Raw genomic sequence first — 288,358 nt, 5'->3', positions numbered from 1 at the left:
TGCCAAAGGCTATTTTGAGGAAATTACCACTGGGATAAGCATTCATGAATAGCTCTTATTTGGTGAAGGGTACTCTTTTTCAATTCTCTATAAGAAGATTTGCAACGACGTTAATATGTACAATGGAAATCCCATCTTCAAGAAAGCGTTATGAGGGTAGATGTGAGGCGATGAAGTTGTTGGACTGGAGAAGAATGGATAGAACGACTTGGGCGTAGAGGAGGGCCACATGGTGGAGAAAAGGGGGAGTTGTTAAGAAGAATTCGAAGATGGAAAGTTAATTGAGGAGATAATGAGATATAGTGGAATGCAAAAATCCGAGACATTAATTGGAATATCTTAAAAAAAAGAAGAGGAGAAAGAAAAAAATCTGAATTGAAATAAAGTTTGTTCCTCAGAAAAATTGCGGACCTGCGGGCTTTTGTGTAGATTATAATTTCTTTGACAAAAAGTATGCTTGGCTGGTTCGGTAGTTCCAGCCTCGTCTTCGTGATTTCTTTTAAATTTGTGGATCTTGAGGAAACTTTATTTATTCTTCATGTTTATAACTTCCCTTAAATAGGGTAATATATTTTAAATCTTTCCATCCATGTGCCATAAATGCCAATGGACCAATACTTATATTTTATGTTTAATTACCGTTAAAATAGAACGCTGAGAACATATCTCATAGAACTCAGCATTTTATTTACAATCCCCCCGTATAATTCTCAACAATCTTTTTTAGGTGTACACATATGATACGTGAAAAAGTGGGAGCGACGTGAACCATCACTTGTTGGCTTGCAAAACAACGTAAGACTGACTTCCGTGACGCTGGATGTTCAAAGATTTCACTATTGTCACATATTTTTTTCGCGCAATATTTTTCTCGCTATCCATTTCTGTACAGCTACCATTATTAGCTTACGCACTTTACTAGCATTCTTTTTCACATATTCTCCTTCACTTATTCTGGAAAGGTACACGTTCGCCATCCACACATTCGATCGCCACTGTTCCCTTTAGATGCTGTTCGCACAATTATTGACGTTGAAGGGGTGGACAAATGTCGCATCGAAGCAGCGATTTTTGCAAGGACTAACGCCCCACCATTTTGAGTACTGGCTGGCTGGCTGAGGACCACCTGACGATGACATTTAACGTCGAAACCTGGGTCGTGTTTTTAAATAAAGTGTGTGGAATTATACAGGTGTAAGGTCAATAATTTCATTTCAATATGGTATGCAAATCCATACAGTTACACCGGAGACAACAAAAAATATTCAGTTGAGTTGGCATAAGTTGAAAATACTCTTCATTTGTGTTAATTAGAGATTCAGCATCGACGTAATTGATTTTTCTCGCTTCACCCCATCAAGTTGTGAATGTATTTTTTCAGACCGTGTTAAAAAAAGGTAAAGTATAACTTTTCTCAACTTTTTGATAGGTTAATTCATTATTTTAAACTTTCTTATTCTAAAAATTTTAAATTATGAATTGAAAGCAGATTTTCTGTTGAAATCTTAAAGCCGCCAAACAATTTTGTCCATATGTTTCATGCAATAGCTTTTCAATTAGACTTGTGATTATTATCTACTCTTGATAGAAAGGGATGTGATATTACTGTAGGAAAGGACATAAATTGGGGTGGATTAGGGTGCTTCATCAGGTTAGTAAAATTATTCTTTCGATTGAACGATGTTTCCTGCTCAGGGAATTCCCAACGATTTCCTTTCTGCTTGGCGACTTCTCTGCCAGGGGCACTGCTCTCTTGGAGTAGTCGTATTGTGGGCATTCTCCACTGATTTCCATCCCCGATGGTCTTGTCATAGACAGGGTGGGATTTCCAGCTCAGGTGAATTTTATTAGGGGTAGTCAATCGTGCATTTTAACAGCCATATTGAAAATCATTGTGGATAAATTTCATTCCTTCGCGCCCTGACGCTGAAGGCCTGAGGCGAAAGAAATACGTTCTTTCGGAAGAGGGAGTCGTCCCGGAATTTTTTTCGCTCCGTCATAGCACGGGCATGGATCGCATAAAGGCATTCCCGTGTTTGATAAGTTGATTGTCTTTCTTTGTGTTTGACAAGGAGAATATGTCTCTCGACGTGCATTCGTATGAGCTAATTGCTTTTGCTTGCCTTCCTCCTCGTTTTCCTAATGCCTAAACGAGTTTTGGTTTGCATCGCGACATCATGGGAGAACGATTACTATTTGATCCCTCGATTGAAAGTTATGTTCGTGAGTGGAGACCACACTAATCTCTAAAAGAATCCATTATTCTAGCTTTTTATCAACTATAACGTCTACTTACAATATAGCATGTTCTTGTGGTTGCCACGTTGTCAACTTCTATTTTAGCAGACCTGCCCTAACCTTGTAGCGGCTATATTATGACGAAACACCAGTCCTACTTCACTTACGGATCACAAGTTCCTTACCAAATGGCAATTTCGGCCGAATAACATCGTAGGTTAGATAGTACGGAAACTGTGATAATAAAAAAATTGAGACGCATTTAAAATGTGCTGAGGAGGAGATGATGAGAATGGAAAACTCCTTGCGGGGGATACTGTATTTGAAGTTGGTTGCTGATGTGATGCCCTTGTAGGGGGGTGAGGGATGGTGACAGAGCGCTTCTCTTGGTCAAAAAAGAAGGGAAAATTAACATCCTGACGTGACGCAGGTCGGTATTCATGTGGCTTCCCTAAATGTTCAGCGGGCTAAATGATGTAAAATTTCAAACCATAATATTCGTAGGTACCCTTTTTATAAATGATTGGGTTTGGGCAATCCATAACGATTGCGGTGACTCGGCAAGGCAGTCATCTTTAGAATATAGTTTTAAAATCACTAAACTACTAAGGTATCTAGTGATTTTTAAACATAAAAATGAAAACATCTGAAAATCGTCGTTAAATATTAGACTTAAGCCCCTTAATGTGCCTATAAAATATGATTTTCTGTCATCAGAAGCCAATTCCATTCCAATTTTCCGTGAAACACAGCAATTGAATGTCAGGTCATAGTGATGACATTAAAAATCCTTTAACGAATTACGGACAAAATTGAATTCTGTAGAACTCGGGAACCTGTTTAGCGTAATTTTTCCCTTTGTTTGTGGAATAACGTATTCCCAAACGAGAGAGAAGTGAATAACATTATCCTTTCAACTATTATAATTTTTAATAAACAGTCACTGATTCAGATGCAACGGGAAATTCAAAGTAAAGAGAAAATTATAATTTGTTTAAAAATGTGTCATTTTTGCAGGATACTTTCCGCTGTATCAAAAAATTTCAAAAGCCCTTGACGGCTACATATTGATGTTGTCTTATTGATGTTTACGCACGAAATATATATTTTAGGCCTCAAATAAAAAGGTTTTTTCGTGCTTACTGAGACAATTAAAGCCTTAGGATTGCTGCGCAATCAATATAATTATTCGTCAAAAGATATGACCTGTTGCTATATTGATATAAAATAATTAAAGTACCTAGAAATTTGGTTTTAAGATTATCTTAGCCGATGTAGCATGGTAGCAGATGGTGAATCCGTCATTAATACTCCTTAAGGTAATAGTTGTGATTAATATTACTTTTAAGTTACAGCATGTCTCATAGCATATTCACAAGAACTTTCCAGGAAGTTCTCTATTTGTGATAGTATAAACGTCAATGCAAGAGTATGCTTACTTTGAACGAATAGTATTTGGATAATGTATTTCTTAAACATAGTAGATATTTGTATGATAAAAAATTTCAAATTGTATTCCGTCAATGTTAATTATCCCCAATAAAGAATTCATTTCCTTGATATTATCAGCGTTGAACCATGCATAGAATGTACATTACCATGCCACATTAAGTTTCAGTTAAATGACTAATACTGTTTATTTTTATGCAATTTAGCTTCAAAATTTGACGTGTTGCCTTTTCGGTCAATTTGCTGGACGAACCCAATTTCTGCTCAATAACACTATGGCTTTGAATTGTTTGATGTGGATGCTACTTGGATCGACCCGAGAATATAGTTTCCGTAGTAATCGCACGGGCAGAAAAGGGCTGGACCGATAATCCCGCCTTCGCGTAAGTCGACAGAGTTGCCCCCGAAGTCTTAAAATAGAGGCAAGGGAAAGCATAGCGGACTTTTCTTGAAGTAAACACCTATGAAGATAATTTATTGGGGTGGATTATGACCGCGGTGCAACCCTTTGCAGAAAGATGGCTGCTATTAACTCTTAAGATTAATATCCAAAGGGTTTGACCCTCGCGCAAACAGCCATTTAATTACTAATGAGTGCATAATAAATTCGGTTGAAGGCCTGCGTCGACGAGCAGGGTTTCTCATTGGTCCAGCTCCATAAATTGATGGACGTAAATTGATTTTTCGATTTTCTAAAAAATATCTTTGAAATGCACTCTATGTATATTGCACTACCTATTTAGTGCCTTTTAAATACGCTCTGTGCATGTATTCGGCTATGGTTAGAGTTTTTAGCATCTTTCTAAGAAATTCCGAACATACTAATATTATCACGATTCGGAACAATGATTGAAGGTTTATTTTTGATTCTCAAATCAAATAAAGCCTTCAAAAACGACGAAGGCTAAGTCAGAATTATATATATATATATATATATATATATATATATATATATATATATATATATATATATATATATATATATATATATAATGTATATATATACATACATACATTCATACATATAAAGTTGCATTTGAGCAACAATGAAACAGTTAAAACAATTTAAATATTGGATTAAAATAAACATTTACTCACTAATATTACATAAATGTTTTTTTTTCATTTATAGAGAAAATTACGGCACTTGCCGAGCAACATGACCGCTGGTGGCTCGTCTATGGCATGAGGAAATACCGACATTCCTAGAGTTAATGTGATATCTAGATTAATTTAAAAAGCAATTTTCCACTAAATAAATTATTTTGTGGAAAATTACTATTTTTAATTAATCATGATATTCCCCCATATCACGCCCCCATATCACGCCTTAAACATCTCTTTTTTACAAGTGATATCTAGATATCATCAATATTATGTTTAGTTCAAACTTGATTGAATCGCCAATAAAGGAAATTTAAGCGACACATTGCTCTACCCCAAGGGCTTCAATAACAAATGTAAAGATGGCTAGAGGATGTAACAGTCGTGTTAAGGATATTTGGTTACATTAAATCTAGGTTTTTATTACTGATGAATTTTCTGTTTTTTATATTTGCTATGGTATCTGTTATATATTATATGGTATCTCAAATGCTGTTATCAGAGCAAAGAATATAAATTGCACTCAATTTACTGATTGAACTTAAAGAGCTTCTGCCAAAACGCTCTATTTTTTCAGTCAGTGCAGTCTAGCGCTGCTTTTTCTTTTCTGTAACCGTTCCTAACCAACAGTGACAGATTTTTCGCCATATTTTTACTTTCATAGTGCAAATATGATTAAAGTGAGCTTATATGACTACAAAAATGAAACGATATTCGCTCTCATCCTGGACGCTTCTCAAAATTGATTTTATCCTTTCAAGGTAGACATTTTTATCAACCTTTCGTGTTGCCACCGCTACGGATAATACAAAAAATCCTAATCCCGGGAAATTGGTTTTTATTCTTTATTCCACAGATTCTGCGGCTTTGATGTACCTTTGATTAATTTGTAATAATTCTAATATCATCATGTGTTTCAATCCTTGTACTGCCGCCCTTAATTCTTCTCCATTCAGTAATTATTGCATGGGGAACTAAAACATAAATGCAATCGTGATTTTCCAATAATCATTTTGCGATTTCAAAATCATCATAATAGAATGAGACCATCTTGTGTAAAATGGGGTGGTTTTGCGATGGTGATCCTTTCGTAGTGCCTCCTTTTTTCCTAAATTTAGATTCTCGTAGATTTAGTTACTGTTACCCATGGGTTAGCGCATGATAATTGTTGACGAAATATTTTACTTTTTTGATAACAAGAGCTCCTAATGAATCTAAATGCCTACTTAACAAGCCTAACGAATTGAGTTAATGGGAACGTACTTTGGTGAAAAATTTCTCTGAGAATGTTTTTTACTTTCCGGTTATTAAAAAATATTTAAAAACGTAAGATGAAGAACGTGTTGAGATAAATAGATCTCGGAGTCACAAAAGTGGCCCATAAAGACAGTGATACTAGGTATAACGAGACAGTCGGTGAAAGCATTTCCGCGGAGGAGGCTAACCGAAAGCCCACCCATTCAAATTTATCTATTTCTCCCATCACTCCGAATGATTCCCCATCCATTTTGGATGCGTCGGCTGGGAGGGAGATGGATTTTTCACTCCCGCCCACGCCCAGGCGATAGGACAGACGCGCGCGCCCCATTCTCCCGTGGTGAGCCGCAAATCACTTGGGCTGCATGTGCGTGAACCCCTTTCCTATTTCTCTCGATAGAGTGCGGACCTATAACTCTCTCTCTCCCCCTCCGCTCCTCTAGCATGTGTGATTGACTGGGCTGTGCGCCTACGTCGTCGATTCGACCGAGCAATTTTCCATTTTCCGAACCAGTGAGGCGGGAAAACCGCCGTCGCCCGGCTTTCCCGATGGTGGGGGATGGAGGATGTGGTGATGGAAGGAGGAGGCCCCCGGTGGTCGGGTGCCATGCGGTGGTGCGGGCTTGTGCCACTCCCCCTTGCCAGCCCTGCGACCGCACCCACGCACTCTTCCCTTCCTCCCTCCCTCTCTTTCTCTCCGTAGGGCCTCTGGGCGGAATGAGGGCCGTCGCCGCTCCTCCCCATTCCTTGGGGACGAGAGAGAGGGAGAACCCGCAGGGCCGCTTTTAAACGGGTGACGCTTTGCGGCGACCGAACGGAATTGGATTTGCGGGATTCCTTTTAGAGGGGGGGCGGTGGCGGTGGTCGAACCCAGTCTCCAGAGACTACCGAGCCGTCCGAATGCGTGAGGGGACAAAGTTTCCCGGGGGCGGTTATTCAATCTTCGCCTTCGCACGGCGCTGCTGGGGAGGGATTACTTATTTTCCCGGGCAGTTGCGTCGTGGGCGGCGAAGGGAGGAATTGGTTTTCCGCCGCTTCCTCTTCATCCACTCCCTTCCCTCTCTTTGAATTCCAATGAGCGAGGAGGAGACGTGGCGATACATCGTCTGTTTCGGGCCCGGCTTCATTATCCGCCCTCCGTTACACGACCCCACCCCACACGACCATCACACCACTCGGTAGAGGATGCGCAGCGCTTCACTTTTCGAGGTTATTTGATTGGGTTAGATTGACTATGAAAATTATGCGTTATACAGCGTTTTAGTTGTTATGCAACGGTGCTTACAAATTTGAAATTCTGCTCTATAGGCTGCTGTCCTTAAAATCTTTCCTTCCCTCTGTCTTTCTGGTGATTGACTGGTTGCGTGTCGTTTTCGATTCGACAGAGATATCCATTTAAATCAATTTTTAAAAAGCATTGAGTTTCACTAAATTTATCACATGGCATTCTTCTTTCCTTCTCTCAATCCTTCTACAAACCATGATTTATTTTTCCCACCAGTCTTACTAATATTCCCTTTTTCCCCTGAAATTCCTCCTGTAATAGCCAATCCTAAGCTTTACATTTTGTTAATTGTAATGATGCGTGAATTTAAAGCAATAATTCAATTAGAGTTTTATACTGGTTTTTTAATTGAAATGCAGGTGAAGTGGATATCTGACTTACCAAATAATTAATTGCCAAATTACCAGCATAATAATTGGATGAATTTTCCTACACTGGGAGATTTTTTTAAATAAACCTTAGAAATAGATGGTATATTTCCTTCAATGTTACCGTACCTTATTCATTTCTCGCATGTACCATTTCACTTGTGTTTACTAGCTATTTTACCTAGCTAGTAAAAGAAATTATTGATGTTACTTTTGCATTAAGATAATCCTGTGCATTTACTGACGATTGCGTTCTTTTAATTACATATGAAAGGAGTGCGGAGAGGATATCGAAAAATATCTGAGGAAAAAATGAGGTTTTATACGAGATAGGGGATAAAGATAAACATATAGGTATATAAATATATATATAATATAAATATATATATTGTTATTATTTATTAGGTTATCTACCGGTTAAGGTAGGTTTTTGAATGAACACAACTACAAAATAAACATTTTGTGACTCCTAACAAAACAAAAAATCCAGAATCCTACTCTATATAAGGTCCCTCTTTATCTCTTGAGTACTTTCTTCCTCCCTTCATCCCGTCCAACATTCCTATCCTGTTCCTTCCCTTTCCTCGATTGCCTAACATTCTCCCCTCAATTACAGTCTTCAACATCCCACTGCCGGTCAATACCCCCTTCATCCACTTTTCCTGCCTCCATAGGATTTCTCCCAACAAACCCCTCTCTTCACCCACCATACCAAGTTCTTCTTCATTTGTTTTCTTCTTCGTCCAATTCACCTTCTCTATTCTTCTCCACACCCACATTTCGAAAGCCTCCAGTCTACGTATATCCTCCTGCTTCAATGACCACGTTTCCGCACCGTACATACGCTCCATATCAAAGTTTTTACGAGTCTTTTCTTAACATCCTTACTCAAAGTCCCTGTCATCAACTCCCTCCTCCTTGTGAAAGCCTCTTTGCCTAGCGCAATTCTTCTCCTTACGTCCCTACTACTTTGACCGTGTTGGTCCAAAACACTACCGAGATACATAAACTGTTCTACCTGCTCTAGTTTTTGCCCTCCTATTTTAATGTTAAGCTTGGCCTTTTTCTTTCTAGAAAATCGCATAACCTTTGTTTTATTAATATTGATTCTCATCCCATACCTGTCGCACTGAATTTCTAATTCACTCAGCAATGCTTGCAGCCCCTTGGCTGACTGACAGACTAAGGCTTGGTCATCAGCAAACCTAACTGATTTTACGAATTCCCCGCCCACTTCCATTCCTACCTCCAGTTCTTCCCATGCCTCTTTAACCATTTCCTCAGCATATAGGTTGAACAACAACGGTGATAATGGGCAACCCTGCCTTACACCTCTTCCTAAACCCAAACTGGTCATCCCCTAAGTAATCATTTGCCCTACTCTCTATCCTTTTTTTATGATCCTAAGGACTGCTTTAGCCTCGTGGGATATCAAACCTATTTCCCTGTAATCCTCGCATAAAGTAGCCTTTACCTTTTTCTGAATAGGAACCAACACTGATCTTACGGAGTCTTCCGGCCAGATCTCTTCCTCATAGATACTACGCATCAGCTCATATAGCCTCTTCCTCCCACATTTATCTAAACCTTACAGTAATTCCGCGGGAATGTTATCCACCACCACGGCCTTATTTAGCTTCATCTCCCTTAATGCCCTTTCTATCTCATCGTCGAGTATGCCTGGACCTAAGCTATCTTTTTCTGCGTGATGTTCCTTTTCTATGTCTAAGTTCTTTACTATACAGTTCTTCTGTATATTTCTTCCATCTCTCTTGGATCTTTCCTGCGTCAAGTATTATCTTACCCGCCTTATCTCTAACTGTTACCATATATCTTCGTTTCTTACTTCCCGATAAAGATTTAACTTTGAGAGCGCACCAATTTCACCCTTTCTCTGCCAACTTTCCATACCCTCACACTGCGTCTTCCACCATGCTTATATATATATATATATATATATATATATATATATATATATATATATATATATAAGTATTTTAAGGTAAGTATTTTAAGGCTCTAAAAAATATGTAAAAAACGAAAAGCTATTGGGTCATCTAAAATCTGACTTTGGAAAGATGCAGCCAAATAGACGAGGAAATAGAACCTTGAATAGTTGGCTTGAAATAAAGCATGGTGTGAGACAGGGAGCGTTATGTCGCTATGGCCTTTCAGCCTTTTGATTTATAAGTGTGCGAGATGCCGATACAAGAGTGTTAGTTCAAGACTGGTATAAATATCTGAGACATAAATGTTCCCGTTATTCTGTAGGCCAACAGTGCAATACAGCCCTGTATTCCTATTGTACAAGACATCGTATGCCTTGCGTAACCTAAATATAATCCTGAGGCTAAATACGTCTAAAATGATAAGAGTTGTGTGTAGTTGAGGAAAAGAGTGAAATGAATTATTTTAATACGAGTATAAGCGGTGAACATATTATAAAAGAAAAATATTTTTTTTGAAAAGCTGAGCAAAATTTCCTTAAGTATAGCCGGCTACATTGAGAAATTAAGGGCAGCGCGAATTTCTTCGGAGAGTTTTTTTAGTAAAATGCGGAATATGCAAAGAACTCAATGTGTGTCTACAGCAGAAAAGTATGACTTTATGCGTACGTATTATTGAAATGATACTTAGATATGACAAGATAAGTATAAAGTGAGTCGTCGTCACGGGATACTTTGGGGATGTACAGGTATTTGATGCACAAAGAACGAATAGGTGATGATGGTTGTCATCAAATTTGGACTGTATGTACCGACTAAAGACAAAATCAAATGAAAGATGCAAGGTGCGCTGGTTTGTTCATAAAAGAGTATTACCAATTCTAAAACGTAACAGAGAACTTTACGTGTATAACAAATAGGTATATAAAACATAATGGGAAGAAATCAGCGATAAATATTTTCCAGGGGACAGAGACGGAAAAAGTATGCAAACATTTAAGTAGGAAAGTAAGTTTACATTATATTATATGACATATTATATTACAGTATATTAAAGCACATTACATGGCATTAGATTATCTTATTATGTTATGTTATATTATATCATTTATGGTAATCTAACAGTTAAGGTAGGTTTTGTATGGAAACAGACTACACTACGGTACAATGATACATTTCTTTGCCACTCATAGCAAACCACAACCTGACATCCGACTCTACCCTAAGTCCCTCTTCATCTCTGTGTACTTCCTTCCTCCACTCATCCCGCCCGACGTCCCTATCCTATTCCTGCCCCTTTCTTGTTTGCCCAACTTTCTCCCCTCAATCACAGTCTTCAACAACCCATTGCTCATCAAAACGCCCTGCATCCATCTTCCCTACCACTTTCTGATTTCTCCCCCTAATCCCCTCTTCTTATGTATTTTCCCTTCGGTCCATGTCACCTCCTCCATTTATCTCTACACCCACATTTCATAAACCTCCAATCTACCATTATTTTCTTGGTTCGGTTACCAACATCATAGGATATAGTTTTTAATTGCTTTATACGTATTTGAGGAATTATTGTGTCGTATAAGTCGTGATCACAACGACTAACGTAGCGTTGAATATTGTTCACGTAAGATCCGGTATTGTGGTCAGTTTTTGTCTTTCAATGTTGGCTTTATTTTTTATTATATCCATTGAAAAATTCCAGGGTTCGCCTGGAGTAAATGAATTCACCACTGTTTTAACTCTGGCCTTCTGCAAGAAGTATTGGTTAGCATTTCCTAGCAAATTTAAATACCTATTTTATCCACCTTATTTGTCTTTTTTATTAACAGACTCGTATAACATAGTTATGGATTTTACTATGCTGATGTTATTTATATTTCAAAAATGCCAATACTGCCTTCATATCGAGAAAACGTAGTCAATAACCTAACTTGACTACAACCAAACCTCTGTTCCAGAATATTCATATGACGTTTTTTGTATGTCTTGTAAAATTTTGTATGTCGTATTAATTTTGTCTCATTTAATTAATATAATTATATTTCTTTATTAAAATGCAAAAAGGAAATTTAAATTCCAAAATTGATTGCCTCAACTGCTTGCTTTAGTAAATATGGAATAAATGTTTATCTGGTTGTATAAGTAATTATCTCTAATGTAAACTCTTGCGATTTAAATTTGTAAAGACGTCATCAGGTTTTACAATTTCTAATTAATTCTTCATCAGTGCTCAGCCTAAGGCTGAGAGGGATGTTTAGTTCAAACCCATTCCGTTGAAGTCGACACATGGCTCATCGAGTGCGAAAATATTAATATGTTATAAATTCCGTAATATTTAAAGCGCCATTCCAAAGCAATATTTCATCGCGTAATGCAATCTATTTCACCTTTCAGATGTCATTTTCTGGTCGCGTTGTGCCAATTTGAGCGCGGGTTGATCAGGATTTCGCACCACCGTGCTAAGTGTAGGGTAGTAAATGGGTAGATTCCGCTCCTTACCCTTCTGTGGCTCAACACTTGTACAAAATCACGTCTTCAACAATTGAATGATGAAAGACACGTCCCCCGACCCTTAATCATCACCTGTCGTCTCTTCCCTTAGGATCTATCAGCAACATTGACGGCGGCGCCGCGTCGGACTTCAGCTGCAACCGTTCTTCCTCGTCGTCGCTGCGCAAGGTGATCTCGGGCGTGGTTGGCGCCGCTTCCAGCGTCACCTCCATCCAAGTGGCCAACCTGCTGCGGCTCTTCAAGATCCCACAGGTGGGTGCCCCGTACCCCCCTCCCCATGTCACCTCTGTGCCTGCCAGGTGACCCCTCCCTCCGCCCCCATTGCCCTTGCATAAGGCCCGAGTCCCCCACTATGATGTGGTTGTGGGAATGGGAGACGCCCCGGAGCTCTAGATTAGAAAGTACGGTCAGCTTAGCGTCCTTCGCCATACTCTTCCTGGCATTACATTGCTTGTGTTACTACACTGATCGCTTTGACGTAAACACTCTCAGCCTGTCTCGGCAGTTTAGATCGATGCACATGCGGCAGTGATTAATGTCCTCGGCGGTTGAACAAAATTATATAAAAATACCAGATACGTGGAAAAATACATCATCAGTATGCTTAGTGAGCTAGATATTTAGGTCGTGCTGTCACGTGGTGACGTCCACGTGGAAGAATCCACGTCTCGAAGTACGCACCTCGACTCAAGGTTGTCTCATTCCTCGGGTAGAAAACACCCAAGATACGTTGACACCTTCACGAAATCATTTCTAAATGTGGCTTAATCCATTAAAACAATTAGAAATGTCATTTCTGTGATGTTTTTTACCCGTGATTTGTCGTTCAAAGCAGTTGGTTTAGTATAGGTTTTTATGGACTAAGCTGGTTTTTTCGGTTCAAACACTTTTTAATATGAAATAAAATATAATTTTTAAATGAATACTGCCCAGATTTGGTTAATATTCTGCATACATTTTCATAAAAACATTAACTCCTTCCATGTTACTTCTGAAGAGATTTGTGTTCAACGTCCCGATATTTTTTTTTGATTTCTCGTCGTGGAGCGGAAATTTTCGTCCTGACTGAAATACATTTGGCCATTGGCAATGCATTCTCTATGTTTTAAGTCCAAGTTATCTGTCAATCATTAAGTGTAAACAAATTTTATGTATATTATGATCAAATAAGGGTTTTGGAATAACTTGAAATATTACTGTTAAAATATAGCTTGCCATTTATTTTTATAAGTAATGTATATATTTATTGCTTCCTTACCAAACACTTGAAACACCTCTCTAGTTGCAGGGTGTAAATATTTTCAGTACTCCCATATATTTGGCAGTATTTTATAAATTACCTTTCAGGAATTGTGTATGTAGAGCACTAGACATTTTATAAACGCTCTGATGTAATTGTTAGCAATGATCAGTTAATTTTTTAATTTGATGCTCACAATTTCTGTGAAAAGAGTGTGATTTCATGTCATCCCCGCTTAACTTCCCTAAGAATATTCTCATTCATCGCTCAAAAAAGGGTACGTACGTACTACAGTCTCTGCTTATCCATGGGTACTATGTTGGAGTTTCTACGTTTAAAAATTTCCCCCTCATGTTTTTTTCATTAAAGCCTCCATTCATTAACGTTGATTGAGCATTCAGGAGCATTGTTAATATTTTATTATCCAGTTATTCGAATAGTCCCGTCTGTTATTGTGGTCACCATTTGGACCCTAGGGTTTCGCGTATTTATTCGTTTGGTTGTGTATTTCTCATAACGTTTGGTTAGGGTCCCGGCAATCCTTGTAACTCTGCTGCTAGAATTATGTATTCCCTCTGTGCCAGCATTAAAATGTTACGATTTGCATGCACGCTCAAGATTTGGTCGGACATGCAATCTACGCCCTTAAACTCTACTGTATTGTGTGTAGGAGGAGAAGACGAAGGTTATTCGCGCCATTATTTATATATCATTAATCCGAAAACAGCCAATTATTTGGCATTTACGTCGGACTAGAAACTTAAAAATAATGACAAAGACAATCCCAAACACCCAAGCCCTGAACGTAAAAAATCCACCTCGGCGAGAATCGAACGTGAGACCCTTCGGTTGGCAAATGGAGACGGCATTCTGCCTCTGCCGCCATTAGGGATGCGTGGGTAATTATTATCAGGGAACAGCGGAAGGGTGGAGTCGTCGGTTTTATCCTTCCGGCAGTTATCCTATTCGGCAAGTTATCCTTCCGGCAATTATCTTACCCGGCGTCGGAATTATCCTTCTTCAAACGATAATTACAGTAACAAGGGGTCACAGTAAAATGTTAATGATGTCTTCTCCACACAGCTGCCAAAGAATGATAGGGATATCCACTGAAAAACTCTGCTATATCCGGGAGTCGAACCCGGGCCGTTGGAGTGGGAAGCCAGTTCAATATGCATTACATCTGCATATTATAAGCATATCATACATAAGTCAACTCGAAATATTTATTGGTAGTTTTTCCTCCGCATGCAGGACTGTGATACATTTTGTCAGATAATCCTCGAGCAGTTATCCATAATAATGCGACGCAGGGACGGAGTTGGAAGTCGGTATACAGCGGATTCTAGTGGAGTTACATTTGCATGCATAATGCTTCTAATAAACTTTAATGGATACATGACAGACAATAAGTATAATGAGTTTTCCTGTTTATGCATATGTACGTTTTTGTCACCTGCGCTATTCGCAGGAATTTCTAAGCGAGAACATTCATACACGACTTCCAAGGGTATTGTATACGAGCATTTAGTCATTTATGGACTCATAACTTGACCTTCAAACTGAAGAAACATTTGTACTTATAAAACTATAAGGAAAGCTGATCTATTTTTAATGAGGGAAAATTGTTTAACCTTTAACAAAAACAATAATATAATCATTATTTCAGTCTAAAGATTGGTTGACTTCTCTCCCTCCAATTTACACTTATCTTTGGCTAATAACTCACTGTTATGCCCTGATGACTCTCGTCAAGTGTCCGGCTCTAGGTTATCTATTTATACTTCCCTTAAATTCAAAGAAACAGCGGAAGATGCCGCGACTGTAACTTTTGACGGAATCATGCGCTAATTCGCATTAACAATGCAACAATTTCAGTGGAAAATTTTTCTTAAGACTTCCTCGGCGCGATTCTCCTTCAGTTATCTATTAAGGTGTTGTTTTTCTTTGCTGATCTCGGCGAGATTAACGATTATTCTGATATGACACCATTGCATTCTAAAATTATATTAATTGAAGAGCTTTTGATGTGTACGAGATCTAGCGAATTTCCACTATTTTCCTCCATGAATTTGGACTGAGCAATTTTTGGATGATGCCAGTTTAAAGTATTGGTAAATTAGAAATAAGGTTTTTCCGGAGATATAATTTGGCTCTTGAGGAGGTTTTGGTTTGCATCTTTATAAGAAGATATTAAAAAAATTATTTAAATTTGTTTGTTCAACAAATAGATAACTTCCAGCATAGAATGTATATAATTTGTGTAGCTGATTAAGTCCTTGAAAATATACGGAGTGACAAACATTTTTATTGGTATGATAGTTATCATAGTACTTAGTTTTATCAGAAACTAGCGGGTTCTGGTATTTCTCGATTAAATACGTTACTCTAAATATGTGAACCAACCTGCTGAAGTTGGTGATTCATGGAATCGCTAACTTTAGTGGGTTAAAGTTTGAGTGAGAAAATAGTTTGTAATTTTCCAGTTAATATATTTAAATTAGTTTATTTTATTATCGGTAAGGAATGGTCTGGATATTTCCGTTGGTAGTAAAAAATAGAATCTTTATGAGTGAAGAGAGTTATCCGTGTCGGAAGTGCAGTTTCTTCCTATTAACGTCAGTCACAATGCAAAAATTTTAGTGTCATAATCATTCGCCTTAGCCGGGATTCGTAACCTTCCAGCCGAGTGCTTTAGCCAGTTAAGCTATTGAGGTGTCCATCTATACCCTCAAATTTAGGGGCCTTAAAGGTACAAGATGAAAGCCCCCAAAATTTCGGGATGTAATAGGACGCCTTGATAGCTTGACTGGCAAAGCCGTCGGCCGGACATCGAGGGATTCGGGTTCGACTCCCAATCAGGGTGAATGATTTTGTGCATTGTAATGCCTCTAAGCGGATGACTTCGTCAGAAGTTACTGCTGCGGAATCTCCCGCAGTTTCTTCGAACGTCAGTCGTAGTCAATGGCAATCCTTTGTTATCCATCAAGGTAAAGGTTAGACGACCCGAAAATTGCAGGAACATGTAGTCAAATAATGTTCCTATCTTAGGGAATCGCAGAATAGTGGCATTCATGCGTTGAAACACTTTTGGAATTCATTCCAGGAATTATACCGATTAAAGGTAAGTTTAGGGCATTTCCGAACGACTTTTGTCTCATTTGTATCGCTAAACTTTCCCCTTCGTTGCCCTATGCGTGTGATATTTTCTTTTCAGTTCTTTGTCACTTGAATCTGATTTCATGCTTTCTAATAACTCTGTTCTATTTCTTTCCTATCCCCCGCTTACCTATTGCACTCCATTCCATCTCGAACTCGCATCTCACCTTCTTCCAATATTTCCTCTGAGAACATTTTCTTCCCTTTTCGCATTTTCCCTTACAACTTTCCCCCTTCACCCACCATATTTAAAACTTTCAAGTATTTTCTCCGTCTCTCTCTAAATCTGTTATACGAAAGTTGTGGCTCTGAATTGAAAAGTTAAGATTTTCTTGGGGGAAATCAAGCTGACCTTAAACTATATGTTATAAAACGATAAGGTTATGGGTGAATTATAATTGTTTCGGCATATATATTCTGACATATATCGAAGAAATACTCCTACTTTGATGTACTAATTTTACCTTTCTAGAATATCTTATAAGTGAGACTTCATTATTTACTAAATACTCAGTATTTTACTTCAAGTTCGTGGAACTTTGTGCATAATTTCGTTGCTAAAATTCTAGAGGGATTTTTCTTCATTAATCTTTTAGATCTCAAATTGACTAGCTGAGTACACCATAAAATTAAACTGGACTCATGAATCGAGAAAAAAGAGCTGAGCAAGAAGGTAATTTAGCTATCTTGGCGGGAGAAAGGGTAAGTAATGTCCCGTGTATGCATGTATAATATAGGCGTTGGATACTCTCTTCACGGCGCCGCTGAAATTATATTCCGGGTTCAGTCATAGTTTTCCCTGTGCGTCACCCTTTTCTCCTATGATTATAAAAATGAGGAATAAAATGAAAATTTCGTCAACTTAAATTCATGCGCATTATTCATACAGTGCTTATGCTAGTAATGAATTAATTTATATTTTAAGTTTAACTAAACAAGATAAACTTACACTATCCGCCGAATTCTGAAAAAATTTTGGCAATGAATTTTAAAACAGTAGTATGTTGTTGGAAATGGAATACTCGATCAAAATGCATCATTTTAATACTCCGTAGACAGAGAGAATAAGAATTATCTACCATTCATCAAAGATTTACTGGAAGTGAAACCTAAGCTTATAGAGGGACATAATAAATAGAATGCTTAGTTAATGATATATATATTTGTATTCTTCATATTTTATCTTAAACAAATTACTAATATTTATTGCGCTCGGTGCTTGTTACCATAAAAGATCTAAAACTTCGGAAAAAATGCGAATTTCGATGGCCAAAACCGTTTTGTTCGTATCGTGTTTAGAGTTCTAAAAACCTGTCTGAAACATATTAAGGAATAATTTCCAAGCCTCCGCCTAGTTTCTTAGATATTGATTCCGAAGCAAATTATCTCGCCAAAATTCCAGTTCGCAAGGATAATGTCCACCATTGACATTGGCCTTTAAACTGATTGATTCTTGCGATATTTTTCTCCTAGAAGCAAGAATCTCTGAAAATACCAACAGTTTCTTGCGTGGTTTGAAATGTTTGTTCTAATTATACTGGAATTTTTTTAAATTTCTATCTTTAAAAATGATTTGTATGGGTTTATTCATCGATGTGGGATATAAAATAACATTATCTACGGTGAAAATTTTATAACACTGCAACCCTGGATCACAGAGAACAAACTATTTCTCTGGATGAGGCCTTTGTTGCAGTTAAGCGCAGGTTTTCTGATATTTTTCGTTAGAAAAATATGCACACCTTTGTTTTCTAAAATTAGTTCCATTTTTTGCGAAAGTGTTCCGCCGTTGAACAGATTTGAGGGGTCAAATTTATTTCCTTTGAGAGCAGTTGAGGAACTGAACTTTCGTTCCCCAGCCATTCTTTATTAACGGTTCAGTGTTCCGCTGTCTTTCCGCCAACCGTTAAATATCTAGTGAACTCGGTGAGCATGGTCAGGGCCGGCATTTTGGTGACGGTGCCGCAAACAGGGGGGGGGGGAGAATCAACTCCCGCTCCATCCTTCGCAGAGCAGGTAATAGCGCCCAGAGGCGGAGGTGCGCGAAAACATTAGACACTCGACAAAGGGTAATGGCTGCGAAGGGTTCGGTGAAGAGGAGACGTGCCGGAATAATATTAATATTAATAATGATAAAAATGCAAATAACGCGAGGGAGAGGCGTAATAAAAAAATGGCGCATAACTTCTGGGTGATGGAATCAAAAAATGTATAAGGGATGAGAAGAGGGGGGAGGGGGAGGGAGTGAGTGGCCCTCAGCGGGACCCCTATCTCTCAAAGTGCCTCCGTCCGGTCGGTTGCTCACTTTTCCGCCTCCCCTTCTTCCTCCCCATCTCCTCCCGCCATCCCGCCCCTGCTCCTCCCTTCCCACCCCCACTGCCGCCTCTTCTCTTCCATGGCATCATTTCACGCCCCGTTGATCAAATGCGGGTGTGGGGGGTGGAGCGGCGGTCTAAGGAGAGGGTTGGGTGAGTTGGCAATAAGGGGGCCCCAGCCACTCCGCCGAAGGAGTTGTGATGGGCGGCGGGGGTGGCCAGGGGGGGGGGTCGGACAGGAGAAGATATTGTGGATAGTTGTGGGGCGATCTGGCGCGCGCGAGTGGTTGAGAGAGCGGGTCCCCTGGGAGGGCGGCGCCGCGCGGTGACACCGGAAATTCCTCGCGCAAGGGCAGCGTTGTCCACACCCGTGCAAACTCGCGCGAAACGTTTCGCGGTGCCCTCCACAGAGCGGTGGTGCACGTGACCTAATTTGTCGCCGTCACTCCCGAGGTCCGGTGCCCTTTGACCCTCCAGTCCGCCCTCTTCCCCATTCTGCCTGCTCAGTCCACCCATCACTTTTCCTTCCATTTACACGTCCGGCTCTCTGCTCCAGTTGATCAGCATTTGGGTTCTCATTTGTAGCTCTTTCCGTGAATTCTTTCCTCAGCTATTGTCCTTCTAATGCCAGAATAACCGTCGTGTGAGACCGTTTCTGACCCTCCACTTATATGAGCCGCGGAAACTAAGGAAACATAATTGAAACAGTTCTAAGATTTATTTGCGCATTTTATGCGTTACCTCTCGAACGAACCAAGTAAAAATTCCCGGTGAAACTGTCCCATTAGTAAATTGCTATCTGTTTCATCTATTTCATAAAAGTTGTGTCTAAAAAGCATTCACCCATTGGCCCATTGCCTAATGCCACAACCAGATTAGCGGAAAATATCATTCTTACGAACGTTTACTCATAAATAGTTACTTGTACAATGCCTTTATGTAAATACAAATACGTACACACTGATTCATTTATAAAATAGATTTTCAACCTTAAGATATTTATGACCAAATACCTACCATACCCGCTAAAACGCCATAGAGTGAAGCGATTTCTCATTCTGGTTTACCTTTCCGAGCTATTCTTTCCAGTAGATTTTACGGAAACGCCTATTTGAAGACGAATAGAACTGCAGACCACGAAGAAATGACTACGTGATGCTACATTTTTTGTAAAAAAATGCCTTTTCTACATTTTGTATAAAAATCCAAGATTTATAGTGATCGTAATAACCCAAGAGCAGAGGATTCTTTACGTGATTATATGAGGGTTATTTAAACTTTAGTCCGCATCATCGTGATCATTTATCACATTAATTGAACAGTAAAATCTGTGCCCCGAATCTGTGCCTCACTTGACGGGTCATGGCAGAGCTTTGATAGCACTGAGATCTCTGTTTCGTGAATTTCACGCATCAAGCTGCAGTAAATACTTCCTTTCCGGGTGCTTACTGCAGTTTTCCAGGTAAATCTGGTACAAGAAGAGTAGCCTTAAGAAAAGATGAGGATGGTCAGTTGAACCAAGGTTTGAACCGCAGACCCTTAATTTCGTTTGGCTATTCCTCCGTTCATAGTCCACTGGCACTACCTTGCCCCTAGAACGTTCATAATATTAATTAACTACGCATTTTGGTCAGTTTTTATAGGTTGCATTGAATCCACAAGTTTTACGTATCGAACACCATCTTGAACTGTCTCCCTCACACTAATCCATAGTTCAGTGAATTGTCCGTCTTTAGTCGTTTGACTTACCGCTCGTCCGATGCTCTCGGAAGTCATAGGGGGAAGGTAATTTTCAACCTTTTACGAAAAGGAACATATTTCCTGTAAATGAAAATGCGCTGTATTCCGAGGAAATGCCCGATCTCGTCGAGCTATTGTGCTTATACCTTATGCTAATTAATGGTGGATTCATCGTGCCTAAAACTAAGGCAAATCGGAAAACGGCCACCAGCTGAATATAATGGTGGCATAGAGTTCATAAAGCTTAGCTTCGAATTTGTAAAAATATTGTATTCAACAGAAATTTTTCCCTAGAATCAGCTGAATATGTGAAAATTTAATACTTCAAGGGATAGCGTAGCGAAAGACTTATCAAACAAATGGAAAATCATTGGTGTTTGCTGCGACAACCGAGCTGCGTTTGATTACTGCCATGCATCGATAATTAAGCACCCTTTAGCCACGGTATAGAATTAGGGTGACCCGAATCCTCGCCATAAACAGACCAGTATACGGAACACAAAAGCCAAGAGTTAAATCCGTCGAGCGTGTGATTAACATCCATGTGCTTTGGTGTAAGTAGGTGGTGCCACACTATGTACGCGCACATAAAGATATGAATGTGAAGATTATTGATAGCATAATCAATGGGGAGCATTATTCACTGAACACATATTAATTAGAAACTGTATATAAATGTAGATTAAATCTGATGTGCAAATGATAACCTAGTGTCTTTAGTAATAATGTTGAAGTTATGTTACCAAGCTCATTTTACTTCATCGGGAAAGATTATGAAAATACGGTTTTAGGAATAAACCAAAGAGCCGCTAGGTTTAGAATGTCATTTTTTCGCAGAGAAAAGGACAAAGGCTCGGCTTTATTGTGACAATTCCGCTCTGAAAGTCGCTCATAATTATTCTGGATAGCGTACTTTGTTGCTACCTAGCTTTTAGATTGAATTTTAACCATTAATAGCATCTCGCATCGGTCGTTCATTTGGTGATCCATACTTGGGTGTAAAAAAACCCTATGCTACCTATCCTTGAGTAGTTTTCTGGTTCCCATTTGTAGATATTTTTATTTAGATATTTAGAGTTAGGATACGGTGCCACGTAAATTTATGCAAAAGTATTTATGCAAAATACGTGAAATCAAATTATGACCGGAAAAAAAACATTTTATTTAGATTTTTCAATAAAAAGCTCGTTAAAAGGATCTGAAGACTCAATAGTATCAGTTGCGCCGTAGAAGAATGCAAAAATTGAACGCGTAATCAAGGATATAATGATAATAATGGAATAATATTCGACTAATTACTTGTACTAAAAACGGCATTGAGAAATGGAATGCCGCTCAAAAACGGTGGCCATCAATGGAATTATTTTCACTGAGTTAGTGAGGACAAATTAAAATCGCGAACCATTCGAATCTGAAAGAATCGCGCAGCATACGTTAAATTTTGAAAAATTCCTCCATCGTCTTTTCCGTTCCGAACATCATTGGCGCTCGCACAAACCCTCGAGAAAACTCTGGTTCTCCTGGAGAAATTAACTCACGAAGGCCGGGCTCCTCTTTAAACTCCTTCGGATGCGATCGATCTAGGGCACGATTTATGGGCGTGGTGGGAGAAGAGTTCCAATATGAGGCCTATTTTCCATTTTCCCCGTCTCGAGGGGAGGGACGAGGGAAAATGAGAATATTGAGAATATTATTACGTGGCACTGTTGAATTGCCTTCTGCTAGAAGAGCGTGGCATACGTCAATAATGAAACGCAAACAGTTCAAAACCGACACGTTATCTGCTAACTTCACTGCCGTGCTGCATATTACTGAATAGATCGTTCCTACGGAGGTCCCTTGAAGCAGAGTGAATATTATCCTATCTTATTCGTTTATTCTGGTCAAATGTGCTCTTGATCTACTTCACGATATATTGATCACGACTTAACATTTCCATCAAACCAAAACATATTTTCGCTGCTCTGGTTTTCCATTCGGGTCGAGTAAATGCAATCATGGATTCAGTGCCGATTCCCATACCGTCATTTCCGATTCCATCCGAAAACATTTGATGCGTCCGCATTCACCTCGTACTTTTCAATTCGCTACTCCTCCGTCCTGGAAATCATCACTACTGAAGTTCCCAACCTTAATTGAATGCAGGGAATTTTCTTTAGTCTTTGTATTTTATAGGCTTCGTCTGCTGAATCAATCCTGATATGTACGTAAAGGAAGCGCGTTTCCGGAAAGTGATTTCCGATGCAAATATTTTTTTTCTGAAAATTCTCAAATAGCTAGTGCAGGGCGAACAGGAGTATTTTGTGATAGGCAGGCTTAAGTAATGATTCTGGGGAACGTGGATCTTACCTTGAATCGAATTTTTTACCGCCTGCCCCTCCCTTCCAACCCACGGGCCCGCTTTCAAGCTCCTCTCCACCAGGGGACAGCCTCCTGCGGGACCGCCGTTGGTCGTCTTCCGTCCATATGTCCCACGCCCCCTATTCCACTTACGGATTCGGACTGATGAAGTTATCTCGCTTTGTCAGTGAAGCATTAAAGGTTTCATATAGTTTTTTTGCGGAGAAGTGGCGGCAGATCGATGTTATCCCCATCATTGGCTGGATTCATTATTTGCCTTTCACTTTTCGCCATTTCTTCCTCACTCACCCTCTTTTTTTTTTAAAAAAAGTCTCGGTGACTGACGTTGCAAACTGTTTGATAGCACTACTTTCCTTGGAGCGCATAGCTTCTGAGACATCCCGGCATAATGACCTCGCCCTGGAATGTTCCAATCTTCCTTTCTCTTTCGTGAATCGTCGATCGAAGAGAGAAAAACGCTCGGCCTCTCCACGCTACTGAGAATTTGCCCACGCCCTAGCCATCCAGAGTAAATTCAAGCGAATGCATGTCGCAGTTCCCAAGCATTTCCATGGAGAGTGGTATAGTTTTCACGAGGGTTGTCATGAAAGTCTTGATTAGTTTTCTACGCAGGACTAGTTTTCCCGCGCTGCTGGTCCTCTCTCCTTTTCATTTGGAAAAGATAAGCAGGAAATCATCTTGCCTTGAGAAGAGATTTCTCAGGTGATAATCCGACTCCCCTGTGACCCGCCTCCATTACTGTCTGGGACATATTTGATATGACGGCGGGTACACGGACCCTTATCCGATGCGTCCTTTCTCTCGTGGCGGTCCAAAATGCTGACTTCGTCTTTGCATGACTGCCAGCTAGTCTCACCACTGCTCTACCGTTGCATGTTCCTCTCATTTTCGTCCGAACATTCTCCGAATCCCGTAATCGAGTATAATCGAGAGTAATTCATATTTATCTGATGAAGCAGTCAATCTGCTTCATAATGAAATACTATCGTAACTCAAGTCTTTCCATATTAATGTATTTAAAACGATTCAGGTTTCCTTGGAATTCAACACTTTCAAGTGATTCTTAACAAGGAACATCCAGGGTTTACTTGAAGCCGGGAGAAGGGGAGAGGTGAGTTCAGTCGTTTGGGGGATGGCTGATGTGGAGGGGGAAAGAGTGATTGGGAACATCAGCTTGAGAGTTTGTTTGGGAGGAGAAAGAGAATGAACGCCACGGGGTTCAGGTTTTGTTTTCCCGGGACGTAGATATTGCAGAAAGCTGAGAAGGAGGGGGTGGGAAACATCTATGAACTTCTGTTCTGCCGAAATTTAATGTTATTTAAAATTTCTCAACGCCGACGAAACTTACGGGGTCTCTTGAGTGAGTTTAACAGAATGTTTTGGTGATGTTGAATGTCAGAGGAGATTAGGCATTGTTAAATGAATTCATCTGGGAAGATTCACTCTTATTTCATGCAGTATGCTGCTTGGCGGCGAGCTAGTCGTGACGAATGCAGAATCTTCCTCTGGGATTGACCACCTTCCCCTCTAAGCCCGCCAATAGAGCCGTTCCGTCATGCCCTAAGGAGCTCACCAGCGTTGTATCGCCAACAGCGTCGCGTTCACCAGCGTTACCTTCTGTGTAGCAAAATTAATTTCGTGTCATGATTTTGTGTTGTCTGTTGACCAGAGAAATTTGTATATCGTGAGCATCTAAATAACTGCTTACTTAGGTTTGATAGAAATAAGTGCGTATAAGCAAGTGTAAAATTTTCCTGCAACTGTTGCCCGAAATGTAATCGATTTGTTTTTTTATTACATTTCAACGGAATTTATTCATCTTAGAATATTTCCGGCATCGCCAAGTTCATTTACTTTTTTCTCACAGCGTTTCTCGTCATATGCTGGATGCATCAATAGCAAGATGATGGTGCTTTCTACATGGAGACGAAAATTTGGGATGGAAAATGGATTAGCGGAGAGAAACGCGAAACATTCAGTAACAAAAAAATATCTCCGAATGGTCTCATTAGATTTCCGACTTGATACTGTGTCAGCCAGTGCCGAGTCGGCAACGAATATGTAACGCGAGACGACAACTTTGCGGCCTCAAGAAACATCCACGAGGCCATCATCGTAAAGCTCGAGAACCCTTCAGGGTTGAACTAATATGATAAATCTATGGAAGGGGCCCCAAGCGTTCAGCAAAGAGACCTTTCTTCTTCCGTTTCCGATCCACCGCCGACTGATAACTTCTAAGATTTCTCCTTTCATATTCCGAAAAGGAGTATTTTTCCCTTTGAGAGATATCTTTAAGAATTCGAGAGCAGCCATTCTGGAGCAGTCGCTCAGATTTCGTTCGAGCGAAGAACTTCGAATGCATTAACCTCTTATTCCATCCCGCATAATCGTTAGAGCATTTTTTTTTCTCGAGCTCCGCTAATATTCCGTCGAGCGCGTTTCGGTGGCCAGTGGCGCGGACCACCGCACGGAATCAATATGGATGACATCAAAACTGATCACCCAGACTTTTTTGGTTCGTCGTGGTGGCAGAGCGGCTTCCTTTTTATTTACTCGAACAAATGGTTCTTAGGAGGGGAGGAGGATAGGCCGCGTGAATCACTCGAGTCTTTTCAAAATCCACATCTCTACGCTAAGGACCAATGAGCGGCTGATTTGCCTATAAGTAGATTTATCACTCTTCTGAACAAACACCATAATAAATTCTAGCGTAATGGGATGGAGAATGAGAATTAGAAATTAGGATACTGTTCCCGTCGTTTCTAATCGTATAAACTATCTTTCGATGTATATCCTCTACCGACAAAACTGTTGTAAGTGGTAAAGATCAAATGGTTTTTAAAAATCAGGTAAACAAATTAAACTTCCGTGCAGTGAGAAAATAACGTATTTAAAATAATCTGTGCCCTTACTGGCGTTAATTATCAAAGCGATTACGTGCAGTTGATTATAAGTTATTCCTCAGGATGACTAAATTTGAAAAAGCGAGGCAAGAACTCTTTAATGGCCAAATGCTATCCTTACCATCACCAGCAAGTAAAATTCCATTATATGAAGTTACTAGCGAAAAGTAATCAGACTCCGTCGGCTGATTATTGACTCTGATTTAATGAATACAAGTTTATGATGTGAGATAACTCATATGAAGCATCAATCATCCGGGTATAGAAAATGAAATGATTATTATTAAAGTCTATCATATTAATATGATTAATAAAGTTTCATTAGTCCAGAAACCGCTGTAGTGAATAGTAATCAAGCTTGTGAGATATCTTACGACTGACTTCATGTCTGAATGCGTCTGATATCCACCAGGAGCGTATTTGAACAGGATTTGGAATCCCGAATTCGGAGTTGGCTCGCAAGCGAATGAATTACTCGCACTTCGCGAGCTGAGGACTTGTTCATGGGAGCTCTTTGTCAGGTCCCTAGTTGCCCCCATCCACTTTCTCATAGCTATATCTCATCCTTGTGCACTCCTCTCTAATATTCCAAACCAAATTTCGCGCTAATGGAATTAGGTAATTTAGGGGAAAGAAAATAACTCTGATTCTGTTTTCCTGTTTCGACATAGTTAAAATGCTGAATAACGGTGGCATTTTTATGGTTAAATGAGTAATACCCAATTAAAACTAGTGAAGTCCTCTCTTTCCTCGTGTATATTGTAAAGATTTTTGTGTGTGCGTAAGTTTCAAATATACACTCACAAGTATCAAAAATATATTGAAACATTTAATGACAAGGAAAATGAATATTACCGAAAGTTACCAATAATATGTTTAACTTCAATTACATGTGAACTGTACATAGCGTGATTATTAATTATCAAATGTCCATCCTTATTCTTACATGTGTCTCATTTTGTAGATAGGCTCTTATAATGGATCAATGAAAGCAAATATGCGACTCCCGAGTGATATAAAAGATTGAAAATAAGAGACTTTGTGCATTTTGCTGATTAAATACATGAAAAGGCTGAGTATTGGTGGAACAAAATGAGAAAACTCTCAATTGTACCAACAAAAATAAATATTTTTTAAAAATTTTCATTAGTAAAAAAACTGATTTAATGTCATTTCACATAAAAATATTTATAAATACGTATCCAGCACGTTCTTTATTATTAGCAGTCAATTAAATGTTCAAACTCATGATCATAACTCTTTTGGTTTTCCTCGTTAAGGGTTAAATCAATAGTAGGTAGCTAGTTCATCGAAGGACCGCCTTAAAACTATTACCTTAGGTAGCTCTGCAGTGAAATAAGACAAATTGGAGTCAATTATTACAGAAATCAGTGTTTCCAATGCATGTGCCATAGTATTACTCAGCAGTCTATATAGTATTATCTACCAGTGTAGACACAGGAAAAAAGTATTCCACGAAATCAAAAAATGAAGCAGGTCCTTAATGGAGAAGTGTTAAATCCGCGCTCTTGAAATATTCTTGGTACCTATCCTACATCATCCTGGTAAACTGCGATTGCCCCGAGGGAAGGACCTTTCTACTCTTTAAATACGCAAAATTCACGCCGCATTGGCCTTTGTAACTGGTGAACTTTTTACCCTTATCATCCATCTAATATTCAATTTGGAGATTTTGATGGATACAGAAATGCAGTATCTATGTGCATTAACAATAATGGATTTCACTTTACGGATTGACATTGCGAGCTTAGCGCCTTCAAAATATACAATTCCGCTTTCGTCAGTTCTCCAAGTGGCCATCTCTCCCCGCCAGCATTCGATCATTATTTGATGGCCTCGGGACCTGCTCCTTGTTCTCTCTGATGTACCCTAACGAAGTGGCCTGTCTCTCATCGAGGAAAACCTTTCGTTTCCATGCTCGATATCAGTTCAGAGAGAGAAAAAACGAACCCTTTGGTTAATTGGGCATTGTAAGTAGAAGAGTGCCATTTCCGAGTCGGCATGCTAGCGTTCCCTGGGTTGTTCTTAATTACTTCATCGTTTTAATTTGCAGCGTGATTAGCAGTGTGCCTGACTACTGACGTAAGTACACACTGACGCTCGCTAAGCGGTCAACATCTGCGTTACATTCCCACGAAATGAGGCTCCATATTATTTTAATGTGTCCCTAAAAGAGAATAAAAAGGAAGAGGCATTCCTCCAATTTTTAAGAACACTTTAATTGATGGAGCATTTGAACTTAAGTTGTCTCAGTCAATCTGGTGTGTGCATATTTACTCTACGAATTATTGACGTCAAATTATTGTTGAATAACTACGGAAAGGTATTATTCTTCAAATTCCTCATTGTAGCATAAATATTTTATCCTTTTGCCATATTTCACTCCACCCGTTTTCATTTTACCCCATTACTTAATCCAGGACCGGCTAATCAGTCCCACATAAAGACATACAACACGGAGCGCGATCCCGTTTTTTTGCCTGCGATATCACGATGCGCAGTAAATGATTACTTCCCGGTATATAATCGGTGCACAGGTGTAAGTAATATCCCAAAGTTAATAATTCTTTTGGCGTTACGTGGTGGTGAAGAACGGAAACGAGATATGAGTATTTAGTCAACTGAGGCGTATCTGGGTTGAAATGAATTTACTAATGGAGTATTTGTGACATCGTGCATTAGTAACTATAGAATAAAAATTGATCATTTTTATGATAAAATGAGTTAGTTTGTTTTGATGACCCTCTCTTAAAAATGATAATGACCCCCGCTTTCCTTGGTGACGCGAAAATGGAACTCGAATAGGTCGATTCTCCGACATTTCCGTCATGCTCTCATGACTATCAGGTTAATCAAATTCGATATTAGAATAAACTGGCCCCTATAATCGGATGCACGCATCCTGATCGTCGATCAATATCTTTTTAGGATGACACGGATCATCGAATGGAGTTTTATTATTTTGATTTTCCATTTTGCATCACCTCTCAATGCAATCACTGTCAAAGTTCGCCCTCTCTTAAAGGTGTTTGGATTGATCATAATATCATATTATCCGGATTATAGTGTAAAAGCTGTAACCACAAAAATATATGATTTTATTTCGAATAGGATTAGGCACCCTGAAATTTTTTCTCTTGTCAGTAATAAAAAAGTATAATTTTTTAAATAACTTCCATGAAAAATAAATGTAACAATTGCCATGGATATATTCATGGAAACATTTTGTCTTGTTAACATTTATGAACTAATTTTGTAACTATTGCGTATAATCAGTTTCAAATGTTCCCACATGTTCGTATTCCCAGGAATTAATGTTCATATCAACTGTTTTATTTATTAATTTCTCTTATGGCCCAATTTATTTTCATTTATTCAATGATGGTAATTTTGCATATTTTATAAATCGAATTATCCATTTTCAAAAGAGCATCTCCGTCTTTTTATTGGTTAGTTGGAAGTCATCAACAACTGACCGCTTGATTTAGTACTATTTCTCGGTAAAAAAAACCTCTGTAACCAAAAGATAAACGTAGGCCATCATTATCATTTGTTATCATGGCAATTTTTAACTGAGTAAAAATTGCGCAAGCACTATACTTGACTCTGCGCATTTTTATTCAAGTTCTCATGTCCTTGCATCCATTTCGAGTCGGCTTTAAGGGAAAGAGGGTGGGAGGATGAGGGAGTGGGGGAAGAGTTGTGAGAGCCAGGGTTTCTCATTTGGGAAGTGGAGAGCGAGCTGTGAGGAACAGTTGGAAAAAGGTGGTCATTCAGTTACACCCTTGTCCCAACCTGGACAATTTCAAATTGCTCCCCCGTGTCCAATTTCGGGTCTTTGTTCCCTCTGTGGAGCATCTCCGAGTTAAAACATCATCTGGTTGACGTTCCAGTATGTGGTTGGACAGTATTCCACGCTTTTCCTGTCTTTCTCGAACCTTAATTCAGAATTTTCTTCTCGTTTGTCCCAGATGGTACTTATCGCAGCTATCTCAATTCCCTTTTAAAGGCGTGAATGTGTTTTAAAAAGTTAAAGATTTTCTTCGCTCAAAAGTGAGGAAATAGGTAGCGTATAGGACTAACTTCTCCTAGCGTGCAAAAATTGCAGGGTTAGAATGCAAAAATACAAGGTGTTTGAAATCTATAGCCATCTTAAATTCCGAATACATTATTAAACATTTAACTAGTTATAATAGTATCACCAGTATTGAGAACAATAGTAATAATATCTCTTTGGACGATTCTACAACGTAAATGTACTTGGTTAACAAAACGTAGTCGTTAGATGCAATACTGGAGGTTTAGGTGCTGCGAAATGACTTCAGCTTTTATCCTCCGTAAATATAAGGAAAGAATAATTTAAGGAAAGTTATTCGTTTAGAGAAGAGTTGAAAAGTCAAAATCAATACTCAGATACATTTATTAATGGATAGGCTCAGTATTTAATACGTTTAGATTGACTACGGTACTATTCAGATAATAAAAAATGAATTTTACAACAAAAATTTAAAGATTCTTCAGAATTCTAATCAATACTTAGGCGACCAGAAGTTTTTTTTTCTATATTAACTTTTGTTAATTAACTCAATTGTTTTATACTTATGACTTGATTTTAAAATCGCTCCCTCTATATTTCAAAACGAGCCTTTTGTCGTATTGTAGGTAATCCAAATGCCGTAAGTGCCAATTCACATAAGGGGTGTCTCATTACATCATCCCAAATTAACAAACATGAAAGTGTTTGACGCGAAAATAGGCAGTGTATGATAATTCTTCCGTAAACTACTGGCTCTTATCTAGGGATATATGTGTTTGAATCCTTGATTGAATCCCCATTGATGTAGTATAGACTGAATGCCCATCAAAGCGTTTCCCATTAATTAAGCCTTTCGTATTTAATTTAATTGGCGTTATGCGATTGTTTCTTAACGATCGATCACTCAAATGACAATCCTTAGCTTAATAGAGTAACAATTTTTATTAGGTCCTTATTTTCTTGAATATTATCTATAATTAGAAATTTGGGACGATTGGGTATCGTTGTGTGATTTAAAATTTTTTATCGAATAGAAACGTAATAACTTCTTCCGTATTATATTTTCCAAATTCATATGGATAATTTTTCCCTGGAATTAACTTCACCGCACACCAACAAAGATAGACTTCCAAATTAAAATGAACACATTTAGATGTTAAATCCGTTGTTTAAATTAGTATATCACAAATATAGTATTTAAGTGAGCATATCATATCTTTGCAGTGAAATTTCTACTCATTATGTTATAAGGCTTATTGTTTGAGGAATGGTTTTGAAAATTTGGGGTGCCACTTAAGGACATTGATAATGACATAAACGTGAAGAATAGTTTCCTCGGTTGTGCATCGTGATTTTGCATTAAAGAACACTTGTCACAGATGACTGAGTGCTTAATTTTACTAGCAGATTGCATAACCTTATGCCCCGGGAATAACCTGTGATCAGAGAAAAAAAATTTCGTATTTTCTGGGTCCGCTACACAGACGACATTTTTATTCTCTGGACACATAGCGCTGAGTCTCTCAATAATTTCTTATCCGCCTTAAATTCATCTTTCACTGTTAAATTCACCTCTACCATTTCAGACTCCACCATCACCTTTCTTGACACAGCCATCACACTTCAAAACAACAAATTTACCACTTCAGTACCCATCAAAGCCACTAACCATCAGCAATATCAACACCACACAAGCTGTCATCCTCAACACACTAAAAGCTCGATTCTTAACTCTCTCTCTATCCTCGGACACCGAATTTGCAACACCATAGCCACTCTCAGTAAATACCTTGACAATCTACATCGTACACTCCTCAAACGCGGTCACCCAGAAAAGGTCCTACAAAATAAAATCCACAGCTCCACCCGACCACACTCACCACATTAAAACAAGCCCACATCTGACGCTGGACTCAACCTTTGTACCACCTATTTCCTCGAATCACACAGACTTAAAACCTTCCTTGAAGAACTGTTTCCAATTTCACATTACAATGACACAACCTCATCCTTACTATCCCAATGCCCATCTATCGCATACAGACGATCCGCCAATTTCAAAAACCTTCTGAGATCCACCAACCCTTTGGCGCCTCCTCGTGACAAATTTCCTAATATTTCCCCTACCTGCAACCGCCCCCGATGTAAAACCTGTCTACTTATTATATCTACTTCCCTCTCCCTGCATCCCCTTATTGCCCCCTCACCTCGTTCCCACGCTGATTGCCTCTCAAAAAACATTATTTATCTTTTGTCATGCAAACATTGCACTTCCTTTTAAATAGGCGAATGCATTACCCCTTTATCCATTAGAATGAACAATCACCGGTACTCCTGCAATTCTGCCTCACTCTCTTCTCTTCCTATTCCTTCACCCGCCGATTCCCACAACCTTTCATTCGACCAGTGTTTTGCTCTTAGCATCTTAGAATCCCTACCCGATTCAGCCACCAATATAGAGGTGAGAACTCGAGTATCCGCGTATATATTAGCTTACCGATCTTTCAAAATTCACACCCTTAACCGCCGTCTTTAATTTCCTAGCCATCATTCACAGCACCACACCTCCCCCCCCCCGCCCATACCCCTTACCCCTCTCCAGCATATTTTCAGTCTTACTTGAAGAAGGCCTCGGAGAAGGCCGAAACCTCAAACATTTTACTGTGTGAGTGTCCTTTTAAGTGTTACTATTTTATTTGGGTTCTATTGTGCCGTCCCATTATTATACTGCTCGTGTGAGTGTTTCCGTATAATCGATATGTGTATATATATATATATATATATATATATATATATATATATATATATATATATATATATATATATATATATATATACATAAATATATATATATATATATATATATATATATATATATATATACATAAATATATATATATATATATATATATATATATATATATATATATATATATATATATATATACATAAATATATATATATATATATATATATAGATTAGATAACTAATGGGATCTTTTGCAACTCGGACGTCATTGACGTAGAGGAAGATATTTTGGAATAGAAGCGATGAAGCCCATGTATAAGCCAAACTTTAAATATTCACGTCTTCTCAGAATTTCGGCAGAAAAACTTCTCTTCCGTCGCGAAACGAATTCATAAACATGAGGCCGACCACTTGTAACAAAAGGCGAATTTTCGAATCGCCCCGGATGGGCGAAACTGTTCCCCGGCAACACTCTCCCTTTTGCCCTCTCCCGAAATGGCCGAATTCAGGGCCGAGCGGCGCGAAAAAGAGAGAGGACGGCGTTGCAACAAGTCGAAACGGGGTCCCCAAGCCTCCGAAAGTGATCCATCCCTCTTCCCCATTCATTTCAACCTTTTTGCGATTCGAATCTCCCTTTCATTATTCATGCCCGCTTTTTGGAGTGTCGTCTTCCCGGCAATCTCCTGCACTCAACCCTCCTTCTCCTCTACCATGCCCCACCCGCTACACACACCCCCCCCCCTCGCCACCCAACAATGCACGCACGCACGCATAAAGACACTGTGCTGTGAGTGTGTGTGGAGGGTAGTGGGTTGGATCGAGCGGGGAGGCAAAGGGGCGAGGGGGGTAGGTATCCCTTCCATTTCGCCTTTCAATGCCGTCTCGGACGTATGGTCTCCAGGAGGATGAGAGAGATGCATTATCGGAGCGTGTTTTGCATCGGAGTGGCTCGGGAGGAGATTTCGCAAGGAAAGAGGGAGAGTTGGAAGGGGTTCGAATGATAACACGTGCGCTGTTGCGAGAGCAGCGGGAGATTGCGGGGAAGGGTCAGATGTGGAGGTGGCTGCGATGGAAATGAGGGCCTGGGAGATCGTCTCGTTCTCTCTTCCCCTACGTCGTCACAGCTCCCCAGGTCGGCACACGTGTGCCTTGTAGCCCATACATGTATGCACACACACACATATATATAGATGTATATATATATATATATATATATATATTTATTTATTTATAAATACATATATATATATATATATTTATTTATTTATTTATAAATACATATATATATATACACATGCATCTATATTTATATATATATATATATATGTATTTATTTATTTATAAATACATATATATATACATGCATCTATATTTATATTTATATATATATATATATATATATACATATACATATATTTATATTTATATATATATACACATATATATATATATATTAGTATTTTCAGTCCTAGGATTGGTATACTGCAGCATATACTATCTTTCCATTCTACTGTATTTGAATGCAAGACAATGCATGTTTTTATATGTGTGTGTGTTTAAAAAAGGACACTCACACATTACAAATTTTCGGTGGCAGGACCACCTTCCTTTGGAGAAACAAGAAACCGTTCTCACCTCAGTTTCTTCTTTCCTCAGTGGAAGGTAGTCCTGCCAGAAAATTTGGAATATATGTGTCTTTTTTTGTATTTTTTATTTTTTTTGCTGACGCCATCACGCTCCTCCGTTTGCATTATCATTTACATCCGTGAAATATCTGTGTGTGCGTTTATATTCATGAATACATTCAAGGTCTGTCCCAAAAGAAGTATGACTTATTTTTCCCGGGATAGACGGGCCGATGGGCGACGGTTTTTCTGGCTGCGCTCGAAGGAGGTGAGTCTCAGGAAACGCTGGAGGCCGGTAGCAGTTGGATTCCTTATGGTGATAACGCCGAGGGTATGTCGGGTGATTTCGAATGGCGCAAGTTATTTCGGGTGAGTAGAGTAGATATTGAAGACGCCGAACTTTCAGGACGCTCTTCGACCTCAGAAAGTGACGAAAATCTTACAACAATTAAGGCTTTGTTGGACAGGAGTCGCAGATTAAGTTTTCGCATGGTTTCTGAGTGAAAAAATGGGCTTGGGAAAGGTGTGTGCGAAGTTGGTACCGCTAGTGCTCTCCGACGAACAAAAGGAAAGTCGCACGCGCATCTGCCAAGAGCTTGTCGACCATGTGGGTGAGGATCCTAATGTAGAAAATGCCCCATCAGTCTACTTTATTCGATGTCCCCGCCTCAAATTTGAGCTGAAAGGACGTCACCACGGCTCTGAGGAAGCGTTACACCAGGCCGTGACGAGGGAGCTTATCAGAATTCCCGACGCTTCCTTCCAGAAGGCGTACTAGGGAGTGGAAAACCCGCTGGCCCGTGTGTGTGCACGCGCAAGGGTGCTACGACTATGTTAGAGTGAATGTATCAATTCTGGCGGTAAATATTTTTTTAATTGACTCAGTGCTACTGCTTTTAGGGCAGACCTTTTATGTATATACGTGTGTGTGTAAATATATATATATATATATATATATATATATATATATATATATATATATAGTACAATACACAGTAACACACAATATAGAAACACAAAAAAAGAAGAACACTCACACGTTATTTCTTGATATTTCGACGGAAACAATCCGTCTTCCTCTGAAGATATAGAATATATATATATATATATATATATATATATATATATATATATATATATATATATATATTCGCACACCCGTTTTATAATTATATATATAACACTCCCAGTCTTTTCCCGTGCGCTTTTCTCTTTTGTTATTACAATTCCGCTTCCTCGAGCTGGAATGGAGGCAGAGTGAGGCGGAGAAAGACTGTTCTTTGTGAAGTTATTCTTTCATTCGTCGCGAGGGGTTAGGGGGAGGGGAAGAAAGGGGCGTTTGCCTCTTCTTACTCCCGAGTATGGGTTAGGGGGTGAGGAGAGGAGGAGGATGAGAAGGGAGCGGAAGGGGAGGAGGAGATTTTTGTGTTTGCTCCGCTTGAATGATTACTTTGGCCTGAATGTAATGCCCTCGAATCTCCCCCTTCTTATGCGCACGGCGAGCGGTGATTATTTTTTCATCAAAGCAGGAGGCCTCTCTCCGTCTCCTCCCCCTCACCTTTCTCTCTCCTTTGCTATCACTCTCTCTATCACTCTCTCTCTCTATCACTCTCTCTCTCTATGACTCTCTCTCTCTATGACTCTCTCTCTCTTCTTCCCTTTTCGATCCGCCGCTTGAAAAGAGAGAAAAAATAATACAAACTGGATTGCCCTTATTAGCACGGGAAGGGAGAGTGAGAGAGGAAATCCCCCTGGAGCAAAAAGAAGTAAAAAAAGAGCGTTTTGAGTTTCGCACGGGGAATATGAATTCGCGTATACCCTTCCCATCTCACCGTTTGCGTTGACTGCCTCGGGACATGACGTCACCAGCGACGTCATTGCATTCGGGACTCGGGCGTGGTTCATAATTTTTCTCCATATTTGGACACGGGAATGCATCGACGTCGTTTAGGAGCATGCACCCGAATTGATGTCTAATCGCTGCTCTGGCGATAATTCCACCGCGCTCTCCTCTTGTAAAATATTTCGTGCTGTCGGAAGAGGGCCACGACTTTTCAGATGATTGTCTTTCATCTTATGAAGCTCCCGAGTTGGTACCGCCTTAATTGGGTTCTTCATTCCGACGACATTTCGATTTTTCCGCTCGTCCCTTTTCATTAAGGACAAGAAATACTACTGTCACTGGGTTTCCTCCCTTCTACTTTTCTTCCTTCTCTTCTTAAAAAACTGTTCACAATAGTGGTCGTAGCCAGAATGCTTATTTGTTTTTTGATCTTGCGTCGTACTAAGCTGTACAGCGTGTAAGGCTTTATACGACGCTTTGAATACGTTGCACAAAATACGTGGATAGGATGGAGGGTCCAGTCCTCCCGCATGCAGTCATCCAGGAAGATCTTCAATCCAGAAACTATAAAGATTGGATAAAACAGGGTCTTCAGTGGCGTATGTGGGACTTGAGCCAGGACTCTTCATGTCAGTAGCCAAATGATTAAGCCAAGTGGGCTATCGCGCTGCCTTCAAAAAGGTTTCGCAAAAACCTGGAGGTTGGTTTGCCATGTCAAAGTGAAGTTTACATCGCATTAACAATAAAACTTTCAGATTGTGAAATTCACTTTTTCGAAGTATGGAGGCATGATCATTCCCTTGATTTTCGTTTACTAGGGATATTCTGCCACGAATAAAATCAAAGGGATCGTGTAACTATCCAAGAGCCTCCGGAGTTTTTGCCAGGATTCTTATCCGTAACCCTCCGGTCAGTGACCGAACGCTTTGAGCAAGTCACTCGACTACTGCATGCCTTACCTACCTCGAAGTTATGTGGCTGGGGATATCACATTACTAGCGTTAAGGGTCTTAAATGATTTTTTTCATGATGGATCATTTAGTAATATATAATTTACGACTGCTTTGGGTTCTGTTTATACTCTCTCTGATCACGAATTGCGTGAGACAAAACGATATTTTTATATCGGCTTGTAAGATAGCCAGTTTTCCGTGAATTCTGTGTTGTAATCTCGCCTAAAAATAAACTCCTGGGCTAAAATCATTCCCTCAAAGAATGCGCTAAACAATATAAGGAAACCTTTCTTTTTCTTTCGTTTTCCACACAGCCGCTCTCATCTCATAATATCTAATAATTAACTAACATTTAATGTTTGTCAAAAGCAAGTTTTTACGAAATGGAAAGTATATTTTATGCATATTTTTTCCAACTCATAATTATGAAAGGGGTCCCAAATTTTTACCGCGTGGTGTGGGTTTATTTACTCTAAATAAAATGTTGGCTTAAATTTTTTTATTCTGAGGATTAAAAACTTAGAAAAGTTTATCCCATATTCCTGATGGAATACTTCCTAATCCCTTATGAATAGCTTTCACCATATTAATTTATAAAAAAAACTCCCCTCTTTGTGAAAATGAATCGATAATTGACTTAGATTAACGTTGTTAAAGAACAACTCTTTTGATATGAAAGCTAACTGTCATGAAGGAAAAATTGGAGGCAATCATTTCCCTTGGCATTTCCTGTAGGCATGACACGACACAATTCGTTTTACGGAGGACATGACCTCATTGATGTTGAGGTGATAGACAGTTATGAATGTGTTCTCACATTTCAATTCCTCCAATGTGCGAACAGAGACACATTACTCATGATCCGAACAAAATTGATCATTCTGCATTCGATAACGTTTTCTTTCTTTATCAAACGCCTTGGATAGGACTATAGATCTGTGTGACGCATATTAGCAAAACATACTTCAAACTTCAAGGAATGCGACCTAAATCCGGGGAATAATTTTAAACTTTTATTGGATGACAAAACGTACCTTCCGTTGTTTTTATAGCTCGAAAGTATTTTTTATTTTGAAAATCACGTAAGTGATAACAGAAGTAGATGATGTTGAAGGAATAATGGCAGGAGGCTTAAGGAAGTTTATAATGAATAAATGAAAGTGTTAATTTTCTTCCTTTGCATGTATGGAATATATTAAATGCATGATACATATAAGTGCATATCGATTACGCGACACAATATGTCAGAAGTTGAATAATTGATTCTTGGGAATGTTTTGAAATGCCCACTACGCCACTTAATCTTTTCTTACCCATCCCTTCCTTGAGTCTTAAAACTGTCAAAAATGTACACTTCTCATTTAGATAACCCTTTTGTAAGGAATATACTTTTTCACTAAATCAATGTTTCCCGTATGTTGTATTGCGGAACCATAATGTAAAACATCAATCAAATATCATATTTAGTCCCCAGTACACACATGGCACAGCGTGTTTCATAACGCTATAGCATTTGGACCACATAGGTGGAAGTCGCCGTTATTGAAATCATTCGGAGAGAGAGTGGAGAGTAAAGAGAGATGGAGAAAAAGAGGAAGGAAAGGTGAGTGAATAAGGAACCAGACGGGTTAGGTTCAATCAAATGACGTCGAAAATCCTTGTACATCACGTGATTTCAAAGCATCAAAGTTTTTTTTAAAGATAGGATCACAAAGAAATACATAATCAAGCTATGGTTTTTCAGAAAGTATACACTTTGTATTCCACTTTTCTCAATTTTTATTATTATACTTCTGTTTGAATATGCTGATAAATAGGCCTTGGTCTGTTGGACTTCTGGATTATTTAGACATCGTTGCTCCGGGCTTTAATTGGTCAAACTTTTCAACATCTCCTGGCGGAAGTTGCATCTTGCCCAACTCCTCAGATGTTGAACGAGTGTGATAGATATCACTGGACCTCGTCGGAGGGGTTAATGATTAAAAAACCAGTTATAGAACCCTCAAAAAGATTCCTAATTAGTTGGTTTATCGGAGCAAGTTGAAGAGCTCATTTTTTCTCCACACGATTTCCGCGATTCTGAACTCTTTGTTCGACAAACTACAGCTGAGTAATATGCTGGCCAGGATTTCATCACATCTTTTGATTTGAGCTGCCATCCTTTGCTTCACATCTGAGGCAATACATTACGCAAAGTGGGCATAGTCAACTGCTTTCGTCAAGAAAATTAATAGTAATAATTATTAAAATTCTACTTCAGTAATTAATTACCGAAAAACAATTTATTAAGTGTGGATAAGGATAATTTATTATCTTACCAGATTTCAATTTTTAGTGAAAATTCCTACAGAAAGCTGGGGATACCTTAGTATTAGCACTGTCATTGGCGCACTAAGGATTCAACATCTTCAGGCCCTGCCAAAGCAGTCGGACGTAGGATTCACACTTTCACATAGAGAGGAAAAATACGCACACAGAGCGCGGTATCTTGCAGTTTGCCGGAGCTTACCATGAAATATAAACTTTTTAGGGTATAAAATGTTTCAAGCATCCATTGAGAATTTTAATGGTTCCTAGCTTACGAAAATTCTCTTCACGAGGAAGCTTTTCACTGAGAAAAATAAAGCTGAATCATAGACATCCTTACAATCCTTCCCAGTCTTTAATTAAGTGCTCTATAAAACATGTACTTCGGAGAGTGGATTAGTTTTGTATGACTGCCGTATTGCAACACCTTTATTAAATCTTTTATATGGGTCCCTCTCAGAACTGTAAAGCGTCTTTGGTAGAATTCATTAGACTTATATCCTTCGCATTGGCCACATTAAATTTTTCATTCAGTCTCAAAGTATACAATTCTAGAAAAAATATAAGCTACCAATCGCACGTGGCTGAATATTTTCAAGCATCCCAAGGGCAATAAAAGGTCCAGCTTTATTATGCAGCAATATTATCTTAGGCATTATGCAGCAAAATTATCCTTTTTTGATGTTATTATATTGAATATGTATTATTTGCTATGCACAAAATCCCCACCTAGAGCTTTTGATAAAATTCAAAAACAGTTCTATTTTTTTAACAAATTACTCAAATATAAGACAATAACATAAAACAAGACAATAGCATAAAACAAATGAAGCTTATTTATTTTCATTTATCTATGTATCTAAGGAGATTTTGGCTTACAATTGGGCTAATTTCTATTTTATTAATTGTATTGAATTACTACGGATTAAAGATATGAAGGTAAAGATTATTCGCCGGTCACATGTATTCCTTTCCACGCTAAAATGAGGCATTATTTCTGATAATTTCGATGTTCGCGAGCCGCTCTTTTTTAATTTAATTTTATGGCAAAATTTGGGACAGTATATTAACTCGCGGAAAAAACAAGTCACATTTATAGATATCCTAGATATTGTTCTTTACAATTTAAAATACAAAACTGAATATTTTTCCAAATTCCGACATTTGGAAAACTTGGGTGAACCAAAAATTATTCCTTTTTTATTATTAAATCTTTTGTTTAAGTATATCCTGAATAAACAATGTTTGCGCTATTAAAAATTACTGCTAAAAAATCTTGGTCAATAAATTATGTTCACAAAAGTGAAAACGTAAGTAAAAAAACTTACCTCAAAGGCATTCAGATATCTACCCAAAAGTGTAAACCTTTACGAGGAAAGCACAAAGAAGCATTCGCCTATGGATGCAATAGGTATGTAGGGCACCTGGAGAGATGATTGGGTTTTTAGGAACATAAGTGAAGACAGGATCACACGGGGAATGTGTAGTCCAGTTAAAGAGTGATGTAAGAGCAATCAGGCGCACGCTTAATTTCATTCATTAGAAAGGGGCAATGCAGGGGTGCAGAAAACCAAGCCTCGGATTGGAAATAAATGAAGGAACCAAATCTATAGATGCCAATAATTGGGAAGGAGTGAAATATTGACGACCGATAATAACGGTTTGAATTCTAATGGTAACTCATTTGATACTAAGTCCTCCTCCATATGTTGGACGGAAGGTTTACCTTTTCCCCATCATTCCCCTACTCTCACCACTTATCCTTTGCCTTCGCTCCCGCCAAACCCTCTGGAATATGGCCGAATTCTCGGAGATGGGAAATTCATTACTCGCCAAATGCATATCCCTTTTACCTTACCTTTTCCCAGTTGATCGTTTCAGTACGTATATCTTGCAATATACCTGTTTAATACATACCCCAACAATATTGCCTCGATTGTCTCATTTCAAGACGCCTTGATGGACTTCTATATCTCATTAAGAAAAATTTTAGAAATGTCATACCTTTGAAATGTACAATTATATCGCAGTGAGCACTTATTGGCCTAAACCTTGCATCGAAAAGATCGAATCCGAAGGAAATTTCATTCTTATACCATATTACGGAAAGCTGAAGTGCCTGATTCTGACATTCTTTTATAGAGTCGTAGTCGCAGGGTTAGCAATTGCATGTTTAAAAGTAAATATTTACCAAAATGGAGGAAAAAGCTCGGTACCATTATGACACAAATTAACTATTCTCGTAATGAAATGAAGAAATGCAGCAAGCAGAGTATATAGGAATAGTTCAACGTGCAAAAAAAAACATGTAAATATTAATTCAAAAATTTATAGTATTATATATTTGATATACTTAGATGCAAAAACTGGGAGGTTATAAATGCAAAACAGCTCAATAGAGTGTTTTGTTCAAGTCATTAGGACATCCATCTTCGTTAGGTCAATGAATATTAAGTCAATTTTTAGCGTGCTAAAACAACTTATTCGATGGAATACGATAATATATTTTTGAGAAAAGTTTTTGCTTTAATCGACTATGAAAATGAAACCATTTGATGGATATAGATGAAACTTCAACAGTCGTCTCATTAGAAATGAGGCTTACGAACTGAAATCACTCCATTGCTAAAGGGGATCGAGATGGTGCGACGGCAATCGTACTGGTTTCCCATCCAGAGGGCGCGGGTTCAAATACCGGCGGTGTTGAATATTTTTCAGAGGTATCTCGATCCCTACTTGAGGTGCTTTGTGGAGGGCACTTTGAGTTAGTAGGCCGTCCGTCGGACGGGACGTTAAGCTGCGGACCCCTTGGCGCCTTTTGTAAAGAGTAAGCTAATGCCGACGCCGGGTTTCTCTCCACCCTTCATCCTTTCCTGTCCATCCCTAATGGCGCAAATGACCTCAGCCCAATGTCAGTCGCCTCCCTTAAATACTACTACTACTACCATTTCTATAGCCACGAGAATCATTTATTGAATTTTCGTAGGACTTATTGAAGAACCCACTCGTATTGGCTAGTTGGCTCGCAAGTAGGATCGCTAAAAATGGATTTGTTTTCTTTAAAAGTTTCATCCTATTGGTACACTTTTTCATCGCGTATTAAAATGTTTGCGGAAAAATAATGGAAACAATATGGGGTATCTCGACACGTAAGCATCTTGGCGGTTGCATGATTATGACGGCATGTTAAGTGCGCGTTTACATGCGTCACCTTTATTATTGCTCTGTATATCTCTATTGCTTCACGTATCGACACGTTCGTAACAGCGCTATTACCTATCATTCCATGTTAGAGTCGTGGAAAAATATGTGCCCTATAGCAATTGTAAAAGCGGAAAAGGTGAGATTCCCTATGAAACGTTGAATGAGAGCTGTTGATTGTGATTGATACAAATGGAGGGAAATCCTAATCCAGAGATGCATTTCCTTTTTTATACCATGTGAGCACCTTTATCCTCTAATCATTCAATGAAACCTAAAATATAACAAAACCTGCCGTCATTTCTGAGGACAGAAACGCCGTACCAAGTCAATTTATGAACGCAGTATATATTTTTGTGTCGCGATGGGGCAAGTATTTCTCTTTACTTTGGCTCTGGACATTTGATCCGGCTTGATATAATCAGACAGGTTATTAGCTCGATACGAAATGGTCTGGTCCGGGGGGGAGGCAGAATGGGCGTGGCCTCTGGGCGAACCACGTCTTTGTGGGCGCGAAGAAGAGGGAACCGCCGAATGGGACAACCCTCTCCTCAAACCCCCGTCACCTTTCCTCTCCCCTTGATTGGTGGATAAATTATGAACAGCCGCTGTCGCAATATCGGCCCCCACCACCCCCGCTTTGCTGCCGAAGTCAAGGTTGACGGGGAGGGCGGGCGAGAAAGGGGAGGTGGTGGGAGAGGACACCCTTAACGTGTATAACACACACAAGGTTGCTCCCTCTCCTCTCCGCCAAGTATGGGCCCGAGAAATCCCTCCAAAGGGGTAGGGAATGGGAGAGAGAGAGGTGGAATATGGAGGCGAAGAGCACGATGCATAATGCATTACATGGCCGAGAACAAAGTTTCTCTCCTCTCCCCGCGTATTCCCTTCCGCCTTATATCCACACATGCTAACTCACGGGGATCCGGGGTTTTCGGGGAATGAATTGAAAGAATGAGGGAAAGGTCGATTTTTATTTTCCATTTGCCCTCTCTTCCCCTCCCCCCTCTTTCTTTCCTTCATCATCTCCTCCTTTCCCCGCGCTGTTTTCTTTCCATCACCGCCGCTGGCGGCAGCAGTAGCAGCCACCCGTCCAGAGCAGCGAATTGAAAGGGGAACCGCGGCGATGAGGGGGCAATGGGGCGGTCCCAGGGAGAGGAGGGAGGATCGCGGGCACGCAGGGGGCCTTCGTCTCCGTCCGGATATGCCGCTTTTCCTCTGGTCTTATCCTTAAATTCCGGCGAAGGGAAACAGAAACAAAGCGAGTTGTCAAATTGGATCCCGAGATGGTGCCATTGGGACACGGAAACAGTTTTCGAGGGCCGTCACAGGGTATCAACCCTAAGGATTGATTTGTGCCGGCCTTCTCGAGTAGTTATCTTGTGCTCTCCCCCGAGACTGCTTCTGATAATTTTTCGCGAAGAATTGGGCAAAATTCTCCTTAATAGAAAAAGTTTTCGGAAGTTTCAAAAGGGAACATTGTGCCATTACCTGTTGGAGAAACAAGGTTTCTGGATAGGAGGCTCATTTTAATTTCATTTTTCTACCATTTAATATCCGAAATTGCTTTCTGAATTAGTACCTCAAAGTCACAATTTATTTAAGGTGTTTTCCTTATGAATAAAATCTATATAGAGGCTTCTCTCCATAAAGTTCACCGTATAAATTGCCTTTTGAAGCCATTCAGTAATTTTATTTGTAACAATCTTCGTTAATATCGAATGCTCCTCTCGCTCAAATTCTTTATACGAGTACCTCCGTTGTTCCTTGCAATGTAACTTTCATCAGCTTGCTTCATAAAAGTAGCCAGAACTCTGTAATGATTCCTGAAAGAATAACATTCATATTAGAACATTTAGGTAAACATTTTCTGGAGACCACTTGCTCATTACAATGCAAGTTTACGGTTTTGTAATGTCTACCTATATACCTGTCTATATTAATTCTTGACTGCGTCAAATAACCTGAAAATAATACTCGTATTCTAAACAACAGTTGTTTTCAAGATGTCCATATCTTCCCTATTGTTAATGTTGACTAGATATACCTTTAAGGAAATAAGACGGTACATTTCGTGCGCATTATTAAAGAAGCAAAAGAATATTATTATTTGAACGGAAACATGTTCCAGCTCGTTGGAGGGCATACATGAAGAATCTAAACAGTTAAGACATTTGGACTGAGAGTTTAGACATAGAAATAGAACATCATCGTAGATAGCTTATGTTCAGACTTACTTGATGGTGAGATTGGCAGAGCAATTTGAATCAAATGAGGCCGAGAGGTTACATAATATTCTTGCAGAAGTATTTAAGGGTATGAGGCAAAGGAAGAATTTTTATGGACTATTTTGTAGCATTTCTGGGGATATATTTGGCCGGAATGTTTTGCCAGGTAAGTAGCTTCTATACCAAAAAAACTGAAAGGCGGTCATGTGTGAAGACTATATAAAACACATTTGATTTCATCCGCAGCTAAACTGATATTTAAGATCATCAATAAGAGGAGGATGTTGCTAATTTAAGGTTCAGAATGAGAAGATGCAGTCATGATTTTATAGAAGCGATGAGATAACTAATAGAGAAAAAACGTAGTAGCATATATTCAGAATGTATTTGTTTCAAGAAGGCGTTCAATAGAGTAAATTGGTAAAAGTTATGAAGTTGTTGGATTAAATATGAGCAGATTGCAGAGCGCGTCGCCTTATACGCAACTTGTGCGTATCTCGGACTGCTCAGGTGCTAGTGAAGAATGATGATCGGGATGCAAAAGTGTAACGAAGAGGAGTAAAACAGGGGTGTAAATTACCACCTGTGTTTTTCAACGTATTCTTATATATGGAGTCAATTGGGAATGAGGAATTCACAAAATAAGGTTTGCGGATGATCGAGGTTTAGTTAGTAGTTGGCCAAAGCAATACTGAGTGCATTAGGACTGAGCAAATTAGTGTGATAGCTATGGAATAAAAATAAATGTATATGAAACAAAGGTTAGGTTTCGAGAAAGAAAAAGGCTAAGTTAGACGCTAAAATGGCTGAGCGAAAACCAGAGCAGTCAACTTGTAGTGGTAATGCTTCGGACCATAATAGTGAAAGTAGTTGGGACATAAGGGAGAAGTATTGAATTTGTCAAAGAAGCGTTAAGAAGGGAGAAATTAGTGCAAGGACGTTAGTGAGGATGTTAAGATGAGACTCGTTCAAATATTAAGCGTGGTTTGTGTACGGTGTAGAAACACGGTCGTTGAAGCGAGACGATAGGTTTAGATTTGATGCTTTTGAAATGTGGTTATGGAGAATGATAGAAAAGGAAGAAGGTGAAATGGACAGAATGGAAAACAAGCGGGGAAGTGTTGGGCATGGTGCGGGATGAGAAGGGATTGATTGTTGGGAGAAATGCGAAAGGGGGCATAAATGTGGATAGGGAGCGTTTTGTTTGGCGATGGGATGTTGCAGACTGTGATAGAAGGGAGAACGTTGGGGAAGCTAGGAAGCGGTAGGAAAAGGATAGGCATGTTTGGTGGAGTGAAGGGCAGAGAAAAGAATGCGTAATTGGAGAAGTTTTTTGTAGGGTCCACTTTCACTCATATTTAATTGGCGCGATGCCTGAGTACTCGTCGCCTATAAGTTGGCAGCAGTCACTCACCTAGTCACAATATTTTTAAAGGATTTCGTTGCATTTGGTGGGCATTATTACTTTGGGGAATGCCATCAATACTTTGTCACTTGTATTATTTTTCCGATTCTTTTGCATGTTTCACAATTTCTCTGAAATTGGAAGCATCCATCTTCCAAGCTCATATTTTGCATATTAAAATTTCCTTCACATCTCGGACAGCTATTTTAATTCAAGGGTGCCCATTGTAAGTTTTTTATAGAATTTTAAACGCCCATTAGCACGAATTTTGAGCAAATTGAGAGAATTCTTCTTTATGACAATTTCATATATTTACGATATTTTTTTCAACAGAATGCTCTCATGATTGTTTTTGATGAGCCATGCTAACAGAGTTGTCATTACTAGGGCCTCTCAATAGCATTTTTGGTAGCAGGTCATAAATAATTCGGAACTAATTATTGATTTTTGTCTCGGAAAATCATCGATAGCAGTGTCATTGAATTTCTTTTAAGACTCCTTTATGAGCTCGCCTAACTTAAAAAAATGCCCTTTCATGAATACATACAGTCGTGCTTGGAATACCAATTACTTGCAGCCGAAGCACAGCAGCGTAACTCCGCTGCTTTCACACGATGAGCAAGCCACGACGATGGACGTCTGACTGTAAACAAAGAGGATTTTAAACACATTAAAATAAGACTAGGTTTTATACTTTACGATTTCAGGCTTTCTTCGTGGAATTGTTTGTTAAGAAGATGCCGCAAGTCCGTGAAACCCGTTGCACCTTAAAATAAAGTCCGTGGAAAAGTGATAACTCATTTAATATGGATTAAATTTATAAATAATGTTCTTAGTTCGATGAGGTTGATGGGGGATTTGTTTTTTTACAAGGCCTTACGTAGACTTGAAAAAAATTAACTGGAATATTAGCAGTGGCGAAGTAAGAAGATACCATCTTTAGCTTATTAGCATTTGTCTCTTATAAATATGTTCTCTCTGTCAATCAACCGAGAAAAAACTAAATATTCCTTTGAAATAAACTGAGGAACTCATCATCAACGCTGTCATTTCACGCTTCTTCGCCTTCTGAAAGATGTTTCCTAATCCATTCGGTAGTTATACGTAAATGACTCTCAGGGGGCGTGCCTCCTTAAAATATGTCCAAACCGATTTTTCCCATATACTTGATGGTTCCACTTGAGTTTTCAAAACTACGAAATTCGCCGGTTTTATCAAGCCAGCCATCACCATGGCTAAACATTTTTCCTTGGAATTGAGCTGGAGTTATCAGAAGAAAATTGATCCAATTAAATGAAAAGAAATTTTCCTAGATACGTTCAGTTTCTTACACTTCTCTCTCGTTCTTCTCAAAAAAATATTTTGAAACTAATAATTTAAAATTTGTTTCAACTTGGGGGAGATGATCGCACACTGTTGTTGATTCAGGTGTAGGAGTTGTTTATTGTGGCGATTGCTATGTCGAGGAGAGCGTTGTCGTGAGACGATCGGGTAGCGAAGTGATCCCTCCCCCAATCTTTGTTCCTCGTCTCTCCAAAAAGAGCTAAAATGGACCGTCGCTGGGGGAGGAGGTGGTGCGACCGCTTATCAGGCGCTCCCAGATGGGTCGACCTTGCCCCCATCCCCTCTTCCCTCATACTCAACCCCATTTTGAGGTGCTACCTACGTACGATCAAAAACCTTGAGCCAGGAGTCCCTTGAGCCGTTTTTTACGCGTCTGTATACGACCTGGCCTATAAATTTTCCACGCGTGGGTCGCAAGACTAACACGAAGACCTTTTTCTTATGATTGTGTGTATATATATATATATATATATACTCACACTACCATATATTATATAAATGAAAGGGGATGTTTTCATTTCATTACGCTTGATACTAGGTAGTGTGCCAGAAGGGCTTACGTCTTCGAAAGAAAATAATTTAGCCGCCGTATTCGATCATGTATATCATAGGACTTCCTGTCCCTACAAATTTAAAAAAATCCAAAATGTTCATTGAGAATATCTTTGGGGAAAGTGCTTCATTAACTCAAAGAAGTAATTTACTTACGCGTCTTTTTCATGGATATTTATGGAATGAAAACATCTCCGAAGACCATGGATACTCGTCTAAACTTCAGAGGCACTGCTTGTTCGCTAGAGGCACTCTGAAAATTGTTTTGAGATTCATTTTGAAGGGGTTCACGAGTGGATACTTTTTACTGAGGAAATATATTTGATTTCATCAAAATACGATTAAATTATTAAGAGAGCCGATTGTCCGTAACGGATTTTTCGTGAAGGATACTTGGAAATGGTATATATAAGTATGTTGCTAAGGGCGATTAAATAGATCCTCCTGTCTTCTATAAAAATATGTATATATTTTTGAGAATTGATTTGAATACCTGGTAGTTGCAATGCGTCTTAAGAACCTGTAAGGCTTTCAATAATTATGTAATAATCTGGAAGACCGAGATTTAATCGTTAGAAGGGGACTAAATAGTAAAGTTTGTATCAGTAAAAAATGTATTTTTTTCATTCTATAGAGCGTAATCAAGAGTCAAAATCTAGTTTAATAATGCATGACGAATCAAAAACAAATTGACTATCAGAAAATTTGACAAAAACAGTATAATAATTAATTTATCTTTGAAATACTAAGGGACCAAAAAGTATGAGTGGATTCATAAATTGTATTATTATTTCTAACTTTCTCTATCCTTCTCAGCACAGTAGTACAAAATTGACATTCCTCTATACATTGAATTAGTCATATTTATTGAACGAATATGTATATGGAATTCATAAAAAATCATAACTATTCTTTTTTTATTTTGTAAATCCTCCTTTGATGGGATTTAGGAATGTTAAGATGAGTTGAATCGCTCTTTCTTACTAGGAAACTGTGTATGAGCCACAAATCATCATATTCCTTGGATACCATATTGTATTAGTAGAAGCACTCCTTTTTTATCATTATCAAAAAAATTCTCTGTTAATTAATTCAAAAATGACATCGCTCTATTAATATACGTTTCCTCTGAAAGAGTTATTCCAACATGAGGAGCATTCTTACGAGATTATACGCACTTACTCGCCACTGAATAGGATTCTTACATCCGAAAACGAAAGATTCGCTCGTTTAAAGCAAAACCCTTTGGTCCATTTCCAAAGTAAACTTTCAAGGAGTAATCCCTCTTTAACATAGGATATTTTTTCATATTTTAAGTTATAATTGTGATTTATTTGACCAGCAATGTTTTCTTGCGTTGCTCAAACTTGACATAAAGTTTTAACGTTTTCAACTCAATTTCAAAATTACTACGATCCTTTTTTCATTTTTCTAAACACATTTTAAAAGAATACTTTTTATACAATAGAACTCTAAAATAGACATCCGCCGTAAATTAACCGCATGACACACAGGAATAGCATGACGTGAAGTGGAACGAAGGGAGCTGAGGTTCCGTATTCGTATATCACGTACATTTTATTTGCTCTTGACGGAAGTTTTAACCCATAAAATTAATTTTCTCAAAATAATACCTATTTCAATAAATGAAATAAAAAATTACATGCATACTTATAATTATAAATAATGCTCTTTCGCTCCCTGATTTTATTTCCCAAATATATTTTCCCGCATATGGGACCGAGCTTAACGCAATTCTCATGACAAGAAACCTAAGAAAATGAAGTTTGATGAAAGTCCATAAATAATGTTTTGAAAAAGGCCGACCTACATACGCACGTTCGCCGATATCAGGTTTTCACTCTTACAGCGAATAATTTAATCTGCTAAGTTGGTAGTTCCGTAATATTTAATTACTTTAAACATGGAATTCGGCACAGGACTTTTAACAAATTCTATAGTAAAATAAAACATTGAACTTATTTTTTTCATTTGTTACTAATTCCTTCATGTATGATACATTCAATTCAAGTATTTGCTCCATCACTACTTTCCAACCCCTCATTAAAATGCGATGGTTACAAAACCGTTAATAAGTATGTAAACAAATAGCTAACAGCCTGGAATTAAATAAATGGTTTATGTGCTAATTCAAAAGATATGGATGCATAAGATTTACTTGCCCCTCTTATGCGAGGAGCAATCAATTCTTAGGTATACATTCATTTAGGTGTAACATTTCATATTTAGAAATGATATCGCTCACTATATCTTTTAAGCAAAGGTTCAACAAAATAAGTGTTTTATTTTGAATCACTTGTCTCATACCTTAGAATCATGAATTTTATTTAATGAAATCCCAAGGCTTTCCAGACCAGTTATGATTTTTTTATATTGATAATTATATTGCACTTGAAGAGGGAATTATATTTCTCTTCCATTTCTAACAGTACAACAACAAAGTAATGTGCAATCCAAAAATGGCTCTGAACTACATTTACTTCAATTTCCAAAAAATATACATGCAATAGCATGGTAATTGGGCTACTGCATAGAAAACTCTGTGGATAAACTATAATTTTGATAACAGTATATTTACCAATAAAATTAATAGTATATTGTGAGGTCTTCACACGCCACCAGAAAATAATGGTTATTAATGGTTTATTTTTTGACCTCCTATACTGAGATCCTTATTGTCCAGTTATAAATTATTCTTTAGTCAGAAATATAAATGTACCTTATTTCACTTATATTTAATTGTAATACAAGAGGTTTGATTTAACACAAGATGTAATACAATGTTTTTAACTTATTTTAGAACAATTACTATAGTCCTCTTAAGGTGAGTATGGTCTAAGACGGGCTAGTCTTATCCGCGGAGTAGACAATGTAGTTTCAGTCAGTTAATCGCGAGCCAGTGTGCTAGATTGTGTGCGTTGGTTTAAGGAGACGGACTTCGTCTTTTCGAGAGCAATACTTGGCGAAGTAATCTCCGGGTCGGACGCCGAAACGGCGTTGGCCGCGGGAAGGCCGCAAAATCCAAATCATTTCTGCATTGAAGGAGACTTTCTCCCTAAGGCCGAGGCCTTATCGCTTCCAATTTATCTCTATTCGCTGTGCCAGGCTTATCTCCCCAATTTATCGCTTTGCGTGTCCATATAACAGTACAAGGTATTTATCTGGTGAAATTAAAAAGAGGGACGAATATTGCAAAGTCGCACCCCCACATACCCTAGCACCCTGGTTTCGTTAACTGTCGGAATGGTCCCATTAGTGTCCAGGTGTGATGGGTATCGCGCCATTGCGCCACGCTCTTCCGCGGACATTAGTGACTCCCTCGGCTAAAATTTTCTACGCTCTTGTCGTCTCTTTTCCCGCCCTCTTGGGCTCCTTCCCTGGGTGTCTTAAAATGTTAATAAACCCAAAGAGTCACGAGAGGACCTCGGGTACGGTGAGGATATTTTAAGAGCTCTGCCATGTCATTCTTGACGTCATATGGAAGTCGGAGCGCCTGATGTAACATTTTAAGTACTTAGCTTGGATCACTTGGACTGCGATCTGAAGTAGAAACTACGAACAGGAGTTGACTCGCCTAGGATTCAACCTGGAACGTGTTTGAGTTGAACAGATTTTTCACGGATAACACGTCCACTCTCCGGAATCTGTGTGCGGAGTCGCCCACGGTCGGATTGGATACATGCGTAGATGACCCGTTGTTCAAGACGCCTAATACAGTAAGTTCCATTATTTTACCAACCAAATCATGGCAAAGAGAATTATTTTTATTTATTGTTTGCTCCTTACGTCAAATATGTAATTATATATGTTATAATAATAAATCAGGTAATTTTTGAAGGGTTTTAGGTATTGTTTAATACGTCTACTTCTCCACCTATCTTTTAGGTAAATTTCAACACCTAAGTACGATTCGCCAAGAAAACAGAGTCGTTCATTATTTTCAATTCGATACAAAGTTCTTAGAAGTTCGATTAAAACCGGATAGTTACAACTCGTGTGTTTTATCACCCCCTAATTCAAAGAAGATGGTTTGTTTAAGGGTTCTGAACCTTCCCTGATGTCTTTTTGAGTAAGTATTTTTCGTATTTTCATATTATCTTGTTTTTTTGTACTCGAATTATTCTTTGCAAAACAGTATCTGCGTTGAATTTTTAGAGTTTGCCTACTTGATAACTTCTAAAAATAAAATCAGTGGGTTGTTTATACTGATGCCTTGAAACCTGCCATCCCCTATCATTCATTCAAGAAAAACCTCAAATCATTTTTATCCAAATCTCCTGGCAAAATCCAAGTATTTTTATATGCGAAGGTATTGTGAATCGAAAAGAGATAAATGAATCTAAAATCTGAAGGAATTGAAGAATTAGGTGTGCAAAAACAGCTGTTGCCATATCCACTGAACATTTCAGCTTCCTCTTGAGAGTAAAAAAATGAAATGAACTATGCTATTCCATATTTGCTATAGTTTTTACTGTACACGGCGTTACCCAAATGTAGTATTTTCAAGCACAAAATGTAACCTGACAATGAAATGAGATAAAGAACCATGCATTTTTCAACAAGCTTGGGCCTTATAAATTGTATTCGGTGACCTCAGTGCATTTTTCCAGCTTGTGGAAACTCTATTTTTCATGTTAAAAGTAAGTTACAATTGGCTATCAATCATCTGTTTATATTCACTGGTTAACATGAGAGTAATGAGTCAACAATGTTTCCAAAATGCTCGCTCAGAACTTTTTTCAAAGAAAAAATAATAGTCATCTTCCCGCAGACAAATCGCATTTGTGGTTCCCTTCACGTTTTCTCTTAATGATGAACTCAGATAACATAAAGCGATATCCGTGATTGCTTTTCCTTTGATAATTATGGAATATATTTCAATCTAGTCTCTGATGATAATGACAGCCTGTTGAACTGTGTAAACGAATAATAAACTAATGTGTTATTGTGTAAACAAATAAAAATGCAGCATCTAGGCATGAAATTTGCGCGTAATTAATGAAATATTTAGAATGCGTACAATTTTATTCCGTGAGGTAGTCAATCTATTCCATACTTTAAAAAGGCCCATATCTTTCATAATCAATTGAAGTTGTTATCAAATTCAGATGTAATGAAATATTTATTTAACAGTAGAGTATTTGGTTATTCAACAATAATATTATCTGAATATACATTCGATGATTCATTTCTAACGACAACTTTTCATGGATGAAATATATCCCAAACGATGAGCTAAGGGCATTATATCCTATTTCAAAGTTTCGTATCAACTGTAGAAGTTTCAATGTTGATTTTATTTTTAAAAAATTCAAGGTTTAAGCGGTAAAATATCAAAATGATCCTCAAACCTCTCTTCACGTGAGACGATTTTAGTCTTAATTAAAATTGTTAGTATTAAATAATGCTTTTTTAATTGCATAGTGTAGTCTTTTTTAAGCTTTTGAGCTCACAATACATTATCAGAAATAAGCGCAAAAATAATCGCAATGGATACAATAATTGGTCATATCCTTCACTCTTCTTAATTGGACCTCAAAACGTGTTTTTCAGTTCGATTTCTTAAGTCAACGATGGATGCAATACGAGTAATTTTCTGTACCCTACTTGTAGAGAAAGCGAAAATGTAACCGAAAGGAAGAATATAAAATAAGTGGTTTCTCGGAATATTTCCACTTCAAAACAAGCAAGAATTGTGTCCTGTCATTGGCAATAAGTCATAACGGTGGAAAATCAGGAGGCCAACACATTTCATTCTCTACTGCAGTGGTTTTTCTTTATAAAAAACTGACATTACATACTAATTAGTGATGAGCACTTAATTGTACAGAACAATTTTTGCTTTGGCAAAGGGAGCCAGGTTTTATTTTCCTAGATGTCTGGAAAAAGCAGTTATAAGTATATCTTTATACGTAATTAACATTTCCAAAATATATCTCATCCGCCGGAAATTTGCAGCCGTGATTCTTTTATTATAATTATCCTCTCAATAATGGAAATCCAGGGAAAATGGAGAATAATTATAGGTCCATGCATTTTCTCTTGTTATTTTATTTTTTCATTTCCTCAAGTGTCAGACTTGCTGCCCCAGTTTATATTATTCAATCAATCTTTGTATTAAAAACGGATGAACACTCAGTTGCGAAGATGTGAGCATTTTTTCAGCGTTCACTGCCTAATTATTATGCCACCTACTTCTACTATACCACAGTCTTGACCCTTTAAAAGTTTTGTAAATTTCAATTTTAAAAGTTCTTGCACATACCTGTAGCTCATGGAACTGTGCTAGCAATGATAATAGCCAATCACATGGATAAAAATACACTTAATCCGGAGCTGACTAGTATTTCGTTGCAGTCTGTTGCATATTTCGAGAGAAAAAGAAAATATGAAAAATATTTGAAAACGTGGATCTGGGGAAAATGTGATAAAAAATAATTATCTGAAAGAAATAATGACAAACTCAAGAGGAATATACGAAATTCGTAATTCATTGTATTGGTACGCAATTGACTTGCATTAGGTAGTCAATCCCTCCCCGGACTACAACCTTGACGTGGTGGAAGGGCTTGTGCGTTCCGATGACCCCTAGAGCTGTACTGGCGGGAGTAATAAAAATTGCTCCTGGTAGGGTCACCCATGCCAGATAGGTCGAAGGTTAGGAGCCAGACGAAAGGTAGTCCACGCAGCGTCTGTTCCTCATTGAGGCGGCTGCAATGGCGTCTGACCCCAGTGGGACGGCCAGTAAGTGATGGTGTCACGTTAAAAACACTATTGAGGAAGGCAACGGGAAACCACCTCAATTATCATTCCCAAGAACAATGTGATGGACAATAGAGATATTTTGAGTCCTGGCAACCACGGGGCTCGGCCCAATCGGCCGTGTGTCGTGCCCGGCAGCGGGGGAGGCAAGGCTTCCGCGGTCGTCATCCCACGAAACCCTTGCAAGGGAAAACCAGCAGCAGCAGGACAGAAGACGCAGGAGAAGAAGACCAAATTAGTTAGAATAGGAACGTGGAATGTTAGGACAATGATGAGGACGGGGAAATTGGAGAATGTTAAGCGAGAGATGGAAAGGGGAAATATAGATATTTTAGGTCTATGCGAGGTGAGATGGAAAGATAGCGGGGATTACTGGAGTGATAAGTATAGAATAATATACAGCGGTGGGGACGAGAGCCAACGAGGGGTCGCCATAGTATTAAATGAAGAGGTAGGAAGAAGCGTAGTCAACATAGAGCAGGTAACGGATAGAATACTACTAGTGGAGATAAAAGCAGAACCGACGAACTTAGTTATTATCCAGGTATACATGCCACCGAGCAACCATAAGGAAGAAGAGGTCGATAGGATATACGATCAGTTAGAGGACATGATTGCATGTGTTCCTGCAGGGAAACATTTGATAGTGATGGGGGATTGGAATGCGACAGTAGGCGAAGGAAGAGATGGTGATGAGGTGGGGGACTACGGTTTAGGCACGAGGAATGACCGCGGGGAGAAAGCAGTTGAGTTCTGCAGGAGACAGGGGTTAGTTATCACCAACACTTGGTTCAGACACCACAAAGGACGCAGGTATACATGGAAAATGCCAGGTGACTCGGGAAGATATCAGCTAGATTATATCCTGGTTAGACACAGGTTTAGGAACAGTGTGATAAATTCCCACAGCTTCCCGGGAGCGGATGCGGACTCAGACCACAATTTAGTTGTTATGAAATGTAGCGTACGTTTTAAAAAGATAAGGCAGGGGCGGCGAGTTAGAAAATGGAATGTAGAAGCATTAAATGGGTTGAAAAGAAAGGAATACAAACAGGTGGTAGAGAAAATCATGGAGGACGGTAAAGAGCTAAGTACTATTGAAGAAAAATGGGAATGTATCAAAAAAGGGTTGTCTAAAGCGGCAAAAGACACTATTGGAACCGTTAACGCTAAAAGGACTCGTAAACCATGGATCACGGATGAGATGATTACAAAAATGGATGAGCGGCGAAAATGGAAGAATATAAATACAGAATTAGGCAAAATGAAGTACAAAGAATTGAACAATAAATTGAGGCGGGCAACAAATAAAGCAAAGGAAGCATGGTGGAAGACGCAGTGCGAGAATATGGAAAGTCTGCAGAGGAAGGGGGAAATCGGTGCGCTTTACAGCATAGTTAAATCTTTATCGGGAAGTAAGAAAGGGAGATCAACGATAGCAGTTAGAGATAAGGCCGGTAAGGTAATAGTTGACGCAGGAAAGATCCAAGAGAGATGGAAGGAATATGTAGAAGACCTGTATAGTAAAGAGCTTAGACCAACAAAGTTAGACATTGAAAAGGAACATGACGTAGAGGAAGATAGCTTAGGTCCAGGCATACTAGACAATGAGATAGAAAGGGCATTAAGGGAGATGAAACTAAATAAGGCCGTGGGGGTAGATAACATTCCCGTGGAACTTTTGAAATGCTTGGGAAAATGTGGGAGGAAGAGGCTATATGGGCTGATCCGTAGTATTTATGAGGAGGGAATCTGGCCGGAAGACTTTGTGAGATCAGTTTTAGTTCCTATTCCGAAAAAGGTAAAGGCCACGTCATGTGAGGAATATAGGACAATTAGTTTGATATCCCACGCAGCTAAGGTTGTTCTCAGGATCATAAACAAAAGGATAGAGAGTAGGGCAAATGATTACTTAGGGGATGATCAGTTTGGGTTTAGGAAGGGGAGAGGTACGCGTGATGCCATTGCAGTAATGTGATTATTAATCGAGAGGAATATAGAACACAACCAGGAGGTATTTGCCTGTTTCGTAGATTTCGAAAAAGCGTTTGATAGAGTAAATTGGGAAAAACTAATGAGTATATTGCAGAAAATAGGAATAGATTGGAGGGAAAGGAGGCTAATCCGCAACCTGTACATGTCTCAGACTGCTCAGGTGAGGGTGGGAAACGGGGAGTCAGGATGGGCAGTGTTAGGAAGGGGTGTAAGGCAGGGTTGCCCATTATCACCGTTGCTGTTCAACCTGTACGCAGAAGAAATGATCAAAGAGGCATGGGAAGAACTCGAGGTAGGAATGAAAGTGGGCGGGGAATTCGTAAAATCAGTTAGGTTTGCTAATGACCAAGCTTTAGTTTGTCAGTCAGCCAAGGGGCTGCAAGCATTGCTTAGTGAATTGGAAATTCAGTGCGACAGGTATGGGATGAGAATCAATATTAATAAAACAAAGGTTATGCGATTTTCTAGAAAGAAAAAGGCCAAGCTTAACATTAAAATAGGAGGGCAAAAGCTAGAGCAGGTAGAACAGTTTACGTATCTCGGTAGTGTTTTGGACCAACACGGTCAAAGTAGTAGGGACGTAAGGAGAAGAATTGCGCTAGGCAAAGAGGCTTTCACGAGGAGGAGGGAGTTGATGACAGGGACTTTGAGTAAGGATGTTAAGAAAAGACTCGTAAAAACTTTGATATGGAGCGTAGCTATGTACGGAGCGGAAACGTGGTCATTGAAGCAGGAGGATAGACGTAGATTGGAGGCTTTTGAAATGTGGGTGTGGAGAAGAATGGAGAAGGTGAAATGGACAGAGGAGAAAACAAATGAGGAAGTACTTGGTATGGTGGGCGAAGAGAGGGGTTTGTTGGGAGCAATCCTATGGAGGCAGGAAAAGTGGATGAAGGGGGTGTTGACCCGCAGTGGGATGTTGAAGACTGTGATAGAGGGTAGAATGTTGGGCAAAAGAGGAAAGGGAAGGAACAGGATAGGGTTGTTGGACGGGATGAAGGGAGGAAGGAAGTACTCAGAGATGAAGAGGGACCTGATATATAGTAGAGTAGGATGATTGATTTTGTGTTTTGTTAGGAGTAATAAAATATTTGTTTGGTAGTTGTGTCAGTCCAAAAACCTACCTTAACCGGTAGATTACTAAAAAAAAAAAAAAGGTAGTCAATCGATCTCTTTCATTATACCTTTTGTAATTTTGCCTACACCACACTCTTGCCGAACGAGTATTGAAGAGCATTACGTCATCTAAAAACTCATAATGTGGCGCCTCTCTAATCTACTCTCGCTCAAAATGAAGATCTCTTGCCATACGCCACTTCCTTCTTCAATAGCTCTCATTTTTTCATCCCATAATTCCGTCCAAATAGATTTCCGTTTCTTTCTATATCACGATAAAGCAACGTCCTCTCCTCTATTACAGCCTCTCCCACTTTATTTCACGGTAATGCTGCTTTTGGCTTATTCGTCAACCCACCAACTATGGAGGATATCTGTGCGATTCTAGTTATTTATTTGGAGTCTGCCTATCATGTGTCTCCTAGCCATGCGCTCGAAAGCTGTCCAGTTCTTTACCGAATATAATTTTCTAAGCCAATACCGTTTGAACTGCGACTATCCATGAGCTGTTGTTATTTTTTACCCCTCGGTTTCTCATTCTTTCTTTTATATTCCTGCTTTAATCAACATTTTCCTCTAGCCGGTTTCTATCTATCCCCATAAACTTTCAGTTCTATTATTATTTTTCAAAGTTTCATTTCTACATTAAATCTCCGCCTGGTCCAAATAGGTCAATGAAAATGTTTGCTGGTGTTTTATTGCGGCAAGATGAACTTTTGTCGTTTCGTCGCTTGTTTTAAATGAGTTTCACTATCGGTATTTCCCTTTTTTTTCGGTATTAACTTTAGCCGTTGTAATTTTTCCAATTTTCTTTTTGCGTACTCTATCTTATCCAGTAATCGTTAAACCAAGTGTTGAATGTCGCAATTGTAGATTGCTTTTATTCCCGTATATTGTGTTCCGGTTCGAATGCTTCGAATTTTATTCAAAAGTATGAAGGAGATGATAACGAATAATCCGATATAAAAACGCTTATGAAAATTTAAAAAAACACTTAGCAGCCGACCGGGGTTAAGGAAATTTTTCAGCTTTAATTAATGTTCAATGGGTTGCCTCTACAAGTAATTGCTGATTGATTTATTCAATTTCGTGCTGATAACGACGACAGGATGATCGCTTAGGAAATTGATACCAGCAAGAACAAGTAAAATGATTGAATCTGCAATCCCGCATTGGGTAAAGTATAAACAATTTAAATGTATACTTATTATGAATACTTGACGAAAATTGAACTTATCAATAATAATGCTTTTATGATACCTTAATACTGCACGAGTGGAAGGAAAGCGATAGAAGAAGGATATTTAGGGTGATTGTAATGGGTTATTAAAAATTATGCCGAGTATATTTGAATTTTATTTACTCTTGAAGGATTCAAATTAATAATGGTAGTTTAATGGCAATCAAGTGATGATTCCTCAACCGCCGGGTGATATCACCTCCAAGCTATTCCTTAAGAGAGAGAATTCCTTTTTTCTAGATATTTTCACAATAGTATCTACGATCCTACATTCAGCATAAATTTAACCTCGTTTGTCAAAACAATTAGCTGACAGTAAATTTGTACCCAAATAAACACCAAAGGATTTTTACCAAGCCGTGTTTATTATACAATGTGTCACTTGAGGAAGAATAAGCCATAAAAGAAAATGCTGTATTTTGATATTGATGTATTTTCACAGATGCTTCCATAGAAATAGTATACTATGCAGAGGAAATTCGATTATATAGTACCACCAGCATTCAAGGGAAATTGTTTGAAGTCGTTCAATGAATTTGAAAGCTCAGATCAAGGGCCGTGATATCTGTCGCTTTTAGTTTCAAGGGGTATTAGGTGGCCTCTTCGAGAACTCTTGGGAAGCACACAGAAGAATCTGGGGGCGCTGGATCATATTTCACGTAGGAATGGAAAGATTCCTGCGAAGAAGGCGTCTCCTCTGCCGAGTCAATCTGAGACAAAAAAAATGTTACTCTCAAGGTGATTGAATTCAGAGACACTGCGAGGATTCATTCCTTGTGATTCCACAATTTATGGAAAAAGCCTTATCGTCGGATTAATGCCAATGTCGCCCTCGACGAACCCAAAGCAAAAGGTGACGACATTAAGAATGCTCTACAAATTTATTAGTCTAAACCTTGAATCAATCCATTTGAATTCACGTATATTTTTTTTCAATACTGGGAAGGGAATAATTCAATGCCTATCGATTTTATTCCCTTCCAAATCCTTTCCCACCCTAGATTCTCTTTTAAGCCCCTTTTAAGGAGTTTTTTGTAAATATGTTATAGAATAGTTTAACCATGACAATATATTTTAATTATATCACAATATCACCGTTCAAATACCTAGCATAGGAATTAATGGCAGTATATAGAAATGATAAACGTTTAAATTCGGCCGTATAATATAAAAAAGTATTATCATTACATCAAGGACACTGGTCAGAAATTGATACTTTACATTTTATTCCTTGACAATATAACTCCTTATGAATGTATCCAGTCATGGAACGCTAACTGTAGGACAACTGAATGACAAAATTTTAACTTAAAAGTAAATATGCATATTGCATTATTTTGAAAGGAATATTCCGCTTGCTTTAAAACGAAGGGGTAATTTTTTCGAGTTCTATGTAGGCTAGAGATGGATGCCGAATTATGATTGAGGTGGAAATCAATAGCATGACTCTCAATGTACATTAATTTGTTTTTACTTTATTTAATGGTTTAGGCAATTCTTAATTCAATAATATTCCTATCACTGCGAATAAATAATTTTGTACTGTAATTTTTACGTACAGCTGATGATGACGCCACGAGGACTTCGTCCCAGTTTTGTAGCGTTGGTATTGTAATTTGCTGCGCAATTGTTGAACAATTTGAAACTTCTAAAATAAAAATTACTTCCGGTGAGTTTCAAAAGAAGGACATCGCGAAAAAATATTTGTTTCAATATTGAACGTAAAGTGTATCATCTGTTTACCATCTTCAAAGGGGTTATTTTCCGGGAGAAGAAATATTGATATTTTAATTCAATTGTACATGTATGTGAGAGTGTATATAAATATAAATATATTTATAGATATATATATATATATCTATAAATATATATATATGGTATATATATATATGGTATATATATATATGGTATATATATATGGTGTATATATATATATATGGTGTGTATATATATATATATATATATATATATATATATATATATATATATAGTATTCGTAGGGTTTGGGTTTACTGCACTTAAAATTGCTTCTGCGAATCGTCTAATTGAGCAGCTCTGTTGAGCAAATGGACTTCCAAGTTCCTCGGCTGAAATTTGCATGGTAAAAATAAGTTAAGAGTAAAAATACGCTCTTATTTGGTGAACAAACTCTGATATCTATTTGTTTAACGAAATTGAAATTGGAATTGAAAGATATTCCTCGGTCGCCGACTAAATTCATCTCGATTGGCATTTTAAAATTTCTTGTTGCCAAATATTGGTTTTCAAATAGAAATAACACAGGTCGTGTGAAAAATATTGTCAAATCTCTTCAAAATTCAATTCATTTAAACAAAGATTTTTTCATGGACAAAATATATAGCGTTTAGAAAGACTACTTCATATGTCTTCAGTTTTACGATTGGAATGAAATTAGAATAATTCTCATAGTCATAGGTATCATATTTTGAGCGCAATATGACCTGGAAATAAGTTGCTTTCTTTCTAAATATGCTTGCTAAATCTGCAAGAATACTTTTGAACTTCCAAAATACCTATTCCCTGGAATAGAGAGCAGGCATGTATGAAAATATTTGAGCCTGGAGACAAATGCATCAACCGTGTTGACGAGAATCATCTGAGAATGATGGAATGTAAAGCAGAAGGTGGTAATTAAAGAAATGTTGGGATTCAAGAAATGTTTTTGTGCATGGGAAAAAACTTAACATCAAAATACCTTTTTGGATGTAAAAAATATTAGAAAATGTCCACTGATATAATATGCTTCTTATTTTGAAGAATTTTTGTTCATAATTTCAATTATGGCCTGAAACTTTTTATTGATATTAATATCATAACGTGTTTTTTGTGATATTATGAGGACATGAACAGCAGCAGAAAATAAAAGACTGACATCACTGGAAATGTGAAATGATCCAAGGGTGCTATGAATATCAAATGAGCGGTTGAAATAACCTACGGTCTATGCAGAGTATGAAAGAACCGTGATGCAAAATTCTGAAAAGAAGAAGGGATAAACTTGCAGGGCACATTTTGAGACACTATGGCCTGATGAAGACGCCTGTCGAGGAAAAGGTGAATGACAAGGATATACTGTACCTCGGATGAGCTAACGTGTAATAATTAAGATCTAATGTTAAAGATAAGAATAGGGTTGCCATAAAAGGGTTGGCTGGAATGAAATGCGAGTGGGGATCTCTATCTAACTGATCATGGATGATGACCAGAGTGATGTCAACACCAAGATGTTACGTTTTAATTATTTATGCGTTTCCTCTATGTACCTTCATTTGAGTTTTTAATTAGTGAATTAATTGGAGTGAAGTAATTGAATCAATTAAAGTCAAATTAGTGAATTCGGCAGAGAATTTAATAATTGCAAATAAATATTTCGTGATATAAAAAAATTACATTAATTCATGCATTTCAACGGCCCGTTATTAACGACCCATCATATGTGATGGAACGTAATTTCTTTAATTTTTTAATCTTGTTCAATAAAGAGGCTAAATTTCATTTAACGACTAGTAGTGGAAATAACATCTATCAAAAAATGTGATTTTCATTTGTTTGGTGTGCGTTCTTTGTTAAATAACCAACGTTCAAATCCAATTAAGTGTTTGAATGTTTTTTAATTGCATGATAGACAGGGAAGGAAGTTAATTTAGAAGGATAATAAATAATGAATGAGTGAAAATTAAAAACGATGCTCGTGCTCATATGCTGGGTGTCTCATTATTTGACTTGTGCTAAATTCTTGCTCTTATTATATCACCAAGCATTTTTTTCATCTGCTGGAAAGAGTATGCAGGATTCCCAGGATTCACAGACCAAAGCCATCCATGAATGAGACCGCATTTAGCACTGATTGATAAAATTTTAAGGACTATTCAAGAAGTCATGTGTATAGTCCGACGAGTAAGATGTTTAGTCATGCTGTGTGCCTGTACATATACGTGAATGCCTCAAAGAGCCTCGATGACCTCGTTGTACCGGATTCTGTACTGGACATTTGAGGCACTATTTTTGGTGAGGTTACTAAAGTATTTTTTATACTCATGTTTGAAAAGAATGACTTGAGGTTATGCTTTATGAGTTATGCTTTTGAGTTGAGTTTAATAGTTATATATTCCAATTTCCAAACGCTTTTAATTGGAAAATTGTTAGAGTGTCATTCTAAATTATCCAGAATCGAAATTTGTCTTACACGACCGATATTTGTTTGAATGTTGAATATCAGCGGTTAATTTGGCGAAACCCGTAAAAAGCGACTTCGAAACTTCCTATTATTCTCTCTCGAATATTTCTCTCCTTATATGGCATACTTAAAACATAATTATCAAGATTTAAAAGCTCTGGGCAGAAACAGAATCATCTGGGCACTCGTTTCGGGACTATATGGAATATGGTTTTAAATTGGAGCTGTGTCGTTTCAGGGAAAGAAGTGCACATTGTCCATTGAGGCGGTATCAGAGTTTGCTCTACTCAATTAACGCGTCTTGCGTCATTCTGAAATTATTTTGCTCTCTCAAACTCTTTTTTAAGCGTTTTTAATGGCAAAATTACATAATTAATTGTTATTAAAGGACTTTTAACCTGCCTGCAATCTCTCCATTGAAAATTTACCATTCTTTTTAACTAATTATTTTTATGTTAGATCTTTCAGCTGTAATATTCATCACCATCATCCTCCAGCTCTACAAGTCCGCGAACTTTGCCTTTCGTGATTATTCTTCTCTCGTTGCCTTTGTCAGTATTCCTCCAGAATCCAATTGGTAATACTTTGAAATTTATCTCTACATCTTGGATTGATTTCTTAACCAGTCTTATATTATTTTCCATGGCCTTAGATTTTTGCGCGTATTTGATTCCCTTGCCTAGGACTCTCTACATTATCTTGCCATTTTTTATTTGCCATCGTAAAGTCAGAAACATGCCACTTTCTAAGTTTCTCATCGTTATTCAATTCATTTCCAGTTAGAATGTCACCACTTCATATCCTCACAACTTCTTAATATGATTCTCAGTTTAGTCTTATCTTTTTCTAATATCTGCAGTCTAAATGTCCTACGAAGTTCGCAAGTTTTTTATGCCTCGTATGTGGCTATAGGTCGTTTGTATGTTTTATGCTATAGAGGTTTTGTGAAACAATTTATACGATTGAAGCCTACCAAAACCATGCCTGTGTAGCCCTGAAACTTTATAAATATTAATATTGATAATTATATATACGGATCCAGTCCGAGCATCCGGATGTTATGAGGCTTGTCTAGGTGTTTGTAATTAGTTTAAGCATTCCGTGGCGTAGTGGAAGCAGGGCGATATACTCAAGTATCTAAAATCAATAATATATATCCCTCTAAAAAATATGTACATTATAGTTCAATTTAATTGTCTAGAGTTAATATTCAAATTTTGAGAAAGCCCATTCATATATTGAACAGTTCTACAGGTAACATGAAATTTTAATCCTGATAAACTCAAAACGTCATGTTTACAATGGACCCCCGTTAAAATCCATTGATATATACCAATAAAGAAAGTTTGTCGTAGCAATTCTTCAATTACCCATTAAACCGAACTATTTGCGTCAGCAATTATTTATAATGTCCGCAAAAATAACGTCAATTTCGCGAAGAGGAACTTATCTATTCTGAAAAAGTGATTTTATGACATACATTTATACTACGCTATCATTTGGAAGGTATGACTTAAAATTTGTATTTTCTGAAAAGGTATTTGTTCTTTTTTATTTGTTTTATGAATGCATCGCTCCTAAAGAGTGAACATAAAGTATGCAATCCAGTTATGAATAAAAACCAGATAGTTATTCCTCAAGCTATTTTAATTTTTTTATTCCCGCTTTTAATTGCTCATGAAATACTTAATTGTTGGAGAAATAGTTATGGAAAACATTCAGTGTATGTAAGTCTACCAATCTCTTCTTATATTTGGTATTTACCAATGAACCATGAAATGGTTTGAAATATATTGGATATAAATAAATTAAAATATCTAGAATTCATATGAATATAATCTACAATATGTCACTGGAATTTTTATTTTCTTTGATCCTATTGCTCACAAGATTGTGACCTAATTGTAAGGTTTACTTCCACAAATATTCTCGAGCTAGTAGTTAGAGCAAACGTTTAGTCAACTGGCTCAAGCATTCAATAATCTTTACTTCAAATTGCGGCTTTCAAAGCGCCATTAGTATTGAAACCATTCCGGAAGCAAAATCTGCTCTTCGAGGACCCTTATTTAAACTTATTTTCAGTTCAGTTTTTTCTCACTTAGTTCAGTTTTTCAACAAGAAGAAAAAAATGGAAGGGTTTTTAAAGGTGTTCGCAACGAAATAGATTGAAGAATGAATATCCTTTATTGTAATCGTGATTGAGATCGTTTACTGTAAGTATTTGATTTTTCCAATGCAAAGAATTTGCTTTCATTTTCAATGAATTCTTTTAACAGAGTCATCCGCTAATGTGCATTATCAATGCTACAATTTCAAATTGTAAAAACCGTTCACCTTGACCGGGATCACGGTGAAGGTGAATGATATTTGCACTTTTAAATTGTTGCATCGTGTTCGAGTTTTCATCTGCCGCTAGCATTCAAAAGAATACTACTGCAGATACACCATGAAAGAAAATGGATTCGGTTATTACTTAGGAGAAAACTCCTTCAAGAAAGATTCCCCCACTCTCTCTTCCTTCTCTCCCACTCTCTCTTCCCACTTCTCTTCCACTCCGAAGGGAAACTAAATCAGATATGGATTCCGTATCGCACTTCAAAACTCAGTCAACTATCAAGCATTTCAGTCTCTCAATCGTTTGTTCGGAGAAAGCTCTTGGTTAGACTCATGTTTCCGAAAGAACGTATCCTCTTATAACACAGATTTCACCTTAGTTAATTACGTGGTACCTGAAATATATTCAGACTTTATCTCTTTCGACTAGGTTTATTTCAATACATAGGTTCGCGTTCAAAGGGTGAGAGAGGTTGACGAATTACTGGCTGTGTGCGTTTCCTATCACTTTCAGTATGGAGTAACCCAAAGGTGAGGGAATCTTAACCGCAGTTACAGGATGTGCGTTCATTATTTTAATATAAAACCATGTCCTTAGAAATAATGAAAGTATATAGGGAAAACAGATAACAAGCTATATTCGCCAGAGCCAACATAAAGTAGGAACGATGACTTTTTTCCTGATGACTCTAAAGGCTTGAGCCTCATTCACTAATTATCCAGTTCTCAAATATATACCCTTAACACAGGATTGAGTCCCGTTCATAAATCATCTAGTCCTTTAAAAGGGTCCATAATACAGGATTAAGCCTCGCTAATCAATTCGCTAGTACTTTAAAACAAATGATTAATGCACTGCGATATCGTCAATCACAAGATCTGTAAAGAAACACATGTGGAGAAATGTTTTTTTTAAAATAATTTTCATATTTTCAATAAAAATAAAAACTGGAAGAGCTAATGTATTGACTTCAAGCGCTGATAGAAAGCGTGTTGCTCGTTTTGGTAGGAGAGGAAGCACCAGAAACCCGCTTGGCACCACATTCTCCGTCCCTGAGACATGAATTGCGGGTGTGATTCCTCGAGTGTGAGAGGGCGTTTCAAGAGGCTGCAAGCACAAATATCCTACAGACGCCTCCTCTCTTAAAGTAGAATAAAGCGTAATTGGTTAATGCAATGGGGAATAATTCTGGCGTTATAATTTGTCATGTGCAAGAAAGGTGAAAAAATCACCGCTGCATATTTTTCAGAGAATGGTTTTTTGAATCGACGGATCAGCCACTTAATAATAATAATAATAATATATAACATCAATGTGTGTCGAAGGGACTACCGTCTACCAAAAAGTATGGCGATTTTACATCATGTATATTCCTTCTTGTACTAACCATATTTAAATCTTGTTGAAGTCCCAGCGGAGCAACTCTCCTTCAAATCTTTCTAACAATGAATGTGCCTTTCTGCTCAATTCTTCAGATTTAAACATTTGTTTATTTTTAGGAATTGCTAGAATAATGTGTTTAAAAAATTTTAATTCAAACAAAAACTTGACTATGTACTTTCATGTTGTAAACTCTATATATTCATTCTATCACCTATCGTTTAGTTTCATATGATATGCCATATATCTAAATTTACATAATACTCAGCAAGTCGTCGCAAGGGCGTGTAGCTTTATTTTGTTGATGGGCATGTTGTTTTATGTCACCATCCATGCTTGCCTAATCACAATCATGACCTCTCTACACAAATAACAGTTGATCGTGCACAGCAACAGAGTTAACCCCACGAAAGAATTACGACCCTTTGCTTGCGGCCTTAGTTGAAAATTGATGAATTCAGTCTATAACACAATTATATATCCCGTAATTTCCTAACTTTTGTAGCAACTTCCAAAAAGGGACTTTATCCAATTCCCTTTTGGAAATCTAGAAATATAGCATCGACTTAAACATTATTTTCGCACCAGGTCAAAATATCATGAACGTCAAATGCTATTTGAGTCTCGCAAGATCCACCCGTACGAAAACCGTGTTATTTTTTATAAGTAAACCCTAGGAACCGAGATACTTCATGATTAAACTAATATATTTTCGTGTACCATCGTTTTAATTTAACGATTCACAAATTATTTAATGTTATATCTTAAACCATTTATGTCAATAATCATTCCCAAGCGATTGCATTTCAGTCATTATTTCTGCAGCGTTTATGATTTTATGGCAATTCAAGCAGTCTTTTAATTGCTTTCCTACAGAAAAATAAACAATAAATGGTCAGCTAAATCGAGCAATCTTTGCTCTCATGCCCGCCAAACCTTAGTCATGTACATTGCGGAACAGAAGTCGGAAATTCATTTATTTCGGATCGCGGCTCCTGCAACTGGGGGAGATCCGCGACTTCCGATTGTGGCATGAGATGGGGCATCGGACAGAATCACACATAGAAATGATACATCACTGTTTAAAAAATAATATGTATGATAGGCTAAATAAATTGAGTTAAGGCATCAGCAAGTCCCAAGTAGAAGGATAGAGTCCTAAATTAAGACAATAGTGGAGGAATGAGATGAACTGGGAAAAAGGTAGACTTCAGGTTGAAGTGTTAAAGGCAAAGTAAAGAAAATTGAATAGAAGAAAAACTATGGTATCAAACGATATTCAAAGAGGATGCGCAAATAAGAATTTATATACCAAATAAGACTTTATGCGCCACAACCATAACCACAGTTTATATATTTGAAAATACTATATATATGATAAGTAATGTACACCTAAGCAACTACTATAAACAGTAAGTAAGAAGCCATAAGTGTAGAAATAAATAGCAGTAAATGTGATGAATGTACAACGATGTAATAGGTGTAAATGAAATAGGATCATTAATGTTACAGCAAAATTATAGTTAACGTAGAGCAAGTAAGTCATAAACAAAGCATAATACCAAGCAAAAGTATTAAAATTGTATGAAAAATGTATCCGTTGGCGTAAGATGGATAAGCATATGCAGGGAACCACGACATGTACACAATGTATGCTGTATTCCATAATTGCAATAAATACATACTTTGCGCATTCCTTGAATGAGCCATGGAATTTAGAAAGAAATAACCCATCCGCCAATAATTCTCCAACCAAAAATGGTCATTTTAAAATTATTAAACTTCCCCTAAAATGATTTTGTAACTTTAATCTCTCATAATCCAGCCCGACTAGCTGGCGCGTCATTGGACACTAATTACATCCGAGTCTAAGAAGGCACTCCGCTGATAAAAGGAGTTAGGGAGACAGGCATTTGGCGCGCCCAGCTGACCATACACAGCAGCCGAGATTTTTTTAGATTGGCCGAAACCACGTGTCCGCCTCCCTCCCAAGATCCGCCCCCTTCCCCTTCACCCGTCCTCTGCCACCGATCAAACGTGGCCCTTTGGAGGACCTCCTCTCACCCTAGACTTAAAGTGAAACTGACAGGGACAAAGCGAAGTGAAGTCGACCTTCCTGGCCATCCGACTTTCATTTCATTTCTCCCCTTCGACGGCATGCGAACGCTCCGTGCGCTCTTTTAATCGACATTTTCTTTAATGATATTTTAGTTGGGGTGAATTTCACATCCAAACCATTTTCGCTCGGAAAGGAAAATAATTAAGGATGTAAACTCAATTCTGAGAAGCAAGATCTTCATTTTTTTGGCCTCCCGAGGCAAACGAGCGCTTTCCCGTTGGAGTGGAGAACCAAGAGAAGAGATGGGATGGGAGAAAATGGAAGGTGGGAGGGGAGTGCAGTTGTTAAAAAAATTAGTTAAGGATGTATTTCATTTCTAATACGCCTCGATTTTTCAATATAATATTGTATTTTAATCGGCAGTATGCTGGCCTAGGATGTAATTTATGTATCTTCGAGTAATTATATATACATACCTATATATATATATATATATATACACACACATACAGGTTATATATATACATACCTGTATATATATATATATATATATATATATATATATATATATATATATATATATATATATATATATATATATACATACAGGTATATGACCATTTTTGGTTTGGTATGAGCCATATATATATATATATATATATATTTGCAATAATATACATAGGCCGGAAATACATTAATACGGCCATTCGCTCAAAGTGAAAAACTCGCGAAATTACACGAAAGCACCTCTTAAGTAAAGTTTTAATAACTGCGCTTTTACCGCTTATATTCCCTCAACTCTTTCTTTAATACAGCTGATGTGGTTGACATGGGCTATTATGACGATTATTTTGTATCTCCAGTAATAAAATAAATATTTTGAACACGGACGGAGTGCCGCTGTTTTCTAAACACAAATATTCAACTAATTCATGAAATATTTTAGCTTGTTCTGAAAAAACGTGACCTCTCGCGAAATATAGGGAAATCGTAGTTTCCTAAGTCCCAACATTGTTGAATTGTTCTTCTTGAACGGGAAAATTGACCTAAATGGCCATTTTTTCAAACGTTTCTATACATAAAGTGGGAGAAATTTGTTGGTAACTGTATGTCACATATTATATTATTTATATAGTTGAATAAGGAAAAACAGACCTCTTTTTCCATGCCTCTTCATTTATTTGTGGCTCCTAAACGATTATCCGTCAATTATCCCTGTCCTGTACCATTTTTATCCAGCTCCTATGACTCATAAGCCACGCATCGTCCTCGACTCCTTCCAAATGTCTGGTCGTCGGCCTACTTCGTTGTCCCTCAGAATTTCTGTCAATTATATTTTCATAAATTTCTGTTTCACTCCCATCCCCATGTCCAGCCCATCTCATCTCATAGTCAGCCTTGCTGATTTTACTTTTGCGCTGACTGGCGGGTAACTTTAGATGGAAGATAATTCATTATTTTGCCTCTTATCCATTTGCCACCTCAACATGAAAGGCTGTTTATCCTGCGGAATATTTCTTCTCGAAATTTTAGTGCATTTATGTGTAATATTGGAAATTTATGGAGGAATTTCTGATGGCCTAATGAGGAGTTTATATCTGATGGCCTAATGAGGAATTTATATCTGATGGCCATAGAGAAATTCCTCATGCTCCTAGAGCACGCTTATAGAATGGAAAAATTTTACTTGAACATTTAAAAATTTTAGAGTACCGAAAAACTCGATTTATTGATGTTATGTAAGTCTTTTTTCTTGAATTTATGTTAACACGTAACTTTAAATTGAATTTAATGTGATTATTTTTCACGAATACCGCCTCGAAGCAACAAGAAATTTTTCGCATGAAGCGAAAGCTCAAGCACGGACATTTAATGAACGAAGAAACAAATCGATAACCGAATTAGAATACTCAGTTTTTCTTGCGTTGAATAACTTGACGAACTTTTCATTGCCATAAGTAAATATTTAATTACTTAAATGTTCGGCTGTATGGCATATTGGGGTTTCTTCCTGACACTTCCCACGCATTATGACGATAGCGTTTGCCCCCCAGGAAAATTTAGAGAACCCAGTTGGAGTATCTCAATTGTTACGTTGGATTTGACAGAAAATCTACCAGTGTCCCAAATATTTCAGTTTTCTCTGTCTTCTAAAAGTAGAAGGATTTTTGGAGAAACATTTTGCAAATGATACCTTTCATGCGTGGAGACATTTTACTTATGCCGAGCCAATTTTAATGTATAATAGGAACATGAAGTCATTTAATTGAAAATAAATATCTACTGCAAGTAGCCATGATAATAATAAATAAACTTAAGTACAAAATTAGAGTAATTGGCAATATTTTCAAGGACATTCAGTCATGCTGGCAACCCGAGTGCAAGATTTGCATGAAAAATTTTATGATTTGCGTTAAAAATGTGTCTTCAGTCGAAGTTATCAAATACTCCGCTGCTTCATTTGGCATTAGCATATATACTGTGAGCAATGGTATCAGCTCTGTATCGTTACTATGATATTTCAAATGGTCGTATTTTATCACAGATTCCTTTGGTATATCTGCGTTAATTTTAGTAATATTTCATCTAAAAAAATAAAGATCGGGAGAGTCATAAGCGATCATACTCATGATTATATATTTGCATAACTATTTTAGGAGAACTCCTGATCCATTCCCCAAAAATGAGGCTTTTTTTACCGTTTTACCGTTTAAACCGTTTTAAGCTCATGTTGGTTGATTTTGCCTGGTGAAAGGAGCAACAGAACAAAATAATCTTCTTTAAGGGATCTTCATGCAAAAACATGACAATTATTGCTAAAATTTAGCCCATTTTTTGGACCCAATCAGTAGAAAACTAAATTGTATGGGCTTTTTAAAATTATTCTAGGAGACAAATTAATCCACTATGTATTTTGTGAATAATATAAAATTATTTTCCATGAATTACCGCTTAAACTACTTTCCCTTTGTTTGGTGAAGGATTTTGACAAAAAAAAAGGAGAGTGTAATTGAACGAGTCAGTCAAAAGAAGCAAGAAGATAAGGTGTTTATTGTTTTAGACCGGTAAATGCTAATTTTGGCCCGCAGTGAATTTTTCAGGTCCTTTTGTACGTCAAAATAGCACGAAGAACGCGAATGTGTTTTGCAATAATATAAAAGAGAAAATTACAATTAAGAGCTCAAATTACATTTTCACGCTAGTTAGTACGAAATTTTCTGCGTGAAAAATTTTAATCTGCCGGTGGCGTGAAAGTGTGACATGTTCATGCAAATGTTTCAAACAAATGCTTTTGAATTCACAATTATGCAAACGGTTTACGTTACAGCTATATATGACGCTTTTCAACTCAAGTGTGACCGTAGAAACGTCACTTCGTTTCAGCGGGAGAAGGACGATGGCTGAACAAAAGTGACTGTAATTTGTTATGCATGCATGTATTTTTTATTAAGGTAAAAATGAAAAATTAAAATTCAACTGCGTAAGAACTGGAATTAAATTTTGATGGAAAATATTTTTAATGATTTATTGATTAACTGAAAACCGTTGGAATTGACATTTTCTGATCATGCTATATTTTAATGCAGACAATGTATTTTGCTTCTATAACGCGTGAAAAGCGGAAGGCAAGACTTAAAAGTGGGATTATCATCATGCATATAGCCCTATAAATGATGCAAGTTTAATATTTGAACCTGGAAAACATAAAGACAAGGGGAGATGTGCAGCGGCCTCTCTTGTGTTTTCAGTGGTGGATGCCGCCCCTGGCTGACAAGCCAGGCGATTTTTAATCAAGTCACGTGATTGTGTGCTGTCGGGTCCTTTCTTTTCGGCGTATTTTTTTCGCATAATGTTATCATCACGCGTCATTGGCGCTCATCTAAAAGTATCAGTGGGGCGGAGATGGGGACTGTTAATTTCGAAGCTTTCATTTGAAAATGTATTCAGCGGCACGTGGGAACTCGCGGAGGAAAGTGAAAAGATGTACGACGGTGACACCCTTTGTTTGTCTTGAAGGAATCCGAAAGGTTTGAGCCAGCAGTGTATTTCGAGATAATTTAGTCCATTAGATATTATAGCCATTAATACGAAGAATGCCTTAGCATTCCTCCCCATTCACCTGCGTGTTTTCACCTTCCCTCCTCATTCACCTGCGTGTTTTCACCTTCCCTCCTCATTCACCTGCGTGTTTTCGCGCGTCTACTTCCTAATTCTAGATAACGTTTAAAGATCAGCGCTTGCGAATATTATTTCCAAGTATTTGGAAGTTCAAGTAAAATGTACGTTAAAAAAAACTTGCGTTGGAAAAAATACCGTTGCGAGAATATCTTGCTTCGAGCGTAGAAGTCATGATCATATGCATATATCGTATTCGTTATATCATATACGCATTTAAAATATTTGACGATTAATCTATAGAATAAATAATTGATTTGATAACTTCTTTCATGGAGAATTCATAATGGCTTTAAAACCGAATTCAATTGTTTATTTTCCCCTATTAAGCGCTGAATAAGGACCCTATATGAACTATTTTGTAACTTCAGTGAATAAGTTTTAGACGAAAACGTCAGCATTTTTAGGATATTATTAACTAGTTTCTGAGTTCTGCGGTTTATTATTCTTTTAACAATAATATTTTAAACAAAATCATAAGCCATGAGGCATCCAATAAAAGGCATAATTTCCTCTCGGAGGCGTTTCATTCTAAAATCATTTTCTCGCGGAATTCTTTTTCCTTTGCCATCGACAGTTAAACGGTAATATTTTTTTCTAGTAATGAAGAAAATAGTGGACGACAGCTATTGATTGATGAGCAGTTTTTCTTTTCTCGAATCGGACGTTCAACAGGACAGTGTTCAGAAAATGCCTCGAGTGAAAATATTTGAAAGTGGTAATATATACATGCTTTTCTTTATATTTTAGAGGATCTTCGCTCAACGTGGGTTAAATGTGTTGAGAGGTTTTTAATCAAGAGATTAATTCTCCTTCATGTGATTCCGCTAAAAACCGCTGTTGTTCAAAAAATGACCTTCGCCTTTTGATGAGCAAGAACCTGTGCGTACTTGAATTTATTCATCGAAGCAGATAGATATCGATAGTTTAGTCATCGGTCCATTGTGTGAGTGCCAACGATGTTGCTCTCGCATGAAAAGCGTATGTACCAGTTAAATCATACCTGAATAACCTTCACTGAAAAAAATTGATGACACTTCGTCTTTTGCACTTCCTCTGGGAGGTAAACTGCAAAAAATAGTCCTTGATTTATTACGGAATGCCTGTTTAATGATCTTAACGAATTTTCGAATCCACTTTCCCCATACGAGCTGGCGAACAACGTTACTGTATCACTATTCATATATGTTTGCATAAGTATAAATTCCTTAAACGCGTACCTTGCAAATAAGCTTCAAATATCTGGAAACATAGAAGTTCGACTGAAAAGTGTCCCAGATTGTTTTTATTTGGCCCTTACTAAACTCTGGCCATGCTGTTTTCAGGTAACAAGATTCATTTATCTTATACTGTAGGCGGTGCATGGAAAGATTACCCGACACCTTGATTGTGCAAGTATCATAGGATGATTTACCCAGCAGACCTTGAAGTTGGTGACTCTTGTACCGCTGAGTCGGGCATTATTAATCAACATACTTTTCTTGAACTTAAAATACGCTGCTTGAATTTTATTCTTTGCAAACTGAGCCTTAAAAACACAATTTTCACGCTTAGGTAATGCATTCAAATGATCATCGTCCAAGTACCTCTTTGTAAGAGCAGGGAATTCGGATTTTGAGTTTCAATTATGGGTGTTATTTTAACGCTTAAGGGAAACCATTTCACAGCGTAAAGGCTTAGGCCGAGTTCGAGCCTCCGGACTCGTGTTTGCCGGCGGGCGCGCGCTGCTCGTCGGTCTGCTGCTAACCGGGTCAACTCGCCCGGTATCTAATTATAGTGTCAAACGCTGATTGTGGAAATGAATCCTAAGGAAGTTGCAATCATGAATTCTCACCTAATAGGGAGAGAGAGAGCCCTCCATTTTGGTGCGTGAAATGTTTCGTAGCCATTTGAAGGCCACACAATGATCCAGAGGAAACAGATGAGAAATTGTCGAATGGGTTATCTTTCCGACGATGGTGCGCTTTTCATAATAATTACGTCGCTAATGTTGCCTGAAACTGTATGACTAAACATTCTCACGAGATAATCTCTCTGGTCACAGTGGCAATTCAATTATCGCCGTGGGGCCGAGACGTTTCAATCGAGCGTTTTTGTATCGGATCTCTTGATTAGAATATCCGAGGCGGGACAGAGAGATTTTGATTGCATCTGGTTCCCTTGAGATAATTAAGGATTTGAGGTTCTGTGAGGGGGACACATTAGGGGCCCCTTTCCATTGCCTCTTGGTTTTTTTAGGCGTTTTCATTAATCCAATTATGACCTTTGATCAAGGCTTCGAGAGAAAAGGTCGAAAACTTAAATTCATTTATTTCTTTGGCTCTTTTTCCAGTTCAGTTTGATTGAGGGATTCTCGGCAAAAAGGATACAGGAAGGCATAATTTGGGGAATCAAAAGAAACATTTTAATCGTTTATTTTCCCGTGGAATGAAGGATAATGTGTAATGAAAAATATTGTATTTTAATTAAGACGGGAAATATCTCTTACTATGTTAAAAAAGTGATCTTTCGTGACGGCAGTCTCGGTAAAATGCTGCATCATGTATGTGGCATCATTATTAAAATAAAACAAATATATCACAAACATGTTTGCCGTCCTACCGAGGTGATATTCTTTAAACAGTAAAGCCGGAACCGTAAATAAGGTCGTGCCTTTCTCTACCTCTCAGAATATCGTTAAGCTACCTCAACTTCTTCATTTTCCCAATGTGACTAATGGCTTCGTATCAATTCCTCACATCATCAGTATTAAAATCGTGAGATATGTTAGTAGTGGCTCTCCATTCTTCCCTTTTCTCGTGCCGCCTCTATTCCACTAATTGTGGCAGCTCTTCCATTCCAACTTCCCTCATCCCTTGGCCTCCACGCATTTTCCCTCAGTCTTTCGCATATGGAAGAGAGAAGCTCATCTTATCTTATTCTACTCCCGTAGTCGCGAAAGTCCTCCGAGTCCGCAAACACCTCATACGGACTAAAGCAGCAACTCCTCCTCCATGTGTGTTACGGTTGAGTCGTCGTATGAGGTGAATGGAATGAGAAGTGGGGTTTGAGCAGTGTTTCCTGTAAAAGTATGACATCAATGCGGTGTTGAGTGGCGTAGTGAAAGAGTTGATATATTTCGTTCGAATTGCCATGGCAGTTCCATGCAAGGACTTATTGGGTGTTACGCGTGTAAGTACAGGGTTCGTCCGGAAAATAAGTGTACTGAGCTCAGGAAAAAAAATTTATTACACTTTTACATATCTTAAGCTAATATTCCTCAAAATAGGACCCTTGTGAGTCGATACACTTGTTCCAGCGGCGTTCCCATTCCTGGAACGCTCCCGCGAAGGCATCATCGGGAACCTCTCGAAGACACGTCGTCACGGCCTCTTTGACGGCGTCCAAAGTCCCGTATCGCGTTCCTTTCAAACTCCTCTTTATCTTCGGGAACAGAAAGAAGTCCGGTGGTGCCAAGTCCGGGCTGTAGGGCGGGTGCGGCAGCGTTGCCACGCCGTGCTTGGCCAAGAAGTCCGACACGACAAGCGCGGTGTGAGACGGCGCATTGTCGTGATGCAGCCGCCAGATGTTTTTGATCGCTGGTCGGACGCGGGCGACTCGTTTTTGGCACATTACACTGCTCTGCTATCATCCGAACACTAAGACGACGATCAGAGTTCAGTACATCGCGAACTTTTCGCACATTTTCGTCGGTGAGTGTCGTTGATGGTCGTCCAGGCCGTGGTTCGTCGTCGACCTCTTCTCTGCCCTCCACGAACATCTTGTGCCACCGAAAGATCATGTTTCTGGACATGGCTGACTCCCCGTAAGCCTGGTTAATCATACCGACAGTTTCGGTAGACGATTTCCCAAACTTTACCGCAAATTTGATGGAATAACGCTGCTCCAAAAACTTCGGCATCGCGTTCCGTGACGTGGGTCGAGCGTGGAGGTTCGCGTTAACAGAGCTCCTCACTACACCACAGCTCAGAGCCGACTGCCTTTTTCATCGTCGCTTGCCAACAAAACCCCCTCCAATCGCAGCCCGTCAGAGCGGTGCTGGGCGCGCCTGGAGCGGCGGGAAAAAATCAGTACACTTATTTTCCGGACGAACCCTGTATGTGCTGTATTAGACATAAATCAGCAGCGCGCCGAACTCTAAACAAACGCTGCGGTATGAACAAGCTTTAATATGATTTTTTTTATTCAACTTCTGGAATATATAGTGGTTATTTTCCGTAATAAACAATTTTTATTCACTTAAGAGTTTAAAGTTACCGAGTATCACTGGCTTAGTACGATGTGGCCATACCTGCCGGAAAAGTTTTTTTCGTGAGAGATCGTGCGGGTGCCGCATGCGTTTGTGAGTTTTGTGTTCTCTTTTCCGCCCGCACACCACAGAATCAAGCGTCGTGTTATGCAGATTTCGGAGGTTTAAGAGAAACCTAGATGTAGACAGGTGCCTTCGTAAACACGGATCATAAATGTTTACAAGCCTCCCAAAAAGCAGCCAAGTTTCGGGAGAAGGGTTATATTTTCCAACGCACTTTCTGTCACCACAACTGCAACACCATCGGTAAATTTAAGTCAAGGCACTGGTTTACTGCCCGTGTTTATCTGAGAGGACTCTCGAGATTTCCTGCCTTCTCGTGGTGTTGGCACCGTCTTGTGCCGATGGGTCCGTGAACTACTAGAAGGCTCCCCGCCATCCCCTCGACTGCCTCCCTCAAGTTGAGGGTGAAGAAGAGTCAAATAAACTTTTGACGGTGAACAGTATGGCGGAGATGAATTGGGGAGATGATTGGGAAGGGAAAGTCACGCGGTTCGGAATTGACGGACGCCCGCCTCGGGACATCCCAATCCGGAGACCCCTCAGAAACTTAAAGGGTCGCTCCGTCAATGGCGCCGTGACACCCTTGGTGACAGGATGTGCAAGGTTGACGCTCCACGAAGGAGAATTCGATCTTGGGGATCGGGGTGTGTGCGTTGGTTGACTGGGGCACTTGCCTGAACAAGAACCGGCGTTCCAATGCCGGCGAGGAAACCCTCCGAATTCCGCCTAAGGAGAGACTCCTTATCCTTATTTGAGTGTCGCGTGGAGAGAGCTTCAATGGCAGTGCGCAGTCTTTCGGATAATGCGTTTGCCACTTGGCAGTTTTCGTTGAGAAGAAAATGATTACGAGAGCGGGTTTGCCGTCATCGTCTTACTTTTCATAAAAGTTTGCCTACACCGAAATGCTTACTTATTCCAAATAGAACTCAGTCAGTCGCCTCCAATGTGAATACGCGGCGACCATTGAACGGCGGGATTTATTATATTAAGAAACGGGCTTGATAAAAAGCTTCGCCAAGGCAAGACTGTATTTTTCTCTGTGAGAACCCTTGTATTGCCGTCTCATTCCAGCGAACAGTCCAATTTTAAAATGTCGAAGTGTTCCGCCATGGCAACCGCGGAAAGATGAATTGGACCATCACCAGTCTGATTCACTGGAAACTAGTTGTACATATTATTAAGAGGCCAATTAGGACACGACCATGACTGATAATCGCCCCGAATTTTGGATTAATTTCATAGGTTAAGAGCTTGCCATCTGCAAAATCCTTCGGCCGGCGAAAATTGCTCGTACAGGTTTGGAGTGCATTATTAATTATGAGACTTTGGTTTTCCTATGCAAAATTCTCTTTCCAACCATAAGGTCTCCGAAAAATGTCGCAGCTAAGGTGAATCTTGTGTTTTCTAGGAGTGAAATCGGGATTTCAACTCGGAACCTCCATTCAGTGACACCGCAACCATCGGGCGTTCATGCACTGGAACCCCATGTCAGTTGCGCAATTCAAACAGCGCGGCGTGGCGCCGTTTATGCACGATGTCCAAGTAGGAATGGTAAGGTCGTACGGGATTAACGAAGTCCGTACAAGCAATTGAATTGTGGAAGGTTCAAAGGGTAAAACATCCCCACCGCGGACTCATCACGCCGCTGGCGATGGCCACGCTTACGTATTGTTGCGCGAGCGTCAGATTTGACAGAGACGTTAATTAATTAGCGCATGAAAATGAGCATCGTCGGTTTTGGACGAGACCGAAGGGTATACTCATACACGGGGGAAGGGGCACCGGGTAAGTGTTTTTTGGGACTGTCAGGGAGGGGGGATTTGAAGGGGGATGGGAAAGATTTCCTCTCCTTAAAGGACGTAGGGGCATAGTACCGGCCGAAGAAAATTCAATTTCCAAAGTTTCCAAGCGGAGCGAGGGCTGTAATAGGATTTCTTTTTCGTGCGATCGAAGGGCTGGAATTATTTCTTTATTTTTTTGTAACTTGGGGGGTTTTCCTTCGGGAGTGAGGGTCCGTAATATAAGCTGCATGATGGGAGGGAGGGACGAAGAATAATAATTGGGGGAGGAAACTCTCGCAGTAATTGTCTTTTCCCCCGAGGGGCGGCGCTAATGAAAGGGACGGACCTTGATTCACCCCTCCCTCCGTCCCCTCCATCAATCCCTCCCTCCCTCCGCCGTGATATTAAGAGTTAACCCCCAGGATTTCACCCCCTATCCCCGTGACGGGGGAAAACGGGGATTGGGGTGGGTGGGAAGGGAAGGGGAGTGAGTATATGATTTCCCAAGTGAAAACTTTAATGTGAAATTCGTCTGGTATAAGTGGGGGAGGGTGATGTATGCGAAACAACGATTTCATGTGAAAGAATTATGGAGGATGTGAGACTTCAAATCATTTCATTTTAAATATTTTTCAAGCCAATTCCCTAGCGAGAGGAATTAGTTAATTTCACGTGTGAAATATGCGCTGGACTTGCGAATTTGTACACCTAATAATCACATCAAATTTGCGTAACCCTCAAATCTTATGCAATTCCCAGGGAGTGGAGTTCTGGAAGATGCTGTGAAAACTAGTTAACGTGAAATGGCATAATATTCTCATTTCAATAGGCATAACTAGTAAATATCAATTTATCGCGTATAATTGTTTAGATTTCCACATTTAATTCGTCACGTGGATTGTTTTAGGACTGCCATCACTTTTGGTTGCATCGGTTAATTTATTATTGATACGTAGTTGTTTTCCGTTTCATGGTAGTAGATATGTCATTAATGGACCATTGCGTTAGCACAATGCTTGTACTCCTAAGCCTTACCTAACGTGGCGCAAAGCATTATCAAACCCCATAATACAATAATTAATTTTTTAGTTCTGCATACTTCCTGCCTTCCTTGTATCCATCCGAATTACCCCTTCTTTACCTCCTGCTACTTCGCTTTCCCTTCCCCCCCTCCTTTCAGCATCCCATTGCCTCTTAGTATCTCCTGGAACCTCTTGTTCTGCCTTCTTTCAAATTTTCACTCTCTTTCCCTACCATGCCTAAAACTCAATCGTTTGTTTACTTGTCTTCCATTTTATATTTTCCATTGGTCACCACACGCACTTCTCGTAAGCCTCCAATCCACGCTTATCCTCTTAGTTCAATGGGCCTATTTTCGAGCCAAACAAAATTACGCCTCATATTAAAGTTTCCACTAGTATTTCCTCTTTATGTAAGGTGCCTGTCATAAACCCCTGGCTCTTAGTAGACGCTTATTTTTAGGAGCGCTGTTCTTTTTTTAATCGGTTATATTGTGGAGTACAATATTATATGTTTTTTCTAGAAAAAAATTTGTCTCATTTTATATAATTCCAACAGGACTTCACGGTAAAGATACAAATGAAATTTGTGAAAGAGTTTTCTCACTTCAAATGAAAATTCTCAATTTAATGTAATCGGGAATAAGTGAGGAATTGGTGCTAAACATTAACCTAAACTGAAATACCCGTGAAAACATCATTTACTCCCCTTTTATGTAATATAAAATACAATTAAGATTCTGGAAACTTAATGGTAGACTGTGTTATGAATTAGTGGCACAACATTTGTCGAGTGGTGTGCACGTAAAATCAGTTTCCGTCGTAAAACCACATTTTAGATAAACATATATTAGAGATTTATGTCTTACTTAATACAATATCCTGATTGATATGTGACTTCGAGATATTTAAAACTTCATTCCCCGTCAACTGTATTATAAATAAATGAGTTAAATATGGATATTAGTTGACTTCATTCGAAAGGTGCCCACTAATTTCATTAAAATGCTCATTTTACGTGGGCAACATTATCGTAGATTCCTTCAAGTACTCTCAAATGATTTTTAATTTTAAAATTCATTTTTACAGATAATTCTCGAGTATTTGCTCATCGTCATCATCATCATCGTCATCGATGGACATCAGTCATAAGATTGATTTTACGTTACTCACCACTCATTTCTTCTAACACTTGTTCTTTCTCTTAAGCTCTTTCTGCTCACTTCGCTCTCTACGACTGTCTGCATCAGATCCTCATATCTCAAATATACCCGATTAGTGCATCATTTTATATTTCGAGAATTTTTGATAAAAACTCTGAAAATAAAAAGTACAGATACACTTATCGCCCATCTTCTCCTTCGCTGCTCGAAACTACTTCCCTGGATACTCGCAAGACGTCCGTTTATAGTTCCTCTTTGCCTCCACATTTCTAAGGCTTGACAAGTCTTCCCTTGGTTGCTGCTCTTGCCTAGAATTCGAAAATTATTTTATGGAAAACATCGGTATTGAGGAAGAATAATTTACAGCAATTCGTGTGAACTATTATTCAAATCATTAAAACAGAATATGCAATTTGAGAAATGATTGTAGCTGCGTGATAATACCGTGGGAAACGCCGTAGTCCAGTGGTTCGAGCGCTGGGATACTGACCGGGGGTCCAGCTTCGATTCCGGGCGACGCCTCTGGGCACCCTCAGCTCCACCCAAGCTGAGTGATATTTCGGGTACCTCATTTTCCTGAGAAACCATTACCGGCACAGAGAAAGGAACCCCCCCATCCTCTTGTTTCATTTTCACACGTCCCATTGGTACTTATACAGTAATTAGGTTAAACTTGTTGTACCATATAGTTCTGATGAGAAAATTACTGTTGGAAATTACTGTTCCGAATGTCCATAAAGCAGTTGATACAATTTCAGAGCTAAACACCCTCTTTAATTGTTCCAAATATTTGCTTAAACTAGATTCCATGTTATACTGTATAGACACCAAAAATTGCTCGTCCAAAATTTGTCGAGCATGTCTGACGGATGAAATTCAATAATTGTTTCTCTAACAGTGTTTTTTTTCGACGGCCTTTTTTCCGGCTTGCTATCTCACAGGTCGTGCCGTTCCCACGGTGAAGGAACCCCCCACTCCCCAGTTGAGTCTTCGCCCAAAGCGAAGGATGAGATTTTTAAAAGGTCACTTTGGATCAAGAGAAGCACATTCAGTGCCCGTGTTGCGATAACTATAAGTGAGGATAAACGGCTTCCTTGGCAGCGCAAGAGCATTTCGCTCCTAAACGGGATGCGTCGGCATTACCGATATGAAGTGTAAACGGTAATGGTGACTTATGCTCTCAATATTGAAACAAGATTTCAATTTCCATTTTAATTTAGGTGCACGGTAGAGTCATTAGTTTATTTATTAATTATTTTTAAAAGTTGCCTTCATGTAACGAAAACGGTAAATGATTCTCATTAATATATAACTGTGAGATATTTAATACGATCGTTTGCCGTTTTCATTGTGTGAAGGCGACTCAAAATAAATTAATTTGTGCATAAATTAACCCCGCAAGGCATTTGGAAAGCTTGGAATTAGAATCAGAATGGGATCCACTCGTAGCGCGAGGATGATATGCAAGACGTTGACTTCGTAAAGGCGCAAAGGTCAATGCCCACGCCTCGCAGTATAAGTGCATTGAGATTTTTTACATGAAATTATAGACAAGTGATGCTTTAACTTAAAACTGTTTCGTGCTGGATTAGGGAATCGCAAGCTCTGCGTAAGACATTTCAAAGTAGCCATTTCGAAATAATATTTACCAATACATGTTCCAACGCTTACCGTGACTTCTGACGATATATTTCTAACTAATGCACAGTTAGTACTCTCTCTCTTGATGTGATTTTGGTTTATTATACTTGAAACGAGAGCTATTGAACCTTAGGCACCTTGGAAAAAAGGATATCCAACGGTAAACACCCCTATTCAAGAAATTATTCCTCTTACATATGCGGAATCAGCTCGAAAATATAGCTTGTGATTTAGTTTAAGGATTATACATATGAAACAAATGCCATTATCATTTATAATGATTCTCGGGAAAACTCTTGCCGATCTCAAGCATGCTTTGCGGATTCCATGAAATTCATTGATTCGATCTCCTCTGGTTATCAATGTGAGGGAAACAACTTTCCATGAATAGAATGGTTTGAGGCGTCACTTTGTGGAAGCGATTCGTATCGGAAAATAAAATGCTTTGTTTTTCCACACATTTTATTATGAACGACCTAGTTTTCAACTAACAAAGGCATCATCAGGTGACCTGGGTTTTTATGCAATATTCTCAAGATTTCCAGGATGGTGTCTACCTTCTCAGGATGGATTAATACCAGTGTACGATCATAGCCCTTAAACTATTGAAACAATGAACATTTGCAAATTAAGCCGCACTTTTTATGATACTAGTATGCCTCTTGTCAGAGTCATTGAAAACAAGGCTTTGTTAATACACTTTTATTTCTTTGTCCCGCAACAGTGGATTCCAAATGGATTATCACCATCAAATTTCGGTTTCCAACCAAATCCACCTCTAAGAATTAGATCTCTATCTTACCCTTAAAGCTGCCCTTGCTTGTATTGTGTATAGCAGGGGTGATAAGTTGGCAACCACCTTGGTTGCCTTGTAATTTGGTCAGTAAATCTAGAACAAAAGTGGCGAAAGTTTATTTTCGAGTATGTTGAAGTTATTTACTTCTATATTAATGCTTCCAATACCATATCGTGTTTTCTTGATCGCGAAAGTTTTGGAAAGATATTCCTTATATTTCAGTGCGACAGTAATTAATCACGAAGAAAAATAATATTTTATTTGCTGTTTTCTGCTAATTCCATGAAATAATTATGTACCAGTAATGGCAGCAGGCGTATTATGTGGACAGAATTCTCTTTCTACGTTAAGCATCTTCATCTCATAGGATATCGAGAAAAAATAATCCTTTGTCCTCATTGTAGTGATCATTCTACCTTTAAGAGCTAAGAGGCAAAGCTAGTGAAATCATCAAATTGTGTTTCCGGCGAATTCGACCGCATTGGTTTTCCGTTGAGGCGGATGTACGAGTCCTTTGGCGCTTTATACACAGAGATGCGTTTGAGAGATCCCTGAAGGATGAAACTTAAGTCAAGCGTGAACGAAAATTTTCGAACGAAGTCCAGGGCAAGAAAAAGAGAGGAAGATTAATAGAACCTTGAGGGAACGAAGGAAAGATGAATGGAGCATAGAGGAAGCTTTAACTTGAACCACGAACCTCACTGAGTGAGCTTATGGGATGGGATCGACGAAGCGTGGAGGACGCGTGTGCGACGCGTCACGAAAAATAAGCGAGGTGCTCCGTACCATCTCTTTGGTCACCCGACCGGATTCAGCTGGGGATTAAGAAAAATGGGATTCTCATATCGTACCCATAAAGATAGCCTGAAAATGAGACTTTTAAAGCACCCTTCCCAACAGTGAAAAACCGTGACAGAACAGAGCTTTTTTCAGCCATGTAAATTTTTTTATTGCAAATTAGTCCAGCGGTTGGAAATATTTTAGATAAACTCCGAAAACAATTTCGCCATGCCGTGGTTTTCGATGTGGCTTAGCTCTTCTAATAGTTCAACAAAAATTTCCTGCGTTGCACTATAGACATTTTCAGGTGCATTAAATCAAATACTCTGTGCCGCCCAAAATGCCAATTCATTTCTTTCTTCCAACCACGCTTAGTCACTCTTCCCATTTTTTCCTGCCTCCCAACAAGTTTTTTAATCATTCGTAAAACTTCATTTGTCTCCCTTTCCTTCCCATTTTATTCTCCCAGATCATCCTCATATCTAAAGAACCTTCATAGGTGACCTTCGCCAATGTTCGCACAATTGAATCGCGAAGTGAAATCGAACGACATGCCTTTATCTAGCCCTGTATGATTCAGGTGCAGTTCTGGCCAAATTCAACGCACACTTTGTCGTCTGTGACCTTTTCCCTGCAAACTCCTTTGAGTCTTTCAGCGGTTTGGCAACACTGAACCAATGTAGGATGCATTGGATAGCTTATCGCCTCTACAAGGGACCTGAATCTCGCGACGTCCGCTGTTCATTCTGGGTGTTTTTATTTTGCTATGCAGTGCGGTTTTCTCGCCGCGTTTGCTCTTCCAGCTATTGACACGCGGAAAACAATTTTATGACTAAAATTACGAGCGAAGGTGGTAGTCATTGCAGAAAACATTTCATCATTGCAGCATTTGGAAACGTTTAGTAAGCCCTAGAGTAATTGTGGAAGAGTTTTATACGAGCGGGGCACTCTTTTCTGTCTTCCAACTGATAAGACATATTATCATTCAAGGAAAGTTCACACCATTATTTAAATTCTTTAATTTATGTCAATTTAGATAATTTGTAATTCAATGACTTACCCTACAGACAATTATCTCAGTTCTCATGTAGATGCTACCCGGCTTAATTCCAATGTACTTTCGAAAAAAATGATTAAATTCTTCAATTGTATCACAATCAGGTCCGGGGTGAAATTATTAAGGGTCAGATATTACGAGTCACGAAATATTCCAACAATATAATCTATGTGAGTGACAAAGGGATTTGGTCACATGTTTTCATTCGCTGCAAAACTCAATTCTTTCCGCATTATTATATATTTTTTTATTTGCAGCAAACTTCAAAAGTCGAGGAAATTATTCGTGTTGCATATTTTGTTGACAGAATTAAAATCAAAAAGCTTTATTATTTCATCATATAACGAAATTTGCGCCTTGCGGACTCTATCAGGGATATAATCAAACCAGATGCTTGTAAATGATTAACACTCGACGTAAATAATGGACTATAGATATATATATATATATATATATATATATATATATATATATATATATATATATACATGAATTTCTTATTTACGCGCAAGTGGAACCATTTGATAGACGCGATTGCCATTCATCTCCCTATCTTCGTGATGTCGCCACAGTCATTTGACGCAGAAGAATATGAAAGTAATCCTTGCCCTTAAACACCTGCGCAAATTCGTTGTTGATTACATTTCTGAAAGTTGCTTTTTCACAGAAGAATGCTATATCTTTTGTGAATGCTCATTCTCTGTCGTAATGTGAATGCTTCGTGAAATCTTTGTGATTCTCTCGAACGTCTCAAAATAAGCATTCTCAAAATATAGAAAAGAGAATGGCAATGGAGATGTAGAACGAGTATCCTCTTTTCATATTTGCCGTTTCTATTGTTTCCTTAGCTGATTTGCTGTCCCTTTTTCAAGATATTTCCCGCCTCCGCGACCCTTTTATGAAGTCTTTGAACTTAAGCAGCTGCTTCCTGGCATGGCTTCCTTTTTTTACTTGTTAAAACTTGCCAAATCTAACAAATTGAGTAGCTTCAGGCGTGATGTGGTGGAAGTCGAAAATAATGAATAACTCATCGAAGCACTTTTCCAAGTGGAAAAGCGCTTCGATCAGTTATTCATTATTGCCAAATCTACTTTCATAGCATCCATCCCTTTTCAAATCTCTTGTATTTGATGTTAAATCTAAAAAATATAAATTTCATTGACGGCACCCCTAATTCATGTTTTTTAGGTGATTTGTTATCTCAATTTCAAATTTAATTTAAAAAATATGATCACCTCATTACGTTTGCGATCTTATGACGTGAATGACCTCATTACGTTCAGTAAAATAAATTGAATGAAATGTAAACTTGAGCCGAAGATATAGCGGTCGTATCCCTCGGAGGGAGATGAATGGGGGCGGAGAATGGCCTGAGAGAGCGAAGTGGACCATTGAACTGCCGTTCAAATAGCAGGTAGGGTGTAGAAATAACGGCGGCTCCTTGTCATGGAGATTCTAGACTTCCCGCGTTCGGGCCGGCCGAGCGCCTCGTGAGGAACCTACGTCACCGTTGCCGACTGATTTTTGAGTTGTTTGTTGCGACCATTCCTCCCTAAGTTTCAAATTGACTGCTGGAAACACACTTTCCTATTCGCTAGATTTCTGGAGCCATTAGTGTGTGTGTACACAGCTTTGGAGTTGAGGGTGCCCGAAGAAACTTGCCCGTGAATCGATCCCGGGACTACCGCGACCATATATGAAAAACCCACCATAAGGCTAAAAAAGTAGTCATTCACATGGATATAGATGTTAGGAAAAGCGATAGAGACACGTATTAAAGGCAAACACAGGAGAGGCTGGGAAGACGGAATCGAGCAGGTCACAAAAGCAAAAATATATCCTTGGCCAGGACTTGAACCATGGATCTTTCGACTTGCCTTACGCCATGCTCGCTAAATTCATTTCCTGGCAAAAGAATCAGGGCATTTGGTTGCATTAACCCCCCACAGATTTTAGTGTAAATTACCTTTCCTTGGTAGGTCAAGTAGTTAGAGCATCGGCCCGGCAAGTCTATGTTTACAGGGACTAATATTCTCATTTCTCTTAATTGAGGTGGTTTCCCACTGCCTTCCTCAGTAGTGCTTTTTAACATGACATCATCACTCAATTGCCGCCCCACCGGGGTCAGATGCCTTTACAGCCACCTCACTGAGGAACAGACGGTGCGTGGACTACCTTTCATCAGGCTCCTAACCTTTTGACCTTTCTGGCATGGATCCTTTCTACCAGGAGCAATTATCATTGCTCCCACCAGCACAGGGTCATCGGAACACACAAGCCCTTCCACCACGTCAAGGTTGTGTCCATGGTGGGATATATTGTATATAAACACAGTAATCAACCCGGAGGTCGGTTTGATAGGTGATGGTAGATGTAGTACATGTAGTCGTTGTCGTTTTCTGTCTATATCCTTGCAAAGCAAAACTGATACAGCAGCAGCAACATAAAGAAGACCAAATTAGTAAGAATAGGAACTTAGAGCATTAGGACAACAGCGAGGACACAAAATTAGAGGATATAAAGCGAGAGTTAAAGAGAGGATATAAAGATGTTTTATGTCTATGGATGGATTACTAGAGTGATATTTCTAGAGTAATGTACAGTTGACGAAATGAGAGCCATTGAGATGTGTATATATATATATATATATATATATATATATATATATATATATATATATATATATATATATATATATATATATATATTGTATTTACAAAAGAAATGTGAAAGTGAATTATAGAATATTTCAATAGAATGAAGTCGTGGTCACAACTATCTCAAATGGGCCTCCTCTATTACATTGGTATTTACCCCATTCAATGTATGAAAATGCTAATTGGAAAGTTTTATTCCAAAGTAACCCTGGTTTTTTCATCCAATAGGTGTCATTCTTTTCCACAAGCCCAGAGCTGAGCAACAAACAGAGATTCGAGTATTTCTCAAGGACCATTCCATCAGATCACTACCAGGTCAAAGCCATGGTGGAGATCGTGAGACGAATGAACTGGTCATATGTGTCCATACTGTACGAAGAATCCAACTATGGCATTAAGGTGAGTTGATGACCAGATATGCATGCCTAATTGTGCAGATGAAGACTTGTTCAGTGCATGGAAAATATCCACCCAGACACACTGCATCACAATATGGATGCTCGATGGGTTGCATCCTGTTTTGCTCTCTATAGCATATTCCTTGCTAATACATTGAAATTTATCATTAATTTAATGAAACATATATTTCAATTATCTTATTTTCAAATAAAACTCTGACGCTTTTATTTATTGTAAACTTAAATGTTTAAATTATTATAAAATATTGTGTTTCATATGAAATAGGTATTCTTTTTTAGCTATTGAAAAATGTTCTGAATGTATTCTAAGTTTTAAGTTATATTATAGTGTGTAATCCTAAGGCTTCCGCGATGTCAATCTGATGAAGGATCCATGCTGCTTCTGGAAGTTACCGTTCGCAGAAAAACTAATGGCCGCCTTGGCCATGCAATGTATCGCAAGAAAACCCATGCCGACTGGTATTTGGCTGCGCGATCACGCAACCATCCCGCCCGGAAGAGCTCACTAGTCAATACACTAGTTCATTGTGTCTACATCATCTCCGATGCCACATCGCTTCCATCGGAAAAACGATACCCGATCACAGCGCCGAATAGCCGATACCCGGAACTTATGGTCCAAAAAAGGCTTGCCAAGAAAGAAAAGGAGCTGCCGGAAAATGGGATTCTGGCGAAGAAACAGAATGAAGAGAAGCCTGAAAAGGAAAAACCGACGGCATATGCTATCATCCAGTACATCGCTGTAACGGCTGAAATGGTAAGAAAGCTAATATGAAAGCATACAAGGTGTGATCGAAAAAAGACAGGACTGATTTTATAACTTGTTTATTTCGACGGATGCATCTTAATCGAACTTGTCGCCCTCAAAGTAAATGCCTTGGCTGACGTGCACACCTTTGCCAACGTTTCTTCCAGCTCTTGAACCCTGCATGGTAAGCCGCCTTAGGGATCCTCTTCAGGTCAGCTGTACAATTAGTTTTAATGTCCGCAATAGAGTCGAATCGGCACCCTTTCAAGATTAATTTTAACTTTGGAAACAAAAACAAAGTCTGATGGAGCCACGTCTTGAGAGTAGGGTGGTTGCGGGATCATGGAAGTTCCGGTTCTGGCGAAAAACTCTGTCACAATCAGTGCTGTGTGAGCCGGCGCGTTATCCTGGTGGAAACACCGTGCATTGTTTCTCCACATGTCCGGCCTCTTTCGGCTCACTGCGACCCTCAGGCTCTTCATAACCTTTAAGTGGAAATCTTTGTTGGCGGTTTGACCTTAAGGGACGTATTCGTATTGAATCATCCCTTGCCAATCGAAGAAACACACCAGCATGACCTTCACATTGGACCGGGACATGCGAGCTTTCTTCAGTCGCGGAGAATGAAGACCATTCCACTGAGAAGACTGGGCCTTTGTCTCAACATCATAAGCGTAAACCCAGGTTTCGTCATCGGTTACGATGGTTTTAAGAAACCATCGTAACCGATGGTCGGCATTGGCTCGATCCAGGAGTTCCTGACAAATATCCACACGTTTTTTCTCTATTCATCAGTCAGCACCCCCAGGACGAATTTTGATGCGACGCGCGTCATACCTAAAATTTCTGTCAAAATTGTCGGACAGGATCCAAAACTAATGCTCACTTCCTCAACTATCTCCATAACAGTTAAACAGCGATTTTCCCTCACCAAATCGTTCACCAGTTTGACATGGTTGGGGTATGTCGAAGTGGAAGGCCGCCCCGAAGGTTCACAAATCTTCATATTTCGAGGTTCTGCCCGATTTAAAATGACTATACCACTCAAAACACTGGCTTTGACTCATAGCTTCATTAACAAAGACTTATTAAATCATTGCGAATGTCTCCGTAATACTTTAGCTAAGTTTGAAACAAAATTTCACGCACAAACGCTGTTCCTCTAGCTCCTTCATTGCTGCGGTGCACGTGGCGACGAACAGGTTAAGACACGTACCCCTGCTGCTGCGTAACGACTCGACGTAAACAAACACAACACCTCTCGTTTTAGTCATCAGATGTGTTGCTAGATGGCGCACTTTGTTTCGTTTCGATTCATTGAACGGTTTGCGCAGAATAAAGTCAGTCCGGTCTTTCTTTGATTACACCTTGTAACGTAATAACTAGGTTCTCCATAACAAGAAAAATCAGCAATGTCAGCCCAAACCTGAAGACTAAATATACCTAACATGCGAGGTCAGAACCTAGACACATGATTGAATTTGACCAAGTAAAAGTGCTGGCAAGAGAGAAACATTATTTTCCGAGATTCATTAGAGAAGCGGAAGAAATAATGAAAAACTATTCACCACCAAGAAAAAGCCAATCAGAGCCAGAGAACCAAGCCAGCCAGCACCTCCTATGCATGAGCCTATAGCGGCCAAATTGCATCGCAGATCACCTCAACGAGAAGATGTCTCCAGGACTGGGGGCAAGACAGTTGTCTAACAATCAACCTATGCAACTGTGATTCCCAGAAGCAGCATGGATCGTTAATATTGTAGTAAGTTGTAAAATCATTTGAAATATTGACTTTGGGAATAGTACATAAAAAATCAGGATCAGGAATAAGTGTTAAGTATCCTTATTATCTTACTATATTTTATGCAGATTTGTAATTAGATTAACTTTGAAGCTTAAATTGAGTAGCTTCAGGCGTGATGTGGTGGAAGTCGAACATAATGAATAACTGATCGTAGCACTTTTCCACTTGATAATTATCGAGTGGAAAAGTGCTACGATCAGTTATTCATTAACTTTGAAGCATTCATCAGGGCAGAAGCCTTTTGTCACAGTCTCTATGATAGCATCTGGTATTATAACTTCGGTCCTATTTGTAGTAAATCTTTTGTGAACCCAATAGTGAACCCTTTATTACCCCTCAGTGAATCCATCTACTTGGCAAAATTTTTATCCCTGAAAGTTTAAACTTTATGCCTTAAAAATGCTTGCTTTAACAGTGCTAAATCTTTTTTGAGGGTATGCCCTTTGTGCATTTGTACAGTGTGCACATATTCTATATTTTGGAGGATATGCCTATGGTATACTCTCAACTTGCTTAGCACTTGCATTATAATGGGCAGTAAAGACATAAATTTGAAATAGTGAACAAATCATTCTTTAAAAATTCATTGATTCGCAGTTTTATTATAGCTCTCATTTGGTTGTTAATTTGGAATGAAGATTAACCATGAATGTAAGATGAAAAGTTCCGATTTCCATTTTCTGCACCATAGGAGTGATTAAAGTGTAATTAAATGTTATATTGAATGCCAAAATCCAATTATCCTGCATTGGAACTTCTTCACTCTCTTTGAAGCATCTATCTCCTTAATTTTGTTTTTTTTTTTCTTGAAGAAAATGCAAATTGTTGACATAAACCAATTGTATATTCATGCTAGATTAGTCAAGCGCACCCCTTGTTCCTACTATGCATTGCTTTTACTTTTCATTTCTGTTATTTTTATTCTTTTATGCCTGTCTCCCTGCGGATTTTTTTTGGGGACATTTTTAAAACTATGCACAGAATATTATTAAGATTTGCACAAAAAATAAAAAATAAATGTGTGAACACAAGTTTGGAAAAATGTGTGATCAATAGCGGCACTAAGATGCAGGTGAAACGAGTGCTAAACACAAACTGAGGCACTGCTCTTGCAAACTCATAAATACTCCGTTTTCAGGCATTTGAAGAGCTGGAAGATTTACTAACCCACCATGGCATCTGCATAGCAGTGAAAGAGAAGCTTGTGAAGGACTCTGGCGTGGCTGAGGAAGCAGCATATGACTCAATCGTGTTGAAGCTGCTCACCAAGCCACGTGCCAAAGGTACTTTGGGGCAGTCTGAATATTCATGTATCACAATCCATCATTTAATAGCATAATCTTCAATTCAATGATAACCTCAATACTACCTCTGTAATCAACTTTGAAGTTTGTTGTGGAATCATAAAAAAATGCAATAGTTGCATTATTTAAGGAACTGCCTAATTCTTTAATCTGTATTTCAAGTTGAGTCTGTATGTTGAGTCTTAAAAAATCATTGTCATTATAAAAAATCACAAACACAGTAATTAACCCAAAGGTCGTTTTGGTAGGTGATAGTAGAGTTCACCCAGCACAGCCCAATGGTGTGTAAAGTTCATGAATCAGAGTAATTAGGGGAGCCAGATCCTTTCCTTGTGCTGGTTATGATTTCTCAGGAAGATCTGGTACCCAAAAAAATCACATAGCTTGGGTGAAGCTGAGGGTGCCCAGAGGGTCTTGCCCGGGAATCAAACCTAGGCCCTCCAGTCAGTAGACCGACACTACCCCGGGGCTACCATGACCCGCACTTAGTCATATTTTTAATTTAAGATGTCAAATTGTTGAAATTTCTTGATGCCATTTTTTATGCTGAAATGTTAACACATTCCACAAAATTGAAGTATTTTAAGGGTATCCTGACATTGTTCATAAAGAAGGGACAGTAAATATGTGAAGAGTAAGAGTATAAGGGATGAAGCAGCAAGAAAGAGTTGACACTTGATCTATGTTTATCAATTTGTAATATCATATCGAGCCGTAAAAGGAGAAAACCATTAAAATACTCATGTAGTAAAGGAAGCAACAATGGAATAATGGAATATGTTAGTTTATTTTTTAATTGTGATATCGTTATTGAAATTATTATTTTAAGGAAGAAAATGGTGTTCTGTTTAAGTGAACAGCAGATCTAAAAAAAGTATGTTTTATCTTAAATGATTAAATGGAAGCTCAAATGAGTAAACTTTCACATTATATTCCAAAAATGCATTGATTTAGATAAAAATTTTAATGCCTTCATGGAAACTAATAGTACACTCAGAGTTTATTGCTTATAAATAGAGCATGAATTTCTTTAATGTTCTGAAACTTTAGGTTTGTACTGCTAAAATAAACTCTTTTAGTATCTCTATTTGGCTTGATAAGATATTAAACAGGATCTAAAAACTACTTTTAATGAAGGAATAGTAATATATGGATACATCATTTCTGTCATCTAAGTATTTTAACTGATAGAATAAGATGAATGCACAAAAGCTATGTCAACTGTTTTCAAAGGGCATAAAACTTTTTTACCATTAAGTTCTAAAATTTATTCTTAAAGTTAATTTTCCATATGTTCTGTGAGAAATATTTATTTATTTATTTAGGATACATTGCTGTTAGGCGATAAGCCAGGTGGCAATGACCTGGTATAACAAGAGCTATAAACTATGCATTAGTCAGTCTTAAAACATATCATAGTGTCATTTAGTCATATAATTATTTTAATGTACTTCTTGTTGGTCTAATGATTCTGGATGAAAGGATCAAAACTATATGGAAAACTTTGATGAATCAAGAAGAAGAGTTCATTATAAAATTATTATTATTTGGAGGGAAATGCATTTCATATTCATTTCACTGCCTATTATGAGAAATTTGATTTGATTTCCTCCTCTTCTTTATGACAGGGGCCATCATCTTTGGCTCAGACCAAGAGGTGGCTGGGGTAATGAGAGCCGTGAGGAGATGCAATGCCACAGGCAGCTTCTGGTGGATCGGGTCTGATGGTTGGAGTGCCCGGTCGCTAGTTTCTGACCACAATGAACCAGAGGTAATGAATCCCTTTCTTTCACCCTTATCTTTGTTTAATTCAGTTCTTGTGCAAATTGGGATTATTTCAAAGGGAATTTTCTCTTTCTAGGCTCCCATTGATTCATTGCTTCAAAAGTGCTGGCAAAAGTCAGTGAGTGAGTGTTGAACTGTGCAGAATAACTCCTTTACTCCTTACTCCTTGAACTGTAAGAAGTTGGCCATATGCAAGAGCACTATTTATTTTTTTCCATTTTTACCGTATAACTTTATTTATTTTACTCTAAGACACCTGCAAATATAAGACACACCCATAGTTTAACACCCTAAAACCAAAAAAAAAGTTAGCAGACATTCTATGATGCAGCATAGTTTGGGCTCGAAGGAGCATATTTTGGGCCAAGGGGCATGGGAAAAGAACCGAGACCTGGCTTGTGTCGGCAAAAGCTTTTTTATCTAACTCAATTTTTTATGTCCTTACTGCTTTGTCTACTATCTTGTAAAACTTACTAAACATATAGGTGAATTGTTTTGTTTTTTTCTGTTTTTGTGTGCTGACAATCTAACTAACTCCCTCTAGTTTAACTGTGAGAGATCAGAATTAGGGTCTCAATTCTATGTAATTTGCAACATTAATGATACCTGATAATTGTACATTTTCATTTGGCTCTTGCATAAATGTGATCAATTTTTTCATAGATTGTACTAAAAAGTATAACACAAAAAGTATTATTTGAGTATATTTAGGAAGCTATTCTATTCTTCCTACCAGGCTTGGCTTTCAAAATTTTTAGCATGGTGGCTGACATAGAATTTTTAAATTAAGAGCTAATTAATCTTAACACAACCCAAGAATCCTCATTGATGAGAATGAGGGTTGCTACATTTGGTGATTCTGTTAAAACTTATTTAGCTTCTGATCAAGGTGAATGAGTGAATCTTAAAATGCCTGCAGGGAAATCTCCACTGATGATACTTCTTTTGAATGCCCATTTAACTGTAACCCAATGCATAAAGGTTTTTCTCCTGAGATACATCATCTGAGGTTTTCAATAATCTCAGATCTGTGTCTACAGTTGAGCATGCTACGAGTACTCCCAAAGATAAATTCAGTGAGCATGTAAAACAGTCTCCTGGAAATGTTAACAATGGTTACATACTTGTTCAAAATAAATGTAAGCCTCCTCCTTCAAGTGTTACATTCTTGGGCAAAGAAAAGCTTCTTCTTGAGTATTCCAGGATTATGACTTATCCAGACACAGAAATTGCCACCAGATATGACAAAAGAACAAGGTTTGGCTAATGTACAAACAAATGCTAGAGGTTTGTTGGCTGAAATTCAACAGTTAAGAATGACTCAGAGGAACTATTTTCATTCCATGCCTCAGTAAATTGGATCTTCTTGACAACATTCTTAATACAGATTTATTATCAAAATATGGTTATTATGGAAGCGTTTTTTTCAAAGACTTTTTTTTTTAAATGGAGTAATTGTTCAGCACTTTAATGTTCTTCATGTAAACCATTCAGTGCTAGTACAAAAAGTAACTTGATCTCAAAATCCCACAGTGATTTGTATAAATGACTACTGGCTTACGTCCAGGGAATTAAGATTCTTTTAATTATCCCAGCTACCTCATAGCCAATTCAGTATTCAAGACCATTAAAGTATTCTAAAATCTTTTTATATTTAAATTTTAAAAATTTAAATTGAAATTCAATGGAAATCATTTACTTTCATAGAGTCAAGTAACCATATGTTTTTTCGGCATTCTCTCCTTATTTTCCCTAAATATATCTAAGTTTCATTTGTTAGTTCTTGTTTTATCTGTAATAGCAGTTAACATTTTAACTTCATAACTCCTTCACACAATGTATCAGGTAGTCTGTGTCCATCCTAAACCTATAAATGGTAGGGTACCAAATAATGATAACCCCTGCTAACAGCTAGCTTACATTTTTTAAAGGAAGGATGCTAATATTTCCCCACCAATAGATATTTCTCTATGTCTATTAGATTCTTCTATTTCTTAGATGCTTAAGTTGCGAGGTGCTTTTTTACCATAGTCTATTACTCAATTCTCTAATAATTCTCAATTCTTTTCCATCTTGATAGATATATATGATGAAATGTTAACTTGTGTTTTAATTTAAACCTAAAATAATTGATATTTGTCTTTGAAATACATATTATCATATATGTAAAGAGATAAATTAAGAACTAAAAACAGAGCTGAGACATTTACTATCAGTTCATGAAAGTAATCCAAGGACTTGTTTCCTATTGGCATATACTCTATTATTTTTTTCCTTCCTCGTCAATAATTTTATTTCATTTATAAGTTTGCCTTTTATTCAATATAAATCCCTCTAATCCACGTGTATCCCACCCATTTTTTCTTTCAATGATGACAGCATGCCAGTCCTCTTTTAGGAACAAAATCCTTGTTTACTCAAGTAGAAAGTATATTTTTATTTATTTCACCCGAATAGACTTAAGCCCCCAAGCCTATCTGGAAGTATACTACTATTCTGAAGAAAAGTAGGAGTAGAATTAAAATACAAATAATTTGTCATCAAAAATTGGTGCATTACTGAAATGCTTTCCTGAACTCAAGGGAGACATGATAAATAATTTATAGAAATACAAGGGTGGTTCAATAAGTACCCGTGTTTGACTACAAAGGGCAATCCTGAGTGAAGTTATGTTATCATCGTGTGCTGCCAGCTGCCAAACGACTGTGAAACAAATTTCAGACTGATTTAAAGGTTAGTTTGGATTTGGCAGCCATTGGAGTAAGATGTGTTTCGTGATTTTCGCTAAGATGGAAAAAGAGCCGTATCGTTCAGTAATTCACGTTTCGTTTCTGGATGGGAAGAAATGCTACGAGATGAAAGCAAAGTTGGATGCTGTTTATGGGGACACTTCGCCATCTATGACCACAGCTAGACATTGGTTGAACTAATTAAAACGTGGGCAAACATCTGTTTTTGATGAGGAGCGATCAGGACGCCCGGCAGACGTGGCTACTGAGCAAATCATTCAAAAAGTCCATACCATGATTCTTGCTGATCAACGAACGAAAGTGCATGAAGTAGCAGAGGCCATGGGTGTGACGACCGGAATGGCAATTAATGTTTTACATGATAAGTTGGCGATGAAAAAGTTGTCGGCCTGATGGGTGCCACGATTGCTCGCGATGGACAACAGGCTGATCCGGCTGTCAACTTCGAAAACTGCATGAACTACCTTATGAATTGCTGCCACACCCCCTGTATTCACCCGATCTGGCTCCCTGCAACATTTTCTTATTCCCTAACATGAAGAAATGGCTCACGGGAAAAAAATGTAGCCCAAACGAGGAAGTTAATGCTGAGACAGAGGCATATTTTGGAGAGTTCGACAAATCCTAATTTTTGGAGGGGTTAAAAAAATGGCCGGAACGCAGGGAGAAGTGTATCTTTCTAAAAAGGGGCTATGTTGAAAAATGAAAAATAATGTTCTTGAAAAAATGGTTTCTTAATTTCTAATATGGGTACTTAATTGAACCACCCTCGTAGGAAGTCAATTCTATTGGCTGCATTTTTGTCCTACTTTTGCCTGAATTACTTTATATTTTAATGAAAAACATGTGCTTCTGGGTTAAAGCTGAGGCACAAGTTAAGGTTATATCATGCCCATGTGTCGATGAAGGTGATCATCTATTCCTGTTATAAATTTGAACTCAATCTGTGTGTTAGTATTAGTATAGGAGTGGAACAAACCAACGTTTTCAGATTATAAATAATACATTATTATTGATTTGCAACATTGACCATATGTGATGAGGTAATAATTTCTATGATGGTGTTTGAGCATTTGTTTACTATTCCAACTAATGACAGCTTAATAACTATCCATTCACTATGCTGAAACTGAGAATTAAAAACATATGGAACCTTTAACCAAATAAAACCATTATTATTTTTTACACAATGCCCTGGATCTCCCTAACTATGTAAAAGAGGAGAGGATGGGAAAAAGGATGTGAAAAGTTGAAGATAGGAATTGTTTTTGTCAAGTGATGTCCATGATGTGAATTTCTAGCAAGTAAAAACACTACCAATGCATGATTTTGCCAAGCCAACTTTTTTCTAAGTTTTTTGTACTTCTTCTGCAAACAAGATAAGTTATTTAAAAATTTCCTTGAAAACCCTCTGATTCCCCCTCTCAAATAAGTCTAATTTGGAAAAGTGAAACCATCATTTTTTACAATTCTCAGAAATTTAATTTATATTTTAAAAATATTAGCTTCAAGGTTACTGATGCCATTGTTACTTCTTCATAAGTGAATTTTCCTGGCAGATTATTTGAAAATATGTTTAGCATACTAATTCCTTGGATCCTTTAATTTTTCCATTTTCACTACCAGCAGATAATGCTAATAAAGTTGGTGATTTTAGTGACACTCTCTGAGTTTCTTTTGTATATGATAAAAAAATCCTTTTCAATCTGTGTTTGTGAATTACCCCTGTAAATTTGTCATCAAATGGCATTCATTAAGTTTTTGCATTATTGATTGCTCTTTCTTTCAGGTGGAGGGAACACTGTCAGTGCAACCAAGGGCACACCCAGTCAAGGGATTTGAGGAATACTTCCTCTCTCTTACAGTTGAGAATAATAAAAGGAACCCCTGGTTTGTGGGTGAGTGTGAGCACAGGATACAGTAATATATATTTTATCCCAGTCAAGATGTGTGTATGATTTGTAAACAATGAAAGTCCTGCATTTCCTGCGCATCCTAATTTGTTTTCCTTTCTGTCTACTTTAAATTTTCTATTCTTCTATGCATCCACATTACTATAATATACAAATACTTTAAAAAAATTAATAATTTTCAAAATTTGACTTTTTTGTCAATTGTCTGGGAACCCAAGTAGGTTAGTGAACTTTTAATGTTCCTCAAGGAAATTATGCAAAATGTTCAGTTTAGTCATGATCTTTTAAAAAGTTTTTCTTTCTTTCCAGCATGGCCACCATTTGCTACTATTTACAATTATATTCACCACAATTTTCCATAGATACAGTCTATGAAAGATCTTATTCTTTTATTATTAATATTTAAATGGTATTTCATGCTTTGACATTATTTTATCTATAAAAACTTAAGTCCTCGTGCACAGATAATCAATTCTCCATTATTTTTTGCTTGAATTGTAGTAATAATAATTTATTTACATTCCATAGGGCCATATAGTGATGGATAAAAATGATGATCATGATAAAAATAAATTTCAATGAATATAAAATACATCGTACATATCTATATGCCATATAATCACGAAGAAAAGATTTATCACTCAGTATACTGATTTCTACTGTATGTACGAAATTGCTATTCCATTTAGGGTGGAAGACATATAGTGGTCTAACTGATCTTTAGCACACTTCTAATTACAAGATTTTTGTGTGCTCCCCTTTCAAAAATTCCTTTTCCCTCTTTGCACAGAGTTTTGGGAAGATCACTTCCGCTGCCGCTACCCAGGTAGTCCCCTGACACCTTTCAATCGCCATTATACCAAGGCATGCTCTCCCTTGGAGCGCCTCAGTCCACAGAACACGGCCTTTGAGGGACAGCTTCAATTCGTCAGTGATGCTGTTATGGCATTCGCACATGCCTTCAAGTAAGGAACCATAAATATATGGTTATTTGAATTTTGCTGAGTGTACTCCATATGGTTTAAGTGTGTATGTGCTTTATTACCTGCCTTTTTATGTACTTAGGCAGTTTATTTGCCTGGGCTGTATCAGTGAGCATGGAATTTTGCAGCTGCTTTTGACAAATGTGATTTGATTGTGGAGGACTTGGAACCCATCGTTTTTACCTGCTTAAGAATTGTCCCAATAATCTTCTCTCCTTCATCACCATGCCTATCCCATCACCATCACTTCTTCCAGCAGGGAGTCTATCCTTGGAACTACTGCACCTGGAGTTTAGACATTTCAAAAGTAAATTAACTATAAAAGCATATATACGTGCTTGTGTATATAAATATTAATGATATAGATGCACTCACGAGAGCAATATAACACTTGAGCAGAATAGAACATAAAAGTATGCATAGAAAATATGTAAAAAGACTCACATTTAAGATTGTATAAGCTTTCGGCCTTCTTCATGTCAGACTGGAAGGTTTATGTTGGAGGAAATACAAGGCCTGTGACAGAGGAAGCCCGGGTTATGCTGGGAAGGGTGGAGGAAAGCTGTAAGGATCTAGCGGTGATGGTTGAGCCTGGGAAATTCAAACAATCTGAATGCTGATATATGTGTATATTTGCAAGTTCTCACCTGTATATTTGTGGCTGAATCAGGGAGGGATTCTAGGATGGTTAGGGAGAAACACTAGTCAAAGGAAAGATAGTGGGAATTCCCATGAGAAGGGATGAGAAAAGAAAAGAGTGAGGCAAAATTACAGGAGTTTCAGTGATTGTTCATACGGATGGACAAGGGGGTAATGTATTTGCCTATGAGCATTGATTGCATGATAGAAGATAAATTACATCTTTGCAGAGGCAAATAGCATGAGAACAAGGTGGGGAGGCAATGAGGGGATGTGGGGAGAGGGAAGCAGATGTGGGACAGTTTCAAATTGGGAAATATGAGGAAATTTGTCAAGCAGAGCCAAAGGGCTGTTGGAGTTGAGTGTGTTTCTGAGATTAGCAGGTCATCTGTATGCGAGAGGCATTGGAGTAGTAGAGATGAGGTGACATCATTACTGTGTAAAGTAGGGAAAAGTTCTTTGTGAAAGGCTTTCAGTCTGTAGGATCTGGGGAAATAGACAGTGCAAAGTTTGAGCCCTTCATCAGATATAGGTTTGTTTTTCTGTGGTGTTAAAGGTAAGTTGCAATGGTGGATTTTATTTATTGAAGCTTTTGTGGATAACTACATTTGTGAAGTTCACTTTATAGATTATGAAGGTATTTTTTAAGGGAGGCTTTGATATTGTAAATCCAGTGTGCGTGGATAGAGAGAAAATAAGGAATCGAGCATTTAGTGAGTAGAGTGAAAGCTTGAGAAGCCCCATATCTTGATGTATATACAGGGTGCAGCAACATAACTTCCTTTCTTGAAATCGTTTTGTGTTTCTAAAAAGGAAGTTATGTTTCTACACCCTTGCTATAAAAATATATATTTTTTTCACACATCAGGGTAAGATCCTTTCCCTGTGCTGGCTATGGTTTCCCAGGAAGATCTGGTACCTGAAAAATCACTAAGCTTGGATGGAGCTGAGGGTGTCTAGAGAGATTTTTCCATAAATTGAACCGAGGATATATATTTTAATGTATTTTTTCTATGAAAATATATATATATATATATATATATATATATATATATATATATATGGTGTTTTTTTTACATAGGTATACCTGCAAGGAATTCATGCACATCCGAGGTCTTAATGAAAAATTGGTCACCTCACTGATTTTCCTTCTTTTTAAAATGATGTCATTTACTTACAGTGACATGCATCAGGACCTGTGCCATGGAAGACCTGGTCTCTGTGATGCAATGAAGCCTGTCAAAGGCACTGAACTCCTGAAGTATTTGCGGAAGGTTGAGTTCACTGGTAAGATAATGTGGTATTTCTGGGATTTACTTTTAATTGATTTTTAATTTTTTAAAAATTGATTCAGTATGCCTTCTAAATCTGGATTATATGAGGTGGCTTAATCTGGAACATCCAGGGATGAGGGTAATTGCCAGAGGTGGTATTTCTTTACTTCCACTGATGATCCGTTGGGAAGTAAGATGAATAGAAGTGGAAATTTTCTGTTGAATCGAACAAAATTCCCTCTTTTATATAATGAGCCTCATCTCATTAGCAGGCATGGCATTGCATTTTGGAATCAAGTCCTTTATGAAAATTGTTTGGAATTGTGGTCACAGCTCTCCACTCCTCCCTGTTCCTCGCTCTATTTATTGTCAACATTTACCATTCTTTCCTTCCAATGTACCTTCTATTATCACCTAGAGAAGCCTTCCATGTCTCAGTAGACATCTGTTCAAAACTGTCATCTTAATGAGATATTTCCATGTTTGCTCCATTTCTCCCACACTTTTAAGTGAGTACCACATTTCCCAGCCAGTCATACAAACCCTGTTTTTTTCAGGTTAGAAGTAACAAAAAATATGTGGATTACACCAAAAAGGATCAAATTATTTTGATATCAACACTTTACAAAGAAAATTTAATAGCTTCATTAAAAAATTAGCTGCTACATGTTCTCCAATGTTTATTCATTGTGGAATCCCAGAAATTTGTCATCACAGCTGCTAACCCATTTCCACAGTTAATTTCTCCGGGGTTGTCACTTCCCTTTAACACAATGTCATCTTCACTTTGATCTTGTCCATTGTTAATTCACATTTTAAAAAGACATAATGGTATTCTTACTTTCAACTTTCTGCAAGGACTTTTTTAATCACAAGTTCTTTTACTATCCTCCTCCCTTTTTCTGCCGCCAGCATAGCCATCAAGAGCAAGTTACTTTCATACATAGTTGCATTAATTGGCTCAAAGAAAATCTGTTTGTAATTATAAATTTTCCATCATTGGAGAGCCTTCATTGGTTACTTAAACCTTCTCTAATGACTTGATATTTCATATGAGAAATCCCAAGGAACTATATTCTCAGCAATGAAGGTGGCAAGGGGTTTTAGGGGATACGCACAGGAGACAGGACGAGAAGAATGAAGTAGAGAGAGAGTGATATGCAGTGTGTGTGCTCCTCTGTGTCTTGATCATGAAGAATACAAAAAGGAATAATTCTGCAGCCTATCTCTGTAATTTATCTATCACCTTTCTGTGACCTGCCAAAGTAACATGTGACTTAGATTATTTTTTTAACATTTCTTTTCAGGCCTCAGCGGTGACAAGTTCCGTTTTGATCCGCAAGGGGATGGTCCGGCACGCTACAACATCATCCACTTCAAGCAACTGAGCCCCGGTCGCTATAAGTGGGTGAGGGTTGGCGATTACACAGACGGAGTGCTGAACCTGAACATGTCAGGTGAGAAAGACTCTTTGTGCCATCCATCATGTCCCTATGGTAGATAAATATGTAATGGATCCCAGTATAATGAGTAAATTAAGTGTAACTACCAGCCACTATTTTCAATCCTTTTTTATAGTAAACTCTCATTCGGACATTTCTTGACAGCATGTCTTTCTTGTATGCTGACGGCACTACCTGTATAGATAACATAACCTAAACAGGCACGTGAAGAACTGAAAGTCATGCAATAACAAGCTAGTGAATTAGCAAGCTCAGCTAATAAACTATTTTTAAATTATGAAAAAACACAATATCTTCCATATGACCTTAGAAGTGCTGGTAAAGATTAAAGCTCTGCCAAGCTCCTAGGGTTTTTATTGACTCTAACCTTTCCTGGAAAAGTCAGATAACTGCAATCTCCAAAAAACTTTCTTAGAATCTATTCCTAATGAAGAGACTTAAAAGCTGTGTTCCTGAGGAATATTTGAGACCTACCTATTTTGCCTTTTTCCAAAGTCACCTTAGTTATGACCTAGGGCTTTGGGGACATGCAAATGACACAAAAGCTGTGGTTATGTTACAAAAGAAGGCAGTTAGGTTAGACAGGCTCTGGCAATCTTGATCACTATTGTCCACTATTTGTCAAACTAAGAGTGATGATGGTCTTTAACCTATACATTGGTGCCAGTGCTTAATTCATGTGAAAGATAATGTAAATGACTCTGTATTAAGAGGCAATATACCCAGGTATAATACAAGGTCAAGAAACATGTTAGACATAACCCAATGCAAATCCCCCAAAACCTTCAATCAGCCAGGTAACCTTACCTCATAATTATTTATCATATTTCCCCATGCTTCAAAACAGACTAGCTAAAATAGGTTCAAAAACATAATTGAGGATTGGTTGATTTTAAACCCCTTGTATTCTTTAAATGAATATTTTGAGTTGGACTTCCCAAAAGTAAAATTTTAATACATGTGTATTTCTTCACCATGGTAATGAATGTATATATTTATATGTTTTCCTTTTGACAACATCTGTTGTGGCAAGTGCTCCTTTTTGATAAAAACCTTGTAACCATGTTCATTCCTTGCAAGAAAGAAAATGAAAGCATCTTGAGTAAGTCAAAAAAAGTTCAATTTGGAGTGTGTCTTTCTTAGCGATTCAAGGACAAGGACCATATTCTTTGTTTTGATATCTCTTTTGATGCCCAGCATTTTTCTCCTCGCTGCTGTCATTGGGATCTCTGAAAAATGTCATACATGGTGGAGAAAACGAGCTCAAGTTTATTATCTGGTCCATACCTTCTCTCTAAAACTTTTCAGCTATGTGAAGCTCTGAGTAACCTTTTCTGTGCAATGTGAGCTAAGAATTGCCCATGAGATGGACTAAAGGAATATTATTATTATTGTTATTACTTTTTATTTGCCCGGAGATCACTATACAAAAATACCAGATGGGTGGTGTATCTACATGGTTTAAGGTATGTCAAAAAGGAGCAAAGAGATAGGCTCAATTAACATAAAAAAGAAATGGTGCTCACAGTTACATAATATTTGGCACAAACCCATGAACATTGGCTGTAACATGCACATGAAATATTAATTTAGAAAAATCATTGATCACCAACATGAATGGGAACATGACCATTGCAAGAAACTAAAAGTATGAACTTACTGGTTGGGAATATTGTAGAGATATTCGTCAACCGAGTAGAACATATTACACTGTAGATACCTTTTTAATTTATTCCTGAATGCAGGCAGTTCCCTTGCATTCTTGATACTTTGGGTAGTTTGTTATATAATCTGATGCCCATTTCATTAGGTCCTAATTTCAATGCTTTAGTTATTATATTCCCCTAATGGATGTTGTTCCTTCCTCTGGTCTAATGATGATAATGGGCAGAGTTAAGAGAATAGTTGCCAATGTTATTTTTTATATATATAGCATTAAAAACATAATGTAGATGCATGGGAGTGGTAGCAAATTTGATTCATGGAAAATAGGCCTTGATGGAACCTTGTGAGGTTTCCTGGTGATGATTCTAATAGCTTTCTTTTGCATTTTAAAGATAGTTTGAGAAATAGCAGCTAATCCCCATAATATTATACTGTAGGTTATATTTGAATAAATTTCCCCATAGTATAAATTGAATAGTACAGCTTTACTTTTAGTTTCATACACGACAGTCATCCAAATGTGATGTAAATAGGTTTGGTAAATTAATTAGGTAAGAAATAATAAACAGGCATAGGTAGCAATCAAAAGAAGCCATGAAATCAAAGGTAGATCGTGTAGTAGACCACAGAAGCAATTTAAGCTTGAATAGGGACTCCACCATGTAATATTACCATGCCTTAATAATATCAAACTGTATTTCTGAAAGAAAGGCCAATATGAATCTGAAATATCTTTCAATTTACATCATCTTTGATACTTACCAGCTATAATTTTTTTAAGTGTATTAAGATACAATGCTGTAAATTTAATAATAAATTAGGGATACTTAAGAGATAAGTTCAAAATTCAATTCTTACAGTATATTGATGTGAGCTAAGCTGTAAAAACATATATTATTAATGAAATTATAATTTTTGTAGCATAAAACTTAGAAATTCAACTATTTCTTTTAAATATCAGCTGGCCTTACAATGCTGTATAGTTTAAATGACTCCCATCCCCAAAGAGTTCATCAATGTACACCATCTTGACTCCAGAGATTGTCTGTAGTTATGATCACTATTGCATTGGAAAATTGTACCAAGAGCAATAATATAGATTTCTTGAGATAAGAGAAGGTAGAGATACTATTTATTAAATCAATCACGATAACTATTTCAAGTTGATATCCCAAAAACTGTTGCGTGGTGAAGAAATTTGGTTTGCCTGTGATTTTTCAAATTCAGAAACTGAAATCATGTTTTCTATGAAAAGAGGTTTTCTGAAATTTGATCATGACATAAAGTGTAGCTGCAGACTTGTAAATTCTTCTTCTAGCAAGATTTCCACTTTTGGAAATTCCTCATTGATTTATGAGAAGAAATAGCTGGGAGGGAGATGGAGGAAGGGGTATTAATATGACCCTACCTGATGCATTAGTGGAAATGAAAACTCTCTATCATCTCAAAAGATGATTAGCCAGTTGCTCATGTGACCTCTTATAGCATTTCTTGTCATTGTAGAGGTCCAGTTCCGCCTCAATCGACCTCAGCCTCCAGAATCTGTCTGCAGCTTCCCATGTGAACTGGGTCAGGCCAAGAAGTATGTGGAGGGAGAGATATGCTGTTGGCACTGCTTCAATTGCACTCAGTATCAGGTAACCCATGTCATAGTAATTTCCCCAGCCATGATTTTTAAAGGTCCTGCACTGCATTGCACTGCATCCTGCACTGCAATGAATCACCACTGCAGGATGGATAATCACCACCATATTAATGGATATCATAAATTGCATTTCTATCTAAAGGTACATCATTCTGAAGTATTGTCTTGATGAATACCTGCATCAAAATGCATTGCAGTCTAAAAGCAGGCATTAATTGTGTGCTTTATGCACAGGATGACCTGATAGTATTATAGGTGCTTGCATATAGATAAGAGGTAGGCCACAAATGGGTGTTATGATAAACAGCAACAAAACCCAAACCACTGAGCCTTCCTCTTGCTCATTAGAAACAAAATATGTTGTTCCCATTTACAAAAATGGAGGTGATTAAAAACAAAGTAGGCAAAGTATATATCTAGCAGATCTCAGAGACTAGATATATATAAAAAATCCGACAGATTTTGCTTTAATTACAACTCTCCAAACTATTTAAATTAATTTATTTCAAGAGACTATTTGCATATAAAGGGAAATTTATTTTGCTCTGTTCCAGTGGGGACATCATTAAAGCAGATCTACATAAACTGCATTTCTTGATGCTGTAAATTTTATTTCTGAATCTCTCTACTGAAAACATCAAAACTAGTTTGCTCCTATTAAAGTGCCAAAAGTTAAGAAGGTATTCTATGGGTTCTCCTAAGCTGGCTAACTTGCTACCTTTCTAGCAGATCTCAGAGAGTTGAAATCATTCTAATAAATGAGAAATATATGTAACAGCACCTCTCACCATTTCAACTGGCATACACCAAGGATCAATCTTGGGACCGATTCTTGTCTTGATTTATGTTAATGAAATGTATCTACCTAATACTAACAGTTATGTAAACTCCATATTATTCGATAATTACACTAACTACATTATTTCAGAAAAATCCTTAGATTTTATCTTTGATCAAATTAAGAAATTACTGAAAAATAGGTGGATTTTTGTGGCAATAATAATTTGCCGAACAATTACAAATTAGTTATTAATCATACTCCAATATGTGTCTGCTGTCAAATTTCCTGGGGGAACATTTTTTATACAGTGGCAGCTAGTCTCCACATGTTACTGAATTATCCAAAAAGTTAAACACAGAGGTTTATCAAATGATATTTCTTTTTAATAGTTCTGTTTTAAGTTTTACAATTAGTTTACCCCTCCATTTGTTATGATAGAGATTTGCTAAAGGTTGTTTTGACTCATAAAATAATCATTATTTTCTGGGAATCTTCTTTGAGCCAATAATGAAAGTATTCTAAATAAAAAAACATTTAGATGCATGTTTGGAGTGTCATAGAATGAGGAAAAGCCAAGTGGTTTAATTTTAAGTTCAATATGAAGATTTTCCACCAAGTGACGCCAGAAAATATTTTATTTATAAAAAATAATTTTCATGTGCTTCATACTTGCAGAAATATCTACTAATCTGGTACAAAATGTTACAACATCATTCATGTCTCTCACTGAAGGAAGATCTCTTGCAACAGCACTTCAGCAGTGGAAACAAATATGTATAATTTAATTTTCCCAAAATCAATATCAACTCATGAATCTATGCATATATTTAAGAGCAAAGTGAAAAATTTTATGCTGATGAAGTGTTACTATAATGTTGATAAATTCTCGATGAACAATCTAAAAGAGAAACTATCTACTTAGTCTTTATTACCTTTTTTATATCTGTTTTTTTGCATGTTTCTCTGTATCCTCTTAAGTATTTCTTTTTCTGAATAATCACATTGCTGCATGTTGTTTACCAATGGTTATAGGATATTTATAAATTAATTTGCAAATTATACTTCACATCCTATGGGATGAGGAAAATGGAAGAACACACTTTAGAAACGGTAGCTAATAAATTAAAGCATTCTTTACCGCATTGTTGATTATTAACTATTACACCAAACAATAATCATGAAATTTTAGTGATACTTTAAAAATGTGTATATAACATTCAAATATATTTGTGATGCTACCACAATTTTTTTTCTGAGGTTTTCATGTTTCCTTCAGGTGAGACACCCCACGGATGAAACACGCTGTCTGCCTTGCCCCTTGGGAACTGTTCCCGATGCAGCCCATGTCAGTTGCCTCCCAATACCTGAGGTAACATCAAATCTTTATATCCTCTTTGGCATTTTCATGCTTGCATCCTTCTTTTATGAATATTAGGGTCCTATGTTGTAAAAAAATATTTTTTACAAAAATGTGTTGACAAGAAATGTTTACTGTGTTTTGGCTGAATTTAGGTAGATAAAACCATAAATAGTCAAAGATTTATCAAAATTTTTGTACCTATGTACTTGATTTCCTAATTCTGTATCCCTCTGTATATATTTATGAATCACTAATATTAATGCAATTATCCTCAATTAATTTTTGACTCATCATATACTTTCATATTTAGGGGATTAATTAAATTTTGAAAGGGTATTAAATATGGTAAAAACCAATCATTCCCTTGGATTGGTAAAATATATATTTTAATCAGTGGCAATTCTATCTTTTTAAATTGAGATTTCATATTCATTTGCACTGGACCCATAATGTCCCAAGGGTACTCAATATGAGGTCTAACTCATGTGGAACCTATAACTCTTTATTTGAGTATTTCACCACTACGAGTTTGGCAAATCCAAGTTGGACTACTCCACCTAAAAAGATGGGGTAGTCCTAAGTCATCCCTGAGATTGAACACAGAACTAGTGCTGCCTCCTGTGACCTTATATTAGCCATCTGACTAATCTAAGCATAGGCCACAAGGTTGTGTTGACTCTTTAAGTTAGCCATGGGATACCATTTAGATGCCATGGGATACCACTATGGTCTATCATGTGAGCTACTAGGGTAGACCTATGTCAAAATGTCAAGGTGAATCACCCCAATTGGTGGAATTTGCTTGTTCTGGAGTAGTCAAGATGATTATAATGATAACAAACTGCAATATTGCAAAATATAAGTATATCAAGTTTAACTGATTAGAATGCCTGTTAAGATTAAAAACTTCATACAAAATTTGGTACAAATGAAAGTATTCATAGGTTCCCAAGAGCTACTTTTCAGTAGTTGGTTAGCAGTGCACACTTCCCCACCCCATTGTTCCCCACCTGCAACAACTCTTCTTGGCCAAAGTATTTTGACAGGGTGGATAATAACAGAGCTTTTGCTAAACTCTGAAAACACATTCATGTTAGTCTTTCTCAGGGGAAGAAATGGATGGTATGTCAATTCAATTCAAACTATTTAAGCAGGTAGGTAACAATAACATTGCACTATTAGCTTCCCTTAAGCTTTATTCTCACAATCTGGATTTCAACCAAAAACAAAAGCATACCCTTCGCATCTGTTCATAAAAAAAGAGGTTACCTTTAAAACAGTTTTTGAGGTTAAATTTTGGTAGGGCACATGCTGGATAAGTATCTATAATATCTTAAATGAAGTATGTTATGGGATACCATACATTGTGTGCATTTAAAATTTTTTAAAGTTATTTAGATGCATATTTGGAGTGTTGTATCCTACCCTGACACATCTGTTGCTTACATGCCTTTAGAAAAATAAATAAATTGATTTGAATCAGCTAAATTTTTGTGAAGTAAGAAACTCACAAAAATGCCAAAAGATAGCCTTTTTTACCCTAAAATAATTTAAAAATTCCAGCCCAGTCCAGAGCCTCATTCCAATTTGGTTATCCCATTTTCACTTGAAAAACAACCTCCAAGTATCATTCAAGCAAGAACAAAGGGTCAACTAATTTTCACAATCTATTTAACCCTATGTTCTTGCTTGCGTGATACTAGTATGTTATTTTTCAAGTGGAATGACCAAATTAGAATATGAGGCTATGCAGGAGCTGAATTTTGAGAGCTGTGAGATCTGGGAAGAATGTTGATGGGGGGAAAATGCATTGCGGAATTACCTCTGGTGAAGTGTCCTATTGTTGAGGTGTCTTGCTGGTAAGTCATTCAAAATAGTTATTGCCAGGTGATTCAGTTTGTAGAACAGCAGCCCCCAACCATGAAATATCGGCTATGCATTTGCTAATTACAAGATGACATGTGATGTCAGATTTATAAATAAAATTTAATCTTCAAAGCTAGAGGTCCATTTTTATCAGACTGTGATGCTTCTGGTTTATGTTCATCAAAAGAGGAAAATAAATTTATAAGCCTGTTGAAAAGTTATATGAGTCATGTCATTAATTTGAGCTCCCTATATTTTTCTTGTAGGTTTATTTGCGCCCAGAGAGTGGATGGGCCATTGGAGCCATGGCCCTGGCATCTTCTGGTATCCTGCTTACTCTCTTTGTGGCCACAGTATTCATCAAAAATCGCTCGACTCCTGTTGTCCGAGCCACTGGCCGGGAGCTTACCAGTGTTCTCCTTGTGGGTCTCCTCATGTGCTACGGAATGACCTTTGCTCTTGCCTTAAGGCCTACCGATGCTGTTTGTGGCCTCCAGCGCTTTGGGGCTGGTTTCTCCTTCACTCTGGTCTATGCAGCCCTTTTGACCAAAACCAACCGCATTGCGCGAATCTTTGCAGCGGGAAGACGAACAGCGCGGCGGCCAGCATGCATATCTCCACGATCACAGCTGCTCATTTGTGCTGCCCTCACATCTGTGCAGGTAAGACTTGGCATGGAATCCATATTGTTCCTCATTTGCTTTGAGAGTATTTCAGATGATTGAATTTTAAGGAAATAAATTCACCTAGTCAATCTTTTTGCACTAATGACCTGGGCAATGACTGCCTAGCAGTAATGAATGGGCAATGACTGTCTAGCAGTAAATGCCTATTCTCTCCTTATGTGAAGGCACAATGAATTCTATTGACCCTTCATCTAAACCTTCGCTACAAACTTCTTTCTATTAGATGCCTGGTATGACTGCTAATGATTGTTGACCCAATTTTGAAAATTCAAGTATGTTTTTCCCCCTAATCATTCATAGAAATATCTGTTATTTCACGACTTTCAATGAATTCTACTTTCACATCCATGTTGAATTTTTGATCAGCTTATGAAATACGAGGGTCATCCGGAAAGTAGTACCCGTTCGTGCCGCATGAAGTGCTGACGACGCGAGTAGCCGCTGGACGAGGTCAGATAGCTTCAGTGGCTTGTCTGCCTTCTCTGAGCCAAGTTGCGTGACGCTAGCATTGCCTGTGTTGTTTCTGTGATTGTTTACAATGTTTAAAAAAATTGAGAACGCCGCCAGTTGTGAAGTGAGGGCAGTGATTAAATTCCTCAATGCAAGAAACGTTCGCCCATGTGATATTCATCGCCAATTAAAGGAGGTGTATGGAGACAATGTAATGGACGAGTCGTCTGTTCGGCGGTGGTGTCGCAACTTCAACATGGGGAGGGGGAACACACACGACGATGAGCGTTCGGGGAGACCGTCTGTCATTACAGACCAACTGGTGAGCTCAGTTGACGAATTCGTGAGGAACGATCGGCGCGTCACAATTGATGACATCTGTGAGCATTTTCCCAATGTTTCTCGAACAATTGTTCATGAAATTGTTAAACACCATCTGCATTATGCAAAAATTTGTGCAAGAATGGTCCCTCGCGTATCTCAATGAGCTGGCGGCGAAGGACTATGCAGCAGGAATACAGAAACTTGTCACACGTTATGACAAATGCCTTAATTTGCTTGGAGATTATGTTGAGAAGTAGTTTAAAGTATCCTCTTTCAAATAAAATTTTTTATGTTTGTTAATATTTACTTTTGTGTCTTTATTTCACGAACGGGTACTACTTTCCGGATGACCCTCGTACTTGCTTGTTTGCCTAAATCTACCAATAGTGGTCATTTTGATGGCTGTCATACTAACTCACCCAATCACCATATTTATTATGTATGCATTCCTAAAAGCTCACAGTTTTCATTTTTTTAGTCACTTTAGTTTTTAATGTTATTACTGGACTAGATTTATTAATTTTTTACTTTGCATTTTCAGTTGTTTGTTTTTACAAAAGATGTTCCAGAAACTATAATTTAGGAAATTAAATTTTTCTAAGAGCATAACTAACTGAATACAACACATTGGGTCCTTATTTTGTAATTCTTCCCTAATTAGATGCAAATTCAACACTTCATAAATCATATTCAAAATTAAACAAAGTTTTTATTGATGGGTCTGTGTTACATCATGTTTGTTCCCTGGTGGTGTCCATCACTTCTCCAGTCTTCCTCTTATCAGCTTCTTTTCCACTACAGTGTTAGAATTTGGAGCATAAACTACTGGATTGAGCTTCAAAAATGATTATGTTGACAAATTAAACCATATTTTTTCAAACTGCCCACAATCTATAGATAGCATTTAATTAATGAATTCGTTTCCTGGTGGGCAGCTGCTGGTGTCTGGGGTGTGGTTTGTTGTGGCTCCCCCAAGGGCCATCCATCACCATCCAACACGCGAGTCCAACCTTCTGGTGTGCGCATCACACACAGATGCATCGTACGCACTCGCCTTTGGCTATCCCATCCTGCTGCTCGTTGTCACCACTGTGTATGCATTCCTCACGAGGAGAATCCCGGAAGCATTCAATGAGAGCCGACAGCTTGGTGCCACCATGTATGCTACTTGCGTTGTCTGGCTGGCATTTGTACCCACCTACTTCGGCACGGCAGCACACGTCCCACTGCGCGTGGCATCCGTTGCGGTTGCCTTCTCCCTCTCAGCTTCTGTAGCTGTTGCCTGCCTCTTTGCACCCAAGGTAAGCCTTAAATTGAAAAGTAACTATCTAGTATTTTCAAGATACTTGGGCATCATAACTGACCAATGCCAGGAGAGAACAGTGTTGATGTGGGAATCATTGCTGTGAGGGCATTTTAAATGGCTTTCTTGAGATCCAGAACTTCCTCCATCTGCATACTTATTTCTTTCCCCCTTATTCTAGAATAAATACCTAACTTTAAATATTTAACTTGACCAAATTATTTGAATCCTTGTTGACTTCTGATGAAAATGCTCAATTTTGAGTGAGAGCATCACAAATGCCAACCAGTTAAACTATTTCACTTGCAATCTACCATTTTGCAAGATTTCCAGGTTTTAAAAATTTTTGGATGTAATTATCCACATCTTTATGAAAGAAGATACTTTGCTTTTCTACATAGAGTATTTTTATTATTACAATTTAGGTTTCATTACAGTGTAACATCATCTTATGCTGTAATGAAACGTAGGTCATAATAATAAAAATACTCAATGTGAAAAAGCAAAGTGTCTTCTCCCATCCTGTAGGATTACCACCATGTTACGCCTTAAACTGTGTTATCGACATCTTCTCTATTGTTAAACTTTTGTACAGTGGAACATTGTTAACAAGCAAAGGAAGTAATTCAATAACAAGCAAAAGTATTTTGGCCAAAAATTAATGGCTTAATGAGTCATGAGGAGATAGATGGATAAACGTCTTTATTTGGGTGACATTGAGACAATAGGGGACATGAGAATAGGGGACATGAGGAGAGGGGACATGAGGATGATGGAATTTCGAGAATAAATGTGCACCTGTAACTACAGTTTGTGTTTAGCACTGATTCCACTAGCTTCTTAGTGTCACTAGTGATCACACATTTTTTCAAACTTGTTCTCAGACCATTATTCTTGCAGATAGTCCAAATCACTAATGTAGGCATTGTATGAGCTCGCTAGAACAGCCGCACTCACCTTGTTCACTTTTTACAATAATTTTGTATTACTTTTGTGCAGTTATTTTTATTCTCATATGCCAGTCTTTTTGTGGCTTTTTCTTTGGGAATATTTTTTGCATCATTGCACTAAAAAATCACAAATACTACTACAGGGTGTGGTGGTTATCTCCGGACAAATTTTAATTTGAATTTCCCATCATATCTGAGTTCCACTGGAGGTTAACCCTATTGTGGATAAATATAATGCTTTAGAGAAGTTTGAGGAAGGTTTCCTTGACCCGGTGAGGAAATGTAATTGGAGGAGATGCTCAGGCACTGATTTCAGGGGAATTTTGTAAATTTTTTCTCTCTGGCCTTCAAACGTGCTCTCAGATAACATTGGCATATTCTGTTCAAAGGAGTTCTAGCCTCTGAATAGCCCAGACTTGTACCCCCTTGACTATTATGTTTGCAGCGTAAATGAAATGAAATACCAATAAGATGAGGCACCCTAATGATGCATTTGTAGGCACCACTATGGTAGCAGCATTCGCAAATATAGACAGTGCCAATTTAAAGAGTGAGTGCAATCAATTCTGGACAATAATGGGGGAGGTCATTGCAGCTGAAGGGGGTTACATTGAGTAATGTTACTCTTGACAGATACCACTACTTGTATATAAAAGGATTTTCATTTGTATTTTTTTGAATAAATTTGATTTTAAACAAAAATTTCATTTGTCTGGATTTAACCGCCATACCCTGTAGATAAAAGTAGAACAAGTGCTAAACACAGATGTAGTAGGCACACAATCAGGGACTTCCTCTCCTATGGGGGTTGGGTGGTAGAAGAGACCTTATAGTCTCAATCTTGCCCCAAAATAAAGACAACTATCTATCTAGCTGTCTTATTATGGGAAACAGTTCACATTAAGTGAGTCATTTTTAAAAATGTCGTTTGCTCATTGTTCAAAAGCTGTACTCAAAATACCCCCAGCTAATTGGCCTCTTGTATTACCCTGGATGTTTGGGAGCCTTTTTCATGATCCCCTTAAATTACTTTGTCGCAGGTGTACATTGTCCTAATAAGACCAGAGCTGAATGTAAGACAGAGCCGAATTGGGGCAATGTCATCATCATCAGCCGCAGCTGCAGCTGCGGCCACAGCTGCAGCCGCGGCTGCTGCGGCAGCTGGGAGTGGTACTCAGACGGCAGCTGCTGTGGCAGTTGCTGGCACACGGAACAGACAATCTGGAGATGGAACTGCAACGGCAGTAGCGAGGCGTGGCAGCCATCACACGCAGACATCACATGTTGTGGACTCCGATTTGCAAAGCGATGGTAAGCCATCCATTACTTATCTGGTGTAATTATTAGTTGAAGAAATGCAATTTTATTTGGTCTTTATCTGCATTGTAAGTTTATTCAGGGTGGTATTCAAGCAGTGTGAGAAAGTACTTCAACATTAATCTCATAATGGAAGTGCTTAAGAGTGCCTTATCACAATAGGTGAATACAGCTAAAAGTAAAAAAATAATCTGAGTAATGATGACTAAAATTAACCCCAATATTCATTCAATGAAATACTTATCTTATTTCAGAAATAGAGAGAAGCATAAAATATCATCCATATAGTGGAAAAGCATTCTTCCAGATTGGAATGTTTTTTGCTTTGTGTGTGTGCCTGTGCCAAATTATCCTCTTATGTCTGTAAATTACCATATTTCCCAGCCCTTGAAACAAACCAGCAGACTTTTTGAAATATTCAACCTATACACCATCAAGAGATCAGGATATCCACACCACTTCATTGCAATTTAGAGGCCTTCTTTACTTTGTCAAAACCCAAGAACAATATTTCCACCTTTGAATTATTTGCTTTAAAAAAACTCATGAACAAACCTAAAATCATCATCTTTTCATAGGATAAAGGTTCTACAGTTGTAGTGCTTAGCCCCATAAATTACATAAGAGAGGCTGAGAGACAGTTTAATGACACCTCTTCATATGCAGCCACTATGACCGACCCAAACACTATTTCAAAGAGATGTATCATAACTTTCCTAAAGCTAGAGGTCCCCATGAAGGTTCATCCGACAAATATATCTCAAGTCTCTGCCCACTCAATCCCAGTACCCCTTAGTTCTACACGCTCCTTAAAATTCATAAACCTACCATTGCTGGCCAACCAATTGTTTCCTCCTGTAATTGTCTAACAGAATGCGTCTCCGCATTTGTTGACCACCACCAGCCACTTGTTCAATTCCTACTGTCATTCATAAAATATGCATTTTCCTATAATAACTTAATTCTATCTCTTTTCCCCAGAAAACTAACGTAATTATTGATATTACCTCCTAATATACTCTTATATTTAATCCTTTCACATTCAATAATAGCCACTATATTTAGATCAAAGTTTGCTCATGGGAAGCAGGTTCAATATTCAATGTCAGATAAGAGAGTCATTAAGTCTGCCATAAGGCAGACTTAATGACTCTCTTATCTGACATGGGTATCAAGGCTACCTTCTGCACCAAAAAATCCTAAAACACATGTACATCCCTAAATTATCCCATCAGAAGAAAAATGAATCTCAGTCTATTTGCAAAACCTCAGCTAACCTACTTTCCAAATGTCCCCCCGTAACATTTACAAAAATTGTTAATTCAAAATTACTTGATTCACATGGCACACTCTCTCTCTCTCTTTCCCTAATAGTTCTATATTTGAAGACAATGAAATAGATGATGAAAGTAACCGTCCAAATTGAGACATGACTCCATTATCACATTGAATATTCTTATTTTCATCTTGTTCTTTTCTAAATTTGTTCCCTGGCATCCTTAATCAGTCGCAGAACATGACCAAGAATTGGTCCCACCACGCCCTGCAAGTATGCAATACATTTAGCAAGTCACATAACTAGGGCCATGTTAGTTCATCTAAAATATGTATCGAAGCATTTAAATAATGAAATCACTTTATGCCAAGCAAATGTTTACCTTTTCTCTCTCATTTTGAGCCAAGCATATCAAATTATGCCATATTTCCTGTCCCCAGGCTTTGATCTCCGAGAACTGAAGGAGAAGCCACCTGCAGCAATGGTTGGGAGAGTGAGGTTGCAGGTGAATGAGGAAGGGGAGGAGGGCGTCACCTCTGTAGTGTCAAAGGCAACGCAAACGACCATCAGCGGGTGTGTGGTCGCCGTGACACTTAACAACAACAACAGCAGCAATGTGGGCAATGGACCCGTTGTTGTTAGGGACGTGGATGTGCCATTGTAGCAATGCGTGCTGCCACGGGGACATGCCGTGGCCGAGACAGCCGTGTGAAATGCGTGCAAATGTGTGCATACTTGAATGTGTGTCTGTGGGTGTGAATGTGGGGACTGAAATGTGGTGGGAGAGTGTTGATGTAGATGTTGTGTGATGGGAAGGCATGTCTAGAGGGTCTCCTTTAAACGTTCTCCCAATATATATATATATATATATATACATGCATATATTTATATCTAAATGATCATAAAAAAGCTCTCGGTAGTTCATTATCATAACTGTTTGGAAAACTGAAATATTGTTGCTCTCTATGTGAAGCGTTTGTAAATTATATTGAGATGATTCTTGTTGAATGGAAAGATACAAAAAATGTTGCCTAAATGAGTTAAATGAGTGTTCCATTATGAATATGATCAATGTTGGAAAAATTGTTCACAGTGTGTATTTCTATGTGTTATATCATATTAAAAATGTGTTTTTACCCAAATTGCAATGTCATTTCTATGTGTTCTTCTAAAACTAAAAAAAACCATATACCTACATCAACTGTACATGCATGCGTGAAACATTTAATATGAGTTCACTCAGTGGTATGAAAAGGGAGGTTTGAAAGGCTTACATTAAGGTACAAAAAAATACTTGGAGCAGACAGAAAATATCAAATTATTTTGATGTTAACACTTAGTATGAAGAAAATTGAACTTTTGCATGAGAAAATCAGCAGCTACATGTATATCAACATTTATTCATTGTAGAATCCAAAAATTTCGTCATCACTGGCCAAAATGCCTTTCAGCTGCCTTGTGTGCATGTTTGTTCAATCTCTCTTGCATAGGAGAGAGGCCATGCAGGTCAGAGAGGACACCACGAGTAAGACACCAAATTGGCACCACGAGTAAGACAGAGATTTGTTAAAAGTAAAGTACCCCCTGTTTCTGCTGCTAGTTAATCTTGCCTTGGAGTCTGTTCTTGGCAGCATTCTGGTGAAGAGAGCACCAATGGTGTTCTCTGTAGGCCAGGCATCTATCTGCGTGCTGGCATGCGAGGCCCTCATCAATAGGAGTCCAAAGGCACTGCAGGGTAACCTATAGTGTGGGTGTGGAAGCAGCGTGGTGAGGATTAAAATTTAATTCAGCCATTATAAACATGAATATATACCCTTAGGACAGAGGTTAAATAAAATTTAAAGTTGAACGCGTTTCATTAACTTTGTTGCCTTACCCGAAACACTCTGACCCCCACCTTCAACTTTCCACCCTCCCTCTCCCTCCGACATAGCCACCCCCTCTCCTCTGTCCTAAGTGTATGTATTCAACTGCTGTTAAGTGAACGAAAATTGTACCTGATGATACCGCAGACCTGTGAACTGCATTGCACCTAAAAATAAAGTCTTTGGAAAATTACAAACTTATTTAATATGGATATCAAACAATTCCTTGAAGTGAAGCCTAAAAGTGTTAAGTATATAACTGAAAAAATACTTATTTTTTCCTCAGTCTAATAAGGGATGCATGAGACTTATGACTTATGAGATGAATCTTATATTAGTGATAAGAAATAATCTATTGCAAAGAGCTTTAAGAAAAGAACAAAACCTCCAGGCCTATGAGAAATTATAGTTTTAAATTTTTGATTCCCGAGTGTGTTTTGAATATCAAGACATATTTTGATTAGCTTAAAAATTCTGTAAATTAGTCAATGACGTTTTTCGTGAAATCTTTTAGGGATTATTTCATTCTAACATCGAGGAAACTGCCGTAATTAAAAAAATTAAAGGTGTTGACACAAATATGAGATAGAAATAGTCTGAAGTGCCATCAACTATGCATCTATGTGGTCATAGAATCTTCCATTGATTTGCACCTAAGTATAATCCATAATTGATGTTGAACTAATTCATGATAACGAATAATCCAAAAATTCTTCATCTTCCCCCACCATTATCATTTATGTACAGAATTTAATTGAGAAATGATGTTAATTATTCTCAAATGTTATGGTATTACTTGCCTATGTTATATTTAGTTGCACCAACAATCAGTTTGTTTGTCGTCACCCACCATTTATGTGGGTTTATTTCTGAAATGGGTAGTGTTGTTATGGGTTGTTTTTGAAATGTTTCCTTGGTGTGATGCTGAGGGTCTTTAATGAAATTTAGGTTTATTATGAATACACATTACTGTACATAAATTAAGCAGGAGGTTATGAGTGGTGTGCCATGTTCCTTTTGAAATAAATTTCATTCATCATATTTCATTTAGATATTTGTCAAAGTCTTTCAGGGCAACACCTGCGGAGAACAGTTTAATACAAAGGAATCAATTAAGCAACACATAAGTGTGCATGGTATTGAATTTTTCAATGGCAGCTTGGTTCATGGGCTTTATTCATAGAAGCCATGTGAAAGATACAGTTTCATCCAACATGGAATTAGTCATGAAGATGATGAGCCAATCATAGTCGTAGAAGTCCGATAGATTATGGAGATCAGTTTGACCCCTATTTTAATTTAGTCGCCTCAAGGAAACATATGGATGAGGACGCAGATGAGCCATCGCATACATGTAAAATTTGTGCCCAGACATTTACCAGAAGGCATACACAGTGGTGCACATGAGAGAGTATTCAGCCAGTGTGCGTGCCTAGTCTTATACCACAAAAAGTAACCTTTAAACCTACATGATGGAAATGCATTTGGATAATATTTAACATTAGTGCAGCATGTGTTGTAAGTCATTCATCAGAAAAGACAGCCTCAGGGCACACATTTTGCTGCACATAGGAACAAGTCCTCATTCATGCACTGTCTGCTCAAAATTTGTCAGCATCAAAAGTAAAGATTCACAAGCTGACACACCCTGGAGTTAGACCTTATTCGTGTAGCGCTTACTCCAAGGCATTCACCACCAAAACTGTTCTAAAGAGACATAATTGAGGTTTAACTTCGGCAAGCAAAGATGCATGCCAAAGTTATTCCTTTTTTGTGTGGCTCCAAATTGTACACTAAAAACACTGTCTTGAGAAGCACATGTCCTTCCATTTGGGAGATGATTATTATTTGTGCAATGTCTGTTTGAAGACCTTTATTAAAAAAAGTTGACCTTAAGCGGCACATGATGCATGCACATGCACATTTTGTTCATCCTTTATATGTGTTCCTATCCTTTTTCCTTATATCTGTTTCTATATAAATGAGTATTTGTTCGCCGTTTGTCAGGACTTCGTGTTTGAATGTGTATTAGGCCAATGTGGCTTGTCTCTTCTTCTGGCTATGCAAGCCACAAAACGTACTCTTCTTATTTTTTATGATGTTGTACCTTTGCTCTACTATTATCCTTTCTACTTGTGCGTTTTCTATTTCTCCTCCTGTGGGTGAAACAGCTCCCTAACGCCATCTTTTGGCCAAAGAATCAGGGCACTTGGTTGCATAAAGCATCGCAGATCTCAGTGTAAATTACGTTTCCTGCATAGCTTGTGATCTGCTTGATACCGCCTTCCCCACCTCTCCTGTGTTCATCCTTTATGTGTGTTCCTATCCTTTTTCCTTATATCTATTTCTATATAAATGAGTGTGTGTGTGTGTGTATATATATATATAATAGATTTTATTGTTTTTTGAGAACGATATTATTCTGTTAAATATTTTGGGCGTGCTTTCTCACTGTATTCATTTATATATTTTAAAGAAGATAAAATTGTGGAAAAGGATTCATGTGGAATATACTCTTTATTAAGGAAATTAATGGAGAAACTGGTGCATGCCATGCAGATATTAAAAATTCTTATGGGTAATACTCTTTTTGGAGAGACATTTTGTTAAATTTTCAGAATGTATGGGGTCATTCCGCTCGAAGGGAGAACTACTCTTCATGCAGGCTCTCCACAATGGATCCAGTCTATTCCACGGTTCGGGTAATTCCACTCTAGGGAAAGACCTCAATTGTACAATTTATGCTCCATGTAATTTCCTTTGAAAAACACCTCAATTCACTCTTGTAAGTCCACTCAGTAACTAAGGATCATTTGTGTAGTGTCTGTTCTAAGACCTTCTTTGAAGAAAATGCCCTCAAAGAGCACATGTTCTTGCACAGAGGTATGAGAGCATTCAGGTGCAATTTATGTTCAAAGACCTTTGCCAGAAAAATCTACCTCAAGAGGCACATCTTCTCACATTCAGGACAGAAACCTCATTCATGCAGAGTCTGATCAAAGGACTTTGCTACAAAAGGCAGCCTCAACTCGCACATGGTCTTGTATTTGGGAAAGAAACTTCATTCACCTGGTACACGTTCAAACACCCTAAATAAAAGGGGCAACCTTGATTCAAACATAGCAGTCTGTTCAACTGATATGTTCATTAAGAGTGTGACCAAAGGCGTTCACTATAAAACACTTGTGAGTGGCATGAAGTATGATTAAATTGCCTCTTGATAATGAAATTCCTCATAAGTCCAGAAATGTTTTATGATATGCCATAGTTATTTCATGGTGTCATTTGTGATAAATAAGTTGTGGTTTCTAATGAGTTGATTCTTTCACTGCAGCCCATTCTGGGAAAATCAAAAATGCTATGGCAAAAGGTCCATAAAAACAATCTGTGTATAGCAATTGAAATTAGCATCATGTCGCCTGTGATGTGGCAGATTGACCATAGAATCATGATTTTAGATTCCGAGACCGGATACAGGATATTCGATTTCCAATGTGAAAGACTGATTGGAAGAACTAGGTGGACATGTAAGGTGTTTAAATACATGGCAATACTCCCCAAGTATCCCCTTCAACCCTAGTGAGTTGCTCCTACAGTTCCAGCCATTGGCATGCCTTTGACACCAGGGTGAGTAATATTAAAATATTCAATTATTTTACGACCTCTTAATTTCTTGAATACTAAAGGTTTCCTTTTATACAATTTTCATGTGTAATCCCCTTGAACTTTGAAAGTTCATGTAAAACTCTAGAAGAGCCATAAATATTTAACTCTTCTAAAAGCCTCTTGCCATCACAATATGGAATCTGTGCCTGGTCTGGTCAAAGTGGAGCCTGAAACGGTAGTAACACTTTATGGACTTTGTCAAGTCCATGGACTGTTGCTAAATAGGTGCGTCACCATTCTGAAATTTCATTCATCGGTCAATGTATATTATGTATATGTTTCATACCCCCCTTACTACTGAGTAAACAAATGAGAGATTACTGTTTCTCTGTGGTGCACATTTAAATTGGAGTAGTCATGTTTATAAAATTGTTGCACTCTGGCATCATGCCACCAGTGGTAGGCCACTCATCGAACGATGGCCATCACTGAGTGAAATGAATGTGGAATGTTTTGAAATTGAAGTGCAGTTTTAAGGCCTTCACCCTCGTACATTGACAATTAATTGCCAATTTATTACATTGTTTTAAAGGTACCAACCATTGTTCTTGTAATCAATAAACAGTTCATGGTTCACCTGGGCAATGATAGAAGGGTGGACTTAGTGTGAATCTGTAAGACTGAACACTGGTATTTCCAGTTCAACTTTGTTTCTTGTCAGATGATAAATATTACCTACGAGGGTCATCCGGAAAGTAGTACCCGTTCGTGAAATAAAGACACAAAAGTAAATATTAACAAACATAAAAAATTTTATTTGAAAGAGGATACTTTAAACTACTTCTCAACATAATCTCCAAGCAAATTAAGGCATTTGTCATAACGTGTGACAAGTTTCTGTATTCCTGCTGCATAGTCCTTCGCCGCCAGCTCATTGAGATACGCGAGGGACCCATCTTGCACAAATTTTTGCATAATGCAGATGGTGTTTAACAATTTCATGAACAATTGTTCGAGAAACATTGGGAAAATGCTCACAGATGTCATCAATTGTGACGCGCCGATCGTTCCTCACGAATTCGTCAACTGAGCTCACCAGTTGGGCTGTAATGACAGACGGTCTCTCCGAACGCTCATCGTCGTGTGTGTTCCCCCTCCCCATGTTGAAGTTGCGACACCACCGCCGAACAGACGACTCGTCCATTACATTGTCTCCATACACCTCCTTTAATTGGCGATGAATATCACATGGGCGAACGTTTCTTGCATTGAGGAATTTAATCATTGCCCTCACTTCACAACTGGCGGCGTTCTCAATTTTTTTAAACATTGTAAACAATCACAGAAACAACACAGGCAATGCTAGCGTCACGCAACTTGGCTCAGAGAAGGCAGACAAGCCACTGAAGCTATCTGACCTCGTCCAGCGGCTACTCGCGTCGTCAGCACTTCATGCGGCACGAACGGGTACTACTTTCCGGATGACCCTCGTATTTTATGCATGGTGGATAAATAAATGCTATTTTTTATGTTTTGATTTGAACGTCTTTCCTTGTCAGTCAACCTTCTTCATAGTGAAATGGGGGATACTCATCAAAATCTAGTATGTAGGTGATCAAATAATGGCTTGCCTTGAAGAAAGAAGGTCATGTTTATCAGGGAGGGGATTGAAAAAAGATAACCCTGGGACACCTAGGGGCCATTTTGTTGCAAGAAGAGGGTATTTTAAAATATACCTTTGAACTCTCACAAGGTTGTCCAATAGTCTCAGGAGGCACATCATAAAAAGATTTGCATGGGTCATTTGATGATTTTGAAAATCCAAAAGTAGGCCCTCATAGTATTGGGAAAGGTTTCCTTCTTTTAGTAAGCCTCCTCATCTCTTTCTAGACTGCTGATTCAAGTTTCAAGAAAATAGAAAAAACTGAGTTTTGTTCAATGAATAAACACTTCTATTTTGAAGGCTTTACACCAAAGCAAAGATCAAAGCAGAGTTGGTACATGAAGTTCTCTTGATAAATCTGCTCTCATGTGTTGCTGCGACTGTTAATGCAGTTGGGTTGTGAATAAGTTTATTAAAGGTGGAGCCATGCATCCACAAATATTGAATATTGTTGAATCCAGTAAAAGTGACTTCGATGTATGAAGGATGAATCAAAAAGACTGTTTTCACAAGAAAGAATTGTATTAGTGGACTAGTTTTGCTACATTGTTGTATCAATCGGAATGATGTTAAAAGAAATTCATACCCATATTGTCAATTAGCGGCTTGTCAATTAGTGGGGTTGTGAGGAGGATTGGGGGGCAACCATTAACATATGATGGAGAGTTGTTGGGTTTGGGGTGTGGTCATTAGAGGTTCTTAGATAGTAACTGTGGAATGTCTATTAGGGGGGAGTGGAGAGGGAAAAGGGGTAACCAAAAATAACCGGAATAGTGCGGCGGTTGGCAGAACTTATGTATTATGTATTTCTTCCACTAGGTAAGTATATTAACAAGTTCAACTCATTATGAGTTCTAAGAAGGCATTCTCATCTGGGAAGGTTATGTTAAGTCACTACAATTTATTTTGTAAAAGCAGTTTTGCTTGCTCCTCGTTTTTCGTGATGGTAGATTTAAATGAACTGTGAAAACACCATTGTGAAAATTTGCTTATGGCTGTACTTTTCATTTCTACCATTATTTTCATTCCTTTATGTCTATCTTCTTGCGGCTTATCAAATAACAACTGAGAGTCCGAAATGGCTGAAATTTTGTAGCGTATCTTACAATGCATGCATAAACATATCACAAAACTTCTGTTCAAGATTATTGCCATCTTCATGCTGAGGTTGGAAACTTTTCAGATAACCTTCATGCATTTCCTTCATCCATATCTTTTTCAGGGACATATTCTCTAAAAATCCCTCAACTAGCTATCTCCCTTCTACCCCATATAAATATGTCATGTGAAGAAATAAAGAATAAATAAGTGAAGTAAATTATGGAGGGATTATTTTTCATGAAAATCTGGTCTAAGCTTAAATTTTTTCACATTTATGTAAGGTAAAGGAAGAGATAATTATAAAAGCATTCAATCAAAACATAGGGTTGTTTGAGATCAAGTATTTGCGAAGAATGAGAGGTGTTGAAAAAGGAAACTGCTATTATTAGCCAATATAAAAACAGGATGTGATGAGGAAATGATTAGGAAGGAATAAGCATTTCAGAACTAAGATATAAAAGGTAAAAATTGATGTATACATTTACACCCATCAAGGTAAACTATTTTAATCTGGCTGAATGGTAAAAATATTTGTATGATCAGTTTATTATTGCTTGGTACAATACTAATGGAATCAAGCCTAACTTTTGGACAAAATGTAATTTTATCTTTCACAACCTTAATGCAATAGTTATTCAATTAGCATCATCAGTTTTGATAACTTCTGTCAACCAATTCTTGGCACATTACAGTGACCATTAGAGAGTGATGAAAGTGGAGGAAGGACTTCATGCAACTCCACTTGCCCAATTCTGCCAAACAATTTTTCAAGGAAGGCCTTTACTTCAGTATACTGACCACAGCAAACCATAGGGAAAAGATATGACCAGACAAAACTGATTTCAAATAATCTCTAAATTTTTCTTTGGAGTACATATCTCGCTCCCCCTATTTCCCCTGCTTGATTCATGACTGCTCAAACCTACTGCCATTTCTCAACTAACCCTCTTTTCTCCCACAGCTTATTAATCCCCATCATAAATCCCACTAACTATCCAAATATTGTGAAAAATTTTGCATTGGAACTGGCTAATGAAAGTCTATGCTGTACTGAATGATTCTAATGCTATTGAAGTTATTTTTGCATAAAATGCCACTTTTTACAAACTACAAATTTTAACAATGAAACCTCACTTGTTGTGTGAATGCTTATGTAAATCATGGCACAAAGGTAAGAAACACCCTGGGTGAATTTAAGTTTTTCTTAGGCCCCAAATTGGCCATATATGTGTTTAAATGTACTCCTACACACATTGTGAAGAGGTGAACTTTGGGTGAGGAAGAATAAGCATTAAAGTAATTAATAGAAGGTTTCAAATAACTGATTTTTGAAAGATTACAGGATGGATTATGTGTCAATAACAAAGTATAAATGAATTGTGCTTCATTGTTTTGACAATGTCAAATTCGACAAAAATTAATGCAAAAGCACTCTTAAATAAGAACAATACTATGTTATCAACATATGGAACAAAATTTTGACATTTAAAATATGTAACATGCCGAGCATCTCCATCTAAATTTTTAATTTAATGCAAGCTTTGGCAAAAAGAGAGTCATTTGTTGATTGGTATTTCACGGTGTCTGAAGTTGCTGAAGCAGCAATTCCTAGGTGGTGAATCATCCTGACCACCACCTCAACCACGTTCATCTGTCTAATGTATTGCTAGAAAGTTTCCAGTGCCTACATCCCCCCAGCACTATCATTGGTGGGCATTCCTTATATCCATCATTTTCACAGTCTCTCTTGTCCAAATCTCTATCTGTGTCAAGGAAGCCAGTGTAATGAATATCTCCTTGACTATTCGCACAGCTGTATAAGCCAAAGTGTCATGTACTAACTAGAACTGATTGAAATAGGCACACGTCTTGATTGAATTTTCTCCTATCCATTGATGAAACTTTGGTTTTCTGGAGGCCTCACTGATGTGATCCTCTATCACCTTCATCAGTGATGACCTTAAATTAAGCTTTTCGGAAGCAATGCCTTAATTACTTGATCCCACTCCTCCTATTAAAAACAAGTTAATACAATAAAGTATATGGGGCTGTATTTTTTAAAGATTCTTAGCTCCCTTTGGCTTGTCAAGTTCCTTCTGCCACTCACTCAACAAAGTAACAGACATTTCCAGGCAGACACATTCTTATTATGGCACCTACATGCACATGGAAAAGGTTTTACATTTTTAAGGATCTAGGTTTGTCAGATTTCCCAATGTCAACAGGCTGTAATTTCTCTGATCCGTCCAAATTACAGCATAGAAGAATAGGGATTTGTTCTTTGCTGTGTTTTCCTCCATAGCTTGACATTATGTGTGGAATACCATGCTCAGATATCAGGATTAGTAAAATTTTAGTTTAGTAGACAATTAGTTGTGGTAAAATCTGCAGTAAACCTGCAGACTAGTAAAAGTAAAATGGTAACAATTCATCTGCTTCTAAACTGATCCAGCCATCCATTGGTAGCTGTAAACCCTTGAATACACAAACGACTACAAGCTATTTTCTCTTTAAGATGCTGACCTCTGAGATGGATTTCATTGGCTCTGGCTTGATTAAGTCATTCTGCAAGCACAACTGCTAATTCCTCATTCTTTGCTGTTTTTAGTTTCTTTCTTTTTACATGGAACCAGAGATTCTGGAAACTTGTGTCCCTAATTATGGCCCTTTATTTTAGAGCCAGCATTAGGAGTATTTCATCACAAAATCAATGCATTTACCATATGAACATCATGATTTATTCTTACATACATTCACTCTCACAGCCACTCAGTTTACTGGCAGTTAAAAATGTTAAAATTAATTCTGAAATAAATAAACCCACAAGAATATAAATAAGCTCTAGTTAGTAAGAATAAGTCTCGAGAAATCATATCTTTTTTGCGAAGGATCCAAAAGCTAATGGCTTGAATATAATCAATGTTTTATCAAGAATGATCTGGTACTTTCCCGGCGAATAATGTTTTCCAAGATTATTCGGGTCTCCCACCGGGTCCACGTTCGTAGGGTTGCCGACGTTTCGATGGCCGAGTCGTCCATCGTCTTCAGGGCATGTCGGTACTCAGGTAACGTCGGCAACCCTACGAACGTGGACCCGGTGGGAGACCCGAATAATCTTGAAAAATGTTTTATCATCTTGCATCCAGCATTGAGCGAAAAATAGAATCTTCTTTTTGGCTCAAAACCTCAGGTCGGTCAAACTCGAGTATCTGTAAAAGTAAAATTTCTATAAATGACATAAATTTTAATTCATATATAAGACTGTACCTTAATAGCATTATTGCTCATATGAGACCATGTCTCTTTATTTGCATATAGAATAGAAGCTTGGGATCAAGTTCTATGTCCATTGTGATTCAGTCAGTGCCTATTCATTGTCAATTTTGCTTTGTACTGAAAATGATACCATGCCTCTCAAAAGGGTGACATGCAAAATCCAATTGAAAATATCTGTCTTTCCCAGGTTTGATCTTAAGACCCCAACTTCATCAGAGAAGGTTAGCAGTACAAAACTTAAATCGTACTTTGAGTTTCAAATTCTCCAAAAGTCTAATGGCCATGGCAAATCGGAATGAATAGTAAATGAGATGCAGTAGAGGGAAGCCTAAAATTACCTAGTTAATGACTCTCTCTATGCATAATTAAAAATGGAAATTATTTCCTTCAGGATAAGAAGGTTGAATCATCTCAAGAGAAGATATATTGAACGACATCACTGCTTAGACCTTCACTTAAGAGGAAATAAAAATTTTAGTTTTTGAATTCTGAAAGGTTTATTAATCAATGAGAAATGAAAAACGTTTGTTTTTTAACAATAATAACACTATATTAAAAACTATTTTAGGAATAGTCAATTACAGGATTTCAAAACATATCACCAAAGAGACAATGCTAGCAGGTTTGTTACTTCCTGGTTAGTTTCCACAACCATTGAAAACCTATGATTGAGTAATGACCAAGAGGCAGCTGACTCTTCAACAAATACTTCAGGCATGAAACACTTTGGCTGAGACAGCTTATTTACTGGGTTGCATATGGCTCTTTGAGACTCTTATACCCATATTTCTAAAAAAATTATGTGGAACCAAGGTTTTTATATATAAATTGCTTTATTGTGCATGCTACGTTCAAAAGAGATACAATTTCAAATGAAGGAGAGCAAAAAAAATTCTGTGGAATGGCACTCCAAGCTTATGAGATATGAAGCAGCAGAATATATAAATGCCTTTGGAACATGGTAGTGTTGGGAGTTAACACTGCAGGCAAAATGAACATATCAAAGGAGAAATGAAATACTCAGGGAAGATTCTAGAGGGCATTAGTATAGGAAGAAGAGATGTACAGCTGAGTGGAATGTGCCCCCACATCTTGGAGGGCAACTGATTAGTTAGGAGCATAATGGAAAGGAAGTTCTAATAAGAAAAACTAAGGAATAAACACTTAGGTCAAGAAAAGTGGGATGTGAAAGATAAATATTTTCAGGGATAAGTAGAAAAATAACATTGGATTGAAAGAATGAAACACTTCAATCTGCCACTCCATAGGGACACACTGTCTTTGCTTGATTGGCATGAATAACCTAAAGGTTTTATTATTTGATCTAAAATCCTTAGTCTTATTATTGATGCCTATCAGAATATATGCATTACTTTGACTATTTTCAGCAGATAAAGAAAAAGTTGACTAAAAATATTGTATTTTCTCATAAGGAAAGACTGATTATATCTAATGCCATGACTTTGGCACTTCATTATGCAACCTATATTTTCCAAAAAGAGTCATCTCTTAAGCTCCAAGATTTTAGGCTGGACATACCTTGTAATCTTTTTCCCCTGTGCAAATTTCTTTCATAAAATGCAAATTAAGTATTATGCACTTGTCTTTCCTTCTATTTCCTCTTCCTTTATTCATAAATTTCCCATAAACACACATGGTGTAATTACATGCAGTGCTCATCAGTACCTAGACCTAAATCATGATGAATGAAAACATTCCCAGAAAGTTTCTGCGATGGTGGTCTCAGAGGTACCTGACCAAAAAAGGAAGCACAAAAATTTTGGAAAAAAATGTATTTATTTTTTAACATAATCTTCTTTCAGCTCTATACACTTTTCCCAGCAATGTTCAATAAGTTTGATACCCTTTTTAGTAATAAGTACTGTCTTGCTTCTCAAAATAGCCATTAACTACCAACATTACTTCTTCATGGCTGGAAAATCCTTGGCCACCGTACCATTTTTTCAAGTTTGCGAACAGAAAATAATCCAAGGCAATTGGCAAATTCCCTTAGATTATTTTTGGCAAATTGGATGCATGAGGTAGCAATTCAAACTTTCATGAATTCATGAATTTTGGTCCCTGCAATAACGGATTTGTGAGCTGTTGCATTAACTTGATGAAACAACACTTTCTTCTTAGCCAAGTTCGGCCACTTATGCTTGATTTTTGTCACTCAAATGTTGCAATAAGTTTGCATAATACTTGCCGCTGATAGTTTCTGCTTTTTCAAGATGGTCAATGAAAATTATCCCACGCGCATCCCAAAAAACTGATGCCATGACCTTGCCTGCAGATGAAACAATCTTTGCCCTCTTAGGAGACAGTTCTCCCTTTTGAAGCCAATGATCCAAATCCATTCTTTTGCCTCGAGTGAGAAGTAATGGACCCATGTTTCATCCATGGTTATGAAAAGGTGCCAAAATTCTGCTTTGTTGCTGTGAAACTTTGCTATACACTTAATTGAAACATCTTCACGGCACTGGATTTTCCTCGAGTGTGAGCAAATCCGGCACCCATCTTGCACACAGCTTTCTCATGTCCAAATTTCAAGTTAATATGCAATGTACCACACTTTTTGAAATGCCTACTATGTCTGCTAGATTGTGCACTTTCAGTTGATGATTATGCAGTATCACTTGGTGGATTTTCTTCCCTGTTTCTGGAGTCGTAACCTCATTTGCTCGGCCAATGAGATGCTTGTCTTGACAGCCTCGTTTAAACTCAGCTACCAAATATTTTACTGTTTTAAACATAGGAGCAGACTCACCCTGAGTGGAGTCCAGTTCAGCTTTTAAATTGGTTGAGGTGAGGCCTTTTAAATAAAAGTATTGTATGACATAATGATGACCAATTTTCTCCATTTTCGTAAATTAACTGAAAACATTTGCTATTGATGGCTGCCAAACAAATACTAAACAATGCGGCATCTTTAAAATCAAAAATTATGCTTTATAGGTTGAATAATTTCTAATACAGTGATAATTTTAAAACAACTACCGTCATCTCTAGGTAAGGCCAAGCACTTCTGGGACCACCCTCGTAGCGCAACTATTTTCCGATTCCCATAACAAATCATTCCCTATGTGAAAGCCTTTTGTAAAATATGTGCAAAAATATTGTTGTATTGAGTTCCCTTTTTATTATGCATTGCAATAGCAGAACCTGGGTTCACTTCTATATCAACATCATTGATACTTAGTGGCATTGCTTGACCTCAATACAACTCCCTTTGAGGCCAAGGTAAACCATCTAAAAAATCTTTCAGAAATTACAACTATGGCAATCTGCTGTTTAAAATAAAGCTAAAATAATGGTAAAATACTAATTGTTAATAATGCTACATTGTTTTTGAAGGGAAATGATGCTTTTGAAAGTACTGCATACAGTATTCAAATTTGTATTCAAAGTATAAGTAATAATATTTCCTGACGTGTGAGTGAGGTGTTGAATTCAGACCACTGGTTAAGTGTCCGCATGATTGCAGATTGTATTAAAATTTATAAGATGATAACCCATACCAATTATCACTGAAAATTTTGCTATGCAAAAGAGCTACGCTAAACACATCCCTAAATTATTGATGAATAACCAAGAGCAGGGTCGAATGTCTTCTCTTGAGAAGGCCTTCGAGGAACTCAAATTATGAAACCAAATGAAGTTTTTTATTATCATTGCTACACATAAAATATGAATTAACATTTCCTTAAAAATGGTCAATGGCCAAAATTTGATTGATTACAATGGAAAAAGTTATTTTAAAATAATTTATAATGCCTAAATGAAAATCCCTGATTATGTAATTCCCTGAATTATAAACATTTTTTTTAGCCATAGAGGTCACCTAGACTGTTCCTAACCAATAGCCACCCTTAACTTGTCACTCATCCTTTTAAAGTTAGGAGAGTTCCTCCCGAGGCATTGTGTGTATATGAGTGCCATATGAGTGGATGACAAATATAACTCTACATTAATGAGGTTATTGATGAAAAGCTATTTTAAGGGTGCAGTGAGGTTGGACTTGAAAAATGCCCCCTGAGTTGTGAAAGAAAGAAGGTGGTAGAAAAGAAATGAGAAATAATTGGTTTACATTCCAAGAAAGAGACAGTAGATCAGGTGGAATGACAAAAAATGTAACCGTGACACACTTCCCACCTGGTCAAATTATTATTGAAAAGACTGAGGAAAAGGTGTGAGTTATTTTTAAATTTCCAAAGGATTACTTCATTATGGAATGAACGCTTTTTGGCTTCTCAATTGGTTTATTTAATTTCCTGGTAATGCACACAGCATAAGATTTGAAGTATTGTCTCATTTATTTAAAATGACAATAAACAAAATAAACCAATAAAGGGAAGCCAAAAACATCATACAATAAAAAATAGATGCAGAAAAAACCAGTGAGTCAGATAATACAAAGAATTTAGGAAAGAGAAAGGGAGAAAAATCCATTAGTGTGAGACATTCAATGTGAGACTATGCTGCAAGCATTGATTCCCCAGGTATGTGCTTGTATGTAATAAAAAGATCCATTTCAACTTCCACATAAAATTTAAATTATGCGTACAAAATTGCCTCATTCTATTTTCAAAGAATTTCATTTACCTGGTAAAAAAGGAAACCATGGATATCATAGTGCCATAGTTTCAATTACAATTAGTATGACTATCTTTTAATATTATCACTATGGCATCACTGCTTCTCCATGGTGAATGGTATGACTTACCATGCTTTTGCTTGAAGAATGAAACTAGAGAGAGGAATGGAGAAAACGTTTCCGGCAACATAGCCTAGCACCTGAACACAAGCTTCTTCCAAACAATATTTCCACTAGGACTACTTGCATTTGACCCAATGCCACTTCAGGCTAAAATTAATAATTGACAGACTACCTAAGTTACACCCACAAAGGCAAGTATGTATACATTGGCATTCGTTTTAGTTACTTCTGAGAACATATATATATTAAAGGAGGATTACCATCGGCATAGATCTTCATTTACATATTATCCTGCCAACCACCATGGGGGGCATGTGGCAAGGGGTGTTAGGTCACCACCCATAAAAGAGAATAAAACCACATGCAATCCCAATATATTCATGCAAGCCTGCACCCACAGAGGTGTATATATTTATGCAAAAACCTTTTTAACTTTCATGCATGCAAATACATAGGATATACTATCAACCAACATTCACATGCACACGCACGTGTAGTAAACATCTATCCAAGAATGTGCAAATTAGAATTGAAAAGTAGGAACGTGAAATTCTAATATCACATGGACATACAACTCATGGTCTCCATCCCCAGCACAGGAAGATAATGTGACACAAAGCAGCAGACAGGCACAGAGGCATTTAGCCCCCCACAGAGAGAGATGAGGGATAGAAGGAGAAACTCTAAAATAAAAAAAGCAGGGTAAGCAATACTGGAACGATCACTTGAGCCTTTAATGGCAGTTCCATGTAGGAAAGGTTTTGACAACAAAAGACATGAGATTAGTGAAAGTGCATATATTTGAGTTAAACTAATTATTCCCTAGATGCTTGTGGCACATGGGATTTTAGCTATCTGTAACCCTGCAGTTACTGTCACGTTTTGTCAGTGGGAAGGAGCCCTTGAGTCTGCTGGTTCTGGCATCTACTTCCCAAATTTTGTATTCATGATCCAAGCAACCAATGTATGTTGGCTTAAATGTTTCATTGCAATTCAACTTCCATATAATATGGGGCAGTGAAAACACCGTCACGCATAGAGGCAGGCTCAGTATCAGTTAATATTTTAAAGCATTTTTATGACATGACTCCATATCTTAATGCTAAGAAATGTATTAAAAATACATACAGAGACTTTCTATACTTGAACTTACCTTTCCTTCATCTAACACAATAATTCGATCATAGGACAAGACGGTGTCCAGGCGGTGGGCAATTGTGAATACAGTGCAGTGTGAAAAAGCTTCACTGAGTGTTAACTGAATCTGACGATCTGTCATCACATCAACACTTGCAGTTGCTTCATCCAAGAGAAGTATCTAAAAATAGATGCAAAACATGTAGATGTTAATTTCTTTGGATATTTTTGGACTTCCTAGTTTATAAATGACATCCTTGCATCATGCAAATATTCATTATGTTTATTTATGTACAGTACATACACTGCAATTTCATGAAGCCAATTTTATTGCAACAATATCATTATATAAGTCCAATACATATGTATTCTCATGTCATATTAATTTACAATGGATGACCTGAATAAGTTGTTCATACGTAAATTGAATATTGTGGTGCAAGTTTGGATGCATACAAACTGAAGGGGAAATAACTTATTTGGAAAGTAAAATAAAATGAGAGCATGCTAAACAATGAGATGTAATTACATTCACACATCTCAGCCTTATACAACTGTGATCTAACATCACCTCCCTCCTTTTCTGCTGAAATTCTGCCTGCAAGCATAGGAGCCAGCTTCTTATTGAAGTTTTTGCTGGTGATATATCTACCTATCTACCAATTAAAAAGTAAAAATGGGGCCATTTTTGAAATTAGAGACATAATATCAACTGACAAGGTGGATGATTTTATGATTAATAGCTGTCTACTGGCTTAGGGTAGGTTTTTGATGGACACAACGACTACACCCTGCAGTATTGCTGCTTTACTCTTTTTTGGGTGGGTGTCAATAGTGATCTAACAAAGTCTTCCAGGCAAATAGTATATTAAATAGTCTTAAAAATATTGACAAAGGAGCCCATAAAAGCTCTCCTTTTTCTCATTTCCAAAATTCATGAGTAGTCCAGCAGTTAACTATTTTCACTACTAAATTTGATTCCACTCGGCACAATACTTTTTCTAACTTGTTGTTTTTTTATATTTTGTTGTCTTTAGTGTAACTTTATTGAATTGCCATAACATATTGAAATGAAATCATTGACTTTGTGATTCCACACACTTAAGTATAAAATTTTTTTAAAACTTTTATTTTGTCTTCTGTGTGTGGACAGGCTCCAATAGGCAACTAGATACATTTCTGGCCCATTTTAATTCTTTCAACTCTAATGCATAATTCACATGGGAAAAAGAGGAAAAATGTTCCCTAAATTTCCTTAACCTATCCACTAGTTAAGACAAAGACGGGTTCAATATATGGCGGTTCATGCCTTCACCTCTCAATGATGTAGTAGATTTCACTTGCCATTGATTTGTGGGATTCAGGGGTATGCCACGAGATGCCACCCTAGTTAAGACCCACGAGGTAGGAACTGACAAGTTTTGGTTGGATGTGAATCTCAACACCCATTACGCACAAGAGGTCGAGGACATAATCGTCAAGCCTCTTTTAACAAACATGTACAAGCAGTTGTGGAAGAATTGGTCCGGCGGGTTTCGACGTCCAAGGATCAAAAGATCAAGCAACTCCTCGGGAATCAATACATTAGTGACTGCACACCATTGCAGTTTCTGCAACATCTTTGCTCTTTGGCAGGTGGAGCCGTTCCGCCAAACCTATACGGACAATTTGGCTGAGCCGCCTGCTGCATCCCGTCCATGCCATTCTAGTCGTCCAGGCGTCAACGAGCTTGGCAGATCTTGCCACCCTGGCAGACAAGGTAGTGGAGGTGACTCATTTGCCATTAACTGCTGCAGTGGCCCCCAACCATGTTATTAGTGCACTGATGGAGAAGATCTCTCTCAACAAGTGGCAGCACTCACAAATGAGCGCGGCCCGAACTCCCGTCCTTGTTCCCGCAGCCATGGACGAACCCCTCCTCCCTGTGTACCCATCCAAATTCATACAACGCAGGAAACAAAGTGGGCAGTGCTTGAGGGCGGCAGGTTACTGATTTGACCTATCCAACAATCTTTTTGTTGTTGACCCCACGTCCGGTGTCAAATTCCTTGTAGATACCCGTGCTGATATCTGTCTCTACCCAGTCACGTGGCTCCATGAGCGTCGAGGGAAGTCGGATCTTCAGCTTTTCGCTGACAAAGACACTCCCATCGCCACATACGGATCTGTCACTCCCTCCTTTTCCCATGGCCTCCGGTGAGAATTTTTGTGGAAGGTTGTCGTTGCCGATTTGCCGCAGCCAATAATAGGGGCAGATTTTCTCCGCCATTTTGGTCTCCTTGTGGATATAGCTAGTAAAAGTTTGGTGGATGTGTGACGACACTATCGGTTAAGGGCACCGATATCTCTCCCAGCAAAGGCCAAGTGAAAGTTATCAGTAGTTCCTTCCCTTATTGCCAAATTCCCGGAGATTATCATTCCATTGGGAGTTCCCTGGAGTCAAGCACTCCACGGTTCATTTTATAGAGACCATCCCTGGCCCTCCAGTTTCATCTAGGCCCTGCCGTCTCGCACCAGACAAACTTACCATTGCGAAGAAGGAATTTGAGCTGATGCTTCAGATGGGTACTGCGCAGAGGTCATCTAGCTCTTGGTCGTCTGCCTTACACCTGGTGCCAAAGAAGAGCGGCGAGTGGCGCCCGTGTAGTGAATACTGCTCGCTGAATTCCAGGACCGTGCCTGATCGTTATCCGCTACCGCATATCGAGGATTTTGCGCAGGGGTTATGTGGCTGTGCCATATTTTCAAAAATTGATTTAGTTTGGGCTTTCCACCAAACACCTGTCAACCCTGCCGATATTCCAAAAACCACAATATTAACGCCTTTCAGCCTTTTTGAGTTTCCATTTATGACTTTTGGCTTTCGAAACGCTGCGCAGACCTTTCAGAGGTTTATAGATGAGGTGTTAAAGGGATTGACTTACGCGTATGCATATATAGATGATATTCTTGTTGCATCACGTAATTCTATGGAGCATGAGCAGCAGATGCGGAGAATATTTGGCTGCTTGTGGGATCACGGCGTGGATATTAATCCGTCAAAGTGTGTTTTCGGTGAGAGAGAGGTTCAGTTTCTAGGATACACAGTGTTGGAGGAGGGAACTAAATCACTCACCGAGAAGGTTAATGCCATGCGTGATTTTCCCCTACCAGCTACCATACGCCAGCTGTGGCAATTGGTAGGGATGATAAATTATTACCGCCATTTTATCCCTAATGCCACAAATGCCCAGGCTCCCCCTTAGCAACTGGCGGGCAAGGTGAACGGCAAGGACTCCATGAGCTGTACACCAGCATTAGAGACCTCATTCCTAGCCTGCAAGGAAGCTTTATGCAACAGTGCCATTTTAGGGCATCCGAATGCATCTTTTCCCCTGGCCCTTTTCACAGATGCTTCGGAGTTTTTGGTTAGTGCCGTCCTTCAACAACTCACCCCCAAAGGATATCAGCCTCTTGGTTTCAGGACCAAGAAAATGAGTGATGCTGAAAGGCATTATAGTGCTAATGACAGGGAACTTTTAACAGTATATAAGGCGGTGCTCCAGTTCTGGCATATGGTGAAAGTACCAACCTTCACCATCTACACGGACCACAAACCCCTTTCTTTTGCATTTTCCCAGTGGCATGAGAAGTGTTCTCCCCGTCAGTTTAGGCATTTAGACTTAATAAGCCAATTTACCACAGACATCAGGTAAGTAGCAGGTAAAAATAACATCTTGGGGGACACCATGCCCCGCATTCAAAGCATTTCTGCCTCCATAGATTACTCTGCATTAGCTGCCTCTCAGGAGTCTGATCATGACCTTGTCAATTCTCTTTACGATTCCTCATTAATTTTGAAGAAAGTTGCTTTTCCTGGTTCATCACATCCTCTATTATGTGATATGTCCATTTCCACAGCCAGGCTTGTAGTCACTGAGCCTTTCAGAAAACAGGTATTCCTCAGCATACATGGATTATCCAACCCAGGCATTCGACAGACGACCCGCTTGATAGCTGAGTGCTTTGTTTGGCATTCCATGAGGAAAGACTGTAATGCATGGGCAAACTCATGTTTACAGTGCCAGAGGAGCAAAATCACAAGACATGTTTCATCCTCCATTGGTGCTTTTCCCATTGCTAGTGCTAAATTTGTGCATATTCACATAGATTTTGTTGGGCCTCTTCCATGCAGCCATACTTTCCATTACATTATGATTTGTATTGATAGCTGGTGGCCTGAAGCTTTCCTAATCCCAGACATCACTGCAGAAACTGCTGTAAGGACCCTTTTCCAGGAGTGGATTTCACGTTTTGGAACTCCCGTTTGCATCACCACTGACCTGGGGCAGCAATTTCAAAGTGACTTGTTCCAGCAGCTGATGCAGTTGACGGGGGCAAAGCACCTGCAGACATCAGTCTATCACCCTGCAGCCAATGGGATGGTGGGACGCCTTCACCACCAGTTGAAGGCAGCTATCCGTTGCCATGGTGGTAACCAATGGACCAGTTGTCCTGCCTGTGGTTCTCATGGGTCTGAGGTCCACATTTAAAGAAGATATTCGGGCAACACCTGCAGAGGTCATTTATGGCCAAATACTTCGGCTTCCAGGAGAATTATTTTCCCCTTCCACTAGTGTCATTGCTGCTACTGCAGATTATGTCACCACCCTACGGCAGGGCCTTCGCCGACTCCAGCCACAGCCAGTCTCTTGACGCAGAGCCCACAACATTTTCATGTTTAAAGATCTGGAAACTGTTTCCCATGTATTTTTGAGAAATTATAGGCTCTATCCATCATTAGATCCTCCTTACAATGGGCCATTCCCAGTGATCCAGCATGGTCCCAAGACATTTAAGCTGAAAATCCAGGCCCGAGTGGTATCTGTGGCAATTGACCACGTCAAGCCAGCATGTGTTGTTAAAGATGACGTTTCTTGTGCTCAGTTTGAGGAAACTCCATAGTTAGTGCCACATTGCCCTACTGCTCCTATACCTAGGGTAATCAATCCTACCATTCCTCAGCAGCCTCCCATATTACCTCAACCTGGACAATCACAGAGGAGAGTGCATTTTCCCAAGCATTTAGCAGACTTTTTGACTTAGTGACATTTAATTTTTTTTTCTTCTCCTGTATGTTATCTGATTTTTCTTTGTAATTGCAAATTGTGTTATGGTATTATATTTTTTCTTTTTTTTGTGTGTGGTATTATATACATGGCATTTGTTAAGTAACTTTTTTTTCCTTTTTTTTGCCAGGGCTATGAGTCCTTATCAGGTTCGATCATCTTTTTGATAAGATCATGAGATAAATATTGAAGGTGGTTTCCACTTGCATACATTACTAAAGTTTTTAATGTGAAACCATCACTGAAATGGCCACCCTGCTGAAGCCAAATGGCTTTGCAACTGCCTCGATGAGGACCAAACACTGTGGACTACCTTTTTTTCTTGCTCCTGCCCAATCTGGCTTGGGTGACACTTTCAGGACCAATTATCATTACCTATCCCACCAGCATAGAGCTATGGGTCATTAGAACATGCAAGCCCCTCACCCATATCAAGGTTTTAGACCATGGAAAGGGTGTGAATAATTGCTAAGCTAAGAGACTCCCAATTTCCAAATTATAACTAATACGAACTATGCAATTAAAATGAAAAGCGGACTTGGACAATTATGGACTATAAATTACTTATTGGCTTTTGGAATTAAAAAAATAATTACTTATTATAATTAATATCTCTTGCTATTCCATACAATCTGGAGTATACAGAATCCTGCAGTGAAAAAGTAGAGACTCATAAAATAAGAACTTAAAAATGGAGTCCATAAATAGGAAAAAAATCGAATCAGTGAGAATGCGGGAGAATTCCCAAAGAGAAAAAGTAGAAAAGTGTTAATACCAAAGGAAGGAAACTGAAATACTTTTGCTATCACTATAGCTTAACATGCTTAGTTCTTCTTTATGGTCACCAGGTCTGCTCTGGAGAACTTCTTCCCTCCATTGATTGGCCTAAAGTCCCCAACTAAAGGACACATGGATGGCTGATCTAGCTGAATAGGATAGGAACTACACATCTCTAACCATCCCAAACAATTGTCCCCTTCATGCAGCTGGATTATTGAACTCTCTAATTTGATAAAAGTGTAATAGAAAGAGTTGGATGCCATTTGTTAACATTGTTTGTTCATATACTTCTCCCGAACATCTATGCCTCAATATTTTTCAAAAGACTGTACCAATTTACTCTTATAAAAGGAAGTTAGATTTCAAAAGCCAGTTTTTGTAGTTATTCTGAAAGTATATGGTTTACATTTACTTGTAATTTCTTCTCTGTTTTAAAATTAGCTAATAACAAAAATCCTAAAAATGCAATTCTGAACACTCAATCACACTAACCTTTCTTCTTCTGAGAAGAGCTCGTGCTAAACAGAGCAGTTGTTTCTCTCCCACTGAAAAGTTGTCCCCATCTGCTTCAACAACCATCATCAGTCCTCTTTCATCTTTCATCACCTGTGGGCATAGAATCTCCATTAGTAAAATAAAAAGACAGATCAAAAGATCGACCACTGGGTTGAACCACAGATCTATTAAACATTATAATTTAGTAATGATTTGGTTGATGCATGTAACTAGTTTGTTACATTAAATGTTTGAATTAATTTTACACTATTATCAAGAGCATGTAGAAGCATATATTTTTGAATGATTTCTAATGGCATTGAAGGGGGTCCCAGCATTTCAAAAGAAACTTTTTAATATATTGTATTATAATTTGACTCAATTTAAATTGTTATTTTTTTATTCAAATATTAACAAGTGAATTAAGAGATCTTCAAACCCAAAGATCCACAGATCATTATTTTGAATTGATAGTTGAATTCTGATTCAAATATAAATCGTTAATCTGATCTGAAATAAAAGATTTTGCTTCTTGTTAACTACCAATTCCATAAAAAACTATCAACTTTCATTTCAAAAGTATTATTAACAATGAATCCCAAACTAATACTATAGGCCCTTGAATTAGAACAGGAGTTTTTAATTACCATTTTAATTTTTTATGTAACTCTTTATTAGATATTGTCTTACCTTGTCTTTAAGGTTGGATTTCTCAAGAGTATACCATAGCTGGTCATCAGAGTGCTCATCAAATGGATCCAAGTTATGACTTAAGTATGAAAGCAATGACTTCATTAATAAGAAACATGGAAGGGATTCAACAGCTATGTGATCTGTTAGCCTAACATTCTAGACTATGTGAAATGCATTTACATCAAATTATTTCATAGGCGAACGGTCTCTGAAGTAACTACTAACATCTCAAAGTTAAAAACTTATTGTAAAAAACTGACTCTTAAGAAAGGCATTTTACTCAGCCCAAGAGTTTGATGAGAGTGACACTAGTGACTGAATATTCACATGCAAAATGAATATTAAATTGGTAGCATTTATAATAGTTTTTAAAACTCAACAATGGATATTGTTATATTGAATCAATTAGCCAAAAAAAAGAAATTATAACATTGACACCTCTCATTACTCAGCACCTCAGCACTCTGCAGCTCAGCTGAGAATGAGTTTAATTATATTGAAAAGAGGCAAAATGTCATGATTGTCGGTTTTAAACTTATGATAAACATTTACCATATTAAATATTATTATATTTATTATAAGTCCAGTTTTAAGAGTTCCTTGGCATTTGCCTAAGTTCATTTGGGCCCCTGCAATACATTCAGATTCTTTCTTTGAGTCCTTTATGGTCCATCACTTCAAGATCGCCTTTCAGTTTATGTGTCGTGTCTGAAGGGGGAAGTTGAAGTGACTACATAAATAAAAGGAAAAAGCTAATGAAAGAACACTGCGGAACGTTTATTATTGCACTGCTCAGTTAAAAAGGGTGAGTGGGTGTGAACAGAGCAAGCTGTTGCTTGTCACGATAGGTCTTGTTGCGGACTGCTGGCTAATTGGTGGATGCGTCTTCGTCTCCGCTCTCCAGTGCTGTCCTCTGGTGGGAAGACTAGGAAAACTCCGAAGTTGACAGATGCATTGTGGTAACCACCACATCACCCCCCTTGCAGTGGTTAAGCCTTGGCAGAAGGAGATAGAAAGAAGGGAAAAACAAATAAAAAACAATTTACAAAGCAAAATCCCTCAGATTCCTTGGGAACTGGACCCGGCGGCCACTTCGGGTGCTCACTGCTGGGGGCAAAGTTGTTCTGGGCTGCTCTTTAGCCTCTTGGGATTCGGAGGGAATGGACTTAGTAATCATCTTATCTCGATGGATGTCATCTTTCAAAAAGAAGGCTGGCTTAAGTCTATCAATAGACACCGTTGACTCCTTTCCATTGACTCGAAGGGTGAAATATTTTTCTGTCCTATTTAGCACTTCAAAAGGTCCATCATATGGTGGCTGGAGTGCACACTTTGTCACCTTGTGGCGCAAAAACACTTGGGATGAGGAGTCCCAATCACAGTTCTGAAAAATGACCTTCTCTCCATGACAGGTGATGCGAAGAGGGTGCAGCTGCTGCATATGACCTCTCAGCTGTGTGGCAAAGTGGATCTCAGCAATAGGAGGATTCGTTCGGGGTGAGAAGAACTCCAGGCAGGCATAATGGTTCTCCGTACACCATCATGGCCAGCTTTCATCGGTATGGCACATAATGGCTGCCTTTAAATGGTGGTGAAAACGTTCCACCAAACCATTAGCGGCAGGATGGTAGGCTGTTGTTAGTAGGTGTTCTGTACCAGAAGTCTTTGCTAAGTCCTGAAATAGAGAGATGAACTGCGAACCATGATCAGTGGTTATTCTCTGCGGAACTCCGAATCGGGCAAACCATCCAGAAACCAGCGTCCTTACACCACCTCCGCTGAAATATCTGTAATGGGAAATACCTCCGGCCATCATGTGAATCGGTAAACGATCGTTAAACAGTAGTGGAAACCATTGGACTGGGGCAGGGGACCAATGATGTCCACATGGATATGATGAAACCATCCTGTGGGAAGAGGGAAACTCTCGACAGGTGAATGGACGTGGCAATGAGTTTTGCATTTTGGAGACATGACAAATGTCCGTGGTGAATTGGGAGATAGAGTCTAAATGATGAAATTGTCAAGGGGAGCACTGATCAGCCTTCTTTTGCAGGGCAAACATTAAAGGCTTGTGATCGGTATATACCGTGATTGATCTCCCCACCACCATGTGGCGGAAATACTTAATGGCTCTGTACACGGCAAGGAATTCACGGTTGTACGCGCTGTAATTTGGTTCAGTTGGTGTCAATTTAGTTGTGTAAGGCAAGTGGCTGCCACTCTTGCCTACATTTCTGCTGTAAGGCTCCACCAAGTGAAATATCTGACGTGTCTACAACGAGGGCAAGTGGAGCGTCAGGGTTGGGATGGGCGAGAAGGGCAGCTTTGCAAGGCCGTCTTTACAGTTGTTGATAACAAATGTTCCGCAGTGTTCTTCCATTAGCTTTTTCCTTTTATTAATGTAGTTGCTTCAACTTCCCCCTTCGGACGCAACAAGTGGTGACCCTGAAGTTGACAGATGAAATGTGGTAACTGCCACATATGCATCCTCACTTTGATGGGTTTTGTGTGCCCACCAACCACCAAGGACCATATAAGCTGGAGTGCCTGTTGTAATTGATGTTAGAAAAAATACACTAACAAATCAGGAGCATTGATTTGATAATAAAGTAGTAATTAATTACTTTGACAATCTTAAATTAAGAATCAGAATGCACCATTAAAAAATAAATTTATGATAAAAAATTTATGCCAGTTAAATGCCATACCTATATTCTATTGTATCTATTATAAGAAGTCAATTGTCCATTCTGGCTATTTTATTAGATGAACAAAAAATGGCTTCCTAAATCACCTGGTGCCCAAACATTGCACAGCTGAGGGTGCCTAGAGATAAATCAGAATCAAGTATGGGGCTCATTGTCAGGGACCAATCACTTATCCCTGTGGACTACTATGCCCCTTCTTGTGGATAGAGCAGCTTGTTACCAAACTAAAATTCTAATGCTACATGTTTTTGTAAATTGTGTTTAAAAATTCTGGAATTTGATTTTTCAATCAATTGTTTAACCGGTCAGCAGTGTCAGAGAGGATAGCATATAATACGTAAATTGAAGAGGACCAATGTTGTTCATGGTTCATATGCATGATGATTATTGAAAAGTGTGCCTCATTGAAAATGAACATAGTAACCATACTCCCTCCTATTTCCACTGTAGCTTGAATTCATAAAGTCACCAAACACTGCATAATAATCAATGTTTTAGTCACATAATTTATTTTTCATCTATTCTACATGTTTTCATGCAATATGCATTTACTAATGAATACTTCAATAACGATGAATAACAATACAATGATAATACTCGCATTATCAATTGTAAACAAATGCACTGTTTTAACTTGCTCATGATTATACTCCACTCAAAAATGAAATATACGAGTAAAAAAGATTATACTTGAGCGACAACTTTAGGGCAAACTCTCTTCTTAAAAACAACTATCAATAGAATTGCCTATGGTGATTTAAAATAATAAAAATTGCTGGATTGCTGGAAAATAAAAGTTGCTTTAAAGAAACCTTCAAGTACCGGAGAGTTCCTGCAAACAAGACAGGATCCTGAGGGATAACAGCAATTGCTGATCGCAGTTCAAGAAGTCCAATTTGAGAGATGTCAATGCCGTCCACTGTCACACGCCCAGAATCAAGTTCCACCAACCTCATCATAGCTGCTATGACTGATGTTTTACCTATAAGTTGGACATTGAGCATTGATATTGGACAATAACATTGGAGTACATTTTCTTAATGAGATTGAATAGCAAACAATTAATGAACAATGAAAACCTCTTTTGCCTTATGAACAATTTGAGTGATCCTAATCTAAAAGCACGTTATTATTGAAGAATGATGAAATGAATTTAAATACTCATTTATAAAATAGAGAAATTGAAATTTGAAATTGGTTGGGGTCATGAGAACAAACTATTATAGATGTAGGTTAACCTTATGTCCAATGTATTTGGTTTATGAACTATTTGCATGTACTATGCAAGAAACTGATACCAGAAAAAGTGAACAAAATGAAAAGTATTCAAAGAATTGTTGAAATGATAAGTAAAGCAGTCTTACCAGCCCCTGTCCTCCCAACAATGCCAATCTTTTCTGCTGGGTGAACCTCCATGCAAATGTCTTTGAGAACAAGAGGTTTACCTGGTCCATATCGAAGGCACACATTTTCCATTTTGATTGAGCCTTGCTCTGGCCAAACTTGAGGTACATTTAGAAATCCACCTTCAGCTTCTGTGGGACCCTGAAAGATTCATAAAAGTATTTTTGCCTCAAGCACTAATTATTATTGATCAAGTTCAATGTACTGTCTGATTTAGTATCAGTATTTATATCCAACTATTGCACAATAATTTTCATGACAAGAGAACTGGGAATAATGCCCTTTGATACTGGTGAAACTGAATTGATGATGCTACTAAATGGCACCTTCTTATTAAAGCAGTTAGTAAGCATGTCCATTGCTTTAACTGTGCATACCACAGTTAAACCCCAATAAATTCAAGCTTACCTCCATGTACTCCATGATCCTTTCCACAGAAGTAAATCTTGCTTGCATCTCTGATTTAAATCTCATGAAAGTTGCTATGAATGTCCCACACTGTAAAGATACAAGAGATTGCCAATAAATTCAACCTCTTTCAAACTATTTGCCCCAACTTCCTAGTAGAGTAGATCAATTATGGGTTCATCTGCATCCACATTTAACATTCTCCTAATTCCATTAAAAGAAACGAAAAAGGGAAACAAACATGTTTTTCTTTTACAGTATGTTTGCTTGTTACTTATTTTAAAAAGCTGAAGATACAGATTAAGCATAATCTTAATTCATCCATGCAATGGAGATACCCATGTGGATGTCATCTAACAGTAAAATGATATTACGAGATGGTGAGCCAGAAAAAATGGACAACAATACATTTAACAAACACTAGTTTCAAAGTACAGCTTGAAATGCTCATGGGTTGAGTACAGTGGGTATGTGCGCAACTGTTTTTCAACGACATTTTTCTAACCTTATGATGTTTACTAAGTAGGTGGCACCTTGATAACTGAGAAAAAAACAATTGTAAATTTCCACTTAAAAAATTAAATACATGTTGTAGGTGGAAAATTGCAAGAGTATTCATATTTCCCTAATGGAATAGTAATAATAGTAATTCATTACACCTGAATCTATAATTTATATGGATGGTATTTGAAAAATTTTATTGCCAAGTTTTCAGATTGACAGTTGGTCTTAAGAGTCTACCCTGGTTTGTATCAAGATTTTGTATTGACCTTGTGTCTAAAATTTTCAGGGCTTTGGATATGTATAGGTCTGCAATGCTCATGGGGCCCAGAATTGCTTATTGTCTTCTTCGGTAAAAGTATTTCCCAAGCTTCATGATCATCAAATTCCATAGGTAAGTATGCTCTGAGAGAAATCAAAATAGACTACTCTCATGTAGTTGTCACTCACATTTGTTTTAATCTTCCTTAACAAGTTCAAAGCCATATGAAGTTTTTTACTTAGCTTATCATTACATTAAAACCTAATAGCCTTACAGTATCATTTTTCCATTGACTCTTTTATGGCAGCATATTAGATGTCAAGTTCTAGTTTCATTCAGGAAGGAATAGTTGTCTATAAACCAGTATTTTGCTTCTATTTGTGACTGTGGTCCAAGAGACTTGGTATCACTGGAGTGTTTACATTTCTGAATTAGAGTTGTGTCATCTGCATGTACCATTCTACCTTCAGATAGATTGTATGGTAGGTCAATAATTACAATAAGAAACAGAAGGAGACCAATAACAGACCTCTGTAGCACCCTATGTTTCACAGGCGAGAAGTTAGACTGGTTATTATTTGTTTGGACCATCTGCTTTTGATATATCAAATACAAGTATGATATCATAACTTTGATTTCACTGTTTTGGAAGATGTAATATTTAAGGTTAAATTTGAGGGTTGTGTGACTTATGCAGTGAAATGCTGAAGTTAAATCACAAAGAATGAGTATCACAATTGTTTACCCTTGAATGCCTTTAATATTTTTTTATACTAATCCAGTTGCTAGTTCTGTGGACTTCCCAGGGCAACATCCAAACTGTTTGATGCTCAAACTTTTCCAGAATTTGGGTATAGGGGATGGTTTTAGTTATTTTTGCAATCACTGACCTGGTTATGGGTCTATATCTGCTGAGAAGTTGGATCACAATTTTTTTTAAACTGGAATACCCTTAGAGAATTGTAATACATCTGGGAAGTTTCTATATTAACAGCATGACTATACTAGGGGTGGTATTTATATTTTAGCCTTGACAATACTAAGTGCTCTAGGTGACATCTGATGTTTTCATCAAAAGTTTGACCCTTTTAACACTATTTTTTTTCAAAATATTTTGTCATTTGATCATAAAATGTTTTATTTATAGTGACTCCAAAATGTTGTCTTAGCAAAAAAAGGGAGTAAACTTGTTAACACTTGTTTGCTATATTTTTTTATGAATTTCGCTGTGGATTATCGAGACAGGAACGCATCGATCAACGTATTTCAATTTTTGGCAATAAAGCCCCATCCTTTGCCACTATGAAACGCTGGTGTACTGAATTCCATCATGGCCATCTTTTGCATAGCGATGAAAGTCGCAAAGGTCGTCCAAAATCAGTTGTGCCAGAAAACATTGATGCTGTACAAGAACTAGTATAGAAATATTGTCATGTAACTTATTGTGAGATTGAAGCATCCTTGGGGATTAGCGTGACGAATATCAACACGATATTGCATGAAAATTAGGCTATGAAAAAAAATTGAAATCCCACTTAATTTGACAAAAGCTCACAAAGATTCTCATGTTAATTGGTGCAAAAGAAATGCTCAAGAAAACAATAACAGTGCATCAAAAGCTGTGTATAACATCCTCAGAGGTGAGGGATCTTGGATCTATACATAAGAGCCCAAAACAAAACAGCAATCCACTGTATGGTTCCTCCAAGACGAGCCATATCCTTTGAAGATGATCCGTGCACAGAGCACATTGAAGCAAATGATTGCCTGTTTCTTCGGAATAACTGGACATTTGGGAACCTTACCGTTAGCGGAAAAAGAAGCAGGAACAAAGGACCATTCTTCATCATCACAATGCAAGATCTCACAGATCCACTAAACAACCACCTGTTTGATTAGCCAAAACATCGAATTGAAGGTTATTCCTTCCAACAGCCCTGATTTAGCACCAAAGGACTTCTTTTAATTACCGTTTATCCAGAAAAAATTGTGTGGTCAACATTTTTTGGTGCCTATTCTGTATTAAATTTAAAATTAATTTAATACAGAATATGGAACAATTAAATTGTCTTTGTAAAGAGGAAAATAAGTGTAATGCAAAATATGGAACAAATTATCTTTCTGTTAAAGTAAACTAGATACCACCAAGAAAGCATTTAAGCTCCTCCGGGCGGTTAGAGGTAGTTGATCTGATGCCCTTAATGTTTAATTGTGTATTTGGACTGCAGTTGTTGGTCTGAAACTGAAAGAATATGGCCACTTGGTAAAAACCAGTGAGTCAATGGGAGTAACACTGTAGCAATGATCATCAATGGTTATAAATACATAGTCAATGCATGAACTATTTCTGGTGGGTTATTTGCACAAAAAAGGTTGAAAAATCTGAATAGAATAGATACGTGTTCACTACTCTTTGATGAATACCATATATCAAAAATGAGATCAGCACCACTTATGATATATGCAAAATACTGCATTTAGTGAGATAGGACCTTTCCAAACTGCTCAATAAATTTCTCAGAGTCAACATTAGGCGACTAATCAATAGATAGACCAATCAAAATATGGAATTCTTTAGATGGACTGGAATGCCATCGTAGGAAATGTGGGAAATTTTCCTTTGTAACTGTTGAATTGGTAAATTTTTGTTTGAATTAACTCAATGAATATAATTTGGCTGAGTGTATTCAATGTATGTGGATCAAAGTTTAAAATCAATGTGTTGCAATTCTGTTGCTTCCTAAGGGTTAAAAAAGTATTAAAGGGCATAGCAAGATGAAAAAAATAAGTAAAAAAGAGTCAGAACTCTAAATTATGACCCGTGCTTGATACCAAATCTAAAGATACACTTTTTGAAAATTTAAATATATAAAAGCTGTAAATTTTTATAAAAACTTACAACAAAAATGCATGACAATGCATTTCCAGCTTCAGCAGGTGTGACAGACCCTCGGGTGAGAACAGCTATTAATGCTGTAACTATAACAGCAACTATTGCCACTATTTCCATCCGCAATGTAAACCAGCATGTAGCCAAGCAAAACAAAATGTCACCAGAGAGATTCCTGTTGACATATGCTTCAAATCTATTAAAAAATAATGTGTTATTAGTTCACAAGTCTCTTAAATGAAGTTTCACAAACAAGATGAGAATGACTACATGTGATTAGAATAATTATGCAAGCTGTTTGAATTTATGGTATAATATTTACTAAGCAGCTACTACTAATGTATACAAAAGATAATAATACTTATTATATTTGTGAGAATATGTGAACATTCTAATTTACCCATGATAATTCTATAGTATGTCAAATGTTTCTCTCTGTGCCTGCTATTAAAGGAGTTTAAGGCAGTGTGTGTAAGGAGTGAAGGCAGTTTAAACACATGCACTTCATAAATAACACATGGAAGACAGGCACGAGAGGACAGGTTGAACATCCATACTCCATATCTCTCATCTCCTTCTAAGGGGTTAATGGGAAATTAGCTTGTATGCATGAATGTTCAACAGCAGGTAGAATGTTCTCATGCATTTTACCACCTACCCATTCCCAGAGCCACTTCTTATCTTTCTGGCTTGAGCCCTATCTTGCCAAGAATAGTCAACCCCCTCCTCCCTCCAAGTTCCTCCCACGCTCACTAGGGCTTGCATTCCTCCATTGTGAGTTATGACCACTCTTTTAAGCCATTTAATAATTTCAATTTTCTATTTGCAATTTTCAATGATTGCTGAGAGGCAGTTCTGATTTATTTGACAAATTCCAAGAAACTGTGGGAGATGTCGCCACAATAACTTTTGATAGAGTCATCCACTATTAGTGCATTATGATACAAAAATTTTAGAGCATAAAAATCATTTGCATTGACCAGGATTCAAACCCGGACCAAGGGATCCAGGTTTGAATCCTTCTCAATGCAAATGATTTTTACACTCTGCAATTGCTGTATTGTGATTTCTTTGAACCAACTTCTGAACAGTCAATCAGAGACCTCAAATACCAGCTATCAAAAAGTATTTAAAGTAGCCAAAATGCAATCACATTGTCCTGAAGGTGTCTCCAGCCCCACAGACGAAAGTTATTCTCCAAACAATCCTTCCAATGGCATCTCCCAGAGGAAGAATGAAGCATCACAGAAATAACTCCCACATATGCTCCCTAAGAATTTTTTATCCTTCCTGGTTCTATTAAGATGAACTGAAGCCTAGCTTCCATGATGAATTGAGCCAGAATGCACAAAGAGTTTCACCAGGATTTCACAGTAAATGAAATATGTATTGATAAGCAAAGATAAGGTGCTACGATGAAGTAAGGCAGGTCACTTTATAGATATTTCATTGGGGCACAAAAAATATACTCAGTAAGGCAAAGACTTGTAGATTTATCTTGGGACTAGACTGCTTTGTTAGTCTTTAGGGCATGATGGATTTACTACTTTTCCAGATAACGTATTTATTTACACATCATTATAAATTTGAACACTGTAATAGATTCATCAAAAATTCAAAACTCTCTACCCAATTGATTAGTCATTCAAAATTCAGATCATTGAAACCTGTATTATTATATTGAATTTAATTAGATTATTTTAGGGACAGCTTTGAGTGGATTTTCCGTTTTAAATTTCTCACGATTAACACTCTTTGCAGAGTGAAGTAATCGGTTTAATGATTTTTTATCAATATGTTTAAGAGAGTACTGGGCATTAGACAGCCAACAGATAAGAAGCCACCAGCTTCAAACAATGTACATATAATGATAATGAATGCTTGACCTCAGCACATGATTATTCAAACTTATCTTTACACCACACCAGCCATAAATGTATTGGCCTTAAAGAGTCATAATGCCAGTGACATAGAGAGGTCTGTAATGTTCTCTAGGTGCTGGATTACATTCAATACTAATTGTATCCATACATTAAGTATGCTGCTGCAGAGATTTTGAGGGTATTCATATATTACTATTTACCATGGATATGAGTGTTTTCATATTGGATGAAGCATCAAACTTTTGTATGGGTTACTAAAATAATATCTTTACTTTAGTAATACAAAGGTCAGTTAATAGTTAAGTATTTGTCCAGCAAATTTCCTAAAACAGACTTTAAGTGTGAAAACCTAACAGTAAGAGCCACCGCTCTTTTGAAGTTAGTGCCTCCTTTACCCAACATGAGAAACTTTTTGATACTGAGATTTGGCCTCATTGTATATGAAAATTTTTCCCATCAAACAGCTGAATCTGTCCCCTTCTTTGAAGGAAGATATGGAGACCATTCCCAAATTTGGAGCCTCTATATGTGAAATCCACATGTGTGTGATTCACCTATTCCCCTAAGCATTCCCGTTTAATCCTTCATGAATATTATTATTCGATTACAGTCCAGAGCTATCAAACCAAAGGCTTTTTGACTGGCAGCATGTACACCCTATCCTTCTAAAAGCATCCCTAATATACATGGCTGTGATCTATGAAAGCTGAGTAATTACCATCAAAATATGCAATGCTTATGCAATAAGGTAGACATACTGGTCTTCTTCCTCATGGAACTAATTTTGATTTTCTATGATTCAACTGGCATTGGCTCCGTATTATGAAGTTGATTTGCACTGCATTCATGGTATCAAACTGCAACTACATTTTGCAGGAATGTAAACAAAATGGTGGATGTCAATTTTTGTGAGGGTTATATATTTTATAATGTCCTTAATTTGTCAAGCTATTGTCCTGAATTACATTAGGAAATGTTTGCAATTTTTGTTAAGACTTAAAAAAAAGTTGTTCCATAGATGTACTTTTCTCCAAATGGAGATTTACAGGTGTCCTGTGGTAACCTTGAAAGAACCCTGGAACATTTCTTAAGTATAGTGTGAGCATAATTATATGCACAGTTTTAAACATAGGCATGCTAGTAGCTTCTAATAGTTCCATTATGTTATTTAATATTCTGTTCTTTTTCAATCTTCCTTGAGCTAACTTTACGCCCACTCTCAGTATGTTAACAGCCATAGACTGTTAGAGTAGTAGTAGTAGTAGTATTTTTGTTTATGGGGTGCATCGACGGCTGAGGTCATTTTGCACCACGTCGAAACTTTTAAAAACCACAGTTAGGGTTTAATAAATAAATAAATAGATAAATAAATAGTAAATACAAATGACATCGGCAAGAATAAAAATACCACGGCTAAAGTTGCCTCATTAGGCCAGTTTCCTTTAAAAATAATAATACCTTGCTTAAAGAGTTGGGGTCATCTCCTAATATTTGTTCCAAATCTCCCCTTACATGGAACTTTTCTCTGGCCCTTCGATATTTTTGGCACTGCGTAAGAATATGATTCATTGTAAGGGGCAGGTCGCACTCATTGCAGCGCGGTTGCACTTTTCCCTCCGTGAAGAGGTACGAGTGTGTGAGGGCAGAGTGCCCTATCCTCAAACGCGTAATCGTGACCTCTTCCCTCCGATTCCTACGGATGGAAGAGGGCCATGCCGAAACAACCGGTTTTATCTCCCTAAGTTTATTATTTATTAGGGACCGCCAAGCTTCTTTCCACTGGTTCAGGACATTATGCCGCAAAGCGGCCTTTATGTCCTCCACCGGTACCAAAGGATGATCGGACTCATTTTGGTCCAGGGCTTCCTTCGCTGCTTTGTCGGCTTTTTCGTTGCCAGGTATTCCCACATGACCAGGAATCCACATAAAGGATACCCTGGTCCCCTTTCTCTGAAGGGATAAGAGGCTATGGTGGATCTCTTGAACTATCGGGTGCATTGATGAGAACACCGAAATGGATTTTACAGCGCTCAACGAGTCCGAACAGATGAGAAAAGAGCCGTTATTATCATTTAGGTGTTTTAGGGCGGTTCTTATGGCTGACAGTTCGGCTGTTAATATACCGCAAAGCGTGTTCAATTTTTCCCTCACGACTCCATGGTAGCGGGAGACGACTGCATAGGCACATGCGGACGCCGAATTCGACCCATCGGTGTAGACCGGGACGAAGTCCGGGTGCGATCCGAGGAAGGCGTTAAAGAGTCCTTGGTATTCTGACTCGGTCGTGAACGCTTTACAGTGCGCATGAGGCAACGACTTCATATCCGGCTTTGGTGTTAGCCAAGGAGGATGTTTAGCATAGGCCACAGGGCACACTTGAGGTAAGGTAAAATTGAGTGCCTGGATAAAATCAGTAAAACGAACGGCCAAGGGCCTAGTTGCCCTTCTTCGCCTGTTAAATATATCTAAAAATCTTGGTTTAAAAAGAATGTTAAAACATGGGTGCTTGGTCACGGATAAAACTTTACAGGCATAATTTCCCATCAAAATCAACCTTCGGGTTGCTAACGAGGGTTCACCTGCGTCAGCAAGTAGGCTGGGGACTGGGCTGGTTCTAAATGCCCCAGTGGCCAAACGTATCCCGGCATTGTGGACACACGTCAGGGGTTTCAAATAGGACTCTCGTCCTGACGAGTATATTATGGAACCGTAGTCCAGCTTCGAACGGACCAAGCCTCGATATAATAAAAGCATGGTAGAGCGATCTGCTCCCCATTTGGAGTGGGTTAAAAACCTTAGGACATTTAGGGTCTGGCGACACCTCTCCCGTAATACCCGTATATGCTCCCGCCAGTTTAGTTTTTCGTCCAGGATCATGCCGAGAAAGCGGATGGACTCAACAAATGGGAGATTTCTGCCCAGAAGGCATAAGGTCGGTGGTATGTGCTGTCCGCGAAGACGGTGGAAATGAACACATTTCGTTTTCTCCGTGGAGAAGCGAAACCCGTCCCTTCGCGACCACTCTCCCAGTTTGTTCAAGGTGACCTGGGCTTGCCTGGACGCGTATGCCAGTCTTGTAGAACGGCAGAAAATAGCCAGGTCGTCAACAAATAGCGATGCCATCACCGGGGCATTTATGCATTCCGTGACGTCGTTGATTGCGATGGCGAACAACGTCACGCTCAGCACTGATCCCTGAGGTACGCCGTTCTCCTGAGTGTAGGATCGGGATAAATGATTGCCCGTCCTTACTCTAAAAAGGCGGTTTGTTAAAATTTTTTTTATAAATATGGCCATATTGCCCTTAAAACCCCACTTGTGCAACGTGTTTAAAATCTTTCGTCGCCACACACTGTCGTAGGCCTTCTCGAGGTCGAAGAAGACTGCTACGACGTGTTGGCGTAACAGAAAGGCTTCCTGGATGAAATTGTCAGTGCGCACCGGATGATCTGTCGTGGACCTCTCACGCCGGAAGCCGCACTGAGCGTCGGAGAGGAGGTGTCGTCTCTCCAGGCAGCAGACGAGACGTCGGATAACCATCCTTTCCATCACCTTGCACAGGCAACTGGTGAGAGAGATGGGCCGATAGCTGTTCGGGTCGCTCTTGTTCTTACCCTGTTTCGGAACGGGTATCACCAGGGACTCCCGCCAGGAATTCGGGAAACTACCCTCAATCCGCAATTGGTTGAGGGTATTGAGGACCTTCCCAACGCTGACTTCGGAATATTCCGAAGAAAGGCGTTGTGGATCTGATCCATTCCCGGTGAGCTGTTATGGGAGTCCGTGATAGCGGACTCTAGTTCCCATGGCGAGAATGGCTCATTGTATGCTGCAGGATTACCAGCTTCGCGAAAATTGAGAGGGACTCTCTCACATTCCCTCTTGAAGTTTGCGAAGTTGGCGTCATATAGTTCATCACTGCTGCTGGCCGCGAACTGCTTGGCGAAAGTGTCGCTTATTTCTGGGGGTGAAGTCACCACTCGTCCAGCAACAAGCAGTGGCGAGATGACGAAGGAGCCCTTGGACCCAGAGATTTTTTGACTTTGTCCCATACCTGCGCAAGGGGGGTTCTCTGGTTAATGGTAGAGACATACTCTATCCAGGATGCCCTCTTGGCCTGCTTCACCGCCTTCCGGGCTCGCGCTCGTAGGTGGCGGTAGGCTGCCAGGTTTGTTGCCGTGGGGTATTTCTTAAAAATATTCAACGCTTTTTTCCTCGTCCGGATCGCCCTGTCGCATTCCTCGTTCCACCAAGGGACGGGTGCTCGATGAAGGGTGCCGGACGTGCGAGGAACACTTTCGGTAGCTGCGGCTACGAGCGTTGAAGTCAGTGTCTCGACATTTTGCAACGCGTCGAGACTTGCGTCGTGTTTAAAATGAAAATAATTCTTAAAGAGCGACCAGTCGGCACGGCTGATACGCCAGTTTTCCGGAGGTCTGAAGGTGTTTGGCGAACGATCTACTTTCTCGAGTAGAAGAGGAAAGTGGTCACTCCCACAGAGATCGTTGTGGACGATCATCTTCAGCTTCGGGGCTAGGCTTCTCGAGCATATGGCAAGATCTATTGCTGAAAATTCCCCATTGAAGCTGTTGAAGCGAGTTTTTTCCCCGCTATTTAGTAAAAACAAATTAAAATCCTCAATAAAATTCGATAAAATTCGGCCTCTCCTATTGCTTGGGGTGGATGGGCCTCCCCATAGTGGGTCATGGGCATTAAAATCGCCCATCAAAATAAATGGCCGAGGTAGCTGACGGACAAGGGCTTCCAAGTTAAAACGAGTTACCGGTGCACCCTCCGGCAGATAGACGTTGCATAACGTCATCGTCTCTGGGGTGTGCACTGTGACAGCCACTGCCTGGAATGGGATGTTCAGTTGGACTCGGGAGGTGTAAAGGGCCTCGCGAATCGCAACTGCCACTCCTCCTTGGGCGCGTTGACCACTCGTGTCGTCCAGTCTAAAAACAGCGCACCCCTTTAAAACACCCTTGTCTGTCGCCTTAAAATGTGTCTCTTGCAGACAGATGCAAGAGGGATCAAAAGCGTCCATTAAAACGGCCAGCTCCTCCTTGTGCCGATAAAAACCGTTGCAGTTCCACTGCAGTAAAAAGGCCATTAAAATTAATTATAATTAAAATAAATAAATAAAGGATTAAATGTGTTTTAAAATTTGGGAGATGACCGGTTGTTAAGAAATCATCGCTTAAAGCGATGTTTCCTCCTCCACTCGGTTGCCAGGACCTCCGTATCCGAGATACTCTGGTCCTCCAGAACCTCCGGCCTCCCTGGTTTTGCGGGAGGTGTAGGGGAAGGTGTCTTCTCACGCCGTAACGTCGTGTTCCCCTTGGTGGTTTTTGGTGGTGGGCTCTTCTTCGAAGGGCCCACCGGAGTAGGTGGCTCATTGTCCACCTTACTCTTTGTCTCTTTGGTGCTCTTCTGTTTTTTGCTTCGCGTGTCCAAAGCGGTGACTTGAGGGGCGTCAGTTTGCGTGGCGATGGTGCACTTTGGCAATGGGATAGACGCGACGGAAGCAAAGGACCGGGAGAACGTCGGGGCGACGAGTGCCCTGTACTTTCTCCTCGCTTCCAAATACGATATCTTTTCCAGCGTCTTTATCTCCATGATCTTTCTTTCCTCTTTCATCTTTGGACAATCACGGGAGTACACTGGATGTGTACCCTCGCAATTGACGCAAAGAGCTTCCGAGGAGCACTCTCTATCCTCGTGCGCGTCCTTGCCACAGCGCGGGCAGGTTGCCTTGCCCTCGCAGCGCGACGCGACGTGGCCGAAACGTTGGCACTGAAAACAACGCACGGGATTAGGAATGAACGGCCTCACTGGGACCGATTCATATCCAATGAATACCTTGTCGGGCAGCCTATCACGTGCGAACGTCAAAATCACGGACGTGGTGTTAATGTTCTCGCCGTTGCGCCTTGTCGTTAGTCGACGACAATCCGTCACTCCCTGAGAGAACATTTCTCTCTTGATTTCGTCGACGTCGATATAGAGGAGGTCGTAATGACTGATGACTCCCCGACAAGTGTTGAGAGTGCGGTGCACCTCCACTTTTACCGGAATGTCATGGAGCATTCCCATTGCCAAAAGTTTTTCGCTTTGTTTTTCATTAGATGTCTCTATAAGAGTACCGTCCCTGAGTTTCTTGACGCTCTTTGGGTCCCCAGGTACTATCTGCGACAAAACTCTCCGTATAAGGAAAGGAGAGACCTTTTTCAAGGTCTCACCTTCCTTTGCACATGAGATAATGAGGTACCGCTTGCAAGCACCTATACAATGATCTCCCCCGCCCGAGTCCGGACGGGATCTTTTTGTTGGTGGAAAGGGTTTTTCCTCCATAATAATTAATAATTCGTCCCTCGGCCTCCCCACCCACCACGGAGCCACACATTCGGGACGCCGCTCCGCCAAACCGGAGCGGTCGCCAGGGCTAACGCGAGGGATATAGCGCTTCAGGAGTGGTTGTCTGTTTCGGGGTGGATCTTCGATACAAGGGCCCACCAAAACCCTTACATCTCCGACCTCCCTACGCAGACCCCCACAACCTTGGCACTCGCCACCGGAGCGAAAACGCGACGGAAGCCGATTGACCGGGAGTGGCTAGCTCCCGGCCTCCCGTTTACACGAAATCCGGGGCCGAAGAGGGGTATCACTCCCCGGTCCATACAGGGCATCCGACACCCTGCTGGGAACCAGAAAGCTCACCCTCCAGGATCCCCTTCTCTCCCTTACGGGTCTCCAGGCACGGCAAACACCTGGGCGGATCGCAGGCCAGATGGTATGGCCGCTCACAGACAGTGGATCCACAGCACTGTCCAGACGTATCCCTTGCTGGCTTGGGGTTTGTTTTCGGGGTTTTCTCCCCGCCCTTTTAGTCGCCTCTTACGACAAGCAGGGATACTGCGGGAGTATTCTCTATCCCCCTACCCGCGGGGGGGCATAGACTGTTAGAAAAACTAGCATTGCCAAATTTAAAAAAAACAATGTATTCATGGTTAGCCTCTGAAGCTATGATCAGTGAATGATTTTTTATGCATAAAAAAATGAATATGATATTCTGGTGTGTTTAATGCCTGATGTGCTGCCATGACTCATATGTCCAATGTTCAGCGTGACAAGGTTAATTGTATGCCTATATAATCACCAATAAAACAATAATGTCCATGGAGATATACAGGCAATGTTTCACTATGTACTTTCATTGTCCCTCTTGTTATTCTCTGGAGATATTGAGATGCTATGGCTACTGTTCTATATCCCTCTGTTTTCTATTCTGACCATGCATGCTTAGATTTTGGAACCTATTTTGTTTGAGTGAGTACGCCGTCCGTCGGATGGGACGTTAAGCCGCGGACCCCTTGGCGCCTTTCGTAAAGAGTAGGCTAATGCCGACGCCGGGTTTCTCTCCACCCTTCATCCTTTCCTGTCCTTCCCCTATGGCGCAAATGACCTTAGCTGTCGGTCGCCTCCCCTCAAAACTACTACTACTACTACTACCATCACTCTTTGGTTTTCCTTCAACCTGCAGCTCAAACATGACCTGAGAATGCCCATCAGTAAAACCATTATTAAATTAAGAATGTCAGTGCAGAAGAAGCCTGGAAATATACAAACAAATCATCATGGAGCACTGGAGAAGCATTTTACAAAATGCCAACAGAACAAAGCTTGACATGAGAGAGCATTAAAAATTTATTCCTCTATCAATTTTAATATGCATGCAGGAATCATTGTAAAAAGGATTTACATATGTAAGGAATTCATTCCACCCTATATCTAAACCATTGTATGACAATGTTTGGAATGTGAAATACCTGAATGTAGCCTTGGGCATTTTGTAACAAAACAAAAATTTTTATAGAGCTAAGGTGTGCAAGAAATTAATGATGGTTCTCTTAGTAACTTTCTCCTTGTGAGATACAGAGAAAAAATTTCACATCAATTTTAAAAAACTGACAAATTCCCAAAATCCTACAGACAGAATGTGATGGGAAATTTGGAAGTAAATAATATGCCTTTGACAAATAATATGTCCTGGTGGTGCATTGAAATATTATCACTTTTTCATAAAATCATCACTAATAAGCATGGAAAGAGTCTAGTGATGTTGGCCAAGGGGTATTTAGAGGAATTTGCCAATATTTTTCATTCGGCATGATTGAAATATCACAGCAGTTCTGTACATTGTTCTGAAACAGGTATTGTTATTTCTGAAGCATATTTTCAATTTCATAAGAATTCACAAAACGTTCATAGTACTTTTAAATTCAGCATAATTTTCATATCCCTTCCACCAAATACCGACAAAAAATCTAAGTGAATTATTTCAATATAGAAGTATTCAGTACCATGAATTAGGTGCCCATCATACCTTTCCTTGAAGACAGCCTGCTGCTCATAAATACGTATCAGTGACAGTCCGGATACGGTAGAAGAGAGGAAATTTACCACAGGTGACTGCAGAGCACAGGAAACCCTTTTAACCTGAGTTACTGCTTTGCTCATCCTGATGTCCATCAGAAAAATCATAGCTGCGGATTCGTAAATGTGCTATTATAACAATGGTCATGGTTATAATAAAATAAATAATGTTCGTTTTCACACTTTAGAATATTTGCATATTTATAGTTCCTGAAAATCCACCAGTGAAGTAAACTATTTTTTATTATGTTAAATTTATAATCTATGATTATTTTATCAAATTTAATTAAGAATAGATCTTTTAAAAATTATTCAACTATAATTTATGTGGCAATAGAATTCATATAAATAGATTAAATAAAAAACTCCAATAGCTATAATACACAAAATCAATTATGCTAACTGAGTTGCATGTGTTGTATCCTTAAGATCTACAAGGGAGTTTTGTCCCACTCCAGTGATCCTTTATATGATAAAAACACACTGTTAATATGTGAAATCACTGTGGCGTGTTGTGAAGAATTATCCTTTACCAGGAATAAATACATGTGCACAATCACCATGCATGTCCCACATCATATTGGACATAATCATCCTGTGATTATTTATCAGAGAATCAACTTCAGACAAGGGTCGATCACACTTGCTCAAAACACATAAAATGAACCCTTAGGAAATTGAGTGGGGACTTTACTTATTTACAATCTTTTCTACCCAATAATAGATGTTCTGGAATTAAACCAGTTCACATAAGGGGCATTCATAATGTTTTTGCCAAACTTTCCTCCTTAAAAATTGATAAGACATATAGTATTTTTCATTTTCTGCAAAAAATAAAATTATAATTATCATTTTTTACCCTCTCATGGAAAACAAGATATGCCCTTATTCTCTCCAAGTGATTATTTATGATGCCATTACCAACTTAGGAGTGCATTCACACTCAATCATACACACCAACCAACACAAGCAATCACAGACATGCACCCCATCAACAAACAACAAGTAGGAAAGAAATAATCAGCCAAAGTCATTGCTCAGGTACATGATGTCAAATGGATTTACCAATCCCTGTCACTTCAACTTTGGTTGTAGTGAATATTCAAAAGAAGAATGCCAATGGGATAATGAATTACCACAAAAATATAATGACATAACCTGATATAAAAGGCAAAAGCATTCCTAATTGAGAAAAAAATATTGTAATGTGTCTGAATTCCTTAATGATGAAATATGACGTGTATATACCAAACATAACTAGTCTATGTAAATGCGTCCTAAGTCATATCAAAATAGCACATGACATAAAAAATATGCATTCCATAAAAAATTCACTTTATCATGTTTACATACGTAAATATGGTAAAATGCTTATTTTTCTCCTCCCTATGAATGTTTTTTGGTGTTCCTATTTTAATGTCATGTTGTATTTTGATACTTTGCAACAGTCCTTGGATAAACAGAGAGTACTATTATTATTAGTCCATTATATGGTGATGATGACTGTTGTAGTCAAAATGCATGCATTCACTCCACTTTATTTGTATATCTATACTCCTACCAATGGATGAATAAAAAAATTGTTTCGTATTGGGTACCTGTCTGCTAATGCATGTCTCAGTGAGTATTTGAGATTTAGGAAAATTTATTAAAGGCCTTATATTTATATTATTATAAATAATCATCCACTGTTAAGGAAGTATTTGGGTTGACACAGAGACTGTAGCAATACTTCCAGAACATAATTAATAACAGTAATTACATACACACACTATAATGAAAGAGGAAAAACTTACCACCTATGAAGAATAGCGCAATGGTGAACATGGGGAAGATAACACAAACAAGAATGATTTGTAATGATGCCAGAACTAATCCTTGCCAAACTACTTCTAAAAAATATGGAAAGCGGCCATCAACTAAAAAAAGAGAGAAAATTGAATACCATTAGTGATAATAAAATATTTTAGTGCATTAAATTTACCTTTAAACAAATTAATGCAAAAGCTCCTCTTGATGAGGAATACAACAGTGAAGAGAACACATAACACTTGGGATAATGTATACACATGAGTTACAAGCATCCATCATGATTTATGTATTTATGGAATCATCTTATTTGCTTTTTAAACTAGGAAAGAAAAAATGTATCAGAAACCATTTCTTATCATAATAATTTATCTCAAATTCAAATAATGGAAATAATTCCTTCTTTACTAATGCATGTTAAGATATTTATGATAACTTGCTTTGCATATAAAGGATTTTCACTTTTTGCAAAAATGTGCTTTATAACCTGTATTGTCAGCCAATTTAATAAGTCATAATCATCATTATTTTTATAGTGACAGATATTAGTCAAGGATAATGAAAATCAATATTTTTGCACATTTTGAACAAACTTTCCATTGCAAGGAGGCGGTGCAAAATTATTAATCAAAAATGTTCCAAATTGGCTTATTTCAGATAAAAATTGAAGTATCATCAGAATATATCAGAGCAACCTATGAAATTGATATTCAAACTATTTGCTAATGTTAAAAGACAAACATTAAATTCTATTATTGCAAGTGATCATTAATAACTTGCTTTCCATGTGACTTAAGAATTAAAGATAACATTTGAAACAATATGTCTCAGCAGAGAAGGGAAAGAAAATCAGCATTTATACCTTCATCCATATCTTTCGAGAACAGACTTAGCAACAGTCCACTCTCCACTTGATCCAAAACCACAACTGGCTTGCGTAAAACAGCATTTAAAAGTTTGTCATGAAGTGTCCTGGAACCTCGCATTAGAAGGGTTGCTGTTAAAAATGATTTCAGGAAACCAGAAAACAAAAGTGCAGCAAGTAATGAGCCATACACAGTCTGGTAGAGCCACTGTTCAGGGTTATCCCCAACAAGACCCGAGTGGCCTTCAGCCATGGTTTCCATATGAGGGCTGCTCCAGTCTCTTAATTCAGGGAGCGAAGCATTATTTTCATTTTCCAGTTCAGATTCAACACCAGAGAGCAGCTGGAACTATTTGATAAAAGGCATAAAAACTTCAATTCTCATTTTTTTAACTGTGGTCAAAATTTATCGGTGAGATTTCACAAAAAAATTAAGTATGCTTATTCAAGAAGTTCTCTCGGGTTTCCCACCAGGTCAGGTTGCTGTACACCAATGTTTGGTAGGCTGACTCTGCCATCATCTTCAGGGTGAAGTTCAGAGCATAGTTTCAGTTCAGTTTTTTTTTCAGTTTTATAGGTTTTTATTTCTGTATCAGAACAGTATACAAAAGATATATAAAATATATAGAAACATAACAAAAACAATACAGAAACCCCGTTCTAGGATAGACTCCTCTTCGGGGTGGAAAAAATAAATATTGACAGGCTACAAAGAGGGTAGCGTTTGCGGAAAATTCAGAGCATAAGAAAGGCCTAGTATTTATACTCTCTGCCAAGGCTCAGGTGTGCCCTGATTGGTCGGAAGCATTAGCGTGCTCCACTACGGCCAATCGGGTGTGTTCCCATGCATTTTTTATTTTCTTTAGCACTGGCTTCCAAGTGTTACTGATTTGGAAGCTGTTGTCTCTGTTGAAAGTATTGGTGTCTAGCCAGATTTCAACGGCTTCTTTCACGACGCGATCCCAGTAGCCATTGGCATAGCATAGCCTCTTTGTGCCAGTAAAGTTGATTCTGTGGTTGTTATTGAGGAAGTGTTCAGCAACTGCATATTTCGCTGGGTAGATTAACCTGATGCACCTCTTGTGTTCCTTTGGGTGTGTTTCTATGGTGAAGGTACTTCCCCCCCTCTCGACTGACAACGAGTCGTCATCAACCTGACCGACATGGAAATTGATGAACCTACTTCCTTGGTGCTCTCCAAAGGATTGAATTTTATCCCAACTCCAGGATCCATCCCCTACCTTGACATAGTAGGAAGTGTGGAGCAAGCCATCCAAAAACTCCCCCAAGAGGAAGCGGAAGAGGTTAGAGCTCAAGTCGATATGGCCCTTAAAAGGGCCGTCCTGCCAAAACCCAGCATCACAAGAGAAGAAAAACGTGCTCTACTTTCCTTGCGTTAGAATCCCAACATCACAGTCCTGAAGGCAGACAGGGGCAATGCAACTGTATTGCTGGACACTATGGATTACCACAAGAAAGTCCAACAATTGCTCCAAGATCCAGCATATCAGATTATCACCCGTGACCAAACGGACGCATTAGTTAGGAAGACGACCACTTTGATCAAAAAATAATTGCCGGGCTCCGAGGCCTACAGATACCTAGTGCCGCAAGCTCCCGTCCCGCCGAGACTCTATGGACTGCCCGAGATCCACAAGAAGGAGCACCCCTAAGACCAATTGTGAGTGCCATAGGGGCACCAATGGATCCTGGCGCCTTTTGTGGGATCATGTAAGCACCATATCAGGAACTCTGCAGAATTTGTCAAAACCCTACGAAATATTTGCCTGGACAGCCAAGACATTTTAGCAAGCTTTGACGTCATATCGCTATTCACTAAGGTGCCAATCAAGGATACTTTGCTGCTTCTCCAAGTACGGTTCAATGAGGAGACCGTTGATCTCTTCCGCCACGTCCTCACTTTGATATATTTCCTATACAATGGCAAATTCTATGAGCAGGTGGAGGGAGTCCCCATGGGTTCTCCGCTGTTGCCGGCCATTGCAAACTTCTACATGAAGGACTTTGAAGAGAGAACACTAAGAACAGCACCCTTAAGACCAAAATACTTCTTCAGATATGTGGTTGACACCTTCATTGTGTGGCCACAGGGACCGGGAGCACTCACCAAATTCCTCAGGCATATGAATAGTGTCCACTCAAACATCCAGTTCACCATGGAGACTGAAACAAATAAACGCCTGCCCCTCCTCGATATTCTGATCGAGAGGAAAAGAGACAGCAGTTTAGGCCATAAAGTCTATCGGAAACCGACCCACACTGACCTATACCTGAACGGGAGAAGTCATCATCATCCCGCACAGAAGAGAGGAGTGATTTCCACACTCATGCGCCGAACTACTTCAGTTTCAGACCAAGAGCACCTGGAGGCGGAAATACATCACCTAAGGAAGACGTTCCAGTAGAATGATTATGGGAACCGGGAAATCAACATGGCCCTTAAAAGGGCCTTCACAAATCCTGGAGGTAGGAGAGAAGAGGCAGAAAAACCTGTTGCAAGAGCCTGCATCCCATTTGTCTCTATGATTTCTAATAAAATATCAAGGATATTAAAGAAGTACAAGGTGGAAAATATCCACAAACCGATAAGGAAGCTGCAATCAGTCCTGGACACGGTTAAAGACAAACGGGGATTGAAGACCTCAGAAGTGTACTGGATTCCTTGCAAGTGTGGCCAAGCCTACATTGGGGAGACCGGCCGCACCATAGAAACACACCTAAAGGAACACGAGAGGTGCATCAGGTTAATCTACCCAGCGAAATCTGCAGTTGCCAAACATTGCCTCAATAATGACCACAGAATCAACTTTACCAGCACGAAGAGGCCCATGCCACGCCAACGGCTACTGGGATTGTGTGGTGAAAGAAGCCATTGAAATCTGACTGGACACCAATACTTTCAACAGAGACAACGGCTTCCAAATCAGTAACACTTGGAAGCCAGTCCTAAAGAAAATAAAAAATGCACAGGAACGCACCTGATTGGCCGAAGCGGAGCACACTAATGCTTCCAACCAATCAGGGCACACCTGAGCCTTGGTGGAGAGTATAAATACCAGGCCTTTTTTGTGCTCTGAACTTCACCCTGAAGGCAATGACAGAGTCAGCCTTCGAAACGTTGGTGTACTGCAACTTGACCCAGTGGGAAACCCGAGAGAACGTCTTGAATACCATACGCCGGGAAAACCTGAGATCCTTCAAGTATGCTTATTCTTGAGTTATGAATGGCCACAATCCACCGTAAATCTGATTTATACTGATATAGAAAGAAAAAACATTATGAAGTAAAATAAATCATTTTTGCAGTTTCAAGGAATGCCTGAGTATTGTGTATGTAAAAAAGGAAATGATATAAACCACTGATATCCAAAAAGCTCTTCATAAAAAGTTGGACCCATTTCCATACCACCAAATGCCACAAATTTGACTTTGAATTTCAGTGGGCTTAGGGTATCTTGAATTCAAGAAATGGATCCTGTTCAGCAATTCAAATGCAGCTGGTATGCTGTTCTTAAACATTAGGCACACATATAATGTGAAACTCATCTTCAATTTAACAGAACAATCTTAACACAGCAATGATTATAGTGACTAAGCATGCATACCTGCCACAGGGACCACACCTCTGCAGTCATAATAGGTGAAATAAGAACTTACTTTCTTGATATCCATCATAGAAACTTTACTTAGATTTAGCAATAAGTTTAAATAAAATTCCCAAACTCGTGCACATAACTATATATTTTAGCCCTTAGTTTCCACTGATTGAGTACTGTTTCTAGAAATTCAATAAGGCACTCAAGTTGAACATTATTATGACAAGTTTATTAGCTCTAGTGGGACATATTAATATCCATTTGAAAGTGGGATTTTATTACCTAGTAACACAATGTAAGAAACATAAAAGATGAAAATGAAAGCAAAAGTAAGAAATACTTTGAGATATAATTGGAAAGAATAAGCTCGGTTGACCATTATGAGCAATACCATTCCACAAGATGACCAGGTGCCAGTTCACATCAATCTACTTGGGTGAAAAAAAAGAAGTAAATATATACATACATTGTTTCCATTTCCAGCATCCAGCCATATTTGTAGCCAAATTGAGTTAAACAGACGCAATATTGAAAATAAAACCATAGTAGATGCTGATATGATGGAGATACAGTAACCGCCGCACATTTTAAGGTATTTCCGGAATGGCTTTTTGACTGCCTTTGGTGTATAGTTTTCCTTGATCACATGCTGAACAAAATTCAAATCAATGGGATGCTCTTCAGTAGCTAATGATTCTTTCTTTTCTGTTTAACATAATGGATGAAAATCTATTTATATTTCAAGTTATCGATGGTCATAATAATATAATAAAATATGATTCATTATCAATCACTACCTTGTAAAAAAGATATTTAAAAATAAGTCAATTAAATAGTACTCTGACAAAATATAATGTTTAATACATCTAATTACATCAAAACTTTCTCAGAAATATTTACAAATCTAAATATCTTATAACATTATGTGACACTAGCAGAGCATTTGATTGTGTTTGGAATGCATCATCAATTTCTAAAATGGATTACTATGGGAAAAGAGGAAATTAACTAAGTATTTTCAAATCACATCCTTGTGACTCTAAACTAATGGCATTTGTATATGGTGAGTTATTGCAGGAGTTTGATAATTTCAGTGGTGTCCCCTGGGAACTTTATTCTTATTTATTACAATAGCCAAAATCTATTGTAGTAAATAAGAATAGAACTCATCAATGCTCATTAATCTAAAAGATACATATAAAGGTGTCTACTCTGCAAAACTGATTGGTTTCCACCTTGATTCCAAACTAACGTAGAATATATATATAGCAGCTATTTTTTATATACTATCAAATACAATCTACTGACTTAGAAGGCTCAATGTTATATTCCCAAATGGTTGCTTCCATTATATGAATTTTGCTCTTTCCTATAGCAGATTGCTATATGGCAATTGAGGCTAAGTAATGGTAATGATACAGGAAATGTCTTGCAATTATGGAAAAATTTTGGATGTATTTTAGCAGAAAAAGTTGATTATTATTCTAAATCTATACCAACTAAAGAGTGATAAAAGATTGTCATAAACATTTACATTCTAGAAGTGCTTGTCTATACAAGACAAGGATTGATAACTGATAACTACAACTACAATGTGAGGATGAGTCCCTTTTGGAAGCTCAAGAAAACAATACATTGGAAAATTATTCAACAAATTTCCAGATGGAACACAATATTAACCTCTCCCACAGGTAAAAAGTTTATTGAGTCCATGGTTTCATTTTAACCCATTTTTTTACATTAATAGAGGCTTTAGAAATAAATCAGTTGACTTAAAAGGGAACTGGATATTATATACTCATATCTGCAAAACCTCTTCATACATTGCGTGAAACTGTAGTCACCTGTTTGACACTTATATTGTTTCTAAGATCAATAAAATTTATAATCACTACTAGTTTACCTGGATTTTCTGGATTTTTAGGGATGCCATTTATCAGATGCTCCTTCATTATCATGGCATACTTGCCATCTTCCATTTCACTCAGTTTTGCTGGAGGACCTCTCTCTACAATGCTACCATCTTTTAGCACCACAACCAAATCACATTCACGGAGGGCCATGGTGCTGTGTGTTGCCAATACCACTGTCTTCTCCCTTAGCAGTGCCTTAGGTCCACGAATGCAATGTTGAAATATATGCAAAGCCACTTTTGCATCTACAGCACTGAGTGGATCATCCAAAAGGTATATTTCTCGGTTGGAGTACACAGCTCGGGCCAAATTGATCCTTTGCTTTTGGCCTCCACTTGAGATAAGTAATGGAAAAGAAAGTCATTTCTAAACAAAGAATAACCTCAGATTGGTTTTTATCAGGTGACACATAAATATCTGTGTGCGTTAATGACAATTATAGTCAAAATGTGGAAATTTTTTTGTTACTATAGCATCAAAGTTATTAGTGTGAATGAAACTTAAATGCTAAAATATCTTAAAGGTGAGCAAACAGTAAATGTTGGAATGGGTTTCATTCCATGTGGAAAATAAGGATTAATATCTTTTAAACTGTTTCACATACTTATTTCTTTTATTTGACTTTCTAAATTATGCTTATGAAAGTTTGCTTTTTGCCTCATAGTTTCATTTATCTTCAGTAGTACAATTGACTGATTTCTGAAATATGATAGTTATTTGGTGTCATATGATGTACAAATTTTATAAAAATAAGAATGATTTGACATAAAATACTCTTTTGATATGGGTCAATGGCCCAACAAATGCCAAAATTTGGTTATAGTTAGCATTTTCAGGGCTGTAAACTGGGAACATTTGGAAGCTCTCAATGTGAATTAATATGACAGAAATGGGATCATACTTTTTTAACCAGCTGGAAAATAATGCAACCCACCAAAATCGTCTTGCAACCCCTCCACTATGTATTAACGAACCCATGTAATGTTGACTGATGTTAATGTTTAATAAACATTACTTCTTTGATGAGGGGTTGATTTTCATAATGAATATGGGAAAATTTACAATTCAACTTACAGTTCCGTAAAATACCCACAAAAATATGCAAAGTTTTAATTTTTAGTACTGCACATTCTAATTGCTTGAGACTAAATGACATTTATGTTTTTAATAGGGATTTGTCTCCTATGTACATAGGTAGCAAAACAGAACTATTTTCTCCATATCACTAAAACATTAGGTATTGGAGAGACATAGAAACTGTTTTACGCTAGGTTGAAAGCACTCATAAAGGGCATTTGTGCCTCTAGTATCTTGGTTAGTAGTGTCAGTGAAGGAACAGAGAAGAAGGGGATTGATAAAAACTTCACAATGTACGAAATGAGTAGACCTGAAAGGTAACACTGCAAGTGGCAGCTTACCTCAAATTGAAGCCATTTTCTCCAACTTCTGTAAGGTCACCATTTGATAATAGCTTGAGATCTCTGCTCAAAGCACATGCCTCAATGGTAGCTTGGTACCTGCAATGATTCAGAATGGAAGTATTCCATTAGAATTCTGAAAAAACACTCAGATATTCATACAAGCCCACTAGAGCCAGGGCAAGATCACAGAACAGGTGAATGACTTGGAGAAAACAAAAACTCTGGGAAAGGTGAACATATTGCACAAGAGATGCATTTGGAAAAACCAAACGGTGGCTTTGTTTGAACTATTGCATTCCTTCCCTTCACCCTCATCTCCTGTTAACTGACTGCTTGCCAATACTTTCTTGTTTTTTAGATATTCCTAACAGAGGTCATTGCTGGTATGGATTGAATTCAGAATGCTTTTTGCAATATTTATGGCTTTGTAATGCTACATTTATGATTGTATTGTAAACAGTCCTCCTTTCTACTCTGGATGCTGAGTAAAATGTGCCACCTGACTCAATGAATAATGTACAGTTGATGGAGCTTGATGGAAGGACAGAAGAAAGAAGGGTATAAAATAACATTCTGGCAGATTTTTCCTGATTGTTGGAAGCCATGAGCAAATGATTTACAAGCAAAAAAGGTACTGGGGATTGATATCATATCTTTAGGAACTTCTACAATAGTATGATGGATGCATTAATAATAATAATTTACATCCCCAATTGACAAAAACATAGCATGGTACATAATATAACACATTATATACTTGTATAGGGTACATCAAGAAGTAAAACAACTTAATAATTACAAGTCAGGAAAAATAAAATTACACGTATGTGCATAATTATGTGCACAATATAAAATTCCATATTACCCAGCATTGTTGCAGTCATTCACACTGTGAAAATAATTCCATTTAAGTACACAAACAATTTTTTTGAAAAATAGAGAGTGATTTCTCATTTTCTTAACTAATGAGAAGCCTGTTGAGCATTTTGATGCACAGAGAATGAGGTCACTTGGTCATTGTTGTCATGCCAGCAGACACTACACACAGATGGTTTCTTGTCCTAGTCCCATAAGTATAAGTGTAATATTATTTGATGGGAATAGCACCATGTTGTTTTTTATAAAAATGCTGAATTATAAATAGAAATACAAGGGACTATTAATATGGTATTTCTTATTGTGAAGCTTATACATTGGCATGCTAACTATTGAATAGAATACCAATTGTGTTATTTGATAAGATACTGGAAAGAAATTAGTGGTATTACTATCAGGCGCGAGGAGCCCAGAGTATTTAAGCTAACCCTTAAATATTTTACCAGGATGATAATTCTGAAGCATTTTTGGTGAGACACAAAAAAGTAAGATGAAAATTAGTTCAATCCTGGGAATTCTAAAAATAGGAAAAATAGGTAAATTTGTGAATTGAAGATTGAACATACATGGGGCAAATATATTAAGAAAATGAGTTGATTGGTAATTCAAAGGCATCCAGTACCATTTTGGGATGGGTGGGTTTGAAAAATGTGTATAGAATTAATAATTGGTGTGTGAGATTCTTGTATGATTCTGTTTGACAAACCACTTCATTTCAGGCTTCTTACTCCAATAATGCTGAGAGATAAGAGTTTTCTGAATTTTCTGATGGGAAAGATTTTTCCATAAAAATGACAGAACCACTGTTATTGACTTGAGAATAACATTTTTGAAACATTAGTTTTAAAAATTCAAAATTAAATTGCACAACAAGTAAAGTTAATAATTATGGTACTTCTAGGTGACAATGAAGAAATAGTCATATTGTAGTCTGAATTTTCTAATTACATTCTGTAAACAATTTCCCAACATGTGGCAAGAGTTATTTAATAGTCTTCTAAAAGCACACAATCCTTTGAGAGGAGGAAGTTAGAGAGTAAGTTAGGTTTCAAAGCTCACATTTTAAGCATTTCATTTGATTGAGAATAATGATGTTTAAATAAACTCATACTGTTGATGCTTCAATAGTCTAATAGGTCCAAGAGTACAACATACCTCATTTTATGATAAGGAAGACCAAATAAGATATTTTCCCTTAGAGAATCATTGAAAATCCATGCCTGCTGGCTGACATATCCAATCTCACCTGCCATTATCCTCATTTTCCCCTCAAGTAGTCTCAACTGTAACAAAAAATGACACTGACAGAATTTCTGCTGGGCAAGCACTTCTAAAGAAATACCTGTTATCAACAATATGCGTAAACAGAAAACATGAATGTGATGAATAGGAAAAACTTTTAGGAAGCCTTTGAAAATTGAAGTGAGGCATTTATTTCATTTCATCATTCTACAATGTCCTAGGGTCACAGTTAGAATATTTGGCCGTGGAGTTGCTGGCTGCAATTTGAGATGTGAAGGGTAATGTGATTTAATTAGGAAATTTCAGAGCAATAAGTTTGATATCTGGTTTTTCTAAAATATTTGAAATGGTTATGTTTAAACATTTTGTAAACTTACTTGAAAAATACTGTTTTGTCAAACCAACACCATGGTTTTAGAAAAGGTAAATCAAAATTTACAGCACTTCATTGATTTTGTAAAATGCACTGCATGCTATGGACAATGAGTATCTATCCCCAGGGATATACCTTGATTTCATTAAGGCTTTTGACACTGTATATGATGAGATTTTTTGAGAATATTAAAAAATATGACATTTTGGGCCTCTCAAACAATTGGTTCTGATCATACATTCAGGGAAGAGATTGAATTGTTCAAATACCCCATCTTTATGAATCTACACATCATAAAGCAAGATACCAGTCACTTAAGAAAGAGGTTAAAACAGGTATTCCTCAGGGCTCTATCCAGGGTTATTTGCTATTACTACTCTACATAAATGATATACGAGATTATATCTTTGAAGCCAAATCTGTTCTTTTGGCTGATGAAACTTGCATTTAAATACATACCAGGACCAGTCCTGAGCAACAACAAAAAGTGGACTCCTCAGTATTATGCCTTACAAATTTGTTTCAAAACAACTCTTTGTCAATTAATATACAAAAAAACAGTAATCACACGTTTTGACAAAAATCCTTTGCTCTCCATTAAATCTATGATAAGGAACTCAATTTTGCTGACAATATAATTTTCTTGGGTGTTCAGAATGCGTCACCCCTAAAATGATTCCTATATATTGACAACTTAAAATCAAAACTCGATAAAACTTTTTCAGCTGAGATATTTGTTTTTTAGTTCTAGCTTAAATACCTAAAATGTGTTTATCATTCAAATCTCGATTATCAAATGGTATATATTCTGGGGTGGCTCAAGTCATGGCAAAAAGATTTTATAAGGGTAGAAATAGGCCTGAGAGCTATCTTAAACTCACTTTTCAGTACTTCCATAGGCCTTAATTTAATGAACTGCAAATTATGCCACTGGCTGCTCCTTATGAATACAATATAATCTTATTTGTTTAGATTAACATGGAAATATAAGAACAAAACTTAAATAGCCATCATCATGATATGCTTAATAAACTTGACATACATATTAAGGCAAGATTTTCTAACTTGTGTGGTGAGATTATTCCACCAAGGAGTCAAATGTTTTAACCTACTTCCTCCAGATTTGAAAGCATCTCCTCAAAATAATTCAAGCATAAATTAAAAGTGTAACCTTTGTATTCTGTGGGTGAACTTTGTGCATTTTTTAAAGAAAAGTCTAAACTGTTGTTTCTAAAATATCTCAATGTTGTATAAATAATAATTTTTGCCATCAAATGTATGCTATCAAAATAGATGTACATTTTTTTGTTTTATGATGAAACCATGCTGGACCAGCTAATGGTGAATGAAGAAATTTACCATGAATATATTCATTTAAAATGTAAATGCAAAATGTGTATCTTCCATTGGATACTTGACTTTGTGCTGAATATATTAGTTGTCATTAGATTGTAATGAACTAAAATTAATTGATTACTTCTCTTACCTTGGGGATTACAAACACAAATGCTATTGTCATGTTGTGTGGGCTTATGCCTTCTCTTTTCATGTGCTTTATGCAAGAAAATTGTGTTTTTAAATGTTAAAAATTGCAGTACTTTTGAATGTTGTTCAATAGACTTTGATTAGAGCCAAAAAAAAGTTCTTTTTAGAGATTGGGTAAAGTGAAACCTTTAGCAATGCTTTTAATTTTCAGGCAGGAATTGTTATTTAAATCACTTCAAATAAAAGAAACACCATTTTAAAAGCCTTATTTACATCTTATTTCTTTTTATTATAGATTCATAATACTTTGGACATTTTTCAAGAAAACGCTAGCTTTGAAAATCAGATAGACACTGGAAATTCTAGCAGAGGAGTCAAATCATTTATGAAAAATAATGATAGATAGGTAGGAAATCTTCCTGTATGAGAAGTAATTTTTGAAACTTTTTGGCATTGATCTTTTTTGTATAGATGTATTTCACCTGATTATATAAATAAATTTTTGTGGTCTATATTTATTTCAAGACATTTCATTTATAGTCTTCAAAATATATTATCAAAATATTTATCCCTTAAACTCTAATTTTATATATTTTTAACCTGTCCCTTCACAAATATGAATTAATTGTGTCACTGCTCATAATACTGTAAAAGGACGAATTGAGTAGTTTCAGGCATGATGTTGTGGAATTTGAGCATAATAAAGAATAATTGGCTGAAATTTTTCACCAGATAAGTTTAATTGCATGACCAGGTTGTGTAAAAACACCTTTGATTTGATATGATTATTTAAGAAATTCACTGTCAGCCCAAAGCTGCCTATGTGAGCCAAATGGGAAGGAAATTCACCATCCAAATCAAAGAACATAAGAAGTGCACAATCGTAGGGAATACCACATCAATGATCCCCAAACACATGCTGGAGACCAACCTTGCCTGTGACTTCAAATTGAAAGTGCTACATGTACTAAACAAAGGCACAAAATTACATGCAATGGAACAATTGGACATTGTCCAATAGGTAAAGAAGATACCCCCCACTTAATGACCTGCAGTTCACCTTCTCTTCCCACCCTTCTTTCCACCAACTTCTGTTGCTGCTTTCTTACTGCTATGTGACATGCATCTGCCCCTCCCTATTGTTTTGTTCCCCCCCACTCAGCCCTGATGTGTGAACTAAGTTTAAAGACTTCATTCCTTCCCTACCCCTCCTTGGGACCTTAATCCCCTGACCCTAGCCCCAACTAAGCTTACCCACCCCTCTCTTCTCTGTGGCAGTTAAGTGATCAAAGATGGCTGCTAATCACCCAAGTGGTCTTGGGAGACTTGTGAGAACTGTTTGCAAAACTTTAAACCATGTATTTCATAATCATATGCGAACCTTTCTCTTCTCCCCTCCCTCTTTTTCAGCAACTTCCACACTGCTAGCCTCCTGACTCTATTACTACTGCCTATATGTGATTGGTGAATCACTCTAAAGAACCTCTGAGACTTTGTATTCTCCTTTTCCAGCATGTTTCACACTTTGTTTTTCGCATCCCATTGGGTGGTTGACCAGCCTTCCCCTCTCTCTCATCCCTCATTTTCCTACCACATCCATCCCTCCTCCCGCCATGAAAAAATATATATTAGACGTCACTTGAATTCATTTTGTTACCTGAGATTATGTAATACATAGAATCCCAGCCGCACAATTAAATTTATCTAGTGGATAATTCCTACCTTCCATTCTTTAGTGCAAAAGAAGTAAATAGAATGTTATCCAGTGCCAAAGTGACAGTAATTTTGAAGTGGAGTATACGCTACAAGAGGCCCAGCTTGATCTTTATACTTTCCTCTTCCCTTCAACCCCTCTAACATCTATATCTGATTCCTATCCCTTTCTCATTTGCCTAACATTCTCTCCTCTATTACAGTCTTCAACATCCCCCAGCTGATCAATATGCTTACATCCATTTTTCCTGCCTCAATATGATTACTCTGGACAATCCTCTTTCCTCCCCCACTATACCTACCACTTCTTCATTTGTTTTTCTTTCTGTCCACTTTACCTCCCATCCTTCTCCACACCCATATTACAAAAGCCTCCAATCTATGTCTATCCTACTGCTTCAGTGACCATGTTTCCATGCCGTACAAAACTATGCTCCATATCAAAGTTTTAATGAGCCTTTTCTTTATATCCTTAGTCAACGTCCCTGTCATTAACTCCTTCCTCCTTGTACAAGTTTCTTCGCCAGATGCAATTTTTCTCCTTATATCCCTACTAGTTTGATCATTTTGGTCCAAAAAACTTCCAAGATATATCAAACTTTCTGATTGCTCTAGTTTTTGCCTTCCTATTTTAATGTTAAGCCTAGCCTTTCTCTTTCTGGAAAACCACATAGCCTTCATTTTATTTAAGTACAATGAACTTAATTTACCTCACCAACAAGAGATGAAAGAAGAGAGCTCTTCCCTGAGCCAACTCCTCCACAAACACCCAGGAGACTACCTTTCTCCACCTTCAGGCTCAAGTCATGGAGGACAGTCGTCAGTGTGTTGGCATTGTTCTGAGATGCAATTTCTTCAATGAATTTTTTTCCTCCTTCAGGGAAAATGAAAAGAGAAAACTAAGTTGGAAGATGCATAGATAATATTGTTGCTCTAGCACAGGTTACTGGCGAAGATTTTGTACATATTTTGAACACCATTCAATCCTCCAAAATTGATAAATTGGCTCTCTTTTTTAAGATAAAAATGTTAAAAATAGTCAGTAAAACATGTAATTATCAATATATGAATAAAATATGCAGTAAATAGTTCAGAGTATTATATTTTGAAAAATAAAGGGGGTTGCTCAAATTAGTTTCATTCAAAGGGGCATGAGCACTTGTTAGGCTCCATAAAGTACCACTGACTGCTCATTTAATCAAAACGATCTGAGGGCATGAAGATTTCTGAGCCTTTTTGTAGCAAAGGAGCCATTGAAAATGATAATTCAAAACTTTAATTTAATTTATACAACCTATGATTGATGTCACCACCAAATAGAAAGCCTACTGTTACAAGATTAATGCTAGAAGAAGAAAAAATTCAGTCATACAGCACAACCAAAGTTGCCCTTTAGATACTTTTAACAGTAATCCACCACAGGGTTTTCTTGAGTTAAACGCACCTTTTTCTGTTCTCCCCTTGAAGGCATCATAAGTACCTTCCCAAGCAAATGTCGATTCAACGAGTTCAATAGCCAACTCCGGTGATAAAACTTTATCATATGATGAAGTAAACTCTGGACCATCCAAATATTCCTTTTGGAGAAATATATTAAAAGAGGGATTAAGTAACAATGTAAAACTTACCAAACTCAATGTAAAATTACATACAAGCATCCTTAAATTTTAAATGCTAAAGGCAAAAGATATTTGTTGTTCTTATACTTAAGAATTGTAAATGTATCAACCTCAGCAAAAGTCAGTGTTCATTAAAATAACTAAAATGTCACAAAATATAAACAGATTTGGTACTTCTGCCAAATATTTGTTAATCAGTTTTTGTCTTGGCCCTTCAAATGCTTATATATAAAACACTTTTCAAAAAGATTATGGCAGTGTAAACCTGAGGACAAAGAGTTTTTCATTTAAGCATCTAGAAAGTTGATCAAATTTGTGCTTTGACCGATTTTTCTGCCCATTTTCATTGGTTTCCTTTTATTAACAACCATTTTAATCAAGTCCACATTAATAAATTTTTCCATTTATTTAGTGACCCCATGAATCTTTCAGAATAAGTATATAAAATACTTGGTTGCATGACAAAAGTGACCAAGGTAACTCATTTTCAAAGTCCATGGTGATTCATTTTGTATCTAACAATATTTTAAGTTGAAATGGAGTGTGGTTTCTTATGTCATTTTTGTTTCATATGCTGTTTTTGGTCATGAAGTGTCACAAATGTGATAAAAAGGGGAGTACCATAATTAATTCTCTCAATGATCCTAGTAATGTGCATGTGAGAATGATAATTTGAAATTTTAGTCAAACCATAATACATGAATCAAGGAATTTAGAAATAATGAAAATGTTTTAATCAAAAAAATTAAATCTATTTTAAAAGATGGTTGTTTTTCACACAAGTCTGTGGTACTCTTTAAAGTAGATATCAAATACTTTTAGTAAGTGATTCCTTTAACCATTGAGTAAATCTGTGAAAAAATGTAATTTTGTATTTCTACATGCATTCAATTCAGCACCACGCAACATAAGATTTGCAGAAGATATAAATCATCAAATCTATGATACTTAGGTAATGATGAGCAGAATAAAATTTATGTGGAAAAATAAAGAAATACTTTTTCATGCATTAATGCATCCAGTTTTACATAATTACACATGCAGATACAGTTAACTGTATTTGAAAAGATTAATTTTCAACAAACTCTCTGGGTGTTTTCTTTTAATCCTCATATTTTCTGGTTTCGAGATTTTTAGTAATCCTTTCATTATAATATTGGAATTAAAAACCACTTATAATGCTTTTGGCAGATGAAACTTTGCCCAGCATACCTTATAGTTAAAGATGTGGAACCTTCTAATTCATTATATATTTGCAATTTTCAAAATTGGAGAATTGTATGTAAACCTAGAAAAAGAATAAACATAGTTGTATATTCTTATGATTTTTCATGCTGATTTGGGGCATCACCAATTTTAAATGTCAAGTTATTTGTTCATACTTAAAAATCTATTAATTTTGGATCCAGAAGAAGCAAACCTCTTTGTCCAATAATATTTATATACCTGGAAACTTAGCAGTTTCACAATCTGGCAGCAAAAGGTATTTTCAAAAACTTGAAAATACAAACCTTTATTCGGTGTAGACAAACTTTAGCTTCCCCAAGGCAGCGTATAGCATATGGCAAACGTCCCATTGAAAATCGAACAACATTAAAAACAGAGAAAAGAGCAAAGGCATCTGTTGGATGAAGACTATTTCCAGACAATGTATAACCCAATAAGGTAACCACTGTGGCTGCAGTGGAACTGGATTGCATTAGGGTTGCTCCAAATGACTGTAGGAAGAAGGCCAACCTCAACTTCATATGCTCTATTCTCCTAACATCTGCCAAAACAGAAAGAGTAACATGATGAACATTTTCATAAAATACTATGCAAAGCAAGGTAAAGTCTCCAAGTAGAATAGGATTGGAACTGAATGCAGCTAGAGAGCAAAGACCTGCTTTTTCTTTAATACATTGGCTAAATCTTATGACACTATGGGATAAAGACACTATGCCATAGTATAAATAAATCAAAATGCAGTATTTTCAAAATTTCATGTTCTAAGTTGGGAACATTTCCAAGTTTAAATTTAAAATAACTCAATTGAAAAATTAAAATCCATCTATTTAATATTACCCAAAAGATCAACTATGCATATAAATTTGATAAAAGAACAGCCTTTTAACATGCTCAGAAAACTCAAACGTGAAAAAATTAGCATCAAAATTTATGATCCAATTATACATATGTTAGATATCAACTTTTGAGTAATTTCAAGAAACGCATACAGCTTATGAAAATATCACTTTTAGTTAAAAACTTACTCATTAAATTTGAGAGACTAAACTAATCAATATCAATTTACTACCTTAGAAGTGAGTTTACCGATAATTTTGTTGAAGAAGCTCTTCTCCCATGCATACATCTTTATGAGCTTTATGTTGCTTAACACCTTACTTGTAAGTGTAACTCTTTCATCACTCAGTTTCACATTGCTGGAACGAATTATGTTAGTCAACTTCGCAAATCCCATCTGCAAATAAAAATTCTCCATGTCGTTAATTTGCTCTTATACAGATAATTAAATACTATTGTAAAAGAAACTAGGCATTATGCATGTTAGGGGAAAATTAATGCAACAATACAAAATCTACATTCTATCGCATGGACCCTAGAATATATTTTGAAACTAGAAAATAATAGCATTAAGGCTACTGAACAAACATTGAGTCAGTTTTTGAAGCGATCAAATGGTCAACTGGCTGAAAGGGTAACAAAACGGAGACATTGGATTTATTCTGCAAAGGTTTCAATGCAGGATGGCAATCACTAATTATTAAAGAGTAAACATATGTAAATACTTACAGTGACAAGTGTAAAGGCAATGAGAATGAAATTCCCAAGCAATGCCCATGGCCCAAAAACAAAGAATGAATATGTCATTGAGAACAGTAACATTGCAGGTGCTCCTAAATTACATAATAAAAAAAGGAAAAAAAGATAAGATTAAGTGCATACATAACATCCATCAAAATTAGAAACAATTATCTGATGAGTAAGCCTCAACAATATGCTCTGATATTCTGGTGATTAAAGTTAGAAGGGCTTTTAAGGGTTCTATGAGATACATATTTGTAAACAAATGCAACAATTCCTGGGTTTTGCAATCAGATTCTATGCAGCAGCATAAATAAAAATACTAATAAAGTTTCTCATCATGTTGGAAGAAGAGAACAAAGAGAAATAGAGCTTTTACCTCATCAAAACATTATTTATTTATCTTTCAAAGCTGTAATAAAACTTCTCTGAACTGATATGGGGCAGTATTATTCTGGATTGACTAGAGCCAAGACCATTGAAATAGGGATAAAATCGTCATAATTGGTTAAGGAATAGGTTGGCCCTTTGCCAATGGCTGGGAACTGCTTCTTTGACTATTATGTTCTCACAATTATTTTGGTATAGCTACCCTTAAAGTACATACATGTATTTCTGAAATTATAAAAATACACCCTGCCCAGTACACTGATAAGCCTAATTGCTCTGCTTAATAGCTACCAGCAGAAGTCTAAATTTGCACATCAAGTAATATTTGTAATAACTTCAAAATTTTACTAGCTCCACACCTTGGTCATTCTGATGCTCTCAGTTCTCCCTGTTATTTACAACCTTGCACTTCAATTCTCTCTCAATTTATCCCAAGTGAACTCTCACCACCTGATGCATTTGCCTAATATCGGTACTCTGCACCATTTACAAATCCTTAAAACAATCTCCCATACAGTCTTTAACATTGCATTCATCCCAGACAATATCAAACATTCATTTACCATTTCTTGGACCTATACCCTTGCTTTTCCTTTTCAACCATTTCCAAAGCAGGTTGTCATTTCTTTGAGTCTCAATATTCACTTTTCTTCTTTTGCCATCCATGTAACATTATTGCATTCCTCATTTTTTCCTACCAAATATAATAAGCTGTATCCCAAGCTTCCTTGCCTTTACCGTCATTCATCATCATACAAGCCTCTTTCCCACCACTCACAGAATCTTTCAACTCTCCATTCAACTGGGTACTATCATCTCTCATTCCACTGGAGACACCTATTCTAAACAGACAAATTTAGTTCATTCAAAAATCATTCCTTTCAAACTTCAAACTCTCAAAAGTCACATTTCTGCCTTCCATAATTATATTTTTCCCACTACACCTGCTTCATCTAAAGCATATCCATAACCTTCCATCCATACACGATTCTTACATTTGTATTCTGCAGTATTTTGAATTGTGAACTCAAACTAGTTCTCTAATTTGCCAGCAAAAACCACTTTTTACCCAATCAATTATTAAAACTACCAAATAAATGATTAGGTTTCTCACTGTCTTTGTCATTCATTACCTATCGCAGATTATCATCGTAAAGTACATGGTCAATGTGTTCCAGAGTTTTATTTTTTAAACACTTTGATCTTGCAAGGATGTAATAGAACCTTTCAAACCCACAGTACTCTCCTGCCTCCTGGATACATTTCAAACCAATCCCTAGGATAGGTTTTAAAAGCTGAAAACATGTTGAACTCTCCTGAGAGGTTCAACATTTATAGTCATTCAAAATAAAAGTTGTAAAGAATGCCATTGGCCACCAAAAATTAAGCAATGCTTATGATTTTTGAACATAATGAGCTAAATTCATGCTAAGCACAAGTTGCCATTGTATTGAGAGCAGAAATTCAATTATGGGAATAAGAAGTTCCAACAGGTATGCAACAAAAATATCCACCATTCATTAAACTCGAGATAAAATCAAGAGAAAGGTTGAGTTCCCTGAAATTCAGGAATAGTGTTTAACATAGCTTGTTATCTGAAATGCCAATGAGGAAAAAATATTCTCTTATATAAATATAATATGCTCATATTCTTAATGATCATCAATGTTTTAAATGCTATTTATATATATTTGATTATAATAAATATTACATTTCAGTGTTTTCTTGATTGTCTTTCAAATCCACAGTTGGAAACAGGAAATAGCAATATTTACCCACCAATAATCATTACTCCAGTAGCAATTGCTTTACACAATCTCTCCTGGTCATTTGTGCACATGTTCACCACTTTTCCTAGAAGGTGATCATTTGGTGACTTCAATTTCAGAAGCTTTTGATATATTATGAATTGCAGAGATCCCATCACACGAATAGCTGAAAAAAAAACCTTTTTAGATTATAAATATTAGAATTAATTAAAACAACAAAGGAGGGCAGGATCAGTGCAAATCTAAGATGGCTGTAACAGTTAATGCCAGTGTAAGATAATTGTAGGGATAAAGCTTGGCCCATTTTAGCCATTCAGGATATCAATCCCCACCTATGCCTTTTAGTGGGTCTCTGATTTATGACCATGAAACATTTCACCAAACCAATGTTTTTGTGAAAATACCAAAACCATAAATCAATAACTCATTTATTTTTGAAAATTCACCATGACAGTACACATAACTGTCAATTGAATTATGTATTATGAATTTGCCTATGATACATATGGGAAGATAACCACAGCGCATGGAATGATGAAAGAGAGAAAGCAAATGAATTCTGCAGGAGACAGGGATCACAAACACTTAGTTTAGACACCACAAAGGCATAGATATACATGGTAAATGTCTGGAGATTCAGGAAGGTAATTGTTTTGAGTAGAAAACATCGGATTGGATGACTGATAAACATTTCACTTGTACTTGAGTAGAGCAGTGTTTAAATCAAAATTTGTGGAGATTGCAAAATATATTGGATATAAAGCTAATAATAAGATGAGAAGAGAAGTGCAAACAAGATGGAAGGAATAAATCTAAATAGATAATACAGCAGATGAATAAACATTTATAGTTACCTGTATGATACCCTACTATCCACACTGCATTATAGCATAGAGTACGCAATAATTGGCTGACGAAGAGTGCTCCAACAAGCATCAATCCCTTAGACTGAGGTTCACTTTCATTCTCTATGAAAAGCAAGAGTTCATTTTGCACCCATGCCTGTAAATGAAAATTAAATATAAGATGCTTCATCCAATCTTCAACGCTTCACAATCATACTCAATCTGGGTAACTTACAGGGCCAATAAATTGAAAGAAATTGGTGCAGATCATCAGCACAATGGCAAGGATCACCCTTGTCCGTGAGAAGCGCCATACTGCTCTTACAAGTGATGCATTAGCAGATCCCCTCAACTTCAATTCATTCTCCCAAATGTGCAATAAGAAAGCAGCATTATACTTGGCTCTGTCCTCATTCTTAGGAAAACATAAAAAATAGATGCATTAATGCATTTTAATGAGTACGATATCACAACATGTGAAATCAAATGCAAATAATTTATTCTAGAAATCTCTCAAAAATATGTCAAATATTTGTGACAGCCCTTAAATAAAACCAAAATACCATCTTCCTGTATAATATATATTAAATTCTTGGTTTATGGCCTTATCACAAAAATATTTCATACCCCCTATATTAAGGGCGGCCAGCAGAATCCAATCATGATATTCTCTGTATTCTCCAAGCATGACTAATATATTCTCTTTCTGCACAAGATAGAGGGCAGTAATTTAGCACTTTTTGTTGCTATAGCACCATCAGGTGGCATTTTATGGATATGGTTCATCTCTTCAATTAAAAAGGATTTAATTATACTACCGTCCTTTGTCATAAGCATAAATTCATCAATAAACCTAACAATGCCATAGTTATGAATTATCTCTCATGAAGTGGCTGTATTTTTCATTATTGCTGCAAGATGTGTTCCTGCTGTCAAGGCATCAGCACCACCTAAAAAGGACCCATGCATGAAGGTTAGGCTATGTAATTTGCCTGTCTTTCTATGCCAGGTCAGGGAACACTCCAAAACTTTTTAGTATTGGCTGCAGAAATTGCAAGTACTGAACAAATTTTCAATTTTGTTGTTTTAAATTTCATGTAACACCATTTAGAACAACGTCCTATGATGATAAATGAAAGGTGAATTGAAAATGGATCTCTGACATATCTTGAATCACTGTGGTATACCTAATGACCTACATTTGACTTTTTAGTTTATGAGTATACCAAGCTCTGTGGTTGGTTAAAATTTAGTAACTTATCTTACTTGCCGCATCTTTTCTTTTATGTTTGGCAGTTTGGAATCAGAGTGGCTTCGATAAATTGAAGAACTTTTACAGGGTTTGAAAATGGTATTCAGCATAGCCTAATCTTATTGTACATGAAAAATATTTAATTTTATTAAGATTTAATATTTACTATTTAATCAACTCAGACCAGAAAGCTCTGCCCTCCTGGTTCATAAGCTGACTTTCCTCCAAGGTTAAATTAGCAGCCCCAGAATACCATGGAGCCACTATGATCTTGAGGGAACATAAGGGGGATGGGCAAAACCAAACAAACACTTAGCAATCACTGTTCATACATTTCTATAGTCAGAGAAGAAAGCTGACTATTTTGGAATTTCACTACCTCTCTTAAGGGTTGTTTATATTTCTCAATAGCTTCAGGAGCTTTTTTGATATGTCAACTGAATGAACTCCGGCTTTAGACACCAAAGTGATGAAAGAGTTTCCATCTCTTGCTCCAACATGTGGAACTTAAATGACTAATTGTTGGAAATATAAGTGAGTGTAAAATTAGCATCATGGATAAAATGGAAAGCTGTTTTCTGAAAATAAAAATACTACATGGGATCACAAATTTGATATTTTTAGGAAATTTATTTTAAGTTTTTCTCCTGATATTCACTGCTCTGTTAACTCACTCTGATATTTCATTTCAAACAATCCATGAAAAAAAACATAGATGCTGCATTCCTCAATAAGGAAATTAATGACCTCAAACTGAAAATTCAGAGGTTGAATAGGGAATTTCCTGTTCTGAAAGCATGCATACAAGTTAAAGAATTCACGTGCACTTGGATTCTACTTTCCATTCCATTTTAACTGTCTGACTTACACTCAGATCCCAAGTATCTTCAGTAGTTATCTCTCTCCGATACGCTTTCCACATCAGAGGAGAGAGCCATGATGATGAGATGAAGGACAAAAAGCCAGCATTACTGCTAGGCAGGTAACTAGACTCCCTAAAATATTTCATTGAGAGTAAGAAGAAAGCATGAAAGTCAGAAATAATGGGAAATCAGATATTGATAACGTAATAGTAAGAATGATCTAAACCGGGAACCTAATGTGCTAATATACTTAATAATACTGTGCTCAATGTTTTTGCGAGTTCTCTAGGGAAAAATTAACATAAGAAAAAATATGCATTAAAAAATATATGTATTGTCCAATATGAAAATGAACTAGCTTTTTTCAATGAATTGTAGTTGTAGAAAGTATAGCAAGTACTGACAAAAAGAACTTTTAATACGCAGAATCCAAGTATGCATCGAACTATTAGATTTCATGGGTTTTAATATGAAACCTTTAAAAAATAATTGAAAAATCAATGCAAGTTTAAATGAAGACTAAAGTTTATTTAATTTAACCAACCTGAATACCATAAGGTGTCGTGCATAATTATTGATAAATTATTTAGGCTCCATAACTAAACTTAAAAATTTTTTTGAGACTATTTGTTTCAATTTTTTCTTGATAACAAATAATTAGTCAATTTCAATTGAGTATTCACCACTTGATATCTCGCTGCTATGCATGCAGTTAAAATTTCTCTTCATTATTCATATAAGCAAAGTCCTCATGGATTTATATTTCTCTTGGATGTGTCACTGAGTGATGGTCTTCCTTCAGGTCTCAAATGCTTCAATATTTTACCTTGACATCATCTTAAAGGCTGATGGGTGTACCTTGGTATTGGCTGCATTATATTAATAATGCATCATTTTAGGTACCTCATGATTGGTCAGTGTGGAGCTATGACTTCAGGGTACCTCATGGTGATATTATTTTTCCATGTGCTGACTTCACCTACTTACAGTGTGTTGGGAAATTATTCAAACAACCAGACAAAGTGCCCTGGGGTTCTTTTTGCTCCCATCATGACATACATTTTCATGGAAAACTTTGAGGTATAAGCCCTTTTCTTATCCCCCCACCACACTTAAAAGCAGGTGAAAAATAAATCTGTGGTGTAACATTCCCATAATGGAGGTATTGAATGATAAAAAATACATATATGGATGCAGGCACAATGCAAGCTTTCTACAGAATTAAAAATTATGTCACACCCTGATCGCACAAAATACTAGACTGTGAAACCCTATCATGAGATTAGTTCACTTTATTGTTCATCACATAAAATATGTTTATAAGACACATAAACATGTGCACTCTGAGGGAAAGACAAGACTAATGTGTCATGTACATCATCCAAGCCTTTAAAATTTCTGAATCCAAATACAAAACAATATTGGTAAATATGAGCTATCATCCACCAAATGTATATATGGTATTTGCACATATAAGGCAAATGGACAAAATTCCATTTTACCCACATCACGTATTTAATAAAGTGAATTTGAGTTAATAATAATTTTGAGGAAAACTGTACTACTAAATGTACTTACTTCCACTTTGAGTTCCGTGTAGGAATGAGGTTTCTAAGAGCATTTCCAACCTTCTTGCTCCAGCTGTGCTTCTTCATATATTCATCAAAGCAAACTTTCTCATTTGACCTGCAACACACATGCTGAATTTATAAGTTTATTCCTTGAGTTCTAAGTGAGCATGCACCCTGAAAGGTTCCCTCTGATATTGAGCTCAAAATTCACCCCAACCATATGATTGAAGATTCACAAAAATGTTGAGTCATAAACATCAAATTTAATAACTTAAAGTAACAAGCTATTATCTAATCAATGGCATCTTTCATGGGAAATACGATGGTGGTACAATAAGTCCTTAGAAAATCCAAGAGATTGCGCTCGTAGTATCAAAAATAATTTTTTTCCATTAAATAACACTCCTAACTAGTCAGCTGTTAAAGTTTCAGCTGTATCCGTTATACAATTTCATTGTTTTTATTGATTGAAATAAACAACTTTAATTTGTCTATAAAAATGGATAAAAATGAGTTTGGAGTAGTGATTAAACACTTGTATTTGAAATGGTTGGGTGAATGAGTTTAAACGTGGTTGTACATCCGCAAAAGATGAACGCAGATCCAGATACCCTGTGGAAGTGTCTACCCCCGAAATGATTGATAGAATCCAAGATATGATTTTAGGTAATCGACGACTGAAAGTGGGCAAAATAGTGGAAGCCATAGGCATTGCAAAGTACAATAGCTTCAATTATGCACGTAACATTGGGTGTGAAAAAATTTTGGCAAGATGGGCGCTGCGTTTGCTCACAGCAGGAAATAAATGCAATCATGTGGTCGACTCTGAGGTTGTTTTGATGCATTTCCATAGCAATCCTGATCAGTTTCTGCGTTGATATATAACTGTTGATGAAACATGGACACACCACTACACTCCAGAGATAAAACAACAGTCAAAACAGTGGATTTATGAAGGCAAACGGGCTCCAAAGAAGGCGAAGAAGGTTAAGTCAGCCAATAAGGTTATGGCCACAGTCTTTTGGGATGCTTGAGGAATTATCTGCATTGATTACTTGAAAAAGGGAACAAAAATAACAGGAGAGTATTATGCATCAACATTGAAATGGCTGGGCAAAGAAATCAAGGAAAAGCACCCTCATCTGAAAAATAAAAAGATTCTCTTTCATCAAGACAATGCACGGGTGCACACCTGCGAAGTTGCGATTGCCAAAATTATGGAATTAAATTTCCAATTATTACAACACCCACCATATTCACCAGATTTGGCCCCCAGTGACTATTTCTTATTTCCAGACTTGAAGAAATGGCTTGGCAGATGAAGGTTTGTTTCTAATGAGGAAGTAATCAATCAAACAAATGCCTATTTTGAGGAGCTTCCAGAATCCTACTTTTTACACCACTTAAAAAAATTGGAAAAATGCTTAAACAAATGTGTCGAGTTGAAAGGAGATTATGTTGAAAAAAAATTCCAAAAAAATTGTTTGTTCTACATTTTTCTAAGGACTTATTATACCAAGCTCGATCCTTGGGAAACTATAGTGCTTAGTGAAGCCTTCTTATTGAGTGATTGTTTATGATAATTGACTATCAAAAACTGCTCAATCATTTACTGTTATAGAAATACCAATATTCAGGATGTTTGTGGATTCATTTCTAACTAACTTCCTGAAATCATCTGCTAGTTTTTATGAGATTAGTGACAATACTCATAGAAATATAAGTGAGGTGTATATGAATATAAAATATTTTAACTATCCTCATAAAATCTTCTAGACAGTACCGAAAAAGAATTGCCAAATACCTTTATACATGATTTATTCCCTCCACATTTAAGTATATGGCTTCCTTCTTCATGAACAAATTCAGACACTGTCACCACTCTAATGCCTAGTTCTCCTCCAAAAAAAATGCGAGGAAGAGTGGTTACAATATTAAAAAAGGCAATTATTATGATCTTTTTACCGAATACTACGTGAAATTTTAATAACTTTGTCAGGGATAATTATCATTCTGATTGATATTTTGCCACTAAAAATTGCACAAGTATGCAACTTTTATTTTAACACCTTAAACCTTCACCATTTGCATAAATATTAAATGTATTTAATGGGGTCATTTTTGGTAGAGGAATTCGTAAAAAGATTCAGCCAATTCACAGAAACTAGTGAAACAAAGTGGATGAAAGAATAAATCTGTGGTGTAACCTTCCCTTAATGGACATATAAAATGATGAAAATACATATATGGATACATTGTAAGGTATGCTTCCTACAGAATTAATAATGATGTAGCACCCTGATTGGTCATATTAGTACCAAGATTGATGGTTTGATTGCCTTAAGCTGCTACATTGGTCATTGAAGGAATGCTATATGATCATGTTCATGGAATACCAACACGCAAATGATCACTTGGTTGATTGCTGCTCAGGGTTGCATTACACATAATTGAATGCTCTCTACCAAAATCTCATAATGAAGTAGTTTAAATTTATGTCTTTAGGACTAAAAACTGCATAATATGTTTAGTTGTCAGGGAATGGGCATCAAATACAATGATTGCATGTTAAAGATATTAATGAGAAAGGTGCTTGCAAGATGTTGCAGTTGATTTTAAAATTGGCTGTGTTACACCTAAAGTACCTGGTCATAGCATAATGAACTGAAATTATTTTTAGGCATAGTTTTTTCTTGGAGAATTGGAGAAAGAAGAATTAATTAGTTATTACAGCTAAAATCTGTAACATGAACATCTAACAGAGGAAAGATAGTGAATGGCAACATTACAGATGAACTTATCAAAAACCTTATGATAAATCAACAGAAGAAATGGAATGAGACATTTGGGTTTTTCATGAGTATAGAAGAACAAGGAAGAACAGAGTAATTATAGCCCTGTATCCCTCACATCCATACCATGCATGTTCATGGAACATTTAATTATTAGTTTGATGATGAGATACCTCAATAATTAAGAGTTATTGATGAAAAAACAGTGTGGTTTCCAAAAGTGTTCATTACACTCACTCATGACTTATCTTAATTTGTGGAAAAGCTGAAAAAAAATTAGAATTTATTTGAAGAATTTATAGGAAATTTGACGACAATGTTAAAGATCAATGCTATCTTTCACTATTTTGGCCTCATTTAGAATATGCTGCAAGCATATCGGATCCACGTGAAGTTTGATTGATTGTGGAGGTAGGCCTTGTGTGGTGTAGAAGGCTAATGAAATGTGATCATGAAAATTAGTGTAGTGTATCAAAACTATTAGGCAAATAGTTCTAGAAATACTCACAGAGCAATTGTAAAAATGACAGATTTTATCTCTTGAATTAACTGTAAGGAGGTCTATTTACTAATGAGGCTGAAAATTTATTTAATCCCAGGCCTCTCATGCCACTGGTGGATGGAAAGTTGAGAAGGGCAGTGCCAAGAAGGGGAATAGGACAGAGATGTCCATTATCACCTGTATTGTCAACTGTCAGGGGAAAATTCATAGTCAGATTTGCAGATGATGAAGCCTTAGTTTGTCAGTCTGCCTTGGGATTGAAAATGTTGCTGGGTGAATTGAGAAGTCAATGCAATAAGTATGACATGAAAATAAAAGGAAGCAAAATGAAAGTTAGGCAATCTTTAAGAAAGAGAAACCTGATTTTACATATCGAAATAAGAGTTCTTACACTAGATTAGGAAGAAGTTTTTTAGATTCCTGGAAGAGTTCTGGACCAAAATGGTCAAAGTAGTAGGGACTTAAGATTGCAATAATTGTGTTAGGCACAGAAACCTTCTCAAGAAGGAGGGAATTACTGAAAGGGTTGAGTAAAGATGTTAAGAAGAAGCTCTTCAAATTTTTGACATGGTGGGGAGTTTTGTATGGTCTGGAAACATGGCTACTGAAACAGGATGATAGGTGTAGATTGGAGGCTTTTGAAACGTGGGAATAGAAAAGGTGAAATGGACCAAAAGGAAAACAAATGGGGAAGTGCTTTGTATGGTGGGTGAGGAGAGAGAATTGTTCAAGGAAATCATAAGGAGGTAGGAAAAATGGATGAAAATTATTATGATCAGCAGTGGGATTTTGAAGACAGTGATAGAGGGGAGAATGTTGGGCAAACAAGAAAAGGGTAGAAATATTTAACGGGTGTTGGACAGGATGAAGGTAGGAAGGAAGTATTGGGATTTAAGAGGGGTATGCTGTAATGTTGGACATCAGGTTATATTTTGAAAAGAGATATACAAGGGTTGTACTGTGTGAGAGCTTGTATCTATACACTTATTTCCCCCTTATTTTAATAGGTTCCGAATTCAATCTAAATAAGAATAATGTTTAAAGCTGTAAACACGCAGTAGATAGCAAGTCAGTAAATTAGCACATATCTAATGGAGAGGGAGACTCTGGGAGCGACAGGGCCCGTCAAATGTGGAAGATAATTATTACCCCGCCCCCAGGGCCACGCGGGATTTCGGGAAAGGAAAGGGTACAAAGACATTCCCGATCCAGCCATTATCATTAGGAGGATCACTTGCTATCTTCCATATATGAAAGTCACCGTTGTTGTAATGGTACAGTCTGCATTGGAACATTATAATTGTAATGAACGCTTTTGCTAGTTTGAATAAATTAAGTCTAACCCTCGAAATCCTCTACTGGTGATACGATGATTTGACTCTTCACATTGATTAAACCCAAACTGCAGATATTCTAAATAACCAGCTAACACACTACTACCAAATGACTAGGTAAATGGGAATAATTCGGAGGACGGGTCGCATCCCTTTCGGAAGTAAATATTTTCAAACGCTTTGAGTGGCACTCATGTCATTCTCCTCCCTCCGAAACCAAAACAGGTTAATATTTATAATGATGACACTATTAAATAATGGGGGTGGAATTTTCCCGTCCTAATTCAGGCGCGAAATGAGAGCCGTGGTATTACGTGGTTCTTTTGTGTGCTTCATTATGTGCCCTACGTATCAATATTTACTTGCACGATGAATTACATGTACACTTGATCCAACAATTTATTGGAGGCGAACCGAGATAATTAATAGGTATCCACAAACGTTCAAATGTGCCTAAATGGCCGGTGTCCTCCGAATAGCTCCCGGGACGGCTTTCTGGGGATTGTGCAGATGTGGATGAGGGACGAAATTAAAGCATTACAGGCGACCAGAATTTAGCTTAAGTTTCGGCCTAGGTTAGCGGTGGGTTGAACTAGAGCCACCATCTTGGTATCTAAACGTCCCTACATTCAGTACGCTTCCTGATGTAGTAGTGTGCCGGCTGTGGTTCTTCTCCTTTGCTCACTGCGAACTATTAAATTGTGCATTACAATGGAAAATCCTGCGAGTTATGTAGCGTGATTTGTGATTAGGTTTTCACGGTCAAAAAACCATCAGCCAATTGAAATCCATTGACAAATATTTGAAGTGTATGAAGACGTAATAATGAGTGAAGGCTGAGTGAGGCAGCGGGACATTCAGTTTCAAAATGGACGCACCAATGTTCACGAGGACCGCAGTGGTTTGCCTAGCCATGTAACAGATGAACTGACGGTGAAAATTAACGAAAGAATTCGTGAAAATCGCCGATTTACCTCTTTCCTGCGATGCAGACGTGGCTTGCAACAGAGCGCTGTGATAGCGACGCAGAACTGCATACTGGCTAAATAATTGGTGAAAATGTGAGGCGTCAGATTTCTCCTGAGACGGAATTGAAAAGTTTTTGTGTCCTTATAGCCTCCATTGGAATGCGGACTTCGTAGAAAAATAGTTAAGAATTATTTTTGAATTTACTATATAGTATTTCAAAACGTATGATACGAGGGTCATCCGGAAAGTAGTACCCGTTCGTGCCGCATGAAGTGCTGACGACGCGAGTAGCCGCTGGACGAGGTCAGATAGCTTCAGTGGCTTGTCTGCCTTCTCTGAGCCAAGTTGCGTGACGCTAGCATTGCCTGTGTTGTTTCTGTGATTGTTTACAATGTTTAAAAAAAATTGAGAACGCCGCCAGTTGTGAAGTGAGGGCAGTGATTAAATTCCTCAATGCAAGAAACGTTCGCCCATGTGATATTCATCGCCAATTAAAGGAGGTGTATGGAGACAATGTAATGGACGAGTCGTCTGTTCGGCGGTGGTGTCGCAACTTCAACATGGGGAGGGGGAACACACACGACGATGAGCGTTCGGAGAGACCGTCTGTCATTACAGACCAACTGGTGAGCTCAGTTGACGAATTCGTGAGGAACGATCGGCGCGTCACAATTGATGACATCTGTGAGCATTTTCCCAATGTTTCTCGAACAATTGTTCATGAAATTGTTAAACACCATCTGCATTATGCAAAAATTTGTGCAAGATGGGTCCCTCGCGTATCTCAATGAGCTGGCGGCGAAGGACTATGCAGCAGGAATACAGAAACTTGTCACACGTTATGACAAATGCCTTAATTTGCTTGGAGATTATGTTGAGAAGTAGTTTAAAGTATCCTCTTTCAAATAAAATTTTTTATGTTTGTTAATATTTACTTTTGTGTCTTTATTTCACGAACGGGTACTACTTTCCGGATGACCCTCGTGTGTGTGTGTGTATATATATATATATATATATATATATATATATATATATATATATATATATATATATATATATATATATATATATATATATATACATATATTATTATAATTATTATTTGGTGACCTACCGTTCAAGGTAGGTTTTTGATGGACACAACTACCAAATAAATATTTTGTGACTCCTAACAAAACACAAAATCCAGCAACATAATCTACTTCAGGTACTTTGAGTATTTACTTCCTCCCTTCATCCCGTCCCACATCCCTATCCTGTTTCTGCCCTTTCCTCGTTTGCCTAACATTCTCCCCTAAATTACAGTCTTCAACATCCCACTGCCGGTCAATACCCCCTTCATCCACTTTTCCTGCCTCCATAGGATTTCTCCCTACAAACCCCTGTCCTCGCCCACCATACCAAGTACTTCTTCATTTGTTTTCCTTTCGGTCCATTTCACCTTTTTCATTCTTCTCCACACTCATATTTCAAAATCCTCCAATCTACGTCTGTCCTTCTGCTTCAAAGACCAATTTTCCACGCCGTACATAGCTACGCTCCATATCAAAGTTTTTTCGAGTCTTTTCTTAATATCCTTACTCAACGTCCCTGTCATCAACTCCCTCCTCCTTGTGAAAGCCTCTTTGCCTAGCGCAATTATTCTCCTTACGTCCCCACAACTTTGCACGGTCAGTGTTGGTCCAAAACACTTCCGAGATAGCTAGTCTGCTAGCTCGTGAACTTTCAGTCGACGATCATCCAGTATCACTTTGTGGGTTTTATTCACCGTTGCTGGAGTCGTCATCTTATTTGGTATCAATGCGATGCTCGTATTGGCAGCTCGTACGGCCTCGTTCAAACTCTGCTACCCAATTTTTTTACCGTTGTAAGCGAAGGAGCAGACTCACCGTGAGTAGAATCTAGTTCAACTTTTATGTTGGTTGGGCTATGTCCTATCAAATGAAGGTATTGTATCACACATTGATGACATATTTCTCCATTTAAAAAATCACTGAAAATGTTCACTAATGATGGCTGCAAAACAAATACTAAACAACGTGGCATCTTCAAACTTAAAACATATGCTTTATAGATTACGTACTTTCTAATAAAGTGATATTTTTTTAAACTACTACCACCATCTCTAGGTCAAGCTGGGTACTCCTGGGCCCACCCATGTATATTTACGAAGGGGAAAAAGGAATGCTCTCAGGTCCAATGATGGAATACAACGCAGAAATAACAAAGCATTTTGTGGTCTGAAGAAATTGGTTGTTGGACGATAATTTGGAACCTTTCGCAGACGGGTCTAAGTTGATAATTAAATTGAATCGTGAGAAAAATTTTCTATTTCGCGAAGATTCATTTATAACGAGCGATCGTCATATTATCATTTTGTACCCTGTGATGGGGGCGGGTGCAAGCACGAAGGTTACGTGAACGACTTAAAAGTTTTGATCAATGGAAATAATATTTGTTAAACACTGAAAAAGAGGCAAAGAGAATGCTTCTCTACCTAAGTCTCCCATTATAAAGGTGAGAAATGCCAGAACGAGAAATGTAGATAAATTTACTGCCGAAGAGAGCGATATCACACATGGTACATCCAGAGAAAAACGGTATATAATGATAATAATCACAAATGACTCCAATGACTTGAGATCTACCCATCTCTCTACCATTGCATATGCCACACGGCCTCTTTGGTTCGATGAATATGCATAAAGGGAAAGTTCCAAGAAAAAGCACGCGATGAAAAAAGTCCTTGGTAAAAAGGGTTTGCAAGTATAAAAAAATATATATACTTTCTAATACAGTGATATTTTTCAAACAACTACCACCATCTGTAGGTCAGGCCGAGTATTTATGGGACCACCCTCGTACGGCCGAAATGCTTTCAGATTTCCTTTCAATTTTTCCGCTGATCGTTTCTTTTTGAATTGGTTTGACGCTTTCCGAAATTCATCCTCGGCATTTCCACTGGATATCTTATAATCATAAGAGATATCATTCTTTTCGTCGCTAGAGATATTATCTCGAATATTTTTTACCTTTTCGTGACATAATCTTTGACGTCGCAATGGTTTTCTAACATCCGCGTGGTACCATCTAGATCCTGTGTTATCTTTTCATAATTTACAATGGATGACTATTGAGCACGTGATCGCAAGGAAGTGATTCCAAGTAACCTCTGTATTTCAATTATTACTCTTTTTCTTAAAATTTGCAAATTGACTTTGTAGTGCGTATTTTAGGCCATTATAGTCCCCTTCTTTAAACAAGTAATTTTTTCTTTGAGGCTTCTTATTTCTGACCTCATGGGGCGAAAACTTGCATTTATGAGCGAGCAAAATTATTTCTGAGCTAAAAGGTTTAATTTTTTATTTAAAATGTATTTTTTTAATTTTTGAGTACCCTGCAAGCCACCGCTATGGTGTGTGGCAGGGGGTGAATACACACCACACTAATTTGGACCAGAATATTTTTACCCATCTCGGTCCGCGTCGGACAATATTATTCTGATCCCTCATCGTTCGTGAAAAAAATGACAGCTTACATCTATCTGTTCTACCTTTAACCTCTCTAATTTTATTGGTATGACTTCGCCTACCGTAGATAGGTTTCCATTGTGAGAAAAATATCCCATAACAAATATTGACGAAAAATTGCTAGTTCATCATAATTTACCAAACATTTAAAGACTTAAACACGCGCTTCAAATAATACTATGCAATTAATACATATGATAGTTATCACCCTAAAAGGCAAGTTAAGTAATTCAAAATCATATTTGCGAAATAGAAATGGGATTAGAGAGAAAACGGACAAATCCTCTCTCACATGTCTCATCACATGCACTACGTACACTAAACTCCTTGCTCAACGGCCTCGACAGGGGAAGAGCAAACACACACAGCTGCATTAAATTGAGTTTTAGGGGCGTCGCGGGTTACGCACCTTTGGTTGAGTTCCGCCTTGCTGGAGGCAGCGATGTGGATGCCGGGCGCGAGCTCGTATCGCCCCATCACACTCCCACCGTCGGCCACCTCTTCCTCTCCGTCCTTGGCCATGGCCTTCCTCAAAGCTATCTATGGCCCTCCTCCACTCGTCCTGGGCGTTGAGGAGGACAGACAAGACGACACTAGGGCAGGCGTCCCCCTAGCGATAAGAAGGGAGCGCTTAGAGTCCCCGAGAACCACTCACCCAACTTCGCTCCTCGCCGTCAAGACCTTGACTGGAGGCTTACAACGAGCGAGCCCCTACTTAGGTTTGTAATGCAGCCGTGGGGGTGCTTGGTCCGCCCGAGGGAGGGCAAGTGTGGGGCAAGGAGGGGCGCGGGGCGGCGCCATGGCCGGTGGTGGGGTGAGAGCGACTATGGGGAAAAATCGTCATCTACATCATCTTGCCTTGCGACGAAGGGGTGCGGCAGGGGGTGCTAGGTCACCAGAATAATTGGTGACTTTGGCGTTGTCACTCGAACTTATTTAAGCACCCCACAAAAAATGCACATACATTGCGCTTATAAACCTATCAAGGGTAATCATTGAAATCATGAATGTAAGCCTGGCCTTGGAGACATGCTTCCTCAAGTCCTACTGCCACTATGGACCTGGGATCTCCCGAGTTAAATACTCGTAGTGGTTGACGTAGATTAAATTATGTACCTTTCCTGTTAATAGAGTGCGAAAAGGTCGCAATTGGATACTACGAGATCAAATTGCAGTACTTACAAGCCCGCGTATCATACTGCTTTTTTGAACAAAGAACTACAGCTAGTTCTAATTTAGTCGCTTTGATAATCCTGTGAATAAGAATCGCCTCCATAATACAATAAGGAAACGCGAATTTGAGGCGAAATCCCGAAATTTTGTTAAAAAAAATAATAATCAAAGGTGTACAAAACCAAAAAATGCGATTTTGATGACTTTCCTGTACAAAGGAATGACAAAAAATATGAGTTACTGAATTCTATCCCATTTGCTCATCGTCAATCTTAGTCATTTTTATTTTTGCTCAATATTTCTATACTGCACATTATTTTAGCTCATTTCGAACCACAATTTCTCTTAAAACTTCGATATTTGGCCTAAATGGTTAAATTGTTGACCGTTATCTGCATGGGTTATTTTTTCCCTGTACATAACTGAATCGTTTCCAATAATAGAAGTTTACCGCTAACCTAGGAGCTAAGGATGCCTGAAGCATATCAAGAATCTAGTTTGTTGCATGGCCATCAACCTCATAGTGTCTTAGATTGTGTGTTGAGACGGACGTTTTCGTAGGCAGCCTTGAAATTTTGGAATAAAGTATCACCTGTGTATTGCCTATAGTTTGGAGATGTTTTTCTATCCCTGTCTACCCTTAAAATATTTCGCTCATGGCGTTCTAAAGCGTTTTAGAAGATACGTTTTGAGAACTAATACTTTTTGGTTGAAACGTTATGGAAAAATTGTTAAGGAACCTTGTCTTGCTTATGCTGTCGATAACAATTTCGCCATTGTCTGCCATTAAAAAATGTACGTTTGCGCGTTTCATTTATTTTTCCTTCACATAAGATCAAAATAAATTAGGGTTTTTATCGAAACATTCGTATAATATTCTGCCATTAAATTTACATAAGGGTTTACCTTTATAATCTTTCTTTTTATTTTTTCTCAGCATTCTACGAGTTTCTCTTCATTCGACTTTCGCCAATAGTTTTAAAATTGTGCACCGAATTTGAGTAAAATCTCCTGTAGATCCCTCACGCCTCTTCCACTTATCTGTCGTACCATCATGGTTCCTTATTATAGCAATATTTTTCTTCGTATTTTGCATAGGTAATACGCGTGTTATCCACCCAAAATCCGATAACTATAAAAATATATTTTTCGTCGCACAGTGAAAGAGTTTTAGAATTATCTTCAATGTATTATGTTCATCCAATTAAGAAAAGATAAAATATTAGGAAATAACCTTCTTCTGAAATAAATAAATTAAAAATTGATTTAAAATATTGGTAAATACCCTCAAGGTTACACCATTGATGCCTGGTTTGATAGAATGTTTTTCCAGTCTGATTTCCAATTGTAAATGCCCAATTCCTTGGCAATACATGTACAGTCGATGAAATGCATAATTGGTTTATAAATTTTTGCTTAAACGATAATTTTATAAACGAATTACTCTAGATTGGCAACGATTTTCAACATTTTCATCCAGATTTAATGGATGAGTTTGAGAAAAAAATATTTTCACCGAAAATGTAACGACATTTACTCTCTTTGATAGCCTTCGTTCCACTTATTTAAAAAATGGATTTCATGTATTATTTTTTTCCATTGTCTCTCTGCTTATATATGCGTTTGTAAACGGTTTGCATAAAAAGTATCGGTAACAATGTTTTTTGCTAATGTATGTGAGAAGCACTGAATTCAGACCGTAGGTTAAGTATGCGCATGATCGCATATCGAACTGGCATTGATAAGATGGCAGAGCACACCATTATCACTGAAAATTTGGCGATGCGTAAGACCTGCGTTTAACTCGTTCAGTTCTTGAAGGACGACCACAGGCAGAGTCGAGTGTCTGCTGGCGAAGACCCTCTGCAATGACACGCGGCGATTCCCCAACCCCCTTACAGTCCCGACTTGGTATCAGCAGATTATTTTCTACTTCCAAAAGTGAAATCCTCCCTCAAATGACACCACCATGGGACCTTTAGTGCCCTCCAAGAAGCTTGCGCGCGTACCCTTAAGGAGCTTCCGGAATACGCCTACCAGGAAGCCTTCGAGGTGTGGAAAAGTCGCTGGCTAAAGTGTGTGGATATTCAAGGGATGTACTTAGAAGAATTTTGAGGCATTGTAGCAATATCTAAAATAAAATTATTTCTCTGAAACTTTTCCCGACACTTTTTATTCAAGCCATGTATTTAACTGGTGTAAAATATATAAAATAATTCGTTTTTAACAGTGAAAAACATAAAATATTCGTTGTTGCCTTGGATTTAATCACGTGACTCGTTGAATATTTAGGATTTTTTTAATTTTACAATGCAGGCCCTTTCCCACGGTTTTTGGCCCCGTTCACCAATAACCACACTAACCAGAGCAACGCTTCTGTAGCAGTCCTAGCAACCCCATCGGGTCCTCTTCAAAACGTTACAATGGATCCCTTGCCTACGGAGTTAGTCCCTTGCCTTCACCAATAACCGCGTTAACCACAGCAACGCTCACACTAACTGAGCAGTCGGCGGGAGCGTTGCTTTCCTTCCCTCATTAGGATGGCCTCTCTGATGCCCACTGAGATCGTGCCATCGCCCTCCGAATCTGCTGACGAACCCTTACAGTTCCACTCAGCCCTCAAGAAAAATCGTCCTCAGCACATTTCAATCTAAACTGTCAAAAATTACTTAGCCTCTCTTGGCGAGCGAACATGAGCGCACGGTTTGTCTCCTAATGATGCTGGGCATCCTGTGTGACCCTGCGTGTGCATCTGTTCTCGACTATTGACCGCCACGCAGTGGTGTCACTACTCCATCGCGAGCATGCCCTGACCATCAGTAAATGCCCTCGGCATATTCGTCGCACTATTTCTTTTAATGTAGTATTACTGCCGAGATACTGAAGATCTTGTCGACAATTTGAATTCATTATAACAAGCGTACAGTTTATAATTTCTTCAAAATATCACATAAGTTGAAACATTATTTGTGAACAAACAATAGAGACGCTTTTTGGGAGTGATTGGTGGAGGGCGGGTAGACTAATTCGTTAGGAGTTGGGAACCGAAGCTTATGCGGAATGTTTGCCCCAGAATTTCTGCCGGACCCGGTGTCGGCAGGGTAACGTTCACGTCTGCTAACTCGTAGGTCGCGGATTCGATTCTCGCCTATGTGGGATTTCTCACATCTAGGGCGTCTATGTGCCAACGATATCTTCAAGAGTTACGGGGAAGAAGGACCTGTATACTCACATTTTCACCGCGTTAATAGATAATGAATAAATTAATAAATAGTCCGCATCGAGTTGGTCTAGAGTGTCATTTTTCGTGTTCTATAATCAGTAGAGCTGCCATCGAAGTCATAAATGAGATAAATTATTGACTAAGTGGTCAGTCATTATCAATTTTTAGACGATTTATGTTATCCGATAACCACGACTAATAACCCCTCTCACCGAGCAGAAATTATATAATTTTTAATATTGTTTACCAGGCCAATATATTCGCCCCCAGTTTTTTTTAATTATATCACTTATCGGCTTTTTCTTAAAAATTTAATGTTCTGTATCAGGGGATGTAGCGCATGAATGGCGCATAATCACCCAAAACTCTTACGTACGATTGCTTATCTCTGGCCTGGCGGGTATCTAAAATTTAAATGGGATTCAAAGCACACTTAAAATCTTTATCTACCTAATTTTATGATCGTGACGTACGGATATCGTTGTGGCCAAGCTATTGGTCAGCCAAGCTTCTGGTGTGCTTATTTTAGTCATGCATACACAGTCTACTTCGTTTAATGACTCTGCTCGGAGTTGGATGACGATTTACCCATCGGCATTTATAGTCCAATCCGTCTTCGTTCCGACTTTTATTACATACATCACTTAAGCATCTAATCAAGGAGAAAAATAGATTATATAAGAATAAGAGGAAGGAAATGCAACGAACTAGCTCCTGGTGAAGTGAAATGAGGTGTGTGTCATACGCTCTCGGCGGGAAAAGGAAATAATACAGTGGGAATAGCAAGGGCAAGGTCATGTGCGAGAGAAGGACGGCAACGCCTGCAAATTAATAATTCTCCCCTAGCAGCTTTTTTGGGCTGAAGATCATATTTTGAGCTGATTACCTTTTACCGGAAAAACAAAAATTTTCAAATGAAACTCATTTGTGAAACGTATTATGTTACCTGGGACTATTATTATGGCTGTCTTTTTCTGTTGTTTAGCTCTGACCCATAGTTTTTAATCAGGACAAAAGTTTTTTGCCGTAATAAATCAAAGCTACACCCGAAAATTACCGGTGAATGAGAAGTACCTCGCTCACAATCGTTTCAAATCTTTGAAGCATTTCATCAATACCTCTGCTAGGCAATTCTTCTGAAAACAAATTAATATTAAGACATTTCCGTTCAGGTCCAATGTCTATCAGATCGAAGCAGAAACAACAATCTTCACGGCTGATAAGCAAGAAGGCGAACAACTAAAACATTCTTTGTTTCCTCGACGGTAATTGCGTTCGAATGAATTGCAACGAAATACATTATTTATCCATAATGCATGAATGTAGGCACTTCACAGACGCATATTTAACTTGTAAGGAGTATTGGAAATGAAAAATAGTAACTTTGTGATTCCACTGAAAAATTTTTAATACGAAACGGCCCGGGTTTCGACGTTTAACGTCATCTTCAGGTGACAACTCTGATAGGCATCCATCTATACTAAATACATTACACTCCGGTAGGGGCGAGGAGGTGAGAGGGTCGGAGGGTGGGTCGGGGAGTGAATTGGGCAAGATAGTTGGAGGGAAGGGTAGAAAACATGAGGCACCCTATGAGGAGCATTCCTCCTATTGGCGGAGGAAAGTGCGTGGGTTTTAACGGTTCACAGATATAAATACAAAAATCCTTTACATATCTCTGAAGTCAAGGGAGGGTGTGGGGGAAGTAGAGGAGTTCTTACCCTCATAAGCGCAAGTATCGACAAGTGGTAAATTTAGGAAGGGGGAGCGGGAGGTGCCTAAAAGGTCATTAACAATATTCTCTTTGGAGCGTACACTTTTTAAAATGTCAAGCTGCTCTAAAGCGTCTAGCCTAAGTCCTTTCTTTTCTACATGTAACATTTCAAATTTAAAGTCAATACCATGGTTATATTCCGATAAATGTTTTGCAAAATGTGACGTTGACTTATTGTTTTTCACGGAGGCTTGGTGCTCCTTCACCCACTCTTGAAAATTTCGGCCGGTTTGTCCAATATACAGAGTCACACTCACATCTAAACTTATACACTCCACTTTTTTCACTTTTTGGGATTTTGTGTTTCGTGCGGGAAAGTAGGTTCCTGAGGCTCGATTTATCATAATTGGCTAATTCAAATTTATATTTCGGCAGTTTTTCTTGCAAATTCTCATAGTAATGGAATACAGATATAGGATTAAATGCCATTTGGCAGCAGAGTCTTGTGGCGGTTGGGTTTTATAAATGTCTCTGACTGCCAGTTGATTAAGTTTTATATAATACAATTTATCAATGAGCTGCTCATTGTATCCATTGTTTCTAGCTATTGTTTTATTGTAGCTAATTCTTTTGCGAATTTGGTTTTTGACATGGGAATGTTTCCCAACCAGTGAATCATGGAGTGAAAAGCGGATAACTTTTGGGAAAAACAATGCCTTGAGTGAAAGTGAATCACTTGGTCAGTATAAGTATTTTTTTGAAAGATGGAGAACTCTAGGTGGTTTTTATTTTTAGAACTATTTAAATGAAGGAAGTTGAGGGAATAGTTATTTTATATTTCACAAGTGAATACCAAATGGTGATTCAATGAATTTAGATACGATAGAAACATTTCAAGTTGCCTTTTGGAACCTACCCACACGCAAAACACATCGTGTACATATCGACGCCAACACAATACTTTTTTGGTCAATCCATTACCAGAGGAGAACAAACTCCCTTACCCACCCTCCGACCCTCTCACCACCCCGCTCCTACCGGAGTTTAATGTATATAGATGGATGCCTGTCAGAGTTGTCATCTGAAGATGACGTTAAACGTCGAAACCTGGGTCGTCTCGTATAAAAAATTTTTCAGTGGAATCACAACGTTACTATTTTTCATTTCCAATATGAATCGATTTCATAAAGTTACGCCAGAAACCATCAATTCTTGTTAGGAGGAATTCAAAGAACTTTGGGGAAACCGTGGTAGATGCCTGAACGTAGCCGCCCGCTGATATGTACCGAAATGCAAGAATTCAATTGTGCAAAAATTATTCGCCTCAAAAGCATTCGAACGCGGAACGGTCGATTCAAGGAATTCGGTACGTAAGTTCTTTTGGAAATTTTTAGAACAAGAGGTCACCCGGGTAGCTTAATTGTCTAAAGCACATGACCGGAATTTGACGGACGACCCATTAGCGATAAGAAGGGAGCGCTTCGAGTCCCCCAGAACTACTCACCAAACTTAGCTCCTCGCCGTCTAGATCTAGACTAGTCTTAAAACGAGCGGGCCCTACTTAGGCTAACGAGTGTTGTCCCATAAGTATCCGGCCTGACCAAGAGATGACGGTAGTTGTTTGAAAATATCAATGTGTTAGAAAGTAATAAGAAGGGGGGAAGAAACTCCAATGACCGTAATAATTAGTCGCAACTCTCTCGTCAGACCAATTGTTGTTTTGGTTTAACAGGAACCACGTCAGGGACCAACCAAAACCTCTCGACCAGAATACCCTCTGTGGTGGTTTACGGGAAATTAATCCTCGTTAGGGACCACACACAGCCAAATGCACTCTATCCTGACTGAAATCCTTCATGAGGCTGTGAGACCCTGTTAAAGAATTTCAGATGGAGATGGAATCCTTCACGAGGCTGTAGAGAAGACCCCGTTAAAGATTCCAGGATATTCTCAAGCATACACTTTGTGACTGGTACAGACCAATCACACACACAAGCACTCAAGAAACATAGACTCAAAAGGGCCCAACTTCTGGGAGAATCTGGACACAGGTAAAGAGCGGAACCGAGGATATGCGTTGAGAAAAAAAAAGATCCACCAAAGAACTGGATGTTACAGGCATTCTAGATGGCCAATTCCTTGTTTATTTTTACTTTAACATAAAGCATTTATATGATTGTGATAATATGGTTGCAGAGAGTTGCCATTGGTCTTAATGATGCAAGGGCAAGGTAGGCTAGTGGAAGTACCAGACTACTGACCAAAGAGCCCAAACCTTACCTTGAGTGATGCCTCAGGACACCATCAGCTTCATCCAAGCTATGTGATTTTTCAGTTAGGTACCTGGTCTTTCTGAGAAGCCACAGAGAAAGAAGCTAGCCTCCTTACCCTGATGTGTGAATTTCACTCATGGTTGGGTTTAGCATCAGGTGAACTGAACCCTCATCTATCAAACCTACCTTCAGGTTCATTACTGCGAACTAATAGTTTTTATGGACTCCATACCATACTAGTACCTATGAGCATCAAAATGCTGCTCACAGCTTATTACAATGACTACAGAAATTGAAAGACACAATAATAATTTCAATAGCATGATGGACACAAGATTATTCACAGGAAATGTTTATTTCAATGCCATAAAAATAATTTCATGTTTCAAATTTTATGAGGGGTGACATGGTTTACTGCCAGTAATCATTGACAGCTATGCTTCATAGATTAATATTATTCAAAAAAAATAATGAACACACTTCCTGATGACTGATGATGCCCCAAGGGGATAATTGAAAAAATATCTGAGAGACACCAGGAATCTGAAAAACATTCTATGACCAATAAAACCTGTTTATACCTGTTGAGCAGATATGTTCATATTTAAATTAGTTACTTAAGTGCATATGTATCTCACACATAGGAGAAATCAAATTAAATCCTCAAGAAAACATTTCTCACAAACTGTCCTACTTGAGTCGATTATTCCTGTGTAACTTCAGAACTTTTAAATCTCTATCGATAGCCAAATACTTTTATTTCATAAGGCTGGTGACTGCTGAATCCCTGGACTGTAGTAATAATATGAAATTCTGTCAAAGTAGATGTTTTTTAAGCTTGTTTATAGCCCATGAGCTGCCTTTTTGGTCTAGGTTAGATGTGAACAAATACATTATCTCAATGACTCATTCGCCCATTCCAAGAAAGTAACAAAACAGAAAAAAAATACTCATTATAATAAGGTAGTAACATTATTCCTTAATATTTTTTATGCGTAGTAAGCTATCACCAGGGTTTTTATTGGTACTGCGAGCCCCTTTACTCATTTGAAAAAATATACTCTTTGTCTTCAGAGTTAACACTTACTCAAAGCAGAATTAATTTCTCTTTTACTTTAAACAATCAAAAGTCACAAGTTTATTAAAATAGCCAATATTTAACTCATTCTGTGATATCAAATTTTGATTTAAAAAATAGTGATTGAAAAATTCATGTTTGAAAAATCATCAATATAGACAGTATTATCACATAGTTTAGAACCAGCATACGGAGCATTTCTAACAAAATCAATGCATTTACCATATGAACATCATGATTTATTCTTACATACATTTACTCTCACAGCCACTCAGCTTACTGGCAGTTAAAAATGTTAAAATTTATTCTAAAATAAATAAACCCAAAGGTATATAAATAATCTCTAGTTGTTAAGGATAAGTCTTGAGAAAACATATTATTTTTTGGTAAGGATCCAAATGCCAATGGCTTGAATATAATCAATGTTTTATCATCTTGTATCCACAGCCATGGCTCCCAGCATTGAGTGAAAAACAGAATCTTCTTTTTGGCTCAAAACCTCTGGTCGGTCAAACTCGAGTATCTGTAAAAGTAAAATTTCTATAAATGACACAAATTTTAATTCATATGTAAGACTGTACTTAAATAGCATTATTGCCCACATAAGATCATATATCTTGATTTGAATAAGGGCATAGAATAGAAGCTTGGGATCAAGTTTTATGTCACTCAGTGCATATTCATTGTCAATTTGGGTTTGTAAATTATTGATGCCTCTCAAAAGGGGGACCTGCAGAACCCAATCGTTAATTCCAGTCATTCCTAGGTTTGATCCTAATTCCCCAACTTCATAAGAGAAGGTTAGCAGTACAAAACTTAAATGGTACTTCGAGTTTCAAATTCTCCACAAGTCTAATGGCCATGGAAAATTGGGATGAAAAATAAATGAGATGTATAATATGGAACACTAAAATTAGTTAATGGCTCTCTCTATGCATCAATAAAAATAAAAATAATTTTCTTTTCGATAACGTTGGATCACAAGTGAATCACAAGGGAAAATATATCTCGGGTACTAAGAAAGCACAACATTGCCACGAGATAAAATTGTGTCACTAAGGTATCCCGTATACTTCAACGGCCAAAAAATAGAATTCCCAAGGAATTGCACGAGGGAGTCTATCAGGTGCCGTGCTCATGCAGAAGTTCACACATAGGTGAGACATGCCGAGCAATCCAGAAAAACAGCAGAAAAACAACCTACACGGTGACATCCCGAGAATGAAGAGTCTTTCATCGGAACGCCGCGAAAATCTATGATTCCATATTTAGTATCCATGCTAATCATACTGCTTTTTGACTATGCCGATGTAGTTTACCAAGATTTATCAAATAAATTATCATTAAAACTTCAGCTTTTGATTAATTCATGCATTAGGTTCATACTTATACCATAGTTATCTGATTACATCACAAACTATATTAATAAACTTTTTTGGTTTAAGCTTAGTGACGGGCGTCAACTCCATACACTCTATCTACTTTATCAAATTCTGAACACAAATACTCCTAAATTGGAATTGGATTGTTGGAATATTTCAAAACACAAGACCAGGTTCTTATAACGAATACAATAGGGAATAAAAACATGGTTCTACTGCATCATCAAATGATGTTGAATAACGGAGAAGAAAAACAGGTTATCTACAATAAATCATTTGCAGTTATTGCTTGCCAGTAGAATAAACTCAGTCCAGCCTTGAGAGAAAATCCTTCAATTGCATCATTTTAAGAGACCTATCATAAGATGCAAAATTGTAAGTAGAACACGTCAGAGTTCACGGTCATATCATAGTCACGCCTGTTCAATTTCCATTTCTGGTGATGGGTAATAGTTAATTTTTTTAAAGCTTTTTACTGTACTGCAGTCATATTTTTCTTCCATTTTTTCTTTAATATTTCTTACATTTGTTTTATTAATTAGTGATTTTATTTTAATTATTTTCTCCACATGCAAATGTATGCGAGGTCTGATCCAAAAGTATCTCGACTCTGGTTTTTTTCAAAAATTATTTATTTAATCATGGATATCTATTTTTTCCCCTTCAAAGTAATCCCCATTAAATATTATACACTTGTGCCAACTTTTTTCCAATCCTCGAAGCACTTCATAAAATAATTTTTTGAGATTTTGTTCAGATTTATCCAGTCAATCGTAGCGTAGCGTCGTCCTTTCATGGGTCTCTTCAGTTTCGGGAACAAGAAAAAGTCAATGGGAGCCAGATCTGGGGAATACGGTGGCTGCAGCATCATTAGTGTGCTGTTTTTGGTCTAAACTTCGCGCACAAGTAACGATGCGTGAGCAGGGGCGTTATCATGTTGCAAAAGCCAATTTTTGTTCTTCCACAAATCCGGGCGTTTGTGGAGGATTGCTTCGCGCGGATTGAGCATAACTTGCAAGCAATATTCCTTATTTACCGTTTTACCCCGTGGTGCACTACGCCCCTGCAGTCGAAGAAATCTGTAAGCAAAACTTTCACACTCGACTAAACTTGGCGCCGCTTTTATCGATCTTGACTCGTGCTGCAGCTTCCATAGGGATGATTGGGAGCTTAGGAGTTTTCACGTCATAACCATAAACCCATGATTCGTCACCACTCATGACCCTCTGGTGCAAATTTGGATCGTCACGGACGGAGTCATTAGCAATGTTAGTGCGTTGCTGTGTTTGGTCGAAATTGAGCAATTTTGGTAGGAATTTCGCGGCGACACGTGTCATGCTCAAATCGTTGGTAAAAATGGAATAGCAAGATCCAATCGATTTGTTCAGGTCCTCAGGAACTTCTCTAACGGTGGTTCGACGATTGGCCAATACTATTTTCTTCACTTCATCAATGTTTTCGTCAGTTGTTGGCGTGCTCGGGCGTCCGGTATACTCTTCGTCGTTCACATCTTCTCGCCCCCTGAGAACATTTTCTACCACCGATAAACGTAACTTTGGTCCAAAGTAGCTATTCCATATGCCACAGTCAACATTCGGAATGCGTCCGCGCACTTAATTTCGTTTTTCACACAATATTTGATACAGATTCTTTGATGAATTTTTTGGAACTAACAAATATCGAAAACAAGCCAAAACACGTCCAAGCAAAGCAGCTGTCAACAATTAACTGAACATTCAAAATTGCCGAAATTTTCGGAAAAAGTGAGAGACATAAGTACCAACATATCGCAGAAAAAAAATCGAAAATCAATTATACCTAACCGCGGAAATTCAAAATTCACGATACTTTTTGAACATACCTCGTATATCAGTTCTTCTCTTAATTTTCAAGCATTGATTTATTTTAATTTCAAATAATAAGTCAACATAAGATTTCGTCACAGATTAAAGCCTTTACCAACTTTTTCTTATTTCGTTTTCTTATTTCCCGCAATTTTGTACACCTTTCTAAACTCTTTGTACTCATGCATATTTACTGTGAATCGATTATTGTTATCTAGTTCTTTTTTTATATTTGTTAGCCCTCAAATGTCATTATATTTTTGTTGAATGTTTTTGATGGTGGGTTAGCTAGAAGAAGGGACTGCTACAGTCTCGATCTCGCCTGAATAAAGCTGCATTATTATTATTGTTCATCCAAACTCATCCAAATCTTACTACCCAGAGAAGTTAAAAAGTACTCAAATGTAAGAGCAATGCAAGACTATTGAATTGACACAAAATTAAACAGTCTTGAGGGAGCTCAAATGATATGTTTTATAAAGTTTAACTTGAAAAGAATCTGATGCTTTTCGAGGTCACTTCAGGCCAAAACTAATAATTGACAGACTACCAAAAAAAAACACACATAGCCAAGTAAGTACACATTGGCATGTATTTCAATTACATCTGAGAACATCATTATATTAAAAGAGAATCGCCATTGGCTTGCATGTTTGATTGCAATTCAATTTCCGTATAATCTAGGACAGTGAAAATACCATCACACATAGAGGCAGGCTCAGTGTGAGTTAATATTTTAAACCATTTCTATGATATGACTCCATATCTTAATGCTAAGAAATGTATTAAAATACATGCAGAGACTTTCTGTACTCAACTTACCTTTCCTGCATCTAAAACAATAATTCGGTCATAAGATAAGACAGTGTCCAGGCGGTGGGCAATTGTGAACACAGTGCAATGTGAAAAAGCTTCACTCAGTGTTAACTGAATCTGATGATCTGTCATCACATCAACACTTGCAGTTGCTTCATCCAAGAGAAGTATCTAAAAATAGATGCAAAACATGAAGATGTTAATTTCCTTAGGTATTTTTGGACTTCCTAGTTTATAAATGACATCCTTGCATCATGCAAATATTCATTATGTTTTGTTGTGTACAGTGGGTATACTACAGTTTCATGAAGCCAATTATGTTGTAAAAATATCATAACTTGAGTCCAATACATATTTATGCCCATGTTATATTTATTTCACAATGGATAACCTATTGAGTTGTTTATATGTAAATTGAATTTTATGGGGCAAGTTTGGGTACATACAAACTGAAGGAGAAATAACCTATGTGGAAAGTTAAATAAAATGAAATCATGCTAAACAACTTGATGTAATTACATCCACACACCTCAACCTTATACAACTGTGATCTAATATCACCTCCCTAACTACATTGCCATAGATATTCCTGAACATCATACAGATTACACATTACTGTAGCTCATTCTTCAGCACTGGATACTTTCCACCTTCCTAGATCCTTTCCATAACATTCTTTTCCTCATTATACTTTACTTCCCCAAATTCTCCCCTCTATGACCATCTCAAGTACCTCATGGCCTCTCAGTATGAGACTGAGAGGCAAAGAGGTATTGAAGCAGCCAATTATCCTTATTTTAATAGATTTACTTCAAAAAATGTTCTCTCCTCCTGGCATGCTATGAGCTTCATTCTTTGTTTCATTTCGATCCCTTTTATTTTTCCATTCTTCTCCGCACCCAGAGCCCAGAGGCCTTCAATTTATGTTTGCCCCTTGGGTTCAATGGCTAAGCTTCTGAATTGTAAAAAACCAAGCTCTTTATCAAAGTTTTTATTAGCGTTATATATGTCCATTCAAGCCCACCTCTTTGTAAATGCTTCTTAACCTAATGCAATTCTCCTTTTAATGTCCTCTCCACTCTACCCACCCTCATCCAACACATTCCCCAAATAGGTGAACTATTTTACCTGCTCCAGCCTCTGTCCCCTAAAAGTATTGTTCATCTCAGTCTTCCCATTCCTATAATGTAAAAAATCACACTACCAATCATTTTCATTTGGTTAATTTTAATTCCATGTTATGACACAGATTCTGAAATGTGCTAAGTAATGAATGAAATCCTTTGGCTCAACTTATAATCCTATAGTCCTCACTTACTGCTGCTTTACTTTTTTTTGGGAGGAGTGTCAATACAGATATAACAGTCTTCCGGGCAAATAGTATCTTAAATAGTCTCATAAATATGACAAATAAGTCCATAAAATCTCTCCTTTTTCTCATTTTCAAAATTCATGAGTAGTCCAGCAGGGATGTTTACTATTTTCACCACAAAATTTGATTCTACTTCGCACAATGCTTTTTCTAATTTGTTTTTTTCTAGAAATATGTTGCCTTCAGCATGACTTCATGGAATTTCCATGACGTATTGAAATGAAATCATTGAGTTTGTAATTTTACACTCTTTAGTAAAAAAAATTTTATAAAAAAACTTTTATTTTGTCTTCTGTGTGTGGACAGGCTCCGATAGGTAACTAGATCTGTTTCTAGCACATTTAAATTCTGTCAATTCCAATGCATAATTCATATGTGAAAAAGAGGAAAAGGGTTCCCTGAATTTCCTTGGCCTATCCATTTGTAAAGACAAAGACTGGTTACAGTACTCCATTTTTCTGAAGGAAATAAATACAGAACAATCAATGAATTTCTCGGCAAGGCATTCCTTCGCCCAAAACCTTTTGGCATTTCATGCAATGACCCATCATTTAGCCTCTATCCCCAAGTCAAAATTCAATAAAAACAAGGAACTTAATGCAATTAAAACATTAGCAGTAAACAATGACTATTCAGAAGATCTAATTAATAAAGTTTACCTGCAGGAACTTACAAAAACAGCCTTAAGCCACATTTACAACCCCAAATATTTAAAATATCCCAATGTCAAATGGCAAGGAATACTCTATCTAGGGATTATTTCTCAAAAGCAATCAAAATTTTACCCAAAGAAAAAATTAAATGTGCCTTTTACAGTGGTTCATGCCTTAAAAACCTGATCTCTCACAATAAAGACAAAGTTCCCAAAAAAAAGGTGTGGAATGTATGAATTAAAGTGCTCGAAATGTAACTTGAAGAGTATTGGGCAACCCAGAAGAAAATTTAAAAAAAGGATAACCAAACATGTGTAAAAAATAAGAACGTTACATACCTATTTGCAAAGCATATCATCGAAAATGACCACAAGAGGGACTAAAATCCTTCATTTTGAAAATATAGGTCAAAGGCTTGATGCTTTGGAGTAGCTGGAAATTTTGAAATGCATTAGTTGCAAGGATGAACTTGCCGACAAAATTTTGTATCCCTTCCACTCCCCACTCCTAGACCTATCACTCTTCTAAGTCAATGATTGACATCAAAAAATGTAAATCTCTTTTCCTTCCAGCACCATTTTAACCTTTTTACCCTTCCACCCTCTAATCTCCCTCTCTGACCAACCCCCATCCCTATATCAGACGGTATTTATATCAATATTGCTTCTATGAGGACTACCTGATGATGACTTTCAACATCAAAACCTAGGTCATGTTTCTAAATTAAGTGTGTGGAATTACAAAGTCAATAATTTCATTTCATTTCAATACAGACTCTCCTTATTCTAGTACTTCTCTTTTCAAACCATGTCTCCTTTGATAAATGAATTAGGGAAAACTCCCAGTAATCTACTAGTTTTTTTTCTCAGTTTGTTGCTTAGCTAAATGTACTTCCTTCTCCCTCGCTGCTCATGTTCTTCCATTTTCATTATTCTTATCATTTCTTCTGTAATTAATGGCTTCCTAACCCTTGACCTGTTTGCTATTCTAATTGCTTCATTTGACACTTTTTTATTCCCTGTTTGATGTATTCCTATCCTTCTTCTACTAAACACTTATCCTTGCTAAGAACTTTTTCAGCTTCCTTCTGATTCTCATTCTTTTTTCCCCTAGCCTAGTAAGCCTTCAACATTCAATTCTCTTATGCTTCTTCCATTCCTCATTTCCTTAGATTTTATATCACACTTCATTAACACTAAATTGTGATCCAAGTATGCATATATCCCTAGGTAGGTTTGTGAGTTTATTACACTATTCCTACATCTGTGACAAACAGAAATATAGTCTAACTGATATCACCCACAACTCCTGGAATTTTCTGTGTGTGCCTACATCTTCTTTGGTGTTTAAACCAGGTTTTGGTCACAATTAAGCTATTTCTATTGTAAAATCATTTTCTTCTCACTGCCATTCTTTTCTCCCATATACAGGTATCCCTGTAAATTCTCTCAGACCTCACTCCTATCTCTCTTATCATCCAAGACCACCCTCCAATCCTCCATCACATGGCACCAAGTAGTGTCTACATATTTCTATGACTGCTTGTCAAAATGTTCAACTGGATTACCACTAGTTTTACTGGGTCTGCTCTTTTTTCTACCAATAAAGATCCATCATCCACTTGTTCCATTCACATTACCCTTCTTTCAAATTTCCTATCATAATATTGGCTACCCCTCATTGAACATCCACCCATCGTCTATTACCCAGTAGCTACATCACCCACAATCCCCGTTATCTTTCTATCTTCACCTAACCTGTTTATGTATTCCTCTCTCTATCTCTTGCTTGATATTTTATAACTTCTCTGTCCTCAAAATTTGCCTAAATTTCAATGTCTCTATTTTCATGGTGGCATGGTTTTCATGGTCTCTTCTTTTCTGCTTCCAATTGCCTGATTATGCTAACATTTCATGTTATACAAACCATAGAGGTATTGCCTCCTCTGATCACACTTGGCCTGCATGGCTGAGTCCACAATGGCCAGGGCTATCAGTCCTTATCAGGTTCTATCATCATTTTGATGAGATCATCAGATAATTATTGGAGGTGGTTTCCACTTGCATTCATTAATAATGTTTTTTATGTGACACCATCACTGAAATGGCCACCCCGCTGAAGCCAGATGACTATGCAACTGCCTTGCTAAGGACCAAACACTGTGAACAACCTTTTTTTCTGGCTCTTGGCCAATCTGGCTTGGATGACACTTTCAGGAGCAATTATCACTGCTTATCCCACCAGCTTAGAGCTCTGGGTCACTGGAACATGCAAGCCCCTCACCTGTATCAAGGTTTTAGACCATAAAAAAGGTGTGAACAATTGCTAAGCTGAGAGACTCCTATTTTCCAATTTATAACTAATATGAATCATGTAAGTAAAATAAAAAGAGGACTTGAACAATTATGAACTATAAATTACTTTTTGGCTTTTGGTATTAAAAAAATAATTATTCTATACATCTGATATCTCTTGCCATGCCATACAATCTTGAGTATATGAAACCCTGCAGTGAAAATGTAGAGACTCATAAAATAGGAACTCAAAAATGGAGCCCATAAATATAACAAAATCGAATCTGCCCTGAGAATGTGGGAGAATTTCCAAATAGAAAAAGTATAAAAGTACCAAAGGAGGGAAACTGAAATAATTTTGCCATCATTATAGCTTAACATGCTTAGTTCTTCTTTGAGGCCACCAGGTCTGCTTTGGAGAACTTTTACCCTCCCTTGATTGACCTGAAGTCCCCAAGTAAAGGGCACATGGATAACTGACCTACCTGAATAGGATAAGAACTACTACTCTCTAACTATCCAAAACAATTCTCCTCTTCATGCAGCTAGATAACCAAACTCTCCCATTTGATGAAAGTGTTAGAGAAAGATTTGGATGCCATTTGTCAATGTTGTTTGCTCATATACTTTCCATGATCATCTAAGCCTCAATATTTTTTGCTAGAGTACACCATACTTCTCTGATGGAAGGAAGTTACATTTTAAAAGCCATTTTTCACTAAACTCTAGTAATTCTGAAAGTATATTGTTTATATTCACTAATAATATCTACTTTGTTTTAAAATTAGCAAAATAACAAATAAAAATAACAAAAATCCTACACGCGTAATTCGAAACACTCAATCACACTAACCTTTCTTCTTCTGAGAAGAGCTCGTGCTAAACAGAGCAGCTGTTTCTCTCCCACTGAAAAGTTGTCCCCATCTGCTTCAACGGCCATCATCAGTCCTTTTTCGTCCTTCATTACCTGTGGACATAGAATCTCCATTAATAAAATGAAAAGAAAGATCAAAAGATGGACCATTGGGTTGAACCATGGATCTGTTAAACGTTATAATTTAGTTATGACATGGTTGATATACGAGCATATATTTTTGAATGATTTCAAACCGCATTAAAGGTGCTCCCTGAATTTCAAAAGAAAGTTTTCAATCTATTGTCTACTAAGTTGACTCCATTTCAATGGCAATTATTTTTTATACAAATTTTAAAAGTTTGATTTAGGGATCTATTGGATCCAAAAATCCACAGATCATTATTTTGAATTAATGGTTAAATTCTGATTCAAATATAAATGCTAAATCTAATCTGAAATAAAATATTTTAAATGTCTTGCTAATTAACTATTACATAAAAAGCTATCAACTTTCATTTCAAAAAATTTTTTAACAATGAATCCCAAACTAATACTTTAGGCTCTTGAATTAGAACAGGAATTTTAAATTACAATTTTAATTTTTCATGTAACTTTCTATTAGATATTGACTTACCTTCTCTTTGAGGTGGGATTTCTCAAGAGTGTACCACAGCTGGTCATCAGAGTGCTCATCAAACGGATCCAAGTTATGACTGAAGTATTAAAGCAATGGCTTCATTATTAAGAAACTTGGAAAGGATTCAATAGCTATGTTAATCTGTGAGACTATCATTCAAGACCATGTGAAATGCATTTACATCAAATTATAAAGTAGACTACCAGTCCCTGAATTAACTACTAATATCTTAAAGTTAAATCACTATCTAGAAGTAATAAGGGAAGATCTATGCAAGGATGCGGATATGGAAAGTTTGCAGAGGAAGGGTGAAATTGGTGCGCTGTACAGAAAAGTTAAATCATTATCGGGTAGTAATAAAGGGAAATCTATGTTCACAGTTAGAGATAAGGCGGGCATGATGATAGTTGTCATAGAAAAGATCCAAGGAAGATGGAAAGAATATATAGAAGAACTGTATATTAAAGTACTTAGACCAACAAATTAAGACATAGAAAAGGAACATGATGTAGAGGAAGATAGCTTATATCCAGGCATACTCAATGATGAGATAGAAAGGGCATTAAGGGAGAAGAAACTAAATAAGGCCATGGGGGTGGATAACATTCATGCTGAACTTCTAAACAGTTTAGGAAAATGTGGAAGGTAGAGGCTATATGGGCTGATCCGTAGTATTCATGAGGAAGGAATCTGGCCGGAAGACTTTATGAGATCAGTGTCACTTCCTATTCCGAAAAAGGTAAAGGCTACATCATGTGAGGACTACAGAACACAAATTTCTAATTCCCATGCAGCCAAAGATGTTCTTAGGATCATTTACAAAAGGATAAAGAGTAGGGCAAGTGAATACTTAGGGGATAATCAGTTTGTGTTCAGGAAGGGGAGAGGTACACATTATGCCATTGCAGTAATGAGATCACTAATCAAGAGAAATATAGAATACAATCAGGATGCAGGGACAGGAGGCTAATTTGCAACCTGTACATGTCTCAGACTGCTCAGGTGCGAGTGGGAAATGGGGAGCCCGAATGGGCAGTGTTAGGAAGGGGTGTAAGCCATGGTTGCCTATTCCCAACCTAGGGTTGCTGTTCAATGCATAAAGCATAGCTATGTATGGTGCGCAAATGTGGTCATTAAAGAAGGAGGATAGAAGTAGATTCGAGGCTTTGAAATGCTGGTGTAGAGAAGAATGGAGAAGGACTGAAACGAAAACAAATGAGGAAGTTCTTGGTATGGTGGGCAAAGAGAGGGGTTTGTTGGGAGGAATCCTATGGAGGCAGGAAAAATGGATGAGGGGTGCATTGTTTGGCAGTGGGATATGGAGGACAGTGATAGAGGGGAGAATGTTAGGCAAACGAAGAAAGGGCAGGAACAGGATGGGGATGTTGGACAGGATGAAAGGATAAAGGAAGTACTAAGAGATGAAGTGTGACCTGATGTAGAGTAGGTTGCTGGATTATGTTTTGCTAGGAGTCACAAAATATTTATTTGATTGCTGTGTCCATCCAAAAATCAACCTTAACCGGTAGATTACCATAAAATAAATAATAATATTAAATTTAAAAACTTATTGTTTAAAACTGGATCTTAACCAAGACATTCTCCTCAGCCCAAGAAATTAATTGAGAGTTACACAAATGACTGAACATTTACATACAAAATGAATATTAAATTTGCTGCATTTATCATAGTTTTTAATTCTCAAAAATAGATGTTGTAATATGGAATCATTTAATTGAAAAAATAAATGATAATATTTAAACCTTTTAATTACTCAGCACCTCAGCTCAGAATGAGTTTAATTGTATCAAAAAGAGGCAAAGTGTCATGATATTATTGGTTTTAAACTCAAGATAAAACATTTATTATACCAAATATTATTATACGTGCGTAATTCCAAAAGTGCCCAATCAAACAGAGAAAGCACCAATATTTTAGAAAAAATTGCATTTATTGTCCAACATAATCTGCTTTCAGCTCCATACACTTTTCCCAGTGATGTTCAATAGGTTCAATATACAAGTGTGATTGAAAGTGGGCATAGTAAAAGACTCCTTCCCTTTTCCGCTGATGTTTGAATTCATACAGGTAGTCACCAAAAAATTAATGTTTAATTCTTCCTCATAACAAATATTCATTATTTCATCATGATTGAAAAATAAACTGTTAATTCTTGTGGTCATAAAATTAATGCATGTAGAGAATTCAATTTCATTAGCACAAAATCCACTTTTTCTGGATAATCACATAATTTCTTTTTCATCTAGTCTACATATTTAAATGTAATATGCATTTGATTATGCATACTTCTTTCCCTTATTTTATTCTAACCATAATAATAAAACCAATACAAAGATTATACTTGCATTGTCAATTGTAAAAAAATATGCTGTTTTAACTTGTTCATGGTGATGCTCCAGTCAAAAAAGTAAATACACGAATAAAAAAAAGACTTTACTTGAGCAACAACTTTAAGGCAACAACTCTTCTTAAAAATAACTATTAATAGAAATGCCAGTGGTGATTTAACAGAATAACAAGGGCTGGAACAATTTTATATTGCTTTAGTCACCATTAAATAAGAGGTCATAAATGATTTAAGCATTATTTTAAGGGAAACCTTCAAGTACCGGAGAGTTCCTGCAAACAAGACAGGATCCTGAGGGATAACAGCAATTGCTGATCGCAGTTCAAGAAGTCCAATTTGAGAGATGTCAATGCCATCCACTGTCACTCGCCCAGAATCAAGCTCCACCAACCTCATCATAACTGCTATGAGTGATGTTTTACCTATGAGTTGGACATTGAACATTGGCATTAGACATGACTATTGGAGTGTATTTTCTTAATGAGATTGAATAGCAAACAATTAGTGACTTTTTAAACCTTCTGTTGCCTTATGAATATTATGAGGGATCCAAATCTAAAATCAGATTATTGTTGAAGAATTATGAAATGAATAAAGGCTGCCAAAAATTATGTGGCGGAACATCCCTATTTAATCACTGAAGCGGTTAGTCAAGTGTTGAAAGAGTATTGAATTATAACAAAAGACATTAATCTAAATACTCATTTATGAAATAGAAGGAATTTGAAGTTGTTTGGGGTCATGAGAACAAACTTATAAATGTAAGAAATCTGGGGTCCAATGTATTTGGCTTATAAACTATTTGCATGTACTATGCAAGGAAGCCATACCAAAGATTGCGAACAAAATGAAAAGTATGCAAAAAGTAGTTGAAATGATTAGTGAAGCAGTCTTACCAGCCCCTGTCCTTCCAACAATGCCAATCTTTTCTGCTGGGCGAACCTCCATGCAAATGTCTTTAAGAACAAGAGGTTTACCTGGTCCATATCGAAGGCATACATTTTCCATTTTGATTGAGCCTTGCTCTGGCCAAACTTGAGGTACATATAGAAATCCACCTTCAGCTTCTGTGGGACCCTGAAAGTTTCATTAAAGTATTTTTGCTTCAAGCCCTTATTATTAATGAATAAGTTCAATGTACTGTCTGATTTAGTGTCAGTATTTACATGTAACTATTGCACAATGATTTTCATAGCAAGAGAGCAGGTAATAGTCCTCTTTGATATGTGCACTGGTGAAACTGAATTGATGGTGCTACAAAAATGGCACCTTTTTATTAAAGCAGTTAGCAGGCATGTTCCTTGCTTTAACTGTACATACCACAGTTACACCCCAATACATTCTAGCTTACCTCCATGTACTCCATGATCCTTTCTACAGAAGTAAATCTTGCTTGCATCTCCGATTTTAATCTCATGAAAGTTGATATGAATGCCCCACACTGTAAAGATACAAGATAATAAATTGCCAATAAATTCAACCTCTTTCAAACTATTTGCCCAACTTCCTTACAGTAAATCAATTATCAATTCAACTGCATCCACATTTGTCATTCTGCTCATTCCATCAAAAGAAACAAGAATTGGAAACAAACATGTTTTTCTTTTACAGGATGTTTGCATAATACTTCTTTTAAAAAGTTGAAGGTACAAATTAATCATAATCTTTATTCATCCATGCCATGCCATGGAGATATCATGTGGATGTCAACTAACAGTAAAATGATATTACAAGATGGCAAGCAAGGAAAAAAGGACAACAATACATTTAACATTCAATAGTTTCAAAGTAGAGCCTGAAATGCTCATTAATAGAGTACAGTGGATAGATGTGCAACTGTTTTTCAATGACATTTTTTTAGCCTTATGAAGCTTACTAAGTAGGTGGTACTTTGATAACAGAGACAAAACTCTTGCAATTTTCTACTTAATAAATTAAATACTTGTTGAAAATGGAAAATTGCAAGAGTTTTCACCTTTATCTTTATGGAATAGTTCCACCACATCATGCCCAAATCTATAATTTAAATTTAGCATTATTATTTAAAGAACTGGTACCAGTCACAAAGCGTGTGCTTGAGAATATCCTGGAATCTTTAATGGGGTCTGCCCTACAGCCTCATGAAGGATTCCATCTCCATCTGAAATTATTTAACAGGATCTCACAGCCTCGTGAAGGATTTCAGTCAGGATAGTGTGCGTGTGGCTGTGTGTTGGTCCCTGTCGCGGATTAATATCCCGTGAACCACCACAGAGGGAATTCTGGTCGAGAGGTTGTGGTTGGTCCCTGACATGATTCCCGTTAAACCAACACAACAATTGGTCTGACGAGAGATTGGCAACTAATTTTTACGGCCATTGGAGTTTTCTTCCCCATTCTTATTTTATTAATGGGCATAGTAAGATTAAAAAAGAAGTAAAAAAGAGTCAGAACTCTAAAAGACTGATTATGACCCAAGCTTGATGCCAAAGCTAAAGATACACTTTTGGAAAATTTAAATATATAACAGCTGCAAATTTTTATAAAAACATAATATAAAACAGGACCTTTTCAAACTGCCCAATAAACTTTTCAAGGTCACCATTAGCTGGCTGATTGATAGGTTGAGCATTCGAATAATGGAAATCTTTAGACAGACTGGAATGCCATGCTAGAACATGTGGGAAATTTTCCTTTGTAACTGTTGAATTGATAAATTTTGTTTGAATGAACTCAAAAAATATAATTTGGCTGAGTGTATTCAATGTATGTAGATCAAAGTTTAATTTCATTTCTGTTGCTTCCTAAGGGTTAAAAAAGTATTCAAGGGCATAGTAAGAAAAAAAAGAAGCAAAAAAGAGTCAGAACTCTAAATTATGACCCGCGCTTGATACCAAAGCTAAAGATACACTTTTGGAAAATTAAAATACATAATAGCTGTAAATTTTATTAAAAACTTACAACAAAAATGCATGACAATGCATTTCCAGCTTCAGCAGGTGTGACAGCTCCTCGGGTGAGAACAGCTATTAATGCTGTAACTACAACAGCAACCATCGCCATAATTTCCATTCGAAATGTAAACCAACACATAGCTAAGCGAAACAAAATGTCACCAGAAAGATGCCTGTTGACATGTGCTTCAAATCTATTGAAAAATAATGTGTTATTAGTACACAAGTCTCTTAAATAAGTCCCTCAAACAAGATGAGAATGGCAACATGTGACGAGAATAATTATACAAGCTGTGCACATTTAAGGTATAATATTTACTAAGCAGATACTTCTAATGCATGCAAAAGATTATTCTACTTTTGAGAATATGTGTAAATTCTAAATTACCCATGATAATTCTATAGCATGCCAAATGTTTCTCTCTGTGCCTGCTATTAAAGGAGTTAAAACCCTTGCACTTCATGAATAACACATGGAAGACAGGCAGGAAAGGATGGGTTGAGCATCTTTACTCCCTGTCTCTTATCTTCCTCAAGGGGAATTATGGGCTAGGAATTGAGCTAGGAAGAGGAATGTGCACCAGGCACTATCCAAAGTCAAGTGCAGAAATTAAGTGCAAGTGCAAGTGCAGGCACTATCCAAAGTCCACTTGACTTTGGATAGTGCCTGGTGCACATTCCTCTTCCTAGTTCAGGTGCCCTATTTGATTTTCTCCCCGTTGATGGTCACCTGGTGACCGAAATACCAGTATAGGAGTTCTTCGTAATTATTTTTATTGGCCTTAGGATCTTCTTCCTTGAGATTATTTCTTTAACAGCCAATAGCTCCACATCTTCCATTTTGAGTATGGCCCTCCAGCCTAAGGAACTCAACTTATTACAAACCCTCAGATTCAAATCGCACACAACCACTGCTGATATTCACTTCCTAAAACGTTGCAAGAAACATAACGTATTTCCTAAATTCATGAAAATCACTGCTCCTAGAAACAACCTTAACGCCTCGAAAGCTATCCTCTTAGCGAAAAAACATTGGTTAAACACAGAAATCAAACAAAAATACGCTAAACTTGCACACACCTAAACCCAGACTTATAATCTACACCTGAAGATCACAAAACACTTAAATTTCATACAACTACAGACATTTAATGAAAGACTTCTAAACATGGACACAGTAAACCAACACAGACTGCATAAAAAAACTTAAAACTTCAGTTTAATTGAATTATTTCGGGGACAGCTTTGAGTGGAGTTTAAGTTTTAAATTTCTCATGATTAACACTCTTTGCAGAGTAAGGTAATTTGTTTGATAATTTGTTATTCATATGTTTAAGACAGTCCTGGGTCTTGGACATCCAACAGATAGGAAACCTCCAGCTTCAAACAATGTATATACTATGATGATGAATTCTTGACCTCAGCTCATGATTATTCAAACTAATATTCACACCACACCAGCCATAAATGTATTGACTGTAAACAGTCATAATGTCAGTGGCATAGAGAGGTCAATCAGGTTCTATAAGTGCTGCATTACAGTTGATACTAATTGCATCCATATATTAAGCCTGCTGATGTAGAGATTTTGAAGCTATTCATCTATATTATTTACCATTGATAGGAGTGTTTTTTTATTGGATGAAGCATCATACTTTTGAATGGATTACTGAAGTAATATCTTTACTTTAGTAATACAATGGCTGGTGATATCATCAATTATTTTTCCAGCAAATTTCCTAAGGCAGACTTCTAAAGTGATAGCTTAACAGCAAGAGAGCCACCGCTCTTTTAAAGTTAGTGGTCCATTTATCCTACATGAGAAACTTTTCGTTTCTGAGATTTGGCCTGATTTTGTAGAGAAATTTTTCTAACTAAACAGCTGAATCTACCTCCTTCTTTGAAGGAAGATATGGAGACAATTCCCAAATTTGGTTCCTCTATACGTGAAATCCAAATGTGTGTGATTCACCTATTCCCCCATATCATCCTTCATGAAAACTATTATGTGACTACTGTCCAGAGCTTTCAAACCAAAGGCTTTCTGACTAGCAGCATGTACACCCCATCCTTCTGAAAACACTCCTAATAAACATGGCTGTTAGTTATGAAAGCTGAGTAATTACCATTATAATGTACAGTATTTATGTAATAAAGTAGACTTACTGGACCTCTTCCTCATGGAACTAATTTTGATTTTCTATGAATCAACTAGTATTGGCTCCATATGATGAAGTTGATTTGCATTTCATTCATGGTATCAAACTACACTACATTTTGCGGGAATGTAAACAAAAGTGATGGGGTGTTAATTTTTGTTGAAGGTGATATCTCATAGCGTCCTAAATTTGTCCCATTATTGTTCAGAATTATACCACAAAGTGTTTGCAAATAGTATTAAGACTAAAGGCTAGTATGCACTGGGATTCTTTGTTTGGACTTTTTGTCGCAGATGCTCAGATTCATGTCACAGACTGTTTGCCCCGCAACATTGTTGCTCTGGAAATTGTGTACACATCTAGTTTGGATCAGAGCCATTTCAAATGAAATCAATATTTCAGTGATTGTAGTAGCACTGTACTTCACTCCACGGAGTAGATAAAAAGGGCAACAAAAAGCCACTGCATTGGTGAATGCTTGGTTTATACAAGGATCGGAATAAGCATGGGCACAATCTTCTTGACACTCTTAGATTGGAGGATGAAATAGGATTTAGAAATTTTACTGGAATGAGTGCAGTTGACTTTGAATATCTTCTGGAAATGGTGAGACCACATATTTCAAAAAAGGAGACAAAGTTTAGGGTGGCAGTTTCTGCTACTAACAGGCTTGCAGTCACTCTCCGTTTTTGCAAGTGGAGACTCAAGTACAAGACTCATGTTTACTTTAAATGGTATAGAGATTCACTCTATTTGGGATTCATGTACGTACTGACTTAATGTCGCATGACTTTGTGTAAATAATCCCACTTCGGATGGGGTTCAAAAAATACTTAAACACTACATATAAGATGCAAGATTCATTGTAGCTGAGTATCCCAGATGCTAGAAATGAATTCCAGATGCAGCTTGCGCGACAAAGAGTCCAAAGGAAGAATCCCAATGAGTACTAGCCTTTATAAAATAGTTATTTCATTAAGTATTGTGTGAACATAATTTTATGTTCAGATTTGAACATTAGCATGCCAGTAGCTTCTAATAGCTCCATTATGTTATTTAATATTCTCATCTTTTTCAATCTTCCTTGAGTTAACTTTAAGCCCACCCTTAGTATGTTTACAGCCATAGACTGCTAGAAAAACTAGCATTGCCAAATTTAGAAAAAACGATGTATTGTTAGCCTCTGAAGATCCAATCAGTGAATGATTTTTTATCCATAGAAAAATGTATATGATTTTAAGATGTGTTTTATGCCTGATGTGCTGCCATGCCTTATATGTCCAATGTTCTTCATGAAAAGGTTTATTGTATGCCCATCTTATGACCAATAAGACAATAATGTCGATGAAGATATACAGTCAATGTTTCACCATGTACTTTCATGGGCCCTCTCATTATTCTCTGGAGATATTGAGATGCTATGGCCACTGTTCTTTATCCCTCTGTTTCCTATTCTGACCATGCATGCTTAGATGTTGGAACTATTTTTGGACCATCACTCTTTGGTTTTCCTTCACCCCGCGACTCAAACATGACCTGAGAATGCCCCTCAGAATGACAGTAAAATCATTATCAAATTAAGAATGTCAGTGCCGAAGAAGCCTGGAAATATACAAACAAATCAGCATGGAGCACTGGGGAAGCATTTTACAAAATGCCAACAGAACAAAGCTTGACATGAGAGAGCATAAGAAACTTATTCTTCCATCAATTTAAATATGCACTCAGGAGCCATTGTAAGAAGGATGTACATACGTGAGGAATTCATTCTACCCTATACCTAAACCATTGTAAGGACAATGTTTGGAATGTGGAAAAGCTAAATGCAGCTTTTGGCATTTTGTACCAAAACTACAATTTGTACAGAGTTAAGGTGTGCAAGAAACATATGATAGTTCTTTTAGTAACATCAACAATATTATTCAAATGGAAAGTTGAATAAGTAAACAAAAAGTATCTCTTTAGAGGGTATTAGAGTTTCTTTTTGTGAGATAGAGGGAAAAAATTTCACATAATTTTTCAAAAACTTACATATATATAAAATACTAAAGTCAGAATGTGATGGGAAATTTGGGAGTAAATAATATGCCCTTGATAAAGAGCAGGTCCTGATGCTGACTTGAAATAACATCACTTTTTCATAAATTTATCACTAATAAGCTTTTTAAGAGTCCAGTGATGATGGCCAAGGGAAATTCAGGAGTTTACATTGGGGAAATGAGTATTTTGCATTTGGCATGATTGAAATATCAAAGCAGTGCTGTACATTATTCTGAAACAGGTATTGTTATTTCTGAAGCCTGTTCTCAATTCCCTAAGAATTCACAAAACATCCATAATAGTTTTAAATTCACCATAATTTTCATCTCTCTGCCACCATATATTGAAAAATTCAAAGTGAATTATTACAATGTAGAATTATTCAGTGCCATGAATTAGGTGCCCATCATACCTTTCTTTGAAGACAGTCTGCCGCTCATAAGTGCGTATCAGTGACAATCCAGATACAGTGGAAGAGAGGAAATTAACCACAGGTGACTGCAGAGCACAGGAAATCCTTTTAACCTGAGTTACTGCTTTGTTCATCCATATGTCCATCAGTAGAAACACACCTGCAGATGCATAAATCTGCTGTTATAAACAATCATTCTTTACTAACCTTAAAATATTTGCAATTTACAGTTTCTGAAAATATTCTTAGGAAATTGACATATTTTCTTAAAATAGTATTAAGTGTAATTTATATACTGATTACAAGTTCATATTTAATTTATAACCCTTGATTACTTTATCAAATTAAATTGAGAATAGACCTTTTAAAATTATTCATTGATAATTTATGCAGCAATTGAATTCATATAAATAGATTAAATTTAAAAAAAAATTCAATGGCTGTAATAAGGGAAATTAACTGCATTAAATGAGTTGCATGAATTGCAAGTCCTTAAGTTTTTCAGGGGGGTTTTGCCCTACTTAATCAATCCTTTACATTAGAAAAACATACTGGAAATATGTGAAATCACTGTGGTGAGTTGTGAAGAGTTATCCTTTACCAGAAATAAATACATTTACACAATTACTATGCATGTCCCACACCATATTGGACATATTCATCCTGTGATTATTTATCAGAGAATAAACTGCAGGTAACTTATATGGAAAACAAGAGATGCCTTAATCCCCTCCAAGTGATTATTTATGATGCCATTACCAACTTCCAGGAATGCATTCACACTCAGTCATTCACACCAACCAACACAAGCAATCACAGACATGCACCTCATTAACAAACAACAAGTAGGAAAGAAAAGAGTCAGCCAAAGCCATTGGTCCAGATATATGATGTCAAGTAAAGACATAATCTGATTTAAAAGAAAAAAAAATCCTAACTGAGAAAAATATTATAGCGTGTCTGAATTTCTTAATGATAAAAGATGACATTTATATAGAAAACATAACTAGCCTATGTAAATGTGTCCTATGTCATATCAAAATAGGACATGGCATAAAAAATTGGAATTCCAAAATCATTAATTTAATCATATTGGCATAGATAAATACGTTAAAAATGCATATTTTTCTCAGCTCTATGAATATTTTTTAGAATTCCTATTTTTTATGTTATGTTCGATTTTGATATTTTGCAACAATCCTCAGAAAAATGGATAGTATTATTAATATTAGTCTATCAAATGGTGTGGAAGGCTACTTTGCAGTCCAAATGGACATGTTTGTTCTACTTTATTTGTATTTCTAGACTTCTACTAATGAATTATTTATAAATTATTCTATCTTGGGTACCTGTCAATGATTTCATGTTTCAGTGAGTGTGTGAGATTAAGGAACATTATTACAGTTCTTATATTTATATTATTATAAATAATCATTCACTTGTTAAGGAAGTTTTTGGATAGAGACAAACTCTAGCAATACTTCTTGAACATATAATAATAGTGATTACAAACACACACCATAATAAAACAGGAAAAACTTACCACCTATGAAGAATAATGCAATGGTGAACAATGGGAAGATAACACAAACAAGTATGATTTGTGATAATACCAAAACTAATCCCTGCCAAACTACATCTACAAAATATGGGAAGCGGACATCAACTGAAAAAAAGAGGAAATTATATACCATTAGTTATTAGGAAGCATTGTACTGCAATTAATTTACCTTTAAACAAATCAATGCAAAAGCTCCTCTTGATGAGGTATAACTACAGTTAAGAGAACTCTTACAACAAATTACACTTGGGATAATATATGCATGAGAGTTAATCAAGATTTGTAGATTTATAGAATCACCTTAATTGATTGTGGACTAGGCAAGGAAAAAATATGCCAGGAATCATTTCTAATCATGATAATTTATCTCTAATTCAAATAATGGAAACAATTCTTTCTTTACCAATACAAATTAAGATATTTTTGATAACTTGGTTTACAAGTACAAGATTTGTACTCTTTGCAAAAATGTGTTTGCCAAATTCTATTACTAGCCAATTTAATCAGTCTTATGCATCATTATTTTCATATTGGAATAGAATGAAAATCAATATTTTTGCAAAAATTTTACCAAAATTTCTATTGCAAATAGGCAGTGCAAAATTTTTAATGAAAAATGTTACTAAATGGCTAAATTCAGATAATACTGAAGTGCCATCAGAATCTACCAGGGCAAACTAACATATTTTTATTTAGATAATTTGCTCATGCAGAAAGACCTACAGGAAATCCTACTATTGCAAGTGATCATTCATGGCTGGTTTTCCATAAGGCTTCAGAATTCAAGATGACATTTGCAACAACATGCCTCAGCAGAGAAGGAAAATAATAGTAATAGTATTTAGGGGAGGCGACTGACAGCTGAGGTCATTTGCGCCATAGGGGACGGGTAGGAAAGGATAGAGAGAAACCCGGTGTCGACATTAGCCTACTCTTAACAAAAGGTGCCAAGGGGTCCGCAGCTTTACATCCCATCTGATGGACGGCGTACTCACTCAAAGTGCCCTCCATGAAGCACCTCAAGTAGGGATCGAGATACCTCTGAAAAATATTCAACACCACCAGGATTTGAACCCAAGCCATCTGGGTGGGAAGCCAGTACGATAGCCCCCGCACCGTCTCAATCCCCAGGAAAATAATATCAACATTCATACCTTCATCCATATCTTTTGAGAACAGACTAAGCAACACTCCACTCTCCACTTGATCCAAAACCACAACTGGCTTGCGTAAAACAGCATTTAAAAGTTTGTCATGAAGTCTCCTGGAACCTCGCATTAGAAGGGTTGCTGTTGAAAATGCTTTCAGGAAGCAAGAAAACAAGAGTGCTGCAAGTAATGAGCCATACACAGTCTGGTAGAGCCACAGTTCAGGGTTATCCCCAACAAGACCTGAGTGGCCTTCAGCCATGGTTTCCCTATGAGGGCTGCTCCAGTATCTTAATTCAGGGAGCGAAGCATTATTTTTGTTTTCCAATACAGGTTCACCACCAGGAAGCAGCTGGAACTAATCAAAAAATTACACTAAAACCTGCCCCCTTGTTTTTTAACTGTGTTCAACATTTATTGATAAGATATTACAAAAAATATTAAGTATGCTTATTCTTGAGTTGTGAATGGCCACAATCCACAGTAAATCTGAATTATACTAATATAGAAAGTAAACATATTAAGAAGTGAAATATATCATTTTTGCAGTTGCAAGAAATGTCTGAGTATTGTGATGTAAAAAAGGAAATGATATAAACCACTGATATCCAGAAAGTGCTTCATAAAAAGTTTGACCTATCCCTGCAACACCAAATGCCACAAATTTGACCTTGAATTTCTGTTAGCTTAGGGTTCCTCGCATTCAATAAATGCATTACCTGCAGCTGGTATATCATTCTCACACATTATTGACGCATATAAATATGTGTATATCCTCCTTAATTTTATAGAATAGCCTTACCACGGCAATGAATAACTCAGCATGCATACATGTCATTGTGACTAAAACTCTGCAGTTGCAATGGGTGAAATTATGACTCACTTTCTCTATATCCATCATTGAAACTTTAATTTTAGAAGTTTCCTAAGATATAGTAATAACTTTAAATAAAATCCCTATACTCAAGCACACAACTATACATTTCTAGTCCTTATTTTCCACTAAGTGGGTACTACTTCTGGAAATTCAATGAGACACTCAAGTTAAACATCTCTAAAAGTTAAGTAATCCCGATGGGATTTCTCCATAGTCTTTTAAAGTAGGATTTTATTGTAAATTAATAAAAAACACAATGAGATGAATTTGGAAAGGATAAGCTCGAGTGTTTATTATGAGCAATACCATTCCACAAGATGACCAGGTGCAAGTCTACATCAATCTACTTGGATGAAGAGAGAGAAATAAATATATACTTACATTGTTTCCATTTCCAGCATCCAGCCATATTTGCAGCCAAATTGAATTAAATAGACGTGTGATTGAAAATAAAACCATGGCAGATGCTGATATGATGGAGATACAGTAACCACCACACATTTTAAGGTATTTCCAGGATGGCTTTTTGACTGCCTTTGGTGCATTGTTTTCTTTGATCACATGCTGAACAAAATTCAAATCAATGGGATGATCTTCAGTAGCTAATGATTCTTTCATTTCTGTTCAACAAAATTGGAGAAAAAATATTTATATTTCAGATTATCCATTGTCATAATAATATAAAATCATAAAATTTAACCCCTCAGTGCAGTTCTCAGTATGTGATACATCGCAGTCGGCAGACCTTATCCGGGGATCAATGCACGCCATATGCCCTACTCCACTCCCTCGGATTTGGATTTTTTTCTGCAGCTCCATAGAGTTTTTGGAATAAATATGGCTGCCCCAGGCCTCTAATATAATGAGTCTCCTTAATCATTCTGTTTTGGCTGCATGAAAAGGCACTCTTTGAGGAAGATAAATCTATCAAGTCCGTCGTTATGAGATAAGCGAGTTCTTTGCATTTATGCTTTGTCCTCGGGTTCTGTTTGAATTTATTACTTGATATGATCACCCTATCTAATTTCTCTGGAACCATTTGTGTATCATTCTTGCTTTTTGTTTTGCCATAACAGTTGCAGGGGCAAAAGGCCTCACCACCATTTATAGCCTCAGTGGTTAAATTTATTTCTTGAGAAAGAGAAGTAAAAAAGCCTTGCATAGCACCCCTGTAATTGATTCCAAAAGGGATTAGCTGTTATCAAGTGAAGATAATTCAGACAATTTAGTTGAACACCTCGATGGTGAAAAAGAAGTGAGTATTGGATGTGACAGTACAAGTTCAACTGGGGAAGATTGGTAGAGAGGCACTTCATTGAAAAGATATACGGCTGACCAGGAAGAAGTCCAGGTCTCAAATAAGATGTCAGGTGCCCTCCACACAAGGAAAAAGCAGGGAGACAGTGTACTGGTGCCCCGACTGCAATGCAGGCCTCTAGTTTGAGGATTGTTTAAAATTATATCACAAAAAACTGAACTTTTAGAATGGAGGTTTGAAATTTAAAGGCAAATAAAGAAGTGGAAATATAAAATGTCAAGTGAGTAAAATTTTTACTAAATAGAATGAGCAGTTAAGCATATGATAATTTACATTTTTTCACTTTCACATTCACATTTTTTAATTTTAAAATAAATATTTAAAAAGATATAAATTATTTTCATCAATCCTGCAACACTGAAAGATTTAAAAAAATTAAATACCACGAGTGGGGCCCAAGCATTTAAATATCTATACTGGCTTGAGGGGTTAAAAGTAATCTCTACCTTGTCAAAAAGATATTTAAAAATAAATCAATTAAATATCACCTTGACAAAACATCACCTAACATAATAATCAATTAACTAAGGAGTTCACTTGTTCTTTGAATTAATTTTAAATTGCAATGATGTGGAGAAACCCAGTTCTCTTCTTGAATGTACGAGACAAAAAGCTCTTGTATATTGTTAGTTTTCACAGGAGTTTGATAATTTCAGTTGTTTCTCCCCCAGAATCTTATTTCTATTTATTACAATAGCCTAAGCTACTGTAATAAATAAGAATAAAACTCATCAATGCTCATGAGTCTAAAAGGTACATGTAAAGGTGTTTAGTCTGCAAAACTGTTTTGTTTCCACATTGATTCCAAACTGACATGAAATGTACATATACATTGCCATTATTTGTACAAATTATCAAAAACAGTCTACTATCTTAGAAGGCTCAAGGCTATATTCCCAATGATTATTTCCATTTTATGAATTTTTTGTTTTTCAGAGCAGATTAATCTATGGAAATTCAGAATGAAGTAATGGTAATGATACATGAAATGTTACAGAAAAAAGTTGTACGTATTTTGGCTCATGAAAAATGTGGCAGTTCATGCTTTCTCCTCTCAATGATGTAGTGGATTTCACTCCTCATTTGTTTGTGCGATTAAGAGGTGTGCCACAAGGTGCCACCCTAGGCACAACCCGCAAGGAGGCATCTTGACCCACATGGGAGCAGCCACGTCTCTACCCCAGCTGAGCGTTCATCCTTCATGTGCACAATGTGCCCATGGCATATATCTAATAGCCTTGACCTTGGTCTGTTATGCACAGCACACAGAATAAATCTGCTGCCTATTCAAACACTTTAAATGTGATTTATTAGAATTTCCTAGCACCAGCTGCACTATTATAATTTCCAGCAACCCACAAAAAACTTGATGATTATTGTAAACCTATGCTTTCTAAAGAGCAAATAAAGATTGTCATAAACCTTTAAATTCTAGAAGTGCTACTCTATACAAAGAAAATGACCGTTAACTGATAACCACAACTATAGTATGAGGATGAGTCATTGACCTTCCTCTTTGGTAGCTCAAGGAAACAATAAATTAGAAATTTATTCAACAAATTTCCAGATGGAACATAAAATTAACCTCTTGCATGGTTAAAAAGTATATTGAATTCATGGTTTTATTTCAACCCATTTTTTATGTTAATTGAGGCTTAAGAAATGAATCAGCTGACTTAGAAGGGAACTGTCACGTATATACTCATATCTGCAAAACTTCCTCTGTATACATTGATCAAGTGTACATAGTGTACCACTGTAATAACCTGTATGAAACTTATATTGTTTCTATGGCCAATAAAATTTATAATTACTACTAATTTACCTGGGCTTTCTGGATTTTTACGGAAACCATCTATGAGGCTTTCCTTCAGCATCATGGCATACTTGCCATCTTCCATTTCTCTCAATTTTGCTGGTGGACCTCTCTCTACAATGCTACCATCTTTTAGCACCACAATCAAATCACATTCACGGAGGGCCATGGTGCTGTGTGTTGCTAATACCACTGTCTTCTCCCTTAGCAGTGCCTTAGGTCCATGAATGCAATGTTGAAATATATGCAAAGCCACTTTTGCATCTACAGCACTGAGTGGATCATCCAAGAGGTATAGTTCTCGGTTGGAGTAAACAGCTCGGGCCAAATTGATCCTTTGCTTTTGGCCTCCACTTGAGATAAGTAATGGAAAAGAAAGTAATCTCTCTACAAAGAATAACATCAGATTGGTTTTTATCAAGTGACACAAATATTTGTATGAATCAATGACAATTCCAGTCAAACTGTGGAAATTATATTTTAACTATAACATCAAAATTATAAGATAGAATGAAACTTAAATGCTAAAATATCTTAAATTTGAGCAAACAGTAAATGTGGGGATGGGTTTTATTTCACATGGAAAATAAAGATTGATATCTGTGAAACTGATTAAGATATTCATTTATATTATTTGACTTTTGAAATGTTGCTTTATTTCTCATAGTTTAATTTATGTTTCAGTAATTTTATTGCCTAATTGCTGAATTTTGATGGCTATTTAATGTCACATTATTTAGAAATTTTATAAAAATAGGAATGATTTGACATAAAATTGTATTTTGATATGTGTCAATGGCCCTACTAATGGCAATATTTGGTAAAAGTTAGTATTTTCAGGGCTGTAAACTGGGAACATTTGGAAGCTTTCAATGTGAATAAATATGGCAGGAATGGGATCATACTTTTTTAACCAGCTGGAAAATAATGCAACCCACCAAAATCGTCTTGCAACCCCTCCACTATGTATTAATGAAGCCATGTAATGTTGACTGATGTTAATGTTTAATAGACATTACTTCTTTGATGAGGGGTTGATTTTCATAACGAATATGGGAATTTTACAATTCAACTTACAGTTCCGTAAAATACCCACAAAAATATGCAAAGTTTTAATTTTTAGTACTGCACATTCTAATTGCTTGAGACTAAATGACATATATGTTTTAAATTGGGATTTGTTTCCTTTGTACATAGGGAGCAAAAGAGAACAATTTTCTCTAGATCACTAAAACATTAGGTATTGGAGAGACATAGAAACAGTTTTACGCTAGGTTGAAAGCACTCACAAAGGGCATTTGTGTCTCTAGTATCTTGGTTAGAAGTGCCAGTGAAGTAATACAAAGATTAAAAAGGGACTTGAGTAAAAACTTCACAATTTACACAAGGACTAAACCTTGAAGGTAAAAATACTACTATCGGCTTACCTCAAATTGAAGCCATTTTCCCCAACTTCTGTAAGGTCACCATTTGATAGAAGTTCGAGATCTCTGCTCAAACCACATGCTTCAATGGTAGCTTGGTACCTGTAATGATTCAGAATTGAAGTGTTATATAAGAATTCTGAAAAAAACACTCAGATATTTATACAACCCCACTAGATCCAGAGCATGACCACGGAATACATGAATGACTTGGACAAAACAAAAATTCTAGCAAAGGTGAACACATTGCATGTGAGAGGCATTTGGAAAAATAGAACAGTGGCTTTGTCTGAACTATTGAATGGCTTCCCTTCCTCTTCATCTCCTTTTTATTTACTGCTTACCAACACTTTCTTCTTTTTTAGATATTACTAACTGAGGCCATTGGAGGTATGGATTGAATTAAGCATGCTTTTTACAAAGTTAATCTTTGTAATGCTACGTTTATGATGGTGTCATAAACAGTCCTCCTTTTTACTCTGGAGGCTGAGTAAAATTTGCCACCTGATGCAATGAAGAATGTAGAGTTAATAGAGCTTGATGGTAGGACAGAAGAAAGAAGACTATAAAATAATATTCTGGCAGCATCAGATTTTTCCTGATATTTGGAAGCCATGAGCAAAGAATTTACAGGCAAAAAAGTATTTGCGGTTGATTTCATATCCTTTGGAAGTTATATAAACAATTATATCAGGTTTTTGCAGGTTGAAAAATACTGGGGATTGATATAATATCTTTAATAACTTTTATAATAGTATAATGGATGCATTAATTACTTCCTGTATAGCATATTCTTTGGCATGCTAACTATTGAATAGAATGTCGATTCCAGGAGACTTCAGGAGATGCTGCAACAATAACTTTTAACAGAGTCATCTGCTAATGCAACAATGCAATAACTTCAGGGTGTAAAAATCAATCACTTTGACTGGGATTGAATCCCAGTCAAGGTGAATGCCAATTGTCTCTTTGATGGGATACTGGGAATAAATTAGTTATATTGCTATCAGGCACAAGAAGCTCTGAATATTTTAGCTAACTCATAAATATTTCATCAGCATGATAATTCTGAAGCATTTTTTAATTAGACACAAAACAGTTAAATGAAAATTAGTTCAATCCTGGGAATTCTAAAACTTGGAAAAATAGGTAAATTTGTGCATTTAAGGTTGAACATACATTGTGCAAATGGATAAAGAAAATGAATAGTTTGGAATTTCAAAGGCATCCAGTACAATTTTGGGAACAGTGGCTTTAAAAACTGAAAAAAATTGATATTGGTAATTAAGAATTCACCATGATTCTGTTTGACAAACCATTTCATTTCAGGCTTTTTATTCCAAAAATGTTGGGAGATAAGAATTTTCTGATGGGCAAGATTTGCCTAAAAAAATGACAGAAACACTATTATGGATTATAGAATAATATTTTTTAGCTAAGCATTATTACAGAGTCAAAATTAAATATTGCTCCACAAGTAAAGTTAATATCAATGGTACTTCTAGGTGACAATGAGGAAGTAGTCACATAGTAAACTGAAGTTTCTAAATACATACTGTAAGCTATTTCCCAAAAAGTGGCCTGAGAAGTTTAATAATCTTCCAAAAGCATTCCATTCCCTTTTGAGGAAGAGGTGAGAGGATAAGTTAGAATTCAAAGTTCATATTTTAAGCATTTTATTTGATTAAGACTCATGATGATTAAGTAAACTCATACTGGTTAAGGCTCAATAGTCTATTTGGTCGAAGAGTATAACATACCTCATTTTATGATATGGAAGACCAAATAGGATATTTTCCCTTAGAGAATCATTGAAAATCCATGCCTGCTGGGTGACATATGCAATCCCACCGGCCATTATCCTCATTTTTCCTTCAAGTAGTCTCAACTGTAACAAAAAATGACACTGGCATAATTTCTACAGGGCAAGCACATTTACAGAAATACCTAAAATCTACAATGAAATGAATAGAAAAAACATTTTATAAAATTTTTAGAAAGGCTTTGAATATTGAAGTAAGGTAATTATTTTATTTCAGCATTCTACATAACCCTTGCAATTACAGTTAGAATATTTGGTCGTGGAGTTGCTTGCTGCAATTTGAGATGTGAAGGACTTTTTCAGCTGAGATGTTTGTTTTTTAGTACTAGCTTAAAAATCTAAAATGTTTTTATTATTCATATTTTTTTATTATCATTAAGCATTATACAAAGGTTACTCTTTAAAATTTCTGCCTAGTAATGAAAACACTTTATGATATTAATAATGAAAATGGATTTATAGTTTTTAAAATTATTCCCCATGATAATCAATACACTTTAGTACAGCTTAAACCAATTTTTGTAACACTTTTTCCACTCTGATTGAGGTACCTCCAAAACAAGGTTTTTGAATGCATTAATGGCTTCTTCAGGCACCAAAAAACCAAGCAGCTTTTTCTTGATAAACGGGTATTAAAATAATTATTTTCGTGCTAACTCAGGTCTGTACAAAGAATCACCCATCAATTCGATGTTTTGGCCAGTCAAAAAGGTAATTGTCTCTGCCGATCTGTGAGAGCTTGCATTGTCATGATGAAGAATGATCCTTCATTGCCACTTCTTTTTCTGTATTTCAACAAGCACTTCTGGAAAACAAATCTCACATGCCATTCAGAATTCCCCTCGTATTCTGGGGTGGGTCAAGCCAAATCCAAAAGATTATAGAAGGGCAGAAACAGACCTGAGAGCTATCTTAAACTTACCTTTCAGTTCTCCTTCAGCAGGCCTTGTTTTCACGAACTGCAAATTATGCCTCTCGCTGCTCTTTATGCATACAATCTAATCTTATTTGTTAAGAATAGCATACAATCATGCAAACAAAACTTAAATATCCATCATCATGATACACTTACTAAGCTTGACATACACATTGAGGCAAGATTGTCTAATTTGAGTGGTGGGACCATTCCACCAAGGAGACAAATTTTTAACCGACTTCCTCCAAATTTGAAAGCATCTCCTTTGAATAATTCCAAGCATAAAATTAAAGCGTAACCTTTGTACTCTGTGGATGAACTTTTTGCATTATGTAAAGAAAAGTCTAAACAGTTGTTTGCAAAATATCCCTATGTAGTATGAATAACATTTTTCCATGTGATGTATGTCAACAAAATTGATTTACATATTTTTTGTTCTATGATGAAACCATGCTGAACCAGCTTATGGCAAATAATTTAATTTATTGTTTATTTATGTGTTTAAAATGTACATGCAAAATGTCTATCTATTACTGGATATCTGACATCATTCTGCATAAATTATTTGCAATTAGGCTGTAGTGAAGGAAAATTAATTGATTACTCCTCTCACCTTGGGGACTACAAACACTAATGCTATTATCATGGTGTGTGGGCTCATGCCATTGACACCGGAAATTCTACCACATGAGTCAACTATTATATGGAAAGTAATGGTATATAGTTAGGAAATCTTTCTTTATGAGAAGTCATTTTTGAAAATTTTTGGTGTTCATCCTTTTTACATAAATGCATTGCATCTTATTATATAAATAAATTGTTATGGTCTACATTTATTTGCAAGACATTTGATGTATACATTTGAAAAAACACTACTAAAATATTCATCCTTAAAACTATTAATTATGTCCCTTTACAAATATGAATTAACAGTGTTGCTGTACATAATACTGTAAAAGAATGAATTGAGCAGTTTAAAGTATTATATGGTGGAATTCAAACATAATAAAGAATGGATAGTAGAATTTTTTCACCAGATTAGTTAAATTGTATGACCGGGTGGTGTAAAACAAAATTACCTTTGATTTGATTTGATAATTTATGAAATTCATTCTGAGCCCAAATGTGGACCAAATGGGGAGGAGCTTCACCATCCAAATCAAAGAGCATGAGAAGTGCACCATCATAGGAATTATCAAATCAATGATCCCCAAATACATACTCGAGAACAACCTTGCTTGTGACTTCAAATTGGAAGTGCTACATGTGCTAAACAAAGCCACAGAATTAAATACAATGGAACAATTGGAAATTGTTCAATGGGCAAAGAAGAACACCCCTCACTTAATGACCTGCAGTTCTCTTCCTCCTTCCCCCCTCCTTTCCACTGACATCCTTTGCTGCTTTCTTACTGCTGTATGACATGCATCCACCCCTTCCTATTATTTTCTTCCCCCTCACCTACCCCTAATATTGTGAACTAAGTTTTAAGACCTCATTTCTTCCATGCCTATCCTTGGGACCTTAATCCCCTGGCCTTAGCCCCAATCAAGCTCACCCATCCCCTCTTCCCTGCTGCCGTTAAGTGATCAAAGATGGCTGCTAATCATCCAAGTGGTCTTTGGAGACTTTGTGAGGACTGTTTGTAAAACATTGCTTGTCATAATCCTATGCCAGCCTTTCGTTTCTCCCCTCCCTCTTTTCCAGCAACTTCCACCTTCTCCACCCCGTTATCTTCCTGACGATATTACTTCTGCCTAAATGTGAAATGGCAAATCACCCTTGTGGAACTCTTAGACTTTGTGTTCTCTTTTTTCAACATGTTTCAAACTTTGTCTTTTGCATCCTATTGGTTGGTTGGCCAACCTTCTCCTCTCTCCAATTCCTCATTTTCCTACCGCACCCTCCCTCCCTCCCTGGATGCAAAAATGCATATAAGATGGCAAGGCATGAGCTGCTTCACATCTGCTTCTAAGCCCACAGTAATACTCAGGAATGCTTGGGAACTTCTTACAGAAATGATTAGGTACCTTGTTATATTTATTAGGTAATCTTCTAGTTTAGGTAGGCTTTTCGATGGACCCAATTACCTAATAAATATTTTGTCCCTCCTAACAAAACACAACCTCACATCCAACTCTATAACAGGACCCTCCTCCCCTCATCCAGTACAACATCCATATCTTACTCCTGCCCCTTTCTCAATTGCCTAACTTTCTCTCCTCTAGTACAGTCTTCAACATTCCACTGCCAATCAATATGCCTTCATCCATTTTTTCTGTCTCTATATGATTTTTCTGGACAATCCCCTCTCCTTGCCCACCATACCTACCCCTTCTTCATTTGTTTTTCTTTCTGTCCACTCTACCTCCCATCCTTCTCCACACCCACATTTCAAAAGCCTCATATCTATGTCTCTCCTGCTTCAGTGACCATGTTTCCATGCTGTACATAACTAAGCTCCAAATCAAAGTTTTAATGAGCCTTTTCTTTACATCCTTACTCAACATCCCTGTCAACAACTCCCTCCTCCTTGTACAAGTTTCTTGGCCAGATGCAATTTTTCTCCTTATATCCCTACTAGTTTGTTCATTTTGGTCCAAAAAACTTCCAAGATATATCAAACTTTCTAATTGCTCTAGTTTTTTCCTTCCTATTTTAATGTTAAGCCTAGTCTTTCTCTTTCTGGAAAATCACACAGCCTTTATTTTATTTAAGTACAATGAATTCAATTTACCTCACCAACAAGAGATGAAAGAAGAGAACTCTTCCCTGAGCCAACTCCTCCACAAACACCCAGGAGACTACCTTTCTCCACCTTCAGGCTCAAGTCATGGAGGACAGTCGTCAGTGTGTTGGCATTGTTCTGAGGTGCAATTTCTTCAATGAATTTTTTTCCTCCTTCAAGGAAAATGAAAAGAGAAAACTAAGTTGGAAGATGCTTAGATAATATTGTTGCTCCAGCATTGGTTACTGATGAAGATTGTATACATATTTTGAACACCATTCAATCCTCCAAAATTGATAATTGGCTCCCTATGATTATTTTCTAAGATAAAAATGTTAAAAATAGTCAGTAAAACATGTAATTATCAATATATGAATAAAATATGCAGTTAATAGTTCAGAGTATTATATTTAAAAAATAAAGGGGGTTGCTAAAATTAGTTTCATTCAAAGGGGCATGAGCACTTGTTAGACTCTATAAAGTATCACCGACTGCTCATTTAATCAAAATGATCTGAGGGCATGAAGATTTCTGAGCCTTTTTGTAGCAAAGGAGCCACTGAAAATGATAATTAAAAATTTCAATTTAATTTATACAACCTATGGTTGATGTTACCACCAAATATAAAGCCTACTGTTACAAGATTAATACTAGAAGAAGAAAAAATTCAGTCATACAGCACAACTAAAGTTGCCCTTTAGATACCTTTAACAGTAATCCACCACTGGGTTTGCTTGAGTTAAACGCACCTTTTTCTGTTCTCCCCTTGAAGGCGTCATAAGTACCTTCCCAAGCAAATGTCGATGCAACGAGTTCAATAGCCAACTCCGGTGATAAAACTTTATCATATGGTGAAGTAAACTCTGGACCATCCAAATATTCCTTTTGGAGAAATATATTGAAATAAGGGTTAAGTAACAATGTAAAACTTTCCAAACTTAATGTAAAATTACATATGACCATGCTCAACTTTTAAACGGTAAAGGTGAGAGATATTTGTTGTTCTTATGCTTAAGAATTGTAAATGCATCAACCTCAGCAAAAGTCAGTATTCATTAAAATAACTAAAATGTCACAAAATATAAACAGATTTGGTACTTCTGCCAAATATTTGTTAATCAATTTTTGTCTTGACCCTTTATATGCTTATTTATAAAACATTTTTCAAAAATATTATGACATTGTAAACCTGGGGACAAAGAGTTTTTCATTTAAGCATCTAGAAAGTTGATCAAATTTGTACTTTGACCGATTTTCTGCCCATTTTCATGGTTTTCTTTGATTAAAAACCATTTTAATCAAGTCTGCATTAATAACTTATTCCATGTATTTAGTGACCCCATAAATCTTTCAGAATAAGTATATAAAATACTTGGCTGCATGACAAAAGTGACCAAGGTAACTCATTTTCAAAGTCCATGGTGATTCATTTTGAATCTAACAATATTTTAAGTTGAAATGGAGTGTGGTTTCTTTGTCATTTTCGTTTCATATGCCGTTTCAGTCATGAAGCGCCAAAAATGTGACAAATATGGGAGTACCATAATTAACTCTCTAATAACCATAGTTATGTGCATGTAAGGATGCTAATTTAAAATTTTAGACAAGTTATGAAAAAGGAATCAAGGAGTTTAGAAACAATCAAGATGTTTTGTTACAAAAATTTAATCCATTTTAAAAGATTTAGTTGTTTTTCTCAGGAGTATATGGAAAAGTGCAAAATCTTTAAAACAGGTATGAAATATTTTCATGAAGTGAAGCCTGAAACTATGGAGTATATCTGTAAAAAAGTATAACTTTGTACATCTACATACATTCAATTCAGCACAACACAACATAGGATTAACAGGAGATCTAAATCATCAGATCTATGATACCTAGCTGAATAAAATTTATGTGGAAAAACAATTAAATGCTTTTGAATATAAAAATACCTCTAGTTTCAATTAATTGTACTTGCATATACAGTAACTTCTATTTGAAAAGATTTAATTTCAAAAAACTTTCTGGGTGTTTTCTCTTAATCCTCATATTTCCCTATTTCAAGATCTGTAGCAATCTTTTCAAAGTAATATTTTAATTAAAAACCACTAATAATGCTTTTGGCAGATGATTCATTGCTCAGCATACATTATAAATAGATGTAGAGCCTTCTCATTCATTACACATTTAAATTTACAAAATTGAAGAATTGTATGATAAACTAGAAAAGAGTAAAATTAACAAGTAATTTTTATTATTTCTCATGCTGATTTGGGGCATCACCGATTTTAAAAATAAATCAATTTGTTCACACTCTTAGTCCGTTAATTTTGGATCCAGAAGGAGCAAGCCTCTATGTCCAATGATTTTGGTATACCTGGAAACTTATGGTTTCACAATCTGGTAGCAAAAGGTATTTTAAAAAACTGAAATAGACAAACCTTTATTCTGTGTAGACACACTTTGGCTTCCCCAAGGCAGCGTATAGCATATGGCAAACGTCCCATTGAAAACAGAACAGCATTAAAAATGGAGAAAACAGCAAAGGCATCTGTTGGATGAAGACTATTTCCAGACAATGTATACCCCAAGAAGGTAGCCACTGTGGCTACAGTGGCACTGGATTGCATTAGCGTTGTTCCAAATGATTGCAAGAACAAGGCCAACCTCAATTTCATATGCTCTATTCTCCTAATATCTGTCAAAACAGAAAGAGTAACATGATGAGCATTTTCATAAAATTCTATGTATAGCAAGGCAAAGTCCCCAAGTAGAATAGGATTGGAACTGAATGCAGCTAGAGAGCGAAGACCTGCTTTTTCTTTAATACATTGGCTAAATCTTGGGACTCTGTGAGATAAAGATACTATGCTATACTATAAATAAATCAAAATGCAGTATTTCCAAAATTTCATGTTCAAAGTTGGGAACATTTCAAAGTTTGAATTAAAAAAAACTAAATTGAAAAATTGGAGTCCATATATTTAATATCAACCAAAAGTTCAACTATGTATATAAATTTGATAAAAGAACAGCCTTTTTACATGCTCAGAAAACTCAAACGTGAAAAATTAGCATTAAAATTTATGGTCCAATTATACATATGTAAGATATCAACTTTAATTGAGTAATTTCAAGAAATACATGCAGCTTATGAAAATAACACTTTTAGTATAAAACCTACTCACTAACTTTGAGAGACTAAACTAATCAATATCAATTTACTACCTTAGAAGTGAGTTTACCAATAATTTTGTTGAAGAAGCTCTTCTCCCATGCATACATCTTTATGAGCTTTATGTTGCTTAACACCTTACTTGTAAGTGTAACTCTTTCATCACTCAGTTTCACATTGCTGGAACGAATTATGTTAGTCAACTTTGCAAATCCCATCTGCAAATAAAAATTCTCCATGTCGTTAATTTGCTCTTATATAGATAATTAAATACTATTGTAAAATATACTAGGCATTATGCATGTGAAGGGAAAATTAATGCAACAATATAAAATCTACATTCTATCTCATGGACCCTAGAATATATTTTGAAACTAGAAGATAATAGCATTAAGGCTACTGACCAAACATCGAGTCAGTTTTGGAAGTGATCAAATGGCCAACTGGCTGACAGGGTAACAAAATGGGGACATTGGATTTATTCTGCAAAAGTTTCAATGCAGGATGGCTATCACTAATTATTGAAGAATAAACATATGCAAATACTTACAGAGACAGGTGTAAAGGCAATGAGAATGAAATTCCCAAGCAATGCCCATGGCCCAAAAATGAAGCATGAATATGCCATTGAGAACAGGGACATTGCAGGTGCTCCTAAATTACGCAATGAAAAAAAGGAAAACAGATAAGACCGAGTGCATACATTACATCCATCAATATAAGATGAAATTATCTGGTGAGTAAGCCTCTACAATATTCCTTGTTATTCTTATGATTAAAATTAGAAGACTTTTTCTGGGAACGAGGAGAAACAGATTTGTAAATAAATGCAACACTGCCTAGGTTTTGCAATCAGATTCTATGCAGCAGCATAAATAGAAATATTTGAATAGAAGTTACCCTTCATGTTGAAAGGAGAGAACAAAGAGCTTTTACCTTGTAAATGCATTATTTATTTATCTTTCAGAGCTGAAATAAAACTTCTCTGAACTGATATGGGGCAGTATTATTATGGATTGGATAGAGCCAAGACCATTGAAATAGGGATAAAATCATCATAATTGGTTAAGGAATAGGTTGGCCCTTTGCCAATGGCTGGGAACTGCTTCTTTGACTATTATGTTCTCACAACTACTTTGGTATAGCTACTCTTAAAGTATGTGCATGTACTTCTGAAATTATAAAAAGACACCCTTCTCAGTACACTGATAAGCCTAATTGCTCTGCTTAATAGCTACCAGCAGAAGTCTAAATTTGCACATCAAGTAATATTTGTAATAACTTCAAAATTTTACTAGCTCCACACCTTGGTCATTCTGATGCTCTAAGTTCTCCCTGTTATTTACAGCCTCGCACTTCAATTCTCTCTCAATTTCTCCCAAGTGAACTCTCACCATCTGATGCATTTGCCTCACATTGATACTCTGCACCATTTACACATTCTTAAAATAATCTCTCTAACAGTCTCTAGTGTTACATTCATCCCAGACAATATCAAATTTTCATTCCCCATTTTTTGGAATCCTTACCCAACCCTTGCTTTGCCTTATTTAATCATTTCCAAAGCAGGTTCTCATTTCTCTGAATCTCATCATGCACTTTTCTTCTTTTGCCATTCATTTAACATTATTGCATGTCTCATTTTTTCCTACCAAGCATTATAAGCCGCATTCCAAGCTTCCTTGCCTTGACCTTCATTCATCATCATACATGCCTCTTTCCCAGCACTCACTGAGTATTTCAATTCTCCATTGATCCAGGTACTATCGCCTCTCATTCCACTGGAGACACCTATTCTAAACAGACAAATTTAGTTCATTCAAAAATCATTCCTTTCAAACTTCAAACTCTCAAAAGTCACATTTCTGCCTTCCATAATTATATTTTTCCCACTACACCTGCTTCATCTAAAGCATATCCATAACCTTCCATCCATACACGATTCTTACATTTGTATTCTGCAGTATTTTGAATTGTGAACTCAAACTAGTTCTCTAATTTGCCAGGCAAACCCACTTCTTACCCAATCAATTATTAAAACTACCAAATAAATGATTAGGTTTCTCACTATCTTTGTCATTCATTACCTATCGCAGATTATCATCGTAAAATACATGGTCAATGTGTTCCAGAGTTTTATTTTTTAAATGCTTTGGTCTCGCAAGGATGTAATAAAACCTTTCCCACCTATAGTACTCCCCGACCTCATAACCACATGTCAAACCAATCCCTAGGATATGTTTTAAAGGCTGAAATCATGGTGAACTCTCCTGAAAGGTTCAACCTTCGTAGTAAATAACAAAAAAAGTTATAAAGAATGCCAGAGGTCACCATAGAGTAAGCAATGCTTTTGGTTTTTTAACGTAATGAGTTAAATTCATGCTAAGCCCAAGTTATCATTGTATTGAGGCCAGAATTTCAATTATAGGAATAGGAATTTCCAACAGGTGTGCAACAAAAATTTCCACCACTCAGTAAACTTGAAAAAAAATTAAGACAAAGATTGAGCTCCTCGTAATTCAGGAATAAGAGTTTAACATAGCTTGTTATCTGATATGACAATGAGGAAAAAATTTTTATATCCTTAATGTTCCTCAATGTTATAAATGCTATTGATGTATATTCGATGATGATAAATATTACATTAGAATGTTTACTTGATTTTCTTTGAAAGCCACAGTTGGAAACAAAAAATTACAATATATACCCACCAATAATTAATACTCCAGCAGCAATTGCTTCACACAATCTCTCTTGATCATTTGTACACATATTAACCACTTTTCCCAGGACCTGATCATTTGGTGACTTCAATTTCAGAAGTTTTTGATATATTGTGTACTGCAGAGATCCCATAACACGAATAGCTGAAATAAAAAAACCATTGTTAAAATATAAATTATGAATTGATGAAAGCAAGAAAATAGGGCAGTAAAGTTAAAAAATAAGATGGCTGTTACAATTTATGCCATTTTAAGATATAGCGGTAAGATAGCTGTATGATAGCTGCAAGGTATTGCAGGGATATAGCTTGGTCCATTGTAACCATTCAGGGGATCAAGCCTTTGATATTCAGTGGGTCGCAAAATTATGACAGTGAACTATTTCACAGAACTAATCTTATTGTGAAAATAACATAATCTGAACTCAATCACTCATTTATTTCTGAAAATTCACTGTGACTGTTCACAGAACTGTTAATTGAAATATATACAGGTATAATGATTTTGGCTATGATACTTATGGGAAGATAACTACTGTGCATGGAATGATGGCAGAGAGAAAGCAAATGAATTCTGCAGGAGACAGGGACCACCAACACTTAATTTAGACACCGCAAAAGCATAGGTATATATGGTTGACTATATTGGATGGGATGACTGAGAAACACTCCACCTGTACTTAGAGCACAGTATTGTTTAAGTCAAAACTTTTAGGGAGATAGCAAAATATATTGGATATGAAGCTAATACAAAGATGAGAAGAGAAGGATAATCAATATGGAAGGAATAAATCTAGATAGATAATACGGCAGATAAATAAACATTAATAGTTACCTGTATGGTACCCTACTATCCACATTGCATTAAAGCATAGAGTACGCAATAATTGGCTGACGAAGAGTGCTCCAACAAGCATCAATCCCTTGGACTGAGGTTCACTTTCATTCTCTATGAAAAGCAAGAGTTCATTTTGCACCCATGCCTGTAAATGAAAATTAAATATAAGATGCTTCATCCAATATTCAACGCTTCACACTCATACTCAATCTGGGTAACTTACAGGGCCAATAAATTGAAAGAAATTGGTGCAGATCATCAGCACAATGGCAAGGAACACCCTTGTCCGTGAGAAACGCCATACTGCTCTCACTAGTGATGCATTAGCAGATCCCCTCAACTTCAATTCATTCTCCCAAATGAGCGATAAGCGAGCGGCATTATATTTGGCTCTGTCCTTGCCCTGGAGAAAAAATAAAAAATGGATGCATCACTACATCTTAATGAGCACAATATCACAACATATAAAATCAAATGCAAATAATTTATTCCAGAAATCACTCGAAAAATGTGTCCATTATTTGTGACAGCCCTTAAATAAAAATAAAATACTATCTTCCTGCTTCATAAATTGTTTTATGGCCTGCAATCACAAAAATATTTCATACCCCCTATATTAAGGGTGACCAGCTGAATCCAATCACCAAATTCTCTGAAATCTCCGAGCATGACTAAAATATTCTCTTATTTCACAAGATGAGGCCAGCAGTCAAGCACCTTTGGGTGCTGTAGCACCATCAGGAGGTATTTTATGCAATCGGTTGATGTGGTGCATCTCTCCGATTTAGAAAGAATTAAGTCTACTACCATCATTTATCATGAGCATTAATTCATTACAAAAATTAACAACACCACTGTAATGATTTAACTCTCATGAAGTGTCTTTATTCTTCACTATTGTTGCACATTGTGTGTTCCTGTTGTCAGGTTATCAGCACCTAAAAATAACCCATGCAGGAAGGTTAGGCTATGTAAATTGCCTGTCTTCCTATGCCAGGTCAAGGAACACTAAAAACTCTCACACTCCGAAACCTTTTAGTATTGGCTTATTAATAAACCCTAAAGTATCTGCCAAGTCATATGTGCACTTGGAAGTGAGACATTAACTATGTAGAATAAATTTTTTGTGCTTAAAGCTGCAGAAACTTCAAGTGCTGAACTTTTGTGTGATTCTGCTGTTTTAAATTTCATGCAACACCATTAAGCAACATTCCCTATGATGATAAATGAAAGGTAATTGAAAATGGATATCCAATATATCTTGAACCACTGTGTTATACCTATAGAAATACATTTGACTGTCTAGTTAATGAGTATAACTAGCTCTGTGGTTGTTGAAAATTTAGTGACTTATTTCACTTGTCTCATCTTTTCTTTTATGAAAGGCAAAGTTTGAAATCAGAATGGCTTTGAAAAATTGAATAACTTTCACAGGGTTAGAAAAAGGTATTGAGAATAGCATACTCTTATTGCATATGAAAAAGATTTAATTTTATTTGTGAAAAAGGAGAGAATGGGATTTGCTCTGGGTGTTAAATAAAGAATTTCAATTGAAAGACATGATAATAATGCGGACAAAATTACCACTCATCAGTGTATGACTGAAGGAGACAGCTTCACTTGCTTCTGAGGCATTAACTGAGACCAGAAGGCTCTGCCCTCCTGGTTCATAAGTTGACGATCTTAAATGACTTTTCTCCAATGGTAAATTAGCTGCCGAAAAATACGATGGAGCCTCTGCGATCTTGAGGGAACATAAGGGGTAGGGCAAAACTAAACAAACACTGAGCAATCACTGTTCATTCACTTCTATAGTCAGAGAAGAAAGCTGACTATTTTGCAATTTCACCACCTCTCTCAAGTGTTGTTTATATTTCTCAATAGCTTCAGTAGCCTTTTTGATACTTCACTGAATGAATTCAGGCTTTAGACACCAAAGTGATAAAAGGGTTTCCATTTCTTGCTCCAACATGAGGAACTTAAAAGCCTAATTGTTGGAAATAATAAGTGAGCTTAAAATTGGCATCATGAATAAATGGAAAGTTGTTTTCTGAAACTGAAAATACTAAATGGGAACACAAATTTGATATTTTTAGGAAATTAATTTTAACTTTTTCTCCTGATATTCACTGCTCTGTTAACTCACTCCGATATTTATTTTCAAACAATCCAAGAAAAAATCATGGACACTGTATTCCTCAATAAGGAAATTAATAACCTCCAACTGAAACTTCAGAGGTTTAATAGGGAATTCCCTGTTCTGAAAACATGCAGGCAAGTTTAACAATTCATGCACACTTGGATTCACTTTTAATTTCATTTTAACTGTCCAACTTACACTCAGGTCCCAAGCATCTTCAGTAGTTATCCCTTTCCGATATGCTTTCCACATCAGAGGAGACAACCATGATGATGAGATGAAGGACAAACAGCCAGCATTACTGATTGGCAGGTGACTAGATTCCCTGAAATATTTCATTGACAGTAAAATGAAAGCATGTATGTCAAAAATAATGGGAAATCAAATATTGATAACATAGTGGTAAGATTGATCTAAACCGGGAAACCTAATGTGCTAATATACTTAATAATAATGATATGCTTAATATTTTTATGAGTTCTCTGGTGAAAAATTAAAATAAGAAAGAATATGCATTGAAAAAACAATATATATTCATTATCATTCTTGGAAAAGAACTAGCTTTTTTCAATGAATTGTAGTTGTAGAAAGTAAAGTAAGTACTGACAAAAAGAACTTTTAATACTCAAAATCCAAGTATTAGATTTTTTGAGCTTTAACATGAAACCCTATAAAATAAGTGAAAAATCAATGCAAGTTCAAATGAAGGCTTAAGTTGAGCAGTACATTTAACCAATCTGAGTACCAGAAGGTGTTGTGCATAATTATTGATAAAATACTTAGGTTCTCTGATTAAAATTTAAAATATTTTTGTGATTATTGGTTGCCAGTTTTTCTTGATAGCAAATAATCAGTCCATTAAAATTGAGTATCCAACACCCCACTTGATACCAACCCCATCTTAGCTACTATGTATGCAGTTAAAACTAAAAAAAAAATTTCCTCATTATTCATGGAAGCAAAATCTCTATGAACTTATATTCCTCTTGGGTTTGTCACTGGGTTACAGTCTTCCTTAGGGTTTCAAATGCTTCAATATTCCACATTGGCATCACCTTTAGGGCTGATGGGTGTACCTTGGTATTGACTGCATTATATTAATAATGCCTCATGTGAGGTGCCTCATGATTGGTCAGTGTGGAGCTATGGGTTCCGGGTGCCTCATGGTGATATTATGTTGCCATGTGCTGACTTTACCCAATTACAGTATGCTGGGAAATTCTTCAAACAAGCAGACAAAGTGCTCTGGGGTTCTTCATGCCACCATCATCACATGAAAATATCAACATCTTCCTGGAAAAAGTTTGAGGGAAAAGCCCTTCACTTTTACCCCCCACCACACTTCTCCCTATGAGTTGACGGCACATTTGACCGTATGGGGACTATATAGTTTGGCCCTATGAGGCATAAAAGCTCTGCTAACAATCTTGATTAATGGACCCAGCTCCAGGGCAGATGAAAACAGTTTGTCTCATGAGTCACAAGGTCTCAAGGTGACCTTTCTCCAAATGGAATCAGAAAATGTCTGACCTCACACACCTTAAGAACGCCCTACCTCCCAGAGGAGTGCAAAGTGCACTGGGAAAGGAGAAGACAGGATGCCAATGACTTCAGTATATTGAAATTATGCAGAATGCTTAGAATATGCAATATTAAGACATTTCATAAACTGCCTACAAAGATTACAATTCTACTAATACATAGGTCAAGGACCCAATTTGCCTTAACACTCCAGGTGTATACCAAGTTTTGTGATAATGCAAATAGCTTTACAAAGGGTATATGGGACATCCAATTGGGACAGTGGCAAAGGGGCACATTCAGCATTTGCAGCTCGGGCAAATGGGAAAATCAGTCTCAATCATGCCATCTGTTTCAACATAGTGATGTCTCTTACCCACTGGCTAAGAAATAATGATCACCTTGTTAAAAAAATCTATCAAGATACAATTCGGAAAGAGGAACTTGTATTGGGTTTTAGACGATTTTTTCAGTAAAACCTACAAAACCACTTGAAAAAGACATACCATGGGAGAGAACACATCAGACCACTAGCCAATTGGAAGTCATCCTTAACTCATCCCTCCAAGCTGATCAAAATGAATCGTAGAAAACTAATCGGAAGCATCATGTACATTAGGCCAACATAACCCTGGCTCAACACAAATCTCATTTATCCTAGAGATGATTTCTGAGTCAAACATTAAAATTTTGGCCAGAATGTAGACCTTGACTCAATGGAAGCCCTAAGAATAATTAACGTATGCTGTCAAAATACCAGAAAAGTTCAGGATCTCACAAAATCTCTTGACTTTGTGAAACCCTACCATGAGATTAGGTCACTTTATTTTTCATTCCGTAAAATATTTTTATTCGTCACATAAACATGTGCACTTTGAGGGAAACACAAGACTAATGTAATATGTACATCATCCAAGCCTCCAAAATTTCTGAATGCAAACATAAAACAATATTGGTAAATATACACTATAATCCACCAAAATGTGCATATGGTATATGTACACATATGAGGTACATGGACAACATTCCATTTTGCCCACATCATACATTTAATAGGGTGATTGTGAGTTAACAGTAATTTTCAGGAAACTGTCACAATAAATGTGCTTACTTCCACTTTGAGTTCCGTATAGGAATGAGGTTTCTGAGAGCATTTCCATACTTCTTGCTCCAGCTGTGCTTCTTCATGTATTCATCGAAGCAAACTGTCTCATTTGACCTGCAACACAAATACTGAATTTATAAGTTTGTTCCTTGAGTTTTAAGTGAATATGCACCCTGATAGGTTCCCTCTTATTTTGAGCTCATAATTCACCCAAACCATATGGTTAAAGATTCACAAAATTATTGAGTCATAAACATCAAATTTAACAACTTAAAATAACAAGCTATTCTATAATCAATGGCATCTTTCATGGGGAATACCATGGGAAACTATAGTGCTTTTTGATGCCTTCCTATTGAGAGATTTATTATGATAATTGACTCTTGAAAACTGCTCTATGATTTACTGCAATAGAAATACCAATAATTCAGGATGTGTGTGAATTCTTTACTAACTAACCTCATAAAACCAGCCATTGGTTTTTATGATTTTAGTGGAAATACCCAGGGAAATATAAGTGAGGTGTACATGGACATAAAATATTTTAACTATCCTCATAAAATTTTCCAGACAACATCAAATAAGCATGGCTAAATACCATTTACACATGATTTATGTCCCTCCACAATTTAGTAAATGACTTCCTTCTTCATGATGAAAGTCAGACACTCTCTCTACTCTAATGCCAAGCTTTCATTCCAAAAAATGTGAGGAAGATGGGTTTCTATATTTAAAAAAAGACAATTATTATGATCCTTCAACACAATATTACATGAAATTTTAATATATTTACTTTGTCAGGGTTTATTATCACTTTGATATGTTGCCACTAAAAATTGTACAACTATGAAACTTTTTATTTTTACACTTTAAACCTCCACCATTTGCATAAGTATTAAATGTATTTAATGTGGTCATTTTTGGTACAGGAATTCGAAAAAAGATTCAGCCAATTTTGAGAAACTAGTGAATCAAAGTGGATAGAAGCATAAATCTGTGGTGTAACATTCCTTAACGGATGTATGGAATGATGAAAAATACATATATGAATGCATTGCAAGGCATACTTTCTACAGAATTAATAATGATGTAGCACCCTGATTGGCCACATTAGTACCAAGATTGATGGTTTGATTGCCTTAAGCTGCATCATTGGTCATTGAAGGAATGCAATCTGATCATGTTCATGGAATGCCAACACCCAAGAGATCACTTGGTGGGTTGCTGCTAAGGACTACATTAAATATAATTGAATGCTCTCTACCACAAAATTCATAATAAAAGAGTAAATTTATGTCATTCTGCCAAACAACTGCATAATATGTTTAGCTGTGAGGGCATGGGCATCAGATACAATGGTTGTATGTATAATGATACTGGATTATTGATGAGAAAGTTGCTTGCAAGATGTCGCAGCTATGTATTCTTGATTTATTTAAAATTGGTTGGGTTGAAACTGAAGTACGTGGTCATAGCATAATGAACTGAAATTATTCTTTAGCATTGCTTTTTCTCAGCATTGGAGAAGGGAGAATCAATTAGTTATTACAGTTAAAACCTGTTACATGAATATCTAACAGATTCAAGAAAGTGAATGGCAACATTACAGATAAACTTATCAAAAACCTTCGCACAAATCAACAGAAGAAATAGACTGAGACATATGGGTTTTTCTTAGCATGGAAGAAAAAGGAAGAACCAAGCACTTACAGCCCTATACCCCTCACATCCATATCATACACATTTATGGAACATAGTGTTGTTATTTTGATGGTGAGACACCTCAATAATCAAGAGTTATTGATGAAAAAATAGCACTGTTTCCAAAAGGGTTTATTACCCTCACTAGTTACCTGTCTTAGGCAAAACATGTGTGGGGAATGTGTGGAAAAGCTAAAAACAAATTTTTCAAATAATATTGATGAAAAAGTGATGACAATTTTAAAGATCAATGCTTTCTTTCCTTTGTTAGACCTCATTTAGAATATACTGCAATCATATGGGATCCACATGAAGTGTGATTGATTGCCGAGTGAGATCAAGTGTGGAAGTTAGACTCATAAAATGTTGTTGTGAAAAATTGTGCAGCGTATCAAAACTTTCAGAGGAAATACTTCTGGAAACGCTCACAGAGCAATTGTTAAATTACAGATTTGATCTCTTGAATTTATTGCAAGGTCTCTTTAGCAATGAGGCTGAAAATTTATTTAATCTTAAACTGCTCATGAGCCGCTGGTGGATGGAGAGTCGAGATGGAGAGTGCTAGGAAGGGGAGCAGGACAGAGAAGTCCATTGTCACCTGTACCCATTACATGTCAAAGGAAAATTCATAAAATCAGGTTTAGGTTTGCTGACGAACAAGCTTTAGTTTGTCAGTCAGCCATGGGATTGAAAACATTGCTGAGTGAATTGGAAAGTCAAAGCAATAAATATGACACGGGAATAAATGTAGACAAAACGAGGGTTAGGTAGTCCTTGAGATACAGAAATGCCCACTGAAATGTATAACATAATTTATACACTAGATTAGGGAGAAATTTATGATTCTCGGAAGTGTTCTGGACCCAAATGGTCAAAGTAGTATGGAAATAAGATTGCAATAATTGCATTAGGAAGAGAGGCCTTCTCAAAGAGGAGGGAATTATTGACAGCGGCTTTAAGTAAAGATGTTCAGAAAAAGCTCTTCAAATTTTTGATATGGTCAGCGGTTTCGAAAAATGTGGAAACATGGCTACTGAAGCATGATAATAATTGGAGGCTTTTGAAATGTGGGGATAAAGAAGGTGAAAAAGATCGATATGAAAACAAAAGAGGAAGTGCTTCGGATGGTGGGCGAGGAGAGAGGATTGTTGGTATAAATCATAAGGAGGCCTGAAAAATGGATGAAAAGCATGATGGCCACTGGGATGTTGAAGACAGTGATAGAGGGGAGAATGTTAGGCAAACAAGGAAAGAGCAGGAATAGAATAGGGATGTTGGATGGGATGAAGGTAAGGAAGGAAGAATTGGAATTGAAGAGGGGCTTGCTGTAATGTTGGATACCAGTTTCTATTTTCTTAAGAAAGATACAAGGGTATTGTCTTTGTTTTGTTAGGCAGCTTGTGTCCATGCAAAATCCTACCATGACTGGTAGATAACTGATTACACACATGCACACATACATGCACGAAGGACTACACACACACGCACATTATATATATATATGCTTTCGTAGAGGTAACACGGAAGTGCCGAATAGTACACTGAAGTGCCGAAGGAACACTCATACGTTATTTCTTGATAATTTTGATGAAATTCTACTCCGTCTTAATCGAAAGATAGAGAATATATATATATATATATATATATATATATATATATATATATATATATATATATATATATATATATATATATATATATATATATATATATATATATAGTACAATACACAGTAACACACAATATAGAAACACAAAAAAAGAACACTCACACGTATTTTCTTGATATTTCGACGGAAACAATCCGTCTTCCTCTGCAGATATAGAAGTAATGAAAGTCATTCATTACTTCTATATCTTCAGAGGAAGATGGATTGTTTCCGTCGAAATATCAAGAAAATACGTGTGAGTGTTCTTTTTTTGTGTTTCTATATTGTGTGTTACTGTGTATTGTACTATTCGGCACTTCCGTGTTACGTCTACGAAAGCATATATATATATATATATATATATATATATATATATATATATATATATATATATATATATATATATATATATATATATATATACATATACATACATATATACATACACATATATATATATTTATTTATTTTATTAGGTAATCTACCGGTTAAGGTAGGTTTTTGGATGGACATAATTACTAATTAAATAATTTGTGACCCCTAGCAAAACACAACATCCTACTTTACATCAGGTCCCTCTTCAGCTCTGAATACTTTCTTCCTCCCTTCATCCCGTCCAACATCCCTATCCTGTTTCTTCCCTTTCCTCTTTTGCCCAACATTCTACCCTCTATCACAGTCTTCAACACCCCACTGCCGGTCAACACCCCCTTCATCCACTTTTCCTGCCTCCATAGGATTGCTCCCAACAAACCCCTCTCTTCGCCTACCATACCAAGTACTTCCTCATTTGTTTTCTTCTCTGTCCATTTCACCTTCTCCATTCTTCTCCACACCCACATTTCAAAAGCCTCCAGTCTACGTCTATCCTCCTGCTTCTATGACCACGTTTATGCGCCGTACATAGCCACGCTCCATATCAAAGTTTTTACGAATCTTTTCTTAACATCTTAACTCAATGTCCCCGTCATCAACTCCCTCCTCATTGTGAAAGCCTCTTTGCCTAGCGCAATCAATCTCCTTATGGCCCTACTACTTTGACCATGCTGGTCCAAAACACTACCGAGATAAGTAAACTGTTCTACCTGCTCTATTTTTTGCCCTCCTATTTTAATATTAAGCTTAGCCTTTTTCTTTCTAGAAAAATGCATAAACTTTGGATTATTAAGATTGATTCTCACCCCATACCTGTCGTACTGAATTTCCAATTCACTAAGCAATGCTTGCAACCTCTTGGCTGATTGACAAACTAAAGCTTGATTATCAGCAAACCTAATTGATTTTACTAATTCCCCGCCCACTTTCGTTCCTACCTCCAGTTCTTTCCATGCCTCTTTCATCATTTCCTCTGCATACAGGTTGAACAGCAGCGGTGATAATGGGCAACCCTACCTTACACCTCTTCCTAACATTGCCCAACCGGACTCCCCATTCCCCACTCGTACCTGAGTAGTCTGAGACATGTACAGGTTGCGGATTAGCCTCCTTTCCCTCCAATCTATTCCAATTTTCTGCAATATACTCATTAGTTTTCCCAATTCACTCTATCAAACGCTTTTTCGAAATCTACGAAACAGGCAAATACATCCTGGTTGTGTTCTATATCCCTCTTGATTAATAATCTCATTACTGTAATGGCATCACGCGTAGCTCTCCCCTTCCTAAACACAAACTGATCATCCCCTAAGTAATCAATTGCCCTACTCTCTATCCTTTTGTTTATGATCCTAAGAACAACTTTAGTTGCGCGGGATATCAAACTTATTGTACTATAGTCCTCACATGATGTAGCCTCTACCTTTTTTGGAATAGGAAATAAAACTTATCTCACAAAGTCTGCTGGCCAGATTCCCTCCTTATAAATACTACGGATCAGCCCATATAGCCTCTTCCTCCCACATTTTCCTAAGCATTTTAAAAGTTCAACGGGAATGTTATCCACCCCCACGGCCTTATTTAGTTTCATCTCCCTTAATGCCCTTTCTATCTCATTGTCTAGTATGCCTGGGCCTAATCTATCTTCCTCTACATCATGTTCCTTTTCTATGTCTAACTTTGTTTGTCTAAGCTCTTTACTATACAGTTCTTCTACGTATATATTCCTTCCATCTCTCTTGGATCTTTCCTGTGTCAACTATTATCGTACCCGCCTTATCTCTAACTGCTAGCATAGATCTCCTAGGTAGCTTAATATCACGATTGTACGGAAAAACTCATACGAGCGGCACAATAATGGGCTGACACAACATAACACAAATAGAAAAGAATAGACACATATAAAAGAACACTTACACGGTAAATTGTTCGAGCTTTCGGCCCTCTCAGTAGTTTCCTATAGTTTCCAGTTACAATTCTCCCACCGAAAGAATCTCCGCATTCCTTGACCACCACCTACAACCACTTGTACTCTCCTTGCCCTCCTTCACGAAAGACACGTACCACTTCCTCAACCGTCTAAATTCCGTCTCTATTCCCTCCACACCCAACCTACTTATGGCCACCATCGACGTTACCTCACTTTACACTTCTATTCCCCATGCAGAAGGTTTATCCTCCCTCCGGCATTATCTTTCTCTGCGCCCCCTACCCCAGCGCCCCTCAACGGAATTTCTCCTCAATCTTGCCACTTTCGTCCTAACAAAAAATGCATTCACTTTCCAAAATTGTTTTTACCTACAGACAAAAGGCACAGCGATGGGAACGAGGATGGCACCATCATACGCCAATCTCTTCATGGGCCATCTCGAAGAGACCTTCCTGTCACAGCAACCCCTTCAACCTCTTTTCTGGGTCCGCTACATAGACGATATTTTTATTCTCTGGACACATGGCTCTGACTCTCTCAACAACTTCTTATCCGCCTTAAATTCATCTTTCACGGTTAAATTCACCTCTTCCATTTCAGACTCCACCATCACCTTTCTTGACACAGACATCTCACTTCAAAACAACAAATTCACTACTTCAGTACACATCAAAGCCACTAACCATCAGCAATACCTACACCACACAAGCTGTCATCCTCAACACACGAAACGCTCGATTCCTAACTCTCTCTCTATCCGCGGACACCGAATTTGCAACACCACAGCCACTCTCAACAAATACCTTGCCAATCTACACCTTGCACTCCTCAAACGCGGTTACCCAGAAAAGTTGCTACGAAATAAAATCCACCGTTCCACCCGACCACACACACCACACAATAACAAGCCCACATCTAACGCAGGACTCAACCTTTGCACCACCTATTACCCCGGATCACACAGACTGAAAACCCTCCTTAAAGAACTGTTTCCAATTTTACATGACAATGACGCGACCTCATCCTTACTACCCCAATGCCCATCTATCGCATACAGACGACCCGCCAATCTCAAAAACCTTCAGAGATCCACCAACCCTTTGGCGCCCCCCCGTGACAAATTTCCCAATATTTCCCCAACTTGCAACCGCCCCCGATGTAAAACCTGTCCTCTTATTATGCCTACTCCCCTCTCCCTACATCCCCTCATAGCCCCCCCACCTCGTTCCCACGCTAATTGCCTCTCAAAAAATATTATTTATCTTTTATCATGCAAACATTGCACTTCCTTCTACATAGGTGAATGCATTACCCCCTTATCCATCCGAATGAATAATCACCGGTACTCCTGTAATTCTGCCTCACTCTCTTCTCTTCCTATCCCTTCACACGCCAATTCCCACAACCTTTCATTCGACCAGTGTTTTTCCCTCAGCATCCTAGAATCCCTACCTGATTCAGCTACCAACATAGAGGTGAGAACTCGTGAATCCGCCTACATACTATCCTTCCGTTCCTTTAAAATTCCCACCCTTAACCGCCATATTTAATTTCCCTCCCAGCATTCCCTCCACACCCCCCTCCACACCTCCCCTCCACGCCCATAACTCTTTCCCCTCTCCTGATCCATAGCATATTTTCAGTCTCTCTTGAAGAAGGCCCCTGAGAGGGCCGAAAGCTCGAACAATTTACCGTGTAAGTGTTCTTTTATATGTGTCTATTCTTTTCTATTTGTGTTATGTTGTGTCAGCCCATTATATATATATATATATATATATATATATATATATATATATATATATATATATATATAATTGGTTATAAACAAGATGTGATCAAAAAAAGACCGGATTGATTATATTCTGCGCAAACCGTTCAACGGATCGAAACGAGGCACATTGTGCAATCTAGCGACATATCACACGACTAAAACGAGAGGTGTTGCGTTTATTTCCGTCGACTCGTTACGCAGAAGGAGCGGTATGTGTCTTAATCTGTTCGCCGCTGTGTGCAACGGCAGCAATGAATGAGCTAGAGGAACAGCGTGTGTGTGTGAAATTTTGTTTCAAACTTGGCAAGTTCTACGGAGTCATTTGGAATGATTCAGCAAGCCTTTTTTAATGATACTATGAGTCGAAGCCAGTGTCTTTAGCGGTACAGTCGTTTAAATCGGGTAAAACCTCGACAGATGAAGATTCGCGAGCGGGGCGGCCTTCCACTTCGACAGTCCCCAACCATGTCAAATTGGTGAACGATTTGGTGCGGGAAAATCGTCTGATAACTGTTAGGGAGATAGCCGAGGAAGTGAACAAACCTGTCAGACAATTTTGACATACATTTTGGGCATGACGCGTGTCGCATTAAAATTCGTCCCACGGGTGATGACTAATGAGCAAAGACAAAAACGTGTGGACATTTGTCAGGAACTCCTAGATCGAGCCAATGCCGAGCAAGAGTTTCTTACAACCATCTCAACCGGTGACCAAACCTGGGTTTACGGTTATGATGTAGAGACAAAGGCCCAGTCTTCTCAGTGGTAAGGTCATTCTTCTCGGCAAAAGAAAGCTCGCATGTCCCGGTCCAATTTGAAGGCCATGCTGGTGTGTTTCTTCTATTGGCAAGGGCTGATTCATTGCGAATACGTCCCTCAAGGTCGAACCGTGTACAAATACTACTACTTAAAGCTTATGAAGAGGCTGAGGGTCGCAGTGAGCCGAAAGAGGCCGGACATATGGAGAAACAATTCATGGCGTTTCCACCAGGATAACGCGCCGGCTCAGACAGCACTGATCGTGACCGAGTTTTTCGCCAGAACCGGAACTTCCGTGATCCCGCAGCCACTCTTCTCTCCAGACGTGGCTCCATTAGACTTTTTTTTATTTCCATAGTTAAAGTCAACCTTGAAAGGGCACCGATTCGACTCTATTTGCGGACATTATAACTAATTTTAAGGTGGACCTGAAGAGGATCCCTAAGACGGCTTACCAGACAGGGTTCGAGAGCTGGAAGAAACGTTGGGAAAGGTGTGTTACCAGATAAAGGCATGCACTTTGAGGGCGACAAATTCCATTGAGCTGTATCCGTCGAATTAAACAGGTTCGATCGAAACAATTAGTCCTGTATTTTTATGATCAGACCTTGAATAACTAAATAGTAAGACAACGATATTTTTTGATGTTGCATACCTTGTGTTGAAACACCCTCTGCTACGCACCCTAGCGCTGGCTTACAGGGCACCATGTAGCAACAGAATTACGCTTAAATGGATTTACGCATCGGTGCTAATTAATTTTTGCTGTGATTCAAACGTGATCAAAAATGGGTTTTCTGCGCCTGCGTTCGAAATGACCTTTCGATTACCAAGGGGACCATTTACCTCTCTTTCAGAGAGTCCATAAACTCTGCGAGGACTCGTCGCGCCTGAAAAGCCCACTCGAATAAGCGCTTATCCTACGATTCACAAGCAAATAGAGCAGCGGGAAAACTTTTGATTTCTAAATCGGCTCATCATACAAAAAAATTTTAACGCTCTCCTCTATATGTGCCATTGAAAGGTAAATCTGCTGTTTTCAAATAAAATTTTCGAAATAAACTAACAGACTTTGGAAATCTATATTGCAATATTAACCTGCAGACCGTCACGAAGACGTTTAGTAGGTGAACTGGCATCAGCCCAGTAGGTTTTTATTCATTCATTTATCAACATTCGAGCGGGAGCATGCTAAAATGTATACCGCAACGGTGACTTCAACGCGTAACGGTAACGTGGAGTAGTAAAGCAAAGAAAAGTAAAGCAAACTAATTTTGCATTCAACAACGACTCATATGCGTTAGCATCGATAGTTACCAAATGAAATTTCTCTCGCACCTTATTTAACCAAATCCACCACATCCCAATGATAGAAGCTTTAATTAAACGCTAAGGAATTCCTTGGCCATCATCACATCGAGGATGTGATTGGCCGAAATAAGTAGTGATAAAATGATACTAATAGTTCCAAATTAAAGAATGATATTCGCAAGAACCTGCATGAAATAGAAGGCTGACTTGGAATCAAAGGAGCATGAGGTGATTTACAGGTAGGAGAAACGATTTCAAACCCATTGTAAAGTAATCCGAAGGTTAATGAAGATCAGTGGAATATTTCACAAATGCTGCACCCAGGAAGAACCTTTTCAAAATCACAAACATTTATGAAATTGGGAACTGTTAAATGATAATACTCCATATTGAAATGAAATAATTTACTTGGTAATTCCACACACACTATTAAAAAAAACACGACCCAGGTTTCGACGTTGTACGTCATCATCAGGTGGTCCTCATAGAAGCAAACTTCGTATATATACCTTCCGATCAAAGGAGGGGGGTTGGTCGGAGAGGGAGGTTGGAGAGGTAAAAAGGTAACTATGTAGCTGGGAAGAATAGAGAATCACATCTTTGACTTAGAAGAGTGGTAGGTCTAGGAGTGGGGAGTGGGAGGGGTACAAAATTTCGTTGGCAAGTTCATCTTTCCAACGGACACATTTCTAACTGCTCCAAAGCATCGAGTCTTTGACCTTTATTTTCAAAATGAATAATTTTTGTCACAAGTCACTTTAATGGTCACTTTCGATGAGGTGCTTTGCAAAGAGGGACGTTGTGTTCTTATTTTTGACACATGCTTGGTGTTCTTTAATTCTTTCTTTAAATTTCCGTCCTGTTTGCTCAATATGCTTTGTGTTACATTCTGAGCACTTAAACCCATACACTCCACTCCTCTCGTTTTTGGGGACTTTGTCTTAAGTGTGAGAGATCAGGTTCTTAAAGCATGAACCCCTGTAAAAGGCACATTTAAGTTTTTCTTTCGGAAAACTGTTAATTACTTTTTGAGAAATAGTCCCTAGTATAGTATCCTTCGCCATTTGGCAGAGGGATCTTTTAAATGTTCGGCATTGTAAATGTGGCTTGAAGCTATTTTTGTAAGTTTATTCCCGTAAAGTTTATTAATTAGATCTTCTGAATAACCACTGTTTACTGCGAACGTTTTAATTACATTGAGTTAAGATAATACTCCACATTGCAAGTTTTATCCTTTCCTTGACTCGCTCCAGTTTTTTGCAAGGCGGACCTGCATGTTCTTCATACAAGTGTAACTTAATGAAGTGGTTAAGTACATCCAGTTTTCAGAATCTATGCGGGCAAAAGCAGGTTAAACGACCCTGCATGAACACTTTAGTGTTGCTTCTCCAACAAAGTCGCATTCAGACACAGTACCCCCACTATTGCTGTCGTAGTGGGAATATGGTGCCACACATTTTTCCTTTTGTGTGCGAATATCAGCAGCATTTTCTTCGACTTAATACGGGAACCGGCCAAACTAGAAGGGATTTTAACATTTGATTAAGACTGACGAAATATGTGCCAAAACAGAAGCGAAACAAAGGTTGTTGATTATTTTTTCGACGGTTGAAATTAAATGTTATCAAAAAGCCTGCGGGAGATTAAACAAGACACACTGCTGAGTGTGAAAGTCAAGAAAAAGAAATGGAAGTAAGTTGAAGCTTTATAAATACTTTGTCCTTGAGCTAGTAATCCAAGTCAGCTATGAACCTCGAGATTGCCAAGTTTTTACTTCGTAGTGCAGTTGTATTGAAATAGTAGTAGCAATACTTCACGAAAGTATCATTCTGTAAGAAATATTGTAAAAATATTATATACATATATATAAACTACTTCAAAATAAGTACGATCGTTCCCGAGCTAATAATGCCACTATCCATTTTTTTACCTCAGCACAATGTACTAGTAAGTACTTTGGGAACTTGAGATCAAATGAATAGCTTCGTGGAAAAATACATACAAATGGAAATATAACTTGACAAAGAATATAAACCGATGATGGTGCCTACATGGCCGGAACTTGGTGGTGACCTTTTCAGAAATTATTCGCTTGGGTCAGTTCGAAGTCAGTAATCGACATCGTTGGCACGCAAGGATACTTTTGAATGAAAATACTTCCCCCTTAACGTGGTCGGAGAGTAAGATTCCTGATCCCTTACAGTTGGTGAGAAAAATGACATCTGAAATCTTTCAATTCCATACATGATCTCTCTAAATTTATTTACACAATGTCTCCTACTGTAGTACGATGGGGTTAACAACACATTTTCAACATTATCGCTGAAGATACCTCTTTTCAATAAATGCAACAGATTTAATCTTTAATTTAACATTCTTCCCGTCAGTGATTCCCAGTTCATCTCCTCTACTAATTTTGATACGCTACTCAGTTCATCACAGCAAAGTTTTACAAATCCAACTCTCTAAGCTAAGGTTGTAGGCAATCGATAAGAGTCATTCATAGTTACCTATAGAGAGAAAAGAAAAAATGGAAGTAAGAGATATTTTGAATTTATATGCAGAACGTTTTATAAGGGAATCTGTGCAGGCTTTATTCTGTTAGTTTTTACTTCCGTCACGGAAAACGGTTAAGCTGTAGTATTTGGAGGCATTGACTCCGTCACCACCAGTAGGATACGTTTATCTGCCAACGATGCAGGGTTTATAGAGATATCCGTTATCCTGAGGTCACAGCAGTTTCATCAAATGAAGAAGTGCCCGAACCAACACAGAACACACAACAATTTTGGAAAAAATGTATTCATTTTTCAACATAATCTCCTTTCAGCTCTATACACTTTTCCCAGCGATGTTCGATAGGTTCAATACACTATCTATAATAAGAACTGTCTTGCTCCTCAAAATAGCCATTAACTGCCGACATCACTTCTTCACGGTTGGAAAATCTTTGTCCACCGAGCCACTTTTTCAAGTTTTTGCACTGAAAATAATCCCAGGGGGCTGAATCTGGCGAAAGGAGTGCATGAGGGAGCAATTCAAACTTTGATTCATGAGTTTTGGCCATTGCAATAACGGATTTGTGAGCAGGCGCATTGCCTTGATCAAGCAACACTCTCTTCTTAGGCAAATGCGGCCGCTTTTGCTTGATTTCTTCGCTCAAACGATGCAATAAGTTCACTTGATACTCCTAGTTGATAGTTTTTCCTTTTTCAAGATAGCCAATGAAAATTATCCCACGCGCATCCCAAAAAACAGACGCCATGAACTTGCCTGCAGATTAAACGGTCTTCATCATCTTTGGAGGAAGTTCTCCCTTTTGAATCCATTGTTCTGATTGTTTCTTTGTCACGGGTGTGAAGTAATGGACTCATGTTTCATCCATGATTGTGAAATGCGCAAAAATTCTGCTTTGTTACTATGACACTTTGCTAACCACTCAATTGAAACATCTTCACGACACTGGTTTTGCTCGAGTGTGAGCACCCATCTTGCACACAGCTTTCTCATGTCCAAATTTTCAGTTAATTTGCGATTTACCACACTTTTTGAAATGTCAACTATATCTTCTAGCTCGCACACTTTCCGTCGACGATCATTCAGTATCATTTTGTGGATTTTCGTCACCGTTTCTGGAGTCGTCACCTTATTTGGTCGGCTAATACGATGCTCGTATTGACAGCTCGTACGGCCTCGTTTAAAGTCTGCTATCCAATATTTTACTGTTGTAAACGAAGAAGTAGACTCACCGTGAGTAGAATCCAGTTCAGCTTTTATAATGGTTGGGCTGAGGCCTTTCAAATAAAAGTATTGTATCACATAGCGATGACCAATTTCCTCCATTTTCACAAATTCACTGAAAACGTTCACTATTTATGGCTGCCAAACAAATGTTAAACAATATGGCATTTTCAAACTTGAAACGTATACTTTGATTGCATACTTTCTAATACATTGATATTTACTACCGCTATCTCTAGGTCAGGACGGCTACTTATGGGATCACTCTCGTAAATAGAACGATTAACTCCCGAACACCTACTGCATCGGGAACAGCGAAATTGAATGAGTAGATTCGATTAATTACTTAGGAGTTAACCTTACTCATGACCTCTCTTTGGTGGTACACATAGGGAAATATGTGGATAAGGTGAAAAATTAGGATTTTTTTAAGACTACTGGGTAAATGGGATGTAAAAGTCGAAGAGAGATGTTATCTTTCTCTAGTTAGGCCTCATTTAGGATATGATGCTTGTATATGGGATCCTCATGAAAATGGATTGATTGCTGATTTGGATCGCGTGCAGCGTATAGGAGCTAGATTTATAAAAGATTGTCATGATTAACTTAGTAGCGTATCCAAAATAGTAGAGAAGCTAGGCAGGCATTCGCTTACGGAGCCAAGGTTAAATTACAGATTATATCTCTTTCATAAATTGGAAGGATATTTATTTAGCAGTGATGTTGGAAATGTATTATTGCCACCATCGTACAAGTAAAGTAAGATCATGCCAAAAAAATAGAGAGATTAAGTGTAAAACAGATTTCAGAAATTTTTTTTCACGAAAGATAAGTGATCAGAGTGAATTTTTCCGATCGCGGTAGTGGTTTAATATTCGGGTCAAAATTAGCCTGGTTTGTATTCACCCCCTGCCACACATCCTAGCGGTGGTTTGCAGGGTACTAAAAAATATAAAGATGGGAGGGAAGGAATTAAATTATTTCAGGCTAATAATGTAATTCCCTAAACGATCGCTATAGCCGGCAGGTGACCGAAGCTTCATATGCCATTTAAAAAAGACGGGAAACGGTGCTATTAGTAAGATTGTTTAATACGAAAGGATTTTCAATAAGAATATTTTATAACTCATTAGAAACTGTGCGAATAACCCCGCAGTATCAGAAAAGGAAATATGAAATACATGCACTTGCTCCAAAATAAAATGTTCTAAACTGCAATGTGTAGCTGATGTAACAGAGAACGATGTATTTTGCATCTAAACCACAGGAATTGTCTATGTGCATCGCAAATTAAATTTAGTGGATGTTATTCATATTCACTTATTTCCCCCTTTATTTTAATAGGTTCCGAATCCAATCTAAATGAGAATAATGTTTAAAGATGTAAACACGCAGTAGATAGCAAGTCAGTAAATTAGAACATATCTAATGGAGAGGGTTACTCTGGGAGCGACAGGGCCCGCCAAATGTAACTGACCATGGAAGATACCTGTATTTATTTCCCGCCCCCAGGGCCACGCGGGATTTCAGGGAAGGAAAGGGTACACAGACATTCCCGATCCAGCCATTATCATTAGGAGGCTCACTTGCTATCTTTCAGAAATGAAAGTCACCGATATTGTAATGGTACAGTCTGCATTGAAACATTATAATTGTAATGAACGCTATTGCTAGTTTGAATAAATTACGCCTATTCCTCGAAATCTTCTACAGGTGATACGATGATTTGACTCAAGACACTGATTAAACAAAAACTGCAGATATTCTAAATAACCAGCAAACACACAACTACCAAATGCGTCAAACAAGGTTAATGTCCACATGAATTGAGAAAGAGCAACGAGATGAGTAAAATGGAATGATTCGTAGGACGATTCACATGGCTTTCGGAAGTAAATTTTTGCAAGCGCTTTGAGTTGCGCTCAACTCATTCTCCTCCAACCGAAACCAAAGCAGGTTAATATTTTTATATATGCTGACATTATCAATTATTGGGGGTGGAAGTTTTACGGGCCTAAATTCAGGTTTCATATGAGGGCGTGCTCAGCGCTCGCACTCACCGCTCACCAACTTCCGAGCACATGTCCTGGATTCGCTCCGTTGATGCACCCAGGACGTGAAATGAGTGCCGCGGTATTACGTGGTTCTTTTGCGTGCTTCATTTTGTGCCCTACTTATCAGTATTTACTTGCAAGATGTATTACACGTGCGCTTAATCCAACAATTTATTCAAGGCGACTCGAGATAATTACCAGCTATTCACATATGTTTAACCGTGCCTAAATGGCCGGTGCCCTCCTCATAATTCTCGGGACACGCCCTTGGGGCGGCTATCGGAAGATGGTGCAGATGTGGATGAAAGACGAAATCGAATTAACGAGAGGTGACATGAACATAACTCGTGGAATTTTCCATTGCAATGCACAATTTAATAGCTCGCAGTGAGCAAAGTAGAAGAACCAGAGACTGCAAACTACCACAGCAGGATGCGTACTGATTTTAGAGACGTTTAGACACCAAGATGGTAGCTATTGCCCGACCCACCACCACGTTAGGTTGAAACATAAGTTACTTCCTTGACAGCCCTCGTAAATAATAACCACGATAAAAAGAAACATAGGGACAAAGGGAAGGGCTTTCACTTCTGCTTGTGAAACGAGCCGCTTGTGATTTGATTTGCAAAACAGGTAATGCTAGGTTTTAATTGTTTTTGGGGTCCGATTAAATCAATAGCTATATTTGTTCAAACACAATCCAAGGCGATAGAAAACCTTGATGTGTATTCGAAAACACGAAATAAGGGTTATCTGGCGAAACTGTTGCCAATCGGACTAACCGGGACACTATTTGCATTATTTTCGATCCTTCTGAGTAATCAATCCCGAGGTTTATTGCTGATAAGTGATGGAGGAGCTCACCTGGGATTCACGTTCGATTAGAAAACACGAAATACTAGTTAGCTAAAAGTTTTTTGCCCATTGAACTGATTGGTATCATAATCAAATATATAATAGTCAAATACATAATTCTCTTTTCTTCCCAGCTACATTGTAACCTTTTTATCCCTCCAACCTCCCTCTCTGACCAACCCCCCCTCCTTTGATCGGAAGGTATAATACGAAGTTTGCTTCTATGAGGACCACCTTATGATGACGTACTTCATCGAAACCTGGGTCGTGTTTTTTTAAAAATAAAGTGTGTGGAATTACAAAGTCAATTATTTCATTTCATTTCAAAAAACTTTATGTTGATTCGTTACTCCGAGATTTCGTCAAATTCCATTTACGACAAACAGCAAAAACGGCAACAGAAACTAATATAACTGGCACCATGCACACAGCTTGACGATCCGCCAAGCACAGACGGCTCATTGGGTCTCAGGCAACTAGCGCTGCTAGTGGGCGGGGCTATAGTCCGCGTCATGGCTGCCGAATGGCATTAGTTCGCGGATTTATTGGATAGACCTCGTATCACGCTATACAGGAGTCACCCGGAATCCCAATCAACCCCATATTATATTTGGACGGCACTATATACCTCAAAAATAATGCAAAAGATGACACGTAAACGAACACTCACATTTCAAAAAGTTTGAGCATTCGGCCTTCTCTGACAGACAGCAGGCTAACCTGAAAAAGGCCTCGAAGAAGGCGGAAAGCTTAAACTTCCTGAAATTCGAGTGTTCTTTTACGTGTTATTTATGTATTTATGAGTGAAGGTGGAGTGAGGTATTGGGGCATTGAGATTAAAAATGGTCGCACCTATGCTCATGAAGAGGACCGCAGTGTTCGGCCTACTCTTGTGACAAATAAACTGGTGTCGAAAATCACTGGCCACACAATCGATGGCCGGTTAATGCTTACGGATCTCTCTTTTGGTGTGACTTTCAACACAGCGCCTTGATAGTGACGCAGAATTGTATGCTGGTGTAAACAAGTGGTGAAAATGTAAAGTAACAGATTTCTTCTCAGAAGGATTTGAAACTTTTGTGTAGCATTTTGATAAAAGCCTCTCTATCAATGGCGACTGTGAAAAAAACCGTTTCACATGCAATAAATAAAACTTTTTCTTAAATGAAGAATACAATGTATCTTTCCACTGCCTTTTATTCACGTACTAGAATACGTGGGTGAATAGAATTCACGTACTAGAATAAGTACGTGAATAAAAGACAGTGAAAAGATACATTGTATTCTTCATTAATTAAAATGTATTTCCACAAAGTTGAGCCGGAAACAATTGAATATTTAAAACTTTTTCTTGTCACTAGGGTAATATATTTCATTCAAAACGCAAGTTACTTTCTGGAGAGCCCTCGTATGGGTATCTATGCATATCTATATAAATAAATTATATATATATATATATATATATATATATATATATATATATATATATATATATATATAATATGAGAGGGGTTTGTTGGGAGAAATCCTATGGAGGCAGGAAAAGTGGATGAAGGGGGTATTGACCGGCAGTGGGATGTTGAAGACTGTAATAGAGGAGAGAATGTTAGGCAAACAAAGAAAGGGAAGGAGCAGGATAGGGATGTTGGACGGGATAAAGGGAGGAAGAAAGTACTCAGAGATGAAGAGGGGTCTGATGCAGAGTAGGATACTGGATTTTGTATTTTGTTAGGAATCACAAAATATTTTTTTAGTAGCTGTGTCCATCCATCCTACCTTAACCGGTAGATTACCTAATAATAATAACAATATACCAATTAAATGCGTACCATTATGGAACATTAACCTGATTCAAGACAGACAATTAATTTGTAATAATTCCACGTGGTAAGGAACATGCTAACTTGCCTGAAGCCATCAGATCTATCACTACGGCGTGTGGAACAGGTTATTCCCACATGTGGTGCTGTCCAAATCAGTGTTAAACGTCAGAAAATGTACTCTGCATGAAAATGGAGGGATGAAAATGAAACCATTCATTGCAATACTGCCTAGTTTTCAGAAGCACGGAAAATCCGTTTTTGAGGCTGCTCTGTTGCCCCATAATTTGAATTAACAAAAAAAACAACAGATTAAATTTGAGTATTGGCAGTCTTTAATATGAGGGATAGTCATAGAGCCATGTATAAATATCTGTCAATGAGATTGTTTTACATTTGGCTCGTATTAAAAATATCGTTTACTTTACGCGATTTTTTGTAAGCAAAGGCAGAGATTGCGAAAGCATTTGAAGAGATCATCAGGAGGAGAGGGGTTTTAATGATTTCCATTATCGCATAACTCGCTGTATTGCCAAAGTGTTGGCTATGCTGAGTTATAACTAGAGATACTGCACTTGTTACCTATCATTGAATTTTGCGACTTTTTATTTTGGTGTGTAATTTTTATGTTCAGCACACCAACTAGTTTTTTAAAGACTGATTAAAATCTACTAGGGATTTAAGGTCTTCCTAAATTTTCATGACGCGCTCAAATCTGTATAAATATCGTGGTGCTTATGGAAAGAACCGTGACTTTAACACGTGATTTTGAAGGGATTCTGAGTAGTCAGAGTTTTTACAGTTCTTTTTAGCTTTTCTGTTATTATAGAGGATATCAGCAAAATAATGGCTCCCTGAGGTCTGCTAACATTTATATTGACGGATAGCAAGCAATTCGGGGTGTGTGTGCGTGAACATATCCAAAAAACATGAAAAACTCCTCAATCTAGTTTTCGATCACCACGGAACAAGTTTAAAACGCGTGAAATTATCTCCTGTATCGCGTGTCTTCGCTTTCCATTGGCTTGTGTCCTCTCAGATAAGAACTGAAGGCCAAAAATTGACACCACACAGGCAACTCGCGATTCTTCTTGCCTTTCCCGAGACATAAAAGTAAATTGAAATCAAGTCGAGCGAATGAAATAACCTAGTATTTTTCGTTGCGAGGGATATATATATATATATATATATATATATATATATATATATATATATATATATATATATATATATATATATAATATTACGATTGTACGGAAAAACTCACACGAGCGGCACAATAATGGGTTAACACAATATAATACAAATAGAATAGAATAGCAACATTTAAAAGGACACTCACACGGTAAATTGTTCGAGCTTTCGGCCCTCTCAGAGGCTTTCTTCAAGAGAGTGAAGAAGGCCTCTGAGAGGGCCGAAAGCTCGAACAATTTACCGTGTGCGTGTCCTTTCAAATGTTGCTATTCTATTCTATTTGTGTTATATTGTGTCAGCCCATTATTATATATATTATATATATTACATAAATATTATATATATTATATATTATAAATATTATATATCTATTATTTATATATATATATATATATATATATATATATATATATATATATTATATAACTATATATATGTTATTAGGTAATCTACCGGTAAGGTAGGTTTTTGGATGGGCACGGCCACTAAATAAATATTTTGCAACTCCTAACAAAACAAAAAATCCAGGATCCTACTCTACATCAGGTCCCTCTTCATCTCTGAGTACTTTCTTCCTCCTTTCATCCCGTCCAACATCCCTATCCTACTACTTCCTTTTTTTCGTTTGCCTAACATTCTCCCCTCTAATACAGTGCTCAACATCCCACTGCCAGTCAATACCCCCTTCATCCACTTTTCCTGCCTCCATAGGATTTCTGCCAACAAACCCCTCTCGTATTATATATATATATATATATATATATATATATATATATATATATATATATATATATATATATATAATAGTTGTATATAGTATGTATATAATACATATATATTTGTATATATTGACGCCATCTCTTGGCTAAAGAATCGGGGCGCTTGGCGACATATAAGACCCACGGATCTCAGAGCAAATTACATATCCACGATAGCTCAAGTAGTTAAGAGCATCCGCCCGGCAGGTGGAAAGATCCGGTGTTCGAGTCCCGGTTGAGGAAATATTTTTACTCTTGTGATCCGTTCGATTCCGCCTTCCCCACCTCTATTGTGTTCGTCCTTTATACGTGTTCCTATCCCTTTTCCTTATATATGTTTCTGTATACTATATATGAGTATTTATACGCCGTTTGGCGGGATTTCGTGTTTGAATGTGTATATAATATCTTCGAAATGGAACGCTCTTCGGCGACGCACAAATATGTAAAAACAGATATAGATTTTTAGAATATAGAAACACAAAGAAAGGACACTCACAATTTGTTATTTGACGTTTCGACAGCACGGCTGTCGTCTTCATAATCAGATTCTGAAGACGACAGCCGTGCTGTCGAAACGTCAAATAACAAATTGTGAGTGTCCTCTCTTTGTGTTTCTATATTCTAAAAATCTATATCTGTTTTTACATATATATATATATATATATATATATATATATATATATATATATATATATACAGCGTTGTACCATCTAGGTTCTGTGCTATCTTTCAATAATTTACTATGGATGATCTTGTTGGCTGCTGAGCGCGTGATCTTAAGGAAGTGATTCCAAGTATCCTCTGTCTTTCGGTGACTAATATCTTTGTTAAAATGTGTAAATTGACTCTGCAGTACGTATATTAGGTTATAGTTCCCTTCTTTAAGCAAGTAATTTTTCTATCAGGCGTCTTATTTTTGATCTCATGGAGCGAAAAGTTACATTAATGAGTGAGCAAAACTATTTCTGTGCTAACGGGTTTAATTCTAAATTATTTATTTTTTAATTTTTGAGTACCCTACAAGCCACCGCTATGGCGAGTGGCAGGGGGTGAATATATATCAGACTAATTTTGACCTGAATATTTTTACCCTTATCTCGGTTCGTCAATATTATTATGCTCCCTTATCATTCGCGGAAAAAATGACAACTTAAATCTATCTGAATAACTGAATTATGTTCGACTTACAACACATCATGCCTGAAGATACTCGATTATTTTAATCTATTTGATCTACATATAATCTCTCTAATTTTATTGGCATGATCTCGCCTACCATAGATAGGTTTTCATTATAGGAAAAATATCCCATACCAAATTTTGACGGGAAAATTGCTAATTTTTTATAATGTACCTCAACTTTTAAGACCCAGACACGCGCTTCAAGAGCATAATGTGCTACCTGAGGAATCTGAATAAAATTATTTGATTTGCTGAATCAAATTTCGTTGAAAACTTGATTCATATACAGGGTTCGTCCGGAAAATAAGTGGACTGACTCCTGGGCTGGGCGCGCCGCTCCAGAGGCGGAGCCTGGAGCGGCGCGCCCAGCACCGCTCTGACGGGCTGCGATTGGAGGGGGGTATGTTGGCAAGCGACGCTGAAAAAGGCAGTCGGCTCTGAGCTGTGGTGTAGTGAGGAGCTCTGTTAACGCGAACCTCCACGCTTCGACCCACGTCACGGAACGCGATGCCGAAGTTTTTGGAGCAGCGTTATTCCATCAAATTTGCGGTAAAGCTTGAGAAATCGTCTACCGAAACTGTCGGTATGATTAACCAGGCTTACGGGGAGTCAGCCATGTCCAGAAATATGATCTTTCGGGGGCACAAGATGTTCGTGGAGGGCAGAGAAGAGGTCGACGACGAGTCTTCGAGAGGTTCCCGATGATGCCTTCGCGGGAGCGTTCCAGGAATGGGAACGCCGCTGGAACAGGTGTATCGACTCACAAGGGTCCTATTTTGAGGAATATTAGCTTAAGATATGTAAAAGTGTAATACATTTTTTTTCCCGAGCTCAGTACACTTATTTGCCGGACGAACCCTGTATAACCCTTACAAAACGTACACTTATAAAACGTACACTTCTCATTAACTTTATCATCGAAGGATTTTTGACGGTGAAGGCTGTTTTTCATTGAAATACATGTCGGCCCCTATCACCTTTGACGAAGCACTCCGTTTGATGGCTATGCCACGGAAAGTTGAAAGTCGAAGGGTAAGGAGATCATTTAAATTCATACCACAATATTATTTATCATGCAGTATCATATCAGGTTCATATAAAGCAATACTATGGTGTGAGTTCATATGATAGTTATCACCCTACAAGGTAGGTTAAGTGATTCAAAATCAAATATGCGAAATGGAAATGCGATAAGAGGCATGATGGACAAATCCTGACTGTCTCATCACATGCACAAGGTAACTCCTCGCTCGACGGCCAGGGGAAGAGCAAACACACATAGCTGCATTAAATTGAGTTTTATGGGCGTCGCGGGTTACGCACCTTCGATTGAGTTCCGATTTGCTGGAGGCGGCGATGTGGATGCCGGGCACCAGCTCGAACCGCCCCATAACACTCCCGCCGTCGGCCACCTCTGCCTCTCCACCCTTGGCCATTGCCTTCCTCAAAGGTATCGAGGGGGACAGAAAAGGCGACACTAGGGTAGGCGACCCCTTAACGATAAGAAGAGAGCGCTTAAGAGTCCCCCAGAACCACTCACCCAACTTCGCTCCTCGCCGTCTAGACCTTGATTGGAGACTTGAAACGAGCGAGCCCCTACTTATTATGGCTTATAGTGCCTCCATGGGCGTGCTTGGTCTGGCCGAGGGAGGGGAAGTGTGGGGCAGAGAGCGGCGGGGGGCGGCGCCTCGACCGGCGGCGGGGTGAGAGCGACTGTGGGGAAAAATCGTCATCTACGTCTTGCTCTGCCACTAAGGGGTGCAGCAGGGGGTGGTAGGCCACCAGAATAATTGGTGACTTTGAATGTTGTCGCTCAAAGTTATTTTAACATCCCACACGAAATATACATACACTGCGCATTATAAACCTATCAAGACCAGTCATTGAAGTCATTGCGAGAATGTAAGCCTGGCCTTCTTCAGACATACTTCTTCAGGTCCTACTGTTACCATGGAGTTGGGAACTCCCGTGTTAAATGGTGGTCGATGTAGATTACATTGTGTAACTTTGCTATTAATAGAGTGCAAAAAGGTCACAAATTTAATAGTACAGAATCAAGATTGCAGCACCTACAAGCCTGCGTATCATACTGCTATTTTGAATAAAGAACTACAGCTAGTTCCAGTTTATTTGCTTTGATAACCTCAAGAATAAGAATTGCCTCCATAACGCGATAAGAAAACGCGACTTTGTGGCGAAATACTGCAATTTTTTTCAATAAGAAGCATGTGTACAAAAACTAAAAAATAGCACTATTAATGAATTTCCTGTACGAAAGAATTCTATAAACACTAATTGCTAAATTCAATGCCATCTGTTCATAGTCAATTTAAATCTTGATTATTTTTATTTTATTTCCAATATTTCTATACTGCATATTATTTATGGTTATTTTGATCCACAGTTTCTCTTAAGACTTCCATATTTGGCCTAAATGGCTAGAGCGTAGACCGCGGTCTGCATGGGTCATTTTTTCACTGTGCATAACTGCATCGTTTCCAGTAATAGAAGTTTACAGCTAACCTCGGAGCTAAGGATGCCTAAAGCATATCAAGAATCTAGTTTGTTACATGGTCATCAACCGCATAGTGTCTTAGATTGTGTGTAAACATTTTGAGATGGACATTTTCGTAGGCAGCCTTGAAAATTTGGAATAAAGCATCAACTTGTGTATTCTCTATAGTTTGGAGATGTTTTTCTATTCCTTCATGCGCATAAAATATTTCGCTCATGGCGTTAAAAGTTTTTAGAAGATTCGTTTTGAGAACTAATAATTTTGGGTTGAAATATTATGGAAAAATTGTCAAGTAACCTTGGCTTGCTTAAGCTGTCGATAACAATTTCGCCATTAAAAAATGTACCGTGGCACGTTACATTCATTTTTCCTTCATATAATATCAACATAAATTGGGTTTTTATCAAAATATTCGTATAATGTATTCGGCCATAAAAATGTACATAGGGCTTTGCGTTTAATGTTTCTTTTTATTTTTGCTCAGCATTTTACGAGTTTCTCATCTATGGGCTTAATCCAATTTTCGCCAATAGTTTTAAAATTTTATACCAAATTTAAGTAAATTTTCCCTAACGCCTCTTCCACTTATCTGTCGTACAATCTTGTTTCCTTATTAAATCAATATTTTTCTTCGCATTTTGCATAGGTAATACACGCGTTATCCACCCGAAAATCCGATAACTATAAAAATATATTTTTCGTCGCACGGCGAAAGAGTTTCAGAGGTATTTTCAATGTGTTACGTTTATTCCATTAAGATAAGACAAAATATTAGGAAATTACCTCCTTCTGAACTGAATAAATTCAAAATTTATTTCAAATTTTGTTATTTACCATCAAGGTTACACCATTGATACGAATACCTGGTTTCAATGTTTCTCGTTCTCGGAAGGTAGAGTGTTTTTCCAGTCTGATTTCCAATTGAAAATGCCCAATTCCTCGGAAAATTAGTCGATGAAATGTAATTTTAGTAGTATCGTTTTGCTTAAGAATAATATTATCGACGAATTAATTTAAGTTGGTAACGACTTTCAAAAGTTTCATCCAGATTTAATGGATGAGTTTGAGAAAAAATTAATTTTCATCGCATATGTAAAGACATTTACTCTCTTTGATAGCCTGCGTTCCACTTATTTAAAAAAAATGGATTTCATATATTATGTTTTTCCATCGTCTCTCTGCTTATATGTACATTGGTAAACGGTTTGCATAAAAAGTATCGGTTCCAATGTTTTTTGCTAATGTATGCGAGTAGCACTGAATTCAGACCGTGGGTTTAAGTGTGCGCATGATAGCAGTTCAGGTTGGCATTAATAAGAAGGTAGTGCACATTATTATCACAGAAAATTTGGCGATGCGAAATATCCCCGTTTAACTCGTTCTGATCTTGAAGGACGACCACAAGTAGAGTCCCAGTATCTGCAAGCGAAGACCCTCTGCAATGATACGCCACTATTCCCTTATAGCCCTGACTTGGCATCAGCAGATTATTTTCTATTTCCAATTATGAAATCCTCCCTTAAAGGACACCAGGATGGTACCTTAAGTACCGTCTAAGAAGTTTGCAAGCGCACCCTTAAGGACCTTCCGGAATCCGCCTACCAGGGAGTCTTCCAGTCGTGGAATAGACGCTGGCAAAAGTGTCGATGCTCAAAGGATGTACTTTGAAGAATTTTGAGCCGCTGTAGTAATATCTAAAATAAATCTATTTCTCTCAAACCTTCACCGACACTTTTTATTCAAGCCATATATTTAACAGGCGTTAAACAGGATATATTACATACCCTCATCAGCTCAGTATTCTTGGAAAACGATTTGATAATTCGCTTTTAACAGTGAAAATGATACAAAATATTCGTTGTTACCTTAATTTTATCACTTTACTTGTTGAATATTTAAGTGTGAATCTCAAGAATAAAGGAAAATGCCCAACCTCAATAGTAGTACAAACAGCGGCCTCGAGTCTCTCAAGAGAGCAGTCATGTCTTGGTGAATTTATTTACTGTGGTACTCTGCAAGGCTCGCCAGCAATGCTAGGTCCCTCCAGCCACTGCAGTGTCCAGTCCTTAAAGGTAGCCTGTTTGCTTACCCCCAATTGTTCTTTCACTGTAGAGAACTGGGACCGGTACCATTCGATGGAAAATCAACGGCTCGGGCCATCCTCTGTGCCCAGACTCCCTGTCCAAAGCTCCGATCGGCCAATATTTTCGGGCAGAGTGATGATGAGAGTATGACATCAGACCCCATAAAGTTGAAGTCTCCAGGACCTAAGTTTCGATCGTTGAAGTCTTCAGCACCCCGAATTGTTATTTGAGCCAGCAATTCAGTCATTATTTCTACTCCTCATCAAGTCACCTCTGTAGCAGTCCTAGCAACCTCATCGGGTCCCCTTCAAAACTTTACAATGGATCCCTTGCCTACGAAACTTGTCCCTTGCCTTCACCAATAACCACGTTAACCACAGCAACGGCTCACATCAACTGAGCAGTCGGTGGGAAGCGTTGTGTTCCTTCCGTCATTGCGATGGCCTCTCTGATGCCCACTGATATCGTGCCATCGCTTTTCGTATCTGCTGATGAACCCTTACAGTTCCACTCAGCGCTCAAGAAAAATCGCCCTCAGCACACTTCCATCTAAACTGTCAAACATTACGTAGCCTTTCTTGGCGAGTGAAAACGAGCGCAAGGTCGGTCTTCTAATAACACTGGCATCCGGCGTGACCCTGAGTGTGCATCTATTCTCGACCATTGACCAACACGCAGTGGTGTCATTACTTCGTCGCGAGCATGCCCTGACCATACCATCTGTGTATGCCCCTGGTATATTCCTTGCACTATTTCTCTTAATGCGTTATTACTGCCAAGATATTGAAGATCTTGCCGGCAATTTGAATTCATTATAACAAACCTACAGTTTATGATTTCTTCAAAATGTAACATACGATATAAGATTATCCGTGAACAAACAATAGATACGCTTTTTGGCAGAGATTGGTGGAGGGCGGGTGGACTAATTCGCCAGTAGTCGGGAACTGCAGCCTGTGTGGAATGTTTGCCCAGGAATTTATACTGGACCCGATGTCGACAAGGAAACGTTCTCGCTTACCAACTCGTTAGTTGTGGATTCAATTTCCGCCCATGTGGATTTTTCTCCATCTAGGACATGGGTGTCTGTGTGCCAACGGTATGTTTGAGTTAGATCCGGGACTTTATATTTACAATTTCACCCTAAGAAAAGAGGATGAATAAATTAAAAGTTAATGAATAGTCCGCGGCAAGCTGGTGTAAGGTGTAATTTTACGTTTACTATGATCAGTATAGCTGTCGTCGAAGTTGTAAATGAGATAATTTTTTGACTAAGTTGTCAGTTTTTATCAATTTTTTAGACGATTTATGTTATTCGATAACCACAACAAACTCCTCTCACCGAGCAGAAAGCATTACAATTTTAAATATTTTTTAGCAGCAGTATATTCGTTCCCAAAGTTATTATCTTTTTTTATATAACTTATCGGTTATTTCTTAAACCTTTCATGCACTGTATTGAGGGCGTATTGCACGAATGGTGCAAAATCATCCAAAACTCGTACAATCGATGGCTTTTCTCTGACATGAGGGGTATCTATAATTTAAATGAGAATTCTAAGGCACACTTAAAATCGTTATCCACCTAGTTTTATGATCGTGGCGTACAGACAACGTTGTGACCAAGCTATTGGTCAGCCAACTCCTTCGGGTGTGCTGCTTTTAATCATGCATACATAGTCTGCTTCGTTTAATGCCTCTGCTCGGAGTTGGATGACGATTTACCCATCGGCATTTATAGTCCAATTCGTCTTCATTCCGACTAATATTCCACACATCACTTAAGCATCTAATCAAGGAGAACAGATTATAGAAAAACAGATTATATAAGAATAAGAGGAAGGGAAATGCAATGAACTAGCTCCTGGTGAAGTGAAATGAGGTGTGTATCATACGCTCTCGGCGGGAAAGGGAAATAATACAGTGAGAATAGCAAGGTCAAGGTCATTTGTGAGAGAAGGAATGGCACGGGAAGGCAACGACTGCAAATTAATAATTCTCCCCGAGCAACTTTTTTGGGCTGAAGATCATATTTTGAGCTGATTACCTTTGAACGGAAAAATGCACATTTTCAAATGAAACTCATTTGTGAAACAAATAATGTCATCTGAGACTGTACTTATGGCTGCCTTTTTCTTTTATTTATCTCTTACCCATAGGTTTTAAACAGAACACAGGTTTTTTGCTGAAATTAATCAACGTTACAACCGGAAATTGCAGATAAATGACAAGTGCCTCGCTCACAATCACTACAAATGCTTCGAAGCATTTCATCAAAACCTTTGCCAGGCAATTCTTGCGAAAAAAATTAATATTAAGTTGGGAAAATATTTTATTAATATACCGAGACACGTCCGTCCAAGTCCAATGTCTATCAGATCTTCAGACCGAAGCAGAAATTGCAATATTCACGGAAGATAAACAAGAAGGCACACAACTAAAGCATCCTTTGTTCCCTCGACAGTAATTGCGTTATAATGAATTGAAATATAATACGAGGCATTCGAATGCGGAACGCTCGATTTCCGTAATCCACTAGGAAGTCCTTGTGGAAACTCATAGAACAAGAGGTCAGCCCGGTAGCTTAATTATCTAAAACACGCGGCCGGGCATTAGGAGACCCGGACTTGAATTTAGCCCAATACTTATTACTTTGAAGAATTCTGCATGTCCGGGTTTTCACCGCGTTGTTGTCAAACAACGCGGTGAAACCCCGGACATCCGGTTTCATCCGGCGTCTTCGACCTGAAGACGCCGGATGAAACTTCGGCGAAACTGTTGTCGGCTTCAAACAACAACGCGGTGAAAACCCGGACATGCAGAATTCTTCAAGCCACCGCCGCGAAAATCTACGCAACTTATTACTTTTGCTCCAAAAAATCCACACATTTACAGGTCATTGCTTTTAAGGTCAACAATGAAGTTAGCCACAAGCGCCAACTTCTAAACTAAGAATACAATGGCTTTGAGAAGTACGCTTTATATGATGAGGAAACTTCGTTGCGACGAAAAATAAAGAAGGCCAAACGTGATCATAAAAAGGATGACTAGGAGCATTCGATGCAACTGTAAGAGAGAATGCTGTGTGATGAAATAATTGGAAACATTGTGAGATTGGCTGAATGAATAATTATTCTCTCTGCTGTTGGGTTTTCCTCAGTGTGAAACATTTTTCGCAAGACTTAGCCTCTATTTATTCCGCTGTCATCACAGCATTCAATGAATAATGTATTGAGTTCCTTTTTTCTAATTATTTTGTTTGTATACGATCGGACATCAAGCCATACCAATGATTTTTAGTTTGAAATAACCATCTATGATAATGACATGAGGCGGATAAAATGGCATGGTAGCAAAACACTAGTGTAATATATATTTTGGTACATGTTGAATATCACAAGGGTGTAAATATGTGCCATCGTACCATTTGCAACTAGAACGTAAATAACTAGAAATACCAAAGGTTATTTTATCCATTTAATTTTGCATTCAGAAGATAATAGGTGAAGTAATAAGGAAATATAAATTGCCTTTGATGATATAACTACAAATTATAAATCACATCATAGGTCATATGATAATGACCCTGTATTTATTCGTGTTCTACGAAGTAATCGAGAAAAAATTACCCACCGGCACCAAAGCTGAGGGCTGGAAACACCAGGACTCCGCATGATTTCAATCACGTGAATCGTTTCCTAAAGCCATTATCGTACACTACCAATTTCAGAAGCACTTGGGTTTACATTACGAACGTGAATGAAAATTGTACAATATGTTTGCAATATTATGATATTTATATAAATTTGGTAAGCATGCATCTCAGTTTACCGGTATTTTCAGGTAGGTAGAAGCCCTGAATGGACACACGGGTGATGCCAAATGTGGATATCGCGAATTTACAACAATATGAAAAAAACCGTGATTTTTCATTTAAATAATGTATTCTATTATGAAAACAGATAACATATAAATATCTTCAGCTTGCCTTAGCTAATGATGTGTCACTCAGAAGACCCACGAGTTTAAATAACATTTCCGGACATTCGCCATGGCCATACGTATTCAAGTGGCGATATCAAGACTTAACTCAATAGTGCATAGAACCAATTAACACTTCAATACATACTGGCGGAACTTAATACAGCAACCGGTATTGTTTGCAAGCTAAATTGTGACAAAATCAACTTTGTACGCATTCTAAAAACTTAATCATCAAGATGAAATAAATAAGAGAGACTGCACACTTGCAAAACTCTAACATAACGTTCACTCTTCAATGATGGCATCGCATTCAACAAATACAGGTTCAACCATTTCCATTGCGGTTGGTTCATCATGAGGTGACGGGTCCACTGGCTCGAGAAGGCCGAGGCTCACATTCGCTTCATTGGGGCAGGAAAGTTGACTGGGATGTTCCACGGGTTGTGCATGAGTCTTCTCTATCCATTATCCCTGATACTTCCGCGCCCAAGCCCTCCGCTGGAGGCAGCACATTCTCTGAGAAGTTACCGACTGCTCCAACTGCAGTTTCTGAAACTAAGCCCAGTTGTACGCACTGTCGAGTAAGATTTTTATATTCCTCCAATAGTTTCTCTTTTGCAGCCTCGCCAAAGCTATCCGTAGCCAAACAAGCAGCCAAATCGTCCGCCAAATGCATAAGCTCCCCAGCTAAACGGTGGGCTTTGTGTTCGGTTTCTACTTCTCCTTCCATGGCCGGCAACGGCTGAAAGCAAGTTAATAACGATTCATTGTAAAAGCACCACAGTCAAATGTGCACAAATTAAAATATTACCCTATTTTAAACTCTAAAATACCATTTTTGTCAAATCTATCTTGTATATGTGACATTAATTTAACAAAGAAATCTATTAAACCTAAACATTCCACCACCATTCTTAAACCCGAAGGGCTTACATCATACTAAGCCCCTCTGAATGTCAGGATGCCAAATGCAAAAGTTAGTGCACAGAGGGAAATGGAATTGCTTCCAGGCCTTTCCAAGTGCCCTTTTGGATATGGGACGAAGCAATGGCGGGCATTGGAGGCAAACGGCTCCCGTAGAGCTACGGCTGTGGCCGCAGCCAATAGTCTGTCATTTAACTGCGATATATCGCATCGTTCGAATCTCCAATTGCCAATATTGAATGAAATGAAATGCCACTTGCAAGCGGGGCGATTGAGGAGAGGGGGATACTCGGTGAACATATTTGCTTGCGGAGAGAAACAGCCAGCGCTTTGGATCTTCACTCCTGGGAGGGGTAGCAGGCTGTTAACCTGCAGGACCCAAGGCGCCAGTGACGTGAAGCGTGTGAAACATTGCACTTTTCGCCGGTTATTTGTGTGAGACAGGGGCAGTGATCAAATCATTCCAAGGTCTATCTTCTCTCCCTAATTCTATTCTCCCGTGTCCGCATATTTGGGTGCGTCTATCCCACGCACCACTCTTCTTCGGGGGAAACTCGTGAGAGCCTTGTGGAAAGGGTGCGATATCATTTGAGCGGCACTAATTGCAAGTAAAATCCAAACATCCGGCTTTGCGTTGCAATCATTTGCGTCATCTCCAGGCTGCGTTTCCCTGCTTGCGGCAACCAAAGGAGGAAATAGGAGACGAAGGTCGTCCGCTTGTTTTATTCGCTATGAGTTCTGACAACTAACACAACAACAATGTGACGTGCACTTCAAAAATGGGCACTTAATCGTGATACAGCTTCGTTAGATGGATGTTAGCGACGAGCGGGGCGAGCGTCTAATTTATTGGAGGAAATACAGACGCATTTAGGGAGAAAGGTGGTGAGTAGGAAGAATGACAGTCCTCCATGGTTCAGCCAGTTTAAAATTGAATGAAAGTAGCAAGGGGATCAAAGCGATTTCCTTCAACGGATGAGGCTTAAGGGATTGGGAGACATACATAAATCACCATCTTAAGTATTCTGTCTAAATTTCTTTATGATAAAAAGAAATATATATATATATATATATATATATGCAATATTATTATTATTATTAATATATTAAGATTATCAAATTTTGCTGCCTCTGGTCACAATGTACGGAATGTATTTCCAGCATAAAAAAGTTATAATATGTAAATGATATGACAGCTGGAGAATGCATGCAAAAGTGTAATTGTCACTCCTCATTGAATTGAATGAATCGAAATCTTAACTCTGAGTGAAACATCTGCTGCCATCCGTGCGTGTGTGAAAAAGATATTAAAAAAAGCGATGTTTTTCAATCTCTAAAATTTATAGAAAAGTATATTCAAAATGGGTTCAGCCTATATTACTTTGTGTTTCTCCAACCTGTTTTAGTAAAAACCCTATACCGTCTTGGTATGATGTGTCCAAAAATAAACAAAAAAAGAAATTAATTTTCGGATCCATACACCAGTAACAGGTGTACAATAAATGTACATTGTACAATAAATCCCAAGGAGAAAAAAATACTCACACCTCTTTCCAAGTAAGCCATAAAAGACCGCGAATTGACTGAAATAAATGGGTATGAGTCTTTTTAATATATTTCCCAAGTCTTTGAAAGGGACTAAGAAAAAGATATTCCAGAAATCCAACTTGAAGAAAGTCAAACTATGAAAAATGGCATTACCGTTTAAGTGAGTAGTATCTTATTGATGCTATAGCAGAATATCGCCGTTTCTTGTGTATACTTAATGCATTATATGTATGAATGTTTTTTATGTTGTGTAGTAGTATAAAATAACAATGCAGCTTAATTAGATTTTATTTTTTCCTCAAGTAAATGTCGACACAGGATAAAAAAATCCCATTACTATTTTTTTATGAGAAAACCAATGAAATGAGCAGATATGAGGTTTTATTGTAATTCAGTCTTGGCCATTAATCACTAATGCCATCAATTGTGAACGTTTTCAGTGGACTTGTGAAAATGGAAAATATTGGTCATTGTTATATGATACAATAATTTTACTTCAAATGCCTGAAAAGATTAACTGGATTTATCTCTGGGTGACTCTGCTCCTTCGTTTACAGCAGTAAAATATTGGGTAGCAGAGTTTAAACGAGGCCTTACGAGCTGTCAAGACGAGAATCGCATTGGTCGGCCAAATGAGGTGACGACTTCAGACACTGTGGAAGAAAATCCACAAATCGAGTTTTAATTGAGTGGTTAGCAAAATTTCATAGCAACAAAGCAGAATTATTGCGCCGTTTCATAACCATGGATGAAGCATGGGTCCATTACTTCACACCCGAGACAAAATAACAATCAGAACAATGGATTCAAAAGGGAGAACTTCCTCCAAAGATGATGAAGACCGTTTAATCTGCAGGCAAGTTCATGGCGTCGGTTTTTTGGAATGCGCGTGAGATGATTTTCATCGATTATCTTGAAAAAGGAAAAACTACCACCGGTGAGTATCATGTGAACTTATTGCATCGTTTGAGCGAAGAAATCAAGCAAAAGCGGCCGCATTTGCCTAAGAAGAAAGTGTTGTTTGATCAAGACAATACGCCAGCTCACAAATCCGTTATTTCAATGGCAAAAACTCATAAATTAAAGTTTGAATTGCTACCTCATGCACTCCTTTCGCCAGATTCAGCCCCCTGGGATTATTTTCAGTTCCAAAACTTGAAAAAGTGGCTCGGTGGCCAAAGATTTTCCAACCGTAAACAAGTGATGTCGGCAGTTAATGACTATTTTGAGGAGCAAGACAATTTTTATTATAAAAAGGGTATCAAACTTCATGAACATTGCTGGGAAAAGTGTATAGAGCTGAAAGGAGATTGCATTGGAATAGAAATACATATTTTTCCCAAATTTTTTGTTGTCTTTGTTTGGGCGGGTACTTTTGGGATTACCATCGTAGTTCAAAATTCCATAGCAACAGTAGGAGAAGAGGGGCAAGTAAGGAGCTGGCAGGGGTGAGCAACAGAGCACTGCAATGAGAAAAGAGCGAGTCAGAATGGGTGTGTCTCACACAGAACTGCCCTGCTTTAAACCTAGGTGCGTGCTTTCATGTAGGAAGTGAGTCGTGCTCTTCAAGTGTCGGGGGAAGAGAGAGTAATTTTGAGAGAGGGCTGAATGCCATCCACCATTTGAGTTCTCACTTTTCAATACTGCATGCAGGCTACACCACTATTTCCTTTGGGGAATTCTGTGTTCCATGAATTTAATTGGAACTTGACTTAATTGGAATTGGTACCAGACAAATCCAGTATGGCACAGCATTTAATTGAAACAGGACACCACATGACAAAAGACAATTTAAATCTCCTAAAACAAACTAAGAATAATTTACTTGACGCTTATGAGAGCATTTTAATTTTCAAAAACAGAGACAATCTCCTAAACAGTGACACAGGACCTATATCATATTCCTCTCTTTTCTCCCTGTTAAATTTAAAATGCCCTTAGTTCTTTGTAAACCTACAGTCTCTTCAACGTTTGTGCTTCTTTTCCTTTTTCCTTTCCCTTCACTAACCGTCATTTTTCCGTTCTTGTGGTATTCCCTTCCTCTGTAACGGTTTTCCCACTTCCTCAACGGTTATTTGTTGTAGGTTGCCTTTCACTTTTCCCTCCCCCTTCTACGTTCGCTTAACGGTTGTGTTAAGCTTCCCTTTCACTTTTTCCCCCTCTTTGCAACGGTCATTTCTTTGACCGTGTAATTCCCTCTCCCCCGCACTACATAACCTATCGTTTCAAATTCCTCCACTATCAGCCTCGTCCATTGGCTCTTTTCTTTTCACCCCCCCCCCTCCCCCACACATGTAACACTATATATTCTTCGGATTGCCCTTACCCTTTCTCACTTCGACTTGTGTTGTAGTGACGATTACCCTTCAGTACGCTGAAGAGGGCTACTTTGTGGCCGAAATACGCGTATTCGTATTCACCTTTCTTATCCTCTCCTTTTTTACCTTTTACCCCTTTTACCTACCTCATTATCCTTTTTTACCTTTACCCCTTTTTGACTTGTGGCGCTAGCCAATTAATTTCATTTTCACTTTGTTTAGAAAGGTAAACTGTTTACGGCTATTGGAGTTTCAAATTTATTATATATTACTAGCCGTAAGAGCTCATTTCTATCAATAATTGGAACTTATTTGCTTAATTTTTAATGTGATTCAAATCTTATGGGAAGCTGCATCATGTTGCATCAGCAGGATGCATTGGTAACATCAATGCAGGTTTCATAATAATGAAAACCAGGTGAACATGTCTATCTAAAAAAACAAAACAGATTCTTGAGAATCAATCAGCAAATACTAATTAACATCATACGTTTGCAATCTTGTGATTTCATCAGTTGCCTTGTACACAAAATATTCTTTCATTTATTCATGGTTTCCCTCAGCAACAGTTTTTCTCTATTAAAAATTCCATTAGTAAAAAATGAGAACTAATGAGAGCAAAAAATCCAATGATAGCGTATATGGCAAGTAAGACACAACACTAAACTTGATTTTCCAGCTAGGTTAGTCATGCGGTTAACATGGTCTTTTCCTGAACCAAAGGCCATGGGTTTCAAAGTTGATCCAGGCAAAAGTACTGAATGATTTCTCGGGCCAATGGCGGTTCAGCCCCTGTGAAACCTGAAAAAAAGCCAAGAGTGCTCAATTTGGATCCCAGGGTGACACAGGCAACTAGAGGAGAATTTGGTGAAAAACAACTTTGCATCTTAAATAACCGATCGACGTATTTTTCCACTTGATAAACAAGTGTTAATATATCATATCGTTAATACATCAGTGCTTCGATCAGCTATTCATTATGTTCGACTTCCACTGCATAACGCCTGAAGCTACTCAATTTGAACTTTACATCCGTTTGTGTGCGTGTTATTATTAGGTAAGCTACCGATTAAGGTAGGTTTTTACATGGACACAACTACCAAATAAATATTTTGTGACTCCTATTAAAACACAAAATCCAGCAACCTACTCTAAATCAGGCCGCTCTTTATCTCTGAGTACTTCATTCCTCCCTTCATCCCGTCCAACATCCCTATTCTGTTCCAGCCCTTTCCTCGTTTGTCTAACATTCTCCCCTCTATTACAGTCTTCAACATCCCACCACCAATCAATATGCCCTTCATCCATTTTCCCTGTCTCCTTAGGATTTCTCCCAACAAACCTCTCTCTTCACCCACCATTCCAAATACGTCCTCATTTGTTTTCCATTCGGTCCATTTCACCTTATCCATTCTTCTCCACACCCACATTTCAAAAGCCTCCAGTCTACGTCTATCCTCCTGCTTCAATGACCACGTTTCCGTGTCGTACATAGCTGCGCTCCATATCAAAGTTTTTACGAGTCTTTTCTTAATATCCTTACTCAACGTCCCTGTCATCAACTCCCTCCTCCTTGTGAAAGGAAAGCCTCTTTGCCTAGAGCAATTCATCTCCTAATATCTCTATTACTTCGACTGTATTGGTCCAAAACACTTCCGAGATACGTAAATTGTTCTACCTATTCTAGTTTTTGCCCTCCCATTTTAATGTTTAGCTCAGGCTTTCTCTTTCTGGAAAGTCGCATAAACTCTGTTTTATTTCTATTAATTCTCATCCTATATCTGTCGCATTTAATATCCGATTCACTCAGCAATGCTTGCAGCCCCTTGGCTGACTGACAAATTATAGCTTGGTCATCAGCAAACCTGACTGATTTTATGAATTCCCCTCTGACTTTTATTCCTACCTCCAGTTCTTCCCATGCCTCTTTAATAATTTTCTCCACATACAGGTTGAACAGTGCTGGTGACAATCAAACTTTAAGATGGAAATGTCAGATGGCGCTTAAAGCACTTAGTGTTGTCAAGGCTCATTATTAAAATAGCAACCCTCGTGTTGCCGTGTCCTCCTTCATCATGCATTCACACGTCGCCTCCTTTTTTCCCTATTTTCTTGAGGTTTGATCTCCAGTTAAAATTTACGTAATTCCTTAGTAAGTTTTAAAGTTGATCTTCATTCTTTTCTTCACGCTAGGTAGGAATTGTCTGGTTGTTTTCCCCTTTTCTAATGTTTCCCATTCCAGTTCCCATTTATCCAGGAAAAATGTTCTTATAGCCTTCCTGTTCTTGCTCCATTTATCAAGAGGAGACAAAGTTACATCTCCTAGAGTAGCCTCTTCCATCTGCCTCATCCGTGACTTGATTCTTCTCTCCTCAATTAGAATGTTATTATTTGTAGAGCTCCATTACATATCGTATTGTAACTCCTGGATATTGCAATTAATGGGCCTCCAGTTTCCTCGGGATTCTGCCCTAATTTAGCCTCTCTCCCCACACCTTGCAGCCGCATACCAATATTGGGATGGTAACTCCGTCGCTTATAGTTGTTCGGCTATTTGTGGTGATGCCAAATCTATTTCTGCACAGCCTTCTTAGTTGTTAAATATTTTCTTGACCTTACCTGCTGCATTATCTGCATGTTCTAGTCTGTCATCGAATTCAATGCCCTGTTATCTGAATGTGGAGGTTCTTTTAATGTTTCAACCATTGACTTTTATGGTTGGGTTTCATAAAAATTTTCCCGAACTCGACATATTTGGTCTTATTGACAGAAAATTTTAATTTCATTTTCGCACTCCATGACTCCACTGAATGGCAACATTACTTTTTGATGTTTTCTATTTATCTCCTGGAATCAGTAGGCATTGTGATCACAACGTCATCGGCTTAGGCTGTCCATCGGCAGTTTTCAGGAAGGGGGTCATTCAGCAAATCATTTATGGCGATTTTCCAAAGAAAACGACCGAGCATGACTCCCTATGATGCCCCTTTCGTAATGTTCTCTTTAGCTTCCAAGTTATTTACTTGTATTTTGGTTGTTCTAATCAAGAAATAATTTTTAATAAGCTCTACTATTGGTCTTGGGATTTTATTACTTTTGAGTTGGTTTATGCAATGGGGCCATCATAAGGAATCAAATGCTGCTTCGTAATCTATGAATAAGGCCACCTTATATTTAGGATTTTTGATATCTAGCAGCAGTTTCAATGCAGTGGCTGTGGTGGATCCGCCTCTTCGGAATCAAAATTGGCTTTTGTGAATTAGTTCCTCCTCACCAACTGCTTCCTCAATTTTCATTTTGATGATTCTTTCGGGCATTTTCCCCATTCCAGGTAGTAGTGTTATGGGTCTGTATACCTTAGGATCAGTGGATCTTTTTCTTTAGATTTCAAGATGGTGCATAGGACGTCCCTTTTCCATACCGCATGAAAGTATTTGCTTATGCAACAGTCCGGTGGCAATCTAGTTCAGTAGTTGAGGATATCCGGCTCAGCTGCTTTGATCAATTCAGCATTTATGCCATCAATGCCTGGGACCTTCCTCATTTTCAACCCTTTAATCGTGGTTCTAACTTCCTCATCGGTGATTTCTGTATCCGTACTTTGCAGGAAAGGGAATTAAGTCTCAATCCTAATTACTTTCTGTTCCTAAGTATCACTTTTTGCTGTGTCATCCGGTACTAGTGTGTTAGAAATGGTTTCGTCCAGGAATAGAAGCTCCCCTTTGGCATTGGTCTTAGC

The 288,358-nt window shown here is 37.6% G+C and overlaps 3 protein-coding genes across 3 annotated transcripts in view; 1 reads left to right on the top strand and 2 right to left on the bottom strand.

The window, feature by feature from the left end:
- LOC139691882 (metabotropic glutamate receptor 2-like) overlaps positions 1 to 118,395 on the top strand; it is a 637,823-nt gene extending 519,428 nt beyond the window's left edge. Inside the window, exons 2-15 of the mRNA XM_071589811.1 lie at positions 12,247 to 12,407; positions 88,854 to 89,024; positions 92,735 to 92,879; positions 94,529 to 94,671; positions 99,225 to 99,333; positions 100,139 to 100,313; positions 102,151 to 102,257; positions 103,552 to 103,701; positions 106,876 to 107,009; positions 109,075 to 109,167; positions 111,291 to 111,686; positions 113,420 to 113,785; positions 115,778 to 116,048; positions 117,771 to 118,395. Coding sequence (XP_071445912.1) covers positions 12,247 to 12,407; positions 88,854 to 89,024; positions 92,735 to 92,879; positions 94,529 to 94,671; positions 99,225 to 99,333; positions 100,139 to 100,313; positions 102,151 to 102,257; positions 103,552 to 103,701; positions 106,876 to 107,009; positions 109,075 to 109,167; positions 111,291 to 111,686; positions 113,420 to 113,785; positions 115,778 to 116,048; positions 117,771 to 117,994 — 2,645 coding nt within the window. The 3' untranslated portion in view covers positions 117,995 to 118,395. The remainder of the gene's footprint in view (positions 1 to 12,246; positions 12,408 to 88,853; positions 89,025 to 92,734; positions 92,880 to 94,528; positions 94,672 to 99,224; positions 99,334 to 100,138; positions 100,314 to 102,150; positions 102,258 to 103,551; positions 103,702 to 106,875; positions 107,010 to 109,074; positions 109,168 to 111,290; positions 111,687 to 113,419; positions 113,786 to 115,777; positions 116,049 to 117,770) is intronic.
- A 10,301-nt stretch (positions 118,396 to 128,696) lies between these two features.
- LOC139692526 (ATP-binding cassette sub-family C member 12-like) lies at positions 128,697 to 196,346 on the bottom strand. The gene is made up of 26 exons (XM_071590747.1): positions 196,234 to 196,346; positions 186,705 to 186,812; positions 185,132 to 185,258; positions 183,247 to 183,426; positions 183,021 to 183,168; positions 182,177 to 182,332; positions 181,096 to 181,234; positions 179,996 to 180,099; positions 178,714 to 178,970; positions 177,028 to 177,160; positions 176,294 to 176,454; positions 171,926 to 172,053; positions 169,892 to 169,990; positions 168,464 to 168,807; positions 167,027 to 167,265; positions 162,941 to 163,292; positions 162,066 to 162,188; positions 160,220 to 160,379; positions 149,960 to 150,146; positions 146,298 to 146,387; positions 145,850 to 146,030; positions 145,308 to 145,467; positions 141,772 to 141,850; positions 141,079 to 141,192; positions 134,715 to 134,879; positions 128,697 to 128,774 (listed from the first exon to the last, which is right to left on the bottom strand). The coding sequence occupies exons 1-26, from the start codon at positions 196,344 to 196,346 to the stop codon at positions 128,697 to 128,699; spliced, it is 4,125 nt and encodes a 1,374-aa protein (XP_071446848.1).
- A 9,044-nt stretch (positions 196,347 to 205,390) lies between these two features.
- On the bottom strand, positions 205,391 to 242,463 carry LOC139692244 (ATP-binding cassette sub-family C member 12-like). The gene is made up of 20 exons (XM_071590316.1): positions 242,369 to 242,463; positions 241,889 to 242,036; positions 241,085 to 241,341; positions 239,411 to 239,543; positions 238,671 to 238,834; positions 234,956 to 235,083; positions 233,199 to 233,297; positions 231,781 to 232,124; positions 229,019 to 229,257; positions 227,767 to 228,118; positions 226,595 to 226,717; positions 225,052 to 225,211; positions 220,448 to 220,634; positions 218,859 to 218,948; positions 218,404 to 218,584; positions 217,770 to 217,929; positions 215,137 to 215,215; positions 214,500 to 214,613; positions 209,334 to 209,498; positions 205,391 to 205,808 (listed from the first exon to the last, which is right to left on the bottom strand). Exons 1-20 carry the CDS (start codon positions 242,459 to 242,461, stop codon positions 205,716 to 205,718), a joined length of 3,309 nt encoding a protein of 1,102 aa, XP_071446417.1. The 5' UTR covers positions 242,462 to 242,463; the 3' UTR covers positions 205,391 to 205,715.
- Between the last annotated feature and the right edge of the window lie 45,895 nt (positions 242,464 to 288,358).

Source organism: Hetaerina americana, unplaced genomic scaffold, assembly GCF_022747635.1.
Source record: "Hetaerina americana unplaced genomic scaffold, ioHetAmer1.1.p SCAF_4, whole genome shotgun sequence".
In the NCBI taxonomy this organism is placed as follows: domain Eukaryota; kingdom Metazoa; phylum Arthropoda; class Insecta; order Odonata; family Calopterygidae; genus Hetaerina; species Hetaerina americana.
This window is presented reverse-complemented; position numbering and strand designations above follow the sequence as displayed.

Excerpts from the sequence above, each read along its gene's own strand:
- LOC139692526 (XM_071590747.1), bottom strand. The coding sequence starts at position 196,346 with ATGGCCAAGGACGGAGAGGAAGAGGTGGCCGACGGTGGGAGTGTGATG. Across the intron at positions 185,259-186,704 it reads ACACGGAACTCAAAGTGGAA|GGAGTCTAGTTACCTGCCTA; the intron begins GTAAGTACATTT and ends GAAATATTTTAG. Across the intron at positions 183,169-183,246 it reads TCTTTCAATTTATTGGCCCT|GCATGGGTGCAAAATGAACT; the intron begins GTAAGTTACCCA and ends TTTCATTTACAG.
- LOC139692244 (XM_071590316.1), bottom strand. The coding sequence starts at position 242,461 with ATGTCCCTGTTCTCAATGGCATATTCATGCTTCATTTTTGGGCCATGG. Across the intron at positions 241,342-241,888 it reads CTTCTTCAACAAAATTATTG|ATATTAGGAGAATAGAGCAT; the intron begins GTAAACTCACTT and ends CTGTTTTGACAG. Across the intron at positions 225,212-226,594 it reads TGCATTATTCTTCATAGGTG|GTGTGTTTCTACTGATGGAC; the intron begins GTAAGTTTTTCC and ends ATGCATCTGCAG.